A 288,358-nucleotide genomic window follows, 5' to 3' on the forward strand; every position below is an offset into this window, starting at 1 on the left:
AGATATGACGGCGATTAAATGGACTGGCGATGAACCGGCGGCATCGAAACGGCCGGCGATGAACCGGCGGCATCGAAACGTCCCATTCCGGTTTATGATATACTGGAAAAAGTCGATTTTAATTTTGTAACTTCAAAGAGCTGTAACTTTTTTAATGTGCACGTGCACATTTGTTCATTTGTACCAAGATAAATTAGGTTCAATCGAACTATTTTTGGTTTCAAAACATGCGATTTAATTTGTGACCTGCATTTTGTTACACCCTGTATATTTTTTGACTCCCCATTTCATTGAAACTTTCCTTGAAACTCTTTGATCCTTTGATGAGCAACTCCACTCCCACTCCCACGTACAACTCGTGTGTGACGTCGAACCCACGAGAGGATGCGCATTGCGCATTAGCGCACCGAATGTATCATGATTTGATCTATGTCGTAGGTTATGTACGAATCTTTAAACATGTTTATTTAGAACTCCCGTAAAAATGGTGTAATCGTGAATACAGGAACAAATTATGAGTAGTTTAGAATAAAGTCACAATAGGAAATACCTTTAACCTTTACAATACTATCAGCGGTTTTTCTAATAATTCAGAAATCATTCCAAAATGGAAATTCAGTACTTAACTAAGGACCATTTAATTGGGTTTGATAATTACAAGGTAAGTCCATTTTCTTACTTTTTTGCGTGCTACTCAATCTAAACGTAGGTGTATTTGTTAGAGGATACCTTGTTTGACTTAATTACTCTATTATTAAGAACCTATACTATACTATTCGGTCAAATTTCCTTTCTGCGATGTTCCAAAGTCTGGAATACTGTTGTTTCCTCATAATTTACGATTTTACTTCAAATACACCATGAAATTCTTTTTGTTTGTACATAATAAACAATGAAAAACAAATGAATGATTGTTTCATTGTAATATTTCTGAGATACACCTTACAAAACGTACTATTTACAGGGCACATAAACAAATCGTGTTTCATCACAAAAATTGATCTTTTCGGTATTTAAATGTTCAATTTGTTGAATCATTTCATTCATAAATAATCTTTTAATTGCGGTACTTATTTTTATTGACGAATTGTCAACAAAAGAAACCAGAACTAACTTTGATAAAAAACAATTGTTATTTTTTCAACTTCAGTCTTTTATTTTTTAAATGTATACAGTTTTTAGTGTATTTATTTCAAGTTTACAGTTATTGTGAATGTTCTTTGTTTGATGTACTTTTTTAAATCTCTTAAACTTCTTCTTCTTAGCCGTTAACCTGTGCAGATATCGTGATGTTATGAAGCTATTAGCTGATTTTTCCAATATTTGTTCATTTCTCGCTTCTCTCTATCTTCTGCCATTCTAGTAGATTCCGACAATGGAGCAACAATCTATACACTAATATACTTCTAAATATCCCATCCATAAAAATATTGTATTGTTCACGTGTGAGACCTCACCTAGATTACTGTTCATGTGTTTGGTCTCCACACTATAACACCCATATTCTAGCTATCTAGAGAGTTCAGCACAAGTTCTTAAGATTTGTTGCATTTAAACAAAACCAGAGGGTTGATGAAATTAACTATTCTAATATAGAAAAGTCTCTCAACATAACCTCTCTCCAAATCCAGCGCATGCATTAAGGATCTCACAATGTTTTATAATATACTACACTCCAATAGTTTTGGTCCTCAACTATTGGAGAAAATTAGCCTCCATGTTCCCAGTAGACAAACGAGGCTAAATCAACCTTTTTACATTAGACCACATCGCACTAACTAAGGACACAACTCCTTAATGTCCAGAACACCTAGGTTTGCTAACCAATATTCGGAAGGCTTAGGTTGGTATAGTTCATAGATATATAATACTCTAGATTGCGCCCTGCCATCTTAAAATGGGTGACGGTTGCGACAGAGAAAAATGAGCCTGTTAGGTCGGTAGTCTCTTTCTAATTCAAGGGGAGTATCGACGACGTCACTATCCTACTCTATCGCGAGTATTATTTAAATGCCTTGACAGTTCGAGCGGGTGGCTATGGTAACTGGTCTTTGGTCTTTACTTTTTTTATTTTTAATTTAATCAATATTGCGTTTATTAGACATTATTACATCTCTAAAGTAAATCTATGCAAAGAAATATATATCAAATAAGAAAAACTGTGTAGGTACTTACCTATAGATTTTTAAAAATATAAAAGCCAATGTTACTTTTTTAATAAGTTAATGGTAGAATAGTATAAAGTAATTGTTAAATATTCGTACAACTACAAATTACCAATAATTAATATCAACATAATGTACCATCGATTTATTAATTGAATCGGTCATTTCAAAAACAACACGAGTCACATATTCCTAATTTTACAGAAGATCAAAGAAAACTAACTATATAGTTGAAAGATGGATGAAATGGATGACATCAAAATTCAGAGTTATATTGTAGTTTTGTTCCTAATGTTTTTACTGGACTGGTGTCGTTTTTGCACACAACGTTTATCTTAAAAGAGTCTATTCCTCTCAAAATGTTAGTTTCTGAAAATTGTGGACTTTGCTGTTTTTGAAATGACCGATTCAATTATAAGTAATTAGACATTATTTTTATTTATGAAACTATTGTTACAATTTTTTGAAAAGGTAGAAGCAAAACAAACATTATTCACATCATTCGAATAAGGCCGAATTTATATTAATAACAAACAACTTTTATTTTACTATGCAGTTCACAAATTATGAATTCCAATATTAACTTACTATACATACATTTATTATCTGTTAGTTTTATTTAGGTCCATTTTTCAGGTGTAAAAATATCTAATAAACGCAATATTGATTAAATTAAAAATAAAAAAGGTAAAGTTGGTATGGGATTCGAACCACGATTATCTACGTCGTGAACCAAAGACCATTTCTCGTCACCACCCGCTCGAACTGTTAATACATAATACTCGATAAAGTGGGATAGCCACGTCATCGATATTCCCCTTAAATTAAAAAGAGATTACCGACCAAATAGGCTCATTTATCTCTGTCGCAACCGTCACCCATTTTAAGATGACAGGGCGCAATCTAGAGTATTATATATCTATGTTATAGTTTTCCAAATGAATTTAAAGCTCAGCTTAAAAACTGTGTGTGATAACTTGATATCCTTGTGTTTTGTACATTTTTTGTTAATGTTTGTTATTTAATGTTCCTAGTTTGGATGATTAAAATTTTTAAATTTACTTTAGGTTAGGTTATAAATCTCCTGTGATTAATGTTTATACTGTATTTTAATTGGGTGATTGCCCGTTGATAAATAAAATAAAATTTTTCTCTATGCTCTGCCATTCTAGCAGATTCTGACAGTGGAGCGCCAATAGTAGCAACAATATGGCCTGTGTATCACGCGGGAGATCTACCTTGACTTCTTTTGCCTTCTACCTTTCCCTGGATGGTAAGATTTTCAAGACCATTTCTTCGATGTATCCAAAGTAGCCTATTATTTGTTTTGATATTTGTGTTCTTAGTCTTTTCTTTGTGTAGATTCGGTTCTGGTTGGGTGTAGATTCATTTGTTCTTAGGACCCCCATGATATTCTCATCATTTGTCTCCAGCAGTACATCTCAAATATATCTATAATCTTTTTACCTTCTTCTTTTAATCTTTTAATCTTCTTCTCACCAGTCTCATTTTTGTAACCATAGTTAAATATTTCATAGCTTTTCCAAATTTTTTTTGAATTTTGCCATAGAGCTTTTTATAATTGCTGGCCTCTACACTTTATTTCTTCAGTACAGCCTCCCTTGTAAGTTATTAAAGAGCTCAAATACACAAAATTATCCACAACAGCGTAATGGTTTATCATCATTAGACGATTTTGATTGTTGTTAGCATGTGAATTGGTTCAACCTGGGAACTACGTAAATCTTCTAATTCTTCTTGCCAGAGATAATTATGCCACTGTTCCCTTACTCAGCTTTCTACATTATCGATTCACCATATATGTTAAATAGAATTGGGCTTAGTATGCAGCCTTACCTCACGCCCTTAGTGACTGAAAGTTTTGGTTATTTCCCCATTTACCCTAATTGTGGCTTACTTGTTATTGTATAGGATTTTAATTATCAGCTGATTTGGGACTTCCATATTTGGGACTTCCATTTCAGACAAAACCTGCCACATTTTACTCCAGTTGACTAGATCGGAAGCTTTACTATAGTCTATGAAGCACAGATATGTTGCAATATTGAATTCACTGGATTTTTCTATAATCTGTTATACATTTAAAATTTGTTCCATAGTACCATGTCCGGGGACAAAACCTGCTTGTTTCTCTATAATTTCACGAAGTGAAAAGGGCTTTATCCTCTCTAGAATTGTGTAAAAGTATCTTACTGCAGTGTGCAATTAGAGCAATTGTGTATGATGAGATATTATAGTGATTTTGTCCAATCTTCAGGTGATTTACCTGTCTCCCACACTCTGATAAATTTTATTTATTATATCCACCCCAACATCATCCAGGGCCCAAATAATTTCAATAGTGTATGTTATCTGGACTAGCAGCTTGGTGATTTCGTTTCCTCATAAAATTGCGGCTTCAACTTAATTTTTGAGTACATCAGGTTCTGTCCCAAAACTGGTATCTTCTGGTTGTGATGGGGCATCTATGCTCTCCTTCATCACATTCCACCTGTATAAAATATATTTTTTTTTAGAAGTGAGTAGGGTTCCGTTATCATCTTTGATAGCAAAGTAGTTTGATGTAAAAGAATGTGTTATCTGCTTTATTTTTTAAACATGTCTCTTGTATCAGTTTTGGTTTTATGCCTTTCTATTTCCATGCAGATTTTGTTTATGTGTGTGCTCTTATCCCTTTTACAGAGTCGTTTCAGTTGTGTGTTCAGCGCTTTATAGGCCTCATTATCATTGTTCAGTCCTGTGACTTTTAACATCTTGGCTGCGTTACAAGACAAATATACCTCGTATTAGACTAATGGTTGGCTGTGTCGACTTTGTCGTAATCCACAGTGGCAAATGGGGTATACGGGACATATATGCTTCATAACGCACTTAACGTAAGTTTATAAATATCTCTAAACGGAGCAAAAGTGTTAAGCATTTCCTCTCCTGTATTTTAGTCCTTGTGTAGTCTGTTATCCCTCGTTTCCTTTTTTTTCTCCATCATTCTCAATAAACTATTCTAGACAAGTCATTAACAATTCTTTTAAATAAAAAATCTCAATTCTGAACTGTCTATTCATGAAATATAACCAGTTCTGTTACAAAACTATGTTTAAATATATAGTTTTATTTCATATAAAAATGAAATAAAATACTGCAATTTGTTGCTCTGACCACTTAATAATCAGTTTCATGTTGCAAAAATTGTGCAGATTAAAATGAACAGTAATTAAACTTATCAAATTATAAACATCTAATTTTAGAATTAGGTGTTAAGTATAATTAGCAACATGCTTGGGTAATTTTCAAAACTTCTCATTTTTAAGTAGGTTCAGTAATGGTTCATTGCATATGTATATTTGGTTTCACCTTATTTCATTCTTTCAATCTTACATTGACATGAGTATCTCAGTACAAATAAACTAGTATTGTAGAGTATAATAATTATGTATTACAAGGTTTAGAACAAAGACTGGGAAAGTAATATGAAGAAAAATAATCAAACAGAATCAGATAATAGTAAAAGAAAGGTAAACTATCTAAAAAATTGAGAAAACGCTGAGAGGAAAGTTCACTGATAAGCAAAAGTGCTAATGAATGGAATATAGTTTGCATATCTATTTAATCAACAGCATTATGGGCCATTCCACGAACATACACCTGTTTTGGATTACTTCGACAACGAATATTTTACTATGCAACATAAGAAGTACGAAAGTAAATGGCTCTAATAATTATTCCAATAAACAAAAATGTAATTTGCAATTTACTTTCGTTCTTCTTATTTTGCACAGTAAAATATTCGTTGTCGAAGTAATCCAAAACAGGCGTATGTTCGTGGAATAGGATATACCTGTCATATAGACAATTAATTACTATCCCTACTGCACTTTTTGGTGGTTTTTCGTAGTGTTCAATTGCTATTAGGTTTTCCTTGTAGTACCAGTAATTTCAGTATACCACTTTCAATTATACGCCAGTCAATGGGAGCAAGAATAGGATATTACCTCCGAATTCTATCCTACTGCATCGATTTTAATGAAATTTTGGACCTAGCCTCTACTTATCTCCTAAATCAAAGTTTACCCTATGCCGATGTGCGCTTTTATCTTGGGGGTGGTTCCCACCCCCTCTCGGAGGTTAAAAATGTTTTGGTTAAAATTACCACGAAATTCGCTAGAGAACCTAATTTTAAGCAATAACTGTTCTATAATTTTTTTTTGAAAACTCGATACTTTTTGAGATATTTGTGGTTGAAAATTAACCATTTTCAGTAGTAATAACCCAAGGACATTGATAATTGTTCGAAAAAATTTTATAACAGATTTCGAAAGCTTGTTGCTTGGAAACAGACCGACGCCGTAGGCCGAGGTCTGTTGCCTGTAAGCAACAAGCTTGAGAAAGTTGTTAAAAAATTGTTGAGCATTTATCAATGTTCGAGGGTTATTCGGATAGAAAATTTTTTGCTGGTTATGAAAAAAAAATACAGAGCAGAAACAATTTATTTAAATGTGCAATTAACAAAGGAACAATTAGAAAAATTTAATGAAGATCCAGACATGTTAGTTTCTATAACTGATGAAGATGTATTTCCACTACGTATGCTGTTAATAATTTTATTATGATGTTCTTCGTCAATGTTCAAGTACGGTTTTATTGAGTTGGGATTGTTATGCCCCGTAATTTTTATAAGCTCTTCCTCTTGAACACCACTTTTGGCCAACCAACTGACCGCGGTCGATCTATTGGAGTGATTAGTAATTTTTTTTCCTTGGTTTTCAAGCCAATCGCTTCGGCAGACGTTTTTGTCCAATTTTGAATCATATTTTTTCCAATGGGCATATTATCATACCAATGATCATTTTCGGTTTTCCAGTAACGATTTGTTCTTAGGAATAATCTATCCGTTTTAATATTTGGGCCCCTTTTTGATAACAATTTTTTAAATAATCTGACAGGACATACGTTACTGTCGTTGTTTTCTATTAAAATTTGCTGTCAGTACACCTTCTTGAACCACCTTGGCCAGTCTTGCTAAATACAGGGTTATATTGTACTCGATTTGTTACAGAACCATCGTTATTTGTTTCAATACGAAAAAAGTCAATCAAACAAGCAGCAGCTTCCCCACCTCGCCAAGCTAATTCTACGGCGGTTATGTGATATAATTTCCGTTGTAGCCCTTCAGGGGTGTCTTCGTTCCACAAATTTATCATTTTTGTTATTTCTACTGCACTCAATGCCTCTGAACTTTGTTTCCTTTTACAGGGATCCGATTGTAGTTTTCGTCTTGTTGAAATACAACGCTTTTGAATGGGTCAATAATAACTTTCATTTCCTTATAATACTTTTCTTACCAGAGAAAACCAAATAGATCACATCGCCATATCAAAAAGATGGAGATCATCTCTTCTTGATGTCCGAAATAAAAGAGGAGCAGACATCGCAAGTGACCACCATCTGTTAATTGGTACCATTAAAATCAAGATGGCAAAAAACAAAATCACAAGAAACACCAACAGACCCACATATAACCTGAACAAATTAAAAACTCTTCCAGGAAAACACATGTTTAGGGAGGAGCTTCAAGTAAAAACAAGAGAACGTGAAGTAAATAGCTGGGAAGATTTGGCAAATGTTCTGACAGAAATAGCTGAAGACAAACTGGGTAAAAAAGAGAAAGATAGAAAGGAATGGATATCAGATGAAACTTGGAATCTTATCGAGGAAAGAAAACAACGAAAAAAGATATCTTGCAAGCAAGAACTGTAGAAGGAAGAACGAACCGACAACAAGAATATGAAACACTAAATAAAGCAGTTAAAAGGAATGCAAGAAGAGACAAAAGAAGGTGGGCTGAAGAACTGGCAAAACAAGCAGAAACAGCTGCACAACACAACAGGACTAGAGAGCTGTACCAAATTACCAGACGATTAACAAAAAATGGGCCCAACTGTTCGAACATTGTAAGATCCAAGACAGGTGAATTACTTACTACAACGGATGATCAAGTAGAGAGATGGAAAGAGCACTTTCAGGAGATGCTAGGCACGCCCAGGGATAACGCGGATGAAATTGTCGAAAACCCGCAGAATGTAGACTTGCATATATCTTGCGAGTCCCCTTCCAAAATGGAGATAATAACAGCTATCAAATCTCTGAGAAATAACAGGTCCCCGGGAATCGATAACATTGCTGCCGAACTACTTAAAACTGACCCGCATCTAACCGCTGAACTTCTGCTCCCCATAATCCGAGAGGTGTGGGAAACAAACCGCATTCCAGCGGGCTGGAAAAAAGGTAATATTATTAAGCTTCCAAAAAAGGGCAACCTCACACTGTGCAAAAATTGGAGAGGAATAACCTTGCTTACCGTCATAAATAAAATTTTTACGATCATCATACATAAAAGATTAACAAACAAGGTTGAATTTCGAGCGAATCAAGCAGGTTTTAGACCAGAATCTTCCTGCATAGATCACATTAATACAGTGAGGGTAATAATGGAACAATCGGTTGAATGGAACACACCTCTATACATGGTCTTTGTCGATTTCGAACGTGCCTTTGACAGCCTGTCTCATGCTGCTCTATGGAAAATTTTAGAGCTAAGAAACATTCCTCATAAAATAATTTCCATTATAAAGTCACTGTACACTGAGGCGACGTGCAGCGTGACACACAATGGGGTCAACAGTGACGAATTTGACGTACTTACTGGAGTCAGGCAGGGATGTGTGCTTTCTCCGTTTCTGTTTAACATAGCTCTGGACTATGTTCTCTCCAAACTAGACTTCGACACAAAAGGGATACAATGGACGTTAACCACACGCCTAAGTGATCTGGAATACGCCGACGATATCTGCCTGTTAGGACAAAGGTTCCAGGATGTGGCCTACCAATTGGAAACACTATCCACTGAGGCCAATAAAATAGGTTTAAAAATCAATATTGGTAAAACCAAGTCGATTAGAATAAATGCAAGGGACAACACGCTATTTAATATCGACAACAAGCAGATTGAAAATGTGGAGAACTTCACGTACCTTGGAAGTGTCATAACAGAAAGCGGAGGTACAGAAGACGATATTCGTATGAGGATACGAAAAGCTCAACAAGCTTTCAGCATGCTTAACCCTGTTTGGAGGTCTGGAGAATATACTACAAGGACAAAGATCCGAATATTCCAGTCAAATGTTATGTCTGTTCTACTCTATGGATGTGAAACCTGGAAAGTGACAAAATACCTTACAGACAAATTGCAGGTCTTTGTTAACAAATGTCTACGAAGAATTGTTCGTATTTTCTGGCCAAACACCATCAGAAACGAAGATCTGCTACACCTGACCCAACAAAAGAGGGTAGAAAATGAAGTCAAATACAGAAAGTGGGGGTGGATAGGTCACACACTCCGAAAAGATAGTTCCAGTATTGCAAAAAATGCCCTAGAGTGGAATCCCCAAGGAAAGAGAAAAAGAGGTCGCCCAGCACAAACTTGGAGAAGATCCATCATGGACGAGATAAGAAGTCAAGGAAAGTCTTGGAATGAGGTGAAGGCCCTAGCGCAAAATAGAACCCGATGGCGCGTTTTCACTGAAGCTCTATGCTCCACTTAGGAGTTCAAGAACATTATATATATATATAATACTTTTCTTGTAAAAGCTTACTTGTTAGGTTCCACATGGTTTTGACAGTAGCTTCTTTAAACTCTGTACCATCTTTTCTTCTCATGTTCACAGCCCAATCCTTTAAAATCGACGCCAATTCTTCCACCGTCCGATTTCCATCTAATTCATATTTTCTATCATTACAAAAGTCCATAAACGCTTTCCATACAAATTTTTTACTGTAAACAGTATTCTTTGGTATATTTGATTCGATAATTTCATTAATATTCTCATCAGTATTACAACCAAATCGTGACATTTTGAAATATTGAATATTTGAAATGTCAAAATCGAAATGAAATGAAATGTAGGTATCCATAGCTACATGATTGAGTGAAAACAGCCCATGGGACCTGTTTTCAGTATAATGTTGGTTTTATTGGTTGTATTCAATCAGATGACAACAAATTAATTGATTTCATTGGATTTCTAATTGAGCAAAAAATTTTCACTAGTAATACCACTAGAGGTCAAATTATTTCCGGAAATTTTTTTGAGATCATGAATATTTTGAAAATTTCCCGAGTCGCAGACGAGGGAAATTTTCTAAAAATATTCATGATCAAAAAAAAAATTTCCGGATATTAATTTGACTTCGCGTGGTATTCGGTAAGAAAATTCAACACCAAATTTGCATTTGAAAATCCAAAGCTGCATGAACAGATTAATAGCGCGCCATAGCTTTGTCAGCAATTATTTAGGCTTTCAAATTCGTAATTTCTACTCATTGTAGTTGCATGGGAATACCATTTCAAGATAGAAAATAGTATATTCTTCAATTTTACATAAGTTTTGAGTAACTACAAGTGATAGAAAATGAATCAAAACCAAATTATGTAAACAAATAAAAACCAGTCTGTCAAAAATGTTCTGTTATTGTAAACGTCAAAAAATTTCCACTATAATTCGCTGTTGGGTACCCCACGAGCAAAAAATTTCCGATAAAATACCTCCGTTGCCATGGTGATCTGTCAAAATAACGTATTTTGATTGGTTCAAAATTACAGGTGTGGAATTTTCATTGAAACATAATACGTTTTCGAACGGTTTTTTGCGAATACCTTAAAAACTATGCATCTAACTAAAAAACTGTATTAAACATTTTTGTAGGTTATAAAAAAACAAAGAGACACTTGCCCTCGTAAATCTTCTGGTTATAATACAAAAAGAGATATGGTAGGTGAAAAGAGTTTGTTTTTTTGGTACATTCTCAAATTGGTGTATTCAACTTGAAAAAACAGAATAACGGTAGATTTTAGGTGTATAATGTTACTAATACCTTTTATAGTGCTTGAAAAGACCTTTAAAATGAGCTATAAAGGTCCATTACATTAAAACTAAGCGAGATATGTTGTAATCAAAATTGATAACTAATGTATTTTAAGAAAAAATGAGAAGTAATTTTAACCCCAATCCACCAAAATGTAAATGCGTCGTTTTCCTTCAACAATACCTTTTATTATAGTGTTATTTCTATGTTCAAAAAGTTGGACGGGTTTATAATGAATGGTTTTTGAAAAAAAAAGATCAAATTATAGAGAGCATTTCTAATTTTCTTAAAAATCTTCCTTTTTCTCCATGAAACTTGAAAATGATAAGGGATACAGTAATGAAAAATGAAAAGGAATTTTTTATCTGAAAAAGCCCTTCATGTTTGTGTGGTATCTTTTTTTCGTATCTCTTATCTTTTTTGAGTTACATGGAGGAAAAGGAATATTTTTAAGAAAATTCCACACCTGTAATTTTGAACCAATCAAAATACGTTATTTTGACAGATCACCATGGCAACGGAGGTATTTTATCGGAAATTTTTTGCTCGTGGGGTACCCAACAGCGAATTATAGTGGAAATTTTTTGACGTTTACAATAACAGAACATTTTTGACAGACTGGTTTTTATTTGTTTACATAATTTAGTTTTGATTCATTTTAGTTACAAAGCTAAGATGTTTTCTATATTCTTCGGACACCTCCTCTCTTCTTAATGGCGAAAATGCAGGACTTTGAATGTTTTCAATTAAGTTTCTATGTCTAATATAATATATATAATATTTAGACACTAATTTATTTACCTTTTTCCCATTCAGTACTTTCAATTTTGCGTAGTTTAGTCGCAAATATTCGTGGACAATTTGGAACAGATTTTCTTTCTTCAAGTTGAAGCCACAATCCTCTATTAATTCAAATAAATAAGCCATGGTACGATGATTGATCTTTACATCAGATAATTTCACGCATATTTTGCATATTGTATGATTTTCAAATCGATTCATTTTTTAAACAAATAATTTTATTGGTTTTACTGACTGTGCAATATTATTTATTGTAACAAATCGCGAGTTTTTTTTTGATGCTTTGAAGTGTCAAAATATAATGATCACAGCCTCCTATGATTGATGCTTGCTGACGCTGGTTATGAATTCCATACCATTAAAACGCGCATAACGCATGTTAAGAAAAACGCCAAAAAATAATTTTCTATCACTTGTAGTTACTCAAAACTTATGTAAAATTGAAGAATATACTATTTTCTATCTTGAAATGGTATTCCCATGCAACTACAATGAGTAGAAATTACGAATTTGAAAGCCTAAATAATTGCTGACAAAGCTATGGCGCGCTATTAATCTGTTCATGCAGCTTCCCGAAAAACCTCTAAAATTATAATTTTCTACCACTTGTCCTAAGCTCAAGTAACTATAAAATAAAATAATATTATATTTTTTGTCCCTAAATGGCACTTTTGAGCTACTACAATCAGTGGTAATCAATAGTTTAATAGGCTAAGAGTCCATTGGTGTGAAAACAAACTGAATATTATTATGTAATCTGTTCCTGTAGGTATGTAACCGTAAAAGAAAATAATTTGCATTGTTGAAATAAATTTTAAAAATATTTGATTTCCCACCACAATTTGGTGTGGAATTTTGTTACCGAATACCACGCGAAGTCAAATTAATATCCGGAAATTTTTTTTTGATCATGAATATTTTTAGAAAATTTCCGGAAATAATTTGACCTCTAGTGGTATTACTAGTGAAAATTTAAAAATGCGCTCTATAATTTGATCTTATTTTTTTCAAAAACCATTCACTTTAATCCAGTCCAACTTTTTGAACATATAAATAACACTATAATAAAACGTATTGTAGAAGGAAAACGATGTATTTAAATTTGATGGATGAGGGGTTAAATATACTTCTCATTTCTTCTTAAAATACATTAGTCATCAACTTTTTTGCAGAATATCTCGCTTAGTTTGAATGTAATCGACATTTAGTATTGCTCATTTTAAAGGTATTTTTAAGCACTACAAAAGTTATTAATATCATTATACACCTAAAATCGACAGTTTCTCTGTTCTTTCAAGTTGAATACACCGATTTGAGCATGCCGCAAAGAAAAACAAACTCTTCTTACCTACCATATCCCTCTTTGTATTTTAACTAGAAGATTTATGAAGGAACGAATCTGTTTGTTTTTTTTTATAACCTACAGAAATATTTTGTATAGTTTTTTTGTTAGATGCATAGTTTTTAAGGAATCCGCAAAAATCCGTCCGAAAAGGTGTCATTTTTCAATGAAAATGGCCAATTTTCAACCACGAGTAACTCAAAAAGTAATGAGTTTTCAAAAAATAATTATAGAACAGTTTTTGCTTAAAATTAGGTTCTATAGCCTCTTCCGTGGCTATTTTAACCAAAACATTTTTCACCTCCGAGAAGGGGTGGGAACCACCCCCAAGATCAAAGCGCACATCGGCATATGGTAGACTTTGTTTCTTGAGCTATTCCCCCCTACTTACTGTGAAAATATCAAGTAAATCGATGTAGTAGGATGGAATTCGGAGCCAAATACCCTCATTGACTGCCCTATTAGCTAAAATTAAAAATCCATACTTATCAAGGTTGACATTATGGTTCTCTGCCATTTAACACCCTGGCTGCATTTAGAGATATTCATAAAGTTACGTTGGGTTGGGTGCGTTACAAGGCATATATGTCCCGTATACCCACCCTATTTGCCACCGTACATTACAACTCAGTCGACACAGCCAACTGTTAATGTAATACGAGGTCTATTTGTCCCGTAACACAGCCAAGGTGTTAACACACTGAAAATAAATTTTATAAAATAGCACTTTTCATTTGCTTTGTACGTTTACTCTTCCCCTAGCCATATATTTTATTTGTTGGTTGGATAGTTACTCGATTCGTATAATGATGGACTAATCTAATCACTCACTATTTTTTGGAAACATCTGTTATCTTGGGCTCTTCAGTTGGCATCCGCAGATATATTGTATTATGACACTTTAAAATCAATTTATTCAAACACCAGCAATATTACAATATTTATTTACCATTGTAATTCAATGACAACTCATCATCATCATCATCTTTGGTTCCACAATCCGTTATGGATCCTGGCCTGCTTTAACATTGCCATTCTGTTCAGTTTCTGGCGGCCTGTTGCCATCGTGCCAAGCCAGTCTCAGCTCCATCTAACCACCTAATTCGCGGTAGGCCTCTGCTTTTTCTTCCTACAGGTGTTCCAGCTTTTTAGCAATCGTATTGTTTGACATTCGTATTATGTGTCCAGCCCATCTAAATCACTGCTTTAACGAACGTTACGATCTCTGGTCCATTAAAGAGTTTGTATAATTCGAAGTTATATCTTTTCAATTTTATTTTAAAATGTTAAATTTTGTTTTCTCGAGTATCTGTATTATTGAATGATTCTGCTCAATTGTTGATGTTTCTGGGGTGAATAGGGTTGCTCTATTTTTATTATCAGTTCCTTATAGTACATTATTTGACGGTTTTTGCTGTAAATTTTAAAGAACCGTTTGGATTGACATGAAATTTGTCATACGCATAGCCAACATGTCAAAGAAAAAAAGTGATTTTGTGCCGATGAGTGCTTTTGCCCTGGGGGTGACTTTCGCCCCTTCTCGGGGGTGAAAAAATATATGTCCAAAATAAGTTCGGAATTCAATTAACTGACTAATTCTACGCAACTTTTAATCTATACAGGTTTTTCACTAAGTCAATATTTTTCGAGTTATTTGCGAGTGAATATGTTCATTTTTTAACAAACCAAACACGTTTTTAGACAATTTTTCGCAAATAATTCAAAAAGCAAGTATTTTATCGAAAAAAATAAGCTTAGCAAAAATATAGCTTGTAAAAAAGTGAAAAAAATGGTGTATACATGAAGTCTCTAGACCTAGTAGAAGCAGAGTTATAGCTAAAGAAAAATGGGTTCATATTCGCCAAATTTCAAATAAATATATTTCAACGTGAAATAACCAAAAAATGAAGCACTTTTTGGAAAAAAACCCAATACAACTTTTTTATAGAGTAAAAAGCTTTATTTCTATTTTTATATAAAAAAAGATTCTAGTATCAAATGTAAGCTAGTTACGCTCAAAATACAGTTGATTCCTTTTGATTTGTCAAAAAAATCGGGAAAATTACCCCCTAATTAACAACTTAAATAAAATTAATCGTTACCGCTTCACAAGTTGCTTTATTTATATTGTGTTTATATGATCTGTAAGTTTCATTGATTCAACGTGCCTATTTTTGAAAAAAATTTGTTTAAAAGTAAAATTTTTAAAATTTTTAATTCTGAAAAAAAAAATGCTTCTTTTTCAAAATAACTGAAAAATTATTAGTAATACCAAAAATCTAAAAGAGTAATAATGAAATGTACGTTTTGCTTTTCTGGATACTTTAGATTTTTTGTTTTCCTGTTAGACAAAAATTGGTTATGCTATGTCTGTTCAAAGTTTGCATACACTCGGGATTAGTGACTCGTTCAAGCCATTTTAACTACAGTCTTTTCAAAAATAAGCACTTTGAACAGATGAAACTTACAGATAGTATAAAGATTAAATAAGCAAAGTAACTTGTGAAGCGGTAACGAATAATTTTATTTGGGATGCTAATTAGGGGTGCTTTTCGCGATTCGTTTTACCAAAAAATAAAAGGGACCAACAATATTTTGAACGTAACTCACTTACTTTTAATGTTAGAAGTTTTTTTAAAAAACAAAAATAAACCTTTTTTTTAACACTTTAAAAAAGTTGTAATGAGTGTTCCCCAAAAGTGTTCCGTTTTTTGGTTATTTCTCAATGAAATATTCTATTTGGAATTTGACGAATAAGAACCTACTTTTCATTAGCTACAACTTTGTTTCTATCGGGTCTACAGACTTTGTATAGGCACCATTTTTTTCACTTTTTTATAAGTTATATTTTTATTAAGAATATTTTTTTCGACAAAATACTTACTTTTTGAGTTATTTGCGAAAAACCGTCTAAAAACGTGGTTATTTTGTTGAAAAATTAACATATTCACTCATAAATAACTCGAAAAGTATTGACTTAGTGAAGAAACTTTATAGAACAAAAGTTGCTTAGAATTAGTCAGTCTATCGAATTCCGAACTTATTTTGGACATATATGTAGGTTTTCTTTAAAGACAATCGTAATAAAAGTCCGTTTGATGTTTAACAGTTTTAATTAATAAAATAGATGACTAAATTATTGATACTATTAAATTGACGAAATAGTGTAAAAGTGTGTAGTTGCGACCAAAATCTTACGTGTTCTTATTCTTACAAAAAAGAAATGTATTTATAGATAATTTGCGTCTAATCAATATAATACCCGTCTTAATTCGTCTTTTTCTAAGTATTATCCCTAAGAACGCGTCTGTCGTCGCTGTGATGTTATAATCGACTGAATGTATATTCCAACACAACCAAAATTCTTTTACTTAATGCTAATCTTCCCCTTTTCATGGTTTAATTCGCTTTCGTGGGAACTAGCCTATTAGTAATAAAAATTGGGTCAAAGGGCTCTACTTTGTTATTTTTATGTCTTAAAAATAAACAAAATCTGCTCACTAAACTACCCCTCGATTAGATACGCCCACCCATCTGTGCATTAGAGCCTCGCCGACAACCGCTCGTTTCGTGTTTGTAAATACTAATAATTAAAGAAATATTATATATAGGGTATCTTAAAAATTAAGATAAAATATTTACAATCCTACATATATTTTTTACCCCCGAGAAGGGGTGAAACTCACCCCCAGGTCAAAAGCACATACTGGATCAGTTTACTCCTATATTTACGCTGCCTTCTAGTTATTATGTTTCTACATCTTGTCCACAATTCCTCCACATTTTCCTCCGTCACCGGACTCTCCATTCACACATCCATTTGTCTCCCAAACCATCTCGCAACAGTGTCAATGTGCATATTATCCACAGTATATCTTGTTTCGAATGAGCACCCTTCTTTAGGTTTGATATTCTACCTCTGATTTTTGCTATTACAAGAAACTGGCCACTATCTATGTATGTTTTGGCTTCAGTAGCTTTTGACATTCATGATGTCGAAGAATGCCTTGCATCTGTAAGGATATGATCTACATGGTTGGCGGTTTTCGTTGTTACGAAGCTATACGCGCATAATTAACAATTAAAAAACAACGGTCCAAATTGAAATAAACCTCAATTACTCTTCAGCATTTTGAAATTAAATGTTTAAACTTTCATTTAGACACTTGGCAATCTCAAAAATAATAATATTCATATGAATTTTCAAGTCCCAAAAATGCATATTTTATCGTTTACAATTATATTAAATCGTTTACAATTCGAAAACTATCAACTTTGGAGAAAAATGACAAGAGAGTTTTTTTGATTAAAATTACCCAAAACCCCAAAAAATGTTTGCCGGTGCAAAAAATGTAATTGTTGTAGGTAATTTGTTTAAAACAATTGTTTAAAGGGGACATTTTTGAACAGGAATCTGCCAAAAAACGAATCAGAAACATTTTTCATAGGGGAGCCATAGCCACCTCGTAATCTGGACTAATAACATAATTATTGTCAATTGTCAAAGTAAATTTTACTGATAGTCCAGAAAGCCACTGCGCACCCGCTAGGAAAAATATTCTGATTCGGATTTTTTGCACAATCTTACTCAAAAAGGACTCCTTTTAACAAATTTGCATGTTGCCAGGACCAAAAGGTGGTCAAAAATTTTTTAAACGTTTTTTTGTTTTTTCCTAAAATTATTTTTTTTGCGTGGAAAAAAGTTTTTTTTAGGTTTCTTGGATCATTCCAAACAGAAAAGGTCTTTAGTGACTTTTCTCTAAAAATGATAGTTTTTGACATATAAGCGATTAAAAATTGAAAAATTGCGAAATCGGCCATTTTTAACCCTCAAAAACTATGTGAAAAACTGAAAATTTGAATATTGCCAAGGTAGGTAGATATTCTTTAAACATCGATTGATGAAATCCCGAAGAGTTTTTTGCAATACAATATTCAAAACTCCTTCGCTTTTTAATTGCTAATCAAGCGTGCGCGACACTATTTTCCACCGACAGTATGGTGCAAATGAAAGGAATAAATTCGATATTTCGTAAACCGGCGACTTTAAGGAAAAATTCCGAAACAGGTCGATTTTTATTTTTAAGTTATGATATTGTGGCATATATGGTATACTAGTGACGTCATCCGTCTGGGCGTGATGACGTAATCGATGATTTTTTTAAATGAGAATAGGGGTCGTGTGGTAGCTCATTTGAAAGGTTCTTCAATTCTCTATTCAATAATGTAAACATTTACATAATTATTTATACAGGGTGTCCTTCTTCTTCTTTTTTTGTCAAATAATTTAATTTAATAAAATTTTTTAGGACATCCTGTATAAATAATTATGTAAATGTTTATATTACTGAATAGAGAATTTGAAGAACCTTTCAAATGAGCTAGCACACGACCCCTATTCTCATTTAAAAAAATAATCGATTACGTCATCACGTCCAGATGGATGACGTCACTAGTATACCATATATGCCACAATATCATAACTTAAAAATAAAAATCGACCTGTTTCGGGATTTTTCCTTAAAGGTTTACGAAATAACGAATTTATTTCTTTCATTTGCACCATACTGTCGGTGGAAGATAGTGTCGCGCACGCTTGATTAGTAATTAAAAAACAAAGGAGTTTTGAATATTGTATTGCAAAAAACTCTTCGGAATTTCATCAATCGATGTTTAAAGAATATCTACCTACCTTGGCAACATTCAAATTTTCAGTTTTTCACATAGTTTTTGAGGGTTAAAAACGGCCGATTTCGCAATTTTTTAATTTTTAATCGCTTATATGTCAAAAACTATCATTTTTAGAGAAAAGTCACTAAAGACCTTTTCTGTTTGGAATGATCCAAAAAACCTAAAAAAAACTTTTTTCCATGCAAAAAAAAATTATTTTAGGAAAAAAACAAAAAAAAAACGTTTAAAAAATTTTTGACCACCTTTTGGTCCTGGCAACATGCACACTTGTTAAAAGGAGTCCTTTTTAAGTAAGATTGTGCAAAAAATCCGAATCAGAATATTTTTCCTAGCGGATGCGCAATGGCTTTCTGGACTATGAAGTTATTTTGTTTCTTTAATTATGGTAATTGTTTTAATTCAGAACCAATATAATTAATTTATTGACACTAATTCTACTATAATTGTGAAATATGTTTTGTTTCTGACATAAATAGATAAGTCGTTGAGAAAAAGAAACAACGTCATCCTTTGTTTGTAAAACCACTCTGGTCGCTGTTAAGGAGGCCGTGATATTATTGATTCAATTAAACCACGTTTTACGACTATTTCTAGTAGGTATAGGTAGTACATCTTTGTACGAAATATTGTAACGTATTTAGATACAAGAAATCTATGTATGGAAAATGTAATTATTTTAAAATGCCATCGATTAACAAAATATATATTATAATAAAATGAAAAGGAAAAATCTCAGTGGTTGACTGTATACCATACTTTAACAGACTTATGATGAAGTAAAAAGCTTTTTATGTAAGAGCGCCTACCTTTGGATCGAAAGGTCCGAATGGTCGTGAGTTCGAATCTCACCAGGTCGGAGATTTTTCGTTTATTATAAATTAATAAATGAAAATAGTTTCTGTCCTTGTGGGATCGGTACTCACCGGAGGGACCGCAAACGTTCGGATACAATTAGCGTCTCTTTACAAAGACAATGACGTCAACTTTGCAAAGTAACAGTACATTTGTATTTATGCAATGCATAGATACAAATGTACTGATCGAATTTGAAAATATGTAGTTAATAAAATATCTAACAATAGCACGGGCAAAATAGGTAAGCGTGAGCCACGTCCGTTATTCACTAGTAATGTCAACTCGCCTTTACTAGTGAATAACGAACGTGGCTCACGCTTACGCAGTTGGCCCGTGCTACACGACTTAATGTAAACAGATCTTCGTGAAGCACGATTTTCTCACGAATGGTTTACGCCACGCCACGATAGACATTAAACATGTTAAATATTTCAAGCTCTAAAGACAGTCATAGAGAGTTTGTATTTGATTAAGCACGTGCTTTTACCCTCAAAAATAAGCATCTGATTAAAAGGGAGAACGTTATAATATCTAAGATTTGTAGAATTGTACGAAAGTGATCCTGTACTCTGGAATTGATTCTGACGCAAGGTATAAAAAAAATGGCGCACGAAACGCAGCAGTAGAAAGAATTGTTGCTCAGTAATTGTTGTTGTAAATTGAAAATTTTACAGAAAACATGTACTAGAGAAATAATAGCTATTATTTCGCAGGTTGTAATAGTAGCCTCTATAGACCAGGGTAATAAGACAAAAATATACCCTGTTCGTGACACTTCAGCAGCCAGGGTACTGAAGCGTTTTTTCGACAAGTAATACCTATAGGAACAAATTGTAACTATTTCGTGCGTAGGATCTGGCGGCCATTTTTATTTATAAACAATTAACTGTCAAAAAATGGCATTTTCCCCTTTTGTTTTCAAATCAATTGAAAACAATGAAACTTATGATTTCTTTAGTACAAATATCGTTGAGATTATGGAAAAAGCTTTAAAATGACATATTACAAAGTTTGATATACTCATTCATTGTTAATATAATTGAGAAAAAAGGTCCGAATTGCAAAAAAAATTATTTTCGCAATAACTGCTGTAAAAATTAGTGTACAGGTTTGAAATTTTTGTCAAATAAGGGTTCTTTGGTGCTTAATATGTGATAAAAATTTCAAAGCGATTCATTCAATTGTTTAAATTTTATTTGAATTGTTTATCTCAGAGAGCATTTTCTTTGCAATAACATAAGTCAGAAAAAAATGACGTTAGAACCATTCCACAGGTGTCAAATGGAAGAGCATGAGCTATATTTTCAACTTGGTTTAGAGAAAGCGAATAAAAAATGCATTTATTAGTAATAAATAATTATGCAAAAGTATGTAAATCTTCCCTTATAGACTTTTTGAATAACTTTTTCCAAAAAAAAATAACTTTTTTTACCCTGTATTAAGTGCACAACTACCAAGTAATGTTATTTATATCATACTTGATTAAAAATTGTAATAAATATATATAATTTCTTATATAACAAAATAAAAAGTTTATAAGGAAAGATTTACGATACTTTTGCATAATTATTTATTACTAATAAATGCATTTTTTATTCACTTTTTTTAAACCAAGTTGAAAATATAGCTCATGCTCTTTCATTTGACACCTGTGGAATGGTTCTAACTTCATTTTTTTCTGACTTATGTTATTGCAAAAAAAATGCTCTCTGGGATAAACAATTTGAATAAAATTTAAACAATTGAATGAATCGCTTTGAAATTTTTATCACATATTAAGCACCAAAGAACCCTTATATGACAAAAATTTCAAAGCTGTACACTAATTTTTATAATAGATACTGAGAAATAAATTTTTTTCGCAATTCCGACCTTTTTTCTCAATTATATTAACAATAAATGAGTATATCGAACTTTGTAATACGTCATTTTAAAGCTTTTCCATAATCTCAAAGATATTTATACTAAAAAAACCATAAGTTTCACCGTTTTCCATTGATTTGAAAAAATAGGGAAAAATGCCATTTTTGACAGTTAATTGTTTATAAATAAAAATGGCCGCCAGATCCTACGCAGGAAATAGTTACAATTTGCTCTTATAGGTATTATCTGTCGAAAAAACGCTTCAGTACCCTGGCTGCTCTAGTGTCATGGAAAAAACCTTATTACCCTGGACTACTAATACTAATACAAATAATGATGATGCCATGTCCACTAATAACACATAAAACTCTCGTGCCCAGTGTAAACACAATAAAGTTTCTCACGAAACGTACTCCACAGAAGCGTAGATAACGCTTGTTTTTTAGTGTGAACCACGTTCGTTATTCACTAGTAATGTAAACGCCTTTATACTTGTAATTGAATCGGTGAGATCAGAAAGGGCATGAGTCATTTGGTAGACCTTTCTAGAAAATTGAGAAAGACTGCTCCGATCAAGCAAACCTTATTTATTGCAACGACAATATATCTATGGTATATTGTATGGTATATTCTAGTTGCAATAAATAAAGTTTGCTTGATCGGAACAGTTTTTCTCAATTTTCTAGAAAGGTCTACCAAATGACTCATGCCCTTTCTGATCTCACCGACTCAATTGCAAATTAATTTTTTTTTAAATCCATCCAAATCTTCAAAACGTTTTCGATCTGGAAGACAAATTCTGGTTACAACCTAAATTCGAGCCTTCTACAATTTACAAAGCAAACAGATGATAAATGGATAAGACATGGGGAATCTACAATATGCATTCCATGACACGTCAGTTTATCTAGGTAAAAATCCAACGAATTTGATTCTTACATGGACGTATAAATAAAGATCTTTATTTATACGTCCATGGATTCTTAGTACATACTCAATTTGTAAGACGAAGTCGATGTTAAAGGATTCTCTTTAAGGCAACTTACATGTCCCTAAGACAACTTACATGACGATCAACAATATAAGGTATATTGTTATACGATACGGTTCTCCTATCGGGAACGCTAGTAAAACTACAACATCTCGTTCAAAGTCTCAATAATATTATACTGTAACAGTTACGGCTTAAAAATTAATTTAAAAAAAAAGATAAAATAGTAATCGCGAAATCAAAGAACATCAGAGCTAATCTATTGGGCGTATGTCCTGCTACAAGTATCTATAACAAGTATCTAGTTATAGGTGCTTGGATCACAGTCGATACTGATCAAACAAAAGAGATTAAATGCAGAATAGAAATTGCTAGATCAGTCTTTAATAGAATGCGCAAACTCTTTTGCAATCGTGATATCAACATAAAGTTACGAATGCGAATGCTGCGGTGTTATGTCTTTTCCACCCTGTTATAAGGAGTTGAGGCTTGGACACTAAAACGACCTTCTGTTAATACCTTCAATGTTTGTTTTGCATACTCGGGTTGTTGGATAGATTGTTAAATGGTTATGAGAAGAGCCGTTTTTGTTGTTATATGATTGTTTGCAATGTGTTCGCCAGGAGATTTGGAAGACAAATCTGGCAGTTTGATTCTTGTTCATCTTGTTCATTCAGTTTAGCCAGGGTGTACCACGAGGAGGTTAGTCCGTTTTACATAAGAATTTATGTGTTTAAGAGTCTTTAGGAGTTCTCTATCTTTGTTGACCCTTCTTAGTATGCGTGACTAGGAATACAAAATCGTTATCTGCAGTGATAATATCAAATTTAGGAAGTCAAAAAAATATTTTTTTGTTTTGCCCTCGATGATAAGGACACTGCAATTATTATTATTTAAAAACTTCTTTTTGTATAACGGATTTGACTACCTAATGAAGGCATTAAGTCATAATATCTGCTAATTTTAAGATAACAGTTCAAACACGCAAGTTTATAATACACAAATAGTGATTATAGCAATTTCGCTACCATTATATTGACAAAAAGAGTTATCAGGTTTAATTGTTATCTACCTGACGATAACAGGATGTTCACTATAATTAGTTTTATACCACAAAAATGTTATATCAAAATAAATACATTGAAAATCTGATAGACTAATGCAATTATAATAAGTTACTCTGTATTCATACAGATAGAATACATGTAATAAACTAATATTTAGATATTATTTACCAATTTATTTTAAGTTTATCTTATTGTGTTGATGTTTTTTCGATGAATTGAAATTATTTTGACATAATATTCAAAAGTCAAATCAGTAGACAATTACAATGGTTTTGAATCGTAGTCATGGAAACCAATATCGTCGTCATCGTGTCGTTTTGACACCTTGTCAAAGAATTAATTTGTGTATTTTCACTCCTAAAAAATAGATATAGTCGGTTCGCTAAACTCAGACACAACTTTCTAGTGATTTTAGTAAGTAATTTTGCCAACTTGGTAAAATTGGTAAAATAATAATTACTAAATAGTTAATAATTACTAGATAGTTAGTAATTTTGACAATTTTGGCAAAATTGGCCAAACACAAAAAAATTATCTACTAAAATCACTAGCCAGTTGTGTCTGAGTTAGTGTTTTATTTCCGTAGTTAGTTCTTCTACGGCTTCCTGGATTGTTTGCTCTGAATACAAATTGAACAAATAAAAGTATGAGACATCACAGCCCTGCCTGACGCCCCTCTCAATTCTGTATTTCATTTGAAAAGACGTATTTTTTTTAGGACACCCTGTATATATATTTATATAATTTTACTATAGTTTTTTTTTAATTTTCACTCAATGACTGTCAATTAAAATCATCTGATTTTATAATTATAATAATAATCCCATTATTTCAAATATATTAGTCATCGTTGAGGTCATGCATATTAAATTTGAAGATTTTTACATACGGAATTAAAAATAATTCAAAATCACTGATAATCTTCGTGGTGTTGATTTGTCTCGAACGGAATTTACAATAATATTGGATATGTTTATGTAAATTTGTTTTAATAATGTGTAGCACATGGTCTCATCTTGTCAGACAAGAAATTATGCAAAATTACATTTAGAACTACATAGAATTGTTGAAGCAGCATACGACAACGTTAATTTAAATATACTATATAACAAAATGATACAAATAGGTCTGCCAGAATGCTTCTGTCAAAAAATAATAAAATTGTATGACTGTAGAAAAATTTATATATCGGTAAATAATAACACATTTGGTCCAAGACAAGCGATGGGTGGTTTACCTCAAGGAGGAATATTAAGCCCTTTGTTATATTTAATTTACACTTCTGATATAGAAAAAAATTTAAACTCAACAAAAATTTTACAATTTGCAGATGATATAGTTATTTATCAAGAAAACATTAAAATAGAAAATGCAGTCAAATCCATTGAAGAAGGAGACAAATATATTAAAATATGGAGTGAATTACATGGACTAAATATATCTGATTCCAAAACCAAATTATGTATTTTTACAAGAAAACGAAAAGAAATACCCAATCACATCTTAATAAACAATATATCCTATCCTGTACAAAGTTATGTTAAATATTTGGGTATTACTCTGGATAGACAGCTTCTCTGGAAAGAACATATAGACCATATAGTTAAAAAAACAGAAAAAGGAATAAACCTTCTTCGATTCGTATCACACTTACGTTGGGGAGCAGATCCAAATATTTCTTTGTTGTTATTTAAAAATAATATAAGAGCTATATTCGACTACGGATCAATATTATACAGTGACGCATCACAGTGTCATTTAAATAAAATAGACAAAATCATTAATAAATCCCTTAGATTGTGTATAGGAGCCCTAAGAAGTACACCGATAAATAATCTACAAGTTGAATGCTGTGAAATGCCGATGGATATAAGACGAAAAAAACTTGGCATCAACCTTTTAGTTAGATTGTATGAAAAAAAGGCAAGTTTAATTTCCAAAATACATCAACTGTTTTTAGCAGACTTGACAGAAAAATATTGGATAAAAAAGAAAACTCTAAATATGGTAGATTTATATTCAAAAATGACAATATATGATAAACAACTTTATAAATATGACATAAACCCAAATTATAATATTGACTTTAATAGTATGGAACAAGTTCAGGTATACTTTTTAAGGGACTATAGCAAGTTGCCTATATCTTTAAGAAAATTAGTGTTTATCTCCGACAGTTCACAAATGTTCAAAGATTATTGTATGCTATATACAGATGCATCAAAAAATATTGAAGGTGTGGGATGTGCCTATTGGGATAGCAGTAATAAAATTAGTAAAATGTTTAAACTAAATTCTATTATGAGTATATACACAGCTGAATTAATAGCGATAATGGAAGCACTAAAATATTTATCTAATATAAATCATTCAAAGTTTATAATTTTTAGTGACAGTAAAAGTTCTCTTAGTAAAATTAGTGCTATAAATCCTAAATCAAAAGTGAACTACATTGAATTATATATCATAAATAAAATTAAAGAACTTCAGCAACAAGGAAAGTCTGTTAAGTTGGCATGGGTTAAAAGCCACTGTGGAATAACTGGAAATGAAATGGTAGATGAATTGGCTAAAAACGCGGTGACACAAGGAGTATTAACCCATTATCTTTGTACGCCAAAAGATATTGAATCAAATTTATTCAAAGAGATTAAGAAAGAATGGAAAGAAAGGTATATTGATGAAAACGTAAATACAGGAAACCACTACAGATCAATCAGAAACTATATAACGGATAAACCTTGGTTTTCTAAAATGGAGTCGACAAAAGATATGATAAGAACCATATGCAGAATGAGATTTGACCACTGTCTTACTCCATCATATTTATTTAAAATTAATATAGCTGATAGTCCACAATGTATTTGTGGACAGTTGGGCAATCTACAACACAAAATTTTGACCTGTTCTCTTATCTCTAATAAAGTTAATATGTTTTTAAATTCACTGTATTCTTTGACTGATGTCCACCATCCCATTAATTTAAATTATTTATTAACATTAGAAAATAATGAGTTGGTATACCGACTATTGTATAAACATATTTTAGATATTAAGCTTAAATTATAATTGTAAAATATAGAGTAAGTATTTCTTGTAAATTGTTATATGTTAAAAGAAAAAGAAAAGAAAAGAAAAGAAAAAAAAGAAAAGAAATATAAAAAAAATAATAAAATAAAAATAAAAAAAAAATAAAAAAATAATAAAAAAAAAAGAAAGAAAAAATATAAAAAAAGATATATAAAAAAAAAATAGAAAAAAAATATAATAATTAAAAAAATATAAAAAAAATATGTAGATAAAAATGAATGACGAACTTGGACAGTCCATAGTAAAATAGCTTTCGAATGAAGTAGAGGGCTAAAGAAGAATGTTGCAGTTTTTGCTGTGGAACTCTGAGAACATCATTTGGAAAAAAATTAATAAAAATATATATATATAAAAAATTATTAAAAAAAAAATACAAAAATAATTATTTATTAGTAGAATTGTTTATTATATTAGTATTAGTTTTAGGATAAGATACGAAAAAATGACTAAGAAAAAAAAAAATAGTAAAATTGGCGAATGGATTTAGTGTCCGCAGTCATATAAACCCAAACAAACAACAACAACTACATAGAAAAGGAAAACCTACAATTTTGTATTCTACATAATTTTGCGTATCGCTAATATCAATTTATTTGAAAAAATGATTTTTCCGCAAATCGCCAGGAAATTTTGACATTCCTGTCAAAATTTCTTGAAGAAAAAGTCAGGACTTCCTTACTGTAAGGAAATGTCTGATATTTCCGTACAGTTGTTAGTGTTCTACATAAATGATAGAAAACACATTGCTATTAAAACCTTGTAAATTACCTTAATCATTAAATTTTCTTTATCTGGAGCTTCCTGGATAAATTTTTCAATTTCTTCCTTCGTTAAAATCTTAGATTTCTTTGCCCTATAACCTTGAGCTTGCCGTTTCAATAAAGAACGAAGTTTTGAGTATGTAGATATATCTACATTGTGTTTAAGTGCAAGGGTTGACTTCAGCATTGAATAATTGGCCCATAATGTTGAAGATTTCATCTTTAAACAAAGGTCTAGGAAGTATGCCATTACAACATTTTCTGAGAAAGAACTCGTATTTTTACTCATGTGATAATCCATAAAACGTCTGTATGCATTTTCGTACTTTTCTCTTGATTTCTTTGGCAATAATTCTAATGAAGCAGTATTCACTGCCTCAACCAGCTCTGGAGGAGTCCCAGGAATGGAAATTTCATCATCACTTATCATTTTACTTTCGAGAACACCAGCAATTAAATTTATAAGCGTCAAGTTTGACAATTCAACCTCAATACGTTTCCATAGTAACCCAAGTAATTTTATTAGGAATTTCAAAGCACCATTTATTTGGGAATAAAATTATCGCGTTTTTTTTAAATCAATCAATTCGCGGTGTGCAAGTACTTGGAAAGGGAAACGAGAAACGACCGTGCGCGAGTCGCGGAGAAATATTGCATCTATCTTAAATAATTCATATTGTCAATTGAAATTGTCAAATTGACGTATATTTCATACCTTCTGTCATTGACGCAGAAAAATTATATATTGCTCCACAATATTGATATGATATGCAATTATTATATAAAGGTAAATTTAATTAATTGTATTTTGCTTGCAGTACTGCATTTTAATAACTGATTTTATTTACTACATACAATTGTTTACGTTTGCTAAACATAACCTGCATCTTATTTTTTCTTCTTATTATTTTTTTGGACTATGGCCTTGACAATTATCCAGCAACCAGGACTAATATAATTGGCCAATATAATTAAAAGTGCGAATAAAAGTACAGAGCGTAGAAATAGAGGTCGCTTTGCCGAACTTGCACGGTCCCAATATCTGTCGAATTTTAAACGATTTGCGGAAAAATAGTATGTTTACCTCGTAGGAAAAGCCACATTCCTGGACTCTGTGTTGCTAAGTCTCGGCTTGCGCCTCGACTTAGCAATCTTCACAGTCGTCCAGGAATGTTAAGCTTTTCCTACCCGGTAAACAATGTACTATTCTTTTAAATACAAAAATTCTCCTCACTTTTTTCAAGTTTCTTTTTAAAAACTAATCATTTTAAATTAGCCAAACTTCTCTAGAGTCTAGAACACACTATAATATAAGTACATTAATATTTTCACGTTTCTTTTTCGCTGAAAAAATACGAACCAACTTTATTTTTGTACTCTCTTAGAATTGGTGCTATAGAGATGTTCGGTTGGTGGTTTACGGAATCAATTAAATGAAATTAAAATAAGTGTAAGACAACGAACAATAATATATTTATTTATTTTTGGTTAAAAAGGCGTGCTTCTATCTCGTAAGAGGGTTTGTTATTCTTTGCGGACGAAGGTTTGTGTCAGACCACCTGTGGATGAACTAAAAACATTAGTGTTACATTTCTGTGGTTTTTAAAGAAGTTGAAGACTGATTTATTGACATGAGGAGGCTGGCCCTTTATCGTCCCGTAATCTATTATGGAATTTGCGTTTCCCATACATAAACTGAACAGGCCATCAACATCTGGTGTTTTAAAAGCTGAGAAGGCATTTTATCTGAATACTGATACATTTCGTTTCTTAAAATTTAACAGGCACTTTATACATATGGTTTGTGAATTTTAAAATGGGACGTATTATTTCATTTTGAAAAAGTTATTAAAAATTAAAATTAGCAAAATAGTAATTGAAGCGTGTCGCCGCAGAGACTTTTATAAACAATAAAAAAACTCTCATGTGTAATGTTGGATATTTTTACATTGTAGGTCAGTCCGTTGTTTTCTATGTCCTGTATTTAAGCTGATGATGGCTTGTGTAAAGTCGAAACGCGTCCTTTTATGATTTTTAACAATAATAAATAACCTTGTGGTACCTCTTCGAGTTTTTTGTAACTAATAAAAAAACATTTTGTAGCAGAGTTATTCCTAACATGAGCGTGACTCTCAGTTTAGTAACAGAGGCTTTACCGAGGCTGACCTAGGTATTTTATTTATCTACGAATTCTATTTCTGACTCACCAATACTGATGTTCTGGTTGAGTACCAAATTTGTCATTACTTTTGTTTTCGAGATGTTTATTTAAACCTACATTTTCTGTAGCCACAACGAGTTCCTGTACATACACATTCCTACATGCCTACATAGATCCTCAGCTATAATATATCATCAGTGATACGTAAGATGTTTAGATATTCTGTATCTATTTTTATTCCCTTTGTCAGCCAACTAAATTCATACAAGCATGTTACAGCACCGTATTAAAAAGTTCCGGTGACATTGGGTCTCCTTGTTTAACCCCCTCTCTATTTTTATGCAATTACTATGTATGTAATTTGACAGTGGTTATTGCCTGTAGGCATAGGTATATTGTATAATAATTTTGTATACCTATAACCTAGTCTGCATTCTTTAAGCGCCTGTAGTATTTTACTTAGCTCAACTGTGTCAAAGGCTTTGTGAAAATCGATCCATATTAGCACTAGAGGTTTATTCTGTTTTAGGTTTATACTCTACACTACTTTCTCTATTGGGGTTTTTATACTTTGTAGATGGTCATTAGTTCCCTAACTTTTTCGGAATCTTGCCTGTTCTCTTGGTTGATAAGTCTCTAATTTTCATTCCATTCTTTTAACTATAATTCGCGTAAACAACTTATACAGGGTCCATTAACAATTGTCCATATCGTAACTAGAGAAACCTTAGCACTTTATACGAAGATTTAACCCAAAATACTTAAATAAAATAAAATATTCATCTTTACCGAGATACAGTGTTTTATTAAAATATTATAAAATGATTTTAGCCCATTGTTCAAGCACCTTTTAAGGCTATGAGTACATAATTCGCAAATATTTTACGTGTATCCCTACGTTTTCTGTCTTTACACGGCAAATTACGTGTAGTAAAATTCACACTGGTATGGATATGTCAACATTACTAGAATGTCATTCTATTTGAAAATGTCATCATTAATTTAAAGAGATGGCTTTTGAATGTTCTTGGATAACTGTTATTTTTATAATTGCAAAAAATTATTAATTCAGTTAATAAATGTGATAATTTTTTTACTAACTATATATTCAGTGATTGTAATAATTTATTTGTACAACAAAAACTAATACTCAATCGAGAAAAGAGGAAAAGTGTTAAAGTGATTTTTAATAATATATTGTTATGGAACACTTACAATTTTGAACATCTTTAACAACAAAATACTTGGATCACAGAATATATTATCCTGATGTATTCTCTGCTTGGATCTTCCACAAATAATACACAATAAATAACTTTTTATTAAGTTCACGTCTTAAATCAATTATTTATCAAATACACATATCAATAATATTTAATCAATAACTCAAAATATTCCCGATGCAATGTTAAATATTTAAAATTGTCACTGATTGTCAGTGTTTGACTGACAATATATGCTGACAATATTATATTCGGCTGAGTGCGTTGTTAGTCCTGTCGCCAGTAGGGGTACAACGGCCTCCTTAATTCAGATGGACTTACCCAAGTTTTCTTTATGTATTTTGTCCCGTAGAACACGAATTTTTTGGGTAACAGTCGATCCTGATGTCGATAAGATTGTTATAAACAAAGAACTTGAGGAATCACATAACAGCGATTTTTCGCAAAACAAAACATGTTTTTGTATTCTTTCGGTCATTCTAAGCAAACAATTATTTTACAAGTTTTTTGGTAGGATGCATAGTTTTCGGCATAAACGGGGTTGAACTTTCAAAAAATCGAAAAATTGCAATTTTTGAACCCGAATAACTTTTGATTGAAAAATAAAATAGCAATTATGCTTACCGCATTTGAAAGTTCAAGTAAAATTCTATCGGTTTTGATTATTTTCATTGCTAGAAATTAATTTTTTTATTGTTAAACAAAGCTATCAACACATAGTGATTGAATGATGTTTTCAATGCATTTCTAATTTGAAATCGAACGAGTAGGCGCGCATACAGAATTTCTACGTCCACTACGTCCATTAAAACGCATGCATTGGGCCCGGGAAACACTATGTGTTTATACCTTTATTTAACAAATAAAAACTTATTTTTTAGCAATGCAAACAATCAAAACCGATGGAACTTGACTTGATCTTTCAAATGCAGTAATCAGAATTGCTATTTTATTTTTTAATCAAAAGTTATTCCGGTTCAAAAATTGCACTTTTTCGATTTTTTGAAAGTTTAACCGCGTTTATCTCGAAAACTACGCGTCCTACGAAAAAACTTGTAAGATCATTTTTTGCTGAGAATCACCCAAAAAATACAAAAAATATTTTGTTTTGCGAAAAATCGCTGCTATGTAATTCCTCAAGTTCTTTGTTTATAACAATCTTATCGACATCCGGATCAACTGTTACCCAAAAAATATTCGTGTTCTACGGGTCAAAATACATAAAAAAAACTTGGGTAAGTCCATCTGAATTAAGGAGGCCGTTGTACCCCCCCTGGCGACAGGACTATGTAAGACAAAGATAGATTTGGAAAATATTACCACGGCATTATGTTTATTTTTTTCGAATCCTGAAAAAACCAATAAATATTTTTGAGAAATTTAAACCCAGAATGAAAGACTCAATTATAACCGAGGGCCGAAAGTCCCTTAGAATAAATAAAAAGTTTATTTTGAATGAGATATTTGAAATTAAAAATCACACTAAATTTTCTCTTAGTTTTTCACCCCTGTAAATTATTAAAATAAACATTATAGAAGTTCTCAGGGACTTTAGGCCCTCGCTAATAACGTAATCTTTCATTCTGCGTTTAAATTTTTCAAAAATACTTATTAGTTTTCTCAGGATTCGAAAAAAATGAATCCCCATTTGAATAGCATTGCAGCCGAAAATACGTACCGATCCTCTTAATATTTTTTGTTCAAACTTGACACACAGTTTACACATGTTAGGGTACTGTAACTAGTCTTAAAAGATAATTTTCCGCTGTTACCAGAGGCGTTCTGTAGGGATATATACTTCATTTTCGCCCCTTTTTCCGCTTCACAATCTACGCCACTGTCATAATAATCATTTCAGCATGTTTTTTTGATTCCTTGTTACTTTTTACATAAATATCATCCTTTTGTCTCATTGCGATAAAGTAAGTAATTTTCAAGTTATTTGCGTTTAAAGATAATGGATTTCATAAGACTATGTACTTTAAATTACATTCAATAAGATTATTCAAATTCAAAATTCAAATTCTTTATTTTCTTTCTGACAAACATATAGTCCTGTCGCCAGGGGGGGTACAACGGCCTTCTTAATTCAGATGGACTTACCCAAGTTTTTTTTATGTATTTTGACCCGCAGAACACGAATTTTTTGGGTAACAGTTGATCCGGATGTCGATAAGATTGTTATAAACAAAGAAGTTGAGGAATTACATAACAGCGATTTCTCGCAAAACAAAACATTTTTTTGTATTTTTTGGGCCATTCTAACCAAAAAATGTTCCTACAAGTTTTTTCGTACGATGCATAGTTTTCGAGATAAACGCGGTTGAACTTTCAAAAAATGGAAAAATTGCAATTTTTGAACCCGAATAACGTTTGAACAAAAAATAAAATAGCAATCCTGCTTACCGCCTTTAAAAGTTTAAGTCAAATTATATCTGTTTTCAATATTTGCATTGCTAAAAATTTATTTTTTGATTGTTAAAAAAAGCTATAAACACATACTGTTTCCCGTGCCTAATACATGCGTTTTAATGCATGCTACTTACAAATAGCCCCGCTTGCACTTTTATCTCCTCTACGTACTCGTTCGATTTTAAATGAGAAATCATTGAAACATCACTCAAGCACTAGGTGTTTATAGCTTTGTTTTAACAATAAAATAATATATTTTTGGCCATACAAATAATTAAAACCGATATAATTTGACTTGAACTTTCAAATGCGGTAAGCAGAATTGCTATTTTATTTTTTAATCAAAAGTTTTTCGGGTTCAAAAATTCCAATTTTTCGATTTTTTGAAAGTTCAACCGAGTTTATCTCGAAAACTATGCATCCTACGAAAAAATTTGAAGGAACATTTTTTGGTTAAAATGGCCCAAAAAATATAAAAAAATGTTTTGTTTTGCGAGAAATCGCTGTTATGTGATTCCTCAACTTCTTGGTTTATAACAATCTTATCGACATCCGGATCAACTGTTACCCAAAAAATTCGTGTTCTACAGGTCAAAATACATAAAAAAAACTTGGCTAAGTCCATCTGAATACAGGAGGCCGTTGTACCCCCCCTGGCGACAGGACTAATAGTTTGTATAGAATTACTCATTATGTCTGTGTTTAAAATACATAATCTTATTGAATCCATTACATTAAAACGCAAATAACTTAAAAACTACTTTACTCTATCGCATTGAGTCAAAGGATGATATTTACGTAAAAAGTAACGAAGAATCAAAAAAACATGTTGAAATGATTATTACGGCAGTGGCGTAGATTGTAAAGGGGGGAGAAGGGCGAAAATTAAGTATATATCCCTACAGCACGCCTCTGGTAACAGCGGAAAACTATTTTAACGTTTTCAAGTAATATATTTCCTCAAATTTTTAGCGCTTCTGACACTATTCCATCTTCGCCTAGGGTTTGATTATTTTTCATTTTCTTCAGATCCTTTTTGATTATATTGGGTATATCCCGATATAACAAAATCTTAATACAACCGTTAATTTATATAAAATAGGAGTTAAAGTCCTATAAAAATAACATCGCAGTTTATACGTTTTAATTTTCTTTAAAATTCCATTCACTTTGTGTAGTCTTATAGTATTTCTAAATAGCGTTCGATAAGATAGCGAGGCCAAGGATCCAGCAACTATTTCGATAACAACTATCAAGTGTTTGCAGACTAGTTAATTTCGAGATTATTTTTATAAATTTACATTTTCCGGATATTGCTCTGGTTTCGATCGGTTTATTTCTCTGTTAATTAGCTACAATTGTATAAATATAGATAATCTTGTGCTTCACCTCTTGTTCCTGTTGTGTATGCTTATCTTAGATTGAGTTTTTTATTTGACCTCTAGTACTCGAGCGTCTGTTGTTGAATGGGGACATCTATACTAAATTTACAATCAAGATGCAGTAGAAATAAACAAACCAAGACACGTTAAATACTACTAGGAGCACTCCCGAATCATAAGTTTATACATTGTAAATTATGATTCGGAAGTGTTCCTAGAGGCATTTACCGTGTCTTGGTTTGTTTATTTCTACTATCTTGGTTGTAAATTTAGTATTCGCGGTGTGCAAGTACTTGGAGGGTATACGAGAAACGATCGTGCGCGAATAGTGGAGAAATCTTGCAACTTTCTTAAATAATTCATATTGTCAATTAAAATTGTCAACTTGACGTATATTTCATACCTACTGTCATTAAAGAAGAAAAATTATATGTTGCTCCACAATATTGATATGATATGCAATTATTATATAGAAGTAAATTTCATTAATTGTATTTTGCTTGCAGTAGGTACTGCATTTTAATAACTAATTTTATTTACTACATACAATAATTGTTTACCTTTTAATAACATAACCTCATTTTACTTTTTCTTTTTATACTTTTTTGGGCTATGGCCTTGACAATTATCCAGCAACCAGGACTAATATAATTGGCCAATATAATTAAAAGTGCTCAAAATATTGCTGAGATATGAAACCAGGTGTCGCTTTTTCCGAACTTGCACGGTCCCAATAACACTAATAATTAGTATACTTTACCAATAATATTGATTCGTTGTTGCAGTTCTTTGAGATTATTTTCGATATCATTCTTACTATCGTCATATCTTTTTTGTAGTAAGTTAAATTGACCGCTTGTTTCAATTCCTGGCCATTCTCTTGAATCATGGCCGATGGTTTTTTTCCTCTACACTATAGTTCCTTCGATACTATCGAAAACCTTGGCTGTTGCGAAAAATTGGAGGAGCTAACCAACTGGAATCTATAGAATATAAAATGTCTCCTATGTTTCCTAACAAGATTGCCTCCCATATAGTAGCTCTATCTAGAGCTCCACGAGACCGAACACATACATACTACAAGGGTGAAAAAAGATAAAAATAATTTATTCATTCATTGTGTATATACACAATTCATCATCCCATCCTCCACAACATAAATTAGCAGCCTACCATACATACATAGATGACAGAAATTCTCATGTCCAAAAATAACTTCGAGATAGAACTGAACATATATATATATCCGGGGTGTCATATCGGCTGACGCCGCATCCCCACACCTAACCGCCATCTATTTCTATCCTGGGCATCTTCCTCTTCCAAATCTCGGTGTTCCATGGCCTTCCTTATCGTGTCATTCCAGGATAGTCTTGGTCTTCCCCTTTTCTTCCTACCTGGGGGTTTCCATTTCAGGAGTTTCTTTGGCCATCGTTGGTCGTCCATTCTAAGTAAGTGACCGAACCATTTTAGGCTTCTTCTCTCGAGCCTGTCTACCGCTGTATCGTGTGCCTGCATCCTTCTCTAGAACTGAACATAATTAAGCAAATAGCAGTAAACAATGGCTACAACGAATAAACAATTAACATAATTTTAAACCAAAAATTCCATAAGAAAGCCCTGAAATTAGTCTATCCACCACCACATAAAGAACCCAGTACCTTCTACTCTATCACATATATAGGCAAGATATCAACAAAAATAGCCAACTACATAAAAAAGAAAGGAATAACACCAGCTTTCAGAACTACTAACAACTTAAGCAAATACATTAAGAATATAGCGATACGCTTTAATTACTATTTTTGCTAATTTTAATTTTAATAATTTTTCTCAAAACGAAATAATATGGGTCATATAAAAGTCACAGTTAATACAAACCAGATGCTAAGAAAGACACGGTTTTACGAAACGAAATGCATCCCTAACCATATTGTTTTTGGTGTGTTCAGTTTAACAAAATGAATTCCCCATAAATTAATTACCATATCAGACCATATGTGTCAACAACTCACAAAGGACATGCATTCGAGACGTTTCTTAAAACTGCAGAAGTGTTTCTGTTTTTAAACGCCAGATCTAAATAATTTATTGCCCTCTCCGGGCCATATTGTAGAAAGGCATACATCGATATAATAGTGTTGTGGTTTTAGCCAGTCTCTTCACAGCATGCGAACCATGCAGACACGCCCGCACTCTCGCTAACAATCAACCCTCTTCCGAGATATGAGCAAACACCTTTTTTTGTTACCAAAATAAATAAATATTTTACTGTTCGTTTGTTACACTTATTTTTATTATTTCAAATAATTGTTTCCGTCAACACACACCAACGGAACATTATAAGAACAATAAGAGCCGAAAGAGAAAGCAATTTCAGAGTGGTCTTTACAAACTGACATGTGTTGACTGTCCAAAAACTTACATCGGTCAAACTGGCAGAACCTTTGGCAAACGGATGGCAGAACACAAAAGGGCTTTCAACAATAGAAAAACAGATTCTACATACGCACTTCACCTTCTAGAGCATAATCAATCATTCTTTAAATGAACAGTTTAAAAATTTTCATATTCAAAATAAAGACCCTAAGTTATCTTTATTAGAATCTATGGAAATTAATAAATTGAAAAATACAGATATAATTCTGAATGACCAACTTGAGGCAAACAGCTCCCCACTCCTCAACCTCTTCAGTTGAAGACTTAAAAAGGCAAACACATTGTAAACTATATCACTTGAGAAAGGCACTCTGCCGAAATAGCTGTAGTGATTTGTAGTAATTTGTAATAAATTCTGTGGAAGTATTGAAAACAAAAGTTATCAGTGTTTTATTGGTAAATTAATTAACCTTATGTATTTTTTTTTCAGTATAACTGCATAGACTCTGGCATATTGAGTATATATGTTATGCACCCCTTCTGGAACTGGGTAGTAAAAGTAAGTACACTTAAAGCTTTTGAGATTAAGTAACTCAAAATTTACCTAACTTAACTTTAAAATCGTGACTGAACCTCTATTGAAATTCGATAGTCAATTTGTCGAAGCCTTTATCGGCTTCGGTTCTACATCGGTAGTACTGTAGCCAATGGGCTTGTTGTATAACTGAACAGATTTAACTGAAACCCTCAAGGTCACTTGCACCGCATTAACGAACATCTGTCGTGTCTTCTCTTCACGGTTGCAGTTAAATGGGTTTTACTCTACATCTTCCATTGCCTATTACATATCTCGTGCTTAGGCGGCAGATCTTCTGTAATAATAAGGTATCCGTCAACAAACAATATACTTCGTATCCCCGGGCCATTACTGTAGTGATGTTGAAAAAGTAACTATTCGTTACAAAACACGCTTTACTTACGAATACCAAAAGTAACGATTACTATACAGAGAGGCAAATCGTTACTTTGATTACTCTGATTACTTCGTACCAATCGTATCAGAGCGAGTACCTATTTGAGTATTGTATCACTCAACAAAAAAACTTTACTGGTTGCGTGTAAATTATTAAAAAAATATAAAAACATATTTTTCAGTAGATTTGCAACAATTAAATTTTGTCCTCAAAAAATAATTACTAGAATCTTATTTAAAATCATTACAATAATTGGATCAAAAATATGAGCAATGTCAGTTTCCTGTAGCAGAACGAAATCAAACAACTTGACATCGATTGAATTTTTATTTGGTTTAAAAATACATGGGTTATTTTTATCTTACAAGCGAGTAGGTACAAAGCAATGACTGACATTTTCTTTTGTATATAAAAGGTTGTAGTACAGGATGATCTTGTAAACAAATACATTTTGTACTTTTTCTCTAAAATAGGGTGATACAAAAACCATTTCAAAGTAAACCAAAGTTAATCAAAATATAAATGAAAAACAGTATTTGAAAATGAATGGCGAGAAAACAGGGGGGGTTACAAAGATCATAAAAATTATCTCTCTCTCCCTCTCTCTGTTTCTGTCTCTCTCTCTGTCTCTCTACTGCCTTCCCTCCTTATGGAGTACTGGCCGCTCGCGCTCGTGCGTTTGTTAGCTATGTGTTAAAAATGGCGCATCCTCTTCTATTTTATTCCTTTGAAATTTGTTCTACAAGTCTTTTCCATTCCTCTGTATTCCCTGCTCTCTGTTTAACTTCTCTCCACCTCAGGCCTATTCCTTCATGATATCTTGTTACGGTTCATCTCCGATTATTATCCGATCTTCCTGTTCTTCTTCTTTTTCCATCTGGTTGCTATTGTGGGAGAGAGTGCCTATCTGATTATATTATTTTGGTCTTTCCTTAGTGTATGTCCAATCCATTTCATTCTTTTAATCGTGACTGTTATTTTCTCTTGTTTTGTCCTCATATTTTTAGGATTTTTCTCAACGATTTATTAATAAAGGCTTATAGTTTTTTGGTCATTGTTTCTTACTGTCGCCAAGATTCTGCGCCATACAATAAAATATACTCTGTTGTTAAATATTTTGATTTTGGTTAATTCTGACATATCGCGTGTGTTCCAGATTTTCTTTAAGGTTGTGCCTTTACTATTCTTTTTTCTATATCTGATCTACTACCGCCTTTTTTTTCATGATTGTCATCTACTTCTTCTATTTGTCTTCCATTTATTTTAATTTTAAAATACTATCAGCAATCTCGTTACCAGAAATGCCTTTATGTTCTGACACCCATAACAAAGCTACTTTATTGTGTTTGCCAGTTGCTCATTGTACTATTTGCAATTCCAAACTGTTACGGATATCAAATAGTAGGCTTTAAGCGTTTTTAATATAACTTGGTTATCAAAAACAATAAATATTTTGGTTGAATTAAGATAAATAACAAATCAAATTTAAAGTATTTTTGTAGGTCATCGAACCAATAAGCATGTGAGATGTTCAAATTTCACGGTAAAGGTTGACTATTATTAATTTACTACTTAGAATCATTCGATGCAAATGAACAATACATGTATGTAAAAGGTCAAATCTACGATGAATTTAATTGTCCTCAAATTATAACAATAAACGTATAGAACTAATTATATCATTTACATAACTACTATTTACTGACGTCAAAAATCAGATAATCTAAATACTATCGCAAAATATAATATCGAAACGTATAAAAAACTGTATAATGTTACTCCAGCCAAATTCTATTTTTTATTTGTTTGCTACTATAGTCCGTCCCACCTTGACTTTACAATATAGGGAACATAATAGGCAATGAAGTCCTTATGAGAGTTTTTAGCGCGGTGATGCCTATTTTATCAAAAAGAATTTGTATTCGAACATTAGAGATTAAATTAAAAGTGTTTTAGAAAGGCAATCTACAATTTTAGGATTCATATGCGTAATAACTATAGTACATAATATATCAAATAAACTTAAACGCATACGAATTCTAAAATTGTAGATTGTTTTTCTAAAACAGTTTTAATTTAATCTTTCTAATGTTCGATTACAAATTCTTTTTGATAAAATTGGCATCACCGCGCTAAAAACTCTCATAAGGACTGCACTGCCTATGTTCCCTATACTGTAAAATCAAGGTGGGATGGACTATAGCTTCTATCGTCTTTAGATTATTTCTAGAGTATAAAGAATTAATTGAACATTGTTAAATGACCATTTAAAATTTTTAAATAATTAAATGCAATTCGTTCTTCTTCTTTAAGTGCCATCTATTTTGACCTTGGCTCTGAACAGTTGCCTTGAACTGCAACCAAACCACTCGTATCAGGTTCTTCAACCAGAAAACGCATCTCCTTCCTACGTTTCTCCTACCCTCTATTTTTCCTTGAATGCCCACATTTCAAACGCGTTAAGTCGATTTATTGCATTTCGATTTAATGTCCATGATTCTGCTCTATAGTAAAGTACACTGTGTACATAAAATTTAATTAGTCTTAGTCTGAGGGCCAATATCAAATCTTTGCCGCATAAAATATTTTTCATTTTCACGAAGTTGGCACGTGCTTGTTCAATTCTCATTCTTATTTCTGCAGTATAATCGATTTTTTTTGTGATTACCAAGTAAGTATTTTTTATACTCTCTGAATCTGCTGGCCGCCTACCGTTAATATATTATACAGGGTGTCCCCGAAAATAGTGCGCTCCTTAAGATACTAGTTTACTAGTACACTTTAGAAAACCAAAAATAATCATTTTCTTCAAGAATTTTTTTCTCAGAATCTTTATTAAAAATGAACATAAAACTTTTTTCATATTAATATCTAACGCTTAGAGAGTACAAAAAATATATCTTTTTTCATTTATGCACGTACACCAATATTGTAGAAAGCGCAAAAGTCGATAGCTCGAAAAATGATGGCGGACAGTTAATCTCAGGATTGGGATATATGAAACAAAAAAATCATACTGCATTTGAAAAAGGAAGGTTTCTTACGTGACAATTTACCACAATCTGACCAAAAAAAAAATAAATATTTTTTATTAACTATGAAAAACTGAAGAAAAACGGGCGATTTTTTCAAAAAAAAAAAATTAAAATTTTTGTAAAATCTTTTTTTGCGGAATTTTTTTCCTTTTTCAAATGCCGTACGATTTTTTTGTTTCAGAGATCCCAATCCTATACGCGCAGCTTACGTCTATTGCTATGCTGGGCGTGCTGTACCTATGACCAAGAAGTTTCTCAAATGATAAGGAAGTTACATACATGATGCAGAATGTATATTGAAACGGACTTACAGAGGAAAACCAGTAATTAAACAATGTATCATAAAAAGGCTGTAAATATTTCACTCGAGATAAATGCGTTAAATCTGTATAATCGTATTGTGAATTTTTAAATAAATTTTGTAAAAATTTAGAAATTACTAGTTAGTCCGAGTAATGAAGCTTAAAATATTAAAAAAACCTCGCAATTTTTACAGAATGGATAGATTTGCTTGAAAATTTGGGAATAAGTAGTGGATAGTCCAAGGATCAAAATCTATATGATGCCGAAAGGCGCTTTTCCCATGGGAGTGGTTGTCACTCCATCTCAGGGGTGGAAATTTTTTATTATATTTTAACCCCAAAAGTTGATAAAAACATTCATTCTAAGCAAAAAACGTTCAATACATTTTTTTGATAAAATTAATAGTTTTCGATTTATTCGCTATCGAAAATGTTACGTTTTATATCGAAAAAATCAATGTTTTTAATCAGTTTTCTGCTAATAACTCAAAAAGTTTTCGTTTTATCAAAACAACTGTGCTTAACAAAAATGTACCTTTTGAAAAAATAAACAAAACCGTTTTTTCTAATTTTCTTTAAGACCAATAGTAGTCGAGCTATACTTTAATATATTGTAGCTCTTCGTCAAATGCTAAATATTGTAGTTTCAAACTCAAAAGACCGGAAAAATATGCATTTTTCGAGGATTGAACTTGTTCAAACTAATTTAAAGTATTTAAAAATATCTATCTCCAGAAATAATAAAAAAGTCTAGCTCAAAAATTAAGTGACATAATAAAAATAATGCCAGTCCCTATTTTTTTCACCGAAAAAGTAAAAAAGTTTCATTCTTCTTTATTTATGTATTATTAACAGGTTCTAGAAGTTTGACCGGCTTAGAATGATTAGTTTTTAACGACTGTTGTAAACGTTGTGTTTAATGTTGTTACTTGTATTTAAAGTTACATCATTAAAAAGTATAAGTCTGTTAACCAGATAATAATACAGTAAAACCTCGATATAACGGACAAAAAATTCGATCAAATGTAAAAAAATTAAAAACGTCCTGTTAATATTATACATATTTAACCCTCCCTTACCAAGATACACTGCATAACAACGGGGTCCCCGCGGACCCTAAACGCTGTAATTTACAAAGAATTTCAATAAACTTTTTATTATAGCATATTGAGCACACATTTCTAAATAGTCTGATTTATTTTAAAAGTATTTTTATATAACGGACTTTCGACTTTAACGGACTCCCCCTCCCCCCAATTAGTCCGTTATATCGAGGTTTTACCTTTTATCTGTCATTCGACAAGCATCTCGAGTATACGTGTAAAAAACCCGCAAAAAAATTGTATTTCTTTACAAGAATTTCTAAGAATTTGTCACTTCAGTCAAGGATCACTGTATATAAACCGATAATCCAACCTCATTTTAATTTTTGTGCATCCATCTTATATCTTTCAAATCTTAACCAACTAGCCAAATTACAAAAATTACAGAATCGTGTTACAAATGGAGTTAAAAGCGAATAAGGAATTTTTGTAGTTTGGTGAAAAATGCCATTTTCTGCAGGATAGAAAGGTTAGCATTAGAGATCGAAAAGATGTTTAAATATGAAATTGTGGCTTCTTTAATTCCCAAGAAGCTGGTTTGCAAAATTTTTTTCTAGGGCAAAAATTGAGTGAGCTATTGACAATTAAAACTTGTAATAACATGCAAAAACCACCTTTACCAACCCTTTCAAAGTCACCTCTTTTTGCGACTGAGGATTTTAAAAGAATTTAATATTAACAGCCTTATAGATCTTGTAAAACCCTACAAAATTCTTTTTTACCAAACTTTCTAAGATAAAAAATAAAAAAGTTGGTTAAAAAATAAATTAATATATTTTTTTTTGAAAAAAATAGGAGAAATCCAATTGGAAGCATAATAATGTAAGTTAGCGGTGTTTTTAGTCATTAGCCTTATTCATGCTTCTTTATTTATGTATTATTAATATATTCTATAAGTTTGACTGACTTAGAATGATAAGCTTTTAAAAAACTGGAGTTAAAAGCGCATAACGAATTTTTGTAGTTTGGTAAAAAATGCTATTTTCTTCAGAATAGAAAGATTAGCATCAGAGATACGAAAAAATGTTTAAATATGAAATTGTAGGTAATTTAATTCCCAAGAACGTGGTTTGAAAAATTTTTTTCTACGGGAAAAATTGAGTGAATAGTAAATGAGTATATTATGTACCGGGTGTCCCAATAAGAATGGCTCTCGGCCATATCTCAGGAACCGTTTATAGTAGAGCTTTGAAATAAAAAATTTTATAACAAAAGTTGCCTCAGGAAAAGCCTGGAAATTATTTTCATAATTGTGGGACCACCGCTAGAGGGCGTAATTGAATATCAAATATTAAAAACTCTAGATTTTACAAAATTTTCCTAATGAAGGGGCACTGGAAATCCGATCGTCGTATTCTTCATAAAATTCTACGCATATTTGATTTGACAAGTTTAGGTCTACCTTTGGAAATAAGAGGTGGGGGTGAGTGGGAACCTTGTTATGAAAAACTGGCTGTGAGTCCGGTTCTGCTCAATCAAATTTTGCAAACTTGGTCTTGTTGAAGACAGATCTTTTTCGTCAATGTAAAAGTTATGATTTCGAACCAACTTACTGAGTAATATGCCAGCTAGAAGGCGTTATTTAATTTTTTTCAGAAATCTAGTGTTCCTTGGAAAATATTAAATACGAACATGCATTTTTAATACCATATTACAAAATTAGACAAAATTAGCAACAGAATAGCGAAAACCGCATGTTAATACCTTTTTTCTATCTCGAGATATCTTACAAAACGTGTAAATTTAAAAACATAACTGTTACTGTCACCGGTAAACGAAATAATTCATTAAAAGTAGTGTGCTATGGAAACAACAAAGAAACATTTTCCAGCTGTCAACGTATATTAGGTCTTTTCAACGCTTCTCATTTGTTTCGAGCCTCGTTCATATCTCGTATATTAATATTATACACGGATTATACGGCATATGACAGAGGCTCGAAACAAATGAGAAGCGTTGAAAAGCCCTATTACAAAGAAATAAAAACAACTATTTAGTGATGACATAAACGTTCAAATTTTTGCCCATCATTTTCGTTGCAAACATTTACTCTTTCAAGAGTAGATTGAACAGCAGTCTCAATTTCTGCTCTCAATATGCTTTGAATGGCGTTTAGTATTCTCTGGATAATGTATTCTAGAGTAGTATATGATGGGCAACATTTTGAATATTTAGGTCGTCACTAAGTAGTTCTTTTTGTTCTGTGTTATATTTAATTTTAATAGTATTGTTTCTCTTTATATTGTTGTTTTAATTAATTATATTTTTATACGTTGATATCTGGAAAATGTTATTTTGTTTTTTTCCACAGCACACTACTTTTCATTAACTTAGTTTACCGGTGATAGTAACAGTTATGTATAAAATTTACACGTTTCTCGAGATATCTTGAGATAGACAAAAGGTATCGACATGCGGTTTTCGCTATTCTATTGCTAATTTAATCTAATTTTATAAAGTATGATTAAAAATGCATACTTGTATTTAATATTTTCCAAAGAAAACTAGATTTCTGAAAAAAATTAAATAACGCCTCCCAGCTGGCTCATTACTTATTAGGATGGTTCAAAATTATCACGCTTACATTGAAGAAAAAGATCTGTCTTCAACAAGACCCAGTTTTCAAAATTTGATTTAGCAGAACCGGACTTACAGCCATTTTTTCATAACAAGGTTCCCACTCACCCCCACCTCTTACTTGCAAAGGTAGAGTTAAACTTGTTAAATCAAATATGCGCAGAATTTGATGAAGAATACAATAATCGGATTTATTAGGAAAATCCCCTTCATTAGGAAAATTTTGTAAAATTTAGATTTTTTAATTTTTGATATTCAATTACGCCCTCTAGCGGTGGACCCACAATTATGAAAATAATTTCCAGGCTTTTCCTGAGGCAACTTTTGTTATAAAATTTTTTATTTAAAAGCTCTATAAACCGTTCCTGAGATATGGCCGAGAGCCATTCTTATTGGGACACCCGGTACATTGATCCTTGAACTATCCACTACTTATTCTCAAATTTTCAAGCAAATCGATCCATTCTGTAAAAATTGCGAGGTGAAAAGCTTCGGTTCCTGTACTAAGTTTGTAATGTTTGTTCTTTTTTAGTACTGTCCACGTTTCATAGCTCCAAATTTACTCACATTTACTGGATTTCTGTTTACGGTGATCAGTTACCTAATTTTTGCGCTACTCGATTATAACTTTTATGCTTCGGACTCGGATCGTCCTGATATAGAACCACTTGGGAACTGGACGTTCTGGGCAGCTGCCATACTACTATTTGTAGCTTACACTTTAGGTATGTAAAAAAATTAATTTTTCTCTTATTCATTAACAATCTTTAGTGTTTGTATGTTTTAAAATTAGCGGTCGATAGAGCGATGAATGTTAATCTCAATTATAGAGGGAAAATTAGAATCTGCTAATTATTGTTTTTACTGACTTCAAGATACTCATCATTCTCTTTGCCTGATCCCTATGCGGGGTCGGCTTCGCTAATTGCATTTCTCCACACAATTCTATCTTGGGTCATATCAATGTTAATCCCCTTTACCAACATGTCCTGCCTTATCGTCTCCCCCAGGTCTTCTTTGGTCTTCGTCTCCTACTCCTTTCAGGAGTCTGCACTTCAGTTATTCTTCGTATTGGGTGACTAACGTCTCGACGTTGAACATGACCAAACCATCTTAACCTATGCTCTCTCATTTTGGCATCAATTGGTGCCACACCTAGACTTCCCCTAATATACCCATTTCTAATTTTATCCTTCTTTGTCACTCCACTCATCCATCAAAGCATTCTCATTTCCGCCACATGCATTCGTTGTTCCTCTTTCTTTTTCACTGCCCAACATTCAGTTCCGTACATCATAGCCGGTCTTATGGCTGTTTTATAGAATTTTCCCTTCAGCTTCATTGGAATTTTTCTGTCACACAACACACCACTCGCTTCTTTCCACTTCATCCATCCAACCCTAATTCTACTGCATGTATCTCCATCTATTTCTCCATTACTCTGTAATACCGATCCCAGGTACTTAAAACTATTGCTTTTTACAATCAGTTCACCATCCAAAGATACCATTTTATTTGTAGTAACTCCATCTTTAAATGAACATTCCAAATACTCTGTTTTTGTCCTACTAAGTTTTAAACCTTTTTTCCTCCAGAGCTTGCCTCCACTGTTCCAGTTTTTGTTCTAAGTCTCTTTCACTATCTCCTACTAACACGACATCATCAGCATACATTAAGCACCATGGAATGTTACCCTCTAGTTTCGCTGTTATCTGGTCCAAAACTAATGAGAATAAATACGGACTAAGCACAGAGCCTTGGTGCAATCCTACTTTCACATGAAATTTATCAGTCTCTCCCACACCTGTCCTAACACTAGTCGTTACTCCCTCATACATATCCCTCACAATCTTTACATATTCACCAGGGACTCCTTTCTTATTGAGTGCCCACAATGAATACCATATGCGCGTTTGTTTCTTTACTCCTGTATTTTTCCATCAACTGCTTTATAATGAAAATTGCATCTGTTATTGATCTGTCCTGCATAAAGCCAAGTTGATTCTCGGATATTTCGGTCTCTTCACGTATCCGTCCATCAATTACTCTTTCCCATATTTTCATGGTGTGGCTAAGCAGTTTTATAGCCCTGTAGTTTGTACATTGTTGTATATCTCCCTTGTTTTTGTAAACAGGTACCAGTATACTGCTTCTCCATTCGTCTGGCATTTGTCCAACTTCCATAATTCTATTAAATAGCCCTGCTAGCCACCTTGTTCCTGTCTATCCCAATGCTCTCCATACTTCCCCAGGAATATCATCTGGTCCTACCGCTTTTCCTTTCTTTATTTTTTGAAGCACTTAAGCCACTTCCTCGTTTGTTATTTTGGTGACCGTTGCTGCTACTGTCTCCGTTGACTCTACAGACTGTCTGTCAAATTCTTCATTTAATAAGCTGTCATAGTACTTTCTCCATCTCTTTTTGACATCCCTTTCGTGAACTAGTATTTACTGACTTCAAGATACTGACAAGATTAATTGCGCAGCTAGACGTGAAGGAGTACTACAGGATTATCTTAATTCTTAGCGCCTTTTTGAGTGGTCCAAAGACGTGCAAAGCACAAGGTGATAAATCAGGACTATAGGGAGGATGTCATAATATCCTCCATCTCTTTCGTTGTAGATTTTCGCTCACTACTTTGACAATATGAGGTCAAGCATTGTCGTATAAAAGAATGACACCTGGTGAGAGCTTATCTGGACGTTTTCATCTCATTGCTTGATGACAAGAAAATAATGACACCAAGATTCGTCTCCAGCAATTACTGACCATCAAGCTTTTTTGGTCCTCGGACAAAAGGCGAGGAACCTATTCCGCAGAAACTTTGCTATACCTGGTCACAATGCACCTGGTCACAGCTTATCATTCATCTCTCTTTCACTCTTAAAATTTCGACGCCTTTCTTTAACAGTTGGATAAGCAAAACATGCGTTTTCATACACTTCTTGCATTCACATAATATAAACTTGCGATGGTTTCAAACCTTCAGCACACAAAAATTGAATGCTCGTACGCTGATTATATTTGGACAGATTGTTAACACCAAACACCATTTTAAGTCAATAATAGAGTCTAACATTAGAAATAAAAGTCAATGGAATAATAACAGAACTCAAGAAGCAAACACAGGAATCAGGCAAGGAGATTCACTAAGTCCTCTACTGTTCAACATAATGTTGGATGCAGAAATAAAAAAAGTGAAGAAAAGAAGAGGGTACAAAATGGGCGATAGAAAGATAAAAATACTCTGTTACGCTTATGACACCGTGTTATTAGTAGAGTGCGAAGACGACCTGCAAAGATTACCGCAGGAATTCAACATTAACGCAAAAGAAATGAATATGAAAATATCAGCCCAAAAAAACAAAAAGCTTAGTAATAGCCAAAGAACCAATAAGATGCAAATTGGAGTTAGACAATCAAATTATGCAACAAGTAATGACTTTCAAATATCTAGGAATTAATCTATCAGCCGACAACAATATCGAAAAAGAGGTAAAAGACCAAATAATTAAAGCTAATAGAACGACCGGATGCCTAAACGACACAATTTGGAAAACGTAGAATGAAGTAAACACTTCTGTTGTATGTAGGTATATAAATTTATTAAAATTCTTAAAATTTATCCACAAGGGAGTGGAAGTACAAAACGTTTTCGGTCAAACTGACCATCATCAGTGTAAACGTCCAGTGTACAAGTAATTGAAACTAGCCACTTCAATAGGTGTAAAAACCTCTAAATAACATTATTGCTACATTATGAGGTATATAGTAATCGACATTAAGTCGATGTCTTAAGATTATAAATATCACATGTGGATGTATGTCATCCTTGCTCGGTTGTTAACCTCTCACCTGATCACAACAACCTTGTGCAATTTCCGAGCAAGGATGACATACATCCACATGTGATATTTATAATCTTAAGACATCGACTTAATGTCGATTACTATATAGCACATAATGTAGCAATAATGTTATTTAGAGGTTTTTTTCACCTATTGAAGTGGCTAGTTTCAATTACTTGTACACTGGACGTTTACACTGATAATAGTCAGTTTGACCGAAAATGTTTTGTACTTCCACTCCCTTGTGGATAAATTTTAAGAATTTTAATAAATTTATATACCTACATACAACAGAAGTGTTTACTTCATTCTACGTTGTCTTAACGAAGGTATACAGCCAACTATAGGGTTTACCCTTTTAAAGTTTTAATTTGGAAAAACAAACACCTAAGAGTGGAAACAAAGGCCTGGATATATAAATCAGTTATTAGGCCACTTATAACTCACATGGCCGAAACAAGACCAGACACAAGAAAAACACAAAGACATCTAGAGACCAACGAAATGAAGATCTTAAGAAGGATTGCTGGAAAAGAACTAAAGGACATGGTAAGAAGTGAGGAAATCAGACGCATATGTAGAGTAGACTAGTAGACAATATAAATACCTGGGTAAAGAACAGAAAAAAGAGTGGAATCAACACAAAAACAGGATGTTTGAACCAAGGATAGTAAGAATAGCCAGGGACAAGTCACCGTTAGGCAAAAGTAGTATAGGACGCCCAAGGAAAAGATGGAACAACAAAAAACAGGCAGTACTGCCTATATAAAAGAAAATGAAGAATACTTAAAATTACAGTCAAATACAAATGACATGAACTGATCAGTGTGACGTTTTCAAACATAATTAACATCGCAGAACGTCAGTTAAGTGATTACCATTGCTTCCAAGGCTAACCTTACCAAAGAGAACAGGCGTATATGTACTTAAGAAATCTAAATCTTGTAAGTGACTCACTCCCACGTTATCTATAGGTCTGGATCCCGCGTTTGAAAAAAAAGTTGATTAATAGCAAGCTGAAAATTTGTTAATAGCTTAAGGGTGTCTAGTCGGACAAACTTTGATATATGGGAACACTGGAACAGGGGCAGTTTTAATTGTGGAACAGGTTACAAATTTGGAACGGTCAGACCACGAAAACGGCACATTTATTTTGTCCGACAGAACAGACTTAAACTCCCCAAACAGAGATTAAACTCCCATGCAAAAATCAGACTGCTATTTATCACCAAATGGGCGTTTTAATGAGTGGAACATGTAGAATATGTCAAATGACAGGAATTATGACAGGTGATAAATAGCAGTCTGATTTTTGCATGAGAGTTTAATCTCTGTTCGGAGAGTTTAAGTCTGTTCTGTCGGACAAAATAAATGTGTCGTTTTCGTGGTGTGACCGTTCCAAATTTTTAACCTGTTCCACAATTAAAACTGCCCCTGTTCCAGTGTTCCCATATATCAAAGTTTATCCGACTAGACACCCTTAAGCTATTAACAAATTTTCAGCTTGCTATTAATCAACTTTTTTTTTCATACGCGGGATCCAGACCTACTACCTATTATTTTTTTTACTTTGTGATAACTTTCGTATGGTGTGTTAATCTTTATTCTGCATTTTGTTGTAGATGGTATAGATGGAAAGCAAGCGAGGAGAACGGGTACCAGTGGTCCTCTAGGCGAATTATTCGACCATGGTTTAGACTCCTACACAGCTGGTCTAATTCCTGCAGCCATGTACTCCATTTTCGGTCGTGGCGAAAGATATAGTTTAGTTCCTTTTAGAATGTTTTTTACCATGTGGAATGTGATGATGAATTTTTATATGACACATTTCGAAAAGTACAATACCGGGGTGATGTTCTTGCCCTGGGGATATGATTTCTCTATGTGGGGGACAATAATAACATTCCTTATAGCTGGGGTAAGTTTTTAATAAAAATATTGTGATAAGATACAGTAATAATAGTGTTCCAACAATAGACAATGTTTCGGCGGATGCGCACATCATCAAGACCACCTGTCTGGTCATGTAGACAGACAACCGTTTACGTTTGGTCGTTGCAGTGTGGGTACACGAACGTCGTCATAACAATAAGGCCATGGACGACATTATTAATGACTTTGTTGTTGGTTTTGAAAAACCATCACCATCGAGACCAATTTTGCTGTCGAAGGAGAAGAAGACTTTTCCATTGGAAAATGCCGTTCTCGATGCACCAAGAAGTGGAAGACGAATGACTCTGGCTGAAACTTAAAAATAAATGATAAAGACGCGGAAACGCTTTTCAGAGTTTGGTATTCTACGGCCAACAAGTAGTTACTACCGCAATTTAGTTCAAAGAAATAAGGAAAAAAATATCCTGTTGGTGACACAACCCCTCCAGGCCGAAACCAAATTTTTTGAATAGTATGGACATCTATAATAATAACCTATATGTTTCCTGCAGCCGATTTTGATGATATACATAATTATAAATAAATGAAGATCAAAAAACGGTCAATTTTCGCTTTTTTCGTCTATTACCAAAAAATTAAGCATTTTAAACAAATTTGAGAGTAAGAAACTCATAAATCGTCTAAAAAACTTCAATATGGCGTTCGCTGAATATGTCTATCCTTATTGGTTGCTTAGAAAATAATTGCAAAATAAATCATAAATTTTGAGTTTTTATAAATATTCATAACTTATGTAAAAATTAACTTAGAACCTTCTTATTACACGGAATGCTGAGACTTCTGGTGCTTAAATCATACCCTAAATTTCAAAGCAATCGGTCAAATAGTTTAAAAGTTATTTAATTTGTTCATCCCAAATTAATTTTTTTTTTTGCAACACTGTAAGTCAGAAAATGATGAAGTTACAGTAATACTTTGGATAGTTTCTGAAAGAAGAAGATTTACACTATTAGTTTAATTAAAAAAAAATGACGAAAATAATTCTAAATACATATTGCAAAATTATTTTGCAAGAACATGTGAATTAAAAGGGGGGCCTAACTTCGTCCCTAATTATCCTAGGACAATTGTTTTTCTTTCTAAATGTGTATAAAGATTCAGTCTTTCTAAATATGAAAAAATAATTTTTATACGGGTAACGGTTATATATTGTTTATAAGTAAGCAAAAAATCGACATGTTTTTGCAAAATAATTTTACACTGTTTAAAATTACTTTTTCTATTCTCATACTATAATATATCAATTATGATGTCACTATATACCTGTATCATAATGAACTTCATTATGATACAGATTTTCATTAAGAAACAGATTTTTAACCAATAGAATCGCGATAAAGGTGGTACACGCGCAGTGACCAATGACGAGTCAAATACATAAACTTTGACAGTTCTCAATATGTAAACAAACTGTCAAACTGACAAACTACTGAATTTGTTTGCGTTACAAAATTAATAAATTTGAATATATTTTTTGTTGTGAATGATCATAGAAAAAATAGTGTATACGCTGTGAGCTCGTAGGTAGAGGGGATAATTAAAAATTCGCGAGCGCCAGTAGTGACAAGTTTGTAAACCTTTACTGGAAATTTGCTTTTTGACGTTCTGCATTAAGAGTTGCATATTATAGCTTTTAAATGTCTCACGAAAGTTGTTGTATTAAAGAGTGTCGAAATACTGGTTACAATAGTAACTGTGTATTCTACAACTTTCCTGTCGCTAAGCATAAGGTGATTCAACGACAAAAATGGATTGATGCAATTAGAGAAAAGTAAGTAAACACAATTTTAATTTTAAAACGGTAGAAAAATTTGAGCTAAAGGATCAGTTAGCACACTCTCGAATTTTGACGGTTTCAATTTTACAATCCAATCCTGAAACAAAATTTGAATGCGTGAAGATAACGACCAATCACAGCAAACGTAGGATGCCGTTAACTGCCATTCATAAGTTAATATTTAAGAAGTATTATACTATAATTATATTAAATTATTATACTTTTTTGGAGAATAATTGTTTTCTAATATTAGTTGTCAACATAAACGTCAAAACGATATTAAAAATAATCATAATGAATAATAAATTCTGTACTTACTGCTATTAATTATCGATTACAATCCAATTACTTCTTTACGCTGTAAATATTACACGATAAGAATTAAATAATAAGTTTGAAACAACTATTATTTTGCTTTTCTACTGTCCTTTTTAAAATTCCGGCCGAAATAGGAACACTAGTCAACCGTTAGATGGCGATAGCAGCCATACCAGCGAAACTCACAGAGTATAGGCAACACTTTTTTCTTTCCAGAAAATTTCCGGTAAAAGTTATACTAGTAATCCTGTAGGTAGGTGGCGATACCAACGAAGCTCGGAGCGGATACAACTTGCATTTAATTATCATTATGAAGCTCGTACTCTATAAGAAACTCGCCGCATACGGCTCGTTTTTTATCCCTCATTCTCGCTTCATAATGACCATCATTAAATGCTCGTTGCATAATATACTATTTTGTCATTTTTTAAATTAAGTTAATAGTATAAATGTTCTTCTTTCATAAACTGTCTGAAGTATTACTGTAACCTCATAATTTTCTGACTTATATGTAGTGTGGCAAAAAAATGAATTTGGGATAAACAAATTAAATAACTTTTAAACTATTTGACCAATTGCTTTGAAATTTAAAATATAATTTAAGCACAAGAAGTCTCATCATTCCGTTTAATAAGAAGGTTCTAACTTAATTTTTACATAAGTTATGAACATTTATAAAATCTCAAAATTTATGACTTATTTTGCAATTTTCTAAGCAACAAATAAGGATAGACATATTTAGCGAAAACCATATTGAAGTTTTTTTATATGATTTATGAGATTCTTACTCTCAAATTTGTTTAGAATGCTTAACTTTTTGGTAATAGACGAATTTACCGTTTTTTTATCTTATATTTTATATCGATTTTCCCTCACTATATTATGTTCCAGATAAGGGATTTTTCGGTGTTCTGCTTTTAGCAGTTCTCTATTTTTGTTGACCGTTCTTAGTATGCGTGACTAGGAATACAAAATCGTTATCTGCAGTGATACTATCAAATTTAGGAAGTCAAAAAAATATTTTTTTGTTTTGCTCTCGATGATAAGGACCCTTCAATTATTGTTATTTAAAAACTTCTTTTTGTATAACGGATTTGACTACCTAATGAAGGCATTAAGTCATAATATCTGCTAATTTTAAGATAACAGTTCAAACACGCAAGTTTATAATACACAAATAGTGATTATAGCAATTTCGCTACCATTATATTGACAAAAAGAGTTATCAGGTTTAATTGTTATCTACCTGACGATAACAGGATGTTCACTATAATTAGTTTTTTACCACAAAAATGTTATATCAAACTAAATAAACTGACAATCTGATAGGCTGATGCAATTATAATAAGTTACTCTCTAGTTCAGAGAAATAAGGAAAAAAAATAGCCTGTTGGTGACACAACCCCCTCCAGGCCGAAACCAAATTTTTTGAGTAATATGGACATCTATAATAATAACCTATATATTTCCTGCAGCCGATTTTGATGATATACATAGTTATAAACAAATGAAGATCAAAAAACGGTAAATTTTCGCTTTTTTCGTCTATTACTAAGAAAATAGTCATTTTAAACAAATTTGAGAGTAAGAAGCTCATAAACGGTATAAAAAACTTCAATATGGCGTTTGCTTAATATGTCTATCCTTATTGGTTGCTTAGAAAATTGCAAAATAAATCATAAATTTTGAGTTTTTATAAATATTTATAACTTATGTAAAAATTAACTTAGAACCTTCTTATTACACGGAATGCTGAGACTTATGGTGCTTAATTCATACCCTAAATTTCGAAGAAATTGGTCAAATAGTTTAAAAGTTATTTAATTTGATTATCCCAAATTTATTTTTTTTGCAACACTGTAAGTCAGAAAATGATGAAGCTACAGTAATACTTTGGATAGTTTATGGAAGAAGAAAATTTACAGTATTAATTTAATTAAAAAAAAATTACAAAAAATAATTATAAATATTGCAAAATTATTTTGCAAAAACATGTGAATTTAATAAATGGGGGGGGGGGGCTAACTTTGTCCCTAATTGTCCTAGGACAGTTGTTTTTCTTTCTAAATGTGTATAAAAATTCAGTCTTTCTAAATATGAAAAAATAATTTTTCTACAGGTAACGGTTAAAAAGTTATTCTAATTGTTTATAAGTAAGCAAAAAATCGACATGTTTTTTCAAAATAATTTTACACTGTTTAAAATTATTTTTTGTCATTTATTTTTAATAATGGTAATAGTATAAATGTTCTTCTTTTATAAACTGTCCGAAGTATGATTGTAGCCTCATAATTTTCTGACTTGTAGTGTTGCAAAAAAAATGAATTTGGGATAAACAAATTAAATAACTTTTAAACTATTTGACCAATTGCTTTGAAATTTAAAATATAATTTAAGTACAAGAAGTATCAGCATTCCGTGTAATAAGAAGGTTCTAAGTTAATTTTTATATAAGTTATGAATATTTTTAAAAACTCAAAATTTATGATTTATTTTGCAATTTTCTAAGCAACCAATAAGGATGGTCATATTCAGCGAACACCATATTGAATTTTTTTTATACGATTTATGAGTTGCTTACACTCAAATTTGTTTAAAGTGCTTAACTTTTTGGTAATAGACGAAAAAAGCGAAAATTTACCGTTTTTTTATCTTCATTTGTTTATAACTATGTATATCATCAAAATCGGCTGCAGGAAACATATAGGTTATTATTATAGATGTCCATACTACTCAAAAAATTTAGTTTCGGCCTGAAGAGGGATGTGCCACGAGAAAAATCTTATTTCTCGTGACTAATCGAGAGCTCAAGGAACTGCTGATACTGTTTATTTTCAACAAGATGTCACCCCACCCCATCTCACTGTCTGCAACCGCCTGAATGAAATCTTCCCGAAAGATTGGACGAAACTGTTCTGCACCAATGCTTTGGTCTCCAAGAAGTCCAGATTTGTCATAGCTGGACAATGCACTGTGGGGTTTCATTAACGAGGAGGTTAGAAAACGCAGATATTTTTCGAATGAGGACTTGTGAAACAGATTTCGCTAAGTTTTTACGTCAGTCACTCCGGACATGCTGAGAATGATGAACATACGAACATTGCGTCGTATCAAGTTGTGTTGCGATAATTGAGGTATGCATACCGATTGTGTTATTTTCTCTCTCTGAAGTATAACAAAACTTTCAACAAAACAACACTTTCGGGCCACCCTGTAGGTAAATGTAATCGATTGATAATACGTAATTGAAAATTTATTTATGGATAAACTATACGGTTTATACCGGTATACGAGACCGATCCGACAGGTATCTATCCTACAAAAGAAAAACAAAAAATTTGGAAAGTGCCGATTTATGAAAAATATTTTTCTCGATCTGTGGCGGTAATGACCTCCTCATTCGACTCAAATTTCCGCTCGGCGAGTTATTTTTTTCAAATTTGGAAACAAAAAGAAGTCACACGGGACCATATCTGGAGAATACGGTGGATGGAGCAGCAGTTCATAGCCTAATTTGACCATAGCGACGCAGAAGGTGTGAGCCGGTGTTTTTTCTGTGCCAAACGCTGCCTTTTTTCTGAAATTCGGAATGGAATCGGCCCAATAACTCGCCATAGTAGAGTCCTGTCAAGTGAGCCATGACCTCACCCTAGAAACAAAAATAAGGCTTCTTAAATGTACGGAGTACGTGGACATTGAAGGCGGAAACTCTATCAAAATTTCAGGCTTTTGAGCTATGGTTGTACAGAAGGATCATGAAGATACCATGGACAGACAAAGTCACCAATGAAGAAGTGCTACGGAGGATGTACACAAACGCAGATTTGGTCAACATCATGAAGGGCCCCAAGCTGCAGTACTTGGGACATATAATGAGAAATCAAGGCAGATACGAGCTGCTCCAATACATTTTGCAAGGTAAAATTGAAGAAAAAAGGACCCCAGGACGAAGAAGAATGTCCTGGCTTGCTAACCTGAGAGCATGGTATAGAAAGACCTCAACACAACTATTCCGTATAGCAACCAACAAAATCGTCATAGCCAGATTGATTGCAAATAAAAAATGCTCATGAAAAGGACTTTATCTAATCTACATGTTTTCCTTTCAGATATTTGGATCAGAAATCTGGCAATTCCGATTTGGCAGTGTAACAGCTGGCAACATATTTGAGCTGACTCTCTATATTTCTTCACTCATATCGAATGTACCTGTAATATCTTATAATATTTATCTATCTTACAAGAATAAAACTGGCAAGATGAGACCATTTTCAGACGCCATCAGACCACTCTTGCCTGTGGGATCATTCTTTCTAATATCACTAGTGTGGATCCTTTACTCCCCTGGTAACATTGTGGAAAGAGATCCAAGAGCCTTGTTTTTCCTCTTGGGGACAGTGTTCTCGAATATTTCGGTAAGTATAAGGGGACTTTTACTGTCTGAATTAAAAGAAATCGATTTTTGCTTTTTTTTTTCGTAAGAACATTCCTTAGTATGCTTCTTTTCGTGATCATTTTTCAGTGCGTCACAAATGATAGAAAAAAAGGTAAGTCCGTGATATTCTTTTTCTCATGAGCATCTTTCAGTGCGTCACAGTTTTTCGATTTCTTTCTAACGCATTAAATTGTATGTTACAGAAAAAAACGCACGTCGGTGATTACATTTCGTCGGTGACATTTATAACATTTATTCTAGTTGTCAATAGATGGCGCTATAATCGAAAAAAAAAATATTTACGAATTATGTAATACATCTACGAATATAATCTGTACAATTTATAAGACTATACAAATCAAAGACAATATCATTTTATAAATGCAATAAACACAATTGATTTGTTTTTATGACAAATTGCGAATAAAATGTGACAACTGTCAGATTGAACTAAAATGTCATGTTAGAATAAATGTTATAAATGTATATTATCACGGACTTACCGTTTTTTTTCTATCATTTGTGACGCACTGAAAAATGCTCATGAAAAGAAGCATAATATACATTTATAACATGGCATTTTAGTTAAATCTGACAGTTGTCAGATTTTATTTGCAATTTGGCATAAAACAAATCAATTGTGTTTATTACATTTATAAAATGGTATTTTCTTTGATTTGTATAGTCTTATAAGTTGTACAGATTATATTCGTAGATATATTATATAATTCGTAAATAATTTTTTTTTTCGATTATAGCGCCATCTATTGACAACTAGAATTAATGTTATAAAAATGTCACCGACGAAATGTAATCACCGACGTGCCTTTTTTTCTGCCACATACAATTTAAGGCGTCAGAAAGAAATCGAAAAACTGACGCACTGAAAGATGCTCATGAGAAAAAGAATATCATAGACATACTGTCCTAAAATTTCATTAAGAAATTCAAAATAAAAACGAAGTTATAGCTGTATTTATAACGGTACCTACCTGAGCTAAAGCTCGTTTGTAAACAAAAACGCGCGCGACGCCTGACGTGTCCATCTGCAATCCGACAGTTAGGTTCTAAAACTTTCGCAATTTTGCTTTAGTTTTGATGATTTATTATAACTGTGTAAAAGCTAGTATTACAAATATCGGAGAGCAGAAAAAAGTTTTTCGGTTCTTATGGTAGTATGGTTATAAAAAATAACGTAATTTTCTTTTGTTTTAGTGTCGATTGATCGTGGCTCAAATGAGCAATACAACCTGTGATGCATTTAATTTACTGCTGATCCCTACGTCGTTCGTAGTGGCAGCGTCTCTTTTAACCCAATGGGCAACTCTGGAGTTGATGCTTCTATATTTATTATGTATATTTACTTCCGTTGCTCATATACATTACGGAACTTGTGTGGTAAGTTATACAACATGTTGAATAAGGAATACATTGAAAATAAATATAAAAAAAGAATAATTTAAAAAAACATTTTTTCAATAATTTTTTGTTGATGCTTGCACATTTATTACATTAGCTTTCTGTTACTGGCTTGCGTCATGTAGTTCTTCATTACCTTCCTCTTCCCCTTCATTATTAGGTTCATCGATCGCCTCTTCATGGTATAATCAAGGTCCAATATTGTCTTCCAACATCATCTGCGATGTTTAGATCCAAGAAAAACGTGTGATGCACTATAGCAGGTCGTTTATGTCTTGCTTTTTCAACTTCCCAGCATGTCTCTTTGATGGATAAAGTTCTTTGTACGGCACATTCTTTAAAGCTACGTGCCTTCCAATTGGCTTGATGCTTAAGCTTAAGACATTCAGCTCCACCATATTCTGCAATGTTTCTTTGTGCATTATTTCGTAAGGATTATCTTTTTGTAATCCGATCCATTGAATTTTCAATCAGTTCACAGGATTATTGCTATTGTTTTTCTTCCTCTTGCTTATATTTATATCTAAATTATTAGTTAAACAAAATCTTCAATTTTTATTTTATTTACGATAAACTTCTTTTTGTTTCTACTCTTTGCCACTGTCCTGTCACTGTTCTGGAACATAGATAACCTTTCCTTTTGCTGCTGATTCTATACTGCCAGAATCGTTTAGAAAACCAAACCTTTTAGTAGTTATCGAACTCCAAAATTATAATCCACTAAGCTATTATCACCGAAATTGTATAGTGGTTACGACGCTAAACTTTTTGTTAGTGCATTGGGTTAGTGCCATATACTTTGGACTTGGTCTGCAGTCTCCATATACCGGGTGTCCACTTATATTTTCCCCCATTTTAACTGCCTATAACTTCTAAACGGCTTAAGATAGAAATATGCGGTTTTCGCTGAAATGTTTTATTTTAGTAAAAGTTTTGTCTGAATGGATTGGATTTTTTGAAGTTATACTTCTTTACCGGCGATAGAGGGTGATTTTTTTATATGTTAAAACCTATCAGCCCGGCGCATGCGCATTATAACTTTGTTCTGATTGGATGTTCAAATGACATGTCAAAAATTATCCGATATGGCTGTGGTTTGGAGGTAAAGGTAAACAAATGTATATTATATTAGTTTTATTGTTGTGAGGACAGAAACAAAAAAGTTTATAATATTGTAGTGACTTTTAAATAGTTTTTAAAAGCAACAGGTACGTAATAATTGTTAATGTATCATGGGTATAAATCTACCTATTTAATCTGCCAAAATAGATAGTATGTAATACTTTTATTTATATAATTTGATTACCATCAAAATTTCTATCAATATTCACCTAATATATTGTTTTTTTACTCTATGTTTTGTTGTATTTTTTCAATTCTAAATCATTTCAATTCAAAATTAAAATAATTTGATCAATTTTCAAAATATCAAAATATCACAAGTTTAATCCGTTTAGTTAGTCGATCTTCGTAAATAATGACACATAGTGTCCGTGGCTAAGCGGAGAAGGCGAATGAATTCCAATACCAACCGCTCTTATCAGCGCTGGTTCGAGTCCCAATAGAAACTTTCTTTTTTGTTTTTTTTTAATACATTTTATGATTGTAAGTATATTTATTATATAATTGTATTTTCAAAAAATACGTATTTAGTTAAAAAAATTTTCGACAATTAATGTTCAGACATCATTTGTGGCTTGTTTAATGTGTTTGTGTGTGTTTTATTCTTTTATTATTTTAATTTTTGGCACTGTTCTAATAAAAATGTTTGAGAAGTAGTAAGTATAAATTAGTTTAATATTTAAACAAAATATAAATAAAAAGTATATTAATTTCGTTTAAATCATATAATAGAAATATAACTTCTTACGTGCGTACAAAGTACACACACATTCTTTTTTATATCGCTTTCAAATACGAAATAAAATATGGCTGATTTTTGAAAAAAAAAAACGTTGACTTTTTTTAATGGAACACCCAGTATATTCTTTTGTAACTTGAAAGAAAGGTCATTCACCTATCTAGCGATATAAAGTTTTTCAAAATCGGTTGTCAAATCACTGAGTAATTAATTTTTAAAATGAGAGGTGCAACGTGGATATCACATACTTAGGTATGTGATTTCCACATTGCATCTCTCATTTTAAAAATTAATTGCTCAGTCATTTGACAACTGATTTTAAAATTTTTTATATCGCTGGATAGATAAATGACCGATTTTTCAAGTTTTTAGGTAAGTGAACATTTTTTATATCGCTTTTAAATAAAAAATGGCGGATTAAAAAAAAACGTTGTTGACTTTTTTTATTAAAACACCCAGTATATTTTTTGTATCTTGAAAAAACGATCATTTACCTATCCAGCGATATAAAAATTTTTAAAATCGGTTGCCAAATGACTGAGCAATTAATTTTTAAAATGAGAGATGCAATGTGGAAATCACATAACATAATATCATCTTGCTCAGTCTCAGTTATGTTATTTAGGTATGTGATATCCACGTTGCACCCCTCATTTTAAAAATTAATTACTCATTGATTTGACAACCGATTTTGAAAAACTTTATATCGCTGGATAGATGAATGGCCTTTCTTTCAATTTACAAAAAAATATACTGGGTGTTCCATTAGAAAAAATCAACAACGTTTTTTCAAAAATCCGCCATTTTTTTTCGTATTTGAAAGCGATATAAAAAATTCAATCCATTCAGACAAAACTTTTAATAAAATAAAACATTTCAGCGAAAACCGCATATTTCTATCTTGAGCCGTTTAGAAGTTATAGGCAGTTAAATTGGGGGAAAGTATAGGTGGACACCCGGTATTGCTTGTCTCTTGCGGTCCAGAGCCTCGCAGTCCCACAATATATGTCTGACTGTCTCGGTCTCTATTGCATAATCTGCAACTGAGATCTCCATTGTATAGTTCTATCGTGTGTAGGTGTCCTTTTACTGGAAGATGTCCAGTTAGGAAATCTGTAGTGATTTTGAGCTGATTCCTGTTCATTTTGAGCCGTTCTTTAGCTCTCTTTGCGCATGTCTGAGGTATAAATCTCTTCTCATGCTTTTGGTTGGGAATTTTTTCCCAGTATACTTTGTGTTGTCTTCGTATCCAGCCTCATAATCAGTCTCTGTGTGCTTTTGGGCACTCCCAGTGCCGGTTCTGGACCGAAGTATCTTGTTGCTGATCCGCATCTACCAAGTTCATCAGCTTTCTCATTGCCAGCGATCCCTTGATTTCTAGGCACCCAAATGAGTTTTACCTCGTTATTCCATATAAGCCTTGAGGTTACCATTGGGTTTTTTAAAGCCCTCGAGGCCGATTGGCTGCATTTTTGCGCTACATAATATTCATATCAGTTCTTTTTTAGCTGGAATATGTTGTGCGCCACTCATTTTTACCGCATTTACAGTTGAGTCCCTGAATCTTTACCCGTGCGTCATCATTTAAAGCATGCGAAATGAGTCGATGATAACTCGGAAATTGAAATTTACTAAACGCAACAGCAAGTCACTTACTGTCACTTTAAATTTCAATTTCCGACTTATCATCGACTTTATGATACTTTAAATGTTGACGCACGGGTAAAGACTCGCGGACTCAACTGTAGTAGTTTTTCATTCATGTTTGATCTTAAACACTGACTAAACAATATTTTTCCACTTACCTCTACCGAAAGTATACTTTTCCGGACCTCATTGTAGGGAGCAAAGTTGTCCTCCCTAGGGAAGAAAAGTAAAAGTGACGTCATGGTATTTCATTCATGAAATATAACTTATTGACGCCCTGTACAATATCTATTTTCTATTACGTAAGTTTCTATACATTTTAACGTTTATTTATAAAACACCCTCTATTTTGCAGAATGGTAAAAAACAGTAAATTGTTATTTTGATTTAACAATGTTTACATTATTAATTTGACTTATATTTGACAGTTGACAGTTATATTGTACCTACTTGTTAGTTTTAGTTCATAAATTTTGTTGGTTAGTTACCTAAATAAATTAAGTAAAAATGAAAAAATGACTTGTCATTTGAGGAAGGTGGAAAACCATATCGTCGTCGACACAAGAAAAACTCGTAACTCCATTTTCCTTAATTTTTCAGGAGAGCCCAAAAACAGTAATTTAGAAGAACATGTAACTCCAAGATGGGTTCATAAAATAAAATATGGAAAACCATGTAACTCCAGCGATAGTTTAAAGCAACAAAAATCCCTTTATTTTTAAATCGTACTAAAAACATTTATTACCCAAATCAACTTACTTTATCTTACTTCCTTACAGATGTAAAAGTAGAACTTAAAAACCTCTATTTCACTCCAAAAAAACAAATCAAATCAACGGCAATAATCACTTAACTGACTTAGCAGAAGGAGTTGCGTGTTTTACTAACATAATTTTTTGACAAGGGAGATACCTGCTTTTCTAGTATACATTTTAAAATTAGAAATCTACTTGTTGTTCTGAAGCTATTTCCTTGTGGCATTTTTATAATTACGTATTTTTTATGGGAAATAAGCCACAATTTTACTAAAAAATGAATTTATTAACGTTTCGAAGCCCAAATCGGGTTTCGTTGTCAAAATACAAAATACTATTGATCTGGGCTTCGAAACGTTAATAAATTCATTTTTTAGTAAAATTGTGGCTTATTTCCCATAAAAAATACGTAATTATAGAAATCTACATTTAAATGACGTATTATTTGTCGGATGGCTAGAATAGGCGATTGTCTAATGGATGGCAGTAAAATCTCATTTTAAGTAAAGATGGGAGTTACGCGGTTTTCTTGTGTCGACGACGATATGTATAACATGGGAGTAAAGTGCCTTTTCCTCCCTTGAATGATTATTGCCCTCCGCTACAGGTCGGGCAGTAAACTTCATTCTCGGGAGGAAAAGTAGCACTTTCCTCCCTTGTTATACAAATAGCTATTACTTTCAGGTTAGACAAATGTGTCGACATTTCAAAGTTAACTGCTTCACCATCAAGAAACAAGTGGATTGACTATTGGTCGACAACGCGTGATGAAAGAAACCGTGTTGTCCCTCGGATGTGCAACAAAAGGGTGGTTTTTCAAGAACATTTTTGTTTAAATCAATTGAGTGAGTTGGCTTGTATTCGGATGTGTGAATTTTTTGTAAGAAATGTCGATTGGTAAAAAATAATATATAGATACTGTAAAAATATAATAATAAAAACTAGTTAAGTCATACCATTGTATTATTTAACGTTTTTCTGAGGTTGAGGTTCATTGCATGTCATCAATGATATTTCTATGTAGTTAAAGAGCAGCCAACTGTTTAGAAATTCCTTTTCACTTTTCCAAATTTATGATAAATATATACTCAAAAAACAGTAATCTATATTAAATGTCCATGCTTAAAATAGCATAGGCACAGAAGAAAACGAACACTGAAGTATTGCGACAGATAGGCAAAGAATATGAAATAATAAACACAATAAAAATAAGGAAGTTTCAATATCTGGGACACATAATGAGGGGACAGCGATATTAAATGCTAAGACTGATAAGAGGGGGAAGGAGTATGCGAAGAAGAGTGTGTTGGTTTAAAAATTTAAAAGGCTTGTTTAAATGCAGTTCCATAGAAATCTTCAGAGCAGCATTAGATAGATTAAAGGTAATGGATGAATCCATTTGTAAATAACATTCTATAAAACACTATAAAATTTCTAAATAAACTCTTAATTCCAATGAACCTGGTCTAATGCTTTTCTGAACATAAATTAACACTTTGGCTGCGTTTACAAATATTTATAAACTTACATTGAGTGGGTTACGAGGCATATACCTGCTGGACCTCGGAGGTAAACTACACTATGTCGACATGGTGTTGTTTTGTTTTTTTTTTCCTTTAAGTTACTCAGCTCTCCAAGAGCTTTCTAGAGGTATACTACACTTTGTACTAATGACCACGAAAACGAAATTACCAAAAAAATAGAACACTATGTTCAAATAATTTAAATTAAATTAATTAATATTTATTGACGGAAAACTCCATTTTACAATTAAAATTAAAAGTCAAAATTAAACATTGAACACAAGTTAACTTACATTACTTACAATTAAACTAACGACATCAAAAAATTAAAATCAAATTAAAATAATTCACGTGAAATAGTCCTTTTAAAAGCATTTAGTGTGACTCCCATAAAGTCTATATTTGGAAACTCATTTACACTAGAAACAATTCTATTTAAAGGCATATTTTCTGCATGACGTGTATTGCACGATCTAGCGGATAGCAAGGGACATCTTCTCAAATTCCTAGCTGGAACATAAAAATCTATTCGACCCAGAATGCTAGGTGCAACAATAATACCATTTAACACCTTAAATACGAAATTAAGGTCAAAGTATCGCCTGTGATCCTCTAGACGGTGCAAATGAAACATCTGCATGACCTGACTGGAATTCAATTGCATTCCTCTAGTACCTAATCTATACCGCAGATATCTAACGAATTTATTTTGAATCGATTCAATTCGATATTTGTGATTCTCATAACTTGGACTCCAAATCACTGAACAATACTCTAGTAATGAACGAACATAACTCAAAAACAATCTCACAATTACAAACAAATTATTAAAATCATATGACATTCTGATGACTAACCCTAATGTCCGATTAGCACGCGCAATAATGGCATCATAATGGTCCACGAAACTTAGCTTACTATCCAGCAACACACCTAAATCCTTAATTACCTGAACCCTAGATAAATCCACATCTCCTATCTTGTATTTAAAATCACTGGTGGTCTTATTACGTGAAAAAATAATATATGAGCATTTCGAAGCATTCAATCTTAAGATTATTTTCCTGGCACCAATGTACTAAAGAATCCAAGTCTCTCTGCAAACCCTCACAATCAGATTCTGACCTAATGCATTTAAATATCTTCAAGTCGTCTGCAAATATCAGATATTCAGATTTAAAGTTCCTACCAATATCATTTACCAACAACAGAAAAAGCTTAGGACCCAAATGGGAACCCTGCGGAACCCCTGACACGGCTTCAAATCCATTAGAAACACATCCTGCTGATCTTACTTGCAATGTTCTTCCTTGCAAATACGAAGTAAACCAAGCTAATAAAGAACCAGTGATACCAAAGTTTCTCACCTTTGCAATTAAGACATTATGATCTAGTAGGTCAAAGGCCTTACTGAAATCGGTGTATATAGAGTGCACCTCGTAACCCTCATCCATTGCTGTACCTATACTATCGATATACAAAAAGAGGTTAGTGAGAGTAGAACGTCCGCCTACAAATCCATGTTGGTTGTCCGTAATAATGTTCCTAAAACAATTATCCAAACTTGGCAAAACCTTTAAGAGGTAAAGAGCGCCATGTAAACTTTGGTGTTTTTACCTCATAGTTACTAACTGCGTGCTGATGGCAAACAACACTATGTTGACTTAGTGCACTGAGCATCTAGCGGCAAACGGGTCGTAGATAACTGTTCTTCTTAACAGAAATAAATCTGTTTGGTTTTATCTATTCTATTTTATAGTTACATAGTTTTTGTTTTTATAAAAATCGTGGTTATTAATACATTGTAATAAATAATCAACAAATATTGTGTACCTTCTCTTAAACATTGGTGTTTCTATTTCGAGTGATATTATACAGATAATTTCAAAAGTTATGCATCACTTAAAATTATTAAAAGCTTAATTTGAAAGTTAACACTGCTTAATTTAAAAGTTATAAAAATAAAAATTATAAAAGAAACAGAAATAACAACAAGTATTATTAAATGGTATTATTTTGTTGAGCCACAATATGACAACATTTAATTGTCGTTATTTCTGTTTTCTTTGAAGAGTCAATAAATACATATTGGTTCAGCATACTAGTACCTTGGTCTGGTACATACAAAAAATCTATTTAGTATTACAACGGTATTATCTCATAATAACCATTTTTTTTAAATATTTTTTTGTAGTGCGTCTGATAATTTGGCCAGAGAGAAAAAATAGAATCTGTTCAGATGTTAAACAGCTGATGTTAGGCGTTTAACAGAATTCTTCAACTCGCTTTTATTATTTTTATAATACAGCTTGATAATTTTACAACACTATATTTTTCGGCCAATTTTTGTGAGTACAATACTTTTGACAATACTTATCACTTTCTCAGCTATTATATTTTTATTTTGTTTCTTAGCGACAAAGGTTTCCTATTTTACGACATATTATTATATAACTTTGTGTTCGCCGACATCGACCCTAATAATTATTATGCAGGTTATTTTTACTCTCATTTTAGATAAATACGATAAGTAATAAAATAGTATTGGGTATTTCCCAGTATTAACAAGAAGTACCTATACAAAAATATTTTGGCCGATATTAACTGGTAAATTTCTATGAATTGGGTTTTAAAAATAATGAGATTTGGCCGCGTCCGTATTATATAAATGGCCGTTAGTACAGGTTGCCAATTTAGACAGATGGCCGTTAACACAGGTTTTAATGTAATAACAGTTAACTAAAATAAAAATTTGTTTCATGAGAAGTACCTAGCTATTTTTTTTTTGGGCTTAAATACCTTCAAATTCATTAAATATTTTATAAGTATAGATCAAACCTATCAGAGGTAAACTGCACTATGTCACTATAAATTACCATTAATTACAGAAATTAGGGCAAATTTTAATGTTTTATTAATTGGATTGTACAAACCAATTATATGTTCACATTATCACATTGCCTTTCAGACTGAAAGATACCTAGTTATGGGATATATAAGATTTTTAAAACATTCAGAGGCAAACTGCACTATGTCACTCTAAAATACCATTAATTACAGTAATTAGGGCACATTTTAACGTTCTATTAGTTGTATTGTACAAACTAGTTATACACTGTGTCCGTAAAGTATGGAACAAATTCTTTTTTAGTTAAACAGAGCATTTTAAGAAATAATCCTGAAACACGTCGATTTTTGATTTTAATTTGCCGTATTTTAAAATAATATTCTACTATACAGGGTGAATTGCTTTCGAGTAATGACGTCACCGTCATTTTTTTTTAAATGGAACACCCCATTTTGTCTCAATTTTCGGATTACTCTAGCTGAGCTGATTCCAAAAATGTATCACATGTTGATTCAAATTGGTACAGGGTGGACAAAAATACAATAGTTTTGTGTGTGCTCATAATATTAAATTTTAATTAATTTTTGATATTAAATTAAAAAATTAAATTAAACAATATCAAAAATTAATGAAAATATCAAAAATACAATAAGTATTTTAGATAATATTGTTAATTTAACTAACGCGTTACTTTATGAACACACACAAAGCTATTGTATTTTTGTCCACCCTGTACCAATTTGAATCAACATGTGATACATTTTTGGAATCAGCTCAGCTAGAGTAATCCGAAAATTGAGACAAAATGGGGGTGTTCCATTAAAAAAAAAAATGACGGTGACGTCATTACTCGAAAGCAATTACCCTGTATAGTAGAATATTATTTTAAAATACGGTAAATTAAAATCAAAAATCGACGTGTTTCAGGATTATTTCTTAAAATGCTCTGTTTAGCTAAAAAAGAATTTGTTCCATACTTTACGGACACAATGTATGTAATGATTAAAATATGATCACATTGTCTTCCAGACCAAGGGATACCTAATTATGGGATATATAAAATTTTTAAAATATTCAAACTGCTTTACTGAAAAGTTGCTTAAAATGACATAGTGTAGTTTATCTCCGACATCCAGATATACAGGGTGTCCAGAAACTCAACCGACAAACGAAGACAGGAGATTCTTCAGGTAATTTTAAGATAATTTAACCCAATTCACTTAGTCCGAAAATGCTTCCTAAGGGAGCTAGAGCTCTTTGAAGATGGCGTCTTGTAATTAGTTTTTCTTAAATACCTCCAGAACGCTTCTATTAAGAAAAACAAAAATTGGTACGCGTATTTATCTTCAAGATATAAATCTAATCCATCCATTGCAAGTTTCTAGTACCGATCATAGGCGTCCGTTTGGGTAGGGCAACGGTTATTTTATCGCATAACATTTTTATCTTTATGCATTTCTGACACCGGCTTGTTAAATTGTAAAGTATTCTATTACTAAAAGGTACTCTTGTTTTAAATCGGTAGGACACACCATTTTCTAGAAAAATCGATTTGAAAATTTTTCGGTATTTGAATTAAAAAAAAACTGTTTAGAAAGACGAAAACTGGTTCATTTATTTATATTCCAGAGATAAATCAATTTCATTAATTGAGAATTTCTAGTACTGGTCATGCGTCCGTTTGGGTAGGTCAACAGTTATTTTATAGCATAACTTTTTTGTCTTGAATTTTTGAGCATTTTTGACACTAGATTATAACTTATGAGGTATTCGAGTACTAAAAGTTACTCTTACTTTATGTTGGTAAAATACTTCGTTTTTTGTTGAACAGTTCTTTCAATTTTTTTTCAAATTCCAAAAACGAAAAACTTTTAAATCGATTTTTCTAGAAAACGGTGTGTCCTACCGACTTAAAGCAAGAGTACCTTTTAGTACTAGAATACCTCACAATTTAATAATCCGGTGACAAAAATGCATAAAAGTTCAGGACAAAAAAGTTATGCGATAAAATACCTATTGCTTTACCCATAACAGACGCCTAAGACCGGTACTAGAAATTTGCAATGGATGGAATCGATTCATCTCTAAAAAGTAAATATGCATACCAATTTTCGTTTTTCTAAATAGAAGCGTTCTGGAGGTATTTATGAAAAACTAATTTCATGATGCCATCTTCAAAGAGCTCTAGCTCCCTTAAGAAGCATTTTCGGACTAGATGAATTGGGTTAAATTGTCTCAAAATAATCTGAGGAATCTCCTGTCTTCGTTTGTCGGTAGAGTTTCTGGACACCCTGTATGTCCTGTGTACCCCATTTGCCACCGTGCATTACGACAGTTGACACAGCCAACAGTTAATGTAATACGAGGTCTATTTGTCTCGTAACGCAGCCAAGGTGTTAAATAATAGCAGTGATAAGACTAGCGTTGTGTGCTCTATTTCAATTGTTGCTGTGTACACAGACAAATGCTTGTTGATAATCAATAAAACATGCACATACATCTACATCCATGTCTCTGCATTCAGAAATTTACACTAAAGCTGCACAAGCACATCACACCAAATTGTCTGAACCTGCATGAAATGAATATTTTGGGTACAACCAGGTGTATCAATAGATAACTAAAACTGCTTTAACTGTTAAAATATTATTTTCTATTATACTACAATTATTATATTTTATAACAATATGATCTTTTGACAACAACTATAGTTTTTATAAGTCAAAATGTTTGATAATATAACACGAAAAATGTACAAATCAATATATAGAACAGAAACATCTTTTTGCTGCAAAAACAAAATATTCACTTATGTACAAAAATATTGTCTTTTATTTGAAACATATCCAACTCATTGCTGTTGTTGAAATTTAGCAAAAAAATCACGTTTTATGCTATCTCTTTCAGATAAAGGTGGCATTATAGGTTGAATTCCTTGTTTTCTTCTATCTTTTTGAACAGCGTACTGGAATTTAAAAATGATATATTTAGATGTATAAACACGATTTGTTATAAGAATGTAACATTATTGTAATATTGCACCCCTAGAAGAATATTTCCAGTGATAGTTGATTTGTGTCAAGGCTCTTCACTGAGTCCCTACCTGTTTAATTTTGATATGCATGTATTGACAGATAAGAATAAGGGGAGGCCTCCTTGGTCAATGCTCTTTGTAGATGATATTGTGTTAGTACAGTCAAACCTGCCACATCTGGATCAATGTGGCGACAGACCTATCAGGATATGAAAAAATGCGGATATCAAGACCACTACTTCTTTTATAGTCTCTGAAACGTTTTCTCCTTCATACATTCCAATAATCAACGCCGTCAATAACTTTCGTTGATAGACACGTTTTATAGATTCTATAATACATTATTTCGCCATCTTTTAGTTCTTCTTTTAGTGCATTGTCCAACAGCAGGACTGCCTTTCTCGGTAGATTTCAGTAGATCCGGATGGGCAGAACCGTCCGGATATGGCAGGTTGTACTGTATTTGGGGATATTCAATTGCTTGGAGAAAAATGAGGAATAGTAGGAGAATTTAGATAAATGGGACATTAGATCGAGAAATAGGGAACTTGCATAAATTTTTAAATTCGAAAAAATGTTATAAATCACAACAGAACATAATTTAAAACATGTATCAAAGATAAAAAAAGTTTTGTTTGTCTTTCGTTTGGCCCCTAAAGACGATTAAAAATTCAAATTCAAACAGGTGGACCAAAACGCATCGTGACGTCACTTGGTTTTACATTTATATTTTTCCAATAAAGTAAACAGAATTTTAAATTAGACGTTATAAATGTCAGTAGAAAATACATTTATGTGACATTACAAGTGTTTTTGATCGTTTGACCTATTCATAGAAAATTTGTACTTTTACAAAATTGTTTTATTTTCAATAGTAAACCTTTGTTATTTCCTTCAAAAACAGTATAAAACTACAATTTTAACAAACTGGTATATATTATTACAATGACATACGATAAATGTCATTAGATTATAAATATTTTTGACTTATTCCACGACAATGAGCTTGCCAAATACCCAAGTAGGTGGAGGCCAATAAACTAAAGAATGAGAAGAAGAATATACCTAAATATAAGGTTGTGTCTAGGTATACGCTAACGTGTACGCAAATAAAAAAGTTAGAGTGTCAGTGATTTCTTATTTTTTATTTGTTTAGTGTTTGTTTTTAAATTAACTACGGAGTGCGGACAATTATTTAGTTCTTTTAATGAGTTTAAGAACATTTTAAAACAGTACGCAAAAGATAAGAGACTATAAATTAATATATATTTTTTTTAGTTATAAATGAAATAGTATTACCGTAAAAGATTAAAATAAAAGGAAGACCTAAAGCTTTCACAATAATAATTAACTTGTTTTGAAGCTATTATCCTTGTGGCATTTTTGTAATCAACTATTCTAAATGGGAACTAAGCCACAATTTAACTAAAAAATTGATTTTATTAACGTTTCGACTTCTAAACCGGATGACATTGTCAAAATACAAAATATTATTAAATTAAACAAAAATGTTGTTGCTTAGTAAAAAATTTTTTCCAATAATTTATTTAATCTGACTAATTTTTGTATTTTGACAATGACATCCGATTTGGACGTCTAAATTTTAAAAAAATAATTTTTTTAGTTAAATTGTGGCTTATTTTGCACTTAGAATAGTTGATTATAATAATTCACTTATGTATAAAAATTATTTTAACAATATTTTGTACCTACATGTCATGTCAACTAAATACATATAATTATTTTGCTAACCTAAATATATACTTTTATATATACACATTGATTTATCACAATTAAGTTTGAAACATCTGAATAGTTCTGCTTCCCTTCCCTTAACAAATATGTTTCCATCAAACAAACACTAAACATATCAAAATAGCATGTACCAAAATATATATTGTCCTTTTCATGATCATTTTTCAGTGCGTCACAAATGATAGGAAAAAGGGTAAGTCCGTGATAATACACATTTATGACATTTATTCTAACATGACATTTTAGTTAAATCTGACAGTTGTCACATTTTATTTTCAATTTAGAATAAAAACGAATCAAATGTGTTTCTTGCATTTATAAAATGGTATTTTCTTTGATTTATATAGTCTTATAAATTATACAGATTATATTTGTAATATTATTATCTAATTAAAAAAAATTATTTTTTTTAATTATGGCGCCATCTATCGACAAGTAGAATAATCACAGAACTAGAAGTAATCACCGACGTGCCTTTTTTTCTGTCACATACAATTTAATGCGTTAGAAAGAAATCGAAAAACTGTGACGCACTGAAAGATGATCATGAGAAAAAGAATAGTAACTGCGCAAGCTCAATAATGACGTCACTGGCTTGATGAAGTTTAATTCGCGTCTACCTAACTTTTTTATTTGCGTACACGTTAGCGTGTACCTAGACACAGCGAAATATAACCATAATAAAAACGAATGCAAAACTATGTGACGTCACGTGCCGTTTGAACTATTTTATACCGCTGAAGACTTTAAATATGTATTTCTAAGTTATTACGAGTTTTTGAAGCGTGAAATTTTGGAAATCTCATTTTTAAACAAAACTGAACATTATTATCTAATAAAAAAAAATGTGCAAGTTCCCTATTCCCCACAGGATACAGGTTAGTTGGTTTAACTCTAAACCAATAAGCGGGTATTCTGTGATTGAAAAATCAGGGAAAGGCTGAAAAGGAAGATATACAAGGGTATGGTGAAGTGGGTCTTGGTGTATAGCAGTGAAGTATGTACTTGAAAGAAGATTCACGAAAAAAAGATGGGGCTTATGCTGGGTATAAAGAAAGGATTAACTGAAATGAAAATGTTAGGGTTTATGCTGGGTAAGACTAGATGGGTCAGGATCAGGTACCACTTGTTTAGGGAAAGAGTTGGGGTGACTACAGTCTCCAAAAAGATTCAGGAACAAAGACTGACTTAAATGGTTTTGGTGACATCTGACAGAAATAACTATGTGAAACGAAAAGAGAGGTAGTGGTCTGGTAAAATACTGTCACCTGTTATATATGACACTATTGTTGGTCTCTTGAGATTGCTATTCCTTGGACCCTTTTTCTGGAGGTGCAATATTCAAATTATAATGTGTATATTACTAACCCAAAAAGATTTGCAAAGTTTGTAATTATCAATTGCAGTTTCACACGCTTCTTTGTCGAAGCTATTATCATGAAAACATTTAAAAGTTAGATCTTGTTCTTTTAAACAAGGATTTCGTTCTTCTGCTTCTGTATTTTTCTGTTTTTTCATTATGATTATTATTATTATGTAAAAAATTATACGTATTGTTATGACATTTATTTATTTTAAAAAACTAAAACTGTCAGTGTCATCAATGACACTGACATTGACCAAGAGACGAGACCAAAAATAAATGAGAAACAAACAAAAAGAAAAAGAAGAATTAACCTTACATGAAGAAAACATAAATATTTTTGTGTTTATTACTGTTATTACTAAAATATTTATAATTATTGTATGTTTCTGTTTCTAAAATTTACTTTTTCTGAATAAAAATGTCAACCGATGCTTGGGAAGAAATTCAAGCTATTAAGAGTAAACGAAATAGTTTAAGAGAGCGATTAGAAAAGAGAAAAAAAGCCAGACAAGAATTACTTGGTTCAAGTTTAGGTAAAAACATTTTTGAACAATAAAAAAAATGGATTGTACTGCCTGCTGAATTTAATGCGTGATTTACTGTGTTGTATGGCTTATCATAAGGTAAAACAAATATTTTATGAAACTCCAAAGAGTGCCTTTATAACTCTAGGTGAGTCTTCGCTGCATCCACTGTACCCCTCCATCTTCTATGATCTTGTGCTTCCATTTCCTATTGTTGTATCCCATCCTAGATAAATCAGCTTCAACATCACGTGTCATCTTTTTCTAGGACGGTCTACTGATCTACTGTCTGGTCTCTCCTAGCAGTCTTTAAAACTTGCTGATGATGTTTTCAATACCATACAGAGTCACCAATTCAGCATTGTGGCTCCTTCTCCACTCTCCTGTCAATTCATCTCTTTGAGGGCCAAATATTCTAAGAACCTTCCTTTCAAATACTAGCAGCTTATTTATTTCCTGCTGATGTAGAGTCCATGATTCACTTCTATATGTAACAACTGTGGGAATAATTGGCATGTACGTCTTAATTTAGATTGTTTACTGCCCGCAGATATTTAACTATTTTTCTAGGATCACTTGGATGTGAATATTCCAAATTAAGATGCTAACTTAAAGCAGAATCAATCCATCGTAGACTGGTGAAAAAGTTATGGCTTGTTTTTTTTATTTGCAGGTTCCACATCTCCTTCTGGTATAGATCCTTCTACAACATCATTTACCTCCCATACAACAGTCAGAGTGAAGAAAGAAATAAAAATCGAGGAAAAAGATGATTTAGTAAAACTAGACCCAGAATTAGAGAGGGACTTGCTGAGACAATTAAGTGAAGTAACTCTTCAGCTACCGGTTGTATCTTCAGAATTATTATCTTCCCTTAAACTGTATGCAGATAGGTAAATATACTTCTACTTCATCCGTTCTTTGTCTGGGAACAATCTTGTAATCGTTTTTAAACATACTTCCTGACTAGCTTTCATAATAGCTCAGAACTACATGATGATGGAATATTCAACTGCTTTTACATGGATGCATTGAGTTTTATTTGGAATTTTAAGACATTCCAAATTTTATATGATTGATAACATTAGTTCTTACTTTTCTCAAAAGATGGTGCTACTAGTTTTCTCAATAGATGGTCTTCTCAATAGATGGTGTTACTTTCATGTCTTGTAAAATTTTCTATTCATTTGTAACAGCTAATGAATACTTATATGAGTTTAAAATTGATTACAAAATTCTTTCATAACATAGGAATTGAACCAACAAAATAGTTTATAATTTTATATTGTGTCCTATAAATAATCAAAACATGGTATTATAAAAAGTTCTTTTTTATAAATATGTAATTATTTATTATCGTAATACTGTATCGTAATTCCTAATTTTGTATTTTCTTTCTTTCTTTGTATTCATTTCGATGATGTTCTTCTTTAGTTGATACACATTTATTTTTTGCTTGGGTTTTCTGTTTGATTTTGATTTCGCATTCTATATTAAACCATTTTTTCTTCTTTTTATTTACCTCTGTCCAAAGCTGAATTCAAAATGGATTCTTTTATATTTTTCTGTATTTTCTCTGTAGGTGTTATTTGCTTCTTAAATTTTTCTTTGGGAATGTCTCATATTGTTCTTAGTTCCTGTAGGTACTCTTAACTTCTCCAGGTTCTGTCTTCTTTTGTTTTGTCTTGTTCTCTCTGTTTTAATTACCTTTATTTTTATTTCTCCTATTACTAGAGAATAGGGAACTTGCATAAAATTTTAAATTCGAAAAAAATGTTATAAATCACAACAGAACATAATTTAAAACATGTATCAAAGATTAAAAAGTTTTGTTTGGCTTTCGTTTGGCCCCTAAAGATGATTAAAAATTCAAATTAAAACAGGTGGCCCAAAACGCGTCGTGACGTCATTCGTTTAAATTATGTTTACATTCTTCCAAAGAAGTAAACAGAATTTAAAATTAGACATTATAAACGTCAGTAGAAAATACAGTTATGTAACCTCACAAGTGTTTTTGATCGTTTGAACTATTTTAAATTGACTAAAGGTTCTCTAAACCAAGGCCAGAAAACAAAAAAATATATATAGATTTTAAATTTGTACTTCTGTTATGAGGTTTTAAGGCGTGAAATTTTGGAAATCTTATTTTTAAAGGAAACTGAATATTATTATGCAATAAAAAAATGTGCAAGTTCCCTATTAGGTTTGGCATTCGTTTTGACACTGACACTATTAAATGACATTTAAAATAGTTCAAACGATCAAAAACGCTTGTGAGGTTACATAACTGTATTTTTTACTGACGTTTATAATGTCTAATTTTAAATTCTGTTTACTTTTTTGGAAGAATGTAAACATAATTTAAACGAATGACGTCACGACGCGTTTTGGGCCACCTGTTTTAATTTGAATTTTTAATCATCTTTAGGGGCCAAACGAAAGCCAAACAAAACTTTTTAATACTTGATACATGTTTTAAATTATGTTCTGTTGTGATTTATAACATTTTTTTCGAATTTAAAATTTTATGCAAGTTCCCTATTATCTGTGTCCGCATTTGCTCGTCTATATGATCTGTCATCATGCATTATTGGTTTTGTAATAATAGTATGATTTTATAAAATTGTTCTGCTTGAAATATTACTAACTTTATCATTTCTAGTGACAGCAGCCATAGAAAAATATGCAACCTACTAGAGAAGTTTGCTATTCAAAAGTTAATCACAGGAAAATCTTGTCCCAAGGATGGAGTAATTGTTTTCGAAGTCACTCATGTGGAGGTTTCAAAAGTAAATGCTATGATTTTGGATAGTTCTGAAGGAAAAAATGATATACAAAAAGAGGATTTAAAGAGGAAACGAGAGGACTCTCCTGAGAAGAATTCAGAATTAGATGAAGATAAAAGGAAGAAAGAAAAGAAAGAACCGAAGTCTGATATTTTGGTAATTTAGTTTTTTGTAATAATAAAATTTGAACCATTTTAATCCATTATAAGCCAGCACCCTATTTATAGATCACTGATAATTTTAAATTTACTTTAACTTTCACCCCGAACTCTTTTTCATCATTAACTGGATTATTCTTGTTAAGTAAAAGTAATCTTTATTACAAAATATATTCATGAATAAATCTAGGAAATAAATTGTTGAATAGGTATTATAAGTTTTATTTTATTAACCAATAAATAGGACACTGGTACAATAGGACATTATTAAAATGTGCAACATGTCAGTATTCAGTTGAATATGAATCTGTGCACAAGTCATTGTATTTTTAAAATTCTACATTTGTTTATTGCAATTTCAATAAAAAATTTTCTATTTTATCATATTTAGGGTAAGTTATTCCACAGTACTCTTTTCATTTTTCTTTTGTTTATCTTACTTTATTTTTTATTAATTGTCTCTGTATATTACATTCTTCTGTCTTCTTCTAGACCAGTCGGAATGTAGTGTTTAATGCTTTTTTCTTCTGTTGTCACTTCATTTCCATCGCCATATAATTGTAAAATGTATACTTCTTAATTTCATATTCTACTGTTGTATTGTTTGATTCTTCTTTGAAATTACTCCATCTTTCTTACACTAATTTGTTTTAAAATTTTTAAAATCTACTCAGGAAGTCTTTAAATAATAAATTCATTTTCATAGATTCACATAGATGGGACGTGAATTGCAAATTATAGAATTCCCTTATCTTCCTAGCTCCAGCATCCGATTGGCTTTCATTTTTAGAAGCCACGGAGATGTAATTTAATATGATTTCGTATTTTATTAAGTTGAAAACTTTGATTTCTTTCATATTCGTTTAATTTATTTAATAATATAATATTTTAGTCTTTGCTGTCCATGCCTTCGACTAAAGAAAAAGAAAGCAAAAAATTAGGTGAAGAAATTTTAGATCTATTAAGCAAACCCACAGCGAAAGAAAGATCATTAACCGAGAGATTCAAATCTCAAGGAGGAAAGCAACTGATGGAATTTTGTCCTCATGGTACAAGAGCGGAATGTGAAAGAAATGGTTCGTATTGAATTTAAATTACTTATCTTAATTTCTACTATTAAAGGGTAAAATGTTGCATATATTTTTATATTGAGGGTATCAAGGAAATATAAAGAATAATAAAGTAAGTCGATAGTTTTTACTCTGATTTTCCAGTGAAAGATTCAAATTCAAAGATTCGCACGATGCGATGGAACATTAGACAAAGCCATAATAGAAAGAAATACAGTAGATAGAAAAGCCATCACAATGTTAAAAGCATTTTATGTGACCAATCCATCAGCAAAGAAAATTAAAAGAGAATATATGAGACTAGTGAAGAGTATCACTCTATACAGCTGCGAGGTAAGGCTACTAAAAGAAAGAACATTGGTAACGCTGAGAGCCACGGAAATAGATTTTTGGAGAAGAGCAACAGGAAGATCTAGAAGAGAAAGGATTACCAACGAACGCATTAGAGAAATAATGGGAATCAAACAAATAATCACAGATGACACAGATCGACAAAACAGTGAATACCAAAGTAAATACTAAAAGGGTCACCAGAAAGAAAGAGAAAACGAGGTAAATCAGAAAAAGCTGGAGTGAAGGAATAGACAAAGAGCTGAGGGAAAGAAATATAGAAGAGGAACTATGGAACAATCGGACGAAGTTGCGATTGGAAGTTGGAAAACGGCAGAGAACGTTATAAACTGACATGTGGCAGGGTTGGGCTGTTTTAAAACAAGCTTTTAAAACAACGCAACGTTTTAAAACATGTTTAAAAACACTGGAAAAAACAGTTTTAAAACACTGTTTTAAAACATTGTTTTAAAACATAGTTTTTTGTTTCGTTATTGTTTATTTAAACAACATTGTTAAAAGGCATTTGTGTTTGCTAATTTGCAAACATAGATTATAGAGTAAGTAGGTGCAATAACAATATTAATGCGAAGTAAAAAGTAAAACTGAAAAAAAGTAACTGACTAAACTTTATTTATGTTCAGGTAGCAAGCATACTAGTACTGGTAGACAATGCTGAGTGCTGTAGTAACATTAACTAAACCAATACTCCTAATAAAGTTGAAAGAAAAAGAAAATTAAGAAATTAAGTAAATAATTATTGAATTACAACAGCATCTATTACACAGTCCTACATCCTGCAACTGATATGTGAAATAAAAATGAATGTTCCTTAAAAAAATAAAAAAGAATGTGTGTGTACTTTGTACGCACGTAAGAAGTTATACTTCTATTATAATATAATTTCAACGAAATAAATATACCTACTTAACAGTTACAATACAAAAAATTAACAATAATTACCAAAAATTAACCAAAACTTAAAAATGCCAAATATTAAAAAAAAAAAGAAAAAAGTATGAATCGTCTGGGATTTTAACCCGCCATCTCGCGATTTCTCTATCTCTGGTCCAATGCTCTACCAACAAGGCCATCAAGGCGCATGCTACTGACTTTCCAGATATACATAATTACACATCACGGTGACAAGTGAAATATAAAAATAGTTTTTTTTATTATTTTACGCCCAAGGAAGACAAATTCAAAGACGCAAAATTATAATAAAAAACCTTTTAAACCACCTTTTTCAAATTGCGCAAGTGGTATTATTAATATTAATGTTAATAAATGAAATATAAAAATTTTGACGTTTCACAATTTGACAATTCACTTTTAACTGCAGTGCCTTAAAATTTTTAAAGCACTAGTGCCTTAAAGTAGCATTTTTAACGCTCCTATGGAGTGCTAAAAATTGCATTTTTAACACGTTTGTAGAAAAATATATTTAAAAACACTAATATATTCTTTCCACACCTTTTCTGGACTGATACATACATAAATTAAAACATTTAGTAACTAACTCCATGCTGCCTGTGTGCGCATGCGCGCAGATTAATAAAATTTCACCCTCAATGAAATCGTGCCTAAAGAAGTGTAACTTCAAAAACTATAAATAATGAGCTTTTACGGTTAATAATGTAACCTTAAACATTTTTATTTAAATGTTAAAATATCGTTACTAGCTTAGCAGCTTTGTCACTTCCTAACCTATTCCTCAATTTCGAGTGAACTAGATCATACTATGAAGAAAATACTCCATTGCAGCACTGGATGCAACTGCTGAAAATAATTGAGTTGTCAACTGCAACAACTCCGATGAAATAAACTGTTTTTGAGATACTGATGTTAAAGATGTTAAAGAAGTTAAATTATTGTCTACTGTATTTTTTGCAAACAAATATTGTTTATTAAATGGTAAATGGCGGTGCTAAGGCACGGAATGACAGTATTTCGGGCATCACATTTGCGTGAAAATCCGAAATAAATAACAATGCTCTATCAACTTCCACCTCAGTGAGTTTCTGACCTAAGTACTGAGGGTCTAATAAATAAGCTAAATAATGCGCATCTGTTATAGCCATTTGTTCCAACACGTTGCTACAACCGTTAGGTTGAGCTTCACTTTCACTTTGGAAATAACCCAGTAAGTCCTTCCAAATGTCTGTTGCATCTGCTATGGTTCAGGTATTTCTCTGGCATTTGTCCAAAGCTGTTGCAACAACTTTCAGCTTTGCGAGATAGTCCTGAGCATTATTTTTTATATTTAAATTTTCAACTTTTAAAATTATTGTTTTATCAAAAGTTAAACGATTTTCAGTACAAACTTTACTTAAAAATATGCCAGTTAGATAAATACGATTCCAAACAGTCAGCAGGAGTATTCCAACGGACGTCAGAAGGCAACACTAGCATTTTGCCACCAGCGTGACGGTATTTTGTTGCAGGAACATGTGTGTTTCTGAAATATTTGACAATTTGTTTGATATGTTCTGTAACTCCAGGAATTTCAATGTCGTGAGCCAATAAATTTAATAAATGCGATGAACATTCGTATGTAATTATATCTATGTCTTTATTACTTAATTCGTTAGGTATAGATTCAGCTAGAAATTTACGCATTTTTGCCATATTGGCAGTATTGTCAGTGACAAAACTTGTTACATTACATTTAAAATCTTAACTATTTATAGTGGGAAATAAGCCACAATATTATTAAAAAATAATTTTTATTAACAAACAAATCGGGTGCCGTTGTCAATATGCCAACGATTGTGGCAAATTCCTCGGTGGAATTCAGTAGGATGTGGATACCCATACTGAAAGAGGAAGTCAATAGAAAGAAAATACCACAATAATTAGTAAGTCAATAGTCGAGTTAGTACATATTTTATATTTTAGTATTACTTATATATCCATGTATTATTGATATTATTTATAATTTAAACAAAATTATAGTAAAGTCAGAATTTGGTATCAATTTTGAGAGTAAATTAAATGTAAGACCAAATACTTACGATGTCGGGATAGTATCACGAGGTTTTTCCTGGTTTTCCCTCGTGATTTGCTATGAGATCTCTAACGCGAGAATTTTAATGTCACCGTTGCATATGGTTGTCTTTTTAAAGACAGATCACATGCTATGATTTTTTTTATGATGGATAATCTTGAGTTAGGGTTGATTTCATGTAATCGAATGAACTATCTTTCAGTAAAGTCGTCCCAGGAACGCAACTCATAAATATTGGCAATATCATTTTAAAGTCTTCTACTTTAAAATGTATCATATGTATCTGAATTGCCGATATAAATGAGTCAAATTAAATAAATTATTACAAGAATTTTTTTTACTAAGCAACAACATTTTTGTTTATGGTAATAGTATTTTGTATTTTGACAACGGCGCCCGATTTGGGCGTCGAAACGTTAATAAAAAATCATTTTTTAATAATATTGTGGCTTATTTCCCATTATAAATAGTTAAAATTGTAAAAATGTCACAAGAAAATAGCTTCAGAACAACATTTAAAATCTTCACTACATTTTTTAATAGCCTGAACAGATATTTGCCATAAGTATGTAAAATCATGACTATTGTCTTCAGTATTAATACTGTCAATTAAGTACACTTTTCCACTTTGTACATCGGTCACTACTGCACAAACAACTGGTTCCCTATGTACATTTGTCGAACAATCTAGAGTCTAGAGACATGCATACACTTTTATAGGTGTGCCAGTTGAGGTTTATGGGAATCCAGCGAAGTACGTAATTATTTTAAAACGTTTTTTTTTTGTTTGAAAATAGTGTTTTTTTGTTTTAAAACAGTGGTTTTTTTTAGATTAAAAAAAACTGTTTTAAAACAAAAAACATTGTTTTTAAACAAAAAAGAATGTGTGTGTACTTTGTATGCACGTAAGAAGTTATACTTCTATTATAATATAATTTCAACGAAATAAATATACCTACTTAACAGTTACAATACAAAAAATTAACAATAATTACCAAAAATGAACCAAAACTTAACAATGCCAAATATTAAAAAAAAAAGAACAAAATATGAATCATCCGGGATTTGAACCCGCAATCTCGCAATTTTTTTATCTCTGGTCCAATGCTCTACCAACAAGGCCATCAAGCCGCATGCTACTTACCTTTCAGATATACATAATTATACATCACGGTGACAAGGAAGACAAATCCAAAGACACAAAATTATAATAAAAAACCTTTGTATTATTAATATTAATGTTAATAAATGAAATATAAATATATTGACGTTTCACAATTTGACAATTCACTTTTAACGGCAGTGCCTTAAAATTTTTAAAGCACTAGTGCCTTAAAGTAACATTTTTAACGCTCCTATGGAGTCCTAAAAATTGCATTTTTAACACGTTTGTAGAAAAATATATTTAAAAACATTAATATATTCTTTCCACACCTTTTCTGGACTGATACATACATAAATTAAAACATTTTTAAGTATAACTTCAAAAATATAATATGAAAACTATTTAAAAAGGCAGTATAACTATTAACCAACCTTTGTTGTTTCTCTTCCCACAAATTTTAAAACGCAACAACCATACATAACCAAACCGTCAACCGTCCAAACCACAGCTGCGCTACAGCTGCCATATTGGATAATTTTTGACATGTCATTTGAACATCCAATCAGAACAAAGTTATAATGCGCATGCGCCGGGATCGTAGGTTTTAACATATAAAAATCCACCCTCATATCGCGCGTAAAGAAGTATAACTTCAAAAAAACATGTTTTTTGTTTTTTTTTTTAAACCAATTTTTGTCCAACCCTGACATATGTAGTGGTAGTAGTAGATTAGCTTATCACTACATTCTGATATATCGTAATTTTAAAGTTTTTAATTTTAATAGGTACCTCAGACTGTAAGAAACTGCATTTTAAGAAAATTCTCCAAAAGCATACAGATGAGACATTGGGCGATTGTTCATTCCTTAACACTTGCTTTCACATGGACACTTGTAAATATGTACACTATGAAGTCGATAGAGCTGGTACGGCGGATGATTTGCCAAATATCCAGAGTGGACCTGTTGTCAGAGTAGAAAGTACTACTTTGTATCCACCTCAGTGGGTGCAGTGTGACTTAAGATATCTGGATATGACTGTATTAGGTAAGTTTAAACTTGAAAAGAAACAAAGAAAATGTAGACATTATAATTTGGATACTCTATGTAATTTTTAATGATGGAAGGAGTTGGGAAAGACGAAATCCCTGGAAAGGCTTCTCTAAGAACAAGAAGTAATTTTTAAAGTATCTTCTTCTTTAACCTTGGATTGCTACACTTATTTTCTAAACTCAATCTGCTACCATGGGATACAGTGGTACCCCAAATAAAATCGACCTAAAAATATTTATATACTGGGTTGGGATAAAATATGGAACCAAGCAAATATCTTTGAAACGAAAAGAACAATATTTATGAAACTTTGCATGCAAGTACAGTGACGCAAAAGGCATCTGTTGCCATATTTTTTGTTACTACTCCACTTTCGGTTTCACCGGAAATACCATTAACTTATTTAATTTAAATGAGACACCCTGTATATTTTTTCGGATTTTAAAAGAACTTGTCATTTTTAATTCATACATATCAAATTTGGTAGAAAAAAATGTTAAAAAGTGTCTGTAGATAATTTTTTGTATTAATACAACGTAGGAAATAAACGAGTACCATTTATACTGTAGACTATAATTGTTGTTTACATGCACTGCATGACTTATTTGAATTTAGTATAGTAATTAAACTGTTACTGAACTAATTGACAGAAATAATTTGTATTAAAAATGGTTCATTTAAGTGAAAAAGAATGTATTGAAATATTAATGATAATCGTATATGGTGAATTTTTTAATTTTTTGGAAGTGAATTTTCCAAATCGATGGATTGGACGTAGAGGATTCATAGAGTAGCCCGCTCGTTCTCTGGACCTCAACCCGTTAGATTTTTTTTTCTTTGGGGTTATCTAAAATCACGTGTTTACATTAGGCGACCAACATGCTGACACGAAACTATTTATAGGCTTGCACGTTGTTAGGAGATGAACAGCAAACATTTTCAACATTTGAAATTATTTTTTTAATTTTTAATATCATTGGGTTTAACGTAAATAAATTAACCTATTTTTTAACTCTGAAGAGATTTATTTCTTGTTTTAGATTAAATTCTTTTAAAATCTGCAAAAATATACAGGGTGTCCCATTTAAAGTAAATAAGTTAAGGGTACTTCCGGTGAAATCGGAAGTGGAGTAGTAACAAAAAATATGGCATCAGATGCCTTTTGCGTCACTGTACTTGCATGCAAAGTTTCATAAATATTCTGTTTTTAGTTTCAAGTATATTTGCTTGGTTCCATACTTTATCACAACTCTGTATGTATATTTAAGAACGGTATGACAAAAACAATCTTAGTTAACATGTTAAGAATTTATTTTGTATACAAAAATATTTTATTACATTATTATCCACAAGTTGAGCATATTTTCCTCTCTCACTACTGCAAATTGGTGTAACTTTTAAAAAAGTTTAGGGTACAATTGTACCCTAGATAGCATTTCAGGGTTAAGTTCCATCTTCTATCGAAGGTTGGAAATCATTATGGCTATACGGACCCTGTTGACTGCCGCTCTAAATAGTTATGCACTACTGCATTCGAACCATTCCCTTGAGTTCTTAAGCCAGGATATTCTTTATCTTCCCACATTTCCCTTTCCTTGGATTTTGCCTTGCATAATAAGTTGTAAAAATGAGTATTTTTGCCCTCTCATCACATGTCTTAAGTACTCAAGTTTTCGTCTTTTGATTTCCTTTCCTTTCCTTTTGATAGTTAATTTTTTCCGCTTCATTTCCTATCCTTCTAGTTACTTCCACGTTCGACATTCTTAGCATCCATGATATTCATAGGATTCTTCTGTAACACCAAAATTCAAAGGCGGCCAACTTATTCAGATGCACTTGCTTTAATGTCCACGCTTCCAAGTTATAAAGAAGAGTAGAGAGCACGTAACACTGAAGCAGTGTTACATGCTCTTAGTCCAGAAAGCCACTGCGGATCCGCTAGGAAAAATATTCTAATTCGGATTTTTTGCACAACCTTACTCAAAAAGGACTCCTTTTAATAAATTTGCATGTTGCCAGGACCAAAAGGTGGTCAAAAATTTTTTAAACGTTTTTTTTTTGTTTTTTTCCTAAAATTATTTTTTTTGCATGGAAAAAAGTTTTTTTAGGTTTTTTGGATCATTCCAAACAGAAAAGGTCTTTAGTGACTTTTCTCTAAAAATGATAGTTTTTGACATATAAGCGATTAAAAATTGAAAAATTGCGAAATCGGCCATTTTTAACCCTCAAAAACTATGTGAAAAACTGAAAATTTGAATGTTGCCAAGGTAGGCAGATATTCTTTAAACATCGATTGATGAAATCCCGAAGAAGTTTTTGCAATACAATATTCAAAACTCCTTTGTTTTTTAATTGCTAATCAAGCGTGCGCGACACTATTTTCCACCGACAGTATGGTGCAAATGAAAGAAATAAATTCGTTATTTCCTAAACCGGCGACTTTAAGGAAAAATCCCGAAACAGATCGATTTTTATTTTTAAGTTATGATATTGTGGCATATATGGTATACTAGTGACGTCATCCATCTGGACGTGATGACGTAATCGATGATTTTTTAAATGAGAATAGGGGTCGTGTGCTAGCTCATTTGAAAGGTTCTTCAATTCTCTATTCAGTAATATAAACATTTACATAATTATTTATACAGGGTGTCCAAAAAATTTTTATTAAATTAAATTATTTGACAAAAAAGAAGTAGAAGGACACGCTGTATAAATAATTATGTAAATGTTTACATTACTGAATAGAGAATTGACGAACCTTTCAAATGAGCTACCACACGATCCCTATTCTCATTTAAAAAAATCATCGATTACGTCATCACACCCAGACGGATGACGTCACTAGTATACCTTATATGCCACAATATCATAACTTAAAAATAAAAATCGACCTGTTTTGGGATTTTTCCTTAAAGTTGCCGGTTTACGAAATAACGAATTTATTCTTTTCATTTGCACCATACTGTCGGTGGAAAATAGTGTCGCGCACGCTTGATTAACAATTAAAAAACAAAGGAGTTTTGAATATTGTATTGCAAAAAACTCTTCGTGGTTTCATCAATCGATGTTTAAAGAATATCTATCTAACTTGGCAACATTCATATTTTCAGTTTTTCACATAGTTTTTGAGGGTTAAAAATGGCCGATTTCGCAATTTTTCAATTTTTAATCGCTTATATGTCAAAAACTATCATTTTTAGAGAAAAGTCACTAAAGACCTTTTCTGTTTGGAATGATCCAAAAAACCTAAAAAAACTTTTTTCCATGCAAAAAAAAATAATTTTAGGAAAAAAACAAAAAACAAACGTTTAAAAAATTTTTGACCACCTTTTGGTCCTGGCAACATGCAAATTTGTTAAAAGGAGTCCTTTTTGAGTAAGATTGTGCAAAAAATCCGAATTAGAATATTTTTCCTAGCGGATGCGCAGTGGCTTTCTGGACTATCTCCTTAGGTATAGTTTTAACCTTCTATCCCGACAAAAAAAGAAACTTTCTTAAATCTAATGAATGATGCACATGCAATTTCAATATGTGTCTTAATTTCTTTGGTCTGGTCTACATTTGATGTTATCCATGTTCCTAAGTATTTGTTTGTAGTTATCCACACTCTCAATTGAGGGGATCAGATGCTGAGGGGTACAAGTGATAGAATGGTTCAATTGAGAAAAACGAAGTCAAAGTTAAAACATAGTAAATTCTACAGCTATTTAATCGCTTATGAACTTATTTTAAATTAATTTTATACCTTTTATTTATCTAATTGTAAAAGCTTTTGTAAAGTTAGTGTTTATTTTCATTCAAAATATTTGAAATTTGGAAAAAAAACGAATGTGTGTGTACTTTGTACGCACGTAAGAAGTTCTACCTCTATTATAATATAATCTAAATTCATATTATGATTTCAACGAAATCAATATACCTATCTACTTTAAACAGTTTTTTTTTTGTATTGTATTTAAATATTAAACTAATTTTAGAAAGAACAAAGAGAATACCAAAAATTAAAAAAAAGGAGATGACTTTTTCCGGATTTGAACAGGGACCCCTCGATCCCTAGGCGAATGCTCTACCGATCAGCTACCACCGTTTTTGTATTCAGTCGATCATTTCTCGGACATAATTACAATCGCGGTGACAGATAGATACATTAATTAAAAATAAACATTTTCAGTAATACTTATTAGGAGGAAGACAAATCCACAGACATAAAAATTATAATAAATATACACTCACAGACAAAAATATTGCATATTTTATTTTTGAAGTATATCTTTTTCCTTTTAAAAAATTTTGTACTTTTTGTTGCTAAATAAGTTAAGCTGAACTATCCTACGTATATTTTTTGTCAAGTAACTTGCATATTGCAGAGTCACAACTAATTTGTAGAGAAATTAATGAAATAGTCTGATTTTGATTATAACATTTAATTAGAAATAGAAACAATAACGACAATAGAACAATTTTTTACGGCAACATTGTAACAATTTAGTACCTAGTATTTCCTCCTCTAGCTCTAATGATTGCCTGCATGCTTCTAGGCATGCTCCGCAGAATATCTTGGATGGTTTCTTGCGGAAGTCGATTCCATTCTTCCTGTGCAGCAATTCTTAATTCTGCAATTGAGTTTGGAGCTGGATTTCTTGCTCATATACGTCTTTTTAGGATGTCCCATATATGTTCTATGGGATTTGCATCAGGGCTCATTGGTGGCCAGTCTAGAGCCTCAACTCTAGAGCCAAAGTTATCATACTCCATAAAGCCGGAATAAGGAAAACATGATCTTCAAGGATTTTCCGTATGCACCAGTCAGCATTCATTCGAATATTCACCTCAATAAGCTCCGTACGACTCTCCCAACTAATGCCACCCCATAGCATTATGGAACCGTCACCAAAACTAACATGTTGTACAAGATTACATTCTGCGAAACGTTCCCCAGACCTTCTGTATACTCGATCATGTCCATCTGGCTTCCATAATTGTATCCTCGTTTTATCTGTGAAAAGAACTCTTCTCCATTGATGTTCATTCCAGTTAACGTGGGCTCTTGCAAAGTGCAACCTTTGAGTTTTATGCCGTGGTAGAAAAAGTGGATTTCTGGCAGACCGTTTTGGATTCAAACCAACCAGTCTTCGAGTCACAGTTTTGGCACTTACATTAACTTGTCTTGTGATCAGTAACTCATTTTTGAGATAAGAAGCTGTAAGTGTACGATTTCGCAAAGATTTAAGTCTTAAATATTGGTCATCTCTTGGCGTTGTACATCTTTTTCGTCCTTGACCAGGTCGCCTTTTGTATTCCCCAGTCTCATTGTATCGCTTTACTATACGAGAAACAATCGACTGATGGATATTCGCTATCCACGCAATATCTTCTTGTCTGTAACCCTCATTTCTTAAAGTAACAATTCTAGCACACACTACCTCACTTAAATGTGCCATATCAGCAAGAAAACTGCAGAATCGAAAAATAAAACTCTCCAACTGACATATTCTATCTGACAATTCAACAAAACAAGAATTGTCAAGTCGCCAAAGCACACTCTCCGTACTATGCAATGTTTGTTAATTTGTTACATTATTGCATATTCAGTTATCAAGACTATGTAACCATTTATTTATCTCTAATAAATTAAAATACATCAAATAAATAGATAAATAAATAAATAAATAAATACTTAACATTTCAAAGATAAAAAATAAACAAATAATAACGATTCAAGATAAAATATGCAATATTTTTGTCCATGAGTATATTTACTAAAAACACTAATAATATATTCTTTTCACGCACACCTTATTTGCGCTACATAACACATAACTTAAAAGATGTAGCGACTAATACCATACTGTCGGTGTGCGCATGCGCCAGGGAATGTAAAAATTCACCCTCGTGCCTAAAGAAGTATAACTTCAAAAACCTTCGCACTTGTACCCCTCTGCTGCAAATTATGCACTTGTTTCTCTTTGCCACTTAAGTACCGTACAAATTTCTTAAATTCTTAAACTAAAATAAAAGAAAAATTACGTAAGAATTAAACATTTTTATTTATGAAAACTTACTTGGTACATTTTGTGTTATTATTTCACTTATTTTGAATACTTTTTTAAGGGCTTGATTTGTAAAGATACTAAACAAATCACCAAAAATAATATACAACACCTTACAGGCAAAGGGATACAAGTGAAGTTATACTTGTTTGCTACAAACTGTTTTTAAATATTTCGTAAGTAGTCAAACTAGAACCTTCGATATGTCGCCACTAGTAGTTTAATTCACCTGTATCTCTTTCCCAGTAAATTTTTAATACTATCTAGTATTACGAGAGGTGAATCAAATATAAACCGACCTTTACTAATAACTTTTTATTGAATTATAATTCCAACAATTAAACAATACTCCATTTTTCTATATATATTCCTTCCTTCTGTATGCATTTTTCCCAGCGGCTAGGAAGTTTCTGTATTCCATTTTCATAAAAAGAATGATGGCGGGTATCTAACCAATTGCTCACGAATTGCTCCACTTGATTATCATCATCAAAACGCGCTCCGCCTAGTGCATCTTTTAATGGACCGAACATGTGGAAATCACATGGTGAAAGATCAGGACTGTATGCAGGATGTTCAACGAGAGTTCAATGCATTTCCGCTATTTTTTCTTGTCAGCTGTATGCGGTCAAGCGTTGTCAGCTGTATGCGGTCAAACGTTGTCATGCAAGAGCATCACACGTCGTATACGACATCTCGTCTTTTGGACCTATAGGCAACTCGAACACTGTCCAAAAGACAAGAGTAATAAGCTGCATTAATGGTTCGTCTCTCATGAAGAAAATTTAGCAACAAAACGCCACGATAATTCCGAAACATGTCGCTAAAACTTTGCCTGCAGACAAATGAGTCCTCGCTTTTATCGGGCAATTTTTGGACGTCGTTGATGACTTTTGTTTTCTACTGAATCTCGTCCTTCACGAACTTGTCTATGCCAAAATTTCACTTGTGTATTGGACAGTGTTGATTCCCCATATTGATTTTTTAGTCTTTGCCAAATTTCAGCGGGACCAACATTTTCTTTTGCAAGGAATTTGATAACGATGCGTTGTGCAACCGAACATGGCACTACTCTCTCGCTCATTGCAACAGTAACTGCATGCACGTCATTAGAGAACAGGCGGTAGCGCGCAGTCACACATTAGACTATAACCTGCCACCACAGGACTAATTTAGACATATCCGCCAGTTTATTCTAAGCGGGGACGGAAAGGTCGGTTCATATTTGATCCACCCACGTTTGTGCACTTAAGTCAGTTTACAATATTCTGTCACTTGTACCCCTTAGCATCTAATCGCCTCAATTACAGTGTCTTCAATAATCAATTGAATGTTTGCATGTGCTGATTTCGTCATGATCATACATTTAGTTTTCTTTAAATTCATCTTCAGTCCATACTTTAAAATAAACTTTACAATTGTTTAGGTAAATTTGCTGTCATAATGGCGGATCCTCCATGGGACATTCACATGGAATTGCCTTATGGTACCATGTCAGATGATGAGATGAGACAATTAGGTATACCACAATTACAAGACGACGGGCTTATATTCCTATGGGTTACCGGAAGAGCTATGGAGCTGGGTAGAGAATGTCTACAGTTGTGGGGATATGAGAGGGTAAGGTTAAACAGTATAAAATTATAAGAATGTAAAGAAACTTTGTCTTTTTGTAGCAAATGACGAATTATTAAATTTTGTTTGTCTTGTCTATTATTTCTATTTCTTTATTAATTGCTTCAGCATATTCCTTGGCTATTATTTTATTTATCATTCGGGACGATTTTATCGTTTTATACTGTTTTATTATACCACTTTTTTGTTTTTTTCTATGATATGCATCACTATTTCTTACGCTGATCTTAATATTTTAGGTGGATGAAATAATATGGGTGAAAACTAATCAGTTACAGCGTATTATAAGAACTGGAAGAACCGGCCATTGGTTGAATCACGGCAAGGAACATTGTCTAGTAGGTATGAAGGGCAACCCTCCAAACTTAAATAGAGGCTTAGATTCTGATGTAATCGTGGCCGAAGTTAGAGCAACAAGCCACAAACCAGATGAAATTTACGGTAAGTAAATGTATATTTCGACAAAAATTCAGAGACAAAATATCATGGTCTTTTTTCACATTTCATTCACGTCTCTTCTTGTTAAATCAGGCAAGATTCGTTAGTCTCTGGCACTTGGTTGTAAGGCCTTCCCAAGTAGCACAATAAAAACATTTTAGTTTTATTTAAAGGTTTTATTATGGCAAATAAGAAGATAATGGTTTTAAAGTTACCTTGTAGATATACTGCCAGAACTTTAAAACTGTTAAGCATTTGTCACTAGTTTTAAAGTATCTAATAAGAGTATCAAATAAGACTAATTATTCTTAATAGATAATTTGTCTTATTGTAGTTTCAAAATGGTTTATTCTCAGTTCACTTTAAAACTAATCAGTTTTATGAAGAACTCCCGGACTCTTTGGTTTTATTAGATTTTAGTTTGTTAACTTTTAGTTTTATTGCAGTTTTAAAGATTCTCCTAATATTACTAATAAAACCTATTATTAAAACTACTTGATCTCAAGACTATTATGTCAGTGAAACATATGCCTTAAAACTATTTTTTAGTTTTCTTTAAAGTTGCTTTCTTAAAAGCAATTCGTAGGCTATATTAAAACCAAACGCTCTTAACTGAATCAATTTGGTTATCGTAAAGACTAAACTATGCTTCTTGTTAGAAACAATAAAACTAAACTCATCCCCTCTTCTTTCATGTCCAAAATGGTCGGCCATTTGTTTTAGAGCTAAACAGTAGTGTAGTGTGTTGTAAAAAGTGAAAATACAGTTAGTATGGAAGAAATAAGTCGCAAGTACTTAAAATATAAACGAACTGGCCATTTTAAAAGAAAAATACAACACACACACAGCACTACGACGCCTCGATTTTAGGTTAGATTTACATTAAAACCGAGTGGCCACTATTGACAGCAGCATTAAAACTAAACGGTTTTAATTCCAAGTCAACCTTGCTTTTATGTAGGATATATGCTCTTGGAATCGTATAAAATAAAACCATTTGATCTTAACAATTCTCTGTCGATAGACCAAATAGTTATATTTGGATTTCGGCCATATTGCTTTCTGGATATGCTGAAAGCCATGATAGATTACGGTATAAGCCTTACATAAAAATTATAAATAAGCGTTTTAGACATAACTTCGATTTATTTTAACATTAAAACATTAAAATTGTAGATAAAATTATTTTTCTTTCAAATTAATATTTTTCGGATTTAAATTTTTTTATTGTTTTGGGTTTTAGGCTTAGGGCGCGTGAGTTAGTTAGACCTATTTTTGTTAACATTATCAATAAAGTTGGGTGCGCTAGTGTTTTTCTACCTTGACAGACCGAAATAACCAAGTACTTTTTATTATTTTATGGTTACAAATATGTATCTACCTATTATATCACATGTAAAGTTTGTTGGCCTATATGGAGTATATGGGTTTAAAGAATCATTTAATATACTTAAAAGTCTCCATTTAAGAAACTTTTTAAGTTTGCTATAAAACTGTCTTCACTTAAAGTGTCTTCTAACATGGTTTTAAAAGCAACTTCACAGCGGCTTTAAAACTAGTTGCTTAAGAAAACAAAGTTATAACGTTTTTATTTTTGGTATTATTGACCTCTTTCAGAGTGGGGCCTTTTATGGTGAAAGCGGTTTTATTACAACCTTAATGGTTTTAATTTTAGTTTTATTCTACAGTTTTAAAGCATCGTTAAAATACTTAATAAACCCGTTCGGTGCTACTTGGGTTTGTACCATACTCTGTTTTTTCCTTAAACTCTATAAATCCTGTGGCCTCAACGAAAGCCAACAGTTTTCTTATTGGTAGTTTTAGGATCTCTTCTGGTTCAAACCTCATTTGACCGGTGAATTCCTGCCTCACATTACTTAGCACATTGCAATGTCATAGTATGTGTATGACAGTCCCTTCTTTCATTTTGTACTTTCTGCACCATGGTTCATTTAAAATTCCTAGTTTGTACTGCAATGTCCAATCACCATTTCAGTGACCCTTTTGATCTCTCGTTTATTGAGGTACATCAAGTAGAGTCTTTTATCAATATTCTTGATTATCCTCTCAATTTCTTTTGATGATTTCCTTATCAGCCACTTCTGAACCTCGTTTTTCGTAACATCTTTAGTGATGCAACAGAAAGGTTCTGGGCATACAAAGGTTTTTCTCGAGTAATTGATGGATTCGGCCGTTACTGGTTAAACTACACAAACATGACCACCCAATAAGGCCTGTAGTTTCTTTTTATACAGCTCCGTCATATAAACTTTCAAAAAAACTGTCAGATATTATTACAGAATACAATAAATTTTCACTTAAATTCACCGTAAAAAATACACTACAATTATTTAATAAAATACAACATTTTCAATTGCCCAACAACTCCAGACTAATTTCATTTGACTTAAAAAAAACCTTTTTCCACCTACCTTTACCGAAAGTATACGTTTCCGAACCTGATTGTAGGGAGCAAAGTTGTACTTTTCCTCCCTAGGGAGGAAAAGTAAAACCTAGGGAGGAAAAGTAAAAGTGACGTCATGGTATTTCATTCATGAAATATAACTTATTGACGCCCTGTACAATATCTATTTTCTATTACGTAAGTATCTATACATTTTAACGTTTATTTATTAAACACCCTGTATTTTGCAGAATGGTAAAAAACAGTAAATTGTTATTTTGATTTAACAATGTTTACATTAATAATTTGACTTATATTTGACAGTTGACAGTTACATTGTACCTACTTGTTAGTTTTAGTTTTAATAAATTTTGTTGGTTAGTTACATAAATAAATTAAGTAAAAATGAAAAATGACTTGTTATTAATTTGAGGAAGGTGGAAAAACCATATGTATAACATGGGAGTAAAGTGCCTTTTCCTCCCTTGATGAAACTTCATTCTCGGGAGGAAAAGTAGAACTTTCCTCCCTTGTTATACAAATAGCTATTTCCTAGTGTTCCTCCAACAGAAACTTTTGTTCTAAAATCTTTTAGACCATAATAGTACAAATCCGATCATTGCATCTGAATTTTTTACCTTCTTGAAATTTGCATAAATCAAGACTATTTTGAATTCAATAATCAAATATACATAAACAACAGTGCAGGACTTATTATGGGTAATCCTCTAAGCCCATTGCTATCAGATATATTTATGAATCAGCTTGAAACAACAATTTCTAAACATCCCGTATTTAAACAGTTCTTATATTGGTGGGGATACGTAGATGATATACTAGTATGCTTTACAGGAACTAACAGGCAACTTGACCAATTTCAATCATACATTAATTCACTTCATAGTAATATTGAGTTTACAATAGAAACAGAGCAGAATAAGTCCACAAACTCTCTAGATGTAACAATTACCAGACTACACAACAAACATGAGTTCTCCGTATATCATAAACCTACCCATACTGACACAACTATACCCAATTCATCATCCCATCCTACACAACACAAATTAGCAGCCTAAAGTTCTTTTCATGAGCATTTTTCAGTGCGTCACCGTTTTTCGATTTTTTTCTAACGCATTAAGTTGGAAGTGACAGAAAAAAAGGCACGTCTGTGATTACAGACATTTATAACATGTATTCTAGTTATTCAAGTTGCCGATAGATGGCGTTATAATCGGAGAAAAAATTATTTACGAATTATATAATATATCTACCAATATAATTTGTACAATTTATAAGACTATACAAATCAAAGAAAATACCATTTTATAAATGCAATAAACACAAATGATTTGTTTTATGCCAAATTGCAAATAAAATGTGACAACTGTCAGATTTAACTAAAATGTCATGTTAGAATAAATATCATAAATGTGTATTTCACCAATGATTATCACGGACTTACCTTTTTTTCTATCATTTGTGACGCACTGAAAAATGCTCATGAAAAGGACTCTACCGTAACATGATACATGATACATAGACTGACAGAAATTCCCATGTCAAAACATAACTTCGAGATAGAAATGAACATCATTAAACAAATAGCAGTAAACAATGGCTATAACGAACAAACAATTAATAAAATTTTAAACCAAAAACTCCATAAGAAAGCCCTGAAATTAGTCTATCCAACACCACAGAAAGAACCCAGTACCTTCTGCTCTATCACATATACTGGCAAGATAACAACAAAAATAGCCAGATACATAAAAAAAGAAAGGAATAACACCAGCTTTCAGAACTAACAACAATTTAAGCAAATATATTAAGAATAATAAGAGCCGAAAGAGGAAACAACTACAGAGTGGTGTCTACAAACTAACTTGTGGTGATTGTCCGAAAACTTCTTCTTCTTCTTATGGTGCCTATCCGTTACGGATGTTAAACACTAACATGGCTATTCTGACTTTGTTGACTGCTGCCCTGAAAAGTCCGGTAGTGGTTAAGTTAAACCATTTTCGCAGGTTATGCAGCCAGGAAAACTTACATCGGTCAAACTGGCAAAACCTGTGACAAACGGATAGCAGAACACAAAAGGGCTTTCAACAATAGAAAAACAGACACTTCTACATACGCACTTCACATTCTAGATCATAATCATTCTTTTAATGAACAGTTTCAAATTCTGCATATTCAAAATAAAGGCCTTAAGCTATCTTTATTAGAATCTATGGAAATTAATAAATTAAAAAAATACAGATATAATTCTGAATGACCAACTCCAGACAAACAGCTTCCCACTCCTCAACCTCTTCTGTTAAAGACTTTAAAAAGGCGCAAACACATAGTAAACTAAATCACTTGAGAAAGGCACTCTGCCGAAACAGGCACTCTGCCGAATATTTCTTCCTACCAATTCCTCTTTTTCCGTCGATCTTTCCGTTGAGTATTAACTTCAGTATCCTATATCTACTACCTCTTATTATATGCCCCAGATATTCAAGTTTTCTCTTTTTTATCATCTTCATTAAGTCACCTTCGCCTTAACCTACTCTGTTTAAGACTCTTCTGTTTGAAATTGACTAACAATTTCACTCCCTTAGAATTATGCTACTTTTAGATATCTTTCATGTACCCTAAGATGTCATCTTTTCTTTACTCGAAAATATATTGTTTAGGGGCGCTATTCTTGACCGTTCGTAAACTTCAAGGTCGATGGCAATTTAGTACATATATTTTTATACTAAATCGCAAGAACCTTGAAGTTTACGAACGGTCAAGAATATCGCAAGTGCTGGTTCTATTTCTTCTGCACCAATGCAGTGAAATACTTGTACTTTTAATATTTTTCATAAATATTTCTACTATATAGTTCAACTATTAAAAAAAGATCATAATATTATGTGCCAAATTATTTTTAGGAATGATAGAGCGACTGTCCCCGGGAACAAAGAAAATAGAATTGTTTGGTAGACCTCACAATATTCAACCCAATTGGATAACCTTAGGAAATCAAGTAGACGGGATTCGACTAGTTGATCCGCTGTTGATTGAAAATTTTAGAAAGAGGTATCCCACAGGCAACTGCATGGCACCCCCACCAGAAAATACACATGTATAGATTTTTTTATTTTTAATCTCATAGATTAATTTATATAAATGACTTAATTTATTTTCATTTTTTTATTTCCCGTAATGATCCTCAATCTTTATTTTTACCTATTTTCATCCCTCTGGTGTCTATAAACCGAAAATTACTGCCTGCTAGGAGAGATGTGAAATATCTGGGTCTCCACGTAGATAATCACTTATATTGGGAAAACGTATATGGTGCAAACGATTACAACTGAGTATGCTTTACAAGAAAATGTACTGCTTTATGAATCGGAAGTTTAAATTTAGATATCCAGAACAAACTTCTTCTCTATAAGGCAATACAGGGGAACTGCCACTAATACAAATATGCAAAGACTACAACAATTCCAATCCAAAGTTTTTCGTGATGTCTGCAGTTTTCTATGGTAAGTACCAAACTATGTTAATCATCATGACCTGAATGTTGAAACTGTTAAAGAAGCAACCGTCACTCAGTGTACAAATTAATTTAAGAGACTCTCATCCAAATCCACTCGCCAACGATCTATTGACCCCTTCATCGCATATAAGACTAAGAAAGTTGGATCCTCTAGATCTCCTCACCGCTAGGAACTTGATAGAAGTTATTCATGTGTATAAAAGTAAAAAATTTGGTTATGGAAACTAAATATAGGAAAGTGTGCTCACCACTGAGGTGCCCCCACAGTATCATTTTTTCTACCTCTGTTAAACATATTGTTATATTAATAACATATAAGCCGGCAACAGATGTCTTTATGCCTTTCAAAACCTTATAAATTCTAAACGTCTAACTAGATACAACTATGTAGAGCAATATTGACATATGACAATAATGAAAGCAAACGAAGAGCGATGTTTGGGAAAGAAAGATCTTTGGGAGTGTACTTGATGCAGCAGCAGGATAATATAGGAAAGCAGCTCGAAGAGCTATATCCAGATGCTGACATAATAAAAGAAAGAAGACGTTCTGACTAAAGAATAGTAACGACTGGTATAGGAAGAATACCACGGGGGCGAAGTTAAAGCTGTAGGCGTAGGAAATTGGATGGAGAGTGCTCAAGACAGAGAGGAATGAAGGCATGTTGTCAAGTCATCTAAAACCCCACGAGGGGTTGTAAACGGCACGGAATAAGATATACAAAATTAATCTATAGTTGAAATGTGGAAACTACCAGGGATCACGCCACTGAACATAGTGAAACGTTTCTTCATATATCTTTGAAGTTATACTTCTTTAGGCGCGATTGAGATTGAGGGTGAATTTATATTGATCTGCGCGCATGCGCACACCGACAGTTTGGTATTAGTCTTTATACGGGCTCTGATTGGGTGTTGAAATGATCTGTCAATAATTGTTCAATATGGAGGTTATCGGTAAACAAAAATGTTGTATAATATATTAGTTTTTATTGTTGTGAGGACAGAAATAAAATCAAATTTATAATTATAGTGACTTTTTAAATAGTTTTGAAAAGCCACAGGTACGTAATTCTAAATGTTTCAGTTGTATTCCAATAAAAAATTATCTTCATACCTATTTGGAAAATGTAAAAAAAAAATAATGTACTTACCTAGTACTTGCTATGCTATACCCCTAGTAGGCAATGCTTTAATTTACATAATCTGATTACGAACAAACTTTCTACAAATTTTCATCTAATGTATCGTTTTCTTACTCTATATATTGTTGTATTTTAATTCGACAAAAATCAAACTAATAAAAATTCATATAAACAAAATGTCAAAAAGTTGTTCAGTTTGTGTATATTCCCACATGACGTATACGCGAAGGTGGTGCAGTTTGAAATCGCTTCGACTCTCGTACGGCGGGATACACGGGAAGTAGGTTCAAGCCCAATGCAAGTTATATCATTTTTTTTATTTTTTTTTATAGATTTTATGATTGTAAGTATATTATTATATAATTTTTTTCAGAAAATACGTATTTAATTAAAATTGTTGGCAACAATTATTGTTCAGAAATAATTTGTGGCATTTTTCAATGTGTTTGTGTGTGTTTTATTTTTTTAATTTTTGGTATTTTAATAAAAAATTTTGAAAAGTAGTAGAGAAACTGTTTAAAGTATATTGATTTCGTTGAAATCATATAATAGAAGTATAACTTCTTACGTGCGTATAAAGTACACACATTCTTTTTTTTTTTAAATACTTACGCTTCCTTTTCCGTTCCCCATTATGTTCTAGGTAGTTGGTGCTCAACTTTTTTTTTCAATAAGTTGAAATTTTAGATGTAATAATCCGTTCCTATTTTGTAATAAGCAAGTATTTTGTATAACGCCAGCATAAAAAAAAACGTGTGTGTACTTTGTACGCATGTAAGAAGTTATACTTCTATTATATGATTTCAACGAAATAAATAGGTATACTTTCAACAGGTTATTTGTATTTAAAGATTAAACTAATTTTTACTTACTACTTTCCAAAAATGTTTACTAAAACAATACTAAAAATAAAAAAAGTTAGATAACTCACGGAATTGAACCAGGGACCTCTCGATCTCCGGTCGAATAACGCGCTACCACCGAGCTAAACCCCCTTTGCTTTGACAGCTTACAAGATTTCTCATATATACTGACAAATTTAAAGTAAGTATACTTACTATTATTATAAAATATTTTATTCCCGAAGAAGACAAATCCAAAGACACAAAAATTATAATAAATATTACATTTATTAAAAACACTAATACATTCTTTTTATGACTTATTTGCGCTGATACATACATAATTTGAAAGATTAGCAACTAACTACATACTGTCTGTCTGCGCATGCGCCAGGCAAGTATAAAATTTAACCCTCAATCGTAAAGAAGTATAACTTCAAAAAGTTCATTTTGGCGCCCTATAAACATAAGAGCTGGCGCTTGCAGTGCACCCCTTGCAGGCCTGTTAACGCCGGAACTGCTTGGACATAACTGGGAAAAGAAAACCAGAGTTCTGAAGTGGATAGAAGACTGAGGCAGTATTGGACGGCTTTTGGAAAACTAGGCCACAGCGAAATCAACCAACCAAAACCAATTAGTTTTCGTATGCTGTAACTAGGCTTCATAATAATAATTAAGTCTCGAGAAATGACCGTAAATAAGTTTAAACCAGAAAGAGATTAAAACGCACACATAAATACACTAGGGGTGCAAAATTAACCGGACACCTTAAAAATTGGTCATTTTTGATTTCTCGAATTTCCTAAACCTGTTGTCAGATTTAAGTGATTTCTTAATATGTTATAGCCTTATTCTTTAACAATATCGCTCCAATAATATTGTTGCTAAACAGGTAAATTTTTATTGTATACCGGGTGTACCAATGAAACTCGTGTTTTTTTTCTCAAACTTCGCATCACCCTGTGGAATATTATAGCATTTCTAAAATACTCAAATTAAAACCCAACTATAGCCTCAGGTTTTCTCAACATTCTGTTTTTTGCTTCATTCGCTTATGTTGGACCATAAAAAAGTTTAGTAATTTAACAATTAGCCATGATTTTCATCAATGCAGGGTGTTTTTAAATACCTATGGCAAACTTTAAGGGGTAATTCTACATGAAAAAATAATGACAGTTTGCTTTATAAACCTTATGTCCGCAAATGCTTCGTTTCTGAGATAGAGGGTGTTGAAGTTTTTCTTACAAACTCAAGATTTATTTATTGCTTTAAAACCGGTTGAGATATGTAAAATTTGGTGGGTTTTAAGACGTAGTTATTATACATTTTTTGACATACAAGTAAGAATTTAATATTCACCATTGGCGCGTATACGGGTAATATGAGCCGTCATATTACCCCGTAGGCGCGCCAATGGTGAATATTAAATTCTTAATCGTATGTGAAAAAATGTGCAATAACTACTTCTTAAAACCCACCAAAATTTAATTTGCGTATCTCGACCAGTTCTAAAGCAATACATAAATCGCCCGTTTGTAAGAAAAATTTTGACACCCCCTATCTCGGAAACGAAGCATTTGCGGACATACCGTTTATAAAAGCAAACTGTCATTATTTTTTATGCAGAATTACCCCTTAAAGTTTGCCATACTTATTTAAAAACACCCTGTATTGATGAAAAACATGGCTAGTTGTTAAAGTACCTAACTTTTTTATGGTTTAACGTAAGCGAATGAATCAAAAAACAAAATGTTGAGAAAACATGAGGCTATATAGTTGGATTTTAATTTCAGTGTCGACTGTGAATGAAAAGCCCTATTGTTAAAGAATAAGGCTATAAATATATTAAAAAATCACTTAAATCGGACAACAGGTTTAGGAAATTCGAGACATCAAAAAAGTCCCATTTTTAAGGTGTCCGGTTAATTTTGCACCCCAGTGTATTATGCAAGCACGTTTCAATTAACACAAACAGCTATGGGAATGGCTTTTGCTGGAGATAAGTTAATTAGAAGACAGTCAGAATTAAATAAATTCGAAGAAAATCCAAAATAACGAACTTTCCATATTCTAATTTATTTTATATTTTTGTTGCTAATTACGGCAACCAGGATTACCAATCGTAATAATTACTCAATTATTATGAGAAAGAACGAATATACAAATGAACAATCTAGAAAGAGACACAAATGGTAATTTACAGCACTGACTTTTGACAGTTAACAAGATTTTCAAAATTGAAGTTGTCATTCAACTCAATAAGTTTACTAGTTTACAAACATTTTAAAACTTTTTAAAAGTATACACACGTTTTATGTAAAGTGAAGTTGAATTAGTTTTACGTTTTAAATTGATTATTCTATATTTATAATTTATAAAGTAGTGTTTAGAACTGTTTTTATGTTTTTTTAAGAAGTATGTCAGCGGACATCTCGCAATTTATACAGGAACAAAAACTGTTGATTTTACAGGACAAGAAAAGATTGGGACTATTAGATGACGATAATGGGAACAATAATCTTAAATTAAACGACAAGGTAGGTGCGCCCTAATATAATTAGTTAAGTATTTCCTTTGTGCTTTATGTAGTTAAGTGATAGGCCCTAACCACTAACAGCCAAGATCATACAAGTGGTTTTATTGTAATATCAGCAATTTTATTGTGTCTTGTCACGCCCGGAGTCTCGTTTTAGCTCTGATGTTTTAAAGTGGCAGTTTTCAAATTCTAAAGTGATTCGAAAACCCTACAGTGTTCAGCACTTATAAGTTGTGTAGGATGTCTGGAATAATTTTTAACAAGGTAAATCTAACATATATCTCTCCAATTTTTAAAAAGGTAAATCTACTATTCTGCTAACATATATCTCTTTAAACTACACTGCAGTGCAAAAAAATCGATCCACTAAATATTTGATCACTTTTGATGTTTTGAATTTCCTAAACCTGTTGTCCGATTTAAGTGATTTTTTACCACGTTATAGCCTTATCCATTGACAATATCAATGTAATAATATTGATGCTAGACAGTTAAACTGTCATTGTATACCGGGGGTACGAATCAAACTATGTTTTTTCTCAAAGTTCGCATCACCCTGTGGACTATTATAGCATTTATAAAATACTGAAATTGAAACCCAACTGTAGCATCAGGTTTTCTTAACATTTTGTCTTTCGATTCATTCGCTTATTTTGAATAATAAAAAAGTTAGGTACTTTAACAACTGGCCATGTTCGTCATCAGTACAGGGTGTTTCTAAATAAGTGCAACAAACTTTAAGGGGTAATTTTACATGAGAAAATAATGACAATTTGCTTTATAATCATATGTCCGCAAACACTTCGTTTCCGAGATATGGGATGTTCAATTTTTTTTACAAACGCATTTTTAGAAAGCATTTTTCTCAAAACTGCCTTTTTAAGGGTGGTGGACATCGTAACTCAAAAACTACTTGACCGACCCACCTGAAATTTTGCATATACTTTCTTTAGACATTTCGTGAGGTAATGTTGTCGAGATATATTTGTTTTTATGCTTATTCTTTATTTAGAAATAATAAATATGTTGATTTTCACCCTTTTGTTACAAATAATTTCATTTTTTTGACTTCCTGAGTGATACCAAGAACTCAAAAATCGTTAAAAATAAAAAAACTCAACAGCATTACCTCGAGAAACTTATAATCTAATAAAATCTTTTTGAATTTTTTGTTTCACATAATCCAATACAAGTTTTGATGTTCACCACAAAATTTTTTTTTGGAAGTGTCTGTAAAAATTTGCCATATTGGCTTATTTTTCAATATTTTTCTTTGAAATTATTTAGAATATTCTATGAATTGTACTTAATACGCGTATTTAATTAAAAAGTAAAATAATTGTACCATATAAGTTTAAAAAAATATAATATAATAATAATAGTTTCAAAAAAAAATCACCAAAATGTGCTTGAAATGTTGATTTCAAACCATACCTTCCCCTTAAGTTCTAGTAATTTTAATGATAATTCCTTTAATAATCATACCTATGGCTTTAATAGTAAATATAACATTTATGGTAATGGTCCATATTTAGTATATGTGGAGCACAAGGATAAAAACTTGGGTAGATTGTTTCCTATCAGAGTGGGATATTATCTTCAACAAATTAATGAATTTAAAAAAGATATTATTGATATTCAAACTATAGACAAAAATAGAGTCAAAGTCCAAAATAACGAGATGGGAAATAATCATCAAGCCGAAAACGAAGATGATGAAAGCACTGAAATTGATTTGAACAATACTGATCAAGACATAATAAAGCCTACTACTCCTAAAGAAGTTACCAACGTAATCAAAAACAATATCAATCCCAAAAAGGCTCCAGGATTTGACTTAATAACAGGAGAAATACTACAACAATTACCAAGAAAGGCCATCGTAAAAGTCACAAACCTTATAAATGCAGTATTCAGGTTGCAATATGTACCAATAACGTGGAAAACATCTGAATTAATCATGATTCCCACACCAGGGAAATCATCAATTTTATCCAAACTATTTGAGAGGATATTGCTAGCACGAATGCAACCTATACTCGACCACAGGGAAATTGTTCCTTCCCACCAATTTGGATTTCGCAATAAACATTCAACAATAGACCAAATTCATCGAATAACAGATATTATAGAGAGATCTCTGGAGGAGAATAAAATATGCTCAGCTATTTTTCTAGACATAGCAAAAGCATTTGACAAAGTGTGGCACAAAGGCTTGTTACTAAAATTAAAAAGATATCTTCCCATCCAATATGTACATCTAATACAATCATATTTGCAAGATAGAACTTTTAAAGTTAAACAGGAAGGCGAATATTCAGAATTACGGCCAATTAAAGCAGGAATCCCACAGGGCAGCGTTCTGGGACCCATACTATATTTATTATATACTTGTGACATTGCTGTTACAGAAAATATTAAACTGGCAACATTTGCAGACGACACTGCAATACTAGCAGTCGGTGAAACATTCGAAGAAACAACTAGACACCTGCAAATTGCAGTAAACAAAATAAACCCCTGGAATAATAAATGGCGCATAAGAATCAATGAAGGGAAATCTGCTCATATCAATTTCACCTACAAAAAAATAAATAGTCACCCAGTTAGAATAAACAATAAAATCAGAGAACAAGAAAACAGTTAAATATCTAGGGCTACATTTGGATAGCAAATTAAAGTGACAGGAACATATCAGAAAGAAAACCGAAGAACTAAAACTGAAGTACAAGAACTTATATTGGTTATTTGGTAGAAGCTCACAACTTACAATCAAAAACAAAGTATTAGTTTACAAACAAATGCTCCAACCAGTATGGTCCTATGGTTTACAGTTATGGGGCTGTACTAGTGAGAGTAACTATGCTTGCCTTCAAAGAGTCCAAAACCGAATACTAAGAAACATAGTCAACGCTCCATGGTATATCGGCAACAAAGACCTACATCGGGAACTTCGTATAGCAACAATCAAAGAAGAAATAAAGAAGATTGCCAAGGGTCACGAAAAACGACTCCACAACCATACAAACAGGGAAGTGTTAGAACTTTTAGATAATCAAAACCTAGTCCGCAGGCTCAAACGCACCAAACCTTTTGAACTTGTGTGATAGTGATAAATCTATAAAAATGTCAGTGTCAGTTTAAATTCGGACAGTGAACCTAGCCACAACAGTGATGTGTGCAACAATAATTATTAAATTCTAAGGTGAACCGTTGGGAATACCTAGGACAGTACAGTAGTAGATTAAGTTAAATGTAAAATGCTGGTTAGTCTTAAGATTAGGTGCATTGTTAATTTAATAAATAAAAAAAAAGTAATTTTTAAAACATTCAGTATTGCAAATTCATTACTAAATCACAAAATTGTTCTAAAAAATAATCTAACGGCGTACGTACCAAAGTTTTTTACACATAAAAAAAGGAATAGTTCGTCAGGTAGATACGTTTTTCTCTGAGAAGGTGATATTAGAAAACATCGTTTCAGTGAGGGAGGTATCTGAAATCAGGAGAATGAAACCTAAAAAAGTTAACAGTGATGGTATAGTGGAATATATTGATAGGTAAATCATAATTTTAATTTTTGTAGGTAATGCTCTCTCACAAAATGTAAAAAATAAACATGTGTAACTTCGTAGTTGAGCCTTATGTGTATCCCGTAGTGTAATGCCTTAAGTGTTTACGTTATGGACATACTAGATCCCAATATCGTGGAAAAATTAGATGTCAAAAATGTATCCTGTATTATAAATTAAATGAGTATCCTGTACTAAAGTAATTTTTTGCACTTTTTGTAACAGCAGTCAACATTCAACTATATCAAAAGATTGTCCAGTTTATTTCAAACAATAAAAATTAAGGAAGCAATGGTTATTTATGTAGCAAATTAATTATTGCCAATGTGCTAAATAAATACGCCGGTCATCATAGTATATAATAAAAATATTAAAAGGCAAAATTTTTCAATCCTAATAGCGACATTAATAATATTGAAAAATATTAAAAATGTTACTAAAAGATTTTTAAATTGAAAACTTATTGGTCCATTTCCCTGGTGACACCTCCAAGGCTTCTACAATATGCAAGCCAGATGGATGCTGCAGTGAAGACAAAAGGGAAGGAATTCTACACTATGCAATTCACAACCCCCGTCTGCAGCTTGGTAAAGTTCCAACGGAAAATGGACCTAGTTACTCTATAGGAGTAATACTAATATAAAAATAAAAATGGTATACATTTTTATTTTTATATTAGTATTGTATACCATTTGTATTGTATAAATGTATACCATTTTTATTCAGTTGCAATGCGAAGGCAAAACAATCTTATTTTTCACCCAGAATACGGAGCGTGGAGTCTCATCGGAGATACGTAGGCCTGCTGCTCCATACTCTAAGTGACCGACATCGAGAGTTTATCCCCACACCGCAACTAACGTGAATGGATTAGGTGACTAGCGTCATCTGACAATTGAAAGGCAAAGTTTTTCAGTCCTAATAGCGACATTAATAATATTGAAAAATATTAAAAATGTTACTAAAATAAAAATATTGTTATTTTCCCATTAAATGTGATCGATACAAAATACTGATCTATTGAATATATATTTGTTTGCATAAACTTGTATTATTGCGATTGTATATTATTTTTAAACACCGCAAAATTTAAAATTCATTTTACTAATACATATTAATTACTAAATTGTAAACAATAGTTTTATTTATAATTGATACAAATAAATATATATTCAATAGATAAGTATTAAAAAAGAGAAAATAATAATACACTTATTATATTGTGATGATTGGCGTATTTAATTGGCACATTGGCAATAATTAGTTTAATAAAATTTTAATAAATCTCAAGTATTTGTTGAGAATTTTTTCGCGTAGGTACGTATAATATGTATAAGTGCGACAGAGACGCACCATGTATCGAGTGAACGGTCTAAATAGAAGTAAGCCTCGATTACTCTTTAGAATCTTAAAATTGAATGTTTAAATTTCAATTTAGACACAACGCGTATTTTCGCATTTTTCAGATTTTAGATCACTTTTAACCCGAAAACTAATTGTTTTTAATGATCCAGAAATATAAAAAAAAGTTTTTTTTGAGTAAACAAGGTGATTTCTGGAATTGTTTAGACAATTTCTGCCCAAAAATTTCGTTCGGCATCCTTCAGATTTGTATAAAGGGAACATTTTTAAATAGGAATCCGCAAAAGAACCGAATCAGAAACATCTTACCAAGGGGAGGGCCTCACAAGCTGGATTATTGACTAACGTACATTTCCATCCACGGTAAAAATTAGCCGATATTGGTAGTTGTTCGAAAATATTCAGACCGCGAATGAACCAAAAACCAGCTGTTAAATAGCAAAACATTAATGTAGAATCCTTATGAGATCCCGCAAAAATGGAAATTTATAAGAGAAAAATAAAACCAAACGGGACAACAACGAAAACCGTATCTTCTTTAATACCCAATAAAATATCCTGTCATTAAGTGAATATGACTGATATCGAAAATTAAAAATACATCCATCCTTGACACACCATCTTATTTCACAAACATCTAGTTGCGGATGACAAGCTTCTTGTCCTTGGGTTCAGGCGGGCTGGCAAAAAACAATTGAATAAATTGGCAATGATGGCAGGCACAGGCACGGCAGAGGCTCGGATGTGTCTCATGACGCTCAAAAAAATAGGAGCGTTGGAATTTTTAGATGAGCGGTCGGGTCCGTTTCGGGTGCGTTTTTTATTGAGAAGTTCACGTCTGTGGGATACATCGTAATTTAATGTCTTAGCTTAGACGGTTGTAGTTTATACGAGGGAGGTCGCTAAGTTTATCAAATTGTTATTCTTGTAACGACCGACAAACTATTTAAAAACATCTCAATTTTATACAGGAATAATACTTTTCGACTTTTGACTTTTGTAATTTTTTTTAATTTAAATTTTTTTGTTAACTTTCTTTAGGGAAAAACACCAATTCTGGTCTTAGGGAGCACACCTATCTTTCTCTTGCGATCTTGTTCGATTTCGTTAAGTGTAGTAAACTCACTACAGTAATTATTTCTATTTAGACATATATAGCTAATATAATACTAATCAATCACTAAGATAAATATATTGTCATCCTTAGTAATAGTTGCATTAATTATTAGTAGAGTCAGTAACTTTTCAAGGTGTTGACAGGCAACAACTCTAGTGCAGTTACTGAAGGTTTTCACCTCCGATTTCGTTGAACCTCCATCGATTTTCATCAAAATTAGTGAGTAGTTAGAAAATACGTCAAGGAACAAAGGTGACATGATGCCAACTTGCGCTTTTACCCTGGGGGTGGACGCCACCCCTTCTTGGCGGTGAAAATTATTTTATTAAAAATATGTAATACCACAAATCGATAGAGGGATAAATTTTTAGCAAAATTTGTTATATAAAGTTATTAATATAAATCGATACTTTTTGAGTTATTAAAGATCAAAGATTTTATTTTTTAGTAAAAAATGCATGTTTTAAAGCTATTTTTCACATATAACTCAAAAATTATCGTAGTACTCAAATCTAAGCATTCAAGCTGAAATAATGGGAAAACGATGCATTTTATAAAATATATCTGCTACACATTTTTTGTCAAAGTACTTCGAAATACCTATCAAATGAGCTCCAGAAGAAGTTAATAGCATCAAAATTAAGCAAGTTATGATGAATATATAAGAAAACCCTTTCGAATTTTTTAGGGAAAAGTGAAAAATAAAACATACGTCATTTCCACAAAAATTAAAATTTATAGTAATCCTTACAACAGTTTCTTTATATGAGCATAAGTAATGCTTTCAACAATTTTTACCAATTTAGAATGCATATTTTTGAAAAAAAGATTTAAAAAAATCATAATTTTTAAAATCATCGTAATTTTTATTTTATTTTGATAATAACTCCAAAAATAGTCAATATACGTAAAAAAGAATGTGTGTACTTTGTACGCACGTAAGAAGTTATTCTTCTATTATATAATTTCAACGAAGTAAATATACTTAACAGGTTATTTGTATTTCATTTAAATATTAAACTAACTTTCTTTTCTACCACTTTCAAAATTTTTTTATTAAAACAACCAAAAATTAAAAAAAAAATATGAATCGTCCAGGATTGGAACCCGCGACATTCCGTGTGCTTCCGTTCTCTGACCCACCGCTCTACCAACTACGCCAAGGAGCTTCTTTTAAGTGACACGTAAGTTTCGGATATAATTAACTACACGGTGACAAATAGACATATAAAAATGTTATACCTACATAATATTTTATTATCTTACTACAGAGAAAGACAAATCCAAAAATTATAATAAATAATACATTTACTAAAAACACTAATATATTCTTTTAATGGCTTATTTGCGCTGATACATAATATACATACATACCTATCTTGAAAGATTAGCAACTAAACGCCATACTGTCTGTGTGTGTATGCGCATGCGCGCAGATTTATGAAATGTTACTCTCAATCGCGCCAAAAGAAGAATAACTTAAAAAATGATATTTAACCAACTTTTAGTTCTTTCTGTATCAAATATTTTACCTTTTTTACTATTTCTCTAGGGTAAAAAATAACCGAGATAGAAACGTATAAAGCTTAAATTTTGCTACGAGAACCATGTAACCGGGGCCATTACCCCGTTTATTTAAAAAAAGTAATGGATTTAAAAGATTAAATATAACGTGGTTTAATAGCCCTTGAAATTACCTTTCAAATGGTTTTTAGGTGAAACTGATATCTTAAAAATTAACGGAGTTATTTAAAAGAATACAATAACATTTTTTGGAAAAATTTTTAAAAGATAAATTTTGAAAAATTGTTAGAGCGTAAATTTTAATGATATCAACTTGTTCGGGGCTCATTTGATAGATATTTCTGAGTACTTTGATCAATGTTTAATAAGTTTATGTTATAAAATGCATCATTTTCCAGTTATTTAAGCTTGAATACAGTTGAGTCCGCCAGTCTTTACCCGTGCGTTATCATTTAAAGCATACGAAATAAGTCGATGAAGTAAGTCACTTGCTGTTGCGTTTAGTAAATTTTAATTTCCGACTTATCATCGACTTATTTCGTATGCTTTAAATGATGACGCACGTCATCATAACTATATGACGTCATCATGCTATAACTCACTTTTAGTTACCATTTATTAAAGGCCTATTTACCGAGTTTATTTATGTTACCTAGTTAAAGAGCTTATTTATGTGTCCTTCCTTCAGTGTCCAGCTTTTAAGTCCATATTGTAGTATAGAAACATGATACAAATAACAGAAGATATGACATGGAGCAGGTGGGCGGGGCCTACGTAGCTACGTCACACTGAGAGTAGAACAGCATTATATTCAGTGTTGTCGTATAGCAAACACTGTTTATTTTTGTGTTTAAGGTGAATTTTACTTATAATTTGTTACACTTTTATCAAAAATATTATATTTATCGTTAGATTTGAATAGTCCTTAGGAGGTGTGATCATAAATAGAATTAATGAATAAAAGAACTTAAGTAATAAAAAATATAACTGATGGGCTTCATGACTATCGCAGCTTTAACTTTTTTTATCATTTAACACATTACAATTTTTTTGTTACCTTTATTTCATCGTAAGTACATGTATTATACAGGGTGTATAATACATGTATTATAATATCTAGGGTGGAAGGCACTTATGGAATAAAATTATTTCTGTCCTTGTTTTAAAAAATTAAAAAAAACGCTGAGACCCGTTCATTTTTATATATAAATGTACGTTTTTAAACCTAAATTTAAATTTAAACAGGGCAATTCACGCAAGCCTAGTATATAAAGCCATAAGCTTTATTTTTAATGGAACACCTTATTATATATTTTTATATTATTAAAAGCTACTTAACAACCTGATTTCAACGATCCGTATCATGTATGGTGTATTATGAATAATACAGGGTGAAATTTTGAAATTATAGTGTATGGAAACCACTTATGGAATAAAATTGTTTGTGTCCGTATTTTAGAAAATTATAAAAAACGCTAGGATACGTCAACTTTTAAATTCAAATATGCTTTGTTTAAACATTAATTCAAATATACGGGGTGATTTGCACCAGTCTACCATAGTCCATGATCTTTAATTGTAATGAAACACCCTGTACATTTTTATGTTTTTGGAATTTGCTAAATACATCACAAAAAAGTGTATTATATAGGGCCTACTATGAATAATACAAGATGAAGATCAGTCTAATAATTTATCATACTTTAAATAATACTACTATTTTTAAAATTGGCTAAATAAAGACATTTTCTAAACTAAGTATAAATAATATTTATTTTTTTTTTGTTTTGTATTTTTAATGTCTTGACGAAATCTGTGAATAATTTAAAAATTTCACCTTTCCAAAATTTTCACCTTGTATTATTCATAATGGGCCCTACATAATACATTTTTTTTTAGATCAAGTTGTAAAGTAGCTTCAAAACACATAAAAATATACAGGGTGATCCATTAAAACTAAAGATCATGGACTATGGAAAAATATTTATTTGATAAATATATATTGTTTTTCGCTTAAATTCAATATTAAAGCTGCCACCCAGCTGCCTCTTAGCAGTTTGAACATTTAATTTAAGCGAAAAGCAATGTTTATTTTTCAAATTAACATTTTTTCTGTCTTCTGACAGCAGTAAAATGTATTTGGAATCAAATAAATTATATACATTCTTCTTTTTGTCTCAATTAATTTAATTCAAAAAAAATTTGGACATCCTGTATAAATAATTATGTTAATGTGTATATTAGTGAATAGAGAATTAAATAATCTTTCAAATGAGCTATTACGCGACCCCTTTCGCTTAAATTAAATGTTCAAACATTGAATTTATTGAATAAATTGAAACATTGAATAAATATTGAATTTAAGCGAAAAACAATATTTATTTATCAAATAAATATTTTTTTCTGGTTTCGGACAACAGTAAAATGACAATTAATTTAATTCAAAAAAATTTTTTGCACCCTGTATAAATAATATTGTTAATGTTTATATATTGAATAGAGAATTGAATAACTTTTCAAATGAGCTATCACACGACCCCTATTATTATTTAAAAAAATCATCGATTGCGTCATCACACCCAGATGGATGACGTCACTAGTATGATATATGCCAAATATAATTTAAAAGTAAAAATCGACCTGATTTGTAATTTATCTCCAGAGTCGCTCATTCTCGAGAAAATGAATTTATTCCAACTCGAACGTCCTCACTGTACCTATAACTTCATAACTTATATCTTAAAACCATGATTTTTTGGAGCTTTGCGCCCATTGGGTCTTTTGTACTACACATCAAGGACTACCAGAACCCAAAGTTTCAGTTGACAGAGAGCCATTTCCTATAAGGTTTTTTGCGGGGTCCTTTGTCATAATTTTATTTTCGAATTTTCACAACCAGTGCCTGTACCATCTCTCTTGCCATTCCTAGATCTTCAGCTATTATGACTATATCATCGCCGAAACGAAAGTTGTTTAGATATTCTCCATCTATTTTTATTCCCCTTACTAGTCAATCCAAATTCTTGAGTGCACGTTCTAGCAACTTATTAAAAAAATTTAGGCGACATTGGGTCTCCTTGTCTAACCCCACGCTCTATTTTTATGCGATTACATTAGTATGTAATTTGACAGTGGTTGTTACCTATAGGTATATATTATATAATCATTTTGTACCTATAATCTAGCCTGCATTGTTTAAGCGCCTGTAGTATTTTGTTTAGTCAACTATGTCATAGGCTTTGTGAAAATTGATAAATATTATCACTAGAGGTTTATTGTATTCCACTACTTTCTCTATTATGGCATTTTATACATAATAAATTAGATAAATATTAACATAACTGAGTACAGAATCTAATCGATATCCCAAATAATCCGATTAATAATAAGCAACACCCCGTATAAGTTGTTTTTGTCGGAAAAGGGTCACAGAGCAACGTCACGGATCTTAGGGCGAGGAAGAGAAGGGCGAAAGATGCACGCGAAGACGTCCCAGCTCCCTGTCCATCCGTCACTCCTGACCTTGTTTGATATTGATTTTGCCCCGAAAGCAAATATGAAGGGCTGAAAGAGGACCGAGTCGTTCTGTTTTCAGTGTTATTTCAACCCTTTATGATCCTCTACAAAAGTCGAACCTGACCCCCCGTTTCTGTTTCGTATTTTTTCTTCTTGTCGCGTTTTTGTTGGTGAGATGGACGGCGGATCTCTTTCCTGAAATCCAACGTGAGTACGATTGCTGCTGTAGATGGTTGTCTAGCTTCACCATTAGGGTGGAAAAAATTGCGAATTTTTGGGAAGTTTTGTAAGTTTTTCATTTAAATGTTGCCATAATTAGAATTTGACCATTGTAAGAATGTAAGTGATTTCAGTTTATTAGGATCTCTTATTTATTATATTGTTGGAAAATATGTTGACGTTTTGACCTTTTATCGAAGCTACATTTTTGAAAATCTAGTAGGTAGTCTATTTTTTCTTTAATAAAGTTATATTATTTTTCACAAATTTAAAATCTTAAATAAATTGTCAGTTAAATTGGGTCAAATCATTTTTTTAATCTAACCAGATACAAAATTTTAGTTGATATTTATTGATGTCCCATTTTTATTATATATTATTATAGTTATATATTATTATATTTAATAATTAATTATTTTATTGTAAACATTATTTTGTATACCTACTAATTTTGAAGAATATAGATGTATATAAAAGTGACATGTTAAAATGATCCCATTTTTCACAATATGATTTGAGATTTTACATTTAATCTACAACAAAAAGGAATCAATTAATTTACTAAGAACAAACGCACGATAACTACTTAACAAATTTAATTTTGAGATTTATTAACTAACAAACTTCACCAATCTGGACATTGTATTTCCCTGTTAATATAGATGGCTTTTTTCTCTCAGGTGACTGAAACATTGACTAAACTTGTCACATACCTTCCTATGCAAATAGAAATAAAAGAGATCAAAATATCAATAATCTACAGGGTGATTGATTAGTGGGGAAAGCTCAATAGTTCTGCTATAGTAATAGATAGCGATAAAAGTTAATAACAAAAATTGTAGCCAAATTTGAGCTTCACATTACAAAATTAGTTAGAATGTTACAGGGTGTTCGATAACACAGTGGCAGACCAAACTTATGTTTTTTTTTTAATGGAACACCCTATATTTTATTTTATATTCGAAATCCTGCTAACTTCTCCATTACAAAAATATAAAGGTTTGGTTTGTTATACAGGGTATTTACAAAGTTATAACCAATTTTATATGAAAATCGTAACAAGTTCAACTCCCTGTAAAAATAAAAATAAGCACAACAGCAATACCCTGTATTTTATATCATTATTGAAAAGTAACATACCGTACTTTAATTTTTATATAACATTCCCTATGTCCAAATTTATTAGTTTTCGATATATTTTCATTTTTCAGAGCAAATTATTTAAGGTGTCTAAATTTATCTAAATTTTAAGTAAGCCATGACTGAATTGACAATTGACGATTAATGATTATCAATCCGGTAATCAAGGTAGCAATATAGCAAATAAAGAAATAAAAATAATTTATTAGTAATACATTTTACAAAAAAAATCAACCACAACATGCAACATTTTTGAAACAATTAAAAACTACTTTTTCATGTAAACGTAACAAATAAAGAAAGAACATTAGTAATAAATTTTATAAAAAAAAAACACACACAAATACAAAATACACCATTTTGTGAAAACAATTAAACACTACTTTTGTATGTAAATGTAACAATGTAACCCCATGTAATTACATAGGGTGCTCAAAATTACCTCTTAACGCATTTATACACACCTAAAAACGATCATTGAATGAGCTACTTACTCTACGAAGTATTTGTAAATTAACACATCGAAATACACTTTGTATTCTATTTTTCATCTTATCCCTTGTTGTTGGAGGTATTTTATAAACTTCATTATTAACGTAACCCCAAAAAAATCAGTCTAGTCTATTAAATTCTGGTGATTTGGGTGGCCACGCTACTGGTCCATTGAAAAATGAAAATACCTCGAAAACCAATAAATTTAGACATGGGGAATGTTATCTAAAAATTAAAGTACGGTAATGGTACTTTTCAATAGTGATATAAAATACAGGGTGTTTAATTTAAAATTACTGAGAAAATAATGTACTTCTGTTTTGACTCACCCTGTATTTGATATAAAGAAAATTAGCAATATAAATTATTTATGAAAATTTTGACAATAAATGAAAAAATATGGCATCAATAAACCATTTCCGTTTTGCTTATTTTTATTTATACAGGGAGGTGAACTTGTTACGATTTTCATATAAAATTGGTTATATCTTTGTAAATACCCTTTATAACATAACAAACCTTTATATTTTTGTGATGGAGAAGTTAACAAGCATTTCGAATTTAAAATAAAATATAGGGTGTTCCATTTAAAAAAACATAAGTTTGGTCTGCCACTGTGTTATCGAACACCCTGTAACATTCTAACTAATTTTGTAATGTGAAGCTGAAAGGTGGCTAAAATTTTTGTTATTAACTTTTATTGTTGTCTATTACTATAGCGGATCTATTGAGCTTTACCACACTAATCAATCACCCTGTATGTATATTTTCATCTCTGTATAGCGAATGATGGGGGCCTTATGAACGCCAAACAAGGTGATTTTTCGATTTTGCTTATTTTTTAAATTATTTATTACTTACGAACCATACTGTACGTTGTTTTTCAGATATTCACTTACATACAGGGTGGATCACTAAAATCAGTCCACCCTGATATTTGTCGATATGCATTAGATTTTGTTAAAATGCTGACACGTCGATTTTATTCGAGATGGTTTACAGGAAATAAAAATCAAAGTCGCCTCGTACAGTTTTTCCTCTTCTTCCTCTTTAAGTGTCGTCCCCCAATCGGATGTTGGATATCATCGTCACTGTCTTTACTCTATCTACTGCTGCTCTGAAAAGTTCTGCAGAATTCCATTAATCCATTCCCGTAAATTTTTTATCCATGCCTCTCCTTCTTCTTATACTCCTTCCTCCACTTATCCTTCCCTATATTATTCTTTTTCTCATGATCATCTTTCAGTGCGTCACAGTTTTTCGATTTCTTTCTAACGCATTAAATTGTATGTGACAGAAAAAAACGTACGTCGCTGATTGCAGACATTTACAACATTTATTCTAGTTATTCTAGTTGTCGATAGATGGCGCCATAATAAAAAAAATAATTTTTTTTAATTAGATAATAATATTACAAATATAATCTGTATAATTTATAAGACTATACAAATCAAAGAAAATACCATTTTATAAATGCAAGAAACACATTTGATTTGTTTTTATTCCAAATTGAAAATAAAATGTGACAACTGTCAGATTTAACTAAAATGTCATGTTAGAATAAATGTCATAAATGTGTATTATCACGGACTTACCCTTTTTCCTATCATTTGTTACGCACTGAAAAATGCTCACGAAAAGGAAAATATTAATCTTCTTTTCATATCTCGTTGTCTCCTCATTACGTGTTCCAGATGTTTTAACTTCCTTATTTTTATTGTGTTTATTATTTCGTATTCTTTGCCCATTTCTCGCAAACGTGTTCGTTTTACTGTAGCTTACTTATAGTCCAGGGTAATAAGGATTTTCTCGGGACACACAAAGATCCAGATAGCTGACTACTTTTTTAGTTATTGTAGACCTATAGGAAGAAAACCTACCAGCTTCCTGCCTAGAGTTCGCGTCCGTTTTTTAATTATTAACAATTTAGTGCAAAAATCGCGATTTTTTCGATTTTTTGCACTCTATTCAAAAAGTAAATAGTTGACATAAAATTACAAAATTCAGTTTTTTAGAACATTGAACCCCCTTCAAAATGCCGCTTTTTGAAAGTTAAAAAGTTAATTTGTTGCTACGCAAACTGCAAAATAAGTGATAATCGTTATTTGTTAATAACTTTTACTAAAACTATCTTAGAACTTTAGTGTTTCACCCAAAGTTGGATATTTGGGTACTTAACAAACCCTCAAAATTTGAGACCGATCCATTAATTAGTTTAAGAGTTATTCTATTTGTTTATCCTAGAGACCTGTATTTTGCAATAAGATAAGACAGAAAATAATGAAGATAGAGCAATTCTGAGTATGCCAAATGAAAGTAGAAGAGTGATAGTATCAAAATGTATTAAAAAAGATAAAAAAATAATTAACGTAGTCAAAAATCCTAAAGCCAAATTTTTAAAATTTTGTAGTTTATAAACATTTAGAATATCTTTAAAAATGTTGTCCGTAAAAACAATATTTTTATATATTCGAAAAGATAGTATTTTAACACGAATTTTCAAATAAAAAAAAATTAGCCTGGGCTCATTTGGGACAAACTTAGCCATATGTTTTTTTTTAATTCACAGCTAATTTATTTATAATAATTAAGGAATCTCATTAATGCCATTTTAAAGAATGGGATATGTATTTTTTCTTAAAAAAATTGCACAAACATTATACCTTCACAGCACCCTCTACGATTTTTCAAAAATGTAGTGCAAACCATTACTAGGGGAACTTACAAATCTAGCGAGTTAAAATACCGAAAAAGCAATTTCAAACGAATATAATTTGCTGGATCTCCGGATCAACTCGATGGATTTTGATCTTTCTTTTTTTAATTGGTATGTAATTTTTACGTAGATTAACAATATGCAATTTGTTTATAAATTTATTAATTAATAAACAGTCTAATTTGTTTAAACACTTTTTGAAAAAATATTTTTTTACAAAAATCTATTTTTTAATCATATTATCATTAATGATCACAGAAAAAGTTAAAGTACACTTTAATAAATAAATGATTTTTATTAGATAATTATTTATTGAAGATAATTTATTTGTTAAAGTATACCTTAACTTTTTCCCTTTACCCTTAACATAAGGGTAAGATATTTTTTGTAACTTTTGTATTCTTTTATTTTTATGTTTTGTTTCTTCGCCTATTGTACTTTATATTTTCTCTATTTAATTATGGTCCTAGGTAGTTCCAAGTTTATTCCAGTCAGTCCCAAGTTTGTCCCGTTGGAAGCCCCAGTTCATCTGATTGAGAATCCCAGTTCCTCCTCACTAACTCAGCAAATTCCTTTGACTCCAGGCCATCATAAGGAATTTGGCTGCATCAAAAGTCAACATTTAGTTATCTGATTAACAACTTTATAATATATCTAATTTATTGTGAATACTTTTCATTATATTCTCAGCCGATTCAATTCATGTCAATTTTTGCGTTGTTTCATAATTAATGTTTCGTGGAATATTTTCAAATGAATTAGTGTAATATCGCAGAGTAAAATACTATTTACATAAATCATAAAGAAAAATGAAGTCTCCAATGGTCCTTTGATAAAAACTATACATTGTCGCCACTTTTCTCGGATTAAAAAAACGTTTTGGCAACGAGATGATTCAGTATATCATTGTGAGACAGCTTAACTATGCCTTTTGTACAGTGGTGTCATGGTGTGGGAACGCGTGGGAACGCCGTTCCCACACTGGTTAAGAAAAGAAAAAAAAATAATAGAGAATTTAGGTTTTGTAAACAAAAATTAGCAATGCGTTCCGGCACTGCGTTCCCGCACTGCTAATTTTGCCATGACACCACTGCTTTTGTAGTATGCACATAAGAGATGTTGATTATCGTTACTATGGCGCATTTCTTATAAATCGATACCTTAGCCATATGATTAGGAATCGTCTATAAAATAATAATCGTCTATAAAAAAAATTCTCGTTATCGTTTTTATGCAAGAAAAAATGTTCTTTATTTTTGGTGCTCTAAACGCGGAATTTACCATGGAAATAAATTCAACACATAGATTTTTCATGTAATGTTCGTTTAATCAAAAAACGATTATTAGAGTAACAACTATAAAAAAGGTTATAAAGTACGATGTTTAAGATTTACAGTGAAAATACTATTTTTTCAGGTACAGCAGGCCATGAAAGTTTCACTAAATTTGTCTCATGATGATAAAATCCAAGTAGTCCAGGGCGCATCTGTTTTGAGATGGACGTTGAGAGGTGACTCTAATTTTTTTGCAGAAATTACTTGAAAATAACTCAAATAATAATAATTGAGTTATCCTCCCACTCAAAAAGGTCCGGAACATTGTTTAAATAATCAAAATGTCAAAAAATTAAGGAAAAATTCGATTTTTTTATTGGTTTTTTGATTATATGTAACTTTAAAAGTGTTCATTTCCGAGAAAAGTTGTACTAACATAAAAGTTGCGCAATTAAATTGCCTACAATATTGGAATGGTTAAAAATTTTAAAAATTGTCAGCCTTGTTGCAAAATAGCAATAATTTCGAAAAACCCATAAAAAAACAACTATTCGCATTTTACGTTTTTCATCCATTTCTGCTAAACGTAGGACCTTCGCATTTTACCCAGAAAAATCATATAATATAATAAAGGAATACAGTAAATTTCATTAAGATCGGTTCAATAGATTTTGCAAAATAAATTTTGCAATCCAGGTTTAGCAAAATAAATTCCTTTTTTCAAAATGTCGCAGGACTGAAAATAAAGCAGATAGGAAGTTGAATTTTTTTTACATATAGAAGAATATTGTACCACTGTTTTGCAATTTGTAAAATTAAAATCGGTTAACTAACACGGCGTCAGGATTTTTTTTAAATAAACATTAATTTTTGGTGCTACGCGCAGGACAGCGGTGTTCGATTCACACAAGTTGATTTCCACCAAAATTTCTTCCAATCTTTATCTAATATATTATTTTCTTACTCTATATTTTGTTTTATTTTAATATTTTAATTCCACAAAAATCAAACTAATTTGACTATTGTTTGTGATATATTGTTTAAACAATTGCATATGTTTAAAAATAATAAACTTTTATTCTCTAAGTTAAAATAGGTATATGAACAAAAGACAGTTTTTGCTAAAAAAGTTTTATTTCAAAGGATAGAGTATGTGCTTTTATTTTGCAATAATTAAATTTATTTATTTATATCGAAATGTACTAAATATAAAAATTTATCAATCATTATCAAAGGTCATTGGAATGCCCAATCAGAGCAAACGTGTCCGGTGTCCTGCGCGTAGCACCAAAAATTAATGTTTATTTAAAAATAAACGAGAGAGATTCTGTGGTGGGCACTCAATAAGAAAGGAGTCCCTGGTGAAGAGTGTAAAGATTGTGAGAGATATGTATGAGGGAGTAACGACTAGTGTTAGGACAGGTGTGGGAGAGACTGATAAATTTCAGGTGAAAGTAGGATTGCACCAAGGCTCAGTGCTTAGTCCTTATTTATTCTAATTAGTTTTGGACCAGATAACAGCGAAACTACAGGGTAGTATTCCATGGTGCCTAATGTATGCTGATGATGTAGTGTTAATAGGAAATAGTGAAAGAGGCTTAGAACAAAAACTGGAACAGTGGAGACAAGCTCTGGAGGAAAAAGGTTTAAAACTTAGTAGGACAAAAACAGAGTATTTGGAATGTTCATTTAAAGATGGAGTTACTACAAATAAAATGGTATCTTTGGATGGTGAAATGATTGTGAAAAGCAATAATTTTAAGTACCTAGGATCGGTATTACAGAGTAATGGAGAAATAGATGGAGATGCATGCAGAAGAATTAGGGCTGGATGGATGAAGTGGAAAGAAGCGAGTGGTGTGTTGTGTGACAGAAAAATTCCAACGAAGCTGAAGGGAAAATTCTATAAAACAGCCATAAGACCGGCTATGATGCACGGAACTGAATGTTGGGCAGTGAAAAAGAAAGAGGAACAACGAATGCATGTGGCGGAAATGAGAATGCTTAGATGGATGAGTGGAGTGACAAAGAAGGATAAAATTAGAAATGAGTATATTAGGGGAAGTCTAGGTGTGGCACCAATTGATGCCAAAATGAGAGAGCATAGGTTACGATGGTTTGGTCATGTTCAACGTCGAGACGTTAATCACCCAATACGAAGAATAGCTGAAGTGCAGATTCCTGGAAGGAGTAGGAGAGGAAGACCAAAGAAGACCTGGGGGGAGACGATAAGGCAGGACATGTTGGTAAAGGGGATTAACATGGCTATGACCCAAGATAGAGTTGTGTGGAGAAATGCAATTAGGGAAGCCGACCCCGCATAGGGATAAGGCAAAGAGAATGATGATGATGATTTAAAAATATTCCTGACGCCGTGGTAGTTAACCGATTTTAATTTAGCAAATTGCAAATGAAAGGTACAGTATTCTTCTATATGTAAAGAAAAATTCAACTTGCTATCTGTTTTATTTTCAGTCCTGCAACATTTTGAAAAAATAAATTTTTTTACGAAAGCTGGATTGCAAAATTTATTTTGCAAAATTTGTTAAACCGATCATAATGAAATTTACAGTATTGGTTTATTATATGATATAGTTTTTCTGGATGAAATATGAAGGTTTTAAGTTTAGCATAAATGGTTGAAAAACGTAAAATACAAATACTTGTTTTATTATATTTTTTTTTTGCAATTATTGCTATTTTGCAACAAGCTTGACAATTTTTAAAATTTATAGCTAATCCTATATTGTAGTAAATTTAATTACGCAACTTTTATGTCAGTACAACTTCTCTCGCAAATTACTGCTTTTAAAGTTATAATCAAAAAACGAAGAAAAAATCGAATTTTTCCTTCATTTTTGACATTTTGATTATTTAAACAATGTTCCGGACGTTTTTGAGTGGGAGGATAACTCAAATATTATTATATGAGTTATTTTCAAGCAATTTCTGCAAAAAAATATAAGTCACCTCTCAACATCCAAATGTACTAATATTTTTACAGATGCGTCCTGGCATTGATTAATAAACACATAGATACCTCACCTTAAGGTAAAACCGAATTCAGTGTTAAACTCCGCCCACTTACACCTCTTTGCCCCTCAAGTCTAAGTACTACCTGACTGGACGGTGGCGACATTTATTGAAATTTTTGCCAAGATTAAAAAATAAATTTGAGTTGCTTGGCTGGCGTAATAGACAACGATATAAGGGTAGTATTCAGCATTTTCACAAATAATTTTAACGCGCTTGTAATCTCTATTTTACAATTCCGATTTTACTTCAGATAAAACGCTAAAAATTTATTAATAAAAATAGTGAAGAGGTTTCCTAAAAATTATTTAATTATTAATACACTACAAAAAAAAAACAACATAATAGAAAATACATAATAAAATTAGCAGTGATAATTCACATGTAAATTATTTTTTGCAATTTGTAAAAGAAATTAATTTTCAGAACTAATGCGAAATAAAATATTTGAAGTTGATATACAGAATTTCTTTCCAGATCTAACCCATTCACTCAAGGTAAAATATTGCAAAACCTCCGAATTTTAAAGAATCCATTTTATTGGCATGAAATTTGGTATACACATAGCTAAAATATCAAAGAAAAAAGTGATATTGTGCCACTGTGTGCCTTTGCACTGGGGTTAAGTATCACTCTTTCTCGGGAGTGAAAAAATATACGTTCAAGATAAGTCCAGAATTGGATAAACTGATAATTACTAACAACTTTTTGTCCATAGAGTTTTTTCAATAAGTCAATACTTTTTGAGTTATTTTCGGGTAAATATGATTTTCGCAAATTACTCAATAAGTAAGTATTTAATCGAAAAAAAAGGTATATGTAGCAGAAATACCTATAGTTTTTAAAAAAGTGAAAAAGTGGTATACGTATGAAGTCTGTAGATCCAGCAGAAACAGAGTAGTAGGTAATAAAAAGTGGGTCCTTATTCGTCAAATTCCAAATCGAATATTTCAACGTGAAATAACCAAAAAATGAAGAACTTTTCGGGAAAAACTACAACTCTTTTAGTGTTTAAAAAAAAAGTTTATCTTTATTTTTGTTTAAGTTTCTAGCATCGAAGTATGCAAGATATGGTCAAAATAAATTTGGCCCCTATTTTTATTTTTGGTACAAAAGTCGTGAAAATCACCCCCTAATTAGCATCCGAAATTAAATGAATCGAAACGGCCTTACAATTTATTTAACTTGTTTATTTTTTATATTGTCTGTAAGTTCCATCTATTCAAAGCGCCTATTTTTGAAAAAAATGGTTTTAAAGTAAAAAAACAATTTTTTGAAATTCTGAAAAAATCATTTTTTTAGACTATAAAGGGGGTTTTGCTTTTCTGAATATTTTATATTTTTTGTTTTTTTTTAAGACAAAAATAGGTTAAAACATGGCTGTTAAAAATTTTCCAAAACTTACAGATCATATAAACACTACATACGTAAAGTAATTTATCAAGTGTTGACGATTAATTTAATTTTAGACGCTAATTAGGGGGTGATTTTTACGATCTTTTTTACAAAAAAAAGGAACCATTTTATTCTGAGCGTAACTTACTTACTTTTGATGCTAGTAACTTAAAAAAGAAACAAAAATAAAGCTTTTTTTAAACATTTTAAAAAAGATACTGAGTTTTCTCCAAAAGTGCTTAATTTTTTAATTATTCCACGTTTAAATATTCGATTTGGAATTTGACGAATTAGAACCTACTCTTCCTGAACTAAAACTCTGTTTCTACTGGGTCTACAAACTTCATACATTTATTATATATAACTTCATACCATTCTGCACTTTTTTTATAAGATAGGTATATTTTTGTTAAGAATATTTATTTTTTCGATCAAATACTTACCACATTTTGAGTTATTTGCGAAAAACCGTGTAAAAAGGTGTTTTTTTTTTGTTGAAAAGTGAATATGTTCACTTGCAAATTACTCGAAAAATCTTGACTTAGTGAAAAAAACTCTATAGAACAAAAGTTGCTTAGAATTATTCATTTTAATACCGGACTTATTTTGAACGTATATAAATTAGAGGCAAAACCCGTGAGTAAATGGAATAATTACTCCTACATATTTTGTTATGGCTCGAAATGTCACATAAAAGTAACGTCATAGTTCAGAAAAAAGTTCAGTTATGTTATAAAACTAAACAATAGTACTAGAATATGTACTAGGTATATTAGAGGTACTCAAATACCTGCATTTTTAATTTACCGGAAATAAAAATTAGCTATATATTTTTTTCTGAGAGTACCTAACATTGTATTACAAAAAATTGACAATTTGTCTAGAAATGGTAAAATAGAAGTCAATTATATTATGTACAAAATAAGAAATAGTATAGAGGTGAAATAAAATCGATAGGATCTACTGTTCGATCGCATACTTTTTACATTTAACAGAACAGAGCTACTAGGTCTGGATCCGCGTATGAAAAAAAAAGTTGATTAATAGCAAGCTGAAAATTTGTTAATAGCTTAAGGGTGTCTAGTCGGATAAACTTTGATATATGGGAACACTGGAACAGGGGCAGATTTAATTGTGGGGTTAAAAATTTGGAACGGTCAGACAACGAAAACGGCACATTTATTTTGTCCGACAGAACAGACTTAAACTCTCATGCAAAAATCAGACTGCTATTTATCACCTGTCATAATTCCTGTCATTTGACAAATTCTACATGTTCCACTCATTAAAACGCCCATTTGGTGATAAATAGCAGTCTGATTTTTGCATGAGAGTTTAATCTCTGTTCGGAGGGTTTAAGTCTGTTCTGTCGGACAAAATACAAGTGCCGTTTTCGTGGTCTGACCGTTCCAAATTTTTAATCTGTTCCACAATTAAAACTTCCCTTGTTCCAGTGTTCCCATATATCAAAGTTTGTCCGACTAGACACCCTTAAGCTATTAACAAATTTTCAGCTTGCTATTATTCAACTTTTTTTTCATACGTGGGATCCAGACCTATACGGCCGGTGAACGGCATGATCACTGGCATCATACGCCAGAGCACGCGGGTTCAAGCCCTGCAAACGACAATCAATTTTTCATTTCTAAAAATGATAAGAGCCGTTTCACCGTACCTCGGAGAGCACGTTAAGCCGTCGGTCCCCCTGGGCTAGTGTACATCGGCAATAGTTACTTGAAACAGGTTAAAGATGTAAATGGCGCCGGAACAATCCGAAAGGATCTCTCCGGCAAAAATGCCCTACGATATTATTATTATTTCATTTAACAATTTCTGAGGACCTTTCTGATGGAAATACTTCAAAGAGGTTATTAAAAGCAGATAGTGATGTGTACCAAATACAATGGATTATATTTTTCTTTGACAAAACACCACAAGTTGTCAACGTTTAAATGAATAATATTGATAAAATGACAGGGAATTTCCAAAATATAAATAGCCGAGGACATCTACATAATTCTTTCATTTTGAGTTTTAAAATATGCAGGTTTTTATCAAGAATGCATTTTTTCCCTAAACTTTATAAAAAAGTTTTCAATAATCGCTCACCCGGAAGAAAAGTAACAAAACTCAAAAAATGCATAATTCCAGATCTTGCTAAATTAACTATTTATTGTATTATATTCATGTTTGTTTAACTTAACTTTTATCAAAAATAAGTAATTTTCTCTTTTTTGTTTGCTTTCATTAATGTTATACCACTGACAAGTTTTTAAAAGTTTGATTTTCACCAAGAATTTTATATTTTTTCTTTTATGGTCTTTACAGTTTTCAAGCCAATTTTTAGTTAATAAAATATGCTTAGCCAAATAGGTTTCAATATTGTCAAAAACGGCCCCGTGAAACTTTTTCTAACATTATTGTAGTAATAGTAACAAACAAATCTGGTTATCTCTGAAGAATCTTTATTCATGTGCACCATATTCTCTAAGAAGTAACATTAATTCGTATTTCTGTAATAGAGTTTTAGTGTCTTGCAAATCTTCATGACATTTAATCCAATTCAAATTCTTTATAATCTTATAGTAAATATAACCAGTAACATGCACATGTAACAGCACACGTTTCTAAATTTGTGGTTGTCGTCTTAAATTCCGCTTTAACTTATCACAGCGCAATACGCAGCTAATAGAAGGTAATACACCTATAGGGTAAGTTCGGCTCTGACGCCACTGTTAACTACTCGCAAGTCAGACAGCGACTGAGAAATCTCGATACGGTTTTCGAGTAGCGCCATCTAGTTGCCGATACGTCTTTCGGTTACCAGGAGGTGAGCTATCTATGGGTAAGTTTATAATCAATGGTCCTGGTCTAAAGTTATTTTGTAGTTTTCTTCCTTTTCATTGCTCCAATTGGAATTTCTCGGTATATCAACCAACAGACAACAGGTAATAGTTCAACATTGCTGCGTATCCATTTCCTATTGTAGTGTCTTTCAATGTGCAAATATATCCTGGTGAAACCTTTCACTATGCCCACTTCAACAGTTTTATATTTTGCGTTTATGTTGTAGATATTATCGAACGAAATATCCATTAAGTAACTGCCAATTACATAAATCGTTTTTGATTACTTTTTGATTACAGTTTGATTGTGTTTGTATTTTGTTTGACTGTAATTTGGACATTATTTTAGATTTTTTTAAGTAAGTTGGTATTGGGTAACTTGGTATTCTTTTTTTTTTTTCGAGTCTATTTATACCAGTCGCCAGAGGTCAATGAAATGAAAGTAGACCATTGCATTTTTTTCAATTTTAAGAGATGAAATGAGAGGTGAATACCTCGAAACATGTGTAGGACACAAAAACCCTGGTGGATTTGAATTGGAAAGAAGTGCAATCGTCTAGATTCCTAATGTGATAAAGGTCGTCTCAAAAATTGATACAATTAGATTCGTTATAGTACAAACTTGGATTCCCAGTTAGGACAAATTGGGATTCACAATTAGAACAAATGTGAACCCTTAGATTAGATGAGAAAATACAAAAATAAATATGCAAAAAACAAAAGATACAAAATTAATCATGCCCTGAAAGGGGTCTGGAAACACACTAGAACATCTTTACATCCTGATGCACAACAGAAACTGAAATAGGATTGAAAATGTGACTCAGTGATTTATTCCTAATATTATTCTAATGTTAGAAATGTAATGTAATGTTTTATTTTATAGTATATTGTGCAACAAGTGCAGAAAGGTACTAATTTCTCACGAGTTTGAAAAGTTGCGGTACGAGCGCAAGCGAGTGCCGCAATTCAAACGAGTGAGAAATTACCTTTCTGCACGTGTTTCACACTATACTTTTTCTACAAGCACAGTTTTTCCTAAAAATAAAAATCACAATTTCCAAACGACGATTAATTATAATAGGTACCTATGTGATAAATTTTAAACTGTATTTAATTAATACCTACTAATCAATTTAAATTCCTTATACCTAAATAAATTGCACAGAAATCAGTTAAAAAATTAATGCACTGCCTTAATTTGTTTAAATTTAGACAATTATTACACATTATTGACATTATATTTATGCAGTCACGGATTTACACAAAACCTACTTCATTCGACGTCTCTTGCACAGGTTGCTAAATCCTTATTGGTTATTTGATAATTATAAAATGTTTAATAAGAATAAAATTGTAAAATAAAACAGTTGTAACATCCATAATTTAGTTTCTATGCTATAGTTATAGTTAAATATAATAATTGTCTTATAGGTTATATATTTGTCTAAAGTTTAACCACGGATGTAAACAGAATATAACGTTACTCAGAATGCGGTAGTCCACGGATGTAAACAGAATATAACGTTACTCAGAATGAGGTAGTCAACTGTGCAGAAAAGAACTTTGCGGCACAGAAACGTCACTTTGCGGCACAGAAACGTCACTTTTCTGCACACTAATGTCAAATATCTTATACTGTGAGAAAATATCAAGTTTGCTAACATAAAACCGTGCAGAAAAGTGCACTTTGAATAGTGGTTGTAGAAAAACGTATTTTCTAAAACACATCTTGAGTGCTCGTCAAAAATAAATAACAGGTATTAAATACAGGTCTAATACACACACCCAAACTTATATGGAATCACCATGTATTTCAAAGTAATATATTTTTTTTTGGTCTGTTATTGTTGCGAAGAATAAAGGTTTTTATTGAAAATAAACAAATATACAGGGTGTCCAGAAACTCTACCGACAAACGAAGACAGGAGATTTTTTAGATAATTTTAAGATAATTTAACCCAATTCACCTAGTCCGAAAATGCTTCCTAAGGGAGCTAGAGCTCTTTGAAGATGGCGTCATGTAATTAGTTTTTCTTAAATAACTCCAGAACGCTTCTATTTAGAAAAACGAAAATTGGTATGCATATTTTCTTTCCAGAAATGAATCCATTCCATCTATTGTGAATTTCTAGTACCGGTCATAGGCGTCCGTTTTGGGTAGGGCAACGGTTATTTTATCGCATAACTTTTTTGTCTTTAACTTTTAAGCATTTTTGTCACTGGATTATTAAATTGTGAGGTATTGTAGTACTAAAAGGTACTCTTGCTTTAAGTCGGTAGGACACACCGTTTTCTAGAAAAATGGATTTGAAAGTTTTTCGTTTTGGGAATTTGAAAAAAATGGAAAAAAATTTTCAAAAAAAAAACGATATATTTTACTAACTTAAAGCAGGAGTAACTTTTAGTACTCGAATACCTCATAATTTAATAATCTAGTGTCAAAAATGCTTAAAAATTAAGGACAAAAAAGTTACGCTCTAAAATAACTGTTGACCTACCCAAAACGGACGCCTATGACCGGTACTAGAAATTCGCAATTAATTAAATCGATTTATCTCTGGAATATAAATAAATGTACCAGTTTTCGTCTTTCTAAAAAGGTTTCTTTGAAATTTAAAGAACGAAAAATTTTCAAATCGATTTTTCTAGAAAACGGTGTGTCCTACCGACTTAAAACAAGAGTACCTTTTAGCACTAGAGTACCTCACAATTTAATAATGCAGTGTCAAAAATGCTTAAAAATTAAAGACAAAAAAGTTATGCGATAAAATAATCGTTGCCCTGCCCAAAACGGACGCCTATGATCGGTACTAAAAATTCGCAAAGAATGGAATAGATTTATCTCTGGAAGATAAATACGCGTACCAATTTTTGTTTTTCTAAATAGTAGCGTTCTGGAGGTATTTAAGAAAAACTCATTACAAGACGCCATCTTCAAAGAGCTCTAGCTCCCTTAGGAAGCATTTTCGGACTAAGTGAATAGGGTTAAATTGTTTTAGAATTATTTAAAGAATCTTCTGTCTTCGTTTGTCGGTAGAGTTTCTGGACACCCTGTATAAGACAATCGGACAGTACAGCTCGGTACGGTATAGGTTATTTGCTTGAGTTGCAAATTGAACGAAAATAAATGAACTAACTTTTGCGTCCAAAAACGAAACTATCCCTGATGTGGGGTTATAGAACTTACAACGAGGAAAGATTATTGGTCTTGTGGAGAAAGTAATGTTCTCAAAGGGACATAGCTGTAGAGCTAGGCGTAATACAGGGCGTTCTGTCCAAAATCTATGCTAGGTAACAGGAACTAGGAAAGCTCAAAAATAAAGCAAGGGAATGTCGCCAAAAGTAATAACGGCTCTCCAAGATTGTTTAATTGTCCAATCAGCTGAAAGACACCCAACCATTTCTCACCTGCAGCTCCAAAGGCAGCTTTTGGAAGCTACAGGTGTAACTGTTTCAGTTGAAACGATAAGAAGAAGAGTTCGTACCAAGAAGTACACAGCAGGAGACAGTTATGGGTTCCCGAGTTATCCAGGCAGCACAATATTGATCGCCTAAATTGGTGTCTTCACCACCAGAACTGGAACATTAGGAATTGACAAGATGTGCTATTTTCAAAAAAGTCAGGATTTGTGTAAAATCAGATGACCCATGAAATCGTGTACTTAGAGGTCGAGGAAGACAAGCAAGAACGAAAACTGTCAGATCTGTTCACAAATATACAAGGGGAAGTGTAATGTTCTGGAGAGGAATTGTGATCCATAAAAAAAACTCCTTTAATTTTCATCCGATCAACTTTAATTGCTCACAGGTATGTTGATAACCTGTAGTCAGGCTCGGGAGAGGTGCAACAGGAGAAAATTTTAATTTTATTGCATGATAATGGACCTCTACATACTGTGATAATATAATATATTTATAATGTAACACGTGGTAGGGTTCTTAGGTTAACTTTGGAGGAGAGGTTATAATGAAACAACTTGTATCTATCGTGTCTAGATTCAGAATGGTTTTATTTCCGCTTCATTGTACTTGTCACTGTCACGTCACTCTTACAATATTACCAACTTGAGTGCGTTCCGAATACTACCTATTTACATACATCACACATACCATTAGAGTGACTACAGACATCATTGAAGCAGAAGGTATCCCTTGTTTGGAGTGGCCTGCTTGCTCACCCGAGCTTAATCCTACAAAGTATTTGTGGGATATGCTTAAAAGAAAAATTAGAGCTCGCCGGGATAATCCACGAAACATCGTACTGCTAGTACAAGCTACTCTTAAAGGATGGAATAACCTACCACAACAAAATGTTGATAATTTGATTAGGAGCGTTCGTTTTACATTGAAATTTTGTATGCTATTGACTTTAAAACAACTACTTTCAATTTGTTTGTTAAATACTTTATTGTTTTATTTAATTGTTATGTATTTGTTATTAAATTGCTTTAAAATAAATATTGTTTGACTTCGTGTGTTTGTTTTTTTAAATTCACACGAAATAGTAAGAAATATCAGATGATTCCATATAAGTTTGGGTGTTTGTAGATCAATTCGTTTTTAATATAGTCCATGATAAATTTTTGCATAAAAAGCGGTAAAGAATATACAGTGATAAGAGCCCTAATAACCGGCAAAGTAACGCAAAAGATGGAAAACCTAAAACGTAATACATAGTGAAGTAAAAAGAGATGAAACTAGTAGAGGTGGAAAATATCGATATAAACGTATAAATTAACATTACATTGTTTTCCACTTTTAGACGTATCGGAGGAGTATGACAACTGTCACTGTGACAAGAGAATTTTATAAAATACTCCTGTCACAGACCTCTAAAGGTGGGATACTATGTAATGTAATGTTAATTTTATACGTTTATATCGATATTTTCCATCTAATAATGTAAATTTATACTTTTGTATCGCTAAATTTCCCACCTCTACTAGTTTCATCTCGTTTTATTTCAGAGCGTATTATATTTTCCATATTTTGCCGTTATTATTTGCGGTTATTAGAGCGCTCATCACTATATAGTTACTTTCGTAACGACTTTATACTTCAAGTAAAATTTTTGTTTCAGGAAAAATGTGATAACGATGGTACATGGAACAATAACTGCGAACAATCACTGGAAGAAGATAAAGAAAATGTTCAGTTAAATTCCAATTGTGTCTTAGTACAAAACGAAAACGAAGTAAGAAAGAATCTGCAACGTTTGCGATTTTTTTGAGATTCAGCCTTTATTTGATACAGTCGTAGTGTCTAGAAAAGAAGGTTGTTTAATGCAGATTTTTGGTTTGTTTTGTATGCCAACTACGCTGTTTCGGATTTGCGAAAGCCGTATTTTATTTTTTTTTGCAAGAATTCTAACATGGGAATATTTTAATAGTACATTACCGTGATACCATACCTCACTTTTTTAGGATATGTTGATTCTATATAAACAGCAATATCTATACAATTTATACTTACTTTTAGACTTTCCAGAAACGTTTCATTTTAGTTAGTAGTTCATTTTTACACTCTTTGAATAATAATACAGACTGAGAGTAAGCTAGTATTTTCGTAAGACGTTTTTTTATTATTATTGCTCAGTGTTGCACGCTATAAAATTTTTTATCAAAGTCATAAATTTTAAATACAGCTGTATAATAGAACGAGACATCCAGGGACTCATTATTATTCATTGCTGATATTTTATGTTATTTGAGAAGACCGCATTTAATGTACAGCTATAATAATACCATAGTAATTAAGTTTGATATGTATGTCGACAATACAGCGTCAAACTATTGGCTGACAGCAGAAAAGAGATTTCCCGAAACAGAGGGTTTCCTACTTGCCATTCAGGATCAGGATAAGGAGAGAAAAAGCCAGTCTAAGCCTAACTGCGATTTTTTGCGCATCTTTTGTTTTTCTGAACCCCCAAGTCTACGAAAGCCATGGCTAATGGTCGGTTGTATTCGATGAATTTTTCTATCTATAATTCCTTTTGCGCAATGGAGGTGGTCATTAGTGCCAAAAATTTTTCCTAAAACCTGCCTGTTCCCTAGGTTGATAAAAATATAATTTTGTTTCTAGTCTGTTTGTTATTATTCTTGTGAATAACTTTTAGAGGTTTAGCAGGGTTATGGGTCGGTAATTCTCGAAGTCTGTTGGATCGCCCTTTTTGTGCAATAAAATGTTAAGTGCACTATGCCATCTTGTAGGTGTTCCACTTAGATGTATACAAAAATTAAGTTCCTTTATATTTTCTAAAAATCTCTTCTCCAATCTTTGCGCCTTATGTAACGATGTTATCTTTTCCCGGAGCTTTATTTCTTTTCATTTTCTTCAGATGTTCCTTATTTCGTCTGTTTATACAGGGTGTTTGGTAAAGAATGGGCCATAGCTTAACCTTAGATTCCTGAGCTTAAAATAGGTCGATTTAAGCTAACTTACCTTAGTACAAAAATTGATAATAACCGAAATACAGGGTGTCAAATTTAAACTTTTATTTTATTTATTTTTGAATATTTCCTTACACGCGTGGGATAATAACACGAAATGTGGTAAGTGGTGCTGATACTGTACACCCTACTATATTATGTTAAACAAACGTTTCTGGCTACTACCAGAGGCGTACGACGGGGGAACGTGAATGGTTGACCCTTCACAAATTCTACGCCACTGGCGGAATTTCTATTTTAGTGCAAATTTTTGATTCTCCAATACTTGCTATGTAAATAACATACTGTTCATTCGTAACGATAAAGCCATTAGTTTTCGAGATATTTGAAGCTAAAAACGAAGGACCATAATATATTAATCAAAATAAGTGTGCCTTTTGATTTTTAACTTCAAATATCTCGAATACTAATGACTTTATCGTTACGAATAAAGAGTATATTATTTGCATAGAAAGTATTGCAGAATCTAAAAATTATGCTAAAATAGCAGTTTTATCAGTGGCGTAGAAATGGGAAGGGTCAACCATTCACTTTCCCCTGTCGTACGCCTCTGGTATTAACCACAAACGATTATTTAACATAATTTAATAGGGTGTACAGTACCTACACTTTCTGCCAAGTGCCATAAGGATATGTCAAATAGTTTTATAGTACCGGGCACACATAGTTCTTAATATTTCGAATAAAGAATAAATTTATTAAAACAAAAAGAATACCTTAAAATAATTTGACATAACCGTGTGATACTTGGCAGAAAATGTAGGCACTGTACACCCTACTAAATTATGTTAAATAATCGTTTCTGGCTACTACCAAAGGCGTACGACAGGGGAAAGTGAATGGCTGACCCTTCCCAAATTCTACGCCACTGATTAAACTGCTATTTTAGCATAATTTTTAGATTCTCCAATACTTTCTATGCAAATAATATACTCTTCATTCGTAACGATAAAGGCATTAGTTTTCGAAATATTTGAAGTTAAAAATGAAAAGGCACACTTATTTTGATTAATGTATTATGCTCCTTCGTTTTTAGCTTCAAATATCTCGAAAACTAATGGCTTTATCGTTACGAATGAAGAGTATGTTATTTACATAATAAGTATTGGAGAATAAAAAAATTGCACTAAAATAGAAATTCCGCCAGTGGCGTAGAATTTGGGAAGGGTCAACCATTCACGTTCCCCCGTCGTACGCCTCTGGTAGTTGCCAGAAACGTTTGTTTAACATAATTTAGTAGGGTGTACAGTATCAGCACCACTTACCAAATTTCGTGGTGTTATCCCATGCCTGTCAGGAAATATTCAAAAATAAATAAAATAAAAGTTTAAGTTTGACACCCTGTATTTCGGTTATTATCAACTTTTGTACTAAGGTAAGTTAGCTTAAATCGGCCTATTTTAAGCTCAGGAATCTAAGGTTAAGCTATGGCCCATTCTTTACCAAACACCCTGTATATCATGCATCAATACCGATTCTTGGTTGACTAATCTCTTTCCTGAATTTTCTAACTTGTATGTTAGTTGCTTATCATGGTTTTGTTGACTTTTGTATAATTCTGTATATAAATATTCTACTACTCTTAGTAAATCATCTGTTGGTGATAATATTTCCATCTTTTTGTTTGTTTTTTTTATAGCAATTGTAGTGTATAAATCTGTAAATAAAACTCAGTTAGGTGCTAGTCATTTGCTAGTCCATTACCAGTAGATTCATTGCAATTAATGCTCATAACCTCTTTGTTTATATACCAAAATTACGTTATAAAATACAAATTATTGGACAATTTTTTATAAAAATCTAAAAATTACAAATTTTTATTTATTTTCATATTGATATAACGAGCTAAAATCTGCTTAAACGCCTTTACTAGTTTAGTTTGAATTTTTTTCAAGTGTAACGATGCCTGTTTGGCAACATTGACGCTAACATTAGCTTTTTCCTATTTTTCTTTTTGGTTTTAATTTTTTTTAGACTCTGCCATTTGTCGAACCACTCGATTTAACTAGTAAAAGTGATAGTAACGACGTTATATTAGAAGACAGAAAACAAGCTTTTATTAATAAACTTGTTAGTTCTGAGATTCCACTTACTGATAGATCGGTAAGCATGAATTTTTGTTTTTGTGTTTTTTTTAGTTGTGTATCTTTTAGTTAAAGTGCTAGCGATAGAAGTAGAGTTTGGTTTCTTTTTCGTTTAGTTAGCTAGCGTAGCATGTTTGTTTTTAGTATGTATTAAAATAGATTTGAATTTTGGGGGAAATGCATTAATCGGATTTTTTACGTTAAAATAATTGGAGCTGTAGAAACAGTTTAGAACAAACTAGTGTCTTGCACCCCACGTTGGGCGCCATTGTGTAACAATGTAACAACCAATGTATAACAGTGAAGTCACTAACTACATCATTGGATGCTAATTGTTGAGGCTTTGAGCTTTGACTAGCTCTATCCCAGGTGTAGGTACGTCTTATTTTAACTGCAAGTCTTAACAAAGAGTTTGGCAGAGCTAGTCGAAGCGTCAACTTACTTTTTACTTTTTCGAGTCCGGATCCGACTACAGTTTTTCTACACAGTATCGGGCTACGTCTGCATCCTTTGTATTTGCGAGCCATAAATCATCGAGGGTGTAATGTGATGGGCAAAGTCTGCTCACTCTCAGGTGTTCCACATTCTGTATTTCCCCACATCCACAAAGTGCGTCGTTATCTGTCTGTAATATAGACAGATACGTCTGTATATCCCATTTAATGATGTTCTGTTTTACAAGAGCAGCGACGCGTGCCGGTGCCTATGCGATTGAGTGTCCGCCAGATTCTCCAGTTTAGTCTCATTCCATTAGGGGGTTCTTGTTGTAGGGGGAACAGTTTGAGTGATTTGATGCTGGCGTTTTTGGTGCTTTTCATCGAAAGTTTGCCTCAACTTCTCCACATATTGCGAGGCGCATCTACGGTCATCTGGTGATTCGAATCTAGCTGCCTGGTACAGTAGGGACAGAGTATATTTTCCTGTTGAGAAACATCAGCTGTTCACTTTAAGACCTGTGGGTTTGCACTCCACTTGCCCTTACAAATTTCCGGAGAAGGTTGTTTCTCGTAGTAATCTTTTGTCTTGTACTCTGGCGGTGGAATTTATATGTTAGTGACCGGTCTAGTATGATTTCAAGATATTTGGGCGTATCAATAATTAGTTCCAAGTGTTGTCTCTCCCAAGATACATTCAGTTTTACATGCGCCAAATTGTTGTTTAGACGGAATGCACATACATAGTTCGGTTATAGTAGGGTTTAATTTTGGTATCCGGATTTCTAGAACCTGTTATACATTGGTTGTTATTTGTCGCATTCATTAGACGAAAAAGTGACGGAGTGGTTCCGCAATTGTTGGGAATTCGTTCTCTGAATGTAGCGCTACTTGCGGAACGTGCTACGGAACATTCGCCATGACAGTGAGCTCACTGTAATTCCGCTATTTCCGTCCAACGTATGCTACTTTTGTGGATTTGTCAATAGGCTTGTTGAAAGATGGTGTCAAGTACCAATTATCAATTGGAAAGTAGCGCACACGGTAAACAACCCATGGTCTTTGACCATGATTATGAAGTAAAAAACAATTTATTGTGCAGAGGCAAGTATATAACCTCACATATAACAGAAAATGTTAGGCTGTCACGAATTTAGGGAGCGGAGTTCACAAAACGAAACACAACTGTTACCGCTCCATCGGGAACTGCTCCCTCACTTTTCTGTCTCCTGAATGCGACCATTGTTATACATTGGCGTCCAACGTGGAGCACAAGAAAATAGTTTCAGAACCTCTTCCCTCAGGTTTGCCTTACTATTATAGTAATATAGGTACTTGACTTGCTACGATTAATGCTTTTCCCTGAATTAATTTCTTAAATGCACATATATCATTGAAAAATGGTTCATGTTACTTAAAAACTGTAATGTTATTTTACGTCTTTAGCATCTCATAGATACAATAATCAGCTAACCCCGACTATTACCATCGATCTAATTCTTACTTGTCTTCATATTACATTTTTGTTGATGGTTAAAGATAAAATAATCTGGTATTATTTAATATTTTATTGCGAATGAAATATCGGGTAAATGTCCAATCGGTAACATTGGTATTTGAAACATACAGATAGTTTTTCCAATCAGTGTTCTTCGTTGCTTGGACTATCTGGTTCCCTTGAATGGACAATTGCTCTTTCGCGTCGCGTACCGATATAAATGGGTTATAAATAGAACTAAACGAAAATATGTTAAGGGATAAGGCAGCTGAACTGAAGTGGATATTTACGGGCCACAACGCGAATCATAAGGGCCACCTACATTATTGAAATACGCTAGTTCTAGGTAGATGGATTTTATTCAAAATAATAGGCCTGGATCCCGCATACCAAAAAAAGTTTATTAATAGCAAGCTGAAAATTTGTTAATAGCTTAACGGTGTCTAGTCGGACAAACTTTGATGTATGGGAACAGTGGAAGTTTTAATTGTGGAACGTGTCATCCTGATAAGTTTATGATTGTGAAAACTGGCAGGTTGTTTTTAAGTTTATTCAATAGCAAACTTTACATAATAGTATATGAAAAAATGTTTGTCCGACAAACATGTTGGGCATTTTAACAAGTCCGACACGTAGAACATGTCAAATGACAGGAATTATGTTGGTGATGAATAGCAGTCTCATTTTTGCATGAGAGTTTAATGAAAGAGTAAGAAATTAATTGGATGTTATGTCCGACAAAACACATGGGACGTTTTCGTAATATGGCGTTCCAAATTTTTAAACTGTTCCACAATTAAAACTTCCCCTGTTCCAGTGTTCCCGTACATCAAAGTTTGTCCGACTAGACACCGTTAAGCTATTAACAAATTTTCAGCTTGCTATTAATAAACTTTTTTTTGGTACGCGGGATCCAGGCCTATAAAGTGAATAACAATGCGAATAATGTTGAATATAAAAGTATAAAATTGATTAAAATAAAATCAAACATAGTTTAATATTATGTTGATTTTCATATTTAAACATTTAAAATTCATTATACTGAGATATTAAATTATTTAAACTTTCTAATCGATATTCTAATATATTACGTGTGTTATACAGGGTGACGGATGAAAACGAAACACATCAGAACTACGACATTTACTCTTTATACCTTCACTAACTGGTCCCTCCAGTTATTTCTGTTTTGTCAGTCCCCTTCCTGTAGATTTCTTCTTTCCATTGCTTCGTCCACTTCATCTCTGAAAGGGGTCTGCCTCTCTTCCTTCTTAGGTACTATTTATCTGTGTTATTCTGTTTATCCAACGTTTTTGGTCTGCTCTTCTGACATTTCCGTACCAGGTTAATCTCTTCTGTTCTAGGTAGTCTATTGTATCTGAGTTCATTTCCATTATTTTCTTAATTGCTATGTTATTTATTCTATTTATTCTTGTTACTCTGCAGCTTCTCCTTAGAAATTCCATCTCTGTTGCTCTTATTTTGTTTTTGTTTTTCTTATTTATTATCCAAGTTTCACATCACACACATAAGTCAAGATACTTTTTGTCATGATGTTATATATTCTTTTTTATTTTTGTTTTTGTTTTTATACTGATGTTCTTATCCCACAGTACCGGGTTCAATTTTCGTATGCAGTCTCTTGTTTGTCCTAGTCTTTTTTATCTTCTCCAGGTGTTAATTTATTTGATATTATGAAATCCAAATACTTGGACTTTTCTGTTCCTTTGATTTGTTTACTTTCATCTAATTTCAGCTGTTTCATTTCAGTATTCTCCGTTGTTAGGTATTCAGTTTTCTTTAGGTTTATTTCCATCCCATTATTTGTATATTCCTGTTCCAGTTTTCTCATCCTTAAGCTGAGATCATGTTCATCTTATGCGATCACTATTAATTTGGTCATTAGCAAAACTTAAGGGTATATAGGTATTCGTTTCTTACTGTTATGCCCATTCCTTCGCACTTTCCTAGGAATATTTTGAACAGAGTAGGGGATGTGGAGCAACCCTGTAGCAGTCAGTCCCCTTGTCGTCTTAAATGGACTGCATATTCTATTGCCCGTTTTGAGAGCTACTTTGTTATTGTAGTAGAGTGTTTTTACTGTTTTTATTAATATTCGTGGAACTTCGATGTCTTCCATTGCTTCCCATAGCTTGGTTCTAGGTATCAAGTCATAGACCTTCTTAAGATCTACAAAAGAAAGATGGACAGATCTATTTTTGGTCATTATTTTTTCTATTAGTTGTTCAAACGTGTAAATGTGTCTAAGAAGATGACCAAACCCTATAAAATAGTATATAGTAAATTGGAAGAATGGAAAAATAATAATAAGCCATTTTTTCGTCAAAAAATTGCGTGACCTCAAAACTAATTCGGAAAATAGTTTTCACACGCGTGAAAGTCCGAAACAAAACAATATTAGCCGTAATTTGTCGAGATAAGTCAAAATTCGAAATTGATAAATGATAAAGGCCATTCTGATTATTTTTTGATTATTATGCGCGGTAACATACACTGTCGCCCACCCACACGTAGAATATATAAAACGATACGTCCCGACTTCGGAAGTAATCACCTTTAATCAATAGGTAAACACTTCGGTCATCCAACCATGAAAAATTCGTATTAAAAGGGTTTTAGACACAAAACGCAAACAATGCTGTGTTGGGTGACTGTGTATGAAGGTGATGTGGGCATACTTAATTAAAATAATTAATGTTGGCAGGTAATAACAAAATACTACATTAATTACGTTATTTTAATCTGTAGTTCAATATAGTTTTCGTACTTTTACAAGATCATTGAATAGTTTGAGTGTTAAATACATGAGAGAATCTGCCCTATGACAACCCGCCTATTATGCATATTTATTATATTAGATCATAATACATATATTTAATTTATTATGTCTGTCTGTTGGCCATAGTTTCTTTTCATTGGATAACTGGATAACATTTCATCCATCGCATCATTTGGATAACTTCTCAGTCCATCAAGGTAATTCTTTGTGATTCTTCGAATTTCTTCCTTTACCAAAGTGTAGCTGAGTCCTCGTGTAGGGTTTTATTGCTTACATACAAGGACGCGTTGAATATCATTCTCAATATTTTTGATTGGACTCATTTTATTATCTTTATATTTGATGGCTTTGAGCAACCCCATAGTTGGACACCATAGGTCCAAATTTTTATTAGTGAGTTTTGATTTTCGATCCATAAGCCAGCTCATTTTCGTATTTTGATATTGATTGAGTTTTCTTGGTTTGAATGTGCTGCTTCCATGTTAATATTTCGTCAAGAGTTAGTCCCAGATAGTTAACTTACGTGCTGACTGGTGATTGTGTATCATTTAATGTTATTGTTGGACATGCATCGCTTCGGTTTGTAAAAGTAACTTAGTTGACTTCGTTTCATTTACATTCGCCTTGGCATTCACCAACATGGCTCAACAAATGGTTGTTGAGCCATGTTCCCAATTGGTCAAGGTGGTTTTGTAGTTGTGCAGACGCGTTAATGGGGTCCTCATTGACAGCGATTATGGTGGTGTCAGCGAGTGTTAAGATTTGAGTTGTTTCAGTGGTTGGGATATCTGCGCTAAATAATAGGTAAAGGAGAGGACTCAGGACGCTACCATTCTTACTATATAATGTTCTATTCTTATCAGCTTTTAAATATTTCTTCTGAAATTTAGCCTCTCTCGATCTTTATTATAAAATATACTCAGATAAGTAACCTCATTTGAAAAGAATAACATGTTTTTCTAAAAAATTCTTTTATTTTATTCGATATAGTCTCCTTTTACTCCAATACAGTGATTCCAGTGATTTGACAACCTCTTTATCTTCTTTTTTAGTCTGTTTGCATTAAACAGTAGATATTAAATAGTACAGGCAATAAAATACATCCTTGTCTCACTCCACGTCGTGTTTTTACTGCTTCCGTCCGGTTATGACCAATGGGTATACATTGGTCATAACAGGACCGAATAAATAACCACATTGATGCCAATACACATTTTTAATACGGAGTTCTTGGTCATCAATTTCCACCTGTTGCAAGACACGTGTAGGTTCGTCATGGGTGACTCGATTAAAGGCCTTTTCGAAGTCGATAAAACACATATAATATACCGGTTGATCCATATCCCTACATATTTGAACCATGACCTGCACACTGAATAATGCGTCTCTGGTTCCAAGGTTGTTTCTGAAACCAAACTGTTTTGTTATTAATCTCTATAATTTTCAGGATGATTGCGTTAAAAGTGCGATGTTGCGTTATGGCGAGTATAGCCCTAACAATCCGCAACTAAGAGTCACTGCCGCTCCTTACTTGGGTCTCGGGGAATATGAACAAAGGAGAAACTACTTCCTGCAGAAACAGAGGGCTGATTATTTGACGCATCTTGCAAAGGTAAGTTCTCAAAATAATAATTACATACATATATCACGAAAAAAATAGAGGACACTTTTTTGCATCTATGTGATAGTGCTAAGAGAATAATAGAACATATTTATTCATCGAAATACATTGTATCTAAGGATCTAATTGTACTAACATCTCAGTTCGTCGTGTATAGTTACTGTACAATTACGATATGTAATTGTACAGTAAGTAAATTAAGTTAATAGGAAAAAACCTTTGTTTATTAGGAGAGGCAGAATCAGAGAGAATCACAGTATTTTATCACGTGTTTCTATAAGTTATCTATAAGTATGAGGGAATCGGTATCCTAGAGAAGAAGAGAAGAAAGCAGATAGAGTCGCGTCTGTTCAGTTCGATACGAGTCAGCAGAGGCAGTTCGTTTTGCAATGGCTAAGAATGTATGTATTTCTAAAATAATGGGGTAAAGTCAGGAGGTAAGGCCAACCACTGGAATTTTCCCTTTTATTTATTTAGGCAATAAATTATTCTAATCAAAAATACAAGTTCGTTCAATTTTCAACTTGCACTTATCACTAATATACGAAAAAGTCGTCCTCAGTATGGTAAAAATTAATTTCTACTTAAGTACAAAAATCTAGAAGGTATGAGTTTTATGTGACATTCTTGCAGCAACAGAATAATCTAAAACAGCTATCAAAACAAATTTTAACTGATACAAACGGTAGGAAAAGATCTCCCACGTCTTTTGAGCAGGAGTTCTTAAGCTTCGAAAAGAGTGTTCAAACAGATATTAAGAATATCCAAACGCAGTTAGTAAGTAGCAAATTGATACACGCACATCAGAACTATTTATGTACATACATACATGGACGATGGTAGCTCATTCGCTTTTGGATTCATCAATTTTGTAAATAAGGTGGTGGTCTAATATAACAAATTATAAATTAAGGTGGTATGCTCTATTAATTTAATCCAATCAACAAATTATTTTTTTATTTATTTTACTACTACGAAGCTCATCACATGCTGTTAGAACAGGTATACAACGTCTAACACGAGCCAGAAGGCTCCATATAAGCTCAATAGGATTAAGATCCGGACTTTGTGACGGACAGTCTACTTTTGGAATACCAACAACTTCAAGACACTGTGTTACAACCCTTGCCATGTATGGTCTCGCATTATCTTGCATTAGCACCAATCAACCCAGCATAATACGTCATCACATGTTGTAGAATCTCCTATAAGTATATGTGTGCTGTTAATGCTCCCCTCTCAATCAAGACGAGATCCGTGTGTGACTCAAAAGAAATCCCTGCTCAAAACATTACTGAACCACCAACAAACGCAACCGGTGTGACAGAGTGCAAGCAGAATAACGTTCTCTAGCCCGTCTGTAGACCTTATTTCGACTATCTTTCTTCTTCTTCAAATGCAAATCCACTAATGGATGTTAGCGATCACATTTTCCATTAACTTTCTATTTCTTGCAATGTGTATCAGAGATTGTATGTCGTTAATCCCTGTCCATTGCCTTATGTTTCGGAGCCATTACATTTTCTTGCTTCTTATTCCTCTGCTGACTTCAATTTTACCCTCCATTATAAGTTGAAGGAACTGGTATTTTTCGTTTCGCATGATGTGGCCCAAATACGACGTTTTTCTTTTCTTGATGTTTTCGAAAAGTTGGCGTTCTTGGTTGATTCTTTTAAGGACATCTACATTTGTGATTTTTGCCGTCCATGGTATCTTTAGGATACGGCGATAAAGCCACATTTCGAAGGCTTCTAATCTGTATATCCCTCGTTTTGAGTGCCCAGCCCTCTATGCCATATAGCAGCACCGACCATACGTAGCATTTAGTAAACCTTAGTCTCAGTGTAAGATCGAACTCTGAAGAGGTCAGTACCTTCCTGAATTTTACGAAAGCTACCTCAATGCGATATTTTACTTCCCTGTCCGATGCCCAGTCTTCAAAAAGCCACGTTCCCAGATATTTAAATTTGCTCACTCTTTCAATGGACTTGTTATTCAGTGTTATGGGGGAGTTTTCAAATGCATCCAAGTTTCTGGAATGATCGTGAATTTGGTCTTTTTGGTATTAATCTCTAATACCATTCGCTTACTGTATTCTCCGATTATAGTGACAAGTTGTTGAAGATCGGCTATATTGTCACAAATTAAGACAGTATCATCAGCATATCGTATGTTGTTGATCAATACTCCATTCACTTTGATTCCCATCTCTGCATCTTCCAAAGCCAAAGACTCTTGAAATATAGCTTCCGAAAAATGTTAAATAAAAGAGGGGAAAGCCCACGTCCCTGACGAACACCCCTTCTTATATGTATGGGTTTGGATATAGAATTGTCTATTTTTAATTGTGCTGTTTGATACCAGTACCAGATACGACTATCTTTACCATAAGTTAATATTCTACAGTCATCCGTAAACAATATTTTGATCAATTGTCTATTTTCCAATTGACGTGTTCACAAGCAAATGTAAGTCTGCATCGTTTGTCAGCAGCAGTAAGTAATGGCCTCCTTGCTGGATTGCAAGCTGCCAAACCATCCTGGTCTCTTATGGGGTTACATAGGTCTTGCGGGTAAAAAAGTGACTTTTTAAAAAAATTATCTCGAAAACTAACAATTATTGTTATTTATAATTGGAACATGTAAAAGTATAGTACTTAAGGTGCTCTCAAAAAAATTTTCAGCCAAAATATTCATTTTTATAGAGTTGACTGCAATTTTTCGACAACAGCCCTTTTTTGCGGTGGGCAGCATAACTCCATAACATAAGTCCAGTCTCATATGAAATCAAAAAGTTTCTTGTAGTTTATACCTCTGGCTAGTGAATGAACGAAGGAATTTTTATTAGGTGAAGTTGTTTTTGTTTTATAAAAAAAAATACTTTAAAAATGGTCATTTTAAAAAAATGAGAAAAATTGCGGCCGAAAATGTGTTTAAACTTATGTAAAATCTTCAAATTTCATTTTTTTTTTAAATTCCTTCGTTCATTCACTAGCCAGAGGTATAAACTACAAGAAACTTTTTGATTTTTTTATTTCAGATGAGACTGGATGCTGCCCACCGCAAAAAAGGGCTGTTGTCGAAAAATTGCAGTCAACTCTACAAAAATGAATATTTTTGGCTGAATATTTTTTTGAGAGTACCTTAAGTACTATACTTTTACATGTTCCAATTATAAATAAAAATAATTTTTAGTTTTCGAGATATATATTTTTTTAAAAAGTCACTTTTTTTACCCGCAAGATAGGGATGGCGGTTTTTGACAAAACACCGGTTTTCGGTTATACCGTTTTTTTTTGCTTACGGTTTAACCTGAAGGTTATAACCGGCCAAAAAACCGGTTTTTGGAAAAACCGGTTTTCGGTTTTTTTAATCCAATAGGTTACAAAGTTACATTTACAATACACTTTAGTTTGCGATACTCCATTCGACTCGATATCAATATGATCAAAATTAGTACTATTGAAAGAACATGTATTACTTTTAACACGTTTGTATATTTGTAGAATAAGTACATTTTAACTCATTTAATACTTCCTGTATGAGTGTATCGTTTTGAAAACGTAGCGAAATTCTTGGAGATTCGTATTCGTAATCAGTAATTCGATATTCATAGTCAGAGCATTATTTTTGGTAATGAGAAAAAGTCATTCACCCACTTTCAGTGTCAAGAGTTACGTGTGAAAAATAGATGATGTTTGCGTCTAATTCAACCAGATCACTCCTTATGTAAATATTATGATTACAAATACCTTTTCAAGGAAATATTATAATAAAACTTACTAATTGTTTCTGGCTGATGTGAGATTGCACTTTCAGTTTGCTTCTGTATTTTATAAAATAAAATAAAATTTGAATTATGGTTTTGTTTGGAATAATTACTTGAGAATAATAATTATGATTGGGATCCAAAATAATACCTAACCTAATCCTAATAACCCTAAAAACCTAATAACCGGTTTTAACTTTAAAAAGGAAAAACCGGTTATAACCGGGACAAAAAAAACAACCGGTAAAACCGGTTATTGCGAAGTAAAAAAACCGGTTTTAGGTTTAAACCGGTAGGTTTTTCCCATCCCTACCGCAAGACCTATGTAACCCCTTATCATTCGTCGAACAGTAGAAACGCTGATTAACACGTTCAGTGCTATCCACATCTTAGTAACGTTGCTGCTGGCCTGATACATATTTTTGAAATTTTTGGCTCTCCATTAATGTTAATTTGTGTTATTATAAGAGATAAAATAAGTACCTACACCTTACCACAAATGATATCACTGCTGCGATACACACACTACAAGTGCTAGCATACAACTAAACATTATATTATTATTCGATATGGTTTATGACGCACCGGTGCGTCATCCGCCCCTCTACAAGAAACAGCTTGACGCACCAGTGTGTCATCAGCACTGAACGGGTTAATGGTCCTTGGGCTTGCTGAATATGGCTCTCAATGAGACTGTTGTCTTCCTTTTGTCACTCGTACGGCGACACCTTTGATGATATCCAGTCTCAACAAATCGTTGGTAAGTTCTTTGCACAGTTGAACGACTAACATTCAATTATCTTGCCACATCTCTTTGGCTTGCTCCATTTTTCAGCAATGTAACAATCTGAACGCTACAATAGGACACACGTTTTTCAATAGGTTTTGCGAATTTGTTTATTATCTTTACAAAATCTCTACAATTTAAACACATTCCAGAATTTTGTATTAATATAATTTGCTAGAATATTGTTGTAGAATTTAGGCCACTTGTAATGCAGAATGCGTATAACTGGTTGCGTTCGATCACAATGAAGAAAAATTTTCAACTTTTAATAGCCGATAGTCATTTTTTGATAGCATCTGTTATTATTTAATGTAAAACTATTTTAATATGCATCTCAAAATTCATGAATCGATAAAGCGAGCAAACAATTTCATGTAACACTCACAACATTTGTCTACAAGTTAATGGTTGTACATATTATAATATTATGCCATGACTAATATTTATGCTTTTGTGTTGGGTGTTGCCTTTTAACATTCATTTATTATTAAACTACTGAGAGGTTTTATGTCAAGACATGTGTCAATGAAAATCATTGGGACAGGAATGTGAAGTATTAGTATTATGTTCTGCGACCTGCTTAAATTTATAACGAAGAGATTATCTAATTCGTGGCTACAATGTACTGCTTAGAAAGTCTTATAATTGCATTAATAATAAAACTTTAATTATATCCTACTTATATTATTTAGGTATACAGTTATGAGCACAATAACCGGCAAAATAACACAAAAGATGGAAAACATAATACATTGTGAGTAAAAAGAGATGAAACTAGTAGAGATGGAAATTATCGATATAAATGTACAAATTAACATTACATTACATAGTTTCTCACCTTTAGACGTATCGGAGGAGTATGATAACTGTCACTGTGACAAGAGAATTTTATAAAATACCCCTGTCACAGACGTCTAAAGGTGGGAAACTATGTAATGTAATGTTAATTTATACGTTTATATCGATAACTTACACCTCTATTAGTTTCATCTCCCATTTATATTCACAATGTATTATGTTTTCCATCTTTTGCACTATTTTGCCGGTTATTAGCGCTCTCATCACTATACAGTGAGTTAAGTTTTATTTTTTTATTGTAGTTAAGTTTTATTTTTATGTACCTACCAAAATAACACTTTTCTCTGATTTTGTTAATGTAACTGAACCTCGTAAGATGATAATCTTAATTTAGCATATTTGTGAGTGGGAGTGTGTATTTGGTGTTGATCATGTATAATATAAGTTCTATTTTCATTTTCGTCGTGAATATACATTGCATTACTTCTTGATTGTTTTGACCTTTGATTTAACTGATGTAAGTACACAAATTTGTATTTCTCTAAATTTAAGAGTTATTATTACATTTAGTTTAAGTTTTATTACATTTAGATAATTTAAAAGTCATTCAAGATTGAAAGCGTTTCCCTATTTTTTTTTTTTTCGATTTTATATTATATACTCACCGGCACAAAATTTCGCCACCCAAAATTTTTGATTAAGTTTGACAATTTATAACTTTTATTATTTGTAATGCGATTTTCAAGATTCTTGCACCAGTTTGTAGGTACATGTATTGATGTCCTTTGTTATTATTCCGGTAACAAAGAAATTTTGCTTGCATGGCATTATACAGGGGTGAATGGAAGCATTGTATTTCCTCCAAACTTTAAAACATTCTGTGGAAAAATGGAATAGCTGATTTTGTTTCATAATGCTGTCATATTATCCCGGATGCATCACTAAAATTTTGTTTTTTTTTTAATTATCCAAATATCCCTTTTCTTGTAAGAACTGTACAATTTTTTGTAAATAAAAACACTGATTGACTCATAAAATATAGGTTGGATTAATAAGATTAGAATGGCCCGCATGCAGCCCAGATCTCAATCCTATTGAGCATTTATGTGATGGATTAAAAAAAAGCTATTTGTCGTCATCCTAGGCCTCCAGAAAATTTGGTACCGTTATGGCCCTGGTAGCTATGGCTTTTCCCCAGACAAGTATAACACATCTTTATTCGATGCTAAACAGAATGCCAGCAGTCGTTGCTGCAAGTGATGGACGTACCCGCTATTGAATTGTTTTGTTTTGATGTTAATTTTGTTTTGTTTTGTTAATTTTAGTGCGTTTGATATTTTTAATTAAATAAACCTTCAAAGCAGTGTTTTTATTACAGCTCTTCGTAGAAAAGAGATATTCGGATAATTCAAAAAGCAAAACCTTAGTAATACCTCCAGGATAATACAAAAGGAGTATGAAACAAAATCAGCCCTCCAATTTTTCCACAGAATTTTTTAAAGTTAGGAGAATAAACAACGCTCCCCTTCACCCTCGTATAATGCCATCTAAGCAAAAAAATTTTGTTACCGGAATAATAACAAATTACATACATGTACCTACAAACTGATGCAAGAATCTTGAAAATCGGAGTACAAATAATAAAGTTATAGATTGTCAAACTTCATCAAAAATTTTGTGTGGCGGAATTTGGTGCAGGTATTTATATAAGAGCTAATGTTAATAGCCAGTTTAACAAAAAAAAATCCTATCAAGAATCGAACAAACGAGAAAAACACTCATAAACATTTTTCACAAGATCAGGCAGACCTTAGTCTAGAGCTCAGAATCCAAATGATCAGATGTTACGTTTTCTCTGTCTTGTTGTATGACTGTGAAAGTTGGACAATGGACTTTGAAACAGAAAAAAGGAAAAACAATGAGGTACTTCGGCGCATAAGTAATTTTGCGGCTTTAATAACCGTCATTTTGACCGCTCTGGTGCTTCTAGGTATGCAAAAATTCTGGTGCTTCTAGTGTTAAACCTCCTTATATTCACTGATTATTTTTTTATTTTCGTATTTCCTGTAAGTTTGTACATCATTTTTCCATTCATCGTGTAATTCCTCTTGATTACCTGACGAACTTACTTCGAGATTTTTATAATCTTATGTAAATTTTACTTATTCTAAAAGGGAGATGAAAAATGGAAATAATAATATAAAAATTATTTGCTTGCTTGTAAAAAAAAGTTAAAATTCTTTTTTAAATTGATTAATTCCTTGTATATATTTCACATGGTAGTGGATCTGCATGATACATTTGCATTTGTTACAGGCTATTACCTAATAGTCACATTAACTCACATAATTAAACTGTCCTTGGTATATTGTAACGGATGCTGGTTAAACTTAATAACAAATCTATTGTTTATGCTAGTATTGTTACTATGCCATTAATTGTATAAAAAATTACAAAAATTATTTATAAAAGTATATTTGTATTAAAATCCCCTTAAAGGGCTACATAACAGAACGTTTTCGGAATAAAAATTTCATCCTCAGTGCTTTTACATGAAATAAGTATCTATAACAGTTTTTAAGGTAAAATTTTGATTTTGAAAAAAAAATCAAAATTTTCAAAAACTTACATTTGCTTTTATTAAAACGGTTATACTTATTTCAGGTAAAATTCACTGATGATGGAATTGTTATTCCGCAAACGTTATGTGATGTAGTCCTTTAAGGGATTTTAATTTATGGTAGGGGAGTCCAAGCGGGGATTTTTGCAGTTACTCGAGCGCGTTAGATTAGCATATGGGAAGAAACCTGGTACCCTGCAGATGTACATCTACCATATATTGGCTCTTAACACAGGGGAGTTCGTTAAGGGGGGCCCGAAAAAAAAATCTATCCTTAAAAATAGTCGAAATTGTCAGATTAAGATAAGATAAATTAAGTACATACATGCAAAACAGTGTATACTTCAAGAATCTGACGATTTGAGCGGGGCGTAAGGAAATGGGTGAGTCCCAAAGTTTCACAAGAAAAAGCGAATATTTCGCGAAATGAATGACAGATCGAAAAACTAAAAATTATGTACTCAATATTTTTCAAAAATCTATCGAATGATACCAAACACGACTTCCCACGGAGAGGGGTGGGGGGTAAATTTAATATTTTAATTACGAATCCCGCGATATTTCGCCAAATGAACATCAGATCGAAAAACTGTAAAATACACTTATTCAATATTTTTGAAAAATCTATCGAATGACACCAAACACTACCCCCACGGTAACATACAACGGTATCCCCACAAGTAACTTTTATTCGAAACATTTTTTCGAATTATGGATAGATGGCGCTATAATCGGAAAAAACGATTGTTGGAAATGGAAAATTAAATTAAAAATGGAAAGTCCCCACTAAAATGAAAAACTTTACTTAACTTTTTTTGGTTTTAGGACCTACTCTTCACAACCCAATAGGTCCCCATAACGCTCGAGTGACTGCACATTTAGCATCCCCTACTATTACCTTTTGCAAGGGATTTTAGTAATTTTTTGTGATTAATGGTATACAGCCAGCTGCAGGAATTTAATATCCTTGTGGATTTTATTAATTATATCATTATTTTTCTGTATTTTTTAGATTCAGTATGACTTGCAATATCAAAAAACTCCAGAAAAGGAGCTGAGCCCTTATCCCATTAGCGAGGATTATTATAAGAAAAACAATCGAACCTTAGCGCCATTTAGAGTAGACCAGAGGTTAACTAGTGCTCAAAATGCCTTATTAAAGAGTGAAATGGACAAGCCGAAAAGTATTCTGTCGAATAGGAAGACCGGAAGCCCTAGAGGTAACTGTATATTTAATTAAAATACGTATTTCGTGATTTAGATTAAACATTTTTGTAAATAAGCTAAAGAAAAACTAACCAACTTACACTCATCGGCACAAAAAACGGGCACCCCAAAAAATGGGTCATTTTTAATGTCTTGTATTTCCTAAACATGATGTCCGATTTAAGTAATTTTTTTAATATGTTATAGCCTTATTCTTTAACAATACCACTGTAGTAATATTGTTGCTAGACAGGTACATTGTCATTGTATACAGGGTATACGAATCAAACTGTGTTTTTTCTCAAACTTTGGAACACCCTGTGGAATGTTCTAGCTTTTATAAAATACTGAAATTAAAACCCAACTATAGCCTCAGGTTTTCTTCACGTTCTGTTTTTTGATTCATTCGCTTATGTTGGATAATAAAAAAGTTAGGCACTTTAACAACTACCCCCCTGTTCTTCGTCAATACAGGGTGTTTTTAAATAAGTACGGCAAACTTTAAGGGGTAATTCTGCATGATAAAATAATGACAGTTTGCTTTATAAACGTATGCCCGCAAATGCTTCGTTTCCGAGAAAGGGGGTGTTGAAATTGTTCTTACAAACTGACGATTTATTTATTGCTCTAAAACGGTTTGTGATATGCAAATGAAATTTGGTAGATTTAAAGAGGTAGTTATTGCGCATTTTTTGGCATACAATTAAGAATTTTATATTCACCATTGGCGTGCATACGGGTATAAACATTTTAGATATATCCCGTATGCACGCCAATGGTGAATATAAAATTCTTAATTGTATGCCAAAAAATGCGCAATAACTACCTCTTTAAATCTACCAAATTTTATTTGCATATCACAAACCGTTTTAGAGCAATAAATAAATCGTCAGTTTGTAAGAACAATTTCAACACCCCCTATCTCGGAAACGAAGCATTTGCGGGCATACGTTAATAAAGCAAACTGTCCTTATTTTATCATGCAGAATTACCCCTTAAAGTTTGCCGTACTTATTTAAAAACACCCTGTATTGGCGAAAAACAGGGGTAGTTGTTAAAATGCCTAACTGTTTCATTATCTAACATAAGCGAATGAATCAAAAAACAGAATGTTAAGAAAACTTGAGGCTATAGTTGGGTTTTAATTTCAGTATTTTATAAAAGCTAGGACATTCCACAGGGTGTTCCAAAATTTGAGAAAAAAAAAAACACAGTTTGATTCGTACACCCTGTATACAATGACAATGTACCTGTCTAGCAACAATATTATTACAGCGATATTGTTAAAGAATAAGGCTATAACATATTAAAAAAATTACTTAAATCGGACATCAGGTTTAGGAAATACAAGACATTAAAAATGACCAATTTTTTGGGGTGCCCGTTTTTTGTGCCGGTGAGTGTATATTATGTCCAATGAGAATTTGGACAGCTTAGGAAAATCCGTCCTAAATAAGTTCATTATTTCTACAAAATTTATTTATATACATGTACTAAGGATTTACAGTTTTAACTGTGTTCCTTCACTCAACCGTTCTCACCAGTTATTTCTGTTTTGTCAGTCCCCTTCCTGTAGATTTCTTCTTTCCATTGGTTCGTCCACTTCATCTCTGAAAGATCTTCGGGATCTGCGTCTCTTCCTATCGGGCCCCACTCTGTTATGTTATCCAACGGTTTTTTGTCTGCTCTTTACATGACATGTCCGTACCAGGTTAATATCTTCTGTTCTATGTAGTCCAAAGAATACATATCTCTCACAAGAACCGACACGGACGGCGATTCTTTTGTTGTTAGCATGTACTTAATTTAGTACTTAATTTTAGTATCGAGTTGGCAAGTGTACACGCGAGTACACTGAGAAAAGTCTCGCACATTTCTGGCGTGTAACAATAAAATTTTAGTTGCACTGTGAGAAAGGTTGCATGCAGGGCCGGCTTTTGTTGACATTCTTAATATGGCGGAATTATTTTTGATTTACAAAAGGTTGCAAATACAACACAAAGTAATGGTGAGAATTATATTGATTAAAACCATGGATAAAATACCTTTTTTATCCTGATTTTAGCATTGAAAGACCAATAATAAAATATATTATAGTGGCGTGACATTCACTAATTATTCTTTTTGGCTTATATTGATACAACCATACAAAATATAATTTGTTGTTTTCACCAATTTTGAAAAAGTGTGAACAAGTTGGTGAGAATTTGAACGACTTGGTGTGACCTAATAGGCTGTCTGTCCGTCCGACCGCGAATATAACTCCTTCAGTCACTATACCAGGTAGAATGACAAATGAGGTGTCAAATGAAAGCTTATAATCCATGGATGGTACTCAAGGTGAGACATTTGACCTAGACTGTCTGTCCGTCCGACCGGAAATGTAACTCCTCCGTCACTATACCAGGTAGAATCACAAATAAGGTGTCGAATGAAAGCTCATAATACATGGATGGTACTAAAGGTGGGAAATTTGACCTAGGACTTCCGGTTTTAGAAATGCGACCGGAAGTACTCTTTTAAAGTCACCGCAATAGCACAAGTGATATATTATTCGACGCGCATTCACAAGACGAGAACAAATATATACTTCTGGTTTCATGACTGTCTGTCCGTCCGATCGTGAATACAACTCCTCAGTTACTAATACAGATAGAATGACAAATGAGGTGTCGAATGAAAGCTTATAACCCATGGATGGTATTAAAGATGAGAAATTTGACATCGGACTTCGGTTTTAGAGTTACAACCGTAGGTACTGCTTTAAAGTCACTCAAAATATGATATGAATGTAAAACAAGATGACAAAATTAGTAAAATCGTAGATCAATCGACGCAAAGTGACACGAAGAGTTCCAATATCGACTTCCAGTTCTACTTTCGATTACTTTGGGTGAAAACCTAGGACCAATTACTTGTTTGTCGAGGTATTTCCTAATTCATTATATTCGTTATTTCGTAAAATAATCGAAAAATAACAGCCGTTGTAACCGTCACGGAATCCAATTCTTTTTGGATGACAAATGTTCGTGATCAACAACAAGAAACTGTATGTTAAAATCGAATGTCAATATTTTCAATTTTTATTGTCTCGGAAACCAGCCAAAACATTCCGTACATTCCAGCCAAGACCAGCCAGTACCTACATTCTTTAAAGTCGAATATCGAGTAAATAAATAAAAAACCAATAAGTATTGTACTATTTTATTTCTATAAATATAAAGATGTAATAACTGAAAAAATATATATAGTATACAATAAAAACTAATAAGCAATCGAGAAAAGAGAAAAAGTGATTTTTTTAATTAATATATTAATTAATATATATATATGGAAACGTTTTGATCATTATGGTCAGAAGCTTATATTCCATATGAAAGCAGCCTTTAGCTTTTTTTTGTTGGAACGCAAGTATAATCAAGAGAATGTAAACCTATTATGAAGAGTGTATTGTCAATTATCAAGCATTAACTTGAATGTTGAAACAATTTCAACTGATATTGGATCAAACTTTTTGAATTAGCTAAATTATATAATGTTACTCCTGAAAATCCTGAATTTCAAGTAGTCAGTCATAAATTGTTTTATATATTTGACCTAAGTTATTGTTTTATACAAACTACAGAAACAATTTAATGAAACATAGTTTATTAAATTTAATTTAGGTTTGCTGATAAAAGTACTTTATGGAAGTTTTTGTGAGTATTAGATTCTCAACTTTTTAAACACAGCACCTGGCTTGTGGAATGAACACATATAAAATATGACTTTGTGCTCTTCCTGCAGATGCATTTGGTACAGTAGAGGTCAAAGAAAGGTTAGAGAATTTGTATGATATTTTAGATTCAAATTCTTTGTGAAATCCCAATAAATACAAAATTAATTTTTTATACGATAGTTTATAGTTCATGAAAAAGCTTAAAATAATTAATTCACATAATCAAGATATCTCAAAAAGAATTAAATTGTATAAATGTTGGAAAATAACAATTAATAGTTGTAGGCTATATAAGAAAATATATATAGACAATAAGTCTATACAAAATATTATGAGCTACAAACTGATAAAAAAACAAAATACTAACGCCAAGCCAAGCCAAACAAACAACTGTGACAACAAACGCCGATCCTGTACAAGACAAATGTCACCAAAATTATTTGCCATTCATACAAATTGAGAAATGGCCGATCTGGCACATGCGCATAAAAATTTAGTTCATAGATAATCCGTTCGTGTCGGTTCTTGGGAGATATGTATTCTTTGATGTAGTCTATTATATCTGAGTCGATTCTCGTTCTTTTCTTAATCTCTATGTTATTTATTCTATCTCTCCATGTTACTCTGCAGCTTCTTAGTAATTCCATCTATGTTGCTCTTATTTTGTTTTTGGTTTTCTTATTTATTATCTAATTTTCACACCCATAAGTCAGGATACTTCTTGTCATGGTGATTATTATTCTTTTTGTTTTTATACTGATGTTCTTATTCCACAGTACCGGGTTCAATTTTCATATGCAGTCTCTTGTTTGTTCTTTTCCATTTTTTATATCTTATTCAGTTTTTCCTTTGTAATATTATGAAATTTAAATACTTGTACTTGTCTGTTCTTTTGATTTGTTTACCTTCGTCTATTTTCAGTTATTTTATTTATGTATTCTCCGTTGTTAGGTATTCAGTTTTCTCTAGGTTTATTTCCATTCATCCATCCATGGAACAGAAATATACAAAGAATGGAATGGAAACAACTAAACCTGTTGTCCGATTTTAGTGATTTTTTTAATGTGTTATAGCCTTATTTTCTAAGAATATGGATTTAGTAATAGTGTTGCAACAGGCAAATGTTATTGTATACCAGGTGTAACAATAATACTGTGTCTTTTCCTGAAAGTTCGTAACACCCTGTGGAATATTCTAGCAGTTAAAAAATATTGTAATTAAAACTCAATTGTAGCCTTAGCCTTTCTTAACATTCTGCTTTTTGACTCATTCACTTATGTTGGATAATGAAAAAGTTAGGTACTTTGACAACTAGCCATGTTCTTCATCATCAATACAGGGTGCTTCTACATAAGTGCGACAAACTTTAAGGGTTAATTCTGCATGCAAAATAATGACAGTTTGCTTTATAAACATATTTCTGCAAATGCTTCGTTTCCGAGATGCCGGATGTTGAATTTTTTCTTACACACTGACGATTTATGTATTGCTCTAAAACCGGTTGAGATATGCAAATGAAATTTGGTGGGATTTAAGAGGCAGTTATTGCGCAATTTTTGACATACAATTATGTATTTTATGTTCACCATTGGCGTGCATAGGGGCCATATTACCTGTATGCACGCCAATGGCGAATACAAAATTGTTAGTTGTATGTCAAAAAGTGTCAAAAAACTACCTCTTAAAACCTACCAAATTTCATTTGCATATCTCAACTGGTTTAAGAGCAATAAATAAATCGTCAATTTTGCGGACGATTTCCGGATGTCAATGTCCGGAAACGAAGCGTTTGCGGACATATGATTATAAATAAAATTGTCATTATTTTCTCATGTAAAATCACCCCTTAAAGTTTGTCGCACTTATTTAGAAACACCCTGTATTGATGATGAACATGGATAGTTGTCAAAGTACCTAACTTTTTCATTATTTAACATAAGTGAATGAGTCAAAAAGCAGAATGTTAAGTAAGGCTAAGGCTACAATTGAGTTTTGATTTCAATATTTTTTAAATGCTAGAATATTCCACAGGGTGTTACGAATTTTCAGAAAAAACACAGTATTATTGTTACACCCGGTATACAATGACATTTACCTGTTCAGCAACACTATTACTACATCCATATTCTTAGAGAATAAAACTAAAATCGGACAACAAGTTTAGGAGATTCGAGACATCAAAAATGACAAGGTGTCCCGATTTTTTTGGCCAGGAGTGTATTAATAACCGAATTTTCTGGTCTCTTTCGTTATCTTCTTAAAATATTCTAATACCTACTATAGAAAATCATGAATCATTTAACAGTAAATATGCTATTTATAAATACTTATCTGTAACAAACAACTCGAAAAGTGGTATTTAGTGGCATGTATATTTACTACATATTTCTGAGAATACCAATTTCAAAAGTTCTATCTAAAGTGTGACAAATATTTTTCTTCCATATGGCAAATTAAACATATTAGGCCAGGTTATATACAGTCTCTTAGGCCTTTATCGGTAGATAACGTGTGATCCAAAATTATTGTCACCATAGGTGGCTCTGAACGACAGAGATAGCTATACAGTATATGTATATTCTTAATTCAGATATACTTTCCAGTTTACGTCAACTTTGCAGTGTCACAGCCACCTTTACTTTACAAGCCATGAAGAGAAACAGGCAGCGTCGCAATTGATGACGTCGGTAGTCGTGACATTCGAAACCACGATTTTAAAGTACAAATTCAAGTAAAATTTATAGTATTTTTTGAGTCGAACAGGAAAATATATTAATTAGAAGCTTTTACAACATCAAATTAAAAGTAATTTCTTGTAAGTAACGTTTATTATACAAAAAAACAATGACAAGAATATGTGTAAAATACTTTATTTTAAATAAATAATATCTTATTTTAATCTATATCTCTTATCTTAAATTATATACAAAATATCGCTAGAAATAACTATAAAAACAATTGCTCACGATGTTCGATGTGCATTGTTGGGGTTTAGAGAGTAGATAACTTTCTTTTTTGTTATCGCCCTTATCGTTATTTTTCTTTTTATACTTTTTTGAAGATTCGTTACTTTGAAGGCTGCTATGTTTGTATAATTATTTAAAACAATAGTACACATAATTTTTATAATAGCAGAATAAACTTTGAAGGCAATTTCCTCACATTCACACTATAATTCAAAATTTAGGCGAAACCCTTCATGCTGTTGTAAACTTTTCAAGATGATAATAACATCAGGTGACAATAATTGTTTTGCAAAAATAATTTTTTAAGATTGGGATTGTTAATAATAAATTCAAATGTTAAACAAAGGTGATAATAAATAAATTTTACTGGATCCGTTGTTAAGCACAAACCATCCCTTTGCAAATAATCATAGAAATCTGCTTCAGTTGTCTCTCCTTTACTGCAAAAAACAAGCTGTTTGAACTAGAATCATCTTAATAACATACCTTTTAAAGCTCTTTATAATTTGTAGCACGAAATACTGTAAAATTTTTCAGTTTCTCTGTAAATGTGGTGAATATTGTTTACCAACAAATGAGAACTGACAGACTTAACCGGTCTACCATTAGATGTTGCCAAGTTTCAACTTCATGGCTTGTTAAGTAAAGGTGGCTGTGGCAGTGTACGTCAACTTAACAAAAAAAGTTAGGTTATGTAGAGATGTTGGTGGTGGACATATACAGCTTCTTATTTGATTTTATTTATTATTGTTACTTATAATTTTGTTAATTCTTTTTATTTTTGAATAAAATTCTGTGTTAAAGGTTTTGACTGATTTTTTATGTTTTATAATGTTAATCAAAATTAATTGATAAACCAATGATATAAATTCAGATTAAAACAAGACATACGTAATTTTTTGCACGGCTAGCTTTGATCCCAATAATTGTGGATCGCTCGTTATATTATGAGCTCATAAGACATATGTCCTTACCTTATCTGCCGGGTATCACTTACCTAGATATGCCGCAAACTTATTACTCCAATTACAGCTTCCACTAATTTGCGATGACCCACTTACAATTTAAACGTACAACTTAAACTTAACGAATTATTGGTATATCTAGGGGACCGAGATAAGTTTTAACTTTTTACGCGATACAATATTAAGACCCGGTCTTTTCACCTCCGATTAAATAGTTATCGGGAAGTTTATCCGGCAGATTACATGTAAATCTATCAAATTAACTTCCAGATAACTAGTTATTCGGAGGTGAAAATACCGGGCTTAGTATTTATAATACACTGCGAGTATTGTGTCTTTTGCCACGACTATTCTTCCACAAGAATTCTACGAGACAGATGAGACACACGAGTCCTGCGCCTCCTACGATAGTCGATAGGATATTTTTTTCTTATATCTATTTAAACAATTTGATTGATCTGCCAGATTCATATTCTGTTTTTGTATTTTTTAGAGAGGCTGATGTCTGACTTGTATAGTTCCAGTTTTACCGACGGTTTCGTTTACCGAGAATCACGCTCCGACGAACTAGAGAGGGTAAGTCGTAGTCGTAGATCTTCTCTCTTAATTTTAAAAAGGTAAAATTTAGTGGTGTTGCTTTTCAGGAGCGCCTTAAAAGGGACGCGTATCAGCGAGAGTTGCGACTTCAGATCGAAGAGAAAAGAAGATTGCAACAGATGCGAGAAGAGCAGGAAAGGCGAGAGAGGGATTTGGAGAATAAAAGGTTGGAGCAACAGTTGTTGCGGATGCAAGAGGAGAGGATGATTGAAGACCAGTTAAGTGTTCATAGACAGGAACAGGTAATGATGTAAAGAATGTACCTTAATTTTTTAATACCACTACATCACTCTATATATACTATGGATTTCCACAGTTTTCACTGTATTTTTTCACTCAACCGTTCTCTCCAATTCTTTCTATTTTGCCAGTCTCCTTCCTGCAGATTTCTTGTTTCTATTGCTTCGTTCACTTCATTTTTGAAAGCTCTTGGGGTCAGCCTCTCTTCCTATCGGGCTCCACTTTGTTATTCTGTTTATCTAACGTTTTTTGTCTGCTCTTCTACCAGATTAATCTCTTCTGTTTTATGTCGTCTACTATATCTGAGTTTATTCCCATTCTTTTCTTAATCTCTATGATATTTATTCTATATTTTCTTGTTATTCTGCAGCTTCTTAGGAATTCCATCTCTGTTGCTCTTATTATCTAATCTTATTATCCAATTTTCACACCCATAAGTCAGGATAATTCTTGTCATGATGTTATACAGGGTGTCCCGGAAAATAGTGCGTTCCTTAAAGGTGTGGGTAGAATGCACCATTTAAAAGAAAACTTTCTTATAAATTTTTTTCTAAAGTCATCTGTTGCCCCAAAAAATTAAAATAATGTATTTTACGAAAATTTACATTTGGCAACACGGCAGTTTTATTTATTTTGACACAGCTTAGATAAAAATATACAAATTGTAAACACAAACAGTCATATCATAATCACCTGTAACCCCAGAATAGGTACATCCTATTGTTGTGATATTGTTATGATTTCGATAGCGAGTATCATGATATTATGTTAATTACGTTTAGTGCAAGATTTACAGCAAGGCTATTTACCTCCAAGTAAAATAAGATCCTCAGAGAACCCGAATTTCTGTGTAAAGTGTTATGTGCAGATAAAGTTTATTTTTACGAATGGTGTGTTTAACTTCGTGGTTGACAAAAGTATGAATTTGTGGGCTGGGAATATTTTTTATAATCATCTAATTGAACCATTCGAACTTCCCAGAAGATTGAATGGAGAAATGCAGGTACTCAAATGTTTGCAACATGTTCTATCGATGCTTCTTGAAGACGTAGCTTTATTGTAATAAAAAATTTTTATGTAAGTTAAAACACTATACAAACCTTATTTATTAGATATTTAATAAACACAAATATTATGCTGTTTTTCTATTACTGTTATCAGTATTTTATCAATGTATATTATGCCTATGATCGATGATTCATGATAGTTGAGTTACAGTAAAATTATTTTAGCACAGAAGGAACGCAGCGCTGCCGGTTGTATTTGCTTTTCTGTGGACATTAATCAAATGCATTAAAATTAATAAATTATTTTTTGAAAACGGTTGACTTAACAAAAAAAATTTATTAGACTTTTTTGCTCTAAATGGTGCACTTAGCCCATACCTTGAAGGAACGCACTATTTTCCGGGACACCCTGTATATTCTTTTTTGTTTTTATACTGATGTTCTTATCCAACAGTAGGTACCGGGTTCAATTGTCGTATTCGTATGTAGTGTCTTGTTTGTCCTAGTCTAGTCTATTTTTTTATATCTTCTTCAGTTAAATAATTGATGGATTCGACCGTTACTTGATGGAAGTTCATTTTATATAACAATAAAACACTGAAAACGTTTGTTTTCTATACTTCCACAAAATTTAATACAACTATTTGACTACAGCTGTTTCGGCAAAGTGCCTTTCTCAAGTGATTTAGTTTACAATGTGTTTGCCTTTTTAAGGTCTTTAACTGAAGAGGTTGAGGAGTGGGGAGCTGTTTGTCTCGAGTTGGTAATCAGAATTATATCTGTATTTTTAATTTATTAATTTCCATAGATTCTAATAAAGATAGCTTAAGGCCTTTATTTTGAATTTGCAGAATTTGAAACCGTTCATTAAAACAATGATTATGATCTAGAAGGTGAAGTGCGTATGTAGAAGTATCTGTTTTTCTATTGTTGAAAGCCCTTTTGTGTTCTGCTATCCGTTTGTCAAAGGTTCTGCCAGTTTGACCGATGTAAGTTTTCGGACAGTCACCACAAGTTAGTTTGTACACACCACTCTGTAGTTGCTTTCTCTTTCGGCTTTTATTGTTTTTAATATGTTTGCTTAAGTTGTTGTTAGTTCTGAAAGCTGGTGTTATTCCTTTCTTTTTTATGTATCTGGCTATTTTTGTTGTTATCTTGCCAGTATATGTGATAGAGCAGAAGGTACTGGGTTCTGTCTGTGGTGGTGGATAGACTAATTTCAGGGCTTTCTTATGCAGTTTTTGGTTTAAAATTTTATTAATTGTTTGCTCGTTATAGCCATTGTTTACTGCTATTTGTTTAATGATGTTCAGTTCTATTTCGAAGTTATTTTTTTGACATGGGAATTTCTGTCAGTCTATGTATCATGCTATGGTAGGCTGCTAATTTGTGTTGTGTAAGCATGCTTTTCTCGCTGTGAACCCTGCCTGGTCTTCTCAGATTTTCTCCTTTATATGTATATTTATAATTTTTCCTTTATGGTCGTTCTATAAAGTCCCAGTTTTTTCTATTTACTTTCTTATTTATTGATGACATATATTGCTGGCAAGTCTTCTCCATTCAGTGCTCTCTCTCAAACATTTTGTGTATCATGCAAAATATCTTTTCTCGTCCGTTTTTTATCTTTTATTATTATTTATCCGTTTTACATTAGGACAACATTTTATATACAATTAGGAATTGCCTCCAGTTCAAATTCGCACAATGCATTACTATACTAAGTTATATGTATAGCTGAGGGCACTGAATAGTTTACACCTTCATTTTTACGTTGTAATACTGTAAAATCGCAGTGTAGTGCGGATTTGGTGTATATATTTACACTATAGTAATCATCAGATATTAAGAAAAATTTGGTTTTATGTATGAATCAAGAATTGATTTGTTGTTTCAGATGCGAAGGCACAGCGAGGATCTGTTGCGACGAAAGCAGGAGCTCCAATCAACCAGGTACAGTTTTCGCAAACACGCCAATTCCGAATGCAGTATTCGTAATAATCCTACCGATATTTCTTCCAAATCACTCTCGCATTATTCGCCGCCAGTTTCTAGACGTAACCCATATTCTTACAACATTCCATCCACATCTGTGTTCCCGGAATCATCATCATCATCATCTGCAAGGTAAATTAAGTGAATTATTAGTACCGTATAGTGTAACTGTTGTCACGGTAATTAGAAAGTATAATTATTTGAAGGGTACAGGCAAAGAAGGTGCTATGTCAACATAATAAGTTTCGAGAAAAATGGTTTTAAAGATTAAGACTCTCTGGTGTTTGTTTATTATTTATGCACTGACGAAAACTCGTTTATTTACTAAATTTGCTGGAATTACAGCGATGACATCAGCCTAAGTGTACAACATGACATAGCAGTTTTTTCGCCGGGACCGCGCGGACTTGCCACCTTCTTAGCCTGACTAGAGAAATTAAAATATATTGTTATTCCTGACTCAACACGTTCATAGCCGGTGATTGATTTAGGGAATGGTAGTCGAGATCTCTGGCTAACAGAGGAGACCAGAAACTCATTTTCTACAAAAATTGACATAGCACCTTCTTTGCCTGTACCCTTCATTTGGTGTGTACAATTTATCTCGTCATATTTTTCCTTTAAAAAGTGTTAAGTGTGAAGTCATTATATACACTCACAGGCAAAAATATTGTAGATTTTATTTTGAGTCTGTGTCTGAATTAATTTTTTTTTTCTTTTGAAAAGATTTGTACTTTTTATTACTAAATAAGTTGTACTGGACTATTCTACATAATATATTCATTGTAAAGTAAATTGAATATTGGAGAGCTACAACAAAGGGCCTAGCCGGGTAAGATGATGAAAAGTGCCCCCAACTCGATTCGAATTCCATATAGGTCACCGTTTAGCATATATAGTGAAACTAACTTTCTGAAATTTTTAGCCCCCTAGGTGGTCATGTGACCCACCTAGAGCCTAATTAGGCTTTTTAAGTTTTTATTTTTTATCTCAGCCGCATCGAGAACTAGCGAAAAACTTTAAATAAAAAAGTTGTAAGATTTAAAAAGTTCTATCCAAAATTTTTTTTTAATTTTTGGCGGGAAATTTAAATTTTAGAACAATTTTAAAATTTTAAATGAGTATAAAAAAATAACTAAGATATTCGTTTTCACGAAAAAAATATATAACGTGTATTTTTGCATAATATTTCACCCTGAATTTTTTCAAATTTTTAAAATTGGTGAAACGCACCTTTAAAAATAAAAAACCGCATTTTTTCGGTTTTTTTTTTTTCGTTTTTTGATACAATTTTATACATATTTTTCAAAAAAGGTAATACCGTCACTAGAATAGGTAAAAAACTGAAAAATAATTGGGGTTTGCGTAATAAAAATTTTTTGTAATCCCATCCATTTTCAATATACAGGGCGTTGAAGAAAACAAAATTTTACACATTTTTTATGATTTTGCCGAAACCACTGGCAACATTGTAATAAAATTTGGCGAGTTTTAAGAGGTAGTTGTTGTGCATTTTTTGACATACAATTAAGAATTTTATATTTATCATTGGCGCGTATACGGGTAATAGTCTGAACTTTTTAAAGAAAAAAGATAGTACGTCACTGACATATATCAAATTAACAATCCTTTTTGAATTCCTCGTTTAATTTGTGACAAAAACTCTATCTTCCTATTTTTTCATACGACGCGCCATTTTTATTCAAAAAATAAAACATCTTAACCCTTACAAAGTATTCGAACTTCTATTAGTAGTTTCTACATCTACATAAGTAAACTCGTACGTCCATTATAAAAACTAACTCGAATACTTTGGAAGCGTTAAGATATTTTATTTTTTGCAGCAAAACGGCGCCTCGTATAAAAAAATGATAAGACAGTTTTTTTATCGCAAATTGAATGAGGAATTTAAAAATGATTGTTAATTTGAAATATGTCAGTGGCGTACTATCTTTTTTTCTTTGAAAATTCAGACCATGACCCCTAAGCGCGCCAATGATGAATATCAAATCCTTAATTGTATGTCAAAATATGCACAATAACTACCTCTTAAAACTCGCCAAGTTTTATTACAATGTTGCCAGTAGTTTCGGCAAAATCGTAAAAAATGTGTAAAATTTTGTTTTCTTCAAAGCCCTGTATCTTGAAAATGGATGGTATTACAAAAAATTTTTATTAGGCAAACCCCAATTATTTTTAAATTTTTTACCTGCACCAGTGACGGTGTTACCTTTTTAAAAAAATATGTATAAAATTGTATCAAAAAACGAAAAAAAAACCGAAAAAATGCGGTTTTTTATTTTTGAAGGTGCGTTGACCAATTTTAAAAATTTCAAAAAATTCAGGGTGAAATATTATGCAAAAATACACGTTATATATTTTTTTCGTGAAAACGAATATCTCAGTTATGTTTTTATACTAATTTAAAATTTTAAAATCGTTCTAAAATTTAAATTTCCCGCTAAAAATTAAAAAAAAAATTTTTCGCACAGAACTTTTTAAATTTTACAAATTTTTTATTTAAAGTTTTTCGCTAGTTCTCGATGCGGCTGAGATAAAAAATAAAAACATAAAAAGCCTAATTAGGCTCTAGGTGGGTCACATGACCACCTAGGGGGCTAAAAATTTCAGAAAGTTAGTTTCACTATATATGCTAAACGGTGACCTATATGGAATTCGAATCGAGTTGGGGGCACTTTTCATCATCTTACCCGGCTAGGCCCTTTGTACAGCAATTAATGAAATAGTCTGATTTTGCTTATAACATTAAATTAGAAAGAGAAAAAATAACGACAATAGAACACTTTTTACGACAACATTGTAACAATTTAGTACTTAGTATTCCCTCCTCTAGCTCTAGTGATTGCCTGCATCCTTCTAGACATGCTTCACAGAAGGTCTTGGATGGTTTCTTGCGGAAGTCGATTCCATTCCTCGTGTGCAGCAATTCTTAATTCTGCAATTGAGTCTACAGCTGGATGTCTTGCTCATACACGTCGTTTTAGGATGTCCCAGACATGTTCTATAGGATTTGCAGCAGGACTCATTGGTGGCCAGTTTAGAAGATGTTGCTCATCCAAAAACATCCTCTTCGAGGATGTTACTTATGTATCATTCAACATTTATTCTAATATTCATCTCAATAAGCTCCGTATGACTCTCCCAACTAATTCCACCCCATAACATAATAATGGAACTGCCACCAAAGCTAACATTATGTATAAGATTACATTCTGCAAAATCTTCCCCAGGCATTCTGTATACTCGACCACGACCATCTGGCTTCCATAATTGTATGCTTGTTTCATCTGTGAAACGAACTCTTTCCCATTGATGTTCGTTCCAGTTAACATGGGCTCTTGCATATTGCAACCGTTGGGTTTTGTGCCGTTGCAAGAGCCCTGGAACTCTGGCAGGCCGTTTTGGATTTAAACCAAGTTCTTTCAAGTCTTCTCGTGACTGTTTGACACTTGTGTTGTGATCAGTAATACTTATTTAACATTGGGAGCTGTAAATGTGGGTTTCCCCAAATATTGAAGTCTCAAATAGTGTTGTGATCAGTAATTCTTTTTTGAGATTGGGCGCTGTAAGTGTGGGCTTTCGCAAATATTGACGTCTCGAATATTGACTTTGTACATATTTTTCGTCCTTGGCCTGATAGGCGTTTGTATTCTCCAGTCTCATTATACCGCTTTATTATACGAGAAACAGACGCATATCACGTGTGTTTTTGCATCATCCCTTCGTGATTCGGTGTATTCCATCCATCTAGTTTATAGCTACATCCAGGATTCGTAAAATGTCCAATTCGTCCATTTTTCCTTCTTCCTTTCCAATTTGTGATGAATATTTCCATTATTTTTCTCTTTAGATCAGATTATGCCTTTTTGCAGGGTCGCCATGTCATAATCTTTGTGCTGTTGATTGATATGGTAATGAGCCTTTTAGGCTTAGTTCGCAATTGAATACGATTTTATACGATTTTTCTGTTTAGTAATTAAGAGTGAATACAGCTGCATGACAGGTTGGTGCAAGCATTTATAAGTTTTTTTCTCTTTTTGGACCAATACTCACCTGCGCTTACGAATAACTGCATGTTCTATATTGTCGTAACTTCTATAAGTTTGTACTGAGTTAAAAAAAAATGTGTGTGTACTTTGTACGCACGTAAGAAGTTATACTTCTATTATATGATTATATGATTATAAACGAAATTAATATACTTTTTATTTATATTTTATTTAAATATTAAATTAATTTATACTTACTACTTCTCAAAATTTTTTATTAAAACAGTGCCAAAAAACACATTAAAAATGCCACAAATGATTTCTGAACATTCAGCCCTATTCTGTAACTTTTAACAAATCGAATAGAAATGACCAAGTCGAATCGTAATTACCCAAAATCGGAATGTTTGATATCTATCGCGTCATTTTTGTGTTTGGATCGGTATTCTGTAACTAATATCGTAATCGACATCTCTGACTTCTATTTCACGCGGTTCTGAGGAGGTGGCAACCGCGCAGTAACCAGCGAAATTGTGTTCTGTGACCTATTTTGTTACTTGAAATATGACACCGTTGCCATTTCCTCAATGTTTTCATACTTTCTTCATACTATCCTCAAAGTTTTGAGAAGTAAATAAAATATTCGTGTAAATACTGGATGCAAAAAGCTCAAAAGAGGATAAATGGTTTTAAATTAAAGTTAATTAAAATTGATATAAAAAAGAAGATAAACTGATAAATAAAAAAGATAAGTGAAGATAAGAAGTATAAATGCTTTTAAATCAAAGATATTTAAATTGATGTTATTAATTCATTATTATTAATAAATTATTTAAAATTGATATTACTAATAATATGCAATCTTTAAGATTCGATTCCAGTTGAAATAACTGCTAAACAGCTTTTCCCAAAAATGGCATCTTTTCTATAATTTGTTCAGACTATGAGCGTTGACTGATAAATTATACAAGTATACTGGTATAATATTTATTTATCAATTAACGCATAAGAAGTCTATCGTATGCTATTCTTGTGCATTATACCATTGATTGCAATTGTACAAGAAATATGCGAACAAAATATGGCAACAATGTGAATGGGAAACATTCAGACGCCAAGTAGCAAATAAATAAGGTTAGGTCCAATTATTCATACTCGTACAACATGTCTAAATGAAATATATATAGTTCTCTAAACAAATAACACCACAGACTAAAAATTAAGCAGCTAAAAAAAGGTACAAATACTATAAATAATTATAAATAAGTAGTATGTAATTAATTATTTTTATATATAAAATATAAACGTCAAAACAAAACAAAATGCGCTTGCGTCAACCACAATTCCGATAATCGAAATCTCATCTCGACAGGGTAAATGCTGTCGAAGTGATTTCTATTCACATTACGATTGTAGAGATTCCGAAGTAGTTATGGAATACGGATTCGGACTATTTCTATTCGACTTGGTCACTTCTATTCGATTTTACTGACTTCTATCATCGAAATGAGTTACAGAATAGGCATGATTAATTGTCGGAAAAATTTTTAACTAAATACGTATTTTCTGAAAATAAAATTATATAATAAATATACTTGCAATCATAAAATGTATAAAAAAAAATAAAAAAATAAAAGTTTCTATTGGGATTCGAACCAACTTACCACGCGGCTGGTATTGGCGTTGTATAGGGCTTTTCATCGACTGTCATTTGTTTCGAGCTTCTGTCATATGTTGTATAAACTGTGTATAATATTAATATACACGGATTATATGACATATGACAGAAGCTCGAAACAAATGACTGTGAATGAAAAGCCCTATTGGGATTCACCCGCATTAAAATTTCGCCACAGAGACAGCTTGTCATTATGTGCGAAGATCGTCTAACTAAAGAGATTAACCTTTTGACATTTTTAACTTATGTAAATCAAATTATTTTGATTTTGAATTGAAATGATTTAGAATTGAAAAAATACAACAAAACATAGAGTAAGAAGACAATATATTAGGTGAATATTAAGGTGTAAAATAAAAGTATTACATACTACTTATGTATTTTGGTAGGTTCATGGTAGGTATCGGAGCCCGTATAACGACTAATAAATTTCGCAATCACTTGCGTCGTGCAAAGTGGCTATGTTCAAATATCATAACAAACTTTGATCAACTATTTATAAAACACTTACCAGTGAAAGATTCTTTAGCTTTGAATAAGCGAGATCTGCGGCACTCATACTAGGCACAGTTTGATGAGCTTTCACATTGGCATGCAACAATCATCTCTTCTATGTAAATAAGTCCAAAAATATAATATGAAAACTATTTAAAAAGGCAGTATAACCATTAACTAACTTTTTGTTTGTTGTTTCTCTTCCTACAAATTTTAAAACGCAACAAGCATACATTATAACCAAACCATGCACAGTCCCACAGCTGTGCCACAGCTGCCATATTGGATAATTTTTGTCATGTCATTTGAACATCCAATCAGAACAAAGTTATAATGCGCATGCGCCCGGTCGCTAGGTTTTCCCATATAAAATTTCACCGTCATTACGCCCGTAAAGAAGTATAACTTCAAAAATTTTTTTTAACAACGTACAATGTACTATATTTCAAATTTATGAAAAAAGGATCGATTTACAGTTGGGTCCATGGTTCTTTACCCGTGCGTCTTCTTTTAAAGCATACAAAATAAGTCGGAAATTTACTCCACGCAGCAGCAAGTGACAGAAAGTGGCTACTGCTCCGATCACAGATGATATTATAAAATTTGACTTTATCAAATAAATGTAAAATGTTAGTTTTGCTTCAAAATTTTGGTGCAGAATTACAGCTACATTTGAAGTAGCTTAATAAATTCTTTTAATATCATTAGTGATTAATAAATAAGTAGTTTTTCCAGGAATAACCTAAAAAATGTCAATAAAATATTTTCTTTTTGTCATTTCTTTCATTTTTGCGGAAACTTAAACACAACCATTTCTTAACTGTGTGAATGAGGTTAACTTTGTATGTAAATTAATGGCAAAATAAAATACACTTACCATAAAATTTTAAACTCAAATATAAAATTAGTTCTAAAAACAACTGTTTGTGTAATATAAATAACTTATAAATGTAAAACAGAAGAAAACGGCACAAAATCCAACAAGCATGACAGCCACAAGTAAACAAACCAAAAACGTCACAAATTGTACTTAAAATCTGAAAACGTCCCCAAGCTTCTTTTTTGTACCTATCTCTTTTCGATGTACTGAGTCTAGAGCGTTCATAAAAATCACATGTGTCTTTACTTCATAACAGGCGGTAGCTGTTTTGTCTTCAGTTTCATGTGTGAAAGACAATGATACTAGATAAAAAGTAGTGTTTTACCTTGCCAGGTATTAATGACGCGCGATTAAAGAACAATAGACTTAACTGTAATTAGTTTCATAGAGAAACATTATTTTTATTTTAATTTTAACTTTTTAGAAAGTATTATATTGTAACCTATCCAATATTTTTTGGTTTTAGATATAATCCAAGCCGTTTCGACTGTTACAGTCGGCGTGACACGTTGAAACGCATGGACTCCTTGAACTCATACGAACCTCCCACTAGACACACCACGTTCAACCGTTTCGATTCGTTAAGTAGAATAGATTCATTGGCGAATCGCATGGAGTCTATGAGTCTGAGGGACGGTTACAGCGGGGATGTACAACGTAGACATAGTGCCACACATCAGGACCTTAGTCTGTTGAGAAGAAGTCCGAGGTAATTGCTTTACAGTTTTACTTTACATATAAATGTGGCATTCCAACTGTCAAAATTAAATCAATATGGCGGCTGGGAGGCAAACATAAATGTTAATTCTATCAGTTCTTAATTTATTTTAGATCATTTTAGTTGTGTTTCTTTATAAGTTTGTTTCGTACATGGGTTACATTTTCACTGGAATTTAAAAAGATAATATGCCTCATTTCTGTTGTGTTTTGAAGTGTAGAATGCGAAGTAATCATGATAAAGTTCAGTTTTATCGGTTACCGTTTGCTACACTACCAGTGCTACATTTTAAGCGTAAAACAACTAAATAAGTTATCATCTGAGAGACAAAAACCATGGTTAAGTACTATAAAACGTCCTATAAAAATGCTAAATCACTAACTATGTCCATGTTACTTATGCTTGGAAAACTTTCTCCGCTGTAGGTTAATTCAGACTCCTTGAGGGAAAATGAATCTATAAAATTTATCCTGCCGATCTTTTGCTTGTACCTACTAGCAACATCTGTATTGTCTACCAACAACTTTCGAAAATATTCACTAATGTTTATTTATTCACTGCTTAAAACTAAATAAAGTTGTTCAAGTACTTCTGCAACTAAAATCTACACAAAATCTTCAACAAAATGTTCGGAAAATACAACTAAAAAACTGAACGGTAAAAAATTTAAGAAACAATGTACAAATATGTATAAACAAATACGATGTTTGACAGTTTGACTCCCAGCGGTGTTCATAAATGTCAAAGAGAATGGTATCAGTATCAACGAACTGTCAACACTGATGGAATGGCCCCGTCCCATTCAAACAGTGAAGCGAGATTGCCTGCAACATACAAGAGAGAGGTCCTAGAGAGACAGAATTTTTCAGGTAAAATTTGCTGCAACTACCATCAGAGTTGCCAGATGTGATTTTATAAATCCCCCACTTAGAAACTGAAATTCCCTCAAATTAAAGCTCAAATCACCGCATTTTAATAAATTAGTAGTCAAATGTAGAGAACAGTAAACAAAAATTATACTACTTATCAACAGAGGCCTCTGGAAATAATTCATAGGTCCTATCTTCTTCGATTATATGAGAGTATAATATACAGTTCTAGGTGTACATTCGCAAATTTAATTTCCCATGACTCCTTAAAATGTTCCATAATTTTCACCCCAAAAAATCTACCAACCATTTCTGCTTAGAGAAGTTCCCCTATAAGTTTTCAAATTACCCCAAAATTGAGTGAAAATACCCCAATCTGGCAACCCTGACGTACCTGACTAGTACTGTCAATTTGTTTGTTTACGAAAGATGGCGATTATCTTCCCTCCTTTACCTGATTATCTTCTATCTCATCCTGAAGGCATTAATCGCTTCATGGCGATTCTATCAGTGTTGACAGTTCGTTGATCAGTATACATTTTGGTGTTTGTATTGAAATTAAATGTTAACCGTCTTTCGTAAAATAATTTTTATTATAAATAGAATTGTTAGATGTATTAATATTTTTGTTCGCTTTTGTTAAATTTTGAATGGTACTATGTTTGCAGATTACAAAGAAGAAGTAATTCCAGCAGGTTTGACGATAATCTGCCCGTGCCGTTATTGAAAGCGCACTCGCCCGTTGCCAAAGAATTAAAGAATTCTGTACCGTTCAACAGTGCGAGACAGGGTTCAGATGCGATTAGACGACTGGAAGATAGGTGGCAGGTGAGTACTAAACAAGACTAAACTTTTATATCTATATCACAGATCGAATCAATAATATCAGATAAAAATAATAAAATGTTTCAGAGACATACTTCACATATTTCTTCCTCCTTTTATCTTTTCATGTATTATCAATCTTAGGGCCGATTTCTCATATCGAGTTCAACTCCAGTTTAACCTGAACTTCTAGTGAACGTCAGTTTAAAGTCAAAATCGTCTTTCTTAATTCACGTTCAACCGATAGCAGTTTTAAACTACGTTCAACTTGAACGCTGAAATTCGGCCGATCAGAATCCACTGAACCCAGTTCAGATGATTGCAAGGATAACACATGCGTTGTATTATTGCAACTTGAGATGAAACGTTATATTAAGCATAACGATAAACGATAACATTATTTTTATTAGTTTTATTTATAATTTTTAAAATAACTGTTTGACTATAAATACTTAAAATTAACTTTATTCAGAAACAGCATAAAGCAGGTCATTCAGAATGGCGACAGTTTTACCTTTTGCCATCTATTGGCATTTTTCGAAAGCTACTAGTTACGTTGTAGAACATGAACTGACAATGAGAATTGCATTTCCAAACAAAACCAAGTTCACGGATGAACGTCAGTCAATTGAACTGTAGATTAACTCAGGTATGAGAAATCGGCCTTATTTCTCAGTGAGAAACTTTCTTATTTGTATCGTGTTTAGTATTTCGTGTTTTTTGCCCATTTCTTACAATGCTTTCTTGTTCGTTTTATTGATGGATCTAAGCATCCATTTGTAACACCACATTTCAAATGACTGTAGTTTATGTGTTCTTGCTTCAGTGTCAACTCAAGTCCTTATTGAAGTATATAAAACAAGGAACATCTCGGAGCTCTTACTCTCAGTTCTAATCTAAGGTCTTTATTGCACAGAATTGTTTTCATTTTTACAAATGCATTTTTCACTATTTCTATCCTGGCCTTCTGAAATCCAGGCTCCCAGGTATCTGTATTTTTCAACCCTTTATCCGTATATTTCCTAAATGTATATTTGTTTACTTTAATATATTTAGTCTTTTTTATATTCATTTTTAGTCCATATCTGAGTATCTTATATTGTTAATAGCTCTTGCATATATTATTATTCGTTCACTTTCAGATAGTAATGTTTCTTCAAAAATCGATTCACTATATAGATACATTGAATAGTAATGTAGACATAATACTTCCCTGACTTCCTAACTCCTCTCTACAATTTGTGCTATTTGATTCCATTAAAGATTTGTTATTATTCTAGTCCCTATTGCCTATGGTTTTTGTTCTTAGAATTGGGACTAATTTTCCATGTTTCACTTTGTCAAATGTTCTTTCAAAATCAACAAACATACACATCCACATTCATATCCATCTTTGAGCTATCAACGGCGGATCCAGCAACCTTGCAAGGAGGGGGCAATGAAATAAAAATTTTCTCGTCACTCGTGTACGCAGGATTTTTTTTCGGAATGGGTCGTTACTTTCTGTTTCTTCATGTATCATGTCCTTTCAGAACGTTGGTTTATATCATAGCTATCTTAATTATTTTATTCACTGCCACCCTAAATCAACCACGAAGTGCTTCTTCGTCCTGGACTGCGTCTGGCTTCTATTTTCACTTTTATACCTTGCATTTTGTGGCAACCTATATTTGAAACTTCTCATTACATATCCAAAATACTCCACTTTTCTCTTCTTGATGCCTTCTATAATCTCAGTAGTCTTGCTGAGACGTTCTAGTATGGTGAAGTTTCAAATCTTCTTCACCCAAGATATTTTTAAAATTGTTCTATAGCACCACATTTCTACCTTCATAACCTCAAGGCGATTTAAGTAGATCAATTTTAACAAAGAGTCTTGGATTTAAAATATTGTTTATTATTTTTATTTCAGTTATTTTAATAGTAAACTTTGTATCTGGGGCTTCTCGTCTTCCTTGTTTTACGAGAGATGTCGCTGTTTTGCGTCTCAAAGGTGGAATCATTGCATCGCGGTGATTTCCCTTAAATCGGCAGGCTGTTGATATTTGGTTTAGAGTTGTGACTGCATAGCTCCACCGAGGACGCATGAGATGCAGAAATAGCTATCTGGAGATGGTGGTCTAACTCTGAATCAAATAAAAACAAAAACTGCCTTTTCCTCCTTCCTAAATCGATTTTATTCACAGTCCAAGACTCGACACCCTACAGTAAGACTGAGAACACGTACTTCGGAGAAGGAATTCTGTTTTATGTTTCAGTTATTCAGTTATCAATAGGACACAAAACTCACTATTTATTTTTAATCGCAATTATCTCTTTCTTAAAAAAAATGCAACATCGGGCGAAGTCTCAAGGAGGGGGCAATTGACTCCATTGACCCCCCCTTGGATCCGCGCCTGTGAGCTATCACAATAAAAGCAAATAACGCCTTTTTGGTTCCTAGTTCGTTTCTGAACTCAAACTGACTATTATCTATTTCTTCTTCCAGTTTGTTATTTATACGACCATGTATTATTTTCAAGAATAATTTGAGAACATGACTTACTAATGATTTTGTTCTACATTATATTCACTGCAGTTCTTAGTGTTTTTATTTTTATGGATAGTGCTAGAGGTGGAGGGTAACCATTGTTTTGGTAAACGTCCGGTTTTGTACATTGTGTCCAACAAGTCTGGTATAATGTCTAAGGTTTCATCATTTATGAATTTTAAGCTTTCTACTGCGATTTGATCTGGACCTATTGCTTTGCCTTTTTTTTGCTGTTTTTAAAGCCATTTTAATTTCCCATACCATAATGTAAAACAGAAAAACATGGCATCTTAATAGTCTTATCTGTAAGGTATTGTAATGTCTCTACTATAGAGAACTTTCTTTATTTTGTTGAATGCACTTTTTCCGTTAAGTAATTATTTTCTTTAATTATGTTTCCGAGATATTTATATTTTTGAACTTTCTTTTATTTCCTCGTCATGTATTCTTAGACCATGTACGTCGACTTTATACTGGGAAAAGTCCTGGAGATAGGTCTAGAAATCAAATAGATTACATCCTTACCAATATTCGCTGGAGATCGTCAATTCAAACAGTCAGATCATATCCGGGGGCGATATGCGGATCCGATCATACTTACTCGTAGCTAAAGTAAAGCTTAAACTTAAAGCGCCCAACAAACGAAAAGAGACAAATAGGGTAGAACTAAGAAAGAAGGACGACCTTCTCCAGGAAGTACATAAAATAATGCCCTCTATTCGTAACGGAACATCACAAGAAATATGGGAGACTTTTAAACATTGTATAACAACACCAATTGATCATCCAAAGATAAATAATCCTGTGAAACGGAAACACTGGATAACAGATGAAACCTTTCAAATCATTGAGAATAGAAGAAATCTTTGTCAAAGTGGCGTGCATAGTGAAAGGGAAAAAGCTAGTTTAAGAAACCTCAATAGAGAAATAAAACGAAGATGCAAAGCAGACAAAAACCAGTACTATCAGGGTATATGCAAAGAAATTGAGAGACATGATCAGAATAATCAGCCGAGAGATCTATTTAGAAAAATACGCTACTTAACAAGAGACTTTAAAGCCAGAACTTGGGCCATTGAAGACAACACTGGAACTCTGAGAACAAACAGAGAAGATATAGCAGAGACATGGAGATCGTATTGCAGGGACCTATATAAAGATGATCAACGCCAATAACCTATTAACCAAATCTCTGACGAGGTGGAAGAATAACCTGATATACTTGAAAATGAAGTAAGACTGGCGATCAGTAAGCTCAAATATAATAAACCACCAGGTCCAGATATGATAACAGCAGAAATGCTCAAAGCCACAGAAGAAACTGGCGTAAAATTACTTCATCTACTCTGTAACCAAATATGGCTTTCAAAACAATGGCCTGAAGACTGGACAAAATCTACAATAACGACAGTTCATAAAAAAGGCAGCTTCCATAAATGCGACAATTATAGAACTATTTCTCTTATATCACATGCCAGTAAAATAATGCTACATATATAATCAATGAGAGACTAAAAACATTCCTTCAAAGAGAAATTCCACAAGAGCAAACAAAGGTAGAGGTACTAGAGAACATAGGCGTAACCAGGATGATCCTAAGGGGGGTTACAACTACCTGAAAGGGGGGGTTACAACTACTGGATGGTCTCTGAGGGCTATGGTGTTAAGCGTATAGAGCTCAAAGTACATCCCAATGGGGGGGGGGTTACAACCCCCAAACCCCCCCCCCTGGTTACGCCTATGCTAGAGAACACATGTTGAATATAAGACAGATAATCGAAAAATCTAGGGAATTCAATATTCCACTGTACATATGCTTTATAGATTATCGTAAGGTGTTCGATAGGGTGAAGTGGAGACACTTATGGCAAATACTAAAAGAAGTAGGCGTACCTCAACACCTTATTTCGCTTATAACTGAACTATACGAACACACTACTGGATCAGTTAAAGTGCTTGATACACTTTCAAACGAATTTCATCCCGAACGGGGTGACAGGGATGTATACTATCTCCACAATTATTAAATATATATGGAGAGCATATGATGAGAAGAGCACTTGAAGGATGGGAAAAAGGCATCTCAATAAATGGTCATAAAATAAACAACCTACGTTTCGCAGATGACGCAGCCCTTCTTGCAAATAGTCAAGCAGAGCTGATTGATCTTATACGACTGGTTTAAAACGAAAGTCAAATATTTGGTCTGCAATTAAACATATCAAAGACAAAGATCATGATAGTGGATAGACTACATAACAATCATCCACACATAACCACAATTGATCGGTTTGAGGTTGTGAGCTCATACTTATATCTGGTATCATTAATCACAAACAGGGTCACTACAAGAAGAAATAAAACGTAGATGTGATCTAGCAAAAGTCACCACAGCAAAAATGACCACAATATGGAAGGACTGTCAAATGTCAAGAGCGTTAAAGATGAGGTTGATCAACTGCTTAATATTCCCAATACTGACCTACGGATGTGAATCTTGGACCCTGAGAAATTCGGAAAGAAGAAAGATAGACGCCACTGAAATGTTCTGTTGAAAACGAATGCTACGAATTCCTTGGACCGACCATAGAACAAATAATTAAATTTTAAGAGAGCTAAAAGTTAGCCAACGACTCTCCAGTAAAGTCCATCTCCAACAAATAAAATACTTTGGACATGTTATGAGAGCTAACACAGAAAACATGGAAAGACTCATTATACAATGAAAGGTGTAAGGCCGAAGATCACGAGGAAGATCCTCAACAAGATGGATCGATCAAATTACGGGAATATGCAAAAGACCTATGCATGAGTTAAAAGAAATGACCAGAGACAGAGATCTTTGGAGACGAACAATACACGACATCACGTCGACCACTACACTCCCTCCGGGGGGTCAGGATTGAAGAGAGCTTCTTAGACTCCCCAAACCTGGAATCCCCATTTTTCATGTTAGTCTTTTTCGAAACTAAACTTCTCCGAAATCTTAGTCTACTTGGCTGAGTCTGGTGATCATACAAGGGGTGTCTTCGATCCGTCTCTTGTTTCTTTCGTTCTACCTCTGATGCTACCTGTCTCCTGATAGGTGGGGGGCGATTCCAAATATCTTTGATAGGTGTCGGTTTCAGGCAACCAGATATTATACGAACCGTTTCATTTAGAGCCACGTCGACCGTCGCCGTTTAATTCTAAGGCAGAAGTGCGGAGAGTGTGTGGTTGTTCTCTCCATTTTCTATTAGTTAGTTAGTTTGCGGATGAGATTATTTCTGGCACTTACTTTTTTCTTGACATCGGTATCGATAAGACAAAGTTCTATCCAGACGTATGTCGAGGTATTTTGGTGTCTCGTTGTGTTCCAGCATCTGATCACACCATTCCACCTCCAGCGGCCTTCGGACATGCTGGTTTCTAAGGTGAAAAACGCACTGAAAGCACTGAAGATTTATTTTCTACTAATGGATTTTATTTATTTTTGTTTGTGTTTTGTTTTTAAAACCTTGCCTAAGACCGAAACGTTCTTTATTTTTCGTTGGTGGGTTTCAGATCCCCGCCGTTCAAAAAAATATCCTGAATCATACGGAGTGTCTAGGTGGCCAAAACCGAAGTATTTTAACGCAGCTTGGTGCGATTCGAATGCAGCTTCAGCAAGAACAATTACGGATGGACGAATCTTTGAGGAGACGAGGTATTTCACAATCTAAGGCTGTTGATTTTCTTTGAAAATATTAAATTTAATAACCAAAAAAAGTTTACATCGAGTTAATTAAAAGTTTATAATAGTTATTTTATATATTGTTAGAATTTGTCTTTATATTTATATTCATTGAATAGATAGACATGTTGAACACTGTTTTTTATTTATCCTATTCCCTAATCTCGTATTGAAAAAAATGGCAGAACCAAGAAAACAAAATCTCACTACTGCAGTTCTGGATAGACACGGGATTACCATAACACAGATGGATGAGAAAGTACAACCCTGATGAGAATACATCGACGAACTGTTCGATGATGAGAGGGAACCTGGAACCTAGAACTTACTTCAGAATAAATCGGTCCAGATATTACAAAACAAGAAATATTACATGCATTACAAACATTGAAGAGTAGGAAAAGGCATAGGTTTTCGCAAAGGCCTAGGAACGCGTAAAGCTCTTTTTTTCACTTAACATACTAATACAAAGGTACCTGGACATCATACAGGGACCTTGTATACATCATACAGGAAGAACAGCACAAAGAAGAGATCTATATCACAGCGGACATGCTCGTCGAAAATCCCTCTTTTGAAGAAACCAAAAAGGCGTTAAATAAGCTGAAAAATCACAAAGCGCCGGGTACGGACGAGATACCAGCAGAACTTCTGAAATATGGTGGAGACGCACTACATCGCCAAATCCACCACTTAATAACACAAATATGATTAGAAGAAAGGATACCAGCAAGATGGAAGGAAAACATCATAGTGCCCATCTACAAAAAAGGGGACAAAACAAAATGCGCGAATTATAGAGGAATTTCACTCCTAAACACGGCATATAAAATCCTCTCAAACATCATTCTTAGTAGACTAACCCCTTATGCTGAAAATGTTCTAGGAGAATATCAAGCCGGTTTTAGGGCAAACAGATCCACAATAGATCAATTATTCAAGCTGAGACAGCTTCTAGAAAAGGGATGGGAGTATAACAGACCCATACACAATCTCTTCATAGACTTTAGACAGGCATATGATAGCGTAGAATGAAGCCAAGTATGGAATGCCATGGCGCAGTTCTCAATACCAAAGAAACTCATTCGGATGACTGAAGTATGTATGGAGGGTGGAATATCAAAAGTACGTGTAAATAATAAACTGTCTGACAGCTTCGAAATCAACAGTGGACTCGAGCAGGGTGATGCGTTATCTCCACTACTTTTTAACCTTGTATTAGAGAAAGCCATGAGGTCGGCCGAAATAAAAACAGAACTGCTATCGGTTTAAGGTCCCAAGTTATTACTAGCTTACGCAGATGACATTGATCTCGTTGGAGACTCCATCCTATCCACAAAAGAGATTTTCAACAAGGTGGAAGGAGCAACAACCGAAGTAGGGCTGAGGATTAATTAAGAGAAGATGAAATATATGTGTATAAATAGAACGACACGAAGAGACAGGATAGGACAAAATGTGACGGTCAACACCTTCAATTTCCAAAGAGTACAACGTTTTAAGTATTTGGGGGCCGTAATCACAGGTGACAACGTTGTTACTGAAGAAATAAAAGACAGAATCCAATCAGCAAATCGCTGTCTATTCGCACTGGATAAGCTTATAAAATCAAAAAATCTTACAAGAAGTTCCAAGATCAAAATTTATAAATCCATCGTCAGACCAGTACTAACATATGGATGCGAAACGTGGACCATGACCAAATCAAACGAAGAAAAGCTCAGACGTTTTGAACGAAAAATACTTCCAGAAAAATTTTCGGACCTCACCACATTAACACAAACCAGTATAGGATCAGAACCAACATCAAATTAAAAGCACTTTACAATTACACCGATATTGTCCAAGAAATTAAATCAAAGCTACTAAGATGGGCAGGCCACGTGCACAGACTTTATAACGAAAGACTTGTAAAACTGGTATGGGAGGAGATTTCTACAGGCAAAAGACCACTTGGACGTCCCAGAATGCGATGGAGAGATAACATCCAAGCAGATCTCCGAAAATTGAACATCCCATTTGACCATTGGTTGATGGAAGACCGAACAAATTGGAAGAAAGTTGTACAGTCAGCCAGGACCCACCCAGGGTTGTAGCGCTACGTGATGATGATGATGACCTGGACATCAATCAAGATACAGCTTCCGGAGAGAACCATGGCCGCTGACAGACGCTCTCGTTGGTCGTACACCCACCTAATCTTTACGCAGACAGGGTTTCTCTCACCGGCCATAGTTCGCTCTGGGAGCTGTATATATGCGTGTTTTATTGACTATAATAAAGAGTTCGATAAAGCAAGACATTAACAATAATTAATGAATATCATAAAATCGAAGAAGATAGACTACAATTACCTCAGGATCATATCGAATTATCGTAAAATAAGCAGCGAACAAAAGCCGTTAACGAACGAAAGCCTGTTCCTCTGATAGCTGTCAGAGGAACATGACATTAGACGTGGGTGAGACAGGGATGCGTATTATCGCCAATTCTTCTAAGTGCCTACTCAGAAAAGATCCTAAAACACCTTGAGTATGAAACAGCTGAAATAAAAGTAAATAAGATTCCCATTAACAACATTAGACATGCGGATGACACTGTCATCTTCAGGGACTTATGGCCAGAATATCGGAGTATGGAAAGGAATACGGTCTAACAATGAACGTCAAGATGAAATAACGAGAATCTTCTTGATGAAATAACGAGAGAATGGTACGGATGTACCTACATCAAACAATGAATTTTTTAGAGCAGCCGTCTCTAAAATGCGAATAGCTGTGATGATTGCCGACCTCCTTGGCGAAGATGGCACTTGAAGAAGAATCAAGTCACTATAGAGGTAATATTATTAAGAAAAATTATATTTATTATTACGTGAATAATAATTATAATATATTTCATGTCAAGAGTGGTAGAAGTTATGCCATTATTGGAGTTAATATAATCAAAACACAAGTTGGTATAGTAAATAACTACAAACATTTATATTCAACTATTTATTAATAAATAAAAACAATACAACAAATCTTTGGCCAGATTATCACAAATTCAGGTACAAAAACAAAAAATATCTATATTAGATGAAACTACAAGTATTATAATACTACTTAATCTTTCTTCTCGTGAAGTAACTCTGAAAAGAAATGAATATTATGAAGTTATCTAGTTAAATAGAAAAATATAAATCAAATCGGTAAAAAATATTGGTAAGACCTTGTATCGACAGACAACTATCGATTAAATATTAAAATAGATAAACAGTTATCCATATCATCTTACCTTCTTCCTCGTCTTCATCAGCATCTAGAATATTAGCACAGCAGCAAGAATACAGTATAAACGAAAGAAAACCAAGAGGTAATCCAAGCAAAACTGTAGTCAATACTGGATTACCACGCCATCTATCGGATAAGGTAGTCCTCGCTTTAAAATAAGATCTGTACATTCTTACAGCCAAGTCATTACCGCCGTATACCTACAAATAATATAATATTAAAAATTAAAATGGAAACGTTTTAGGCAACTATTTCAAAAATGCATAAAAACAAGCGAATGGAAAACATCGTATCTCAGTACTATACATAAAAAGGAAAATAAAACAATAATTATGAAAATTACCGAGGAATAGCTGTAACTGGATCTATGGGTATCATTACCAGAGAACGGCAGTTCTCGACAGTGGCGCACACCAACACCCTCCTACACGCGACACTATATATACACGAAATTTTCGATTTTCTAAATCTGACTGAAATGAAAATTGGGCCAACTCCCATCTTAAAGTTTAGGAAAAGACTCACCCATTCATATGTCAACCATCAATTTTGGTCCAAGGGTATGGATTTTACGGCCCTTCCTATTTAGGATCTGTTTTTCGTTCTCGTCCCCAAAACTCCCAAAAACTTCGAAAATTTAAGCCGGACCTTTACGGTTTCTAATAGTACTGATCATTACCTTTCCAACGCATGTCTAATTTTTAAAATCGGTTATACCATTCAAAAGTTACCGAGCTCAGAAATATGACTCAATTTCTATTTAAAAAAAGGAAAATGTTTGTGGATATGTATGTATGTATGTGTGTGGAAAAGTTGAACCGATCTGAATTTTTTTTCTGTTTGAACAGGGGGTCAGGGCCGATTCAGAACCGGTGTAGTTTGTGACTTTTGACCACCCATAAGCCAGCTATAGGACTTGGTAGGTACAAAACGGCATATTTTTTGGGGGTATATATCTTCGGTTCAAGAAGAGACAGGAGAACCGCGAATACACCAAATCAATAGTGTTGAGTTAAGCTTTCAAATGGTGTCTAAGACGTCAGCATCAGACATACAAACCGCTCAGTATAACCGAAAAACTGAAAAACTAAACTTTGAAAATTTTGGTTTTTCGACAATTACTCAAAATTTCAACCTACGAATTGCGCCAATAACTGAGCGTTTGTAGAAGGACTCTAGACCAATCTAACGGTGTATTCCTTATATCCAGGAAAATTCGAATGTTTAAGTTATAGGCCTCATAAGTATGATCAAATCTATTTCCTACGGGAAAAACGGTTTTTCAAGCTCAATAATTCCTGTAATAGCTTCAGTTATCATACTTGATCTTAGATGCATCAGATACTACTTGTCAATACATTTCAAACTCATGTTTAGTGATCAAAATCGGTTAAGCCCTTTAGAAGTTATGAAGCTGCAAAATTATAATCCAATTAACGATTATTCCCGAAATGGTTTATGTAGTTGTAGTAACGGGCAATCCGAGTTCATTTACCGGCCCTCCCAATATTTTTTTTCAATCTATTTCGAATAGAAAAAAATCTAGTGTACATTCGATCACTAGATCATTTGGGAGATAATGCGACAAAGGCGTCCATTTATAAAGCTTAACGTGTAATCGAGAAATATTGCATTCTTCAACTTCATACATTTAATTTATAAATAACTTTAAAAACTCCTGATACAAGAAGAAAAAACCGCTAAACGCCGTAAAAATGAGTGGCGCATACAGTATTCCAGCTACAAAAGATCTGATATGAATATTACGTGGCGCGAAAATGTATTTTAATTTTGATGTAAAACAAAATTCTAGTTTTATTTTAAAAGATTTTTCCATATTTGCTAAATTTGAAGTAAACGCGCCACAAAAGAGTTTCAAAATTCAAACTGTATCAAAGTTACTCTTTTGTGGCGCGTTTACTTCAAATTTAGCAAATATTATGGAAAGATCTTTTAAAATAAAACTAGAATTTTGTTTTGCATCAAAACAGGCGCGGATCCAAGGGGGGGTCAATGGGGTCAATTGCCTCCTCCTTGAGACTTCGCCTGGTGTCGCCTTTTTTTTAAGAAAGAGATAATTACTATTGAAAATAAATAGTGAGTTTTGTGTCTTGTTCACAACTGAATAACGGAATGAAACACAAAACAGAATTCCTTCTCCAAAAGTACGTGTTCTCGGTCTTACTGTATGGTGTCGAGCCTTGGACTGTAAATAAAATCGATCTACTTACCTAAATCGCCTTGAGGCTTTCGAAATGTGGTTCTATAGAAGAATTTTAAAAGTATCTTGGGTGAAGAAGATTCGAAACTCCACAATACTACAACGTCTCAGCAAGACTACTGAGATTATAGAAGACATAAGAAGAGAAAAGTGAAGTATTTTGGACATATAATGAGAAGTTTCAAATATAGGTTGCTACAAAATATTATGCAAGTGAAAATAGAAGGCAAACGCAGTCCAGGACGAAAAAGCACTTCGTGGTTGATTTAGGGTGGCAGTGAATAAAATTAAGATAGCTATGATGGTAACCAACGTTCTGAAAGGACATGGTACATGAAGAAAAATAAAGTAACAGCCCATACCGAAAAAGAATCCTGCGTCCGCGAGTGACGAAAAATGTTTTATTTCATTGCCCCCTCCTTGCAAGGTTGCTGGATCCGCCGTTGCATCAAAATGAAAATACAAAAATCCATTTTCGCGTCACGTAATATTCATATCAGATCTTTTGTAGCTGGAATACTGTATGCGCCACTCATTTTTACGGCGTTTAGCGGTTTTTTATTCTTGTACTAGTAGAATATATGGGACGGTTTTGAAGAATCAAATCCCGAAAGAATATTTAGACTCTGAATCAGAAGAACAAGCAGGATTTCGTACTGGTCGATCCACTATTGATCATATTTTCTCCTTAACCCAGAATAGAAAAGAGATGGCACGGAATCAAGAAATTCATATATTGTTCGTTGATCTACGAAAAGTGTACAATCTTCGAGCTCAGCTGCAGGATCTATCGCTTTTAGTGAAACACCAAATTCAAGATGATAATTTATTTCTGCAAATGACACTAACTTCCCGGGAGACCTAATGACCACTACTTTACTGACCGCTTCGTATGATGGTTGAACTGAGAACCATTCTCTCGGTGAACTGTACCATAGTTTTATAGAATCTAATTTTGGGTCATCAGTGACACGAGGCTCATTGTTTCTTGTATCGAACAAAGGTTATTAGTTTTTTGCTTTAGTCAGCGATTTTGTATCATTTCCAAATATGTATATTGTTTATGCACAGAATTTTACTAGCTCGTACTCGTGGTGTACAATAACAATAACTTTGCTTTGATATACGGGGTGTGATTATATATTGTTTAATTACGAAGATATGAATGCTGAATATTTGAGATTAAACAGAAAGCCTACGATAACGTTCCACTGAAGAAGCTGTGGCAATTAATGGAGAGAAAGAATATTAATATACATAGAATTAAATAAAAGCCGTCAAAAAACTATTCGCGGTGTGCAAGTACTTGGAAAGGAAACGAGAAACGACCGTGCGCGAATCGCGGAGAAATATTGCAACTATCTTAAATAATTCATATAATACCTTCTGTCATTGAAGCAGAAAAATTATATATTGCTCCACAATATTGATATGATATGCAATTATTATATAAAGGTAAATTTAATTAATTGTATTTTGAGTACAGTACTGCATTTTATTAACTAATTTTATTTACTACATACAATTGTTCACGTTTTCATAACATAACCTGAATTTTATTTTTTCTTCTTGCTATTTTTTTGGACTATGGCCTTGACAATTATCCAGTAACCAGGACTAATATAATCGGCCAATATAATTAAAAGTGCGAATAAAAGTACAGAGCGTAGAAATAGGGGTCGCTTTGCCGAACTTGCACGGTCCCAATACAATCAACCCATAACAAAAATAAAAACAGGGACACAAATAACAACAAAATGTGTAATATCAAACGGATTAAAGCAAGGATATTGCCTGTCCCCCACTTTATTTAAAATATACCTCGAAAGTGATTTAAAAAGATTGAAACAAAAATGTATAACAATGGGGATATCACTCAACAACACTATGGTAATATACGCTCCACTGGCGAAGCGTCCATGTAACCACTGTTACCATTGGTAACAGTTAAAAACCTTGCAAATAAATATTTTATGACTACTATGAAATAATTCCAGTTATATTTTTTACCAACAGAAATATTTGTTAATAGTACCTAACTCAGTCAATATAACTAATAGACGCACGAAAATATTGGCGAGTTTATGTGAATCCGTTGCACGATATTATACGTTGTTACAACTTTTGTGTGTGGTAACGCAGGGATGATCCTCGCTATCGGTCCGCTGGACCTCCATTTTTGACCCTTCGCTTCGTTATCGATCATTCGTTATCTGTACACTAAATAGATACGAAGCGAATACGTTCGATAACGAAGCAAAGGGTCAAAAATCGAGGTCCTGGCTCGTTTCTGAAAATTTTGAAGGATCTACGGCATGGGTGCGCTGTGTATTAGTAAGCCTTGTTACCATTTTTTGTTCTGGTAACGTTAGTTTAGTACCTATTACAGTGTGCGTATATTTAAACATGGAAGAGTGTCGTTGCGTAATCGATCAACTACTTGAAAAGTCATTCTCCTTATATATTTTTTATATATAATTTTGAAGAAAAAAATGAGATTATTGAAAATGGAAGACTTAAAATATAAGCGAATGAAAGAATTTGCGTCGATCTATTAAAAATAGTTCCATAGAGAATGTTATAAACCGACATGTAGTAGAAAGGCAAATAAAGAAAGCTTAGATCTAATGTCAACATAATTGCTTTGATGAAGCCAAAAAAGTTAGGTCTACAAATTCTAGTGACAAAAATAGATTTTGGGAAATGGTTTACATTCGCTAGAAAAAATAAAAGTAGTAAGGTATACTTACTGTTGCTGTTTGATTAATCACCTTCTCCAAAAATAGTTCTATAGCATCGACGGTCATTTCAGTAGGATCATCTTCAGGAACATGATGATGCAATGTAGTAGAATTCAAAACGATCAAATAAGGTAAAGCAACAATCTGCATGACTATATTATTAGCTAACTCATGGCTAGTGCTCCAGCCGAATTGGAAACTGTCATGATATTTATCGCGGTTTTTCCTCGCTATACTTTCAACGAGGTTTCGGAAGTCGAGCATGTCTTTTGGTATCTGCAGTAATTTGTTTTCTTCTACTACGACGAGGACAATAAATTTTTCGGTTCGTAGAATCTCGTTGATGTTAGTCTCTGTAATTTTTGGAAACGTTTCGAATCTTTCTTCATTAATCCATTTGTGCATTGAAGAATTTATGTGGTCAGCTTCAATTTGATTATTACCTTCTCCAACTAAAAGAAAAGATCAATGTATAGTCAGGAACAGTCAAAGTACATGATACTCGGAAATACAGATAACGTATTATCATAACGAAAAATTTTCAAATCGATTTTTCTAGAAAACGGTGCATCCTACCGCCTTAAAGTAAGAGGGCCTTTTAGTACTAGAACACAATTTAATAATCCAGTGTCAAAAATGCTTAGAAGTTACAAGACAAAAAAGTTATGTGGTAAAATACCAGTTGCCCTACCCAAAACTGGAGCCTATGACCGGTACTAGAAATTAGTAATTGATGAAATCGATTTATCTCTGGAAGATAAATAAGCATACCAGTTTTTGTTTTTCTAAGTAACAGTGATCTGGAGATATTTAAGAAAAACTAATTCCACGATGCCATCTTCAAAGAGCTCTAGATTCTTCAGGAAGCATTTTCGGACTAGGTGAATTGGGTTAAATTGTCTTAAAATTATCTGAAGAATCTCTAGTCTTCTTTTGTCGGGAGAGTTTCTGGACACCCTGTATAAGTATTATATACATATTATTGTATTTTTAGCCCTGGGCCTTCAAGACCTGTGGAGCTTTGTAAATAAATAAATAAACTATATTCAAATCCTTACCCGAATAAAAGTAATGTGAATTCTCCTTGTGAACAAACACTGCAGGAAGCGTGTGAATATCTACGTGTTTGTTGGCAATTTCCTCAGTGGCTGAATAGTAAAACGCATGTGCCTGAAACTTGGAGGCCACATCATAAAATGTGTTCCACAAAAGCCCATCTCGTTCGCCCACATACATGAAAAACAGTTGGTTCATATTTTTTATATTGATAAGACTCTCAGGTCGCGTTACTTGTTGTACAGGTGGTCCGGCCAATCTAATAGCAAAGCTTATTATCTCATCTGTTATTTTCTCTCCTTCAAAGGTAAAATCCTCTTCAGCTTTTATACTGAAAAAAAATTTAGTACTAATAATATTGCCATAATAAGCAGTAACAAAAGGGTATTAAGCAAAAAAAATAGGGAGCTGAAACGGTAAGCTGCTACATTTGGTCTATACTGAAATGAAAGTAGGTAAAACAAAGGGACCTCTCTTGCAAGCCGCAAAAAACAAAGGGACCTTTTGCTATTATTCAAGATCTTAAATGGTATATGCAATATACAACTACTACTTAATAAGATCGCACTGTTTGTATCACCTCGCACCACAGACAAGTGCGAACATTTTATGTACCATTCCATAGGTTTAATTATTCACTTTTTTCGTTCTTACCCAGAGTCTTGAATTTAGCAAACTCCCTTTACAATTTACAACTGTTCGACGACTCCATCAGTCGTTTTAAAAGAAATTTACATGGGATCAATATTTGAGTGAAACGTCTGTAATTTGTTAACTTGTTTTTATGATATTATTTCCTATTACATATTTACTTCTATATTATTAGACCAGTAAGGATCTGTTTTTAGGGGGATGTGAGAGGTGGCATTCAGATTTTTGCGGATAAAGTTAGGTGATAACTTCGTTAATAATAATTGATTTATGCTCCTTCTCAAATATGCCCGGAACATTAATAAAAAAAATAAAATATTTAAAAATTTCAAAAAATTTCGTTTTTTTCTACTTTTTTGCTTATAACTTAAAAACTATTCATTTTAGAACAAAGTCCTATAGAAATAAAACAAAGGTAATTAAATTTTCTATCAGATGTGATTGGTTAAAAATGTCTTAATTTATCACCCTTGCTTCAAAATAGCAATAAATATAAAATAAGGGGGCAAAATAAGCCTGTCCTTATTCAATGATTTTCCATCACTTAGGTTACACTTGGAACCTTCCTAATTCGCTTAGAAAATTTTGGTAATGTGCTAAAACCGTACACCAAATTTCATTAAAATTGACTTACTAGATTTTGCATAATAATTTTGCAATCTAAACTTTTTTTTAAAAATTAAAATTTTTTAAAATCTTGCACAACAAAAACTAGAACATACAAAGATTTGTCAATTTTTTTACATATAAAGAAGTACTCCACCTATCTAATGCACTTTACAGAATTGAAATCGGATTATTTAAGCAGCCTCAGCAATGTTTTAAAGTTATAAACAATTTTTTGGCTTATAAACAAATTAGTGCTGTGGCCAGAAGGGGGTGCTACGGGCTCCTTTATTTAGATGGACTTACCCAAGTTTTTTATGTATTTTGACCCGTAGAACACGAATTTTTTGGGTAACAGTTGATCCGGATGTCGATAAGATTGTTATAAACAAAGAACTTGAGAAATTACATAAAGTCGATTTTTCGCAAAATATTTTTTTTTTGTATTTCTTGGGTAATTCTAAGCAAAAAATGTTCTTACAAGTTTTTTTATAGGATGCATAGTTTTCGAGATAAACGCGGTGGAACTTTCAAAAAATCTAGAAATTGCAATTTTTGAACGCGAATAACGTTTGATTAAAAAATAAAATAGCAATTCTGCTGACAGCATTTGAAAGTTTAAGCCAAATTATACCGGTTTTAATTATATGCATTGCTAAAAATTAATTTTTTTATTATTAAACAAAGCTATTTGTTTATAAGCCAAAAAATTGTTTATAAATTTAAAACATTGCTGGGGCCCCTTAAATAATCCGATTTTAATTCTATAAAGTGTATTAGATAGGTAGAGCACCTCTTTATATGTAAAAAAATTAGCCAACTTCTAAATGGTCTACTTTTTGTTCAGAAAGACTTTAAAAAAATTGAACTTTTTTAAAAACATTTAGATTGCAAATTTATTAGCTCGATTTTAATGAAATTTGGTACACGATTTAAGTATATTACAAAGAATTTCCTATATTACTAAGGTTCTAAGTGCCACCAAAGTAGTTAAAAAATATTGATTAACAACAGATTTATTTTGCCCCCTTATTTTGTATTTATTGCTATATTGCAGAAAAGGTAATACCTTAAGACATTTTTTACCAGTCGTATATCATACAAAATTCAATTATCTTTATTTTATTTTTACGACTTTGTTCCAAAATGAATCGTTTTAAAGTTATAAGCAAAGAAAGCAGAAAAAAATCGATGTTTTTCGAAATTTTTAAATATTTTAATTTTTCATTAATGTTCCGGGCATATTTGAGAAGGAGCATAAGTCAATTATTATTACTGAAGGTGCCACCTAACTTTATCTGCAAAAATGCGAATGCCACCTCTCACATCCAAAAATAGACGTTTTTTCGCAGATCCTTACTGGTCTATATATTTATATTTCTGTATGTCTGTTGTTTATATTATAGTATGTTATTGTTTTTATCTGTACACTATGTATTTATGTAACACTTTATGTTCAATTAAAAAATGCAATGCATTTTTATAGAATTGGGCTTGCCCGTAAAAAATAAATAAATAAATAAATAAAACAAAATATATGGAGTGCACAAAGTCCAATCAACATGCGAATCACAAGGTAGACAACCATACCTACTAATATGCCTCCACTTTTCCCTACCTACGCCCAATAATAAATATGACAACAAGAAAGCCAGTCAAGAAATACAAGCACGGATTGTTAGCAGTTATGAGTACTTTTATGCATAGGTACAAAGACTTAATGAAAAGTAAGTTACTGAATCGTGAGTCTAAGCTTAAAATCTACAAAGCAGTAATTAGATGAGTGGTAACATATGGATTACAACAATAGCCGAGATTAGAACAGCAGTGGACAAATTAAATAACAATAAATCACTGGGATCGGATCAAGTAGCATCGGAATTACTGAAGGAAGGAGGAGACGCACTACAGAAAACAATACATGTATTGATAACAAAGATATGGTCAAATAAACAGCTACCAGCGGAGTGGAATAGTGGTATTATTGTACCATTACATAAAAAAGGGAATCAGTTAGAATGTGGAAACTACCGTGGAATCACGCTGCTGAATGCAGCATACAAAATAATGTCCAACGTCATTTATGAAAGACTTAGACCACACGCTGAAAAAATAGTTGGCAGGTACCAAAGTGGCTTCTGTAGACAGAAGTCAACAATAGACCAGATATTTGTTCTGCGACAGATCCTTGAAAAAACAAGTGAACATAACATCGACACACATCATCTCTTCATAGACTTCGAAAGCGCATATGACAATATAAACCGAGAATTCTTAATAAAAGCAATGAAAGAATTTAATATACCAACACAACTAATAGAACTGATAAAAGAATCTCTAAAAGTAGAAAGTAAAATCCGGATACAAAACGAACTAACGGAAACAATAGATGTGAAAAAGGGACTACGCCAGGGAGACGCTCTATCATGCATCTTGTTCAACATTGTACTCGAGAAAATAATGAGGGACACAACAGTCAATACTCGAGGAACAATAATTAATAAAAGCGTGCAAATACTAGCATTTGCAGATGATGTTGACATAATCGCAAGATCAAGAAGAGAAATGATAGAGGCATTCAATCAAATAGAACGAGCTGCACAAAATAGTGGCCTGAAAATCAACCAGAACAAAACAAAATATATGCAGGTAAGTAAAAACACAGAAATAAGGCAGCCACAAAATATAACAATAGGAGAATACAACATTGAGGGGGTAAAAAACTTTACATACTTGGGATCCCTAGTCACATCTGATAATAACGTAGCAGAGGAAGTGAAGAGGCGAATATTTATTGCCAATAAAAGTTATCATGGCTTAATTCGGCAACTAAGATCAGACAACGTCGCAAGGAAAACAAAATGCCAAATATACAAAACCCTAATAAGACCGGTACTCACATACGGCTCAGAAACCTGGACACTCACTAAAAGAGAGGAAACATTGCTAGCCACCTTTGAAAGAAAAATCTTGCGACACATATATAAGGGCACAAAAGAAAATGGAATTTGGCGAAGAAGGTACAACTTTGAACTATACGAAATATACCAGGATCCAGATATCATAACATTCATTAAAATAGGACGGCTGCGTTGGATGGGCCATGTAGAAAGAATGGAAGAAGGCGAAATACCAAACAAAATATTCAAACAGATGCCAGTAGGAAAAAGAACAAGAGGAAGACCGAAGCTGAGATATTTAGAACAAATAGAAAATGATATAAAAACCTTAAAAATAAAAAACTGGAGCAAAAAAGCACAAAACAGATCAGAGTGGAGAAGAATCCTGGAACAGGCCAAGACCCAGAAAGGGCTGTCGAGCCAATGATGATGATGATGATGAACATATGGATATGAAACTTAGACCCTCTTAACTACTGATGACAAACCACTGAGAATATTTTAGCGCAAAATAATAAGAAAGATATTTGCCAACCCGTTGCAGTGATGGTTCGTGGAGAATTAAAATGAACTACGATCTAGAATCTAGATGAACTAATGCAGAGTGCAGATATTGTAAGATTTGTAAAGTCACAAAGACTAAACTGGTTTGGTCACTTAGAAAGAATGACAGATAATCGAGCTCTAAAAGTAATCCAGAGATGAAAGCCCCAAGGAAATAGAACAAGAGGAAGGCCCCGTAAAAGATTGATAGACGGTAAAGAGGAAGATCGTAAAATCATGAACATCAAGTTTACAGTCATACAGCATTATAATAACATTATATTTTTATTTATTTATTTATTTATTTTCAACGGGCTACTGCCCAATAAGATTACAAGTTTATAAGTCCAATATACATAATACATGTGTCAATAATAATTAAAATACAATAAAATAGTAATAATAAAACAATAATACAATAAAATATAAATATCACAAACTTAATCACATAAATCAGATTTATATATCACAATAATGACTATCTATCCAACAACTACTCAAACAAACATACATCTGAGGCCAGAGATGAATTCAGACTTCGGTGCAAAGAAATCTAGATCAGGGTGAATATTTGCCCATCTTAGTGCTCGAGATAAAAAGTTGTTATATGCATAGTTGGTTCTATGGATAGGAACATAGAATGTTTGATTTAATCGAGTTCTGCAGAGAAGTACATGGAGACCAACCTGCTCAAGTAGCTGAGGACACAAAACTGTTGAATTAATTATGCCATAGAGCATCCCTGCATCCTTAATTACTCGTCGGTCATAGGTGTATAGGTATATAGGTATAGGTGATATACTGGTCATAGGTGTGAGTGGCCGTGGGTAACGGCATAAACGCTGGCCTCATACGCCAGTAGACGTGGGTTCGATCCCTGCCAAAGACAAACCATTTTCATTTCCAATAATGACACGAGCAGTCTCACCGTGCCTCGGAGAGTACGTTAAGCCGTCGGTCCCCCTGGGCTAGTGTACATCGACACTAGTTACTTGAAACAGGGTTAAAGATGTAATTGGCGCTGGAACTATCCGAAAGGATCTCCCCGGTAAAAATGCCATACGATATTATTATTATTATTACTGGTCATAAATACATATAGGAGACCAGACTAGTGTGCCATATTCTAATTGAGAGCGTACAAGAGACTTTCAATACTGATCATGCATCATTTCTATTTAACACATGTAATTCATTTTAATAATACTTACAGTTTAATTGTGGGATAAGTCGTAATATCAAAAGATTTTCCTACATTTGGAAATATTGTACAATCAACTTTTCCCACTCTAATATGAGTATTCTTTAGGGCTTGAACTACGTGTGCCCAAATAGGTTCAAGTCTCTTACAATGTCCACACCAAGGAGTGTAAAATTTAACCAGCCAATACCCACCGTCTTTTCGAACGTCGATAAAGTTATCTCCCAATTCTAATATCCATTTTGAGGAAGGTGAAACTACTATGATACATTCTAAAAAATAATATTTTCAATGATAACAGGCAAATCAATTTGATAATATGTACTTACTTATCAATAATACAAGTCTGAAAATATGCATTGTTAATGTTTCAATTCATATTTAATCCAGCAAATATATAAATTATTCTGAAAAATGTCTTCCCTGTTTTTTTAATTTGCAAATACCAATACACTAGGGTTATTCATATTGTGTTTATCAACTTAATATAAATTAGAATAGGTATTAATGTTTACAAATTTAAACTTTTTAAGCCAACAATAATTATTTTTACTAATATCTATCCTTTATTGATTTTTTAAATATGTTTATTTCCCACCCCATTTAACCAATAGACATTCTTCTTTTTCGCGAATACTTCTAATAGTGGATATACATCAACCTTAGATGTGGCAGCACTGTCCAGCTGTCAAATAGAGGGCCTATTTATAAAATTAAAATTTCCAAATAAATTTGTTCTTCTATATCTTTACTCTCATCAATAACAAAAGTATTTTCATAAATGGTTCAAAATCTATTTCATTATTACTTTCTTTATATATTTTAAATGCATTGAATGAGAAATTTTTAATTCATTTTCTAGATTTCCATTTATCTAGTCACATTAATTTTCTGAATTTTGCTCACCGCACTCAAATTTCACAAGATAAAAATAAATGTGATTTCTTTTTGAAGCCACTTCCATTTGATCGGATATAGTAATAATTGAAATACTTTGGTTGAAACCAATTGAAATTACAAAAATCTAGACACAAATTAATATTTTTGTAGTCCCTCTATACTAGTGATGTTGATTATAGTTACTTTCGAATATTCGTTACAAATCGTTACTTTTGTGTAAAGTAATCATTTACAGTATTCGCTACTTTGATTACTTTTGTTACTTTTGTATTTGAGTACCGGTAATCATATGGAGAATCGTATTTCTCAGTAGTTAGGTATTTTGTATAGGTATAGATATAGATCTAGATAAAAATATAGGGTTCTCGCATTCGATCTTTGTTAATGACATACATTACATATTTTATGTACATCCATTATACCTCCCTCTGTTTAATCTTGTCTTCTCCTCACCCTTAACGCTTCATACCGATAACGATATTCGATAACACTCGTAAACTACCGGTCCCGTCCGTTACTCGCTGGGATACGATTGGTAGAAAGTAATCAAGTGTACTGGTTGTAGATACAATAGTCGTTACTCGCTCTGTTACGATTGGTACGAAGTAACGAAGTAATCAGAGTAATCAAAGTAGATACAATAGTCGTTACTCGCTCTGATACGATTGGTACGAAGTAACGCATTAATCAGAGTAATCAAAGTAATCGAAGTAAATACAATAGTCGTTACTCGCTCTGATACGATTGGTACGAAGTAACGAAGTAATCAAAGTAACGATTTGCCTCTTCGTGTAGTAATCGTTACTTTCGGTACTCGTAAGTAACGAGTACTTTGTAACGAATAGTTACTTTTTCAACATCACTACTCTATACACTGTTGCCAAATTTGAAAAGAAATATTCCGACGAAGTAGGTCACTATTAAGTTTACCGGTAAAAAGAAGAATGACATTTATTTAAATTTGTTGTCAACGGTAATTCAACAACTTTTTAACTTTTAACGGACGCCAAATTGTAAGATACTTTATAATTTAGAATTATAATAAACGTGAAACAAATATAAGACAATAAGACAGTGTTCTAACTAAATATTATCGTTAAAATGGAGAATCCATTATGGGAACGCGTTCTAATAGATTGGGTAAGATTAAGAGGCATGTTACAGTTTTTGTTTATACATAACTTTGCTCTTGTTTTGTAGGTAAATTGTTTAAAACTTTCTAATCCCATTCAGAAACTCGACGACCTCAGAGATGGTTTATTCTTTAGTAACCTTCATAAATTAACGTAAGTATATACCTCAATCAACGATAACATTGATATTTTTTTAACTCCTGTCTTTATAACATTTTTTCTATTTTCAGAAAAAAGTCGTCAGACACCGATTGTGATATACTAACATATATTTTTGATGTTTTAAACGAACACTATTCCGACTTTATTATACACAATAAAACCATTATACATCTTAGTGATCTCCCCAAAGATGATCTATGTGCTATTACTTCACTTTTGATGCACTACACGATTATGCATGACCGAAGAGATGTACTAACATCTCCACTTTGTTACAATCTTCAAGAATTTACCCAAATCAAAATCCGGAGCTTTCTGGAAAAGGTACAAGACAACGTAAACCATGCCGAACTTGCCAGGATAATAAATAGTTGTATAGAAGACAATAGAAATTATAACTTTATCTCTAGTCCTTTGCATACTTCACGTAACAGTCCTCTACATGATGTGTTGAAGACTCCTGCTGTAAAGAGCACTAGGTTGTTTGAAAGAGATAAAGAAATAGCTAAATTAAAAGCAAATTTAGAATTGGTTCAAGAAGAGAAAGAAATTGCGGAAAAGGATCTCCAGAGTCAAATTGAAAGGAATAAAAAGTTGGGTATGTATAAAATTACTGTTTTCTATCCTCTTTATCATTTTGTGTGCTTTTTTAGTAAAATTGTACCATTTTCCATTTAAAACTAGGGGGTATGGTTTGGAAAAAAGGTGGGTATTTTGGAATTTTTTTATTATTTTAACACATTCACAGACACGACTGCATATGAAGTCACTTACTCCATCAAAAGACATGGGTACATGTGAAGCGTGTCCAGTGAATATGTTAAACGAAAGTACATAGCTTCAAGAATTATTTTTTGAAAATTTCAGTGATAAACTTTTAACAGCTGTTCCCCCTTGTCTTTTGTAAATTACTCTGCTACTCAAAAACATATTCCATTGTGCTTCACTTTATGGTTTGACAGACAAAAATAAAAATAAAAGTTGTCAAAACTTCAAACAAGTTATCTCAAAAGAGCTTTATTCAAAGGCGGTGGACATAATAACTCAAAAACTTCTTGGCCGATCCACCTGAAATTTTTCCATAGATTTTCTTTAGACATTTAATGAGGTAAGGCTGTCGATATATTTTTTGTTTTATGCTTATTTTTTGTTTAACAATAAAAAATATATTGATTTTCACCCTTTTTTTATGAAAATTTTATTATTTTGACTTCTGAGTGATACCAAAAACTCAAAAATCATTAAAACTAAAATATTAGACAGCTTTACCTCGAAAAACTCATGAGCTAATAAAATCTTTTTGGTTTGTTTATTTCACATGATCCAACGACAAGTTCTGATGTCCACTGCAAAATTCATTTGTTTTTGAGGTGTCTGTAAAAATTTGGCACTGTTATCTTATTTTTCAATATTTCGACTAACACAATTCTATCATAGTTTCAAAAAAAAATTGAGAAAACAGAAATGTGCTTTAAATGGTGAGTTCAAAAAACCATACCCCCACCCTTAATTTACAGTCTTCACCTTTAGTATTTAAAATCAAATATCATCTTGCATTGTTTAGTAAAATGTAAAAAAATGATATTTAATCTTTTGTATATTTTGTTCATTAGAAATATATTGTTATCACCAAATTAAACAAAATATCAATTAAAAATAAAAAATTAAAAATATCAAAACCAGTTGTCAGATACCTGTATTGTAGAGTGTCACAAAAAAAGTTTTTATTTGCTAATTTCTTTGGTCTAATATTGAAATAGGTTATTTCATCTGTTTTTATTCATTAAAAATTAATCAACTAATTACTTCATGTGTTTTATCTTTTTATAATCTATTACTTAGGAACTTATTTTAAGTTTGCCTTTTCACATCGCTTTTGAATAAACCAGGAGTATATGTAGTAATGTAGTACCTATTACCTGAAGTAAACATTTCTTCAAAAAATAATATTTACCACATTTTTTATATTGACCCCTCTAAACAAAGCTCTATTTAATGTATTGTTATAAATTCAGAAAAACAATTGGGCCAAAAAACCGTAGAGATATCAAATCTAAGGAGCGAGGTCCTTGAATTAGAAAATAGGACTCCACCACACTACAGGGATAAGGATTACAGGGAAATGCAGAAAATACTAAGGACCAAAGTCGATAGTCTTGAACAAATCCTAGAACAAAGTGATAAAGAGAACCTAGAATTAAGAGAAGAGAGAGATAAAGAAAGAGCACAGGTTAGTGAGTTTATATAATATTTATTTACTTCTCGGAGGTAAACTACACTACTGTATGTCATTTCGAGCTACTGTGCAGTAGAGCACTTTGAAAGTTATAATGGGATGTATGTATCCAATTTTTTGTCATATTTCACAGATCATCTTGCTATCATGTAAATAGTCTTCCTTTGTTTTGTTTATCTGTTCTTGGTCTCCATTCGATTAAGTTGCATGTCCCCCTTAGGCTGGTCGTCCATTGGAAGCATAGTCGCGTGACTCGTAGGTATACGTCCGTGTATGAGCGATCATGCGACTGAGCGACTAGTATCATCCACTGCAGGCGACTGTATACTACTTAGTTCGCGACTGTCAAACTTACTGTCGTCATCAAAAGAAAGTGTATTTTTGTGAATAGCTTGTAAAATATACATAGAAAGCTTAGTTTGCAAAGGAATAATTTATTACACAAATATGTATGTTATCTATTAACAACTTTAAAAAGGTTGGTACCTTTGTACAATGGCCTCCCCTTTAACGAGAATCAACTCTTCCATATATTGTTGGCGATTCAAATTTACACGAAATATTTACTATACTTTATCAGTATTTAATTACATTTTTTTTCCCAAATTGAAAAAAAACATTAAGTAATTAGTTAATAAAAATAATTTAAAGGTTTATGTAACTTTATATTTACTTGGTTTAGATGTAAAACGTTTATTATTGTAAAAATTTCAAATAAAAATTCTTTCGAAAATTTGTTAATCCTAAAACTATAAGAAGTACTTATTCACTTCTGTCGGCACTCCGGAAGTGCCACGCTCTATTTTTTTTTATTTTTCGTTTACATTGTAATTATATATTATAAAATAATAATATTGAAAAACTCTTTTCACTAGCACCTACTTCTCTGCAACTTTCGACAACAATTTCCTTTGAACATCACGTGAATGATATCTCTTGTCTTTCATGTTCCACAACGGAGGCTTTTCATAAACGGCACTAATCAGTTTTTCGTTATCAATTTCCATATCGAAAATAACACAATTATTATCGAAAATTAAAACAATATCAAAAATACCTGCGCAGATATTTATTGCAAACCAGTGTAGCATCAACATGCGATTACCAGCGACTAATCCCATTCTAGAGGGATCGGTCGCCAGTCGCTTCTGGTCGGCCGAGCTCGGTCGCTCAAAGTAGTTTGCAGTGGACGTTGTTTAGTTACATTTTATTTGTTAGGATTGGTTGCTTCTATACGGGTGTATACGCACTACCTTCGAGTCGCGCGACTACGCTTCCAATGGATGATTGGCCTTAGGCTGTTTCGTAGGTTTTCGTGTGTTTATGCCTATCATTGAATTCTCCATCTCTCTTTGCTATTCTTAGGTTTGAGGCATTATTTTTTGTTAGGGACACTGTTTCCACACCACAGATCATTACTGGCAAAACACACTGATGAAGACTCTCCACTTCAGATCAATCGGTATGTTCATCATCATCAATACTCTTAATACTCTTAATACTCTCAATACTCTTAATACTCTAATAATCATCAATACTCTTATACTAATACTCTTAGTCGTATTGTGCATCTTTTTAATTTGTATTGCGTCCAAATCTTTGTGTAATTTTATTTGACATGTGTGTTAAACACTTGTGTTATTGACATGAATAAACGAATCTGAATCAATAGCTATTCCATTCATCGTCATATGTAAGCCTCCCTTAGGTGTGTCCATTCATTTCTTTTTGCTGTTTTTTGTATCCATTCATGGCCAGCTATTTGCTTGATATTATCAGTATACATATATCTTATTTGAGGCCTGCCACTACTTCTGTTACTTGCCCTTGTTCACCATTCAAGAATTCAAAGCAACGCTAATTACTATGTTGCCTACTTTAAATATGTTTTTAAGAGCTGCTCATCCATGTCCATAAACTGCTCATCCATGTCCTATTCTTCTTTTGTATTCTTTTTGTCTATTCCTAATTGTGTAAAATTTTTTTCTGGTAGAATTGATGCCTAATTGAACAAAAAAATTGATCTCTATATCGATGTATGTTTTGTTTAAAAATGGTAAATATATGTAATTATGTAAGCATGAATAATTTTAGGTAAAACAGCTAGAAAGCCGTTGCAAGACTTGGTTAGAAAAATTCATAGATGCTGATAACAACTTGACATCAATTACAGAAAACTATAAGGAACTACAATTAAAAAATGAGAATCTACAGGAACATTGCCGGGAACTTGAAGCTTTGCTTGATGAGCTCAAACCAAAAGCAATTAATGACACTATCATAGAAGAAAGTTTTCAAACTCTATCTCGTAGATCGAGAAGCTTGGGATCTCAGAGCGAAGGGGAAGATCTAGCTCATTCGGTAATAGATGTTCAACTGAAAGAGCTTCAAAAGGAAAATCAGGCCATCAAAGCAAACTTAGACCATGAACAGAACAATTGTAATCAACTGAGGGATGAAATCGACACTCTTACCTTAGAGACTTCTGTGCTAAACGGCGAAAAAATTCAATTAGAACTTGAGCTTCAAGCAGCAAATGGTAAAATTGAAGAGTTTACTATGAATTACCAAGAGCTCCACGAAAACTGGAAAATTTTGACACAAAATAAAAATTTCCTTGAAGCAGCAAAAGCTGGTTTGATAAACGAAAATCAAAATATGCAAAAATCTATCGAAAAGCTTACAAATGATGCAGGGGAGCTGTCGAAACTTCTAGCGAAATGCAAAGAAGAAAAAGATCTACTTGGAGAAACAATAAACAATTTAACAGCCAGTAAACAATTAATAGAAACAGAATTTAAAACAATGATAAATGAGAAAACATCAATTGAGGATTGTTTGACAGAGACTATTTCAAAATTGCATTTATCTTCCATGTTGAACTCTGAATATTTGGAAAAACTGAATATTGCGAAGACTGAAAGGAACAATCTAGAAGAAGAAATTCGCAACTTAAAAAATAACAATGAACATTTATTAAAAACATATCAGGAATTAAATATGCAGTTCGAAACGGTCAACAATAATTTGGTGGATGTATCATCAAAATTGGAAGAATCGTCTGAGTTAAACAAGAAATTAGAACAAAAGATTCATGAATTAAACACTGAATTACAAAATTTGACAAATAAATCAGAAGATCTAAGCAACGAGAAGAAAGATATTCTTGAACAACTAAAAAATAAATGTACGATAGTTGCAGAATTATCTTCTTCCATACAAGAGCTACAAAACGATAAATTGACTCTTACTGAGGAATTAGGTACAGTTATTTCTGGCAATGAGGCACTTTTGGAAGAAGTAGACAAAACCAGACAAGAGCTACACCAAGTATTAGTTGAAAAAGATGAACTATTACAAAGAGAACAGGAAGAAAAATTCGAAATTGAGCAGAAATTCAAAAATGCAGAGATACAGCTAAGTGACAAAATTGATGATAACACCCGATTGAAGAAAACATTAGAAGACATCGTAAAAGCCAAAGAAGATTTACAACAACAATTAGATACTACAAAAACTGCCTACGATAAGTTAATGCTTGATATAATCGATTTAAATGATGAATTAACTAAAATGACAGAAGATAGAAATAACGTTATACGTGAAAAGGAGAATATTTCTAATACTCTCGATACTTTGCAAATATCTCTTGTTAAAGTTCACGATGAAGCACATATTCTATCTGTGGAATTGGAAAGCAGTAAAGAAAGCTTTGGACAACTTCTCACATTAAAGAACGATATTGAACAGCAACTGCAGGCAGTGGTTAGTGAAAAATGTGGAATGGAAACTGAATTAAAAGAAATTTCTTTGAAATTGGAAGAATGTTCTGTTTTAAATTCACAGTATTTGGAAAAGCTTACAGCTGCAACTAACGAGAAGGTTGCTATAGACGCAGAAAAACAAGAATTGATAAATAAATGTAAGGAATTAGGTGACAGTAACAATGTAATATCTAAAGAAAAGGAAGATGTTTTGACTGAATTGGAAAACAAATCTCAGTTAATTATTGAGATGTCTTTTAAGCTAAGTGAATCTGAAGAAGAAAATACAGAGATTAAAGAAAACCTTGATAAAACACTTGCAGAAAAGGTCCAACTGAATGAAAATTACGAATCTGTAAAACTTTTGCTGGACCAAACAATTTCTGAAAAAAATGTTTTGGACGAAGAATTAACAAAAACAGTAAATCAAAAAGATGAGATTTTGAACGAAAAAAATAGAGTACAAAAAGATTTTGAGAATTCACAAACTTCTTATGAAGAACTTTTACAAAATCTAGACCTTATTGAAAAAGAAAGAGGTAATCAGCTAGAAAGATATACAGAACATTTAAATAGTATGTTAGAAAACATCGAAACAGTGAAAAATACACACACACAAGATGTTAACAGCTTAAAACAAATCATCGCAGAGTTGAATAAGCAAATGAATGCATTAGCTAATACTTTGGAGGAAGCTACTACATCAAGAGATGAGTTGTCAGAAAAATTAACAAAATGTCAAGAAGAATGTAACGCTTTCCTTGTAACAAATAACGATCTTGAAAATCAGTTAAGAGAAGCTTTAAATAACAACGAAGATATTAAGAAATGTTCGGAAAATATTTTATCAGAGAAACATAACATAAGCGAAGAATTGAAAAACACAAATGCAAAGTTCCATGATTTGGAAGTGGTGCATGAAAATCTGCGAGTAGAAAATAATACCTTACGTGACAGTATAACTGCCCTTAGATCAGACAATAGTCAACTTTCTGAGAAACTAGCTAAAGTAACGGAACATTTAGAGTCGGCTATTGAAGATTTTTCCACCGAAAACAAACTAATAACAGAAAAACTTAATGAAAAAGCAGAAGTTCTTCAAAATGCGATCTTGGAAAAAGATACCTTAACAGAAAAACTTACTGAGAAAGAAGAAATCCTCGAAAAAATAATTTTGGAAAAAAATACCTTGGCAGAACAATTTAATGAAAAAGAAGACATGCTCGAAAAATTCATTTCGGAAAAAGATAGCTTAACAGAAAATCTTAATGAGAAGGAAGAATTCATCAAAAAAGTATTTGTGGAAAGAGATAGCTTGACAGAAAAACTTAATGAGAAAGAAGAAATCATCAAAAAAATCATTTTGGAAAAAGATATGTCAACAGAAAAACTTAATGAGAAAGAAAAAATCTTCGAAAAAATTATTTTGGAAAAAGATACATTAACAGAAAAACTTACTGAGAAAGAAGAAATCCTTGAAAAAGTGATTTTGGAAAAAAATATGTTAACAGAAAAACTTACTGAGAAAAGAGACATCCTCGAAAAAATAATTTTGGAAAAAGATAGCTTAACCGAAAAAGTAGCAGCTCTAGAAAACGAATTAATATCCAAAAACCAAACAACGTTAGAAGAAGAAACAAAATTTGAATGTGCGATACTTGAGCAGATGGAAGTTGCCAAGCAGCTTCAGTCAGAGAATGTAACATTAACTGACAAATTAGCTACATTAATAATCGAGAATGAAACAACCTCTGCCAAACTCAATGAGTGTACAGAAAATATTTCTGAAATGTCTGCCTCTTTGAAAACGACACTAGAAGAAAAAGACAGTATTTTCAACAGTTATAAAGATGCAGAAGACAAGTTGATTGTAGCACGTAAAGAAGTAGATACTGTCACAGTAGAATTGAATAAAGTAATCCAGGAACTTAACCAATGCCAGCTAAATAAAGAAGAAAGCATACTTGAGCAGATGGAAGTTGCCAAGCAGCTGCAGGCAGAGAATGTAAAGTTATCAGATAAATTAGCTGTATTAACAGTCGAGAACGAAACAACCTCTGCCAAACTCAATGAGTGTACAGAAAAGATTTCTGAAATAACTGCCTCTTTGAAAACGACACTAGAAGAAAAAGACAGTATTTTCAACAGTTATAAAGATGCCGAAGACAAGTTGACTGTAGCACGTAAAGAAGTAGATACCATCACCGTAGAATTGAATAAAGTAACCCAGGAACTTAACCAATGCCAGCTAAATAAAGAAGAAAGCATACTTGAGCAGATGGAAATTGCCAAGCAGCTACAGTCAGAGAATGTAACGTTAACTGAAAAATTAGCTGCATTAATAATCGAGAATGAAACAACATCTGCCAAGTTCAATGAGTGTACAGAAAATATTTCTGAAATAACTGCCTCTTTGAAAACGACACTAGAAGAAAAAGACAGTATTTTCAACAGTTATAAAGATGCTGAAGACAAGTTGACTGTAGCACGTAAAGAAGTAGATACCATCACCGTAGAATTGAATAAAGTAACCCAGGAACTTAACCAATGCCAGCTAAATAAAGAAGAAAGCATACTTGAGCAGATGGAAATTGCCAAGCAGCTACAGTCAGAGAATGTAACGTTAACTGAAAAATTAGCTGCATTAATAATCGAGAATGAAACAACATCTGCCAAGTTCAATGAGTGTACAGAAAATATTTCTGAAATGTCTGCCTCTTTGAAAACGACACTAGAAGAAAAAGACAGTATTTTCAACAGTTATAAAGATGCAGAAGACAAGTTGATTGTAGCACGTAAAGAAGTAGATACCGTCACATTAGAATTGAATAAAGTAATCCAGGAACTTAACCAATGCCAGCTAAATAAAGAAGAAAGCATACTTGAGCAGATGGAAGTTGCCAAGCAGCTGCAGGCAGAGAATGTAAAGTTATCAGATAAATTAGCTGTATTAACAATCGAGAACGAAACAACCTATGCCAAACTCAATGAGTGTACAGAAAAGATTTCTGAAATAACTGCCTCTTTGAAAACGACACTAGAAGAAAAAGACAGTATTTTCAACAGTTATAAAGATGCCGAAGACAAGTTGACTGTAGCACGTAAAGAAGTAGATACCATCACCGTAGAATTGAATAAAGTAACCCAGGAACTTAACCAATGCCAGCTAAATAAAGAAGAAAGCATACTTGAGCAGATGGAAATTGCCAAGCAGCTACAGTCAGAGAATGTAACGTTAACTGAAAAATTAGCTGCATTAATAATCGAGAACGAAACAACATCTGCCAAGTTCAATGAGTGTACAGAAAAAAATTCTGAAATATCTGCCTCTTTGAAAAAGACACTAGAAGAAAACGACAGTATTTCCAACAATTATAAAGATGCCGAAGACAAGATGGTTGTAGCATGTAAAGAAGTAGATACCATCACAGTTGAATTGAATAGAGTAACCCAGGAACTTAACCAATGCCAGCTAAATAAAGAAGAAGAAATACGAAACCTAAAATTGGACATCACAAGATTAACAACAGAAAAAGTACAACTTGATGATACCATTAAGAAGGTTATTGAAGAAAAATCAGTGATATCGAAATTTTTCGACCTAAATAACAACGAGCTGCAAAATATTCAACAAAAGCATGACGAGCTCTTAGAAGCATTACAAGAAAGTAACAGGATAGTGGGCAATTTACAGGAAGAAAGGGGACAACTACTAGCAGAGATTGAAAATTTAACCAAAGTGAAAAACGAATTTTCGGAACAGTTAGATAGAGTCTCCCAAGAAAATGTTGATGCAACTGAGAAAATTCAAAGTTTGTTAAAGAAAAATTTCGAAACATCCGAAGAATGCAAAAGTTTAAATGAAAAAATTGATCAGTTAACAGGGGAAAATGCTGATATGCTGGGTACCTTTACAACCCTATCTCACGATTTGGACGAAAAAATTAGAAATGAGGCGATTCTAGAATCAGCTTGTGAAACTCTTCGAGCACAATTAGACGAAAAATCTGAAATCTTGGACAAACTATCAGAAGAACATAAAGACATATTTGATATTGTAGATAAACTTTCTCAAGAAATAATGGATAATAAGAAAACCATCGATTTGCTTTCTGCAGAGAAGATGCAACTGACGCAACAAGTTAGCGATCTTCTGAATCAAATACAAGATTTAATACAAGAAAAAAATAAACTGATTGAATGCGTGGACCTAACGACTAAAGAACTTCAAAAAGTAAAGAAAGACAGAAACGAGATACTTGAAGGGCAAACCAAAATTATGAAGGAAACTCAAAGTAATTTGATCCTAGCTCATCAGAGCTCCGTGGAGATCAAAAATGATCTGATGAAGAGAATAGAAATGGCTGAAACAGAGAAAGAAATATTACGTAAGCAAGTAGAAGAAGATACTAAAAAAATACAAGATACCTATATGTCCGTAATGACTACTAACTCAAAATTGGAGCTAGAAATTATTAATTTAAGGAAGAAAATCGAAGATAAAAATCAAAAACTGAACGAATATGTACAAATTAAGGAAGCCTATGAAAAACTCTTGGAAGAGAATAGTAGGCTTATGACAGAGGTGGATACGATAAAATACAAGAGATCTAGGGATAGAGAAGAATTTGTCAATTTATTGAAAAAAGAAAGGGAAGACGCAACTGCCAGAGAAAGCAAGAGAGTGAAAGAAGTCCGAAATGAATATGAAGGAAAACTTGAAAAAATGAAGGAGAAAATGGTGAGTACTATTCTTTAATAAATATTTTATAACAAATCATTTATACAAAGTGAGTTTTATGTATGGAACGCCTTAATTATCTCGGAAACAGCTTGCACGATTTTTATAGATCTTAGTAAGTAATGTTCTTCAAATGCTTCTAATATATCGTCCCTATCTACCATTTCCAACTATCGAATGTGAAAAATCGGGTTCTTTAGCTTCCATACCTTGCCCTCACATTATACGTGATACCTACATCTTGTGGCAAATTCTCGTTATTGTAGCTTGATTAGGAGCGCGGGAAATATGCTGTTTAAACCATCGAATATGAACATTTTTTCATTTGGTTGACTGCAAACTGACGAAAAAGGTTATATTCGATATTTTGTTTTGTATAAATATAACTAAAGGTATATTTTTGTACAACGCTAAATGTCGAATGTGTCACATTCGTTAGTTTGTGTTGTAATTTATTCAACAGTTATTCAATTATAATCTGTAAACTGTCGAAAATGCTAAACTGCTGAGAAGAACAAAATGCACGTGTTTACAATTTGTGTGAGTTTTATCTGAGTATCGCTTCCAAGAAATTCTTGTGAGGCAGTTTATGATTTCATTTTAACGGATTTTCATTATTTGATTATACAGTTATTCGCTATTATACAGTATTTCTCATGATCATCTTTCAGTGCGTCACAGTTTTTCGATTTCTTTCTAACGCATTAAATTGTATGTGACAGAAAAAAGGCACGTCGGTGATTACATTTCGTCGGTGACATTTTTATAACATTTATTCTAGTTATTCTAGTTGTCGATAGATGGCGCCATAATAAAAAAATATTTTTTTAATTAGATTAATATTACAAATATAATCTGTTTATAAGACTATACAAATCAAAGAAAATACCATTTTATAAATGCAAGAAACACATTTGATTTGTTTTTATTCCAAATTGAAAATAAAATGTGACAACTGTCAGATTTAACTAAAATGTCATGTTAGAATAAATGTCATAAATGTGTATTATCACGGACTTACCCTTTTTCCTATCATTTGTTACGCACTGAAAAATGATCATGAAAAGGACAATACATTCGCTACTTTGATTCATCAAACCGAAACAAATCTTTGATTAATACAAAAAACAACGTAACGACTGTGATTTTTTGGAAAGAAAAAAATGATAAGCAGTTTAAATTTGTTATCAATCTAACAAGGATTAAACATTACATACAAAAAATATAAAAATTTTGGTGGGTAATAAAATATAATATTCAGTGGGTGTTTATTAACAGTCAGCACTTTTGAATCACTTTCACCTTGGCTTACCAAAACAGTAAATAAACAACAATCGACCTTTAATTATACTTTTACGGGAACAGATAAATCAATTAGTAGTTGAGATTCCAGGGGGTAACATCGAATTCAATTAAATACTATACCACCAGTTACTTTCTGTGATATACTTAACGTGTAATTAAATGTATTAACTACGAACGATATTTACTACATCAACCCTCATAGTCGGGGTAACCACCCCTAAGTATCCAGGGTGGCTCAGAAGACAGGAGCCACCATACCCATTTGTCAATGCGCTGAGTCTCTAAAAAAGAGTTATTTTGCTCTCCTGAAAAGTACCACTTTTCAAATTCGATAGTTGGAAATGGCAGGGACGATAGTGGGATTTACATTGTTGCCAGATTTTCAGTTTTTCTGGAAATCTCATGAACTTTCTTATTTCAAACGGAACACCCTGTATATTTTTTGCGTTTTGATGTACTTGAGAAAATACTGATTATTATTCATGTAATATTCCCTATACCTAATTGCCGTAATTTCGGAGTTCTTCGGAGACATTATTTTAGGTTCTTTGAATTATTGGGAACAAAAAAGGCCTTTGTCATTTTTCTCTTAAGTTGATCGTTTTCAAGTTATAAATAATTTAAAACTGAAAAACCAAAAAATGAGGATTTGGGAAGCTCAGCATAAGTAAAAAATGTTATTTTTGAAATTACTATGCACCTAAATTTAAGTTAAAACCTTATTTTATCAGTTCCCGATAAGTAATTTGGCGTATTTCATTTTAAAACGTTGTTTTTTAGTTGTTAATGCAGTCCGTTCGCCCGTCCCCTCATAAGTTCTTTATTAACAAGAATAACAAGTAAAAACAATGTTTTAGAATAAAACATACCAAAAAGCATTATAGGAAGCGGATATTTAGAAGGTTTGAACTTGAATTTAGGCACTTTTTAATTTAAAAATTATATTTTTATATGTGTTTTTGAGCCTTGAAAATCGTAATTTTTCTTTTTTTTTTCTCATTTTAAATTACAAAATATTACAATAGACCTTTTTTGTTCCTAATGATCCAAAGAGCCTAAAATATTATTTGCTCGGGCCAAAAAAATTGATTTTTATAATTTGTTTTAATTTTTTTTAAATAAATGTAGCAAGGGCTCCGACATTACGGCATTTATGTACATATAGAGAATATTACATGAATAATACTCAGTAATTTCTCAAGGACTTCAAAACGCAAAAAAATATACAGGGTGTTCCATTTGAAATAAGAAAGTTCATGAGATTTCCAGAAAAACGAAAAGTCTGACAGCAATGTAAATATGTACCACCATAATATCAGCCGCATTACAATAACCTATAAAAATCGTGCAAGCCGTTTACCAGATAATTGAGGCGCTTCATACATAAAATTCACTTTGTAGTGTTAAAATTAGTCCTGTAATCTCGAACTAAATTAATGAATGACATTTTTAGAGTATGTTTGCTTGGATTATTGTAACATTTGAAATACTTAAAAAAATACATGGCCACCCATATTGACAGGGTGGAACATTTATACCAAACATTGATACCGCCACTTTGTTGCGCATTTGATCGATTTCGGTTTCTACTATACAGTCCTATCTATGTCACAAGTTTTACCTTTTTTTGTAAATCAAATTATTTTGTTTTAGCTAAAATTATACAGAGTAGAAGTTGGAAAACAGATGATGAAAGTGAATGCAGAGCAAAGTGAAACCGTAAGTTGTACTTTTATAACATGTATCCTGTTGTCCAGTTGTCCTCACTGTATTAGTTACATCTTAAACTACGCGTCCTTTCGATTATCGCCAAATACAGCCTCTTTCATTCGAATTTCAAAATCGACTGCCTATACAACCCCACGCTAAATAAAAATCTCTTAAAGTTAATCTCCCTCTTCTCATGTAGTGTAGGAAACAAAGGTTGAACCTTGCAAAGTGGACACAAGTCCGGTTTTATTTTTTTTTCTGGTATTTCAAGGGGTGCTTATTATAAGACTAACTTTTTCTGAAAAAATTTCGCCCCGGAACCCCCCTTTTAACCCCTTTAAAGGAAGTAATTTGTGGTTTTTGTGCCCTTCGTGTAGCCCTTTGTAGCCCTTCCTGTACCTTTTACAAAAAATTTCTTTTACACAAATATGAAGAGGACTATATTTTCTACGATTTATTTCCCGACAGCATTTGTCTATCATCCACCGTTTAGCGGGGGTGGCGCCTCAAAGTTGACAAGTTTTGAAAAAAGATGTTTTTAAAAAATATATATTTTAACCTAACTGTAACGGAAATTAAGAAGAAATCCTACGGCAATTATTCACAAATAATTGATTGATTTTTTGGTGTAGGTTTCACTTAAGGGTAATTGCCCTTTTTTTAATTACAGGGTGTTACATTTTAAAAAACCCCTTTTTATACCATCTGAACCGTTTATGCTAGAGTAAAAAGACTTTCAGCAATTATCCATATACTGGTGCTATTTACAAATTTGTATAATGCACCCCCATTTTTTCCCTGGAACCACCCCAAAAAAAAAGAAGAATTAATAAATAAAGTGATTTTCTTGGAGTCCTTCACACACAATGCCCTTTATTAATATGCTTCATATATCATTTTGTGCACGTTATTATTACTAATGCATGGACACCAAAAGCGATTTCCTAGTGCAACCCCTGTAGCCAAAAAAAATGAATAAAGTGGGGGGTTGAATTTTTTTTTGTTTTTTGTTTTTTGATCCATATGGGCATATGCTTCATCAATAGTGCTTTTCAAAAATATATATGGTTATTGCAACATCCCTGCGGAAACCACCCCTATCCTTGAAAATATACTGCAGAAACTACCCCTATCCCTTGGCGAGCATGTTTTTACGATTTTCTCATTACCTATGCATTCTTTTTAAACAAAATTTATACAAGGTTAAAGACCACTATTTACTCTAAAAATTAGGTCCTATTCATTTTTTTCGTATATGCAACCGTTACGGCACAGTGGCGCCGTAAACCTCATATATGCTTTGACGGGCTCCAGTTTTTGTTTTTTTTTCGTCATCTGTTCGTTTTATTGATAAAGTACTTATGTAAAATAAAACAACACAGTGTAACCTACAAATTATGACTTGTGCACATTTTACAATCTTTGCGCCCCAAAGCCACAGCCACAATGGTGGCCCAAAATCAATTTTTGCATATTTTCGCCACCTACACGCCTTTTATTGCATTAATGCTACCTTAATAGCACAATATTTACCCTTAGGTGGTCGCTAAGCAGTGCCGGATCCATGGAGGGGTGATGGGGGTGATCACCTCCCCCCCTCTCAAACCAAGTGATATTATATTCAAAGATTATAAAAATATTCTTTTATTTTTATAGAAATTTAGCCAATTGGCACCCCCCTCTTAACGATGCTGGATCCTCCACTGTTGCTAAAGCATAAAAAGTACGCCATTCTTATAAAAATAATAATATAATATAAGTATTTCTATAAAAATAAATAAATATTTTTATAATCTTTGAATATAATATCACTTGGTTTGAGAGTGGGGGAGGTGATCACCCCCATCACCCCTCCCTGGAGCCGCCACTGCTTAGCGACCACTTAAGGGTAAATATTGTGCTATTAAGGTAGCATTAATGCAATAAAATGCGTGTAGGTGGCGAAAATATGCAAAAATTGATTTTGGGCCACCACTGTGGCTTTGGGGCGCAAAGATTGTAAAATGGCATAGGTCATAATTTGTAGGTTACACTATGTTGTTTTATTTTACATAAGTACTTTATCAATAAAACGAACAGATGACGAAAAAAAAACAAAACCTGGAGCCCGCCAAAGCATATATGAGGTTTACGGCGCCACTGTGCCGTAACGATTGCTTACACGAAAAAAATGAATAGGACCTAAGTTTTAGAGTAAATAGTGGTCTTTAACCTTGTATTAGTTTTGTTTAAAAATAATGCATAGGTAATGAGAAAATCGTAAAAACATCCTCGCCAAGGGATAGGGGTAGTTTCTGCACTATATTTTCAAGGATAGGAGTGGTTTCCGCAGGGATGTTGCAATAACAATATATATTTTTGAAAAGCAATATTGATGAAGCATATGTCCACATGGATCAAAAAGCAAAAAACAAAAAAAAAATTTCAACCACCCATTTTATTTATTTTTTCTGGCTACAGGGGTTGCACTTGAAAATCGCTTTTGGTGTCCGTGCATGGGTAATAATAACGTGCACAAAATGATATATGAAGCATATTAATAAAGGGCATTGTGTGTGAAGGATTCCAACTAAATCACTTTATTTATTAATTCTTTTTAATTTTTTGGGGTGGTTCCGGGGAAAAAATGGGGGTGCATTATACAAATTTGTAAATAGCACCAGTACATGGGTAATGTCTTTTTACTCTAGCATAAACGGTTCAGATGGTACAAAAAGGGGTTTTTTAAAATGTAACACCCTGTAATTAAAAATAGGACAATTACCCTTAAGTGAAACCTATACCAAAAAATCAGTCACATATTTATGAATAATTGCCGCAGGATTTCTTCTTAATTTCCGTTGCAGTTAGGGAAAAATATATATTTTTTAAAACATCTTTTTTAAACACTTGTCAACTTTGGGGCGCCACCCCCGCTAAACGGTGGATGATAGACATATGCTGTCTGGAAATAAAGCGTAGAAAATATAGTCCTCTTCATATTTCTATAAAAAAATTTTTTTGTAAAAGGTACAGGAAGGGCTACGTTCCGCAAAAACCACAAATTACCCCCTTTAAAGGGGTGAAAAGGGGGGTTCCGGGGCGAAATTTTTTCAGAAAAAGTTAGTTTTATAATAAGCACCTCTTGATATAACAGAAAAAAATAAAACCGGACTTGTGTCCATTTTGCAAGGTTCAACCTCTGTTTCCTACACTAATGGTTTAATTCGCTATCCCTAAGAACCAACCTATTAAAATTGAATCAAAGTATGTACTGACTTTTTCGAATAAACGAAAACTATTAAAATTAGTCAAGGTGGCTACTTATTTATCTTGCGTCTTAGATAACTCAGATTCTAAATCCCCAAGCCGATCCACACATGTGTTCGTATGCATGAGACTCTTATTTCGTTTTCGTAATAATAATAATTAAGAAAAATTATATACAGGAGTCTTAAAAATTAAGATAAAATATATACAATTCTACGTTAATTAAATTTTGTTTCAGGTATGCTTTGTAAAAACAATAGAAGACCTCCGCAACGACTTGTTCGAAGCGCAACAAAAATTGCACATGCTGGAAACAGAAAGGGATATGTTGCGAATCAACGAAGCTCAAATGAACAGAAACGTTCAAGCTTCTAGAGAATCTTTACGGTCGATACCCGATGCCCGCGACTCAATTAGAAGCAGCGTCACATCGTTGCGTTCGATTGGTACAAAGAACCGGATGGAAACGGTGCAAATGGTCCAACGAGGAAAGAGTACTAGCACTTCTGTGCTGCCAAGGCAAAACAGAGAAGTGGAAAGGAAGACAGTAACATTGCCTAGAAGGGTAGCAGAACTACAAGAAACTGTTACCATCTCGAGAAGAACGTCGCTGACTAATGTTCCTAGTATGCCAATGGAAGATGAAGATGATGACTTCAATAATAAATATTTAGCCGATTTAAAGGCGGGGCATTGTGTGATAGGTGATAGTGTAAAAGAATCGAACGTTAGATTTTCTGAATTAGCTTGGAGAAATTCGCTGGTGCCGCCACATTTAAAATCTTCATATCCGCTTGAAACGCAGTTTGCTAGCCCCTCCAAATTTAAGGATGACGAATTGAAGGTAAAGTTGGCTTATAACATTAGAAATTATTTTATTAAAGGGGGTGTATGGTTTGAAAATTTTGAAATTTTCGGTTTTTTTATTATTTTAAATAAAAGTACATATCTTCAAGAATACTCTTTGAAAATTTCAGTTTGATCGAGGCAAAGTTACCGAGAATACAGCATGTTGAATATCCCTATCTTCGACTCGCGTTGAGAAGCTTCAAGCAGCTTCGTAGTGAGATACTTTTAACGACTGTTCCCCTTCTCTTTTGTCAATTACTCCGCGATTCAAAAACATATTCCGGTGTGCATCACTTTACGATTTGACAGACAAAAAGAAATTGAAAATAAAAGTTATCAAAACTCTGTAGATACGCTTTTTTCTCAAAACTGCTTTTTTCAAAGACGGTGGACAATGTAACTCAAAAACTACTTTAACCGATCCACCTTAAATTTTATATATATTTTCTTTAGACATTTCTTTAGGTAACGCTATCGAGGTATCTTTAGTTTTATGTTTCTTTTTTGTTTAAAAATAATACATAATATGTTGATCTTCATCCTTTTTTTTACAAAAATGTGGTTTATTTTTATTTTTGATTTCTGAGTGATACTAAACTCAAAAATTGTTAAAACTAGAAAAACAGCGTTACCTCGAGAAACTAATGAGCTAATAAAGTTTTTTTGAATTTTTTAATTTTCAAAAATCTTTAATTTTCAACTAAAATTTTAGATAAGTAACTGTTCATCAATAATTAAATAACTTGACAATATAAAAGCTCCTTTCGCATAGATTATAATTCCAGAAGCCGATGGAAATTGAATGAACAGTTTAGCAACAATTGAATTGTTAATTAAAAATTTACGGTCGCTATAATATCCACAATAATTATGATACATAAGAATACTTATGATTTTTGTATAAAAAGACACTGTACCTATGTAATGTACTTTACAGAATTGAAAATATGACTATTTAAGCGGCCTCAGGAATATTTTAAAATTATAAACAATTTTTTGGCTTATAAACAAATAGACTATCTCGGGATTATTAAATTAAATTAAATCATGAAAACGGTCTTGGAAAAAAAAGCGGCAGGATGCTTTTTCTAAAAGAAAAAAAGAATGTGTGTGTACTTTGTACGCACCTAAGAAGTTATACTTCTACTACATATTATGTGATTTTTAGACTACCAAAAATTTAAAAAAAATAAAAGAATAAAACGCACACAAACACATTGAAAAATGCCACAAAGAAAAAATGATTTCTGAACGATAATAATTGTTGGCAAAAATTTTAAATATGCATTTTCTGAAAAAAAATTATATAACAAATATACTTACAATCATAAAATGCATAAAAAAATAAAAACTTGCATCGGGAATCGAACCCGTGAATTTCGGGGCGCTTTGATTCGTAATCGAAGCCTAGACTCACTCGTCCAATTCCACATTATTTATCATGCGGAAAAATAGGGTAACTGAACGTTTTACTGTTTGACAGTTGTTTTGAATATAATTAAATTATGTAGTTTAAATTTTGTGGAAGAAAATATTAAAATATAACAAAACAGTAAGAAAACAATATATTAGATGAAGATTGGTAGAACTTTTGTTGGTAATCAAATTAAGTATGTAAATCAAAGCATTACATACCTACTAGATAAATAAATCTACGCCAAAAAATCATAATTTAAAAACAAAAATCGGACCTAATTTGGGATTTCTCTCTAAAATCCCCATTCTTGAGAAAATAAATGTACAGTAGAGCGTCGATTATTCGAACGTCGATCAACCGAACGACCGCTTATTCGAACTATCGACTCCCGCGTCCCGCATTCGAATACCGAGCAAGCGTTAGTAATTGACGCTTAAAATATCTTCAATTTTCTTCAATATTGTATCCAAAAATAACTATGTTGTTGCAAAGACTGCACTTTTTTGTTTAGTTGCTAGTTGTCATTATCAAGTTCTGAAGCTATTTCCTTGTGGCATTTTTATGATTAATTATTTATATGGGAAATAAGCCACAATTAAAATGAAAAAAATAATTTTATTAACGTTTCGACGCCCAAATCGGGTGCCGTTGTCAAAATACAAAATATTACTAAAATAAACTAAAGTGTTGTTGCTAAGCAAAAAAATTCTTCTAATAATTTATTTAATCTCACTCATTTATATTGGCAATTCAGACATATATTATACATTTTAAAGTAGAAGACTTTAAAATGATATTGCCAATATTTATGAGTTGCGTTCCTGGGACGACTTACTGAAAGATAGTTCATTCGATTACATGAAATTAACCCCAACTCAAGAATATCCGTCATAAAAAATTATAGCATGTGATATGTCTTTAAAAAGACAACCAAATGCAACGACAGTAAAATTCTCGCGTTAGAGACCTCATAGTAAATCACAAGGGAAAACCAGGAAAAACCTGTGATACTATCCCGACATCGTAAGTATTTGGTCTTACATTAATTTACTCTCAAAAAAGAATACCAAATTCTGACTTGTAACATGTTTAAATTATAAATAATATTAATAATACTAGATATATAAGTAATACTAAAATATAAAATATGTACTAGCTCGATATTATTGACTTACTAATCTTGGTATTTTCTTTCTATTGACTTCCTCTTTCAGTATGGGTAACCACATCCTACTGCATTCTACCGAGGAATTTGCGACACAATTGGTTTCATTTAGCATAATTAGAGCCGCTTCTTTGATTTTTCTCTTTTTACTATCTGATTCTTTCAGGACTATACTTGAATCTCTCCACTGAACTCTATGTTCATTATCCCATGCGTGTTGACATATTTGAGATCTCTCAAATTCTCTATTTTTAATATAAGATTGATGTTCATTTATTCTAACGTCTAATGGTCTTGATGTCTCACCTAAATAAAATTGTTCGCATTCACAAGGTATTTTATAAATGCAATTCTTTGTTCTTTCTTGATCATTGTTAGGTTTAGTTTTAGATAGAATAGATCTCAATGTGTTTGTTGTTTTGAATGTTGTTGAAATGTTGAATTTATTTCCTATTGTTTTAAGTTTCTCGGCTAGTCCTTTTATATATGGTATTGATATTTTCCTCGTATTATTTCTGGTGAATGTTGTAGGATCCCGTTCTAAGTTGTTCTGTTCCATTCGATCCAATCTTGACAATTCCTTATTTATAAACGATAAAGGATAATCATTTTTTAATAAAACAGATGTTAACAATTGTTTTTCTGCTAAAAAGGAATTTTCGTTAGAACAAGTAATTTTGGCTCTATCATATAAGGATTTAATGATTCCCTTTTTAACGTTGATGTTGTGATTTGACTTGTAATTGAGATATCTGTTGGTGTGTGTTGGTTTTCTATACACTTGAGTCTCATATCCAATATCCTTCTTTGAGATCAAAACATCGAGGAAAGGTAGGCTGTTATTGTATTCCTTTTCATTGTAAATTTTATTGTCTCTTCTTGATCGTTTATAATATTCAGGAACGTATCCAACAATTCTGATCTATGAGGCCATATTGAAAACACATCATCTACATATCTCCACCATACTGTGGGTTTTAAATTTTGTTTAAAAATAATATTAGTTTCGAAATCCTCCATAAATATATTAGCCAATAATGGAGATAAAGAAGAGCCCATTGCTAGACCAAAATTTTGTTTATAGAATTCATTGTTTAGTTGAAAATAGGTATTATGGGTACATAATGTCAATAACTCCATTATAGCTGATACATTTAGTCTTGTCCTAGTTGCCAATGTATTATCATTCTCTAATTTCGTTTTGATTATGTTTAAAGTTTTATCTAATGGTACATTTGTAAATAAACTGTTTATGTCAAAACTTACTAAAATATTATTTGGATTAAATTCAATAGTTGATAATTTGTTTAAAAAATGTTTTGTATTTTTTATAAAAGTGTCATCATTATTAGCAAATGGTTTTAGAATGTTTAATAAGAATTTTGATAGTTCACTACAAGGAGAATTGATGGTACTACAAATGGGTCTAAGTGGTATGTTCGCTTTATGAATTTTCGGCACTCCATAAAAATGTGGTGTCTTACTGTAGTGAGGTGTCATTAATTTTCTTTGATAGTATGTTAGATCATTTTTAAATTTGAATAAAGTTCTATATATTTTGTTTTCTAGTGTCTTCGTTGGATCCTTCGTTAATTTGCTATAAGGTCCATTTGTAATTAGATCTGTAATTTTGTCCTCATATTGTATTTTATTCATTATTACAGTTGCATTGCCTTTATCCGCTGGTAGGATTGTTATGGAGTCATCATTTCTTAAAGTTTTTAAAGCTTTCATTTCCTCTTTGCTGATATTTATAATGGAGTTATTGACATTATGTACCCATAATACCTATTTTCAACTAAACAATGAATTCTATAAACAAAATTTTGGTCCAGCAATGGGCTCTTCTTTATCTCCATTATTGGCTAATATATTTATGGAGGATTTCGAAACTAATATTATTTTTAAACAAAATTTAAAACCCACAGTATGGTGGAGATATGTAGATGATGTGTTTTCAATATGGCCTCATAGATCAGAATTGTTGGATACGTTCCTGAATATTATAAACGATCAAGAAGAGACAATAAAATTTACAATGGAAAAGGAATACAATAACAGCCTACCTTTCCTCGATGTTTTGATCTCAAAGAAGGATATTGGATATGAGACTCAAGTGTATAGAAAACCAACACACACCAACAGATATCTCAATTACAAGTCAAATCACAACATCAACGTTAAAAAGGGAATCATTAAATCCTTATATGATAGAGCCAAAATTACTTGTTCTAACGAAAATTCCTTTTTAGCAGAAAAACAATTGTTAACATCTGTTTTATTAAAAAATGATTATCCTTTATCGTTTATAAATAAGGAATTGTCAAGATTGGATCGAATGGAACAGAACAACTTAGAACGGGATCCTACAACATTCACCAGAAATAATACGAGGAAAATATCAATACCATATATAAAAGGACTAGCCGAGAAACTTAAAACAATAGGAAATAAATTCAACATTTCAACAACATTCAAAACAACAAACACATTGAGATCTATTCTATCTAAAACTAAACCTAACAATGATCAAGAAAGAACAAAGAATTGCATTTATAAAATACCTTGTGAATGCGAACAATTTTATTTAGGTGAGACATCAAGACCATTAGACGTTAGAATAAATGAACATCAATCTTATATTAAAAATAGAGAATTTGAGAGATCTCAAATATGTCAACACGCATGGGATAATGAACATAGAGTTCAGTGGAGAGATTCAAGTATAGTCCTGAAAGAATCAGATAGTAAAAAGAGAAAAATCAAAGAAGCGGCTCTAATTATGCTAAATGAAACCAATTGTGTCGCAAATTCCTCGGTAGAATGCAGTAGGATGTGGTTACCCATACTGAAAGAGGAAGTCAATAGAAAGAAAATACCAAGATTAGTAAGTCAATAATATCGAGCTAGTACATATTTTATATTTTAGTATTACTTATATATCTAGTATTATTAATATTATTTATAATTTAAACATGTTACAAGTCAGAATTTGGTATTCTTTTTTGAGAGTAAATTAATGTAAGACCAAATACTTACGATGTCGGGATAGTATCACAGGTTTTTCCTGGTTTTCCCTTGTGATTTACTATGAGGTCTCTAACGCGAGAATTTTACTGTCGTTGCATTTGGTTGTCTTTTTAAAGACATATCACATGCTATAATTTTTTATGACGGATATTCTTGAGTTGGGGTTAATTTCATGTAATCGAATGAACTATCTTTCAGTAAGTCGTCCCAGGAACGCAACTCATAAATATTGGCAATATCATTTTAAAGTCTTCTACTTTAAAATGTATAATATATGTCTGAATTGCCAATATAAATGAGTGAGATTAAATAAATTATTAGAAGAATTTTTTTGCTTAGCAACAACACTTTAGTTTATTTTAGTAATATTTTGTATTTTGACAACGGCACCCGATTTGGGCGTCGAAACGTTAATAAAATTATTTTTTTCATTTTAATTGTGGCTTATTTCCCATATAAATAATTAGTCATTATCAAGATATAAATAAATATGTAGGTATATAAATATGGCTTTTATTCACTTGTGGATAAATATGTATGACTATAAATATGTGTCAATATATTGTAGTTCGATTATCCGAACAAATCGGTTTTCCGAACACCTATGTCCCGCAATTAGTTCGGATAATCGACGCTCTACTGTATTTCAACCTAATCCAAATGTATTACAATATGATTATAATAAAAACTACTTACCAAATTAGAATGAGTTTTGCTTGTCCAAAATAGTCCAAAAGTCCAAAAATATAGGTATATGAAAACTATTTAAAAAGGCAGTATAACTATTAACTAACTTTTGTTTGTTGTTTCTTTTCACACAAATTTTAAAACGCAACAACCATAAATAATCTAACTACAGCTGTGCCACAGCCGCCATATTGAATAATTTTTGACATGTCAGTTGAACATGTAATCAGAACAAAGTTATAATGCGCATGCGCCGGGATCATAGGTTTTAACATATAAAAATTCACCCTCATATCGCCGGTAAAGAAGTATAACTTCAAAAAACGTTTAATTGTGATGAGTGGTTCTTGACATACAACCGGTCAAAGTTGACCGGCATTTACGGCAAAGATATAAACAATACGATCATAATTTTCGAACCATCACCTTTTTATTTTTGTCCTCTTTGTCCACACCAATTTTCATATTTTTAAAATACTCATAACATATGAAGGGCCACGGGAAAGAACGATCAGAGTCCATTTTTGGTCAAAATTTAAATATTGGCACCATATTTTAGCTTTTCGTGGAAAGAACCTAACCATGGTTTCGTTTGTACAATAACGATCACCGTACGTTATAATTAAAAATGTTGAATTTAATTTTCCTGTACCAAAATATACGAACTAAAACTTTCAAATTGGATTTGTACAGAATGAGCAAAATATGACTCTGATTGTTCTTTCCCGTGGCCCTTCATATATTATTATAATAAAAACTATCGATATTACGAGTGAAAATTGCCAAAAATAGTAAAATTCCAATCAAAAATTAGGTTGGAGAAAATGTAACCCTCAAAGTTCAAAATCGGTATACGTTAAAAAAATGCATTTTCTCGGCTTCCTATGGAGCAGTTTTCTTCATTTTTTTTTCTTCCCTAGTAATTCGAGTAGAGCCATCTAACTAACACATTATTAAATGTCAAAGTTGCTTTTGTTTTGTTATAATAGATTAATTTATTTATAAGAAAAGAAAACTACATATTTTTTCCAGTTGTAGACTTTTTTTAGATAATCTTACTACAAGTGTACTTTTTAACGTTCAAAACACAAATATTTTCATTTGGAAGCTGTATAATTATTTAAACAATTTTTATTTAAACAAATTAAAAATTTTTGTTATAATATAAATTAATTTAGTATAACAAAACAAAAGCAACTTAGACATTTTTTAATAATGAGTTAGTTAGATGGCTCTACTCGAGTTACTTGGTAAGAAAAAAAGAATGAAGAAAATTGCTCCATGGGAAGCCGAGAAAATGCATTTTTTTTAACGTATACCGATTTTGAACTTTCAGATTACATTTTCTCCAATCTAATTTTTGATTGGAATTTTGATATTATTGGCAATTTTCACTCGTAATATCTATATTTTTTTATTATAATAATATATGTTATGAGTATTTTAAAGATATGAAAATTGATGTGGAGAAAGAGGACAAAAATAAAAAGGTGATGGTTCAAAAATTATGATCCTATTGTTTATAATATATCTTTGCCGTAAATGCCGGTCAACTTTGACCGGTTGTACGTCAAGAACCACTCATCACAATTAAACGTTTTTTCTTTTAGAAAAAGCATCTTTTTTTTCTTTTTTTTTTCCAATACCGTTTTCATAATTTAATTTAATATTTCCCGAGATATTGTATTTGTTTATAAGCCAAAAAATTGTTTATGATTTTAAAATATTCCTGAGGCCGCTTAAATAGTCCAATTTCAATTCTGTAAAATACATTAGATAGGTATAGTGTCCTTTTGTACAAAAATCATAGTTATTCTTATGTATCATAATTATTGTGGTTATCATAGCGATCGTAAATTTTTAATTAACAATTCAATTGTTGCTAAACTGTTCATTCAATTTCCATCGGCTTCTGGAATTATAATTTATACGAAAAAGAATTTATATTACGAAGTTATTTAATCATTGATAAACAATTAGGTACTTATCTAAAATTTTAGTTGAAAATTAAAGATTTTGTTGGAAAAACCCGCATTTTCCGGGGGAAAATTTTCGTCGAAGTAAATCGGGAAAAACACGTCTCTATGCAGAATTTAATTACGGTGAATTTTTATTTGGGTGTTTTTGGTGTAAAGTTAAAATCTTTGGAGTTATAGAACAGAAATTGAAAAAAAAACACGATTTTCGGGCGCCATTTTGTTTATAAAAAAAGTAGCACACTATCAGCGGATTTTGCATACCTATATTATTAATATATACAATCATAAGATTCGATTCCAGCAATAAAATTGCTGGTAAATAAGTTTGCCCAAAAATGGCCTATTCTCCGATAATGTGCCCAGACTATTTTGAATTGTACTGAATATATTACATGTTTATTTAATTTAAAAATAAAATAATTCTACCATAGTTTAAAAAAATACACAAAAATGAGCTTGAAATGTTGATTTCAAACCATCCCCCGCCCCCTCCTAAGTTGCCACAATATATTAATATCATTTTACAATAATCTGGTTATTAAACGACTGTATCAAATCCAATATATTTTCAGGTTGGTAACATTTGCCTCGATGATAGTTTAAGTAAACTTCTTCCGGGAGAAAAACCTCGACAAAAGAAAGACTTCGGAACAACAGCATATAAAAAGCCCGGTCCTCCAACACCCAGCAAAAATGGGGGTAGGTTATCTCTACAAGGAAACGAAATACAGCCATTGCCTTTAAGGGAGCAAAACGAAAAAACCCCCACGAAGAAAGTTCCCACACCTAGTAGAATTAGAGCACTTTTCGGAATAAGTAATAGCCGGGATAACTCAGAGGTAAATCAGTAAGTCTAGTAAATAATATAATCTTGGAATGCAATGTATCAGAACAAACTTTTTGAAAGATCTTTATTATTCTTTTTGCCTTTGCAAAAATGTGAGATCAGCCTTTCGTTTCATTTCACCATAAGTTTTTATACTACATAGATCATAGGATTCCAGTTTTGCGAAGGAAGACAAAATTTATGTAATCAAAATCCAAGCTTCATTCGCTAAATCCTTTTTTCTGATGAAGCAACCTTCTGTTTATAGAATCAATAGTAAATTGGCAAAACTACAGATATTGGATCGTTCCCCCTCTCCATATCTTACACCACTTGATTTTTTCCTATCTCTCTCTTCAATCCTAAACCCCCCGGAGGGAGTGTAGTGGTAGACGTGATGTCGTGTATTGTCCGTCTCCAAAGATCTCTGTCTCTGGTCATTTCTTCTAACTCATGCATTGGTCTTTTGCATATTCATGTAATCTGATCGATCCATCTTGTTGGGGATCTTCCTCGTGATATTCGGCCTTCCACCTTTCCTTGTATAATGAGCCTTTCCATGTTTTCTGTGTTTGCTCTCATAACATGTCCAAAATATTTTATTTGTTGGAGATGGTCTTTACTGGAGAGTCGTTGGCTAACTTTTAGCTCTCTTAAAATTGAATTATTTGTTCTATGGTCAGTCCAAGGACATTCGTAGCATATGTCTCCAACAGAACATTTCAGTGGCGTCTATCTTTCTTCTTTCCGAATTCCTCAGGGTCCAAGATTCACATCCGTAGGTCAGTATTGGGAATATTAAGCAGTTGATCAACATCATCTTTAACACTCTTGAAATTTGACAGTCCTTCCATATTGTGGTCATTTTTGCTGTGGCGACTTTTGCTAGATCACATCTACGTTTTATTTCTTCCTGCAGTGACCCTGTGTTTGTCATTAATGATCCCAGATATAAGTATGAGCTCACAACCTCAAACCGATCAATTGTGGTTATGTGTGGATGATTGTTATGTAGTCTATCCACTATCATGATCTTTGTCTTTGATCTGTTTAATTGCAGACCAAATATTTGACTTTCTTTTTCAACCAGTCATATAAGATCGATCAGCTCTGCTTGACTATTTGCAAGAAAGGCTGCGTCATCTGCGAAACGTAGGTTGTTTATTTTATGACCATTTATTGAGATGCCTTTTTCCCATCCTTCAAGTGCTCTTCTAATAATATGCTCTCCATATATAATGAATAATTGTGGAGATGGTATACATCCCTGTCTGACCCCGTTCTGGATGACATTCGTTTGAAAGTGTGTCAAGCACTTTAACTGATCCAGTAGTGTGTTCGTATAGTTCAGTTATAAGCGAAATAAGGTGTTGGGGTACGCCTACTTCTTTTAGTATTCGCCATAAGTGTCTTCACTTGACCCTGTCGAACGCCTTACGATAATCTATAAAGCATATGTACAGTGGAATATTGAATTCCCTAGATTTTTCGATTATCTGTCTTATATTCAACAGGTGTTCTCGAGTACCTCTACCTTTGGTACATCCAGTTTGCTCTTGTGGAATTTCTCTTTGAAGGAATGTTTTTAGTCTCTCATTGATTATATGTAGCATTATTTTACTGGCATGTGATATAAGAGAAATAGTTCTATAATTGTCGCATTATGGATTTTTTATGAATTGTCGTTATTGTAGATTTTGTCCAGTCTTCAGGCCATTGTTTTTGAATGCCATATTTGGTTACAGAGTAGATGAAGTAATTTTACGCCAGTTTCTTCTGTGGCTTTGAGCATTTCGGCAGTTATCGTATCTGGACCTGGTGCTTTATTATATTTGAGCTTACTGATCGCGAGTCTTACTTCATTTTCAAGAAAATCAGGTTCTTCTTCCACCTCGTCGAGAGATTTGGTTAACAGGTTCTTGGCGTTGATCATCTTTATATAGGTCCCTGCAATACGATCTCCATGTCTCTGCTATATCTTCTGTTTGTTCTCATAGTTCCAGTGTTGTCCTTCAATGGCCCAAGTTCTGGCTTTAAAGTCTCTTGTTAAGTAGCGTATTTTTCTAAATAGATTCGGCTGATTATTCTGATCATGTATCTCAATTTCTTTGCATATACTTTGATAGTACTGTTTTTTATCTGCCTTTCATCTTCGTTTTATTTCTCTATTGAGGTTTCTTAACTAGCTTTTTCCCTTTCACTATGCACGCCACTTTGACAAAGATTTCTTCTATTCTCAATGATTTGAATGGTTTCATCTGTTATCCAGTGTTTCCGTTTCACAGGATTATTTATCTTTTGATTATCAATTGTTGTTGTTACACAATGTTTAAAAGTCTCCCATATTTCTTGTGATGTTGCGTTACAAATAGAGGGCATTATTTTATGTACTTCCTGGAGCAGGTCATCCTTCTTTCTTAGCTCTATCCTATTTGTCTCATTTCGTTTGTTGGGAGCTTTAAGTTTAAAATCCATAAGGAAAATTTCATAGTTGACTTTCACCTTTCTCTTTGTGAAGACAGAGAAATCAACTCAACCACCCACATACACGTGGTAGAGTCATATAATGCTGTGAGGTATATCTTTTTCATTTTCACCCATCGCCAGGGTTTAACATAATACACGCCAATGTAAGACTTTTGGTCGGCGTTTTAAGGGTTTTAACCTATGTATTTTTGGTGGTTTAGCATGTAGAGCTTGCTTAGAACACTGATGATGCTCTCTTTAGAGCGAAAACGTTCTGTCTTTTAATGTAGCCCTTTATTGGGGTTTTAATAAATATACCTGTTACACAGAAGTCTTTCTTCAATTCTTTAAGTTTAAGTTTTACTTTAGCTACGAGTAGAGTATGATCGGATCCGCATATCGCCCCTTTTTTTCCTATACACCACTCATTTGTTTAATGTTTATATTAGTGAGTAGAGTGATGGAATAACCTTTCAAATGAGATAGCACACGACCCCTCTTCTCACTTTAAAAATCATCTTTTCTCGCTTTAAAAATCATCGATTACGTAACTTTCAGCTTTTGAATGCTAAAGCCAGAATCAGTTCAGCGCATCACAATGGACTTATAGTCTCCGTGGAATATATTCTCAATTTCAATGTTGCTTTTACCTGTTATTTGACAGCGAATCTTAGTATTCTAGTCATTCTTCATGATTTGTAATACCTAACTTTAATTGTTATTTTAATAAAATCGTTTATATTTATTACAGAATCGTGCTGTGACCCCAAGGACGAAACAAAGGTTGCTTATTTTCCGCAAGCAGCGATAATATTAGTACATATTATATTTATAGTTTTAACCCTGTACTTTTCTGTCAGTATTTTTTTTTAATTTTATATGTTTGTATAAATTTTTCTAACAATGCTTTTAATATATTTTCTAATAGACTGTTTTTAAATAATTCGTTTTTCCTTAAGAATTTAGTTTAGCAAGCAATATAATAGTTACAATTGCTTAAAAAGAAGTTTTAACAATAACTAGAGGAAAAGAAAAAAATATTCCCACATCAGCTTCCATGGATAGACATATAACATACAAAATTAAGCAAGCGAAAGAAGAATGGTTAAAAGAACAATGAACAGAAATATAAGAATATTCTTTTTCTCATAGGTATCTTTCAGTGCGTCACAGTTTTTCGATTTCTTTCTAACGCATTAAATTGTATGTGACAGAAAAAAAGGCACGTCCGTGATTACAGACATTTATAACATTTATTCTAGTTATCGATAGATGGCGCTATAATCGAAAAAAAAAATATTTACGAATTATATATCTACGAATATAATCTGTACAATTTATAAGACTATACAAATCAAAGAAAATACCATTTTATAAATGCAATAAACACAATTGATTTGTTTTTATGCCAAATTGCAAATAAAATGTGACAACTGTCAGATTTAACTAAAATGTCATGTTAGAATAAATGTTATAAATGTGTATTATCACGGACTTACCTTTTTTTCTATCATTTGTTACGCACTGAAAAATGCCTATGAAAAGGACCATACCAGAAAAGACATTCAAGTTTTAACACAAAAAAATAATTATAGTTGAATACTAATGAAAAATTAAGCAAGCGAAAGAAGAATGGTTAAAAGAACAATGCACAGAAATATAAGAATACCAGAAAAGACATTAAAGTTTTAACAAAAAAAATAATTAAGAATTAACTCACAATAATAGCAAAGTAGAAGGAAAACGTAGACCAGGAAGGCGAAGGATTTCCTGGTTGAAAAAACTACGATGTGGTTCAACAAAATAACCACAAATCTTTTTAGACCAGCAGTGTGCAAAGTACAGATTGCCATAATGGTCGCTAACATCCAAAACGGATGGAAATATAGATAGGGATAGGCACTACAAGAAGAATAGAAAAAGAAAATCGGGAATACTGAAAGACACAAATGGGAAACTGGTGTTGAATACTAATGAAAAATTAAAGAAATGAACAGTACATGGTGAATGAGTTGTTCAAAGACAATAGAAGAGAACACGTGGAAGTAGAAGATGGTGTGGTTTTAATGTTATTAAAAGAGGGATTTAAAATGACTTTAAAAACAACAAAAATGCCAAAGCAGTATATCCACACTAAATCCCAATAGCAAGCTTAAAATGCATAAATGATGAAACCGACATTATAGTACCTATAATTGTTTACACAATATAAAAAAAACGCTGGACGGAAGGGCCGCCCGAGAACTTTATCGTACCGATCTATTATCGATATCGTACTAGATACTGGCATTCTATAAAAATAACAAAGTTACTCGTTATTTTGATATTTTAGAAACACCTTGTATACTTGAAAATATTTTATGTTACGCATCATTAATTCCCGCATTTGAGAAAATGTTCGGGGACACACTATAGATTATTGCATAAATCAATAGAATATTAGTCATACTTTCATTTCAAATTAGTCCATTTTTCTGAGAAATTAATAGTTTACAATATTTGCATTTTACTGCATGGATTGTAATGAAATTTTGGGAGAAGCCCAATCTCCTAATTCAAAGTCTATCCTATATACTATGGCGCTTTTATCATTGGGGCGGTTCTCACCACTTCTCGGGGATAGAACATATTTATTTTCGAATTTCATGGAGCAAAAGGAAGAATTTTAAGAAAATTTAAAAATGCGCTCTATAATTTGATCTTATTTTTTTCACCCGTCCAACTTTTTGAAAGTAGAAATAACACTATATTAAGAGGTATTGCAAAAGAAAAACAATCCATTTAAATTCTGGTGAATGAGGGGTTAAATGTATGTACTTCTCATTTTTCCTTAAAGTACATTAGTCATATATTTTTTTGCACCATATCTCGCTTAGTTTGAATGTAACCGACATTTAACGGTGCTCTTTTTAAAGGCCTTTTCAAACACTACAAAAGCATGAGCACTTTGAGCATGCACCAAAAAAAAACTCTTTTTACCTACCATATCTCTTTTTGTATTATAAATAGAAAATTTACGAACGAACGAATCTCTTTGTTATTTATAATTAAAAAAAATTTTTATATAGTGTTTTTAGTTTGATGCATAGTTTTTAAGGTATTCACAAAAAACCGTCCTAAAACGTGTCATTTTTAAATGAAAATGGCCAATTTTCAACTACGCATAACTCAAAAGATAACGTAAGATAACTCGTAAGATAACGTATAGATCAGTTTTTGCTTAAAAATAGGTTCTCCAGCCACTTCCATGCTTATTTTGACCAATAAATTTTCCACCCCCTTGAAGGGGTGGGAATAGCCCCAAGATAAAAGCGTCATAGTATATAGGGTAGATTTTTCTTGAGCTATTCCCTACTTACTGTGAAAATATCAAGTACATCGATGTAGTAGGATGGAATTCGGAGCCAAATACCCTCATTGACTGCCCTATAATAATGCTCTGCTATGATCGCGTGAGAGGGGACACACACAAGATTCTAGCAAAATTTCAATTTTCTGTAACTTTTCGAGTTTTTGAGTTACAGCAACGAGTTTTATGTCATTGGAAAAATAATTTTACATTCTTTCAAAATATGTAAAAATATACAGGGCGTATGTAAAAAATTAAGATTTTTTTTTCATTTCCGGTTAAACCGGAAGCCATATTGTGGGTAAAATTTATTGTGCTAATAGATAACAAAGTACTATATATGTCTGCTAAATTTCAAATTTTAGTTTCTATTACAGAGGTAGTTACGGGCATTCGAATATTTTTTTATAAAAAATTCATAACTCCCCTCCTATGAGGAGTTAAGAAATCTGACCAATGTTATTCATTTTACTGATAGGATATCAAAAATATATCAAAAAATAAACAAATTCCTTGGAGTCATTTTTGAGAAAATTTAGTTCAAATTTATGTCAAATTTTGACCCCTTAAATATAGGCAATCCATAACTTTTTCTGAAAAACGATAATATTATTATTATAGCCCCATCTTTAGGCTATATAAATGTTTTTTCAAATTAAATTTATCTTAAACAAGTTTTTAGATTGGTAGGGAAATGTATCGGGTGGGCGGTCGGCCATGCTGGCCGCCATTTTGGATTTTGGAAATGTCAAATTCCGTATTTCTATTTACCTATAGATGACCTAACTTTAAGTTAAATTTCATTCGTTTCGGTCAAAATTTGCAAAAATGGGCCCCAAATAACCCCCCTATTTCGGCCCCCCTTTGAGAGGTTTTTTTCAAAAGCTTAGTTTCTCGACAAAATTCTCTTAAACTTACTCATACCGAATTTCATCGAAATCGGTCCAGTAGTTTTTGCTGGGCGGTGGCGACATACGTACGTACATACTTCCGACATGTTTTTTTTATTTGCTTTTTAGACTCAGGGGGACTCAAAACGTCGAAAAAAAGTGAAATCTGAAAAAAATTTTTTTGCACGATCCTATAACTTTATCTATTATACTCATACTGCGTATGTAGTACGATAAAGTAAAACAGGACATATACAGAAACGAAGTCGTATTCTCAAATTATCCTAGAAAATAAAACATGGTTGCATAAATAAAAATCTTTAGGAAGGAATAGACGATTGTCAGTTTGGATTCAGAAACGAACTAGGCTTTATTTGCTTTTAATGTGGTAGCTCAAAGCTGCATGGATATGTTATGTTGATTTTGAAAAAAGAATGTGTGTACTTTGTACGCACGTAAGAAGTTATACTTCTATTATATGATTTCAACGAAATCAATATACTTTAAACAGTTTTTTTTTATTAAAACAATATCAAAAATTAAACAAAAGAATAAAACACACCCAAACACATTGAAAAATGAAACAAAGAAATGATTTCTAAAACAATAATTGTTGACAAAAATTTTAACTAAATACGTATTTTCTAAAAAAAAACATAATAAATATACTTACAATCATAAAATGTATAAAAAAGAATGTGTGTGTGTACTTTGTACGCACGTAAGAAGTATACTTCTATTATTAAACTGATTATTAAACTAATTTTAATACTTACTACTTTCCAAAAGTTTTTATTAAAACAATACGAAAAATTAAAAAAAATAAAAGAATAAAACACACGCAAACACATTGAAAAATGAAACCAAAGAAATTATTTCTGAACAATTGTTGAGAAAATTTTAACTGAATACGTATTTTCTGAAAAAAAATACAATAAATATACTTACAATCATAAAATGTATAAAGAAAATAAAAATTTCCATTGGGAATTGAACCTGCGTCTATCACGTTTAGATTATTTTGAACTCACCCCACGCAGAATTTAACTAAAGAGACATTGTGAATGACATGGAAAGGTATACCTAGGAACTAAACGTTTTAAAATTTTTCGACAGTTTGTTGCTTATTCTGTTAGTTTAATCAAATAAGTTTGATTCTTGTGGAATTAAAATATAGACTAAAAAAGCAATATATTAGATGGAGATTTTTGTTGGTAATCAAATCATGTAAATCAAAGCATTACCTAGGTACTAGCTAGGTAGCTACATTTTCCAAATAGGTATTTACCTAATTTGTAATTTTTTATTACAATACTGAAACATTTAAAATAAGGTACGTACCTGTTGCTTTTAAAAACTATTTAAAAAGTCACTACAACAATAATTATAAACTTGCTTTTTGTCTCTGTCCTCCTTTTGTCTCCAGGTTGTTAGATTTTGAACTCACCTCACTGTGACCTCACGCAGAATTTAGCTACCGAGACATAAATGATGTGGGAAGATATAGCATCTAAACGTTTTAAACTTTTTTGACAGTCGCTTATTCTCGTAGTTTAATCAAATAAGTTTGATTCTTGTGGAATTAAAATACAACAAAATATAGACTAAAAGAGCAATATATTAGATGAAGATTGGTAGAAATTTTGTTGGTAATCAAATTATGTAAATCAATGCATTACCTACTAGCTAGGTAAGTATATTTTTCAAATAGGTATGTAATTTTTTATTGCAATACTGAAACATTTACAATAATTAAGTACCTGTTGCTTTTAAAAACTATTTAAAAAGTCACTACAATTATAAACTTGCTTTTTGTCTCTGTCCTCACAACAATAAAAACTAATATACACACAATATGTTTACCCATAACCATTGACGTATTAATAAAATGACCGACATATTGAACAATTGTTGACAGGTCATTGTAATTACCCAATCAGAGGACGTATAACGTTTAAGCTGCGCCCAGGATCAAGACTTTTGATGAATTCGCGCACATATAAATTTACTCCCAGCGCGCCTAAAGAAGTATAACTTCAAAAACATTTGACAAAATAAGACATGAAAAATTAGTCCAAATTCTAAAGACAAATTGTAATATATAACGAACCCAGAAATTGAAATCAGGAGAGGAGTTAGACAGGGATGTATTATGTCTACCATTACTATTCAGCGTAGGCAGTGAATCTATTTTTAAAGAAGCATTACTAACTGAAAGTAAAGGAATAATAATTAAAGAACAAAGAATCAACACATGCAGATGATACAGTGATTATGGCAAGCTCTGATTAACAACTCCAACTACCACTAAACAAGACAAGCAGTTCTGTGAAAAATATGGACTAGCAATGAACAAAAAAGATTAAATATATGATAATATCTAAGAAAACAAACAGAAAGAAACATACATTTGGTAGATGTAGTGATAGAAAGAGTTGATAAATACGAATTCCTGGGAATGTGGGTTTCAGCAAATAATGATCAAACAACAGAATTAAGGACCGGGATAAAAGTAGCAAGAAATGTACTTGTAAAAAGAAAACGATTCTGTGCAAAATAGACCTTAAATTAGAACTGAGAGTAAGAACTCTGATATGTTTCATGTTTTCGATACTACAATATGAGGCTCGTTCCAGGTGACATAAAAACCGTCCTTCGTACTGCCCTCGTCATGCGCATTATAAAAAATGCGTTCCAAGCGAACATGAACGATGATTCGTATCGTACACTGTGTTTAGACCGGTCTAGTTAGACTCAAAAATAGGAGTGAGGCTACAATAATTACCATCAAGCTGAAAATTGGCAGGATTGTTCAAAATACCATCATAAATGAAATCTAAAAAATCCTGATAAATCCGACCCCTGCTAAAAAATTTACGCGGGGTCAAAGGTCACCAAATATGGTTTTTAGCGATTTTCAGCGAAACGGTAAGTTTTATCGTAAAATTAGCTCTAACAAAAAATGTAGATTAGATAATTATCTATAAAAAATATCTTAATAGTTTTTTTCCTAAGAGGCACTGTTTTTAAGATACAACGATTCAAAGAGTTGAAAGACTTCTAATCGTCATAATATATGTATTAGTACACCAGGTGTATACATCACTGAAGCTGTAATACAAGTAAACATAATATTCTACGGTCAACTTAACTTATATTACACATAATAATATAAGATTATAAATATGATAATGTTTCTACTATACAGCTTGCGGTCTACCGAGGGATGCAATGTATAAGCTGTATTATATTACAGTGCCAACAAAAAAATCTTTACAAAGTGAATGTAAGGCGAAAATAATAAGAATTATTTGAATTTTACGGCTTAATCCCAACAAAAATACACAACAAAAGACAAAGTATTAACTTATAATAATTCTTTTTATTTATGCGCCTTAGTTCAATTTGCAAAGATGGGTTTTGTCGGAATAAACACGTTCGTCAGCTAATCTAATCACCCTACCTATTCTCTTCTCAGCAGAAGGGTTTGAACATAATAATGAAAGACAACTTTCTAGGCAAAATGTTTATTGCTAAGTACTAATAAATACGTTTAAGACGTATAACGTTTAAGCTGCGCCCAGGATCAAGACTTTTGATGAATTCGCGCACATATAAATTTACTCCCAGCGCGCCTAAAGAAGTATAACTTCAAAAACATTTGACAAAATAAGACATGAAAAATTAGTCCAAATTCTAAAGACAAATTGTAATATATACACCGTAATTTTCCTGTGTGGCGAATCCTTCAGGTAGATGACACCCTCGAGGTATTAATTAGTCTTGAGTACTACTCCGGAGTGAAAATACGTGTTAAACTTATATTTTTTTATCGTGTATTTCGTGTTATTTTCATTGTTATAACAAAAATGTCAGAATATTGTTTTATTTGCGCTAAAATTTTAACTGAAGGTGAAATTGTTACCGTTGAACGTGGTATAAAAACATTAATCAATGCAAGTACTGAAAGAGCTGATGGATTTTTAGAATTTCTTAAACAGCAGAAATCTGTGACCATACATGTGGAGTGTCGTAAAAGTTATACTTGAAAGTGTTCTATTGCTGCAGCTATTAAAAGACAATATGAAAAACAAGAAGCCAGTACATCGACCAAAAGTCCTCCTCATACGAGAGCACGTGTAAGTGAACCAGATTTTTGTTTTAAAAAAGAATGCTTATTTTGCGGCCAGGAATGTAATGAAGAGCGTGAAAAAACTCAGGATGAACAAGAAGAAGAAGAAGAAGAACTAGAAGATGAAGAAGAGGAAGAAGAACAATAAGAAGAAGAACAAGGGAAGCAGAAGTATTAGAAAATTATGAACCAGTTTGATAAATTTCCCTTTTTTTAATTTATACCGCTAACAGAATCATAACAGATCCGTGGAATAGGCCTACTGGGGAAACCACGTTAAAAAAACGCGCTAATTACACTACCTCAAAGGTGGTGTGGAAACGTGTGCGCATATTATGACGATTACCACTTTTTGAATCGTTATATCTCAAAAACGGTGGCACCCAGGAAAAAAAAGTAATAAGGCATTTTTTATAGATAATTATCTAATCTACATTTTTTGTTAGAGCTAATTTTACGATAAAACTTACCGTTTCGCTGAAAATCGCTAAAAACCATATTTGGTGACCTTTGACCCCGCGTAAAATTTTTAGCAGGGGTCGGATTTATGAGGACTTTTTAGATTTCATTTATGATGGTATTTTTAACAATCCTGCCAATTTTCAGCTTGATGGTAATTTTTGTAGCCTCGGATGCGTAAGTTGACCGGAGTAGTTGTTCCAAGCGATCCATGTACCGTTTCGAAATCGGTAACTGAACGGTCCTTTTGATACATGCCTTCAAGCAGAAAATATTTGAAGACATAAGTGGATAAAGGTCATATGTCACAAAATAATGTTTTTGAGTAATGTGCATTTTAGTGTCTTTTGTTCCAAGTTAGTTATTTATTTTATAAATTTGCATTGCTATACTTTTTTAAACAGGCATTTGAAGGTACTTTTTTCACACTTTAAATTGAATTTAAAAAAAGTTACTTTAAGCCTAATATTTTAAATTTTGTGGACATATTACCTTTATCCACATAATAAAAATAATTAAAAAATGTTAGGGTTAGGTGGATAAAAGAGTTAAGTATCAAAAATGGGCATTTGTCAAAAAAAATTGCAATACAAACTGTAAAATTTATAAAAGCATATTTCTTAGTAGGTTCTTCTTTTCTTTTTGGGATTTTTTTTTATTTTCCTCTATCGCGTTTTCATAAAACCATCTATACTCTTCGGGAACAAATTTTATTCTGTCTCTTAAATTTCCCGTTTTTCCAAACTCAAACTACCAGTTTTATTTTCCAGTCTTCTTGGTTTATATTCAGTTGTGGTCAGATGTGCTGTCCTTTTTTTTTCTTAAATCTACTTGCTGAAATGAAATGTAGTCATTAAGGTATCTATATCTTATAGAGATAGAAGCCAAATTCGTCAACTCTTATCCATTTTACGTAACACGAAAGTTAACCTTTTAATTTGAAGTGTTTGTTTGCTTTTTACGTAAATAGAGGTTTGTCAGCAGATCTTCAAAGTAGTAGAAAAAATTCTGCATATTTACACATTTCACATGGATAAAGGTATTATGTCCAAATGCGATCTTGGACATAATACCTTTATCCACTAGAATTCGAAAATCTAGTGGGACATATTGCTTTAATACCTTCCTGTTATTTTTATTTACCTAAAAATAGGTTGTTTTAAAATTTTAACAGGTAAAACAACATATTAGAAGAACAAAAACCTAATAAAACAATTTTTTCAAAAAATGTGACATATGACCTTTATCCACTTATGTCTTCATTTGTACTGACTTGCGCAGTTAGGCTTATTTTCATGTCACTGCTAAGACTGCTATGAGATCAGCTGATGATTCAATAATAGAATAATCCAAAATCCACTATTAGTACCTGTGAATCGTGATTTCCGTTTAAATAATTATTAATTCTTTTTTCTTTCATAATTAATCTTAAAAATATGGATAATTTATTATTCATTTTTTTTCATAGAAGACAGCGATTTTATGTCAGATATCGATTCTGAGGAAGATTTTGAAGTTGAAGTGATGTTTAATGAACATGTTAGAAATGAAAATTTCTAACCATCTAGCAAATTACTAGTGGTACTGTGGTACTTATACTGAAAATGGCTCTGGCGCAACTCGAACTTGAAATGGTACACAAATACGTTCCAAGAGGGTTACGTACCAGTTATCGGTTCGGGATCGAAAGAAAACCGTTCAAGGGTAATTCTGCGCATTAAAACAGTCCAATCGATTTCGTGACGGTTCAAGGGATCGTACAAATGTGTCGTCTTGGAACGAACCTATGGACTTGAGAGATGGACACTGAAGCAAGAACTCATAAATAAGCTACAGTCATTTGAGATGTGGAGTTATAAAATAATGGTTAGAATAGCATGGACACATAAGAAAACTAACACGGAAATATTGCGAAAAATGGACAAAGAATATGAAATCATAAACACAATAAAAATAAGAAAGTAACAAATCTGGGACACGTAATGAAAGAACAGTGATTTGAAATGCAAAGATTGATAATACAGGCAAAGATAAGAGAAGGAAGAAGTATAGGAAGAAGGAAAATGTCATGGTTGAAAAACTTACGGGTCTGGTTTAAATGCAGTTCAACAGAATTCTTTAGAGAAGTAGTAAGAGAACGGGAATGGAAAGCAAAGGGCAATTAAAAGGATGTAAGTTATATTAATATCAACAAAACATTTATTTTTTCATGTTTGTTTACAAAGTTCAACAAAAAGCAATATATTGCTATACAGTACAGTCTTCAGTATATAAAATGATTAAGGAATCTAAGTATTCTACACATAACCAAAAAATATATATAGAAATATAAAATAGTACTCGCTACAATGTCTTATTATGTATTCACAATAAGTTATCGAGTTTTTATTCAATGCTTTGTGCATATTTTTAAAATGGAGATGAAATGTGAAATGTATGGCACAAACCACTAAACAGTCTCATTAAAACGATTAAACTTACTCCCAAATAGGAGACGAATTATAGCTGAATATTTGCCACTAGTATATAAAAAAGTCACTGTTACACATAAGGACCAAGATGAACTAATAAGGACCCTAGGGATATACTTAATACTTGGTAAATGTACACAGATAATTTGTTCAAAGATCACAGAACACAAAAACCACCACAACTGGGAGACCATTTGTATGGCGCAAGTATTTTGAAAGCTGAGGTTATACACACTATCAAACTATTATAATGTTGTTCTGAGGCTATTTCCTTGTGGCATTTTTATAATCAACTATTTTCAATGGGAAATAAGCCACAATTTTACCAAAAAAATGATTTTATTAACGTTTCGACGCCCAAGTCGGGTGTCGTTTTCAAAATACAAAATAATATTAAATTAAACAAAAATATTGTTGCTTAGTAATAAATTCTTCTAATTATTTATTTAATCTGACTCATTTATATCGGCAATTCAGACATGTATTATACATTTTAAAGTAGAAGACTTTAAAATGATATTGCCAATATTGATGAGTTGCGTTCCTGGGACGACTTTACTAAAAGATAGTTCATTTGATTACATGAAATCATCCCAACTTAAGAATATCCGCCACAAAAAATCATAGTATGTGATCTGTCTTTAAAAAGACAACCAAATGCAACGGTGGAATTTACTATAGAATCTCTAGCGCCAGAATTTTACTGCCACCGTTGCATTTGGTTGTCTTTTTAAAGACAGATCACATGCTATGATTTTTTGTGGCGGATATTCTTGAGTTGGGTTGATTTCATGTAATAAAATGAACTATCTTTTAGTAAAGTAGTCCCAGTAACGCAACTCATCAATATTGGCTATATCATTTTAAAGCCTTCTACTTTAAAATGTATAATACATGTCTGAATTGCCGATATAAATGAGTCAGATTAAATAAATTATTAGAAGAATTTTTTACTAAGCAACAACATTTTTGTTTAATTTAGTATTATTTTGTATTTTGACAACGACACCCGACTTGGGTGTCGAAACGTTAATAAAAACAGACATAGATTCTGCAGACATATCATCTGCTCACGTCTGACGTCATCTGACATTGTTTAACGTCTTTCAAATCATGAGAATAATTTAATAATTTAACATATTTTTATGTATTATTGAGCTACTGTGATGAATATGAATAAAATGATGGTGATTTGAAATATATACACAAAAAAAAACGTGCGCAGCAAACATTCAGCATTTTGTTACGAAAACAAAAAATGATTCTTCAAAAACCCTAAACTAAACATCTCACATCCAACTCTTAATCAAGTCTTTCTTATTGACTTTGCCCATGGCATTTTTTGGTATACTAGCAACAGGTTTAACAACACTTGGTATCCAATAAGGAGGCATTTTATCTTTTGCCCACTCTCTAAGTTCCTCTAAAGTTAATTCCTTTCCTTCATGTAATACCACGGCAGCTACAACTCTTTGGCCCCATTTATCATCGTCTAGCCCTACAACGACGCATTCCAAAATATGTGGATGTAGTAATAGTTTGGTTTCTATTTCTAATGCGCTCAGCTTGTATCCGCCTGATTTGATTATGTCTACAGATTTTCTTCCTAGTATTTTGAATTCTTTATCTTCCAAGGAGTATTCTGAAACGTCGCCGGTTTTGAACCAACCGTCACTGGTAAACTCTTTTCGGGTGGCTTCTGGTCTGTTGAAGTACTCTTTGAAGATACCGTCTCCTTTCAAGAGTAATTCACCTAGAAGAATAAACAAATATACAGTGATGAGTGCGTTAAGAATCGGCAAAATAACGCAAAAGATGGAAAACATAATACGTTGTGGAATAAAAAGAGATAAACTAGTAGAGGTGGGAAATTATCAATAGAAACTTAAATGAACATTACATTACATTACCACTATCGATAGTTTCCACCTTTAGACGTTAGCTTAAGAGCTACACTTCTCCAAGAAATTACCGCACCACCACCTTAAAAATGGGTAATTTTTGATGTCTCGAATTTCCTAAACCGGTTGTCCGATGTAAATGATTTTTTTAATATGTTATAGCCTTATTCTTTAACAACATCGCTGTAATAATATTGTTGCTGGATAGGTAAATTGTCATTGTATACCGGGTGTACCACCTACCAATAAAACTGTATTTTTTTCTCAAAGTTCGCATCACACTGTGGAATATTGTAGCATTTATAAAATACTGAAATTAATACCCAACTATAGCCTCATGTTTTCTTAATATTCTGTTTTTTAATTCTTTAATTAAAACTGTCATTATTTTTCATGCAGAATTACTGCTTAAAGTTTGCCATACTTATTTAAAAACACTGTACCTATTGATGAAAAACAAGGCTAGTTGTTAAAGTGCCTAACTTTTTTATTATCCAACATAAGCGAATGAATCAAAATACATAATGTTAAGAAAACATGAGGCTATAGTTGGGTTTAAATTTCAGTATTTTATAAAGGCTAGAATATTCTACAGGGTGTGGTGAACTTTGAGAAAAAAATCACGGTTTGATTGGTACACCCGGTATACAATGACAATTTACCTGTCTAACAACAATATTATTACAGCGATATTGTTAATGAATAAAGCTATAACATAATAAAAAAAAAAAAGAATGTGTGTGTACTTTGTACGCACGTAAGAAGTTTATACATCTATTATGTGATTTCAACGAAATTGATATACATATGTACTTTAAACAGTTTATTTATATTTTATTTAAATATTAAACTAATTTTAATACTTACTACTTTCCAAAAATTTTTATTAAAACAATACCAATAATTTAAAAAATAAAAAAATAAAACACACACAAACACGTTGAAAAATGCCACAAGAAATGATTTCTGAACAATAATTATTGTTGGCAAAAATTTTAACTAAATACGCATTTTCTGAAAAAAAATTATAACAAATATACTTACAATCATAAAATGTATAAAAAAATAAAAACTCGCATTGGGATTCGAACCCGCGCATTTTAGAGTGCTTAGATTTGTATTTGAAGCCTCTACTCATTTACCCATCTACACATATCCGTCATGTGGGAAGAAATTCGAATTGAACGTTTTACTGTTTGACAGCTCTTAATTTAATTATTAAATTAGTTTGATTTTTGTGGAATTAAAATATTAAAATACAACAAAACATAGAGTAAGAAAACAATATATTACATGAGGATTGGTAGAAATTTTGTTGGTAATCAAATTATGTAAATAAAAAAAATGAATAAAACACCTTAAAAGTCATGATAATTCTCATATAAAACGAAGTCCCGCCAGAAGAATCCCATCTGAAGTTTTTCGCAATCCTTTGTTGAATTTTATTAGAGATTTTCGTAGGACCGATAAACAAAATTTAACGTTAACTGAATTAGTGAGAAGAGGAGCCCAAATTTGAAGACAGATGAGCGAAACAGCTATTTAATACCTTTTTGTAAACTTTAAGATAAATTAATGTTGTTTTATAATCAAAATTTAACCCTCACGCACAAGATGTAGTCCATGTGACTAACAACTTCAGTGAGAACTTGGGTTTATTATTATGTACTAATTGCTACAAATAAACTCTATTATTATAAAAAAAGCATTACCTACTATTAGCTAGGTAATACCTATTTTCCATTTTCCAAGTAGGTAAGTACCTATGTAATTTTTATTACAATACTGAAACATTTACAATTACGTACCTGTTGCTTTTAAAAACTATTTAAAAAGTGACTACAATTATAAACTTGCTTTTGTCTGTGTCCTCACAACAATAAAAACTAATATACACATTTGTTTACATATATCCATTGACGTATTAATAAAATAACCGACATATTGAACAATTTCATTGACAGTTCATTGTAATTACCCAATCAGAGCACGTTTAACGTTTCAGCTGCGCTCAGGACCAAGACTTTTGATGAATTCGAGCACATATAAATTTACTCCCAACGATCCTAAAGAAGTATAACTTCAAAAATCATTTAACTCGAACAACAAGTTTAGGAAATTCTAGACATCAAAAATGACCCATTTTTAAGGTGGTGCGTTAATTTCTTGGAGAAGTGGATATATTTTTAGATAAGACTTATACAGTTTTAAAGAAATTCCTAAGTAATATCTGAACTGATTATGGTTTACCTTTGTGATTTTCAGCTTGATTTGTTTTTTTAGTGAATTCTAATTCTCCGTCAACATTGGTACATTCCAAAACAGTATGGGTTTCACCAGTTTCTTCGTTTTCATCAACAATTCTAGCAGATACTCCTGGCAGTGGTATGCCCACATAGCCGGGTTTCCTTGGTGAATCATATAATTGTGATAGAACCATTCCACATTCGGTCATTCCATACCTAACAAAAAAAAAACAAAATTTAGCATAATTATACATAAAATATATTCCGAACAAGCTGAAAATACGAGCATTATCATAACGAAAACTTTGTTTATTTACGTATTTTAATTCATAGTATGGAAAATTGCTATTATGAAAAGTTGTTTAGAATTAAAAATTATGTTTTAATGGGAAATTATATCATTCTAATTTAAATGTTGTGAACTATAAAAGTACCTACTTTACTCTTGATCGAAATTCATATTTTTTATATACCTCGTATAAAATTAATAAAATTTGATATATTATGGTGGCATCATAAATCTTAGACCATGAAGAGCTTTTTATGAAGCTTACTTTTCTTCGTCAAATTAAAAATAAAAGAGTTCTAAATGAAAATGTTGTTGGTATCCATAAGAGAAAAATCTTCAAATATTTTTTTCCATTAGAAGGATGTAATTGCACATATTAGACCATAATTTTTTATTCCAAACAACATTTCATATAGTCGGTTTGCTAAACTCAGACACAATTGGCTAGTGATTTTAGTCAGTAATTTTACCAATTTGTCAAAAAAAATACTAAATAGTTAATAATTACTAGATAATTAGCAACCTTGCCAATTTTGGCAAAATTGGCAAAAAACAAAAAAATTACCTACTAAAATCACTAGGCAGTTGTGTCTGAGTTTAGCGAACCGACTATAATAACAATTTTCATTTCATAGCACATGGAACAGTCCATTTATCATTAGGTACTCCCATTAAAGTGGAGGTCGTATACTCGTATAAACCTTTTTAAAATTGTTAATAAATTATTGCTTTCAAAATATACTCAAATTGTATTTTTGAACATCGTATTTATTTTATATAATAATTAAATTCACTATCAAAAATGTCATTGATATTTTATTAATACTTTATTTAAAATTTAGTTTGACATTCACGAAGTGTCAAACTCAAATAATGTAAATAACCTATGCTTTGCTTAACAAATTCAGATTAAAAAACTAGCCTACTGACTAGCAACGATTTCAGCTGACGTTTAGTGTGTCGGCAGAAAATAAAAGGATTGTGACGTCACATTTTAGAATTTGAGGTCGATTATCTCGAAGTCGGTTAGAGATATCGAAATGCCGTTTTCAGATTTGGATTCAGAAGACAAAACTACATAAGAATCCATCGATAAATCTGCTCTAGTATTGCAGGAGCGGCAACGCAATAGCACACAGACTTTGCGAATTTATAAACGAAAAGTTTTCGTTGAAAAGTTACGGAAATAATGACCATCTACAAAGTATAAAAACCGTAATAGAGAGAGTAGTGGAATACAACCAACCTCTAGTGCTAATATTTATCGATTTTCAAAAAGCTTTTAACAGTGTCGAGCTAAGCAAAATACTAGAGGATCTTAAAGAATGCAGGCTAGATTATAGGTATACAAAATTATTATACAATATATACCTAGAGGCAACAAGCAGTGTCAAATTACATAATAGTATTTGCATAAAAATAGAGTGGAGGGTTAGACAATGTCACCTAAACATTTTAATACGGTGCTAGAACGCTAGAACATGCCTTTAAGAATTTGGATTGGCTGACAAAGAGAATAAAAATAGATGGAGAATATCTAAACAACCTACGTTTCATCGATGGTATAGTCATAATAGCTGAGAATCTAGAAATGGCAAGAGAGATGGTACAGGAACTCGTTCAGATGTACAGACTACAGAAAATGTAGGTTTTAATATAAACATCTCGAAAACAAAAATAATGAGAAATTTGGTACCCAACCAGAACATCAGTGTTGGTGGGTAAGAAATAGAACTCGTAGATAAATATAAATACCTAGGACATGAAAATATGATTGGCAGGAATAATTATTAGATCTATGAACTGAAGAGAAGAATCGGTCTTGGTTGGACAGCATATGGAAAACTGAGAGAAACTTTTAAAAGTGAGCTGCTCACATAGCTGAAGAGAAAAGCATTTGATCAATTTGTCCTCTCAGTGCTGACATACGGAGCAGAAACACTCTCCTTAACAAAAACCTTGGCTAACAAACTGAGAGTCACACAGAGAAAACTGGAGTGATCCATGTTATGAATAACTCTGACAGACAAAATACAAAACGAAGAGATCAGGAAAAGAACCAAGGTGACTGACGTCATCGAAAGGATAGCCAGACTAAAATGGAGATGATCAGGACACATAGCTAGAATGACAGACGACCGATGGACAAAAAGATTATTAGAATGGAGACCATGGGAAGACAAGAGAAGCGTTGTTCAACCACCTACATGATGGAATGCAGATTTTAGAAGGCTAAATAAAAACTGGATGAGAACGGCTCAAGGTAGACAGGGTTGGGAACAGGAGAAAAAGGCCTCTGTTCATCAGTGGATTTCTGAGGCTGAGTGATGATGATGATAGAGTTTAACATGTGCTTAAAATTTTTTTTCTATGAGAGTTTAATAACATGCTCATTATTCGCTATTTTTTAATAGATAATAGCACCCATTACTTTGCCCGTGAGTAATAGTTCATTACTCACGGGCTGAAGTTACCCACGGGTCATTACTCACGGGCTGAAGTTAGATTCAAGTGGCGCATGCCACTTTTAATATTAATCGTATTTATAAAACTGCAAATAAAATTACTTAAACTTGTTTATTTAATACATATACAATAATTATTGTAATTTATGTCAATAATTAACTTCGAAAAAATTTTAAAGGAATTTTAACTGTAACAATGTCAGTATATTTTTGACGTTTATCATTTTTATTTTAGTGACAGTAACATTAGCGCATTTTGTTTGTGTTAATTGGAACTAATATTGTGTTTTTTCTTTAAGTTATATTGTGTTAAATATTTTATAACATATCATATATAATTATATTATTATATTATATTATATAGTTAAATGTAAATGTACCTTATAACATTATAACTTTATGAAATATGTACCTCCACCGATAATAGTCATTTCCCCTTTATTAGATTCATTGATAGTGGGTACAAATTTATGCTTATAATTTTTCGGAAACGAATAGAACTTGCATTGACTATTTCTTGATATGTTTTTCATAATACATAAAAATTGGCCTAAGATGGTTGTTTAAGTTTCCTGGTAGGGTTTCACCATGTTCCCGGAGGTTATATCTTTTAACATCGGCGTTTAGCCTGTTCAATATTACCTTGACATAATGTAGATCGAATTATAAATTCAACCATTGTTTGGTTCCGGAGCTATTTAGCAAGTATTCAAGTAGGTAATCATAACCACATTTTTTAACTTTCAAAATTTCAACGATCTTTCAATTTTAATAGTGGGATTACTTATTTTATTGTAGATTCACTGATGATGGACTGATAGGTCCGAAAACGTTCTGAAGTGGACACATTTTATTCAATCCATTGGAATTTTTAAATTTTAATAAATATACCAATTACATAGAAGTGGTTTTTTACTTCATGTTAGAGTTTTTTAACTATATGGTATACAGCCAACCTAGGGAACTTCCCTTTTAGTTTATTATAATTTAAATCTCGAGTAGTTAATAATTATATTTTTTACTAATTAAAACAAAAAAGGCCGTAGAAAAAGTATGGTATTCTACTCGCATGTAATGTCTATTACTCACTCTGATGAATTACGACACTCGCCTACGGCTCGTGTCGCAAACTTCATCATCGTGAGTAATAGCCATAATTACATGCTTGTTGAATAATATACTATTATTGAAATCTGTATCATCTAATGTGATGTAATGTAATGAGTACCTTTGTAATAATTGATGACCAGATATCTCCTGCCATCTTTGGTGCATCGAAGCCGGCATAGGTGCCGATCCACTTATCATCAGTCTCATTTTCGTCTTTAACGTATTCTTTACATATTCTACCATCTTCGGGTCGTCCTTAAATATCCTTTCGAACTCTTCAATAAGTTTGTAATAGATCGTCGGTACCGCCATATATACAGATATCTTTCTGTCTTCTGGTTTTGCATTGATACCCAGCAGGTATGACCAAACGGTGTTGGCGTTGAATTTCTTCAACATGATGGCTTTGGCCCCAATGTACAGAGGGCACAGAAGAGCGTTGACTATGCCGTGGATGTGATTGAGCGGTAGTGTGTGGAGTATTACGTCGTTTGGGGACCATTTCCAAGCGTCTATTAAGGTCGTTGTTTGATACTGAATGTTCTTGTGAGAAATGACAACACCTAAAAGAAAATACAATAAAGTAGTAAATATATAAAGTATATTTAACGCTACGGCTATGGATAGAGCCGAAATCCTCAAGGTTGCCAAATCGTTTTATTGCGAAATGTATGAGAGCATCAACGAAAGGCAAGATCAGCCCCTGCCCAAAATCATAAACCAGAAAATGTTAAAAGCATTGACAGAATGCCGAATAGACCATCGGTATACTAACATAATAAAATATGTCTACCACAAGGCAACGGCTAGCGTAAGGCTATTTGAACAACATACAAATAAATTCTGTATACAGCGAAGAGTACGGCAAGGAGACACCATCTCACCAAAGCTGTTCACAACCCTTTTAGAACACACTTTTAAGAAGGCAGATCTGAACGAATATGGTATCAATATAAATGGAGAGAAGCTCAGTCATTTGAGATTCGCAGATGACATCGTCCTTATAGCCGATCGTATGGATGATGCAATAATAATGTTGAACAAATTAGATCACGCTTCTTTACAGGTTGGACTAAAGAATAACATCAACAAGACGCAAATAATGACTAATCTGGCGCTAAATCGTAATATTTTTGTTGGTGGAATGGATATTGAGCAGACTGCATCTTATAAGTACTTGGGACATGAAATTCGGTTGAGAAGAGATAACCTGACGTGCGAGCACCCGTGTCGCATAGGATTAGTTGGACAGCTTCTGGTAAACTGAACCGTGACCCGTCAAAATAGCCCGGTCAAAATAGCCCGGTCAAAACAGCCCCGTCAAAAAAGCCCCGTCAAAATAGCCCGAACACAAAATAGCCCCGACAAAATAACCCGCAAACAAAATAGCCCCGACAAAATAGATCGCACACAAAATAGCCCCGGTCAAAACAGCCCCGGCTAAAATAGCCTCGGCTAAAACAGCCTCTTATAAAAAATTACATAATTATTTATACAAGGTGTTCAAAAACTTTTTTTTAATTTAAATTATTTGACAAAAAGGAAGAATGTATTTAATATATTTAATTTAAAATGTATTTTACTGTTGCCCGAAAACAGAAAAAAATGTTTATATCATAAATAAACATTGATTTTCGCTTAACTTAAATGTTCAAACTTCCAAGGGGCAGGGAAGACAGGGCTCGAGTTCTCTGAAAAGACCATTTTTATTTAATGTGGTTAAGATAAACATCTGAATAGAGTAGAGGATAATTACCATGTCCGAAAAAATGTATTTTTAAGGAATTATTTCATGATGAATTCTGAAGGGAGCTTTTTTGTCGGGGCTATTTTGTCGGGGCTATTTTGTCGGCGGGCTATTATTTCGCGGCTATTTTGTCTGCAGGCTATTTTGTCGGAGCTATTTTGTGTGCGGGATATTATGTCGGGGCTATTTTGTCGGAGCTTTTTTGACGGGGCTATTTTGACGGGGTACCAAACTGAACTATGTATTTAAATCGGACTTACCCATATTCCTGAAAAGGATAATCTTTGACCAGTGTGTGTTGCCTGTACTCACTTATGGAGCGGAAACGTTAACACTCACAAAAAAGATAGTGAACAAGATTCGCGTAACTCAGAGGGCTATGGAGCACCGGATGTTGGGTGTCTCCCTGAGAGACCGAATCCCAAACGAAGAAATACGCCGTAGAACAAAAACAACAGACGCTGTCGAAAGAATCGAGTCGCTAAATAGACCAGTAAGGATCTGTTTTTAGGTGGATGTGAGAGGTGGCATTCAGATTTTTGCGGATAAAGTTAGGTGATAACTTCGTTAATAATAATTGATTTATGCTCCTCAAATATGCCCGGAACATTAATAAAAAAAATAAAATATTTAACAATTTCAAAAAATTTCGTTTTTTTTTCTACTTTTTTGCTTATAACTTTAAAACGAGTCATTTTGGAACAAAGTCGTATAGGAATAAAACAAAGATAATTAAATTTTCTATCAGATGCGATTGGTTAAAAATGTCTTAAATTATCACCCTTGCTTCAAAATAGCAATAAATATAAAATAAGGGGGCAAAACAAGCCTGTCCTTATTCAATGATTTTCCATCACTTAGGTTACACTTGGAACCTTCCTAATTCGTTTAGAAAATGTTTGTAATGTTCTAAAACCGTACACCAAATTTCATTAAAATTGACTTACTAGATTTTGAATAATAATTTTGCAATCTAAACTTTTTTTAAAAAATTAAAATTTTTTAAAATCTTGCACAACAAAAACTAGAACATACAAAGATTTGTCAATTTTTTTACATATAAAGACGCACTCCACCTATCTAATGCACTTTACAGAATTGAAATCGGATTGTTTAAGCAGCCTCAGCAATGTTTTAAAGTTATAAACAATTTTTTGGCTTATAAACAAATTAGTCCTGTGGCCAGGAGGGGTGCTACGGGCTCCTTTATTTAGATGGACTTACCCAAGATTTTTATGTATTTTTTGACCCGTAGAACACGATTTTTTTGGGCAACAGTTGATCCGGATGTCGATAAGAATGTTATAAACAAAGAACTTGAGGAATTACATAACATCGATTTTTCGCAAAATAAAACATTTTTTTGTATTTCTCGGGTAATTCTAAGCAAAAAATGTTCTTACAAGTTTTTTCATAGGATGCATAGTTTTCGAGATAAACGCAGTGGAACTTTCAAAAATTCGAAAAATTTCAATTTTTGAACGCGAATAACTTTTAATTAAAAAATAAAATAGCAATTCTGCTGACAGCATTTGAAAGTTTAAGGCCCGGTACTTTATGTCTCCGTTAACAGCCGGTTAGTTAACCGGGGTTTAATCGGGACAGAAATATATGCATAACATAGACATAAACGCAATTATACTTATTATTATATTCATAAATAATTATAATAATAATTATAATTGCTTTTATTACAACGCAAGAGGCCCTATGAGGTACTTTTCTGTCCCGATTAAACCCCGGTTAGCTAACCGAGGTTTAACCGGGACATAAAGTACCGGCCCTAAGTCAACTTATACCGGTTTTAATTATTTGCATTGCTAAAAATTAATTTTTTTATTATTAAAGAAAGCTATTTGTTTATAAGCCAAAAAATTGTTATAAGTTTAAAACATTGCTGAGGCCCCTTAAATAATCCGATTTTAATTCTGTAAAGTGTATTAGATAGGTAGAGCACATCTTTATATCGCCGCTTCGCAAGAACGTAGGTGTAAGTCAAAATTTGACGAAATTGACTTATGAATGCAGATCTACTAAAAATAAAAGTATCTATCGCGTGAATAAAGACCTATGACGTTAATAATAATAGTCGCTAAGAGAAGACACCAAGTGTCTATATTTGTTTAGCGCGAAATATTAGTTAAATACTTAACATTTTCGTATGAACACAGACCCAAGCTAGTTACGCCGCAGAATAGCGCAGAATGTGAAGCAATTTTTGTGTTTACTTCTCGTCAAGGACGACCGATCTTATACTTACGATTAGTTTTTGTGAAAATTCTCTCTAAAATAAGGACCGTTTTTGTAGTTAGGTTAGCGTTTTAACAGAGTTGAAGTAAATGTTTCTGAGGAAAAAATAATAATCTAATAGGGGTTAACAAAAACACTTTATAAATTTATCAAGTTATCACAGTTTGTATTTAGGTATATTTCTATAACAAATTGGGTACCCCGTCAAAATAGCCCCGTCAAAAAAGCCCCGACAAAATAGCCCCGACATAATATCCCGCACACAAAATAGCTCCGACAAAATAGCCTGCAGACAAAATAGCCGCGGAATAATAGCCCGCCGACAAAATAGCCCCGACAAAATAGCCCCGACAAAATAGCCCCGAAAAAAAAGCTTGGAAATGGTAATTATCCTCTATTCAGATGTTTATCTTAACCACATTAAATATAAATTGTCTTTTCACAGAACTCGAGTCCTGTCTTTCCTGCCTCTTGGAAGTTTGAACATTTAAATTAAGCGAAAATCAATGTTAATTTATGATATAAACATTTTTTTCTGTTTTCGGGCAACAGTAAAATGCATTTTAAATTAAATAAATTAAATACATTCTTCCTTTTTGTCAAATAATTTGAATTAAAAAAAGTTTTTGGACACCTTGTATAAATAATTATGTAATAATTGTTTATAAGAGGCTGTTTTAGCCGGTGCTATTTTAGCCGGGGCTGTTTTGACCGGGGCTATTTTGTGTGCGATCTATTTTGTCGGGGCTATTTTGTTTGCGGGCTATTTTGTCGAGGCTATTTTGTGTTGGGGCTATTTTGACGGGGCTTTTTTGACGGGGCTGTTTTGACCGGGCTATTTTGACGGGTCACGACAAAATTGTATAGGTAATTTCTTTAAAGTAACAACTTATTAGGAGTTATGCTCATAATCATATCCATACAATTTTAAAATGCCTCTCCTCTAAAATAGTATTTTTTGCCTTAAGCCTACGTTCTTGCGAAGCGGCGATATGTAAAAAAATTAGACAACTTCTAAATGGTTCACTTTTTGAAGACTAAGTTTTCACTCTAATGGCATATAAAACAACATAATGCTATTCTACATCCCACCAGAATGAAAACAATGGGAACCTTCTCTGGTTACACCTCCGAGGCTTCTACAATTTGCAAGCCATACGGATACTGAGACTAAGGAAGATGAGGGAATTCTACAATTTACAATTCACGTCCCATCTGCTCAGCGCGGTAAAGTTCCAACAAGAATGGTTCCCTTCATACTCCACACAGAGTAAATGTAAACCAAAAAAGCAGGGGAGAGCAGCATATGTGCCTCCTGATGAGAGACTAATAAGTTTCGAAACCGGTAGGGGTGCTTGCAGCACTCTCTGATTGAACTAGAATATGATTCGGCTGTGTTTTCGTTTTGCAACGAAATTAAGAATGGTTATTCATTTTTGGTTCACTTTTTGTTCAGAAAGATTTTAAAAAATTGGAACTTTTTTAAAAACTTTTAGATTGCAAATTTATTATGCAAAATCTATTAGGTCGATTTTAATGAAATTTGGTACACGGTTTAAGTATGTTACAAATAATTTCCTAAGCGAATTACTAAGGTTCTAAGTACCACCAAAGTGGTTAAAAACATTGAATAACAACAGGCGTATTTTGCCCCCTTATTTTGTATTTATTGCTATATTGCAGAAAAGGTAATACGTTAAGACATTTTTGACCAGTCGTATATCATACAAAACTCAATTATCTTTATTTTATTTCTGTACGACTTTGTTCCAAAACGAATCGTTTTAAAGTTATAAGCAAAGAAAGCAGAAAAAAATCGACGTTTTTCGAAATTTTTAAATATTTTAATTTTTTTATTAATGTTCCGGGTATATTTGAGAAGGAGCATAAGTCAATTATTATTACTGAAGGTGTCACCTAACTTTATCTGCAAAAATCCGAATGCCACCTTTCACATCCAAAAATAGACGTGTTTTCACAGATCCTTACTGGGCAGGACATATCGCCAGATTGTCAAACAACCGATGGACAAAACGTATTGTCGAGTGAAGGCCACGAGAAGAAGCACTACGGACCAGATGGGCCGACGATCTGAAGCGTGTTATGACCTATGAGGGAGACCTATGTCCAGCAGTGGACAAGTACGAGTTGATGATGACGATGATGAAAGTATTTTCTTACCTTTCGGAGATCCAGTTGTTCCACTCGTGTATAAAATCAACGCATTGCTTGAATCATAGAACTGAGTGGGCAATCCTCCCTCCAGATCGCTCTGTGTATAATTTGTTTTCTGGGCACAGTTCAGTTTCATTTTCTCGTCCAATACGTGGAGCTTACTGTTCGTGTTGATTGAGACGACTTTTTGCATGAGTTCAGAGTATTCTGGAGCTGATATTAACAGTTTAGAGTTGGAATCGTTAGCGTAGTAGAGAAGGACGTTCTTCGGGTGGAGAGGACTTAAAGGCACAGCTGTAACACAAAAAGGAAATATGAAATATGTTAAAACGATCAAGTGTACCTAAGTTTACAAAAGATTACACCTCAATTGGTGAATTTGTGAAAAAAAAATGTAATCATGTCTTAAAAAAAATAAGCATGGTCATATTTATTGTAAAGAGCGTAGGTGCAAAATTTCGGGCCAATGCTTTTTAAATGCATTCATTTTTTTTTTCGAATCCTGAGAAAACTAATAAATTTTTTTGAAAAATTTAAACGCTCAATGAGAGATTACATTATTACCAAGGGCCGAAAATCCCTTAGAATAAGCAAAAAGTTTTTTTAATGGGATATTTGGAAATTATAAAATCACTCAATTCTCTTTTTTTCACCCCTGTAACTTATTAAAATAAACATTATAGAAGTTCTCAGGGACTTTCGGCCCTCGCTAATAAGGTAATCTTTCATTCTGCGTTTAAATTTTTCAAAAATACTTATTAGTTTTCTCAGTAGTCGAAAAAATGAATGCATTTAAAAAGCATTGGCCCGCAACTTTACGCTTACGCTCTTAATTTACATCCTGAATTAATTCAGTGGCGGATCTAGAGGGGAATAGGAAAAATCCTCCCTCCCAAGATGGTCCAAAATTCATGAAACTTACAACTAAATCAGACATTTTGAAAAGGGGTCATCTTCACTTTTTTAAATTTTACAGTAGAGGAAAAAAACATTTTATCTTTAAGAATATTACGAAAATAACTGTTTTTATGTATTTTTTTGGTTTTAATATTGACTATACAAACTGATGAATATTTTAAAAATGTTTAAATTTTAAAAGACCTAGAGACCGAAATTTGTTGAAAAAAAGATGACCCGTTTTCAAAATGAATAGGTATTAAAAGAAAAAATAGTCATTATAATGTGAATATTGTTTATTACACACATTAAACTGCTAAATACAAGCTGATGAATATTTTAAAAATGTTTTTAAATTTTAAAAGACCTAGAAACAGCATTTTTTTTAAAAGGGATGATCCGTTTTCAAAATGAACAGATCATGTTATAGAATGGGTATCGCTAGGAGATGACCCCTTTTCAAACTGAACTGGTTTCCGGGGTATGCTGTGCTTACGGTAAAAATGTTGAAAGTTGACCCGTTTTCATATGGAATATGGAATAGACGTATCTATGTGATTTAAATAGAAATTCGACAAAAAGTTGAAATGTCAAAAATGTGGAAATGACCCCTTTTCATAATGACCGATTCAATTAAAACCCACTTGTTAGGAAAATGAAGGAAACTTAACGCATAATAAGTTATTATTTATGTCGTTTATGTAGTTTGTGTTTATCTTTTTTCTGTCTTTTGGTTGGTGTTTTATTGGAAGTTTCCTCTCACCAAGGCAAGTCCCCCGATGTTGAATAGCTCGTCTGCTTCTCTCTAGTCGACTAGGCTGTATAGGCTTGGTTTGCTGGCACTTTGAATGGGTGTAAAACTTCTTATAAAACTGTGTTGTTTCACTTATAATACCTTATATGTGACTAAAAGATGCGCGTGTGCAGTGTTGCCACAGGTCTTGGACAAAATTTCAGCAGAATTTCTCCTAGATTTGCGGTAGAATTCGTAAAATTTCGGTAGATTTTTCGGTAGATTTTTCGGTAGAAATCGTCTAATTTCGGTAGATTTTTCGGTAGAAATCATCATATTTCGGTAGATTCTATTTTTTCCTTCTTTTGCTATTTTTTGTTTACATTAATTTTGATTTCGAAGTAAGAAAATAATAACAAAAGGCTTCCTTGTCTAACCTTGCTGGTTATACAAGGAAGCCTTTGAAGCAAAGTGCCACAAGTGCCTTTGAGCTTGGGGTAGTGCCTACAGGACCGTATTGGTAACGTAATTAAGACATACACACACGAATTAAACTAAATATAAAATTAATAAGAATGATTCATTACTTAGTAAAAATTAAAAGAAAAAATATGTGGAGGACGGAACACATTTTCTATCAATTTTTGTTTAGACTCACGATCGTATCCATTACAATGAAATCGAAATATTTTTAAAGACAAAATTACGAAGAATAAAAATATCCACTTCAATTAAAGAGCAGTGTAATATACTGCACTTTTAATTGAGTTTGTAACCACGCAATAAAGTAACAAAACAAAAACAAACTTTTAAATGCAATCCACGTGCAAAACCTTTAACTGGGTAGGTATGCTACCGAAACGATTACAATTTTAGATAAAAACCGTTATACATAAAAATAGCAGATACAATAAGGTGAAATGTGCGGTTATTGATCTTTGCTAATTTATTTTTAGATACACAGAATTTCGTACCGTATTTGTTAACAGATTTAAAAAAGATAACCTTTTCTTAATAGTCTTACATAAGAGTCGTCATAAGTCGTAGTAGCTTATCAAATTTCCCATTTTGTTTATTTTGGTTGATATCTCTACATTTATTATTATGATTAAATATTCAATATTACTTAAAAAATTTTGATAAACATAAAATAAATCTGACCTTATATAATAATATTTACGTTATACTTTAATCCGTATTTGTGTAAACAGAAACTAGAGATCGGACATTTTATATGCACTAAAATTTTCCAAAATATGCGCATATGTGCGCAATTTTTAAAAATATATGCATATTTTTAAAATTTTTATATTTTTTTATTCACACATTATATAAATACTAAACAAACCAAAAATGGATGTCAGTCAGTAGTTGCATCAAATTGAACATTTTCAAATACACTCCTGGCCAAAAAAATCGGGACACCTTAAAATTGGCTCATTTTTGATTTCTCGAATCTCCTAAACCTGTTGTCCGATTTTAGTGATTTTTGAAGTGAAAACTTCTTTAGGGACGTTGTGCGATTTTTGGATAGGGGAAAAAGCATTAAATTCGCGACCGTCATAGCGACCCTCATCGCGACCGTCATCGTTTATGCTAAATATTATGTGTATGTATATATAAATTGAGTAGAGGTATTTAAATTTAAAATAAATATAAAACCTATTTTAGGATGGGGAAAAAGGATTGATTTCGCGACCATCATCGCGACCGTCATCGCTTCGGCGAAATAAATTTTGTACATATATAGTATTTAAATTTAAAATAAATGTAAAACCTATTTTAGGATGGGGAAAAAGAATTTATTTCGTGACCGTCATCGCGACCGTCATCTCTTCGGCGAAATAAATTTTGTATGTATCTATATTATGTGTATGTATACATAAATTGTATAGAAGTATTTAAATTTAAAATAAATGTAAAACCTATTTTTGGATGGGGAAAAAGGATTTATTTCGCGACCGTCATCCCGTCTGTCATCGCGACCGTCATCTCTTCGGCGAAATAAATTTTGTACGTATATTTATTATGTGTATGTATATATAAATTGTGTAGGAGTATTTACATTTAAAATAAATGTAAAATCTATTTTCAAATGGGGAAAAAGAATTGATTTCGCGACCGTCATTGATTCCACGAAATAAATTTTGTACATAAATTATTATAATGTACGTATAATAATAGTAATATTATTGAAATGAAAACTTCTTTAGGGACGTTGTGCACTTTTTAGATGGGGAAAAACTATTAAGTTAGCGACCATAATTTCTTCGACGAAATAAATTTTTGAAGTGAAAACTTCTTTAGGGACCTTGTGCACTTTTTAGATGGGGAAAAAGTGTTGAATTAGCGACCGTCATCGCTTCGGCGAAATAAATTTTTGAAGTAAAAACTTCTGTAGAATCGTTGTGCCCTATTTAAATGGCGAAAAAGTATTGAATTAGCGACCGTCATCACTACCGTCATTGCTTCGACGAAATAAATTTTTGAACTGAAAACTTCTTTAGGGACTTTTTGCCCTTTATAGATGGGGAAAAAGTATTGAATTAGCGACCGTCATTGCTTCGACGAAATAATTTTTGAAGTGAAAACTTTTTAGAGACGTTTTGCACTTTTTCGATTTGGAAAAAGTATTAAATTAGCGACCGTCATTGCTTCAACGAAATAAATTTTTGAAGTGAAAATTTCTTTAGGAACGTTGTGCCCTTTTTAGATGGGTAAAAATATTAAATTAGCGACCGTCATTGCTTCGACGAAATAAATTTTTGAAGCGAAACTTTTTTAGGGACGTTATACACTTTTTAGATGGGGAAAAAATGTTGAATTGGCGACCGTCATCGCTTCGGCAAAATAAATTTTTGAAATGAAAATTTCTTGAGGAAGGTTGTGCACTCTGTGGATGGGGAGCAAGTATTGAATTAGCGACCGTCATCGCTTCGGCGAAATAAATTTTTGAAGTGAAAACTTCTTTAGGGACGTTGTACACTTTTTAGATGGGGAAAAATATTGAGTTTGCGACCGTCATCACTTTGTCGAACTAAATTTCGTACGTATATATATTATGTGTATGTACATTGTACATGATACTAAAAATAACCAGATAGTATCTTCCCGTAGCCCAAATACGTCCAAGTTCGCGCATGATGACGTAACTGGAGACCATTTTGAATTTGAATTCTTGTTACAGTTAAATGGGATTTGTGTGAATTCCGTCATGAAATTATTCAATTAGCAAAATAATATTAAACGACTTTTTTGTGTTATTTGTTTATAACAGACATCTCACTTTTACAAAGATAAAATATAAAATACACTTATCTTACAACCGCGAACGATTCAAACTAATCTGACGTTACGAACCATTACGAACGTGCCGGTCTCCAGTTGCGTCACGACTTTCTCTCCCTTCAGGATGCGCAATATAAAAATATTATCTTATTATTTATAGTATCATGTGTATGTATACATAAGTAGCACAGAACGTACGAAACGCGTACATAATATAGGTATAGGGTATAGCACTTCTTTTTGGATGGGGAAAAAGCATTGAGCTCGTAATTTATAGACTATAAGAAGTTTTCACTTCTGTCGGCACTCTCATGAGTGCTTTAAATTTTTTTAATATGTTATAGCCTTATTCTCTAAGAATATCGATGTAGTAATAGTGTTGCTGAACAGGTAAATGTTATTGTATACCGGGTGAAACAATAATACTGTGTTTTTCCTAAAAATTCGTAACAGACTGTGGAATATTCAAGCATTTAAAAAATAATGAAATTAAAACTTAATTGTAGCCTTAGCCTTTCTTGACATTCTGCTTTTTGACTGATTCACTTATGTTGGATAATGAAAAAGTTAGGTACTTTGACAACTAGCCATCTTCTTCATCAATACAGGGTGTTTCTAAATAAGTGCGACAAACTTTAAGGGTTAATTCTGCATGAAAAATAATGACAGTTTGCTTTATAAACATATGTCCACAAATGCTTCGTTTTCGAGATACGGGATGTTGATTTTTTTCTTATAAACTGACGATTTATTTATTGCTCTAAAACTGCTTGAGATATGCAAATAAAATTTGGTAGGTTTTAAGAGGTAGTTATTTTACATTTTTTGACATACAACTACAAATTTTATATTCACCATTGACGTACATACAGGTAATATGACCCGTATGCACGTAAATGGTGAATATAAAATACATAATTATATGTCAAAAAATGCACAATAACTGCCTCTTAAAACCCACCAAATTTCATTTGCATATCTCAACCGGTTTAAGAGCAATAAATAAATCGTCAGTGTGTAAGAAAAAATTCAACATCCTGTATCTCGGAAACGAAGCATTTGCAGACATATGTTTATAAATCAAACGGTCATTATTTTTTTATGCAGAATTACATCTTAAAGTTTCTCGTACTTATTTAAAAACTACCTGTATTGATGAAGAACATGCCTAGTTGTCAAAGTACCTAACTTTTTCATTATCCAACATAAGTGAATGAGTCAAAAAGCAGAATGGTAAGACAGGCTAATGCTACAATTGAGTTTGAATTTCAAGATTTTTTAAATGCTAGAATATGCCACAGGATGTTACGAACTTTCAGGAAAACACAGTATTATTGTTACACCCGGTATATAATGACATTTACCTGTTCAGCAACACTATTACTACATCCATATTCTTAAGAGAATAAGGCTATCACATATTAAAAAACTCACTAAAATCGGACAACAGGTTTAGGAGATTCGAGACATCAAAAATAACCCATTTTTAAGGTGTCCCGATTTTTTTGGCCAGGAGTGTAATTTATTCCTTCAATTCTATTTACATAAATATTTACAAACATTTTGTATGAACTCGTAAAATTAATGATGTTTGAGTTATAAACGATTTAAAATCCGAAAAATATAAAAATACGCATTTTTAAGGCTTGTAAACTTATATGTAAATTATTATTTTTAAGATGCCAAGTGCCTAAATTGAACTTAATGTTTTAAAATTCTGAAAAGTAATCGAGGCTTATTACAATTTAGACCGTTGTTTTTAATTGTTAATTATGAGCGTCCACTCGATTTGTAAACCGCCGCAGCGCTCCGCACTATTCGCGGTGTGCAAGTACTTGGAAGGGAAACGAGAAACGACCGTGCGCGAGTCGCGTAGAAATATTGCAACTATCTTAAATAATTCATATTGTCAATTGAAATTGTCAAATTGACGTATATTTCATACCTTCTGTCATTGAAGCAGAAAAATTATATATTGCTCCACAATATTGATATGATATGCAATTATTATATAAAGGTAAATTTAACTAATTGTATTTTGCTTGCAGTACAATTCGACAAATGAGACCTGGCGGCTGACCTTGCCTGAAAATACACAGCGATAAATGCACAATACGGCAAGGTCACGCGCCAGGTCTCGCTTGTCCAATTGTACTGCATTTTAATAACTAATTTTATTTACTACATACAATTGTTTACGTTTGCATAACATAACCTGCATCTTATTTTTTCTTCTTATTCTTTTTTTTTGGACTATGGCCTTGACAATTATCCAGCAACCAGGACTAATATAATTGGCCAATATAATTAAAAGTGCGAATAAAAGTACAGAGCGTAGAAATAGAGGTCGCTTTGCCGAACTTGCACGGTCCCAATATGGTGCGTCTCTGTCGCACTTATACAAATATGCATAAGAAAAATTCCTAAAAAATACTTGACATTTATTTAAATTTTGTAATTTATTATTACCATAGTTTTTTTAATTAAAAACTTATATTATAAAACTTATTTATTTGTTAAATTAATTATTGCCAACGTGCTAATTAAATACGCCAATCATCACAATATAATAAACGTATTATTATTTTCTTTCTTTTTTTAATGCGATCGTTACAAAATACTTATCTAGTAGTGCGACAGAGACGCACCATATAGTACAGTGGCACGCGGCGATGATTTTTTTACAGATAAACTGGAGCCACTGGCGAAGCGTCCATGTAACCACTGTTACCATTGGTAACAGTTAAAAATCTTGCAAATAAATATGTATTTTATGACGATGAATAATTCCATTTATTATTTTATTTTATATGCAGGGCTTCGGCAAAAGCTTTGCCAGTGCTAGATTTTACATACCAAATAAATGGTGTAAGATCACATCGTTAAATCCTCCGTATATCAATGGGTACCAATAGAATAGACTAGTTTCGCGATGCCTCGCTCGTCAGTATTCGGCTAGGTACGAATTGATACACCGACGGTTCAATGATGTGTCTTAATATTTCGCACCTCAGGTGCCGAGCTACAAAAGTGCCATCTACTCTGATGACCAAGAAGTAGAAACACGACTCGAAAAGAGAAGTTTTCCACAATCTTTTGAGCTGTATTAAAAGTTGCCTGCATGCAGGGCTTCGGCAAAAGCTTTGCCAGTGCTAGATTTTACATACCAAATAAATGGTGTAAGATCACATCGTTAAATCCTCCGTATATCAATGGGTACCAATAGAATAGACTAGTTTCTCCTCTTTTCTTTTCGAGTCGTGTTTCTACTTCTTGGTCATCAGAGTAGATGGCACTTTTGTAGCTCGGCACCTGAGGTGCGAAATATTAAGACACATCATTGAACCGTCGGTGTATCAATTCGTACCTAGCCGAATACTGACGAGCGAGGCATCGCGAAACTAGTCTATTCTATTGGCCATGAGCCGATGGGTAGAGGGGATTTGACAGCTTTCGCCAGCGCTGTTAGTGGCAGTTTTGTGCATTTATCTGATAAATTTAAATGGCGCGCCATGGGTAGAGGAGAGGGGATTTGACGGTTTTCGCCACAGCTGTTAGTGCAGCGTTGCCACATTTAGTAGATTTCTACTTTTTTGGTAGATTTTTGATATTTTTAAAAAATTCTAGTAGGCAATATTTTTTAGTAGATTTTTGGTATATTTCAACATTTTCTTATGACTAAAATAAAATTTGCTTTTTAATAGTATTTACCCCATTTCTAAATTAATTTTTAGACATTTTGTTACAATTTCCCAATGTCATTACCGAAAATAAGATTCAGGGGTGGGATTCTGTGTACAATCTCTAACACCGCCGACCGCTTTCTATCAATGTCAATATATTTGAATTTTTAGTTTTAATTCAAATATTTTCTTGTTTTACAAGTGTCACTTCAGCATCAACTAGCAAAACTAGAAAATAATTCAATTAAAGCTAAAAATTCAAATATTTTCACGACAATTGACATCGATAGAAAGCGAAGTGTAGATATCTACAGTGCACGGAATCTAGCCCCAGGACGTAGATGATGAATATTAAACAGAAATGAAACTGGATTCTGGTGTAACAAACTTGCAGATTTCAAGTAGCAGTGCAATCAGTACCTATTTCAGGTGTTATTGAAGAGTTCTGGTATTCGGTGGTCGGTGAGCCTGTTAGAAGCTAACGATGGAAAACTAAAATAATTATAATATATGTAACTTTGCAAAACAACAAATGTTGTGTTTGCGTGTTTCTAATGTAAAATGCGAAATAATTGTTTGAAGAATGTGATCCAGATATGCAGATGTTAAAATCAGTGGATGACAAAATATTATATACAAATATTAAATATGAAACTGATAAAAATTAATTATAGTTGGTCATTTTGTTCCCCAGTTAAAATATAAAAAAGTTTGGTTTTTGTTTACAGTCATATTAATTTCTAGTTAAACTCCCTCTGTGGCTCAGTGGTAAGAGCGCCTACCTTTGGATCGAAAGGTCCGAATGGTCGTGAGTTTGAATCTCACCAGGGTAGAGAATTTTTCGTTTATTATAAATTAATAAAGGAAAATAGTTTCTATCCTTGTGGGATCGGTACCCACCGGAGGGACCGCAGACGTTCGGATACAATTAGCGTCTCTGCAAAGACAATGACATCGACTTTGCAAAGTAACAAGACACTTACTCAACACACACACTACACATAAAGTCGACTTTACACTACATGATTTATCACGTGATTTATCATATGATTTTGCCCATGACCAGCCGCATGACAATGCTTATGATAAAACACAATGCTTATGGCAAAATCATATGACAAATCACACAGTGTAAACATGTAAATTTTACTCCATGACTAAATCATATGACAAATCACATGATAAATCATGTAATGTAAAGTCGACTTAACACTAGCTACCTAATTGGTAAAATCCACTGTACCATCACCATGCCAATGCCCATTAGTTGTCGAGGCATTAGCTAAATAAAAAAAATTTCTAGTTAGTCAGCTGTTATTTTTATTATAAAAAGTCATAAATTATATACAAATATATTAATAAAGTTTATAAAGTATATTTTAGTTTTTGATAAGTAGATTTTAGTAAGCTAAGATTTTCTAAATAAAATGTGGCAACGCTGTGTTAGTGGCAGTTGGCACAGTTGGCAGTTTTGTTTTGTGCATTTGATAAACTTCACAAACTGAAATGGCGGGTAATATGGATTTTTCAAAAAAGAAAACAAGATATTGCAGCTGTTGTATTGATTCATGTAAAAATATTGAATATAACAGTACTGGATGCAGTTATTATATTCGGAAACATTGCGTACATGTCCTGTATCAACTAAATCCTTTCCTTTTTTGGTGTTGCTGATTGAAATTGGATATCATGGGAAATAAGACTGAATCCAGTATAATGTTTAATATCCATTTTGATAGAATTCAAACAAATTACAATTCATACAAATTACAAATTTTAATAAGCAAGCAGTAAGCACACAAAAATAAACAGAGGTCATATAAACTTATTCTTTTTCTCAATGGTCTCTTGCGTAAGCAGTCATCCAGTCTCACGAACTTATATATTAAATATTAAAATTATAATGAATAAAATAAAAAAACATAATTAATTTTACTATTAATTCTGTGTATTCGTTTAGTAATCAGGTTACAATAATATTTCAGTTCATAATTTGTGTCTTTCTAGATAAGTATCTATTTTTCTCGTTTTGTATATTTCACATACATAAATTTTATCAGAAAAGTATAAGTTTCAAACCGCGAGATAGCGCTACCGTCGAAACTCACAGCCAATTGGTACCCATTGATATACGGAGGATTTAACGATGTGATCTTACACCATTTATTTGGTATGTAAAATCTAGCACTGGCAAAGCTTTTGCCGAAGCCCTGCATGCAGGCAACTTTTAATACAGCTCAAAAGATTGTGGAAAACTTCTCTTTTCGAGTCGTGTTTCTACTTCTTGGTCATCAGAGTAGATGGCACTTTTGTAGCTCGGCACCTGAGGTGCGAAATATTAAGACAATTAAGACACATCATTGAACCGTCGGTGTATCAATTCGTACCTAGCCGAATACTGACGAGCGAGGCATCGCGAAACTAGTCTATTCTATTGGTACCCATTGATATACGGAGGATTTAACGATGTGATCTTACACCATTTATTTGGTATGTAAAATATATATACAGCGTGTCTACTTAAGTTGGAAACATATGGGAAACTTTTTTGTTATTCATTTTACGAAAAAAAGTTATTCTTTATAAAAAGTTCTGCATGCTCTAAAACCTAAGATTCAATCATCAGATATCAAGTTTTGTCAATATTATACGAGGTATGTCAAAAAATATGAACTTCGTTCAAGAGTAAAGTACCTTTATTTCTCTCAATATCGAAAATTCTTATTATGAAAAGTTGTTTGGAAATAAAAACTAAGATCAAATATGCAATTATATGCTTCTAATTGGAAAAAGATATTTTCCAAATTTTTTTCAAATTTATTCATACTAACTTCGTTTTTATTTATTACACATACGATAACTCTTTTATTATTACTTTTACGGAAAAAGGTATTCTTTATAAAAAGCTCTGTATGTCCTAAGACCGAAGATGCAACCATCAGATATCACATTTTATTAATTTTATACGAGGTATGTCAACAAATATGAATTTCACTCAAGAGTAAAGTACCTTTATTTTTCACAATATTAAAAACGGTTATTAAAAAAGTTGTTTAGAATTAAAAACTATGTTTCAATATGCAATTACATCCTTCTAATTGAAATATTGTGAAATATAAAGGTACTATAATCTTGAGCAAATTTCATATTTTTTGACACACCTCGTATAAAATTATTAAAAGTTGATATATCATGGTTGTGTTTTAGGCTTTAGACCATGCAAAGCTTTTTATGAAGAATAACCTGTTTTCGTAAAATGAATAATAAACGAGTTATCATATTTGTAATAATTAAAAACAATATTGGGTATCCATAAATTTGAGAAAAAATTTTTTTTTCAATTAGAAGCATGTAATTGCATATTTGAGCTTAGTTTTTAATTCCAAACAACTTTTTATCATAAGAATTTTCGATATTGAGAGAAATAAAGGTACTTTACCCTTGACCGAAATTCATATTTTTTGACATACCTCGTATAATATTGAGAAAATTTGATATCTGATTATTGAATCTTAGGTTTTGGGGCATGCAGAACTTTTTATAAAGAATAACTTTTTTTCGTAAAATTAATAATAAAAAAGTTTCCCATATGTTTCCAACTTAAGTAGACACGCTGTATATATATATATATATATATATATATATATATATATATATATATATATATATAAATATATATATATATATATCGTCGGCTTACTGCCAAAACCAACCAACTCCATTTTTAAAATTTTTGAGAAACCTACCTTTAAACTTTAATTTGAAATGAACAATCGTCTGAATTTAAATAATGATTTAATAACTGAAAATATAACAAAAATATTTTTCAGTTATTAAATAATTTTTTTAAATTCAGTCGATTTTCAATTTCAAATTAAAGTTTAAAAGGTAGATTTCCCAAAACTTTTAAAATGGAGTTGGTTGGTTTTGGCAGTAAGCCGACGATATATATACATTAGCACTTCGAGCCCAGCAGGCTCTTGGCTTGGTTTACAATCTTCCTCCATTCTTGCTTGTTCTTCGCTTTTTCTTTCCAATTGGTTGCATTGAGATACCTCAGGTCATCATTAACTTCATGGCTCCATCTGGTCCTAGGTTTTCCTTTTCTCTTTTTACCACCTATTGTAGCGCTTAACCAATAGAAATATATTATTATATTATGTGTTAATAGTACCTAATTCAGTAAATAGCCAGACACACGAAAATATTGGCGAGTTTATGTGACTCAGTTGCACTTTATTATATTCTGTTACCAGACTCATTTGTGGTGACAATGAATGGTTATCTCGCTGTCGCTCGGGCGGCTCGGGACCGGCTAGTGTGAAAATTTTGAAGGAGCGATGGGCGTAAGCGCGCTGTGTATATCAGTAGGGCTGTTACCAGATTTAAATTTGCTAACAGTACCTATAATAAAAAGTGTGCGTGCAGTTCACCATGGATGAGTGTCGCTGCGTAATCGATCAACTACTTGAAAAGTAATTCTGATTGAAAAATAAAATGAGATTATTGAAAATGAAAGACCTATTTTAAACAATTTAAAAAAGGAATTTAAAAAATTAGCTCGATATTTTAAATTTAGTTGGTACAGTGAAAATCCTTGGTTATGTGGTTGCAAGAAAAATAGACTGTATTGTTGGCCATGTCTTCTGGTTTTTACAGAAAAATGGGTGGACCAGGTTCACGATTTAAATAGTTTTAGAGTTTTAAAAAAGAGACATGAAATTTCTCCGTTACCTACATGTAAGATGTATACCCAATTTAATTCAGTTTGGCAAAACAAAAATCAAAAGTTCTCTTAACCAAGCATTTAAAGCAAATACTGCTAAACATAATGAGTTTGTTAAAAAAAATAGATAGGTACTCGTATATCCTTTGCTCACTTATAATAGATATGTACCGTATGTTTTTTGGCCGAACAAGAATTAGCGTTTCGTGGTCATTTTGAAGGCGACGGCTCTGACATTCGAGGCAATTACAGGGAATTGTTAACATTAATTGCCAAAAAGATCAAAAATTTTGCCAACATCTAGAAACATCAACTGTTTTTTCGAGAGTTTCAAGTGATATACAAAATGATATTATTGAAGCTATATGTATATCCATTTAGCCGTATCTTAATTTTTTTAATTAAGATTTTTTGCATCTGGTTTTGGTAACACTTTAGAAAAAGTCACGCGTCGCCACTGACTGGAGCCTAACGGTGCATGTTTAATCCAATGTAAAAAATATAATCTATTAAAAGCTACATTTTTAAAATATGCGAATCTTTAGATAAAAAACTTCATCTAATTTTTTTGGACTACCGTGTATATTTGAATTCTTTTTTTAAACATTCCTGCTATGCCAAAAACCTTGCATGCAGAACAATGTCGCGTATTTACTTTCTATTATTACTGCAGGTACATGTGACACGATGTGACCCACGATGCGAATCTTGTTTACACGTTTTACTCATTTCAAAAACTTTGACGTTATATTTTCCATTGGACGACCGACCATAATAAACACTCTAAAAATAACATATAAAAATAATACTTGAATATTTTGGAATACAGATTAAGATATTTTCGCGACTTTTATGATGGAATTAAAATAAAAAAACTATATTTATAGAGAGAATTCATACAAAATAATTAGCAAAATAATTAAGATTTATGACATACGACCAAGAATAAACAAGAATCGAATGCACGGGAAGACTGAAAATAAATTACACAGCAGTGCCCCAAATTGAGGAAAGGGTGGAGGAAATAGGGAGGAACCTTAAGGGCACAATGTCAAAAACTGCAAAGTAAACGATTGGGTAGAAAAAAAAAAGAGAAAACAGAAAATGAATAACCCGAGACACATTAGAACTAATAGAAGAAAGATCAAAGAAAAAATGTTACAAATGGAAGCAACCGAAGAAAGAAAAACACTAGAAAGAAAACAATATAGCAGTTGAAAAGCAAGCCAGACAAGATAAAAGGAATTACGTAAATGATAATCTGGAAATGTCAAAAAGAGCTGCGCAAAAAATCGACCTGAAAACACAATACACCATCATACGAAATTTGACAGAGAAAATACCTACTAAAAAGTAGTAAAGAAATCAAAGATAAACAAGAGAATAAAATATAATTAAAGAAAAACATGAAATAATACAAAGATGAAAAGATTACTTCGAATAAATACACTCCTGGTCAAAACAATCGGGACACCTTAAAAATGGGTAATTTTTGATGTCTCGTATTTCCTAAACCTGTTGTCCGATTTAAGTGATTTTTTCAATATATTATAGCCTAATTATTTAGCAATATTGGCGTAATAATATGGTTGCCACACAGGTAAATTGTCATTGTATACCGGGTGTACCAATCAAACTGTGTTTTTTTCTCAAAGTTCGCCACGCCCTGTGGAATATTCTAGCATTTATAAAATACTTTAATTAAAACCCAACTGTAGCCTCAGGTTTTCTTAACATTCTGTTTTTTATTCATTGGCTTATGTTGGATAATAAAAAGGTTAGGTACTTTAACAACTAGCCATGTTTTTCATTAATACAGGGTGTTTTTAAGGGTCTACTGTGACAAGGGAAATACAGGCCGTTTTCCGGATTTTTTTTTCTAACAAAATATGACTCGTACATTAAATTAAATTAAACCGTCATCTTTATTATATATTTATAAGGTCCTTAAGGTCCGTTTTTTTTAGGTGCCCAAACGGTGTACATGAAATCTCACGTCTGGGTTATCTGAAACAAAAAACAAAATATGGTTATCATCTACATAGTATTGACTCTCGTCTGACGGAGGATTTTGTCGATAAAAAATTTTAGCGCCGAAAAAAAATTCTTGAAATTATTTTCTATTTATGTTATATAATTGATTATACAAATTTGATGTTATTATTGTTTATAACAAAAAACGATATCAAAAAAATTCTCCGTCAGACGAGAGTCAATACTATGTAGATGATAACCATATTTTGTTTTTTGTTTCAGATCACCCAGACGTGAGATTTCATGTACACAGTTTGGGCACCTAAAAAAACGGACCTGCGCTTGAAGGAGTGCCACGACGGCAGTTTTGAATATTTCGACTTGAAATTTTTTTTACAAATACTGAATATATAATAAAGATGACGATTTAATTTAATTTAATGTAAAGAGTCATATTTTGTTAGAAAAAAAAAATCCGGAAAATCGGCCTGTATTTCCCTTGTCACAGTAGACCCTTAAAAACACCCTGTATTAATGAAAAACATGGCTAGTTGTTAAAGTACCTAACCTTTTTATTATCCAACATAAGCGAATGAATAAAAAACGGAATGTTAAGAAAACCTGAGGCTACAGTTGGGTTTTAATTAAAGTATTTTATAAATGCTAGAATATTCCACAGGGCGTGGCGAACTTTGAGAAAAAAACACAGTTTGATTGGTACACCCGGTATACAATGACAATTTACCTGTGTGGCAACCATATTATTACGGCAATATTGCTAAATAATTAGGCTATAATATATTGAAAAAATCACTTAAATCGGACAACAAGTTTAGGAGATACGAGACATCAAAAATTACCCATTTTAAGGTGTCCTGATTGTTTTGACCAGGAGTGTATTTATTCGAAGTAATCTTTTCATCTTTGTATTATTTCATGTTTTTGAAGTTATACTTATTTACCGGCGATAGAGGGTAATTTTTTTTATATGTTAAAACCTATCAGCCCGGCGCATGCACATTATAACTTTGTTCTGATTGGATGTTCAAATGACATGTCAAAAATTATCCGATATGGCAGCTGTGGTTTGGAGGTAAAGGTAAAGGTAAACAAATGTATAATATATTAGTTTTATTGTTGTGAGGACAGAAACAAAAAAGTTTATAATATTGTAGTGACTTTTAAATAGTTTTTAAAAGCAACAGGTACGTAATAATTGTTAATGTATCATGGATATAAACCTACCTATTTGATCTGCCAAAATACATAGTATGTAATACTTTTATTTATATAATTTGATTACCATCAAAATTTCTATCAATATTCACCTAATATATTGTTTTTTTACTCTATGTTTTGTTGTATTTTTTCAATTCTAAATCATTTCAATTCAAAATTAAAATAATTTGATCAATTTTCAAAATATCAAAATATCACAAGTTTAATCCGTTTAGTTAGTCGATCTTCGTAAATAATGACACATAGTGTCCGTGGCTAAGCGGAGAAGGCGAATGAATTCCAATACCAACCGCTCTTATCAGCGCTGGTTCGAGTCCCAATAGAAACTTTCTTTTTTGTTTTTTTTAATACATTTTATGATTGTAAGTATATTTATTATATAATTGTATTTTCAGAAAATACGTATTTAGTTAAAAAATTTTTCGACAATTAATGTTCAGACACCATTTGTGGCTTGTTTAATGTGTTTGTGTGTGTTTTATTCTTTTATTATTGAAGTTATACTTCTTTACCGGCGATAGAGGGTGATTTTTTTATATGTTAAAACCTATCAGCCCGGCGCATGCGCATTATAACTTTGTTCTGATTGGATGTTCAAATGACATGTCAAAGATTATCCGATATGGCAGCTCTGGTTTGGAGGTAAAGGTAAAGGTAAACAAATGTATAATATATTAGTTTTATTGTTGTGAGGACAGAAACAAAAAAGTTTATAATATTGTAGTGACTTTTAAATAGTTTTTAAAAGCAACAGGTACGTAATAATTGTTAATGTATCATGGGTATAAACCTACCTATTTGATCTGCCAAAATACATAGTATGTAATACTTTTATTTATATAATTGGATTACCATCAAAATTTCTATCAATATTCACCTAATATATTGTTTTTTTACTCTATGTTTTGTTGTATTTTTTCAATTCTAAATCATTTCAATTCAAAATTAAAATAATTTGATCAATTTTCAAAATATCAAAATATCACAAGTTTAATCCGTTTAGTTAGTCGATCTGTGTAAATAATGACACATAGTGCCCGCGGCTAAGCAGAGAAGGCGAATGAATTCCAATACCAACCGCTCTTATCAGCGCTGGTTCGAGTCCCAATAGAAACTTTCTTTTTTGTTTTTTTTAATACATTTTATGATTGTAAGTATATTTATTATATAATTGTATTTTCAGAAAATACGTATTTAGTTAAAAATTTTTTCGACAATTAATGTTCAGACATCATTTGTGGCTTGTTTAATGTGTTTGTGTGTGTTTTATTCTTTTATTATTTTAATTTTTGGCACTGTTCTAATAAAAATGTTTGAGAAGTAGTAAGTATAAATTAGTTTAATATTTAAACAAAATATAAATAAAAAGTATATTAATTTCGTTTAAATCATATAATAGAAGTATAACTTCTTACGTGCGTACAAAGTACACACACATTCTTTTTTTTTTAATTTTTGGCACTGTTCTAATAAAAATGTTTGAGAAGTAGTAAGTATAAATTAGTTTAATATTTAAACAAAATATAAATAAAAAGTATATTAATTTCGTTTAAATCATATAATAGAAGTATAACTTCTTACGTGCGTACAAAGTACACACACATTCTTTTTAATTTAATATAAAGAGTCATATTTTGTTAGAAAAAAAATCCGGAAAATCAGCCTGTTTTCTCCCTTGTCACAGTAGACTTCCCCCTTAAATAAGTATGACAAACTTAAAGGAGTAAATCTGCATGAAAAAATAATAAGAGTTTGCTTTATAAACGTATGTTCGCAAATGTGTTGTTTCCGAGATACGGGGTGTTGAAATTTTTCATACAAACTGACGATTTATGTATTACTCTAAAACCGGTTGAGATATGCAAGTGAGATTTGGTAGTTTTAAGTGGTAGTTGGTAGTTATTGTGCATTCATTTTTTGACATACAAAAAAGAATTTTATATTCACCATTGGCGCGCATACGGGTAATATGAACCGTACTGGTAATGAAAAATATTATGAAAATTTACAGATCAGTGGATTTCGTTATTATTCTGTTATTTTAGATCCTTCATAGAATTTCTAAATTAATTTCTATGAGTAAGAATGATACTTTCCAATACTAGTATAAGGATCAAAGGGTGGACTGTAAGTGTGGCAGTGGCTTAGATCGATGAAGCCTTGAGACATGCGGAAGTTCTTAGAGAGCTGAACCAAACAGCACAACTGGTCAGTATAATAAATGGCAAAACAGCATGGCTTACTTCAATAACAGAATCAATAAATCACAAATAGAAAAAAAATTAAATTGCCAGAAACAAACGAAATACAGAAAATAGCATATGTCATAAGAATAACAAAAGATGCATTGTCAGGTGGATGCATGTTCTAAAAAAGATATAATCTGTTACTATAAATATGTAAGTATATAGGTCTCTACTGATAAAAGACAAGTGGCCATTGTAAAAAACGGAAGATCATTGATAAATAATTAAATATGATTGAAAGTGTTGATGATGTAAATTACCTTTAATATGAACTAAGCACATTCTATTTAAAAAGTGGTTATCTCAGTGAGAATGTATATGTTGCTTAGAACAATACTTTATTTTACTTGTAAATAACAGTTTCTACTGAAAAAAATTATTAGGCTAATTCGTCATGAAATTACTTAAATGGGTTTATTCTACTTCCTGAAAAAAGTTGATCTGTGCGTTAGAATCTTTTACCTTTCAACCGTCGACATGAATTTGACCAAAACCAATATTTGGCACAATTTGATTTTTCTAAATTATAATTTATTTAACTATTATCAATTAAATGGATGCGATTAAGCTCATTTGATAATATTTATATAGTTTTGCCAATTAATCAACAATGTTTATTACTTTTATCAACTAAAATAGTTATACCTAAAATATAAACAAAAATAAAAAGTCATGTCTGGCGCAAATTAATTGGACCAAATATTTAGTTAGTGTTACCACTGTGGGCAGTTCCCTTTACGTTTTAAAAGAGCATTAATTCTGTTTTGTCATAGGGTCTACTAATATTTGGCAGTAATGTTGTTAATTGTTATTCTAAATTTTCGCAACTAGGTATACTCTTTAACATTACATTGTATCATCATCATCATCATCATCTTGGTGCTACAGCCCTTAGAGGGCCTCGACCTTCTCAAGCTTTCTACGCCATTCTGCTCTGTCCCTTGCTTGCATTTTCCAGTTGCTGACTCCGATCTTCTCGGCATCTTGTGTTACCTCGTCCATCCACCTCAGCTTTGGTCTACCCTGTTTTCTCATTCCCACTGGTTGCGCTGTTAGAATCTTTTTTATCATGTTCGATTCAGGGGCCTGGGCTACATGTCCTGCCCACTGCAAGCGGTTTCACTTAATTACAGTGATAATATCGTTTCAACCAAACGTATGCTTGTAGATATTCTGCAGTTCAAACATTGTATCATACATCAAAATTAAATTGTATGTCCATATAAGTACAGTATAGTAGGTCCAACCTGTCTGCTGGAGGCCCTGAAGGGTTAATATAGACATTGTGTGAACTGGTGTAGTTGGAAGTGCTTTTTTCATTTGATGTCAAATAGATCATAATAGATCAGGACTACTTGAAGGCTATTTTAAAACAAGAATACTCATTTTCTGCAACCTTGATGTTCTCTGAATGGAATATTGTGCCATCTTATAGAAATATGCTCATCTGGCAGTTGAATTTCAATAATGAAAATCAATAATTCTTCTTGTAAATTACTTTAGTGCTCCACAGCATTGACAGTATATCAATGAAAACAAGATGTCCAACTTACATTAGATGCTGGAAACTTAACACTTCTTTTGAGGAAATGTTTGTGATAGTCTTTCCCTGGCATTGGAACTTCTACACCTCATAATACAGGGCAAGATCGCTCGAAGGAGAGGCCCAGGCTGAAGGAGAACATCCTGGTTTCGAAATCTCCAAGAGTGGTATCAAGAGACCACCGCCAATCTTTAGAGCTGCCATAAAAGTCATTATGGCCAATATAACTGCCTTCTTCTTATTTTGCCAATATAAGAAGAAGGCATTGGAATAACTCTACTTCATGTATCTCCATTATGCAATGAACAAAACAAAAAAGATACCTTTTGAAAGATACTTACCTTTTGTTAAGTTGTGCAAACTAGTCATTTTTGTGCATAGGTACCTGGTTTTAATGAACTTTATAAAAATATTAAATAAGATAAGATGCTAATTTTTAATTTTTGTATAGTGGTTAATGTTTATTTATTATTTTATTCATGCAAACATTTATTTGTCAAATAAAGTTTATTTTAAAGCCAGAACCTTCCTTTTATTATGTTTTTATAGGATTCATGTTTCGATGGGGACCATGCTTCTGATTATGAAAAATCTAAGAAATTGTATGTGAGACATATAGCTTCTAGATTCTAGGCCATATTGGTACATTTCTACCATTTCTAGTTATATATACCTTATCTATGATTTCTACAATGGGGAACTTGCACATTTTTTTATTACATAATAATGTTCAGTTTTGTTTAAAAATGAGATTTCCAAAAATTTCACGCTTCAAAAACTCATAATAACTTAGAAATGCAAATTTAAAATCTTCTGTAATTTAAAATAGTTCATACGACCTGTGACATCACATAGTTTTACTAGATTGTTATGTTTATGGTTATATTTAGGTATATTCTTCTTCTCCTTCTTTAGTTTATTGGCCTCCATCTACTTGGGTATTTTGCCAGATATATATAATGACATTTTTATCGTATGTAATTGTAATAATATATATAAGTACCAGTTTGTTGAGATCGGAGTTTGATATAGTTTTTGAAGCAAAGGAAAGAAGGTTTACTACGGAAAATAAAACCATTTTGTAAAAGTACTAGTTTTCTACGAATAGTTCAAACGATCAAAACACTTGTGACGTCACATAACTGTATTTTCTCCTGACGTTTATAATGTCTAATTTAAAATTATATACAATTTTGTTTACTTTGTTGGTTCAGAATGTAAACATATAATCATATGACGTCACGACACGTTTTGGGCTAAGTAGTTGCTTTAATTTGAATTTAGAATCGTCTTTAGGGGCCAAACGGAACACAAAAACAACTTTTTTATTTTTGATACATGTTTTAAATTATGTTCTGTTGTGATTTATAACATTTTTTTCGAATTTAAAATTTTATGCAAGTTCCCTATTAATATAGTATATTATGCTCCAACGGCCCAGCAGCTGTTACAAAAAAGTGTTGACCCCATGGGACTAACATAGCCTAGCAAGGCAAAAATATATGTTGGCCTCTTCGGACCAATATGGCTTGTTGACGCAGTATAGGTGTTAGTCCCATAGGTACAATGTGGCAGTGGATGTGTTCAAATTTTTGTTAAATTAAATGTGACACAGTATCTTGAATTCTACAGTACATTATAAAATTTTCAATTTAATTTTTTTATGAAACAATAAGAAACACATAACTCACCGATTTGTCCTGACATCCATATAGCAAACATAGTAATCACATAATTAACATCATTGGGACACATGAACATAACTCTTTCGCCAGTACGTCCATTGCAGAGACTTGTGATTTCTTTTGAAAGCTCATTAGCACTCATAAAAATGTTGGCATACGTATAACTGGCAATCCTATCTCGAATCGCTATTCTATCTGGAAAGTGGGTGGAATTTCTGAAGACTGGTCCAGTGGGCAAGCTGGGTGGAGTTACTTTTGCTTGGACTTGTTGGTATCTTCTTAAGATTTTTAAGACTGATGTTCTTACGGGAGAACTCAGTAGAGGCATTTTTATTGATAATCAAAAACCTTAAGAATAGTTCTAATTTAAAGCATATGATCAAGTTGAATGATATTCTAATGTGAACTTGAAAATGACAGGGTTACTTTCACTATATGAGTAAGAATTATCCGATATGTTCACCTAATGTAAAATATGTATCACTAATATTCCACACGCAATTTTTCAATGAAATGGTTTAATCGACACTCAAATACTCTTATCTAGTCCTTTTATGTAAAAATGTCGGCGTAACTGAATCAAATTATCAAAATAAAATACGAAATACGAGGTTATGTAAAACTTAACTGTCACTGTCAGTTTCGCCTTTTTCGCCCAGTGTTGCCAAGCCAACTTTTAAGGGAGCTTTTTCCATCTACCTACCGTAAAAATTCCCACTTTTATCAAAAAATTCCTTCCCGTTTACAAAATCGATTTTATAACAGAAATATAAGGGTGCATATATTTTCAAAACATTATTTAGTAAAAAGAAATGAACATGCGTAACATCATCATCATCATCATCATTCTCTTTGCCTTATCCCTATGCGGGGTCGGCTTCCCTAATTGCATTTCTCCACACAATTCTATCTTGGGCCATATCAATGTTAATCCCCTTTACCAACATGTCCTGCCTTATCGTCTCCCCCCAGGTCTTCTTTGGTCTTCCTCTCCTACTCCTTCCAGGAATCTGCACTTCAGCTATTCTTCGTATTGGGTGGTTAACGTCTCGACGTTGAACATGACCAAACCATCTTAACCTATGCTCTCTCATTTTGGCATCAATTGGTGCCACACCTAGACTTCCCCTAATATACTCATTTCTAATTTTATCCTTCTTTGTCACTCCACTCATCCATCTAAGCATTCTCATTTCCGCCACATGCATTCGCTGTTCCTCTTTCTTTTTCACTGCCCAACATTCAGTTCCGTACATCATAGCTGGTCTTATGGCTGTTTTATAGAATTTTCCCTTCAGCTTCATTGGAATTTTTCTGTCACACAACACACCACTCGCTTCTTTCCACTTCATCCATCCAGCCCTAATTCTACTGCATGCATCTCCATCTATTTCTCCATTACTCTGTAATACCGATCCTAGGTACTTAAAACTATTGCTTTTTACAATCATTTCACCATCCAAAGATACCATTTTATTTGTAGTAGCTCCATCTTTAAATGAACATTCCAAATACTCTGTTTTTGTCCTACTAAGTTTTAAACCTTTTTCCTCCAGAGCTTGTCTCCACTGTTCCAGTTTTTGTTCTAAGTCTCTTTCACTATTTCCTACTAACACGACATCATCAGCATACATTAAGCACCATGGAATGTTACCCTGTATTTTCGCTGTTATCTGGTCCAAAACTAATGAGAATAAATACGGACTAAGCACAGAACCTTGATGCAATCCTACTTTCACATGAAATTTATCAGTCGCTCCCACACCTGTCCTAACACTAGTCGTTACTCCCTCATACATATCCCTCACAATCTTTACATATTCACCAGGGACTCCTTTCTTATTGAGTGCCCACCACAGAATCTCTCGAGGAACTCTATCATATGCTTTCTCAAGATCAATGAATACCATATGAGCGTTTGTTTCTTTACTCCTATATTTTTCCATCAACTGCCTTATAGTGAAAATTGCATCTGTTGTTGATCTACCCTGCATAAAGCCAAATTGATTCTCGGATATTTCGGTCTCTTCACGTATCCGTCTATCAATTACTCTTTCCCATATTTTCATGGTGTGGCTAAGCAGTTTTATAGCCCTGTAGTTTGTAAATGAACATGCGTAACAAATAACTTGAATTGCTAATTGCTACTATGAAGATATTAAGATGTCTATTCTTTTCAAATAATCTTTCGACTTTTTTAATTGTGTACAGCTGGTTCCAAAAAAAACTAATACGACTCTTAAAGCGTATTTTGTAGAAAATTGAGCAGTGTATTTTGAAGGATAAATACTTATTATTTACATGCTGTCACTGCCAAATCTTAAAATTTAACTTATTCTGTTCAACCTCAAAAAATGGCTGTTTGTTTGTTTTTCTACAACCTTGTTAAAAATGCAATTTTTAGCACTCCATACGAGCATTAAAAATGCTAGTTTAAGGCACCAGTGCTTTAAAATATTTTTAAGGCACTGCAGTTCGTATTGACCGTATAGACAATTTTGATGTAATGTCAAAAAATATAAAAATGGAATGTCAGTCAAGTTCAAGTAAAAGTTTTTGTAAATATTGTCCTGTAATTACGTTTGTAGAAAAAATATTGTATGATATGCGTGTTAAAAAGTACATTTTTAAGGCACTCATGTGAATTGCAGAGCTCGCTATCGCTCATTTTGCAAACTTTCACATGCGTGCCTTAAACGTGTACTTTTAACACTTAGGTATATCATAAATAACTATTATTTTATTATTTGTCTGTCATAATAAATATAATGTCAGACCAATCATACACTGTTCAAAATAATCAAATCTTACTAAGAGTCGTATCAATTTTTTAGGAACCAGCTGTACACTGTACAATTTGGACTAGAGAAATATTCCCTTTTGAGTTCTCCCTTCCGTTAAAAATCCCGCAAAATTTTTTGTTAAAAAAACGGAAATTTCTGTTTAGTTGGCAACACTGCTTTCCCCAACTGCATCAAAAACCGACGCCGGGCGCCGGTCATTGAATTGACTGCGCAGACTGACCAATGCCAATGCAGTTTACTGACGCGCTCGCGGAGATGTATTTTGTTGCAATTTTGATGTAATGTCAAAAAATATAAAAATAGAATGTCAGTCAAGTTCAAGTAAAAGTTTTTGTAGATATTGTCCTGTAATTACGTTTGTAGAAAAAATATTGTATGATATTGATTGATAATCTCAAAAAACAAAAAAAAAATTAATATACACTGCTGGACAAAAAACCGAAAATCTTTATATACACGACTTTACTTAAAATTTTAAATAGAAAATAAACTAATTAGTTAAAAAGTAAAATCACAAATTGAAATAAAAAATGTATTCAACATTGATACCTAATAAAAATATTATAAAGAAGTAAAAAACTTCAAATTTAAATTCATCCAAATAGATTACAATTCAGAAATTTCGGTTTGATAGGACCGAAATTGCCAGAACGATTTCGGTCCTGTCAGACCATCATCACTAATGGCACTTTTACAAGTATCCAGTAACTGGCGCCAGTCTCACTGACCACTGACACGCCAGTGCTTGGGGACCGTTTAAGTATTACATAACGCAGGTTGAGGGGGGGGGGGTCAAAAATCTTCAAAAATTGCGTTATGCAATAGTTAAACGCCCATTAGAGTGTGTTACGTAGGGAGGGAGGGGGGGGGGGGTCAAAAATCTTCAAAAATCGCGTTACGTATTACTTGAACGCTCCCTTGACTAGGACAGCACTAGACGTTTAAGTACATGTATCCAGTAGCTGGCGCCTGTCTCACTGGCGGCACTCTTATTAAAAATCCAAACACTGCCTCTGAAACTTTACTCTTCACTCACTGTGTTTACATGTGTCTACAACCACTGACGCAGGATTAGAAAATAGACCAAATTAGGACTACACATATCCAGTAACTGGTGTCAGTCTCACTGGCGTTGCGCGTTAACAAATACTGAACAGGACCTGTGGAAGCAGTTGATATAATTGTATAGACATTGTTAAAAACATCAAAATAAATCTTTAAGATTAATAGGCCACATGAGGTTGGTAATGAACAAATCACATAAAATTGGGTTAATTATTTATTCTTTTTCTATTATTTACGCAAAATATTTATAACTTATAATCTCATAATAAATACAACTGTAACATAGAATGTACAATGAAAAAATATATAATACATAAAAATATGTTTAAGAAATATTTATAAAAATGTATCACATAAAAAATAATTACCATAAACTAGAATTAATAATAGTTTTTGTATTTTTCTTTAGTCCCTCCAAAGACTCAGTGAAAACTTTATAGCAGCAGTTAAAAAGATTGATAATCAAAAAAAGAAAATAAGGCTAGAGATAAACCAATACAAAACAAAATACACGACGATAGGGAAGGATGATACAATAACTCGGAAACAACTAATATCACAGAACCACAAATTTGAAACTGTATCCACCTTTAGCTACTTAGGAGTAACAATAGGGTAAACTGGAAAATAGAGAACAGAGGAAAGAATTCTGAAAGCCAAAAAAATGTAATGAATAGAAATCTGCTGAGCAGCAAGACTCTAAGTAAGAGAACAATATGATGAACCTATATAAAACCTGTTGTTGCATATAGGATGGAAACAATGATGATTAACAAGAAAGAGGAAGATAGTCTTCTGAGAACAACAGAGAGAACAATACTGGTCCACAATATAACAAGAAAGTGAGACAGAATAAGGAGAACAAAAAATTGGAGGGAGAAAATATAGTCCGATACATAAAATCTCTTAGCTTAGAATGGATTGACAGAAGTGCAAAAATATATATTGTTATACTACAAGAATAAAGTACTTCAATACAGTGAATGGTTACTCAGAAATTATTAAAATAATCACTTTACATGAAGTGGATAAAAACATTTTGCCAACAATATACATGATACTTACATAAATAACAGAAACACTAACAATAATAGGAATACATACCAACTGGAATGGTGGAAATATGATTATTATGAACGAATTATAATACAACATAAATTAAGGAAATACAGTGGAACATAGATAAGTCGGATTAATCGGGACCACGGCCGATCAGGGTTATCAAAAATCCAGGTTAGCCGGAGAATATGGTAAAAAATAATAAAATACTATATACTTACAGGAAAACTCCATTATAATTACGAAGACGTGAAATATATATGAACAATACATCTAAATTACGTACAGTTGTATACAGTATTGTTCATTTCTTGGTACAAAACTCAGTCAAACTGAAAAAATGTTTATTTTGTCTGATGAAAATTTTAGCCGGACTTCCGGGTTATCGGAGGCCGACTTATCGGGGTTCCACTGTAGTGGGAATTTAAAAAATACATGGAAATGAAAAATTAGCATAGTAGAATTAGAAATAACTAAATATTTGAGTAGTATTTAAGCAGTTTCCTGAATTTTCTCCCTCTGGCCTTTACTGGTAAACAGTTGTAAATATAAATAACAAACTTCGAGAAGAGAAGACATAGAAAATAGAAGGAGTACTTGCAATAAACAGCAGAACAATAGTTTGTAGGGACCATATTTAGAAGAAAACAAATATTTACAAGCTGCCCATTAAAAATTATGTTTCTAATCTATAAACAATTTTCCAACACATTCGTTGCTACTGTCGCCAAAAGCAATTTTGTGCTACTTGAGTCAGAATAGGACTAGGGTTCTATTGGTGTTGGCTCCATACTAAAAGTAACTGAATATAGATGGCAGCGAATGTGTTAAAGATACCTAAAGTTACAAATTATTATTTTCAGACTTTTATTAAACATTACCGCAACAATTGCTATATTCTTGATGAAAATTATCTCTGCATGGCACAAACCTGCTCTTTTACTTCTTCAAGCTGCTGCGCTGACTTTATCATAGCATCATGCTGATAATCTAAATGAACACACAGAATTTGTAATTTCTTAAGATTGTTTTCACTGTTGTCCATGGCTTGTTCTTGTACAGCAAAATTCCTGGCAGAATGCATCAAGATCTAAAAAAGTTATTTCTTAGAATAAGTAGTTAAAACTTATTGGTACTAAATATGTCGGCTTAATAAGACCCGCCCTAATAAAAGACATGAAAAACCTAGATATCACAATGAAACTCATAAAGCTTACGAAAATGACAATGGAATGGAAGGATCGAAGGCAACAAGAATAACAGATAAGAGCATCTCCAAAAATATAGAAATTTTTAAACAATTATAACATCAATGTTGCAACTTGTGGAGTACGCTGATGGCATAGCATTGATTAGCAAAAACCTAACAGTTTAGTTTAAAGAAAGGAAGAATTTGTGAAGTTATGCAGGGAAGCATCCAAGAAGGGTTTGGCAATAAATCAAAATAAGACAAAATACAGTTAATGTGACAAGGTTAAATATTGGAGAATATGAGCCAACTAAAAAAGTCAAACACTTTATACAAGGTGTCCCGAAAAGATTGGTTATAAATTATATCAAAGATTCTGGGGTCAAAAATATGTTGATTGAACCTCACCTTACCTATATACTATAATATACAACAGTGCACACCATAAAAATTTTATGGGGGTTTTGTTAATTAAATTATTATTGTGACACCATTAGTTAAACACAATGTTTTTAAAACTTTTTTGCTTCTTAGTACTTTTTCGATAAGCCAGTGTTTATCGACATATTTTGAATATTTGTCGAATCCACCACATATTTGTATATGGCTAAGTATGATAATAGAGACCTGTTAATAATCTGAAAATTTATTTATAATTTACATTTTTAGGTATATTTTGAAAAAGAACCCACATCTCAGTAAAAGGTGCCTTGTCAAAAAAAGACTAAGAGGCAAAAAAGTTTTAAAAACACTGTGTTTAACTAATGGTACCACAATAATAGTTTACTTGGAGCATACACAAACATTTGGGGGGTTTAAAGGAACAAAACCCCCACAAAATTTTTATGTAAATATATTAAAAAAGAAGCCACATCTCGATAAAAACTGGCTTATCGAAAAAATACTAGGAGGCAAAAAAGTTTTAAAAACGTTGTGTTTAACTAATGGTACCACAATAATGAATTAATTGGAACGTATACAAAAGTATGGTGGGGTTTAAGGGAACAAAACCCCCATAAATTTTTTATGGAGTGTACAAACTTCACTATAATTTTGTTTTAAGATGTTCCTGTCATAAGAATGAAACATGTCCATTTTCAATAAAAAATCTCTAATAGTTTTCGATACATTGAAAAAAATCGATTTTAATTTTGTAACTTCAAAGGGCTGTAACTTTTTTTTATGAGCACATTTGTACTAAGGTAAGTTAGGTTCAATCGAACCATGTTTGACCCCAGAATGTGTGCTTTAATTTATGACCAATCTTTTCGGGACACCCTGTATATCTTGGGGTCTCTGCTGGCCACTCACTTACGGATATCGAAGAGGCCATGGCATGCAGGCCAGGACTGAAGGCCGTTATTTGAGTAGTTAAGTTAATGAACTGCAGTTGAGACATCACACACATGCAGTTTTGTGATCGAGCGTGCCAACGCCTTTATGAAAACTGCGTGTATGTGGTGATTTTGGCTTCAATTAACTGCCTGTCAGTCGCTCGGCCTCTTTGATATCCGTAAGTGAGTGGCCAGCATTGGAACTAATGACAGAAGCATAGTAATAAATGAAAGGAAACAGAACCTAGATACTGGAAATACAACTTCCTCAAAGATACGAAGCTTACTCAGAATACAGAAGAGAAGACAACAGATTTATCAGTGCACAGATCAGACGGATGGGACATAAATATAGAAAGAAGAAGTCCACAAGCAGTTGCAGAAGCAAATGAATAGGAAGAGTCCAAAGCGGGTGGCAATACCACCTGCCTCCGCTAGGAGTCTAGGACTGTAAATGCCATGATGATGATGTAGTTAGAACTTGTTGGTATTTTTAAAATACAAATATTCCTACCTCTGTACTTTTAGACCCTCTTGTGATTTGTCTAGCAAGTGATGATATGTTATTAACATTTACTTGAACACGATCTGCAAGACGCATTTTTGAATCTGCAAATAATGACCTTGCACTGGTACTGCTAGCAGAAGCCATTTTAGGATATGTTTTAGATTTTTTTGTTTTTATTTTATTGCTAAAAGAATAGCTAACGATTCTAAATCAAAACAACACTTTTGACATCAAAATGTAAACAATGATGAAGTTGGATACAGATACAAGTAATGAAGTTCGGAAGGAAGAAAAGAATTTAATAATTTCTTATTCAAAAAACTTCTGCTATAAACTAACGGTAATTTATTTTTCACAGTTAAATATAATAAATGTCATTTTTTAAGTATCACGTTTATAGTAATAGAAATTCAATTTAAAAATAATTAAAATCGTAACTATATTGCGTACATTACAGGTCCAATGTTAAGAAGAAGTTGAAATAACCTCAAAACACTGACTTTGACGTATATCTTGTTTTGATTATTTTGTTAAATTCCTTTATGGTTTAATAAATATTGCAGATAAAATGGATCCAGCTCTTTTAAAAGAGAGGGAGTTATTCAAGAAAAAAGCTTTAACCACTCCAACGTAAGTAGAAAATAACATTGTGACAATATACACTCATATTTAATTTTTAGGGTTGAAAAGAAAAAGGCAGAATCAAAACCAGAACCCTCAAAAGATGAAAAGAAAAAATCCAAACCATCAGTCAGTAGTACTAGTGCTCCTAAACTTGATATTAATACGTAAGTATTTATTACCATTATGTTTAATACGAATTTTCTTTCATTATTGTCTATAGAACTTATTTCTAAAATATATTGCATTTCATAACATGTTCTTCTTGTGTTGCTGTTTCTTTTAGTGGACGTTAACAACGACACTGCTTTAAAATTTGTCTCTGTCCAATGCGGCTCTAAACAAAGATGTTGAATCAAGGCTGGTCAGCTCTCTGATATTTTTAAGCTATGAAATCTGGCCCCTACTGGGACCTCGTTTTCATTCAATCTTCCCCTGGATGATCAGTTACGTGAGGCGGTACTTTTCGTTTTTCATTTATTATGTGTCCTAGGTAACTAACTTTTCTAAATTTGATGATCTTTAGCAGCTCGCTATCTGTACCTATTCTCCTCAGGTCTTTTTTGTTGGTGGTGTGGGTTGTTCAAGGTATTTTTAACAGGTTGACTGCCATGGCGGGTGTATACACCCGCTACCTAATTTTCCCAATATGCCCCGGCAGGCGTATACGCTCGCTATGCACTTGACTATGTGCTCGCTATGTGCTTGGCATATGAGCCAATTTTTTTATTTATATATGGGCAGTCAACCTGTTAAGATATCCTTCTATAAAACCAGAAATCAAAGGCTTCTGTTCCATATAACAGTATTAACCATACACAGCAATGTTGAAAACGACATATAAGAGTGATAATGCATGTTATAAAATTAGCTTTTAATTTTGATAAAGCCTTGTTGGGCTATCTCTATTCTCTCTCTTACTTCTTGTTTATAGTTAAGTTGATTGTTGAACCAGCAGCCGAGATATTTGTATTGGTCTACATATTCAAGCTGTTGGTGGTTTTGTTCTTTGATACTTTCATAACTTTGGTTATCCTAACATGTATATATATATAGCGACTGTTTTACAGCATCATAGGCTGTTTATCGCAATTTGAATGCCATTGTTTTCTGTTTTGCCATGAATCTATTTCTATATTTCTTCTGTTCATGGCTATATTGATCCCTTTTCCCAAGACTTTTTTGGTCTTCCTTTTTTCCTTCTTCTTTTTGGAATCCATTTCCAGGTTTTAATTGGTAATCTCTTATCATTCATTCTTCTCATGTGTCCGTACCAGGAAAGTTGTTTTCTCTCTATCATATCCGTTAATGTTGTCTCTACCTTGATCATTTCTTTTATTCTATCTGTTCTTACATGATCGTGTAATGTTAATCTACAGCATCTTCGCCAAAAATTATTCTCTACTGTGTTTATTCAGCTCTGCATTTTCTTATTTATTGTCCAGATTTTTGAGCCATATGTAACTGTCCTAACATGTAAAAAGTAAAAAACCTGAGATTAAAAAATTATGTAGAAGCTTCATTATCAGTAAATCAGTTATTCAATTTATTAATCATTTGCTTTGCTTCTAGATACAAGACCTCTACTGGAAGTACTCAATATCGCTTTGGAGTGCTAGCAAAAATTGTTAAGCATATGAAAACTAGACATCAAGACGGAGAAACTTATCCATTGACACTAGAGGAAATTCTCGATGAAACAAATCAACTCGATGTTGGCAACAAAGTTAAACAAGTAATAATCTTAAACTATGTTACTAATATTTTTTTAACAGGTTAAGTGCCACATACAATTGGGTAGACGCTAGTACTCCTCGTTGGTGCCAAGACAAAATATTGAGAACTGCGCAGGAGTGCCAGAGCTATATTTTCTTTATATTTATTATCATAGAACAATTTTACAAGTACCATTCAGTTTCTCTTGGAACAACCAAGATCACACTGAAGCTTGACCACCCAAGTGGGTGGACATGATAATATTTCAGTAAAAGACAAAATCAATGTTCACCCAAGAGGGTGGACAAAAAAATAAAAAAATAAGCACCACAGAAATGCAACTCTTTTTTTGCTTTGCCAAATTGTTCAATTTTGGATTTCGCTAGAGAATGGTTGGTAGATTTTGCTAACCTGGGTATTCTAGAGCTTACTTGTTCTTGGGGAACATTCAGCAAGGAATAAACAATTTTCATTCCAAATTTTTCAATACTAATAATTCTCCTTTTATTCTGTTGCAAGTTAGAATAATATATTATGTAAGGTATAATTTTATGATAGATGTTCCGAATATAAGATCATCAGCTACCTATGATACCATCTAATGGATTATTATAAGCTTATTTATTAGCTATCACGTCATCTATTGAAAAGTTTAGGCAAAGGCCATTTGAATTTATATTTAAATTATTATACGCCTCTTTTTTAATATTCAGTGTAATGTTTTGTAGGTGATAAAAAATATTTATCATACTTTTAGTGGCTGCAAACTGAAGCACTTTTAAACAATGTGAAAATAGAAGCCACACCAGAAGGCAAGTTTCTTTTTAAGTCACAATATAAGCTAAAGGATAGAAAAAGTTTATTGAAACTATTAAAGCAACAGGACTTAAAGGGTTTAGGAGGAGTTCTGATGGATGATGTTCAAGAGTCACTTCCACACAGTGAAAAGGCTTTGAGGGTAAGTATTTATATAAATATTTGCCAGCATATTAATATTTAAAATATTTTAATGAATAAATAAATAAATTTAAAATAAACTTTTTCACTATACAATGTCGGAAAATACTAACCTAGAATGACAATTAACTTTACTCGTTAACGTTGTGAAAGTACTTTCATGTTTTTTTTTGTACTTTTGCCTCAAATTATTTTTATTCGCATCATTGATTGGATATTTATTTAACGCATTCTAAACGTCAACCCATTATTTATTCATAAGTAGAAGTCACTTTAATATGCAACTACATGTCGACGAATACATAGTTTTCTAAGTTCTATGTATAATAATCCTATGCTTGAGAAATAATTAGATAAACTATTACGCACTGAAAGAATGGTTTGGTTTGAACTATATTAGTAATCATAATGTATTGACCTGCTTTGAAAACTCTTTTTTAATGTGTTCTCTTGTTTTACTCTGATCCTTAACAACTATATTATGATGAATGTTTCGTTTGATAGGTGGGCTATTTGGAAAGTGTCCTTGCAAGCTATACATGATATGTTTTCCTGCTTATTTTCCATATTTTGCAGGTTACAGTTCATTTGTGATTCTGCAAAGCAAATTAATAGCTTACCAGTCCATTTCTTTATTCATCCTTTTCAGGACCCTTTTTTTGTTTGTGACGTGTTTTGTCCACCATATTTTTAGAATTCTTCTATACTATTGATTTATCTACCCATTTGAGTTCCATCGGCATCGATACTTTGATGTTGATTCAAAACAGTTCGTTCTTTGTGCCTACCCTCTATTATGGCAACGCTCGTTTGAGGTCTTAAATTAACGACTCATTAGAGGAAAAGCTTTAGCCAGTAAGAATAATTGTAAGAACATTTCATTTTTGTACAATCCTTCGAACGATCAATACCTACTGTTTTACAGCCTACATTAGACCGGTAAGTCTATTATTGTCATATTTCTAAATTGTTCCCCCAAATTAATCTGAATTAATTGTTACCATTACAGACCCAGTGATCACTTATATTTGCCTGAAAAATATGTTTCAAAAATCTAAATCTTTTCATAACCTTGCTAACATGGAACTGTCTTTAATGTTGAGCAAAAATGGTAAAACCACTAGGCAAACAAACATTTCTGATTAAAATGTGAAGTCCATATGAATTATATCAATAGTATTAGACAAACAAAACTGTAAAAAAAGATGGATCTTTCTAATTCAATTCAGAAATTACTTGTTTCACATTTTCATTACTAGAACAATTTACTTTCATACTTCTTATGGTGTACAATAGGGTGGACCATCGACTGTCTAGTGTCTAACGATAATCTAAAACACTCAAATTCTGGCGAAATATACTAACTATTATTAGCTAATTAGTATTTTGCTTTGCAAATTTTAGATATTGCAAAACCAAAATGAAATAATTTTTATAACTCGGCCTATGGACAAACGAAAAGTATTATTTTATAATGATAGAACTGCATCACTACCTATTGATGAAGAATTTCAAAAATTATGGAGGTCGGTTGCTGTAGATGCAATGGATGATGCCAAAATAGAAGAGTATTTGGATAAACAGGGTAAGTATATAATTGACAGTGATTATTCTTATAAGTGCCTTCTTCTCTACTAAGACTATAACGATCGCATTGCAGAAAAGTCATAATGATTAAAAAGGGAATATCAGAAGATACAAGAAAGAAACGAAGGCCTCGTTGTTCATTATCGGGAGCTCTATTAGGGAGGGTATGAATATGACTAATGGAAAAATAACAGATGGATAACATGTATATAACTCTGGGTGTACAGATAACTGAGGATGGCAGCGAGGAGGAGGAAATACGGAAACGGATAATGTTTCCAGAAACACGCCAGAATCCCGACACGCCAGAATCTCGAAAGGCCAAAATCCCGACATGTGACAATCCTCGCATAAGCAAAAATCTCGACCACTACATTTAGTCTGGACTGATTATCGGAGAATAGGACATTTTTGGGAAAAGTTATTTACCAGCAATTTTATTGCTGGAATCGAATCTTATGATTGTATATATTAATAATATAGATATGCAAACTCCGCAGATAGTGTGCTACTTTTTTTTATAAACAAAGTGGCCCGAAAATCGTGTTTTTTTCAATTTTTGCTCTATAACTCCAAAGATTTTAACTTTACACCAAAAACACCCAAATAAAAATTCACCGCAATTAAATTCTGCATAGAGACGTGTTTTTTCCGGTTTACTTCGACGAAAACTTTCCCCGGAAAAGCGGGTTTTTCCAACAAAATCTTTAATTTTCAACTAAACTTTTAGATAAGTAGTTGTTAACCAATAATTAAATAACTTGGTAACGTAAAAGCCCTTTCCGTATATATTATAATTCCAGAAGCCGATGGAAATTGAATGAACAGTTTAGCAACAATTGAAATGTTAATTAAAAATTTACGGTCGCTATAATAATGACAATAATTATGATGCATAAGAATAACTATGATTTTTTCATAAAAAGACACTATACCTATCTAATGTACTTTACAGAATTGAAATTGGACTATTTAAGCGGCCTCAGGAATATTTTAAAATTATAAACAATTTTTTGGCTTATAAACAAATAGAATATCTCGGGAAATATTAAACTAAATTAAATTGTGAAAACGGTATTCGAAAGACAGCGGCAGGACGCTTCTTTTAAAAGAAAAAACTTTTAATGATATATTCCTGAGCTACAACCGGTCAAAGTTGACCGAATTTTACGGCAAAGATATAAACAATAGGATTATAATTTTCAAACCATCACCTTTTTATTTTTATCCTCTTTCTCCACACCAATTTTCATATCTTTAAAATCCTCATAACATATATTATTATAATAAAAACTATCGATAATACGTGTGAAAATTGCCAAAAATAGCAAAATTCCAATCAAAAGTTAGGTTGCAGAAAATGTAACCCTCAAAGTTCAAAATCGGTATACGTTAAAAAAATGCATTTTCTCGGCTTCCCATGGAGCAATTTCCTTCATTCTTTTTTTGTTCCCAAGTAGCTCGAGTAGAGCCATCGAACTAATGCATTATTAAATGTCAAACTTGCTTTTCTTTTGTTATAATAAATTAATTTATTTATTATAACACAATATTTTAATTTGTTTAAATAAAAATTGTTTAAATAATTATACAGCTTTCAAATGAGAATATTTATGTTTTTAACTTTATAAGGTACACTTGTAGTAAGTTTATCTAAAAAAAAGCCTACAACTGGAAAAAATATGTAATTTTCTGTTCTTATAAATAAATTAATCTATTATAACAAAACAAACGCAAGTTTGACATTTAATAATGCGTTAGTTCGATGGCTCTACTCGAGTTATTAGGGAACAAACAAAGAATGAAGGAAATTGCTCCGAGAAAATGCATTTTGTTAACGTATACCGATTTTGAACTTTGAGGGTTACATTTTCTTCAACCTAATTTTTGATTGGAATTTTGCTATTTTTGGCAATTTTCACACGTATTATCAATAGTTTTTATTATAATAATATATGTTATGAGGATTTTAAAGATATGAAAATTGGTGTGGAGAAAGAGGACAAAAATAAAAAGGTGATGGTTTGAAAATTATGATCCTATTGTTTATATCTTTGCCGTAAATTCCGGTCAACTTTGACCGGTTGTATCTCAGGAACCACTAGTCATAATTAAACGTTTTTTCTTTTAACCCTCCGTTACTCGCACACGGTGTATGAGATCGGCCCTCTAAATAACTTCCTATAACTCTGATTGTAGTGGAAATTTTGAACTGCTGCTGCATATACCTCTTCAGTCATCAGTCAACTGTGGGTGAAGTCCAGGGGCAGTGTAAAAAAGAGTATTGTACTGTTATTATTGGGCAACAGGGTGCGGTACACCGGGTGTGAGTATTTTTCACAAATTTTTGTGTTTAACTCAGACATCGACAGTTTTAATTAGTAATGTAATTTAAGATCTTTTTCTTATTTTCAATGTTTATACATTTGTTTATTTATATTTAGATATAGATTACGAGAAGGAGAAGCAAAGATTATTAAAATTATTTGAGGAAGTATCGACTGACGAGGAAACGTAAGAAGATGATGACGAACAAAGTTACTTTTATTAAAGTAATATAATGTTGACACAAACGCATATCTACAAAATTATATCGTCGGTGATTCGGCAAAACCTCGTATGAGAATTTTTCTTTTCCAGAATTTAGTTTTTGGCCCTGTCAGAAACTCCACCAAAAAACACACATGTCAACGTAATGAAAATGTCATTTCGTAACTATGTGAAACGTAATTAGGTTTCTTGACATTTTTATTACGCCAACATATGTACCCCTTAACGGAGGGCTCTGACAGGGCAAAAAACCAAATTCTGAAAAAAATTCTCATACGAGGTTTTGCAGAATCACCAACAATATGATCATATATTCATTAAATAATATAATTGTACACAATTTTGCAAAAAAAAAATTTAAATATTACTGATCCATATTTTTGGACCCGTTCTTCTGCACCGTGCGCGAGTATTTGATCACAAAAATTGGCGCGAGTAACGGAAGGTTAAAAGAAGCGTCCTGCCAGTGTCTTTTGAATACCGTTTTCACAATTTAATTTAGTTTAATATTTCCCGAGATATTCTATTTGTTTATAAACCAAAAAATTGTTTATAATTTTAAAATATTCCTGAGGCCGCTTAAATAGTCCAATTTCAATTCTGTAAAGTGCATTAGATAGGTATAGTATCTTTTTATGAAAAAATCATAGTTATTCTTATGCATCATAATTATTGTCGTTATTATAACGACCGTAAATTTTTAATTAACATTTTAATTGTTGCTAAACTGTTCATTCAATTTCCATAGACTTCTGGAATTATAATATATACGGAAAGGGCTTTAACGTTACCAAGTTATTTAATTATTGATTAACAACTACTTATCTAAAAGTTTAGTTGAAAATTAAAGATTTTGTTGGAAAAACCCGCTTTTTCCGGGGAAAGTTTTCGTCGAAGTAAATCGG

The 288,358-nt window shown here is 32.4% G+C and overlaps 9 protein-coding genes across 19 annotated transcripts in view; 5 read left to right on the forward strand and 4 right to left on the reverse strand.

The window, feature by feature from the left end:
* The first annotated feature begins 378 nt into the window (after nucleotides 1-378).
* On the forward strand, nucleotides 379-64,083 carry LOC114337036 (ethanolaminephosphotransferase 1). 2 transcript variants are annotated; one of them, XM_050642404.1, is made up of 8 exons: nucleotides 379-661; nucleotides 37,614-37,682; nucleotides 45,647-45,839; nucleotides 50,586-50,881; nucleotides 57,121-57,426; nucleotides 58,662-58,844; nucleotides 62,569-62,675; nucleotides 63,813-64,036. In XM_050642404.1, the coding sequence occupies exons 1-7, from the start codon at nucleotides 608-610 to the stop codon at nucleotides 62,629-62,631; spliced, it is 1,164 nt and encodes a 387-aa protein (XP_050498361.1). In that variant the 5' UTR covers nucleotides 379-607; the 3' UTR covers nucleotides 62,632-62,675; nucleotides 63,813-64,036. The 2 variants fall into 2 exon arrangements, with proteins under 2 accessions (XP_050498361.1, XP_050498360.1); XM_050642403.1 differs by lacking the exon at nucleotides 62,569-62,675 and having other exon boundaries at nucleotides 380-661; nucleotides 63,813-64,083.
* Nucleotides 64,084-70,129: 6,046 nt separating this feature from the next.
* LOC114337034 (coiled-coil-helix-coiled-coil-helix domain-containing protein 7) lies at nucleotides 70,130-73,883 on the reverse strand. The gene is made up of 2 exons (XM_028287419.2): nucleotides 73,657-73,883; nucleotides 70,130-70,464 (listed from the first exon to the last, which is right to left on the reverse strand). Exons 1-2 carry the CDS (start codon nucleotides 73,804-73,806, stop codon nucleotides 70,351-70,353), a joined length of 264 nt encoding a protein of 87 aa, XP_028143220.1. The 5' UTR covers nucleotides 73,807-73,883; the 3' UTR covers nucleotides 70,130-70,350.
* Nucleotides 73,884-73,946: 63 nt separating this feature from the next.
* LOC114337038 (N6-adenosine-methyltransferase subunit METTL3) lies at nucleotides 73,947-97,392 on the forward strand. Its single transcript, XM_050642405.1, has 8 exons — nucleotides 73,947-74,187; nucleotides 74,852-75,071; nucleotides 76,841-77,120; nucleotides 78,015-78,198; nucleotides 83,420-83,680; nucleotides 91,166-91,359; nucleotides 91,614-91,815; nucleotides 97,141-97,392. Exons 1-8 carry the CDS (start codon nucleotides 74,073-74,075, stop codon nucleotides 97,338-97,340), a joined length of 1,656 nt encoding a protein of 551 aa, XP_050498362.1. The 5' UTR covers nucleotides 73,947-74,072; the 3' UTR covers nucleotides 97,341-97,392.
* Nucleotides 97,393-101,964: 4,572 nt separating this feature from the next.
* Nucleotides 101,965-177,885, forward strand: LOC114337039 (uncharacterized). 10 transcript variants are annotated; one of them, XM_050642406.1, is made up of 12 exons: nucleotides 101,979-102,277; nucleotides 131,566-131,679; nucleotides 134,909-135,037; nucleotides 141,198-141,362; nucleotides 142,005-142,148; nucleotides 150,357-150,564; nucleotides 158,693-158,775; nucleotides 158,844-159,038; nucleotides 161,938-162,167; nucleotides 169,565-169,807; nucleotides 171,354-171,513; nucleotides 177,584-177,885. In XM_050642406.1, exons 1-12 carry the CDS (start codon nucleotides 102,158-102,160, stop codon nucleotides 177,758-177,760), a joined length of 1,968 nt encoding a protein of 655 aa, XP_050498363.1. In that variant the 5' UTR covers nucleotides 101,979-102,157; the 3' UTR covers nucleotides 177,761-177,885. The 10 variants fall into 10 exon arrangements, with proteins under 10 accessions (XP_050498366.1, XP_050498363.1, XP_050498364.1 ...); XM_050642407.1 differs by having other exon boundaries at nucleotides 171,363-171,513; XM_050642408.1 differs by having other exon boundaries at nucleotides 171,366-171,513.
* Nucleotides 177,886-180,733: 2,848 nt separating this feature from the next.
* LOC126879411 (protein disulfide-isomerase TMX3-like) lies at nucleotides 180,734-193,561 on the reverse strand. The gene is made up of 6 exons (XM_050642417.1): nucleotides 193,276-193,561; nucleotides 192,957-193,218; nucleotides 187,048-187,376; nucleotides 185,999-186,441; nucleotides 181,032-181,227; nucleotides 180,734-180,885 (listed from the first exon to the last, which is right to left on the reverse strand). Exons 1-6 carry the CDS (start codon nucleotides 193,304-193,306, stop codon nucleotides 180,860-180,862), a joined length of 1,287 nt encoding a protein of 428 aa, XP_050498374.1. The 5' UTR covers nucleotides 193,307-193,561; the 3' UTR covers nucleotides 180,734-180,859.
* Nucleotides 193,562-194,801: 1,240 nt separating this feature from the next.
* On the forward strand, nucleotides 194,802-225,508 carry LOC126879412 (repetitive organellar protein-like). The gene is made up of 9 exons (XM_050642418.1): nucleotides 194,802-194,986; nucleotides 195,047-195,132; nucleotides 195,210-195,739; nucleotides 197,157-197,371; nucleotides 199,472-205,882; nucleotides 208,841-208,906; nucleotides 212,385-212,990; nucleotides 221,846-222,112; nucleotides 225,317-225,508. Exons 1-9 carry the CDS (start codon nucleotides 194,948-194,950, stop codon nucleotides 225,374-225,376), a joined length of 8,280 nt encoding a protein of 2,759 aa, XP_050498375.1. The 5' UTR covers nucleotides 194,802-194,947; the 3' UTR covers nucleotides 225,377-225,508.
* Nucleotides 225,509-235,571: 10,063 nt separating this feature from the next.
* On the reverse strand, nucleotides 235,572-272,683 carry LOC126879413 (malonate--CoA ligase ACSF3, mitochondrial). Its single transcript, XM_050642419.1, has 5 exons — nucleotides 272,070-272,683; nucleotides 250,056-250,343; nucleotides 243,996-244,440; nucleotides 240,018-240,229; nucleotides 235,572-237,619 (listed from the first exon to the last, which is right to left on the reverse strand). Exons 1-5 carry the CDS (start codon nucleotides 272,389-272,391, stop codon nucleotides 237,156-237,158), a joined length of 1,731 nt encoding a protein of 576 aa, XP_050498376.1. The 5' UTR covers nucleotides 272,392-272,683; the 3' UTR covers nucleotides 235,572-237,155.
* Nucleotides 272,684-276,133: 3,450 nt separating this feature from the next.
* On the reverse strand, nucleotides 276,134-280,281 carry LOC126879415 (uncharacterized). The gene is made up of 2 exons (XM_050642421.1): nucleotides 280,029-280,281; nucleotides 276,134-278,081 (listed from the first exon to the last, which is right to left on the reverse strand). Exons 1-2 carry the CDS (start codon nucleotides 280,164-280,166, stop codon nucleotides 277,902-277,904), a joined length of 318 nt encoding a protein of 105 aa, XP_050498378.1. The 5' UTR covers nucleotides 280,167-280,281; the 3' UTR covers nucleotides 276,134-277,901.
* A 207-nt stretch (nucleotides 280,282-280,488) lies between these two features.
* Nucleotides 280,489-288,358, forward strand: part of LOC126879414 (general transcription factor IIE subunit 2) — a 9,319-nt gene continuing 1,449 nt past the window's right edge. The window contains exons 1-5 of the mRNA XM_050642420.1: nucleotides 280,489-280,652; nucleotides 280,703-280,810; nucleotides 282,216-282,378; nucleotides 283,117-283,317; nucleotides 284,721-284,901. Coding sequence (XP_050498377.1) covers nucleotides 280,591-280,652; nucleotides 280,703-280,810; nucleotides 282,216-282,378; nucleotides 283,117-283,317; nucleotides 284,721-284,901 — 715 coding nt within the window. The 5' untranslated portion in view covers nucleotides 280,489-280,590. The remainder of the gene's footprint in view (nucleotides 280,653-280,702; nucleotides 280,811-282,215; nucleotides 282,379-283,116; nucleotides 283,318-284,720; nucleotides 284,902-288,358) is intronic.

This window comes from Diabrotica virgifera, chromosome 2 (genome assembly GCF_917563875.1).
Source record: "Diabrotica virgifera virgifera chromosome 2, PGI_DIABVI_V3a".
NCBI classification, from domain to species: domain Eukaryota; kingdom Metazoa; phylum Arthropoda; class Insecta; order Coleoptera; family Chrysomelidae; genus Diabrotica; species Diabrotica virgifera.

What these genes read in the sequence shown, in the direction of transcription:
- LOC114337036 (XM_050642404.1), top strand. Translation starts at nt 608, where the DNA reads ATGGAAATTCAGTACTTAACTAAGGACCATTTAATTGGGTTTGATAAT. An exon ending in ATTTGTAGCTTACACTTTAG is followed by an intron (nt 45,840 to 50,585) that starts GTATGTAAAAAA and finishes ATTTTGTTGTAG; the next exon opens with ATGGTATAGATGGAAAGCAA. An exon ending in CAGTGTTCTCGAATATTTCG is followed by an intron (nt 57,427 to 58,661) that starts GTAAGTATAAGG and finishes CTTTTGTTTTAG; the next exon opens with TGTCGATTGATCGTGGCTCA.
- LOC114337034 (XM_028287419.2), bottom strand. Translation starts at nt 73,806, where the DNA reads ATGAAAAAACAGAAAAATACAGAAGCAGAAGAACGAAATCCTTGTTTA. An exon ending in AACTTTGCAAATCTTTTTGG is followed by an intron (nt 70,465 to 73,656) that starts GTTAGTAATATA and finishes TTTAAATTCCAG; the next exon opens with TACGCTGTTCAAAAAGATAG.
- LOC114337038 (XM_050642405.1), top strand. Translation starts at nt 74,073, where the DNA reads ATGTCAACCGATGCTTGGGAAGAAATTCAAGCTATTAAGAGTAAACGA. An exon ending in ATTACTTGGTTCAAGTTTAG is followed by an intron (nt 74,188 to 74,851) that starts GTAAAAACATTT and finishes TTTTATTTGCAG; the next exon opens with GTTCCACATCTCCTTCTGGT. An exon ending in AGCGGAATGTGAAAGAAATG is followed by an intron (nt 78,199 to 83,419) that starts GTTCGTATTGAA and finishes TAATTTTAATAG; the next exon opens with GTACCTCAGACTGTAAGAAA.
- LOC114337039 (XM_050642406.1), top strand. Translation starts at nt 102,158, where the DNA reads ATGTCAGCGGACATCTCGCAATTTATACAGGAACAAAAACTGTTGATT. An exon ending in ATTTGACGCATCTTGCAAAG is followed by an intron (nt 141,363 to 142,004) that starts GTAAGTTCTCAA and finishes ACATTCTTGCAG; the next exon opens with CAACAGAATAATCTAAAACA. An exon ending in TCATCATCATCATCTGCAAG is followed by an intron (nt 162,168 to 169,564) that starts GTAAATTAAGTG and finishes TTTTGGTTTTAG; the next exon opens with ATATAATCCAAGCCGTTTCG.
- LOC126879411 (XM_050642417.1), bottom strand. Translation starts at nt 193,306, where the DNA reads ATGCATATTTTCAGACTTGTATTATTGATAA. An exon ending in TTCACATTACTTTTATTCGG is followed by an intron (nt 186,442 to 187,047) that starts GTAAGGATTTGA and finishes CTTTTCTTTTAG; the next exon opens with TTGGAGAAGGTAATAATCAA. An exon ending in TGATTAATCAAACAGCAACA is followed by an intron (nt 181,228 to 185,998) that starts GTAAGTATACCT and finishes TATTATTTGTAG; the next exon opens with GTATACGGCGGTAATGACTT.
- LOC126879412 (XM_050642418.1), top strand. Translation starts at nt 194,948, where the DNA reads ATGGAGAATCCATTATGGGAACGCGTTCTAATAGATTGG. An exon ending in TGAAAGGAATAAAAAGTTGG is followed by an intron (nt 195,740 to 197,156) that starts GTATGTATAAAA and finishes TTATAAATTCAG; the next exon opens with AAAAACAATTGGGCCAAAAA. An exon ending in TTAAGGATGACGAATTGAAG is followed by an intron (nt 212,991 to 221,845) that starts GTAAAGTTGGCT and finishes ATATATTTTCAG; the next exon opens with GTTGGTAACATTTGCCTCGA.
- LOC126879413 (XM_050642419.1), bottom strand. Translation starts at nt 272,391, where the DNA reads ATGCCTCTACTGAGTTCTCCCGTAAGAACATCAGTCTTAAAAATCTTA. An exon ending in ATGGATGTCAGGACAAATCG is followed by an intron (nt 250,344 to 272,069) that starts GTGAGTTATGTG and finishes TTTGTGTTACAG; the next exon opens with CTGTGCCTTTAAGTCCTCTC. An exon ending in TCAAGCTGAAAATCACAAAG is followed by an intron (nt 237,620 to 240,017) that starts GTAAACCATAAT and finishes TTATTCTTCTAG; the next exon opens with GTGAATTACTCTTGAAAGGA.
- LOC126879415 (XM_050642421.1), bottom strand. Translation starts at nt 280,166, where the DNA reads ATGGCTTCTGCTAGCAGTACCAGTGCAAGGTCATTATTTGCAGATTCA. An exon ending in GAGGGTCTAAAAGTACAGAG is followed by an intron (nt 278,082 to 280,028) that starts GTAGGAATATTT and finishes TAACTTTTTTAG; the next exon opens with ATCTTGATGCATTCTGCCAG.